Source organism: Serinus canaria, chromosome 2, assembly GCF_022539315.1.
Source record: "Serinus canaria isolate serCan28SL12 chromosome 2, serCan2020, whole genome shotgun sequence".
NCBI classification, from domain to species: Eukaryota; Metazoa; Chordata; class Aves; order Passeriformes; family Fringillidae; genus Serinus; species Serinus canaria.
The window spans coordinates 92,007,375-92,276,580 of NC_066315.1; the positions used below are offsets into that span (position 1 = coordinate 92,007,375).

At 41.0% G+C, this 269,206-nt stretch overlaps 1 protein-coding gene across 3 annotated transcripts; it reads right to left on the reverse strand.

The window, feature by feature from the left end:
• Positions 1 to 14,651: 14,651 nt before the first annotated feature.
• CARMIL1 (capping protein regulator and myosin 1 linker 1) lies at positions 14,652 to 204,579 on the reverse strand. Of its 3 annotated transcripts, XM_030226520.2 has the most exons (38): positions 204,426 to 204,579; positions 200,488 to 200,585; positions 125,752 to 125,802; positions 121,519 to 121,578; positions 119,152 to 119,273; positions 117,067 to 117,164; positions 116,644 to 116,714; positions 116,432 to 116,505; positions 111,347 to 111,422; positions 108,671 to 108,759; positions 103,577 to 103,671; positions 99,569 to 99,655; positions 95,810 to 95,913; positions 93,786 to 93,863; positions 93,594 to 93,670; positions 92,521 to 92,625; positions 87,627 to 87,696; positions 83,309 to 83,390; positions 81,960 to 82,059; positions 81,818 to 81,872; positions 76,422 to 76,594; positions 74,085 to 74,153; positions 69,734 to 69,827; positions 67,703 to 67,801; positions 65,994 to 66,122; positions 65,602 to 65,733; positions 61,236 to 61,411; positions 59,164 to 59,251; positions 56,353 to 56,502; positions 38,249 to 38,315; positions 37,734 to 37,930; positions 33,652 to 33,758; positions 31,085 to 31,517; positions 25,998 to 26,076; positions 22,958 to 23,191; positions 20,206 to 20,340; positions 18,496 to 18,642; positions 14,652 to 15,701 (listed from the first exon to the last, which is right to left on the reverse strand). In XM_030226520.2, the coding sequence occupies exons 1-38, from the start codon at positions 204,463 to 204,465 to the stop codon at positions 15,565 to 15,567; spliced, it is 4,278 nt and encodes a 1,425-aa protein (XP_030082380.1). In that variant the 5' UTR covers positions 204,466 to 204,579; the 3' UTR covers positions 14,652 to 15,564. The 3 variants fall into 3 exon arrangements, with proteins under 3 accessions (XP_030082380.1, XP_030082396.1, XP_050827133.1); XM_030226536.2 differs by lacking the exon at positions 18,496 to 18,642; XM_050971176.1 differs by lacking the exons at positions 200,488 to 200,585; positions 204,426 to 204,579 and adding an exon at positions 145,038 to 145,121.
• Between the last annotated feature and the right edge of the window lie 64,627 nt (positions 204,580 to 269,206).

Here is a 269,206-nt window from a genome sequence, read left to right on the forward strand (position 1 = left end):
TCAGTTAGGTGCAATTCTGAACTGAGATGCTCGTGGTAAGACCCCTTCCAGGGCAGCATTTCTAACTGGATGACCAGGGCTGCTGGTCCTTCCCTCTGGTTTGCTCATACAGAATGTACACATGCTTATGTGCATGGGGTGAAGCAGAGGGCCTTGCTGTCACCTCAGATGCTGCCACTCCTTTGCTGTTACCCCTAAATATGGTAAAGGCAACTGCTCTCTTGTCTGACAGCAGTCATGGCCCAGGGACCAAGCCATGGTGTCACACATAACCCCAGCTGGAGCCTCTGAGCTCTTCCTATATGACCAGACTGTGCAGCACAGCACTGTGGAGATGCCCTCAGCTGCAAGCGGAATGAATGCCAGCAGCATGCCTGGGAGGCAGGCCACTCTTCTCCCATACCAGACTCTGCTCCCGCCGCTACCAGCAAGCTGCTAGCACAGCACCAGTGTATGACAGGAAAGAACACAGAGTATTGGTCATACTCAAAGATATTATGGATGCTCTGGGAGAACAAGTTAGCAACCCTTTCCTTCAGTAATACCTCTGCCTGATCTCTGTTCAGTCTCTCAGGAATTCCAGGAATCCTTGCCACTGACAGCCTACTAAAGCAGCTGAATGTGGCTTCTGGGCTCTGCCCCTCACCCTTCCAAAGAAGCACATGGGCCAGGATAGGCAGGGATCACAGGAGGCCAAGCCCAGAGCAGCTCAAACAGCAGGGAGAAAATGAGAAATGAGGGTTCTGCCAGCTACACACCTGCTTGGACTGCCCACAGCTCATGGAAAGGCAAACACCTTCCCTTCTCTGCAAGGATTCCCCCCAGATCTCCTGGCTTGGCTTGGCACTAAGGGACAGTGGTTGTTCCTTTCCTGAAATACACTGGCACTTGCCCATGATCTCTATGAGCTCAAGATACTGAAAATAAAAGTCATTATTTCTGAAATGCAGAAGACGTACAAGAGGTGCTCTGGATGCAACATGAATTCTTTTCAGTCAGGCTGATAGTGCTGGACTTGCCAGGCAGAAAGAAAGTAGAGGAATGAAAACCTTCACTCCTCCCCACCCCCAAAGCCACACACACAAAAAGCCAAACTCCAGGTCTTCAAGAGCTCTCACTAACACTCTTTTATAGTTGTTTCACTATCACTCAGCCTGCCAACAACACACTGATGGCTGGAATAAAGATTAATGGCTTTCCATAACTAATATGGAAAAACACTGATGACTAATGAAATCCTTATACTCCAGCAAACAAATGTTACAGCACTAAAGATTTTCTTCTTCTTAACAGCACAAATGCATGCTTTGTCTACAGCATTTGTACGGTTCAGCATTGTGGGTTTACTGATACCGGGTGATGAGCACACACTACTGCTGTGGCTTCTCACAGCACGAGCATAACACTGTATCAGATAACTGATGAGAAGAACATCAAGCAGAAGTAAGAAATCCTCAGCAACTAATTGCCCTGGAAATTACAGACTATTTTAAATTTTTATCTTAATACCACAATCCTTGGTGTAATATTCTTCAATTCACAAAACTGATAGAGCAACCCTTCTTGCATACTTACAATTCTCAGAATGTTGTATTTTCTATGACCTACAAAAAAAATGGAGTTTATTAATTAATAAATTACTTCTCATTTATAATACAGGTATTTGAAGTTTCCCTTTGCAATTTGTCATTTGTTCTTACTGATGACAAATAAATCAAAAGTAGTGCTCCAGATTGCAAGGCAAGACATATTCTATTACCATCTGTATGACAGATGTCTTTTGTCAAGTGGGCAGTTTGCCTTATCTCTCTCTCTGAGTGATCACAATCACTCCTCCCATGGGAGGTAACATCTGCTGATAAGAGGCTATTGAATGTCACTGCATGACTGATAAGAACTACAGCATCCCATTGGGAGATGCGCTGCCGAGAGGGAGGAGCCAAGCATTGCTACCCCGATATAATTTGGAGATCCTGGAGTAACTGCACGGCTTCTCCACTGGATTTCCCAGAGGAACATCAGCTGCCTTTTCTGGATCTTCGGAGGAAGACTACGCCCTTTTCTACAGGACCTCTGCTCCAACAGAACCACACCTGGCACTCCAGGAGAGCTGCAGCCACATTTCCAATTGAACGGCTACAAACACCCTGACCAACAGGGTGACAGATTGAGTTCTGACTCTGTCAGCGTTGTTCTAGTGTACTGCATTGTTAATTTTATTCTTTTATTTTTTTCCCTATTGAAGAACGGTTATTTCCTGATCCCATATTTTTTGCCTAAAAGCCCTTTAATATAAAATTTATGGCAATTTGGAGGGGTGGGGAGGGTTTACATTTTCCATTTCAGGGGAGGCTCCTGCCTTCCTTAGCAGACTCCAGTCTTTTCAAACCCAGAAAAGTACATACGTGAAAATGAAGACTCTTTCTTAATAATTTTAGATAAAGGCATGGTTTGAAGCCAGGACAAACTCCAGGAATAGAACCTCCAGCCTTCAAGACGTTTTTCAAACCACTTTGCAGCCTCCTTTTGAGAGGAAACACCTACAAACTGCTTCTACGAGGTTTTGTTTTGACTTAGCAGCAAATCATAGAGCAATAGGACAAGTTGCAAGTTTCCAAAACCAGAAGGGAAACAAAATCTCCCGATTTCAATGGAGACAAATTCAGGCAAGCTTTGCTGCATGTCCCAGCACTAGATGGAATGCAATGACTTTTGATGGCTTTAACGTTATCAAAGATTTATCTTTTATTTTTTATTTATCTTTTTTTTTTCCTTTTTTTTTCTTTTTAAGTATCCTTGCCATGTCCCTCATATCCCTCGGCTTTGACTGAGATTTTTTTTTTCATTTTTTCAAGTATAAACGCCACGTCCCTCATATCCTCCCCTCCAAGTTCTGTCTGCCTCCTTGATTTTTCCCCTGCTTTTGCAACAGCTATGAGCTTAGTTCTGGCCTCTTTTGGTCCTTTGCAGTGCACATCATTTCCGCCCACACCACTTTATCATAGTCACTAAATCTCCTAATTTTTTTTTTCCTTCAATTTCATTTCCTTTGATGGTATCTCCATTTCAGAGTGCTCCTTGGACCTTCCTATTTGTTTTGACCTTCAGTGGGGATGAATTTTTGCAATCCTAGTGGTATGGCATGCATGTCCCTGCACTGGATGGCATGCCATGCCTTTTGATGGCTTTGAATTTGGCTGATTTTTTTTTTTTTTTTTACATATTTTTAAGTATCCACACCATGTTCCTCATATCTTCCCCTCCAAGTTGTGTCTGCCTCCTTGATTTTTCCCATTTTATTGCAATACCTGTGAGCTTACTTCTGGCCCCTTGTGGTCTTTTGCACTGCACCTCATTTCCGCCCACACCACTTTATCATAGTCACTAAATCTCCTAATTTTTTTTTTCCTTCAATTCCATTTCCTTTGATGGTATCTCCATTTCAGAGTGCTCCTAAGTCCTTCTGATTTGTTTTGACCTTCAGCGGGGATCAATTTTGCCAGCCTAGGGGTATGTCGTGCCTGTCCTTGCACTGGATGGCATGCCATGCCTTTTGATGGCTTTGACTTTGGCAGAGAATTTTTTTTTAATTTTTTCATTTTTTTAATTATCCAAGCCACGTCCCTCATATCTTCCCATCCAAGTTCCGTCTGCCTCCTTGATTTTTCCCCTGCTTTTGCAACACCTGTGAGGTTAGTTGTGGCCTCTTATGGTCCTTTGCACTGCACATCCTTTCCGCCCACACCACTTTCTCGTAGTCACTAAATTTCCTAATTTTTTTTTTCTTTCCTTCAATTTCATTTCCTTTGAGGGTATCTCCCTTTCAGAGTGCTCCTTAGTACTTCTTATTTGTTTTGACCTTCAGCAGGGATCAATTTTTGCAAGCCTAGTGGTAAGTCGTGCCTGTCCCTGCACTGGATGGCATGCCATGCCTTTTGATGGCTTTGACTTTGGCCGAAATATTTTTCTTAATTTTACATTTCTTTAATTATCCAAGCCACGTTCCTCATATCTTCTCATCCAAGTTCTGTCTGCCTCCTTGATTATTCCCCTGCTTTTCCAACAACTGTGAGCTCAATTCTGGCCCCTTCTGGTCTTTTGCACTGCACCTCATTCCGCGCACACCACTTTTTACAGTGACTAAATTTCCCATTTTTTTTTTCTTTCCTTCAATTTCATTTCCTTTGATCATATCTCCATTCCAGAGAGTTTGTAAGACCTTCCTATTTGTTTTGGCCTTCAGCAGGGATCAATTCTGGCAAGGCTTGGTGTATGGTTTGAGTGTCCCTGTAGTTGTTTGCATGCCATGCCTTTTCATGGCTTTGACTTTGTCTGAGTTTTTTTTTTATTTTATTTTTTAAGTATCCATGCCGTGTCCTTCATATCTTCCTTTCCAAGTTGTGTCTGCCTCCTTGCATTTTCTTTTCCTATTTGCAACAACTGTGAGCTTAGTTTTGGCCTGTTTTGCTCCTTTGCACTACTCCTGCTTTCTGCCCAGACCACTTTCTTGTAGTCACCAAATTTCCCATTTTTCTTTTTTTTTTTTTCCAATTTCATTTTGTTTGATCATATCTCCATTCCAGAGTGTTTGTAAGTCCTTCCTATTTGTTTTGGCCTTCAGCAGGGATCAATTCTGGTGAGGCTTGGTGTATGGTTTGAGTGTCCCTGTAGTTGTTTGCATGCCATGCCTTTTCATGGCTTTGACTTTGGCAGAGATTTTTTTTTTTTTTTTTTTAAGTATCCATGCCTTGTCTTTCATATCCACATGTTTTGTCTGCATCCTTGGATTTTGTTTTGCTTTTGCAACAGCTGTCAGCTTAGTTTTGGCCTCTTTTGCACATTTGTACTGCACCTCCTTTATGCCCAGACCTCTTTCTTGTAGTCACCAAATTTCCCAATTTTCCCTTTTTTGGGGGTTTTCTGCAATTGCATTTCTTTTCATCATATCTCCTTTCCAGAATGTTTGTAAGCCTTTCTTTGCAGGGTCGCAAGATTTCGTTTGCCTTCCCGAAAGGAAATTTCATTTCCTTTCGGGAAGGCAAACGAAATCTTGCGATTTTAATGGGGATCAATTGGACAAACTTTGGTGCAAGTCCCTGCACTTGTTGGCATGCCTTGCATTTGGGGACTTTGACTCTGGCAGAGATTTTCTTTTTTTTTTATTTTGTATCCATGAATTGTCCCTCCTATCTTCCCCTCCAAGTTGCGTCGGCCTCCTTGGATTTTGTTTTGCTTTTGCAACAGCTGTCAGCTTAGTTTTGGCCTCTTTTGCTCCTTTGCACTGCTCCTCCTTTCTGCCCAGACCACTTTCTTGTAGTCACCAAATTTCCCATTTTTCTTTTTTTTTTTTTCCAATTTCATTTTGTTTGATCATATCTCCATTCCAGAGTGTTTGTAAGTCCTTCCAATTTGTTTTGGCCTTCAGCAGGGATCAATTCTGGAAAGGCTTGGTGTATGTTGTGAGAGTCCCTGCAGTTGTTTGCATGCCATGCCATTTCATTGTTTGACTTTGGCTGGGATTTTTTTTTTTTTTAAGTATCCATGCCTTGTCCTTCATATCTTCATCTCCATGTTTTGTCTGACTCCTTGGATTTTCTTTTGCTTTTGGAACACCAGTAAGTTTAGTTTTGGCCTCTTTTGCTCCTTTGCACTACTCCTGCTTTCTGCCCAGACCACTTTCTTGTAGTCACCAAATTTCCCTTTTTTCTTTTTTTTTTTTCCAATTTCATTTCCTTTGATCATATATCCATTCCAGAGTGTTTGTAAGTCCTTCCTATTTGTTTTGGCCTTCAGCAGGGATCAATTCTGGCAAGGATTGGTGTATGGTTTGAGTGTCCCTGTAGTTTTTGCATGCCATGCCTTTTCATGGCTTTGAATTTGGCAGGGATTTTTTTTTTTTTTTTTTTAAGTATCCATGCCTTGTCCCTCATATCTTCCCCTCCAAGTTGTGTCTGCCTCCTTGGATTTTCTTTTGCTTTTGGAAAACCAGTAAGTTTAGTTTTGGCCTCTTTTGCTCCTTTGCACTACTCCTGCTTTCTGCCCAGACCACTTTCTTGTAGTCACCAAATTTCCCATTTTTTTTTTTTTTTTTTTCCAATTTCATTTTGTTTTATCATATCTCCATTCCAGAGTGTTTGTAAGTCCTTCCTATTTGTTTTGGCCTTCAGCAGGGATCAATTCTGGCAAGGATTGGTGTATGGTTTGAGAGTCCCTGCAGTTGTTTGCATGCCATGCCATTTCATTGTTTGAATTTGGCTGGGATTTTTTTTTTTTTTAAGTATCCATGCCTTGTCCTTCATATCTTCATGTTTTGTCTGCATCCTTGGATTTTGTTTTGCTTTTGCAACAGCTGTCAGCTTAGTTTTGGCCTCTTTTGCACCTTTGTACTGCTCCTCCTTTATGCCCTGACCTCTTTGTGCAGTCACCAAATTTCCCAATTTTCCCTTTTTTGGGGGTTTTCTGCAATTGCATTTCTTTTCATCATATCTCCTTTCCAGAGTGTTTGTAAGCCTTTCTTTGCAGGGTCGCAAGATTTCGTTTGCCTTCCCGAAAGGAAATTTCATTTCCTTTCGGGAAGGCAAACGAAATCTTGCGATTTTAATGGGGATCAATTGGACAAACTTTGGTGCAAGTCCCTGCACTTGTTGGCTTGCCATGCCTTTTGTGGACTTTGACTCTGGCAGAGATTTTCTTTTTTTTTTATTGTATCCATGCAATGTCCCTCATATCTTCCCCTCCAAGTTGTGTCTGCCTCCTTGGATTTTCTTTTGCTTTTGCAACAGCTGTCAGCTTAGTTTTGGCCTCTTTTGCTCCTTTGCACTGCTCCTCCTTTCTGCTCAGACCACTTTCTTGTAATCACCAAATTTCCCTTTTTCTTTTTTTTTTTTTCCAATTTCATTTCCTTTGATCATATCTCCATTCCAGAGTGTTTGTAAGTCCTTCCTATTTGTTTTGGCCTTCAGGCAGGGATCAATTCTGGCAAGGATTGGTGTATGGTTTGAGTGTCCCTGTAGTTTTTTGCATGCCATGCCATTTCATTGTTTGACTTTGGCAGGGATTTTTTTTTTTTTTTTTAAGTATCCATGCCTTGTCCTTCATATCTTCATCTCCATGTTTTGTCTGACTCCTTAATTTTTTCCCTTATTTGCAACACCAGTATGTTTAGTTTTGGCCTCTTTTGCTCCTTTGCACTACTCCTGCTTTCTGCCCAGACCACTTTCTTGTAGTCACCAAATTTCCCATTTTTCTTTTTTTTTTTTCCAATTTCATTTTGTTTGATCATATCTCCATTCCAGAGTGTTTGTAAGTCCTTCCTATTTGTTTTGGCCTTCAGCAGGGATCAATTCTGGCAAGGCTTGGTGTATGTTGTGAGAGTCCCTGCAGTTTGCATGCCATGCCTTTTCATGGCTTTGACTTTGGCAGGGATTTTTTTTTTTTTTTTTTAAGTATCCATGCCTTGTCCTTCATATCTTCATCTCCATGTTTTGTCTGACTCCTTGGATTTTCTTTTGCTTTTGGAAAACCAGTAAGTTTAGTTTTGGCCTCTTTTGCTCCTTTGCACTACTCCTGCTTTCTGCCCAGACCACTTTCTTGTAGTCACCAAATTTCCCATTTTTTTTTTTTTTTTTTCCAATTTCATTTTGTTTGATCATATCTCCATTCCAGAGTGTTTGTAAGTCCTTCCTATTTGTTTTGGCCTTCAGCAGGGATCAATTCTGGCAAGGCTTGGTGTATGGTTTGAGTGTCCCTGTAGTTGTTTGCATGCCATGCCTTTTCATGGCTTTGAATTTGGCTGGGATTTTTTTCTTTTTTAAGTATCCATGCCTTGTCCTTCATATCTTTATCTATATGTTGTGTCTACCTCCTTAATTTTTTCCCTTTTTTGCAATACCAGTATGTTTAGTTTTGGCCTCTTTTGCTCCTTTGCACTACTCCTGCTTTCTGCCCAGACCACTTTCTTGTAGTCACCAAATTTCCCATTTTTCTTTTTTTTTTTTCCAATTTCATTTTGTTTTATCATATCTCCATTCCAGAGTGTTTGTAAGTCCTTCCTATTTGTTTTGGCCTTCAGCAGGGATCAATTCTGTCAAGGCTTGGTGTATGTTGTGAGTGTCCTTGCAGTTGTTTGCATGCCATGCCATTTCATTGTTTGAATTTGGCTGGGATTTTTTTTTGTTTTTTAAGTATCCATGCCTTGTCTTTCATATCTTCATGTTTTGTCTGCATCCTTGGATTTTGTTTTGCTTTTGCAACAGCTGTCATCTTAGTTTTGGCCTCTTTTGCACATTTGTACTGCACCTCCTTTATGCCCTGACCTCTTTGTGCAGTCACCAAATTTCCCAATTTTCCCTTTTTTGGGGGTTTTCTGCAATTGCATTTCTTTTCATCATATCTCCTTTCCAGAGTGTTTGTAAGCCTTTCTTTGCAGGGTCGCAAGATTTCGTTTGCCTTCCCGAAAGGAAATTTCATTTCCTTTCGGGAAGGCAAACGAAATCTTGCGATTTTAATGGGGATCAAGTGGACAAACTTTGGTGCAAGTCCCTGCACTTGTTGGCTTGCCATGCCTTTTGTGGACTTTGACTCTGGCAGAGATTTTCTTTTTTTTTTATTGTATCCATGCAATGTCCCTCATATCTTCCCCTCCAAGTTGTGTCTGCCTCCTTGGATTTTCTTTTGCTTTTGCAACAGCTGTCAGCTTAGTTTTGGCCTCTTTTGCTCCTTTGCACTGCTCCTCCTTTCTGCTCAGACCACTTTCTTGTAGTCACCAAATTTCCCTTTTATTTTTTTTTTCCAATTTCATTTCCTTTGATCATATCTCCATTCCAGAGTGTTTGTAAGTCCTTCCTATTTGTTTTGGCCTTCAGCAGGGATCAATTCTGGCAAGGATTGGTGTATGGTTTGAGTGTCCCTGCAGTTGTTTGCATGCCATGCCTTTTCATGGCTTTGACTTTGGCAGGGATTTTTTTTTTTTTTTTTTTTTAAGTATCCATGCCTTGTCCTTCATATCTTCATCTCCATGTTTTGTCTGACTCCTTGGATTTTTTTTTGCTTTTGGAAAACCAGTAAGATTAGTTTTGGCCTCTTTTGCTCCTTTGCACTACTCCTGCTTTCTGCCCAGACCACTTTCTTGTAGTCACCAAATTTCCCTTTTTTTTTTTTTTTTCCAATTTCATTTCCTTTGATCATATCTCCATTCCAGAGTGTTTGTAAGTCCTTCCTATTTGTTTTGGCCTTCAGCGGGGATCAATTCTGGCAAGGCTTGGTGTATGGTTTGAGTGTCCCTGTAGTTGTTTGCATGCCATGCCTTTTCATGGCTTTGACTTTGGCAGGGATTTTTTTTTTTTTTTTTTTAAGTATCCATGCCTTGTCTTTCATATCCACATGTTTTGTCTGCATCCTTGGATTTTGTTTTGCTTTTGCAACAGCTGTCAGCTTAGTTTTGGCCTCTTTTGCACATTTGTACTGCACCTCCTTTATGCCCTGACCTCTTTGTGCAGTCACCAAATTTCCCAATTTTCCCTTTTTTGGGGGTTTTCTGCAATTGCATTTCTTTTCATCATATCTCCTTTCCAGAGTGTTTGTAAGCCTTTCTTTGCAGGGTCGCAAGATTTCGTTTGCCTTCCCGAAAGGAAATTTCATTTCCTTTCGGGAAGGCAAACGAAATCTTGCGATTTTAATGGGGATCAATTGGACAAACTTTGGTGCAAGTCCCTGCACTTGTTGGCTTGCCATGCCTTTTGTGGACTTTGACTCTGGCAGAGATTTTCTTTTTTTTTTATTGTATCCATGCAATGTCCCTCATATCTTCCCCTCCAAGTTGTGTCTGCCTCCTTGGATTTTCTTTGGCTTTTGCAACAGCTGTCAGCTTAGTTTTGGCCTCTTTTGCTCCTTTGCACTACTCCTGCTTTCTGCCCAGACCACTTTCTTGTAGTCACCAAATTTCCCTCTTTTTTTTTTTTTCCAATTTCATTTTGTTTGATCATATCTCCATTCCAGAGTGTTTGTAAGTCCTTCCTATTTGTTTTGGCCTTCAGGAGGGATCAATTCTGGCAAGGCTTGGTGTATGGTTTGAGTGTCCCTGTAGTTGTTTGCATGCCATGCCTTTTCATGGCTTTGAATTTGGCAGGGATTTTTTTTTTTTTTTTTTTAAGTATCCATGCCTTGTCCTTCATATCTTCATCTCCATGTTTTGTCTGACTCCTTAATTTTTTCCCTTATTTGCAACACCAGTAAGTTTAATTTTGGCCTCTTTTGCTCCTTTGCACTACTCCTGCTTTCTGCCCAGACCACTTTCTTGTAGTCACCAAATTTCCCATTTTTCTTTTTTTTTTTTCCAATTTCATTTTGTTTTATCATATCTCCATTCCAGAGTGTTTGTAAGTCCTTCCTATTTGTTTTGGCTTTCAGCAGGGATCAATTCTGTCAAGGCTTGGTGTATGTTGTGAGTGTCCTTGCAGTTGTTTGCATGCCATGCCATTTCATTGTTTGAATTTGGCTGGGATTTTTTTTTGTTTTTTAAGTATCCATGCCTTGTCTTTCATATCTTCATGTTTTGTCTGCATCCTTGGATTTTGTTTTGCTTTTGCAACAGCTGTCAGCTTAGTTTTGGCCTCTTTTGCACATTTGTACTGCACCTCCTTTATGCCCTGACCTCTTTGTGCAGTCACCAAATTTCCCAATTTTCCCTTTTTTGGGGGTTTTCTGCAATTGCATTTCTTTTCATCATATCTCCTTTCCAGAGTGTTTGTAAGCCTTTCTTTGCAGGGTCGCAAGATTTCGTTTGCCTTCCCGAAAGGAAATTTCCTTTCGGGAAGGCAAACGAAATCTTGCGATTTTAATGGGGATCAATTGGACAAACTTTGGTGCAAGTCCCTGCACTTGTTGGCTTGCCATGCCTTTTGTGGACTTTGACTCTGGCAGAGATTTTCTTTTCTTTTTTTTTTATTGTATCCATGAATTGTCCCTCCTATCTTCCCCTCCAAGTTGTGTCTGCCTCCTTGGATTTTGTTTTGCTTTTGCAACAGCTGTCAGCTTGGTTTTGGCCTCTTTTGCTCCTTTGCACTGCTCCTCCTTTCTGCCCAGACCACTTTCTTGTAGTCACCAAATTTTCCTTTTTTCTTTTTTTTTTTTTTCCAATTTCATTTTGTTTGATCATATCTCCATTCCAGAGTGTTTGTAAGTCCTTCCTATTTGTTTTGGCATTCAGCAGGGATCAATTCTGGCAAGGCTTGGTGTATGTTTTGAATGTCCCTGCAGTTGTTTGCATGCCATGCCTTTTCATGGCTTTGAATTTGGCAGGGATTTTTTTTTAGTTTTAAGTCTCCATGCCTTGTCCTTCATATCTTCATGTTTTGTCTGCATCCTTGGATTTTGTTTTGCTTTTGCAACAGCTGTCAGCTTAGTTTTGGCCTCTTTTGCACCTTTGTACTGCACCTCCTTTATGCCCTGACCTCTTTCTTGTAGTCACCAAATTTCCCAATTTTCCCTTTTTTGGGGGTTTTCTGCAATTGCATTTCTTTTCATCATATCTCCTTTCCAGAGTGTTTGTAAGCCTTTCTTTGCAGGGTCGCAAGATTTCGTTTGCCTTCCCGAAAGGAAATTTCATTTCCTTTCGGGAAGGCAAACGAAATCTTGCGATTTTAATTGGAACCAAGGGGGCAAGCTTTGGTGCAAGTCCCTGCATTGGATGGTATGCCATGGCTTTTGATGCCTTTGACTTTGGCCGAGAATTTTTTTTTTTTCTACATTTTTTTTAAGTATCCACACCACGTCCCTCTTCTCATCCAAGTTTTGTCTGCCTCCTTGATTTTTCCCCTGCTTTTGCAACACCTACGAGCTTAGTTCTGGCCTCTTTTGGTCATTTGCACTGCACCTCATTCCACCCAGAACTCTTTTTGGTAGTCACTAAATTTCCCATTTTTTTTTTTCCTTCAATTTCATTTCCTTTGATGGTATCTCCATTTCTGAGTGCTCCTTAGTCCTTCTTATTTGTTTTGACCTTCAGCGGGGATCAAGTATTGCAAGACTAGGGGTATGTTGTTCCTGTCCCTGCACTGGATGGCATGCCATGCCTTTTGATGGCTGAGACTTTGGCTTAGATTTTTTTTTTTTTTTCTTTTTTTTTAAGTATCCACACCACGTCCCTCATATCTTCCCATCCAAGTTGTGTCTGCCTCCTTAATTTTTCCCCTGCTTTTGCAACATATGTCTTGTTAGTTTTTGCTTTCTTTGGTCCTTTGCACTGCACAGTTTTTACGCCCAGACCACTTTCTTGCAATCATTCCATCTCCCCATTTTCTGGATTTTTGGTTTTTTTTTTCAATTGCATTTCTTTTGATCATATCTTCTTTCTGGAGTGTTTGTGAGCCTTTCTTTTCAGGGTCGCGATTTCAATGGGAAGCAAGGGTGCAAGCTTTGGTGCAAATCCCTGCACCTCAAAAATAAAGAAAATCAGGAGCTATAGTGACTGGAAGAAAGTGGTTTTGGCAGAAATGAGGAGCAGTGCAATGGACCAAATGAGGCCAAAATTAACCTTACAGCTGTTGCAAAACAGGGGAAATATCAAGGAAGCAGACACTATTTGGATTGGAAGAAATTAGGGACATGGCATGGATACTTAAAAAAACAGGGAAAATAAAAATCTTCTTCAAAGCAAAAGGCATCAAAAGGCATGGCATGGCATCCATTGCAGGGACACTCACCACATACACCAAGGCTTTCCAAAACTGATGCCCACTGAAGGCCAAAATACAAAAGAAGCAGTATCGAAGTCTCTGGAATGCAGATACCGTCAAAGGCAATGAAATTGAAGGGAAAAAAAAAGAAAATTGAGAAATTTAGTGACTACAAGAAAGTGGTCTGGGCGGAAATGAGGAGCAGTGCAAAGGAACAAATGAGGTCAGAACTAACCTGACAGCCATTGCAAAAGCAGGGGAAAAATCAAGGAAGCAGACACGACTTGGAGGGGAAGAAATGAAGGACATGGCATGGATACTTAAGAAAATAGAAGAAAAAAAAAATCCTCACCAAAGCAGAAGCAATCAAAAGGCATGGCATACCATCCACTGGAGGGACTTGCACCAAAGCATGCCCTTTTGGTTCCCATTGAAATCCCAAGATTCCGTTTCCCATCTCGAAAGGAAAGGAAATTTGGTTTTGGGATGGGAAACGAAATCTTGTGACCCTTTAAACATGGATTAACAAACCCTCTGGAAAGGGTTTGTTATCAAAAGAAATGCGATTGGAAAAAACCCCAAAAATACAGAAATTCAGGAGATATAGTGACTACAAGAAAGTGGTCTGGGTGGAAATGAGGAGCAGTGCAAAGGAACAAATGAGGTCAGAACTAACCTCACAGCTGTTGCAAAACAGGGGAAAAAACAAGGAAGCAGACACTACTTGGAGGGGAAGAAATAAGGGACATGGCATGGATACTTCCAAAAAAGGAAAAAAATAAATCTTCGCCAATGCAAAACCATCAAAAAGTATGGCATGTCATCCAGTGTAGGGAGATGCACCAAAGTATGCTGGAAGTGATCCCACTTGAAGCCCAAAAGAGAAAAGAAGGACTTACAAGCACTCTGGACTAGAGACATCATCAGAAGAAATGAGTTTGGAGGAAAGAAAAAAAAATTGGGAAATTTAGTCATGACAAGAAAATGGAGTGGGATTACTTGAGGTGCAGTACAAAGGACCAAATGAGGCCAGAACTAAACTTACAGATCTTGCAAAAGCAGGGGAAATAATGAGGAAGACACAACTTAGAGGGTAAATATGAGGGATGTGGCATGGATTTCTAAAATCAAAAAATAAAATGAAAAAAATCTTCGCCCATGTGAAAGACATCAAAAGGCACTGCATGCCATCAACTGCAGAATCATGCACCAAAGCTTGCCGAATTGATCTGCATTGAAGTTGCAGGATTTCTTTTCCCTTCCCAAAAGGGGTTTGGGTGTTTTTTCAATTGCATTTCATTTGCTGATATCTCTTTTGCAGAGTGTTCTGAAGTCTTTTTTTGCTGTTCTGCAAGATTTCATTTGTATTCCTGAAAGGAAATTACATTTTGGTCCTTTGCACTGCACATCAGTTTCTTCTAGAGTGTCTTTTTGTAGTGACTAAATATCCAGATTTTAGTTTTTTTCTTCTTTTTTTTTTTTTTCAATTGCATTTCATTTGATCATATATTCTTTCCTGAATCTTTGTAATTCTTTGTTTTCTCTTTCACAAATTTTTGTATCATGTGCACAGGGTTGAGATTGAAGGTCATCAGAGCCAGGCAGGTATCTGAGCACTTTTGTCTTGTGAAGAAGCCAGAAAAGGGCTAGAGAAATTGCTCTTGACACAGAGTTACTAAACCAATTTCATTCTGTTCTTTTGGATCAAAATTGAGTATTTAAATAATACGTGTTTCTGGCTCACAGAAGGGTTACTTTTCTGACGATTCCAATGGGGGAGAATAGTGGAGAGATCTTCCTTCAGCACTTTTATGATGTGTATGTGTCCCTTTCAGCTGGAACAGGCAGTTTACTAGAAGGAGAAATATTATATAGGTTTTGTCTTGACTGCACACTTTGCCTATGTGACCTAATGCCAGCATTCAAAGATCAGAGACCATCAGACCACAAACAGTGCTGTAAAAATGAAGACTAGTATTTGAGTTGTAAAATCATTTTTTTATTGTTACAAATATACATATGAATAAAATCCCTTCAACCTGTAATGTAAGTGGTAGCCGTGAAATTTGCATCCCCTCCCTCAAAAGCTGACAAGTTTTTACAGATGTTGAACTATGTTTCTTATAGAATTACACATTGAAATGAAGCTAATATGTAGACAGAACCAAGGAAGGCCTCCAGAAAACACCAATATTAATAAAATTTCAATTGCTCTCATTCCAGTCAACTATATACATTAATATACGAATGTGGAAGCATACCATGGTTATACATAATCCAAATCCTTCTCTGTTGTGCTTTCTGACAGTACACAAATGTAAGCATTGGAGCTTTATGTACAGTAGAACAGGAAGAAAGAAGCTCCCTATGGGAGAATGTAAAAACCATACCCAAGCATTTAATATATATAATCTATACAAATTATTTTATTAGTGTGCTCTTTTAATATAATTACAATGTGCAATTGCATACCGCAAGAATATATTTATAGGTAAGTCACGTGCAGATCTGACACATTTACATTCAGCAGTACAACACATTACCTGCTGTACAGTGTATTAGTGTAAGACAGTGTCCAGTTAATTTGCTTTGCTTTCTAAATGCCCCAATGCAGGGCACTCCTTGTAGCTGCTTCAGAGAAATTCAAGTAGAATACATGAAAGAAGAGCTGGCTTTAGGCAAAGGCATGGAAAGGAATGCCTTGCACTGTACACACCAGAAATTAAGGACCGAATCAATGCCAGGTGTACTGTAAGTCATGATTGGAAGATCAGGTCTTCTGCATGGAAATGTACCTGTGGTGAAAGAGCAGCTGACTAAAAGGGCTGTTGATTGCTGAAGCCTGATTGTTATGAAAAGCTCTTGCGCTACAAAGCACTTGTACTGATTGCTAAATAAAAATAAAATCTTTATCTGCTTCTTCTCCAGAGTCACTGGACTTGCTTCCCTGATGGCCGTCTTTACTTAAGGACCTCTGTTTCAGTTCCTGGAACTCATGAGACTGCTGCCCAGGGCTTCTTTTTGCAGCTGCATAAAACAGAAACAGGACTTACTAATGATTGCAGAAGAGAAAGAAAAAAAAAAAAAACCCAGTTAAAAAAGTCATTAATGCACATGGGAGCTGCTCCTGATACCACTGAATTAATTTGCACTGGAAGGAGTAGCATAGGCCCATTAATTCTTCATGCCAGGAAAAAGGTGAGAAGAGAGAGTTTGAGCAAGCTTTATTCCATTGGTTGGTTGGCTGGCAATCAGGCAAACTTGAAACGTGACACGTAGCATTTCACTGTGACACGGATAAACATTACAGTTAGAAATGGTCTGGACATTTTCTTCTCATCACACCACTTCCAAACCAAAACAGCTTTTTTTTTCCAGCTGGGATGGATCTCAATCAGTGCACTCCTGACTGCTCAGCCTGATGGATGTGCCTGCCCTCAGACCCAGTGAAGCCCATCTCGGGCAGACCTGTCTCCCTAGCAGGACACATCTGTGTTCTTTTTGACTCAGCAGCTTTGAACAGGACAGATGTTCACCTCAGCATCCAAGTTACCCAACTTCTTCTCCCTGCTCCACTACACTTCCAGGTCCCAATGTCCTCCCTGTCCCTTGACAAGAAGGACACCCATGGCTCTGCACCTTGCTGTGCTTGGCAATGGGGAAAGCAGGAGGCCATATTGACTTCCCATGATCTAAATGCAAACAGCACTTTGAAATCTCCATAAAGCCAGGGCTTTCTCCAAACCTATAAGCTTCAAAATAAATTGGAAAAGAAGGTTATAAAACCTTATTGACATTCCTGACCTAATCAGGGGCCTACAACTGCTATGGTAACAAGATGGTTATAGACATCAACCAGGGTGACCTTACCCAAGGACTGAAAGCATTACAAATCTCATACTTGCACTTGAAGTGAAACTTCAAACACACAGTGGCCCTTAAATGTGACCTTGCTGCAAGCCACCTCACTTCACTCCCCCAAAATTAAATGTTGTCATTACAAGACCTTCTTTGCTCCACCAGTTCGGGTAGGGATGGTTGGCTTTGGTTCACACTGGTCTTTGTTGCTGACCACTTTTGTGAATACCTCTCTTGACAAGGCACCAGGAGCTGCTGTGGCCATGCAGCACCACCTCTCCTTCCCCATGTACCACTCACCTGTAGCCTCACCACTGCAGGGAACAGCCTAAGCGGTCCCCAGCATGCAGCTGCAGCCACAGCAGCAGCCTGCCACCGACCATCTCTACGGCCACTTCTAAGTGTGGCAGGCTGTGTCATGCACTGCCAGGAATGTGGGAAGTACAGAGAGGGATCCCAAGGCAGCCAAATTGTTCTCCTGAATCCAAAATACCTGTTTTCTCATTTGTGCTAGCCAAAATATGTGAGGAAATAAGGGCCAGCAGCTACACACACACTGCATTGTTATCCTGGCATTACAAGCTGGGAAACCGGAAGGGATTTTGAGAAAAGTGTTTAAAGCCATTTCACAGAATTGGGGAGGATTATCCTGTAAAAAAATTTGCAGGCATTTCTACCTTCCAAAATACCACTGCTTTTAAAAGAAATAGGTGCCTGGCAATTTTTTGAGTCATCCTTGATACCAGTACCTCCTAATAATTACCTGGCCCTTGTCTGGCCTTCACTGACCTCAAACAAAACCCGAAACACATCCTGCAGCAGCCATTTTAGTTTATGGCCTGATAAATATAGGCAAGTAGCTTGCCTCATAAATGAGTGAAAGATGTATCAGGCATTTAAGTCCACATAAAGCAAGAAGCCTTGTGCCAGAAGAGCTTACCCTTGCCTCGATGAGACCGTGTAACACAGGTGACCTGCAGCAGTCTACAGCAGGATCCCAGCTTACAAAACTTACTCTGTCAGAGAGGTATCTCAGAATGAACTAAAATATAATAATTTGATTATGATAGGGAGGGGAGATTCCCAGTTTGGATGGACTAAGTTTGATTCTATAATACAAAAAGGATAAATTTTGGCCTGAGGAAAGGTTATGTGATGTCTTATAAACAGAAAACGTGTGGGTAAATGGAATTGCATAAGACGTTCAAATACACAATTAAAATACCTTAGGAAAAAAAAAGTAATTTTGAACAACTGTTCAAACCAACCATTTAAGAGGTAAAGAAACATATAAACATGTACCATTTGAGAACAGGAGCTTTTATATTTTAAAAGCACATAAAAGAAATGAACATTTTTATAGCCCACTGAATGAGCTGACTGTGAGTCAAAGCTGCTCCTTTGACTAACAGTGCTGGGCTTGGGTTCTTTAGGTGGTATTTTTCTTTGGTTTTGCAACTGAAACTCAAAGTAAGTATAAATAATCTGATTTACCCAGTTCTCAAATAGTTTTGTGAGTTGATGCACTGAAACTGGCACTAACAGTATTCAAGCTGAAATGTTTTTTGAAACACTAAAGTACATGATCTTAGAAATAACAGGTGTGCAAGCACAGCAAGCAGCAGCCAGCCTACCTGCAGCGTGCCAGTGCTGCTGCACTGAGCAGTCACAGATAGTAGTGAGTGCTCTTCTGCAGAGGGGCTGCATGTGCTAGATGGGACTGGTCACTGGAGTTGACACAAAGGAAAAATGCACAAAACATGTTTTATCTGGGAATTTTTTCATGCCATATAAATCCCATGAGGGCAGAAATATTATTAGAACCCCATGAGATTTTTACCTTTCTCATAATGACAGATGACAAACCCACACCCTTCTGTGGTTTCTTTGCTATTACCATTTCTTAACAATTGTTAGTGCCAGTTATCAAGCACCACCATGATGAAAAATGAAAACTTCTAACCAGAAGTTGGCTGTGCCATCCTCTGCCCAAGCACATTAGCTTCCTCTTCTGCACTGGTAGAATACTGCCCCGGAGTGGTTCTCACGCTGCCAGATGGCTTGGCACAGTCATGAGCTGCATCTCTTTTTTGACAATCTCCTGTTTGCTCTAGCAAGGAAAAGGATTTGTTTATACTCCTAAGCTGTTCTGTAGGCCCACATACAGAAGGTAATATGAAAATTTTCCCTTATCCAACCTATTTAATCAATTATTCAGAGAGCAGTAATCAGTATGCCAGTTGCTTGTTTAAATGGAGTCCAGATATCTTGAGGTGTTGGTAACTGCAGCCCGATCTCACAGCTGCACAGTGCAAAGAGGCGTATTTTCAGATTGTCCCATGAAGTACAGTTAAAATCATAAACATAAAGCAAATTTACAATCAAGTATCATCAAACTTGTAGCTTTATTTCACAGGAGATTTGCAGTGATTTACCAGCTGCAGAAATAAATTGAACATGCCAGCCTGAAGAGAGGCAGAAAGCAAGGACAGAGGAATGGCTAAGTGAGGAAGTAGGACAGTAATGAATAAAAAAGAAAACATGAAAAGAAATAAAAATAAAATAACCAGAATTTACTCTTTCCCAAACAACTTCATGCAAAGCCCAGCAGCTTCTTAAGAACCTGGCAAGTCTAAACTATTACTGATAAAATATGTACAGTGCCATGTAGAGTTGAACAGAAAATTTGACTGGAGAGGCTTAAGGGAGCAAGGAGTAAGAAAGCACAGTGCCTGACTTCTGTTGCTTTTGGATCTGGACTTCTGGATCATCTGAATGATGACAGTGGGCTCTGTAGGCAGTACAACTTCTCAGTCTTCACAACCCAGCATTATGTAGCTACCTCAACTAATTTTTCCCCATTTTATGCTGTGAAAATCTGCTGTCAGAGTGTGAAAGGGCACCCCTTTGTTTCACAGCTTAAGTGATGGGAATTACCTTAGATGTCTTTGTTGAGGAGAGAGCCGAGAAGGAAGACATCTCACCCCCACATTTCAAACATCCATCACTTGCGCCAGCCAACACCATGGCGAGCAACATTCCTGTGACTGCTTCTCCACATACCCTATGCTATCACAGGAACCTTGAGCTCTTCTAAGAATCAGCTCAGGGCATGAAAATGCATCAGCAAAAGTAGAAATCCAGTGCACACATGAAAATCAGCAAAGAGAAGGGGGCAGCCTACTGTTGTGTATTAAAGATAGCGAGTACCAAGCCTTGCCCTGGCACACAGAGACTCATTGCCCAAAGATGGGGAGGCAAACTCAGTCACGTGCAGAGATCAACAGCAAGGAAAACAAAGAGAGCAGTGGGCTGGCTGCAAGGAACAAAGTTATGGCTGCTCTCCTGGAAACACACTGAACCAAAGAGCTGCATTTCACACTACTGTGTGAAATTTCACATTATTGGTCTGAACATCTTTGTTCAGACCAAACCAACCATAAATGTACACATGAATCCCTTAATTGTTCAGTTATGTTATTAATACCCAAGGATTAATTGGTGATTTGATTTGATCAAAGGTAGGTGGACACGATGCTGAATAGGTGACCAGACACATTTTCCTTGCTTTTTCCACCTTCAAATGCATAATCCTCTTCCCTTCCAGGTGAAAACAAATCAGGAGACATTGACACATCAAATTTCACTATAAGACATCAGGTTACACAAATACCTTCTTGAGAAAATGATCTGACTGAGGGGCTGCTCTGACCATCCTTTTCTTTATCAGAAGGAACTTTCTTCAGCACTGGTGGAAGCAGGGCAACTTTTGGGGAACTGGGGCCGGAGGGAGACTCTGGAGCATCCTCTGTGGAGTACCACAAACAAAAGGGTGAGAAGGAAAAATTGTATCTACTCTAAAGCTCACAGAAACAGTTGTTTATGATGGACCAAACTGCAACACAATACACAAACACAAACCAGCCAGAACCTGTCAGAAAAAGAAGAATTCAGGAATTTACATTACAACAAGAGAACAAATTGTATGGACAGGTGAAAGACTTTTATCAGTCAAACAGAAGATCTCAATTTCAGCATTTTTCCTGTGTGCTGCTATTGTAGTGCAAATAGAAATCTGATGTGACCATGTGATTTACCTGCAAGATATAAGTAGCAATTTGTAAAGAACAGGTGAAAAAAACTGGATGTATTTCTGGAAATATTTGCTCTAGTTATATTTTTATTGCTCTGAAACATAAATAAACTCATCAATTTAGATGTCCTGTTTCACAATGATAAGGTCTAAAAGTGAACCGGGAAAAAAAATTACATAAAAAGCATTACAGAACTCTGTACTTCCATGAATACTTCCCAGAGTGTAACACAACGGCATCCATAAAGAGTTGCCTAAAAGAAAAAAAAAACTTCCATCTTCTGGACTGTGAGAAAATCTGAAACTTAAATCTATAGTTTAAAACCATCTGGATATCTTGTTTCTCTAAAAGGCTGGGTATGGATCATGTAAGGCAAGCTGACTACCATCTTTACAGGAAGACCTTTTCAGTCTTACACTCCACAGGCTTCATTTGGACAGTAGGGAAGTACAATCCACAGTGGATTGTTAAACTGATTTTAAGTTTGCTTTTTAAGATGTAAACAGCAGCATGTGTACATAACAGAGGAACGAGGAAGATAGGCTAGCATTGACAGAAGAACAAAAGGAAGTCAGAGTATCATCTCTATTATGTATTTGTAAAGAGTTAATTCAGTTGCATTGCATATTAGAAATTAATCCAAATTTATCTTTGCTAAGGAGACACCACAAAGAGGCAACTGTTTCACTTTCAGCACAGGAAAGTCATGATCTTCCCAAATGCAATTTGGTATGAAACAGATGATACAATAATTCTTGGATCTTCTCCGTGCATTTGATATGCCTGTGAGGCCACTTGCTTGGGAAAGCTCACTATCAACACAAGGAGGAGCACAGTGACTGGCAAACACAGCTAGATATAGACTTTCAGTCTTTAACAATTTGTGGACATCTGAGCTGTGCTCCTTTGCACCCAGATTACTTAGCAAAAAAATTGCTACTATTTGCATGGCTGCAGTGCTGGAAACAACAGTGAGAGCAAGAACACAGAAAGGATGATTGCTTGGTTTTCTTCATCACACTGCCTGGGCATCCTTAGTAACTTCTGTCCATACAAGTACTAGGACAGAAGTTTCACTGCAACAGAGTTGTGCTGCTTTTACTATCAACCAAAGAGCTGGCTTATTATAGGTAAGTATTAGTTACTCCCTTGTGTTAAATCCACAGTATGCTCTCTCTGTAGGAAATAGGAGCCATCAGAAACAGACAGTTCAGGTCTTCCTGACTGCCTATTTTACAGACTGAGCATCACTAAATAATCCATGCCCTCCCTGTTGTATTCACCTTCACGAGCATCTTACTCGACATCCCTCACTTTGATAACCATTTCTAAAATGGTTAATAAAATAAATGTAAATCCACCTAAAATCTGAAGGTGATTTTGTAAGTGAACAACATTCTGCCCACTGGAGTGCAGAGACTAAGGAAGGCTCAGGTTTCACATCAAGGGCAGGGAGGAGGCTGTGACATCCCTTTGACTTCTCATCCTTATCAGAAATTACATCATTCTAAGGTCAACAGTGATTATGGGAAAAGTCAAGAAGGCTGCAAGCTCTTACAGATGGCCATGCTCGTATTTTTCACTCCCTGGCAGTTAACGAGCTGTATTTGCTGTAGATTCTTGGGAAATCTCTAACTGGCTTTTAATTCTCCTCAATTGCAGTGGCTGTACTTTGGGAAGAGGAGGTTGTGACACTGGCCTATTAAACAGCAGACAAACAAATGCATGGGAGATGTGCTGAAACATTTCTCACTATTGGAAACCTTAAGATAATATCTGGGCAGAAGGCAGTCTTGCAGGGTTATAAAAGCCCAGTTACAATTATTTTCAGTCAAAAGCAATAAGGAAATAAACAAAGGCTAAACAAGGAAAAAGTAGAGACAGCTGGTTTGTACAAGTTATTAAGAAACAGGCACTTGCTTGAGGGGCCAAGAGCAGCCTGCCACAAAACCCCAAGGACTTTACCAGGTTTTTAGAGAAAACACATTTATTTTTGTCAGTGCTACTACAATATGGCTTTGATGCTGAAGTAGCTTTCCGTGCTCACCTCTTCTGTGATATAGTAGGCTAACTCAAAACCAGCTCTGCCACTGCCACTACGGCTTCTCACACTTTACTCTTGAGATCACAGATTAAACAATTTTAATAAGTTTACTTGAATTAGGGCAAAAGGAGGTGGAAAAGAAGGATGTGAGACAAGAGCAAGGCAATGAAGAACCTGTCCCTCTCCTTTTAATTTCTGTTCAGGATGTGGCAATGGCTGTCTCCACCACAGCTCACACAAACAGCACCCAGAGCTGGGGATAACAACTGCCCAGAGGAGTTTCTCACCAGTGCGAGAGGCAGAGCGTGGTTTCTGTGGCACTGTGGGTCGTCCTGCCAGGCTGGGCTTTGTTGACTGCAGTGGGGGCTTTGGACTAGTTGGTGTATTGGAAGAACTTCTTGCCTTTGCACCAGCTTCTGCCTTTGGTTCAGCTTTTGAATTTTTTTCTGATGACGCTGAGATGGAGTCGCCTTTATTGGATGCAAACCGAGTCTCTGGAAGGGTCTGCTGCTGTTTAGGCACTGAAATAAATAGACACATAAAATAAGGTCTGCTGCAGCACAGAAGGGTCCATGCACAGCTTTAGAGTTGTGGAAAACACCACCAGAAGCTAAAACATGCACTGCTATGTGTCAGAGGATCCCCAGTGTCTTATTCAAAATTACTGCAAGCAAAGCATCTAAACCTGCTAATTTTGACATGTGCTAAGATTTGTGATTCAATTACCCAAAACAGCAATTGTATGTCCCCCTTTTTAATATACTTGAGATGATGGCTAGCTGGACCTTATTCATCCCTAATATTTCTAGGAGGAGATGGCACAGCCTACCTGCTGAGAAAACAGTGATGGATCAGTGGAAAAAGCCGCTCTTGACTGTTTTGTGTCTCTACAGACAAAAGGTTGGGTTTCCAAGATCAACAGAGAAATCCTGGCCCAGAAAATAAATCCCAAGTGTGTGACCAGCAGGCTACATTTTTTTATTTGTTGCTTTTACCAAGTTCTAGAAGAGATTTTGAAACTCAGCCCAGATCAAAGTATTCTTTATATAGTATTTTGATTTGTCTAGTAACACTGTACATGGCTTACAATTTCCACACCTTAGTAGGTTTACTAACATGTTGTTTATCCCAAACAAAGACCAAAGTATTTAGAGATCAATTTACAGTGACTTGCAAGCAGTAAGTCAGTCCCACCTAGCTGTGCAAGCTAGTAGAAAGTCTGCTGGACTCCAGGTTGCTAACAAGCAAAAAGCCTGCTCTACTTTCCTACTCTGCAGCTTTCAGGAGGTAGAAGGCTTATATCTAGCAGTTTCACTGATAATCTTGGAACTTGGTTCTTAGCCTGGGACTTTCAGCAGTTTTCACATCTTTAAGCTCAGAAGAGAATTTCAGACTAACTGAAATGCAGACTGATAGCCTTGGTACTTGGTGGAACCAAGTGTGTGCTCACAGATGCTGACTTGACCTACCTACCTGCTTTTCCCACTCAGAAAGCCTACTGAACATGGAAGTGCTGAGCACAGACATTTTAATGGCAGTGGGAGGAAGGGAGGGAGGGTGTTTATACAGTTTGTTGCAAGCCAATCTCTAGTATGTTTTTCCAGCCTATGTAGCTGTTTTCCAGCCCAGCTGGAGTTAAACTCTGGCAGAGCAGACAGCTGTACGGTGCATAGAGATGAGTGTGAGTGCGTGACAGGGAGAGTTTGTGTCTGCACATGTGAAATACTTTCTTGCTGCAAGTCAAACAGTGGGACACCACCTGCAGCTGTGTGTGTGTGCATACAAAAGAAGCAGGCAACATCCACACACAAAGCAAGGAATAAAACCCCCAAAACTTATTCTCCTTCAGAACCACTAGCTTAGTTCTCCTGTAACAATGTTCAGCAATTTTCCATTAACTTTCTTTCTTTTCTTCCTGACCTCAGGCCTTCTAACATTATTAGAGCACAGTAATTTAAAATAAATTAGCCAAAGACTAACTGTAGCTGCAACAATGAAAAGGAGCCTTGGGGAGCTCTCAAGCAAGACTGGTAAGGAAACAATTGACAGCTGGAGGCCAAAAGGAAGGGGCAAGCACAGTGCAGGGTGGTGGGGGTGAAACATGTCATATACAGAAAGAACAACCAGAGACAAGTTGAGATGAGACACCCCCAGCTACTCCAATGCCTAAAGTGCAGACTATCCTCGCTCCTCTGACTTCACTATGCTGTCTTCAGGGGACACATGCAGTTCACAAGGTCCTCCTCAAAAGACAAGCAGGCTTTAAAAGCCTTGATTTACAGATTATGGCATGCTTTGAATACTCTTTTTTAAAAAAGCTTTAGAAAGACATAAAACTTCAAAGCTGGTATTTGAAGTGCTCAATCAAGTTGGCCACATTTGGATTTTGATTTCAGCCTGTTTTTCCAGCCTTTTTTCTGTATGTTTTTGCAGTCTTGTGTGCCAGGCTTGCAGGATACCACCGCTGCTGAGAAATCAGACCTGGATTTCCTAGTTCAGACCACTCCTTTCATGTAGTAAACACAAACCACCAGAGCTGAATCCCTTTTGAAACCTTCACTGGCCAGTCCCCAAAGTATACATGCAAACCAGTCTGTCAACCTTGTCCTTGGCTGGCTGCAGTGTGCTATGTCAGGGCCCAGGACTGTGGCTTGACAAGGGCTTGGAAAGATGAGGTGCAGAGGGAATTTGTGCTGTAAGCACTGCAAGGCTGAACACCATTTTGTACACAATGGAGAGCTGCTTTGTGCACATGAACAGTGTCCAGGGGCCTCCACAGCTTTGCAGACAGCCCTGGCTTCAATCAGACTGGTTAAATCCTGGGAAGAGCCAGCTGCCTTTGACTGTGAGTCAGGACTGCTGACAGACCAACAGCATGACAGTCAGCTGAAAGTCAGCACTATTCAAGTTAATATGAGCAGACCTAAAGCTTGAAAACTGGTCATATTTCCATCCTCAGATATATTGAGCACTTCCACTTCTTTGTGCACAGACATTTCTGCTGGCTCTTGGGTTGACCTTCAGCTCTGCTGATCCTTTTAAAAGCCAGCCTCCTTTCAAAGGCACCCCAGCCACCAGCACCAAGTGCTTTCCCTCCTGTGCAACAAGAGTAAAAATTAGTGAGCCATAAACTCAGCCCTAGAGCTGACTTCATGAGAAGTGCCATCCATAGCACAAGTGAGCTTGTTTCTAATGCTCTTCACATAGTGTAAACTCCTACTTTGCTTAACCAGTTGCAGACATTCAGTCTGAAGAGGGAAGTGAGGTTTTGGACATCAGGCATTTTGCATTTTCTACAAAGTTTATACCAGGAAACTTCTACTGTACCTGTGCCACTTCCATCCAGTCGTTCTGAGCTCAATGTTGTGTCAAAAGACTCTCTGGGAGTTGTGTCATTCCCAAGTTTCTGAAAGAGTGAGAAAAGCTCTCAGATTAGTAACATATCTGCAATTAATACAACTCAGTGATCCTGTTAAGAAAAACCCTCTAATTTGGAAGGCATGAGGCACAGAAATCAGTGATAGCAAGAAAGGGTGCACTTTCTCTCTTTGTTTCAGATTTTGGAGAGGTAAGTGGAAAGAAAACTACCCTGATTAGCACCTAACACTGCCACATGCCTATCAGAGCTGCAATGACACACTGCCTCCTATGTAACAGGTCTCCTAGCATAGCTCTGCATCTAAAAACTTCTTGTTTGAAATGAAAACCTTTTTCTGAAGATCTAGATTTTGAATATGACTGCTGAATTGATCTTATGCTTTTCTACACAGAAGAATAACTTCTTATTTTAGATAAAACTGCAGCTACAGAAGTATCAGTGCTCACATATTTACAGGATTCCCCTAAAAACCTACAGGCCTTATTTACTGAAAAGTTTTTAAAGCTACTCATCATCAGCACTGCTAGGTGCTCAGCACCTCAAAAGAAAAGGGAATTCTGGTTTATGTGCTGATATTTTGCCTCTCTTCTATTGTAAATAATAGGTTTCCTAACATCTTGACCTCAAAAAAAACCTCCAAACTCCAGAGGCTTTTCTCATGTCATAGCTAAGTGAGGTCAAAACCTGTGTATTCATTAGGAGAAGTTTGGACATGCAGCACTTGTAAGAGAACCAGCCTCCTTTTACTGCCTTACCTGCCACCAAAGCTTAGGCAGAAGGACAAATGAGAGGATTCAAAAAAAGCACATAGACATAGGTGCAGGATATACTAGGAGAGAAAGCCTTATAAAGATAAGACTAGGGATAGAAGTGAGGTTTTTTTTTAAACTGTAAAAGTAGGGATAGACTTCTGCAGCCAGGCAGCTTCAATCTTGATCTTTATTTGCTAGTTCAAGACAGTCAGTGTGGCAAATGACTTAAAGCAAATGATTTGTTCTGGTGAGCACTGCATTTGGTTATACCCAGGCATAAGTAACACTGATGTGTTCAGGTCACTGCTACTGCTTCAACACCAACACTGAGTGTCCCTCCCATAGCATTTAGAAATCTCAACCACGTGCCACACAGTGTAGAAACATGATCACTGCCTTTTGGGGGTTATGACCTGGAAGACTGCTAAGTATAGGGTATAGTTTAAAATGGGACAACAGGAAACACAGGAAGGAAGAAAATGGTTACAAGTAGCCCAAGTACATGCCTACTACAGAAAAGCAGAAGTATTTAGAGTGAAATCAGTATTTCAAATACAAGCATCAAGAAACAATCTCTAAATACCCATGCTGGCCATGTGCCTTTCCCATGCATTCCAAGAGAAGATGATTTTGGGGAGTGATGCAGAAGACAGTGTAGTTGGCCTTACAGATTTACTGATACCTCCACTTTGTTCATGTAATTTCACATCTCCTAAAATAAAGCCTCTCTTCAATACAACAAAGAGAATGGAGATACTGAGTGTTTACCATTCCTGTTTAAGACCCGGCAGGGTGATGCTAACTCCCAACCTCTCCTCTAAGAACAGGTGAACACTTAGAATGGCACACTGCATTAAGGAGGGTGCTATTAGAAGAATCATTAAGCTTCCTGTGCTCTAAAACTACCCTGATGCAATGAAGTCTTCTGGACAGATGAACTCTGGAAATGCTGTGACTTGTAGGGCCAGAATATTTAGCTACGGTGTCCATATGGACAAAACAAAGTCACTTCCAAAGATAGAAAGACTAGGGCTTTGTGCCACTGGGCAGAAACTCAGTTTTTGTTCCTATTTCTTGACTGACACTGATATTTTGGTAAATTCTCACCTGTTCACCTCCTACAGTTACATGTATTTCTGTAAGTCTGTCTTGGCTATATGTTTTTTAAGGGAATACCACCCTCCTTCTGCTGGATTTTTCTTCTGTACCTTGGAAAAACTACCTTTTTTTTTGCAACAATCTTTTCATGGAATGTAAATTCTCTTGAACTTTCACTGAGAAACTAATTTTATTATGCAAATACTGAAGAAACACTTAACTACAGTAAATGACTTAGGAGAGCTGCATGACTGTATGAAACTAATTTCACTGTAGTTCCTTCCTCCCTCTCTAGTTATGGGACAGTTGGGGAAATATAACCATGTACCAAGACAAGCAGAAAAGCCTTTGCTGGCACCTATTAGTGTGGTACTTAAAAATGCAATTAGGATATGAGCATGTTTGGCTACCTACTGCACACACATTACAAACAGCTTATGGTCCCCAGGCAACACTAAACACTGGCAGCAAAAATTTACCCTGAGAAGTCAGATCAATGCAGGTGAATTCATCATGTAGATAAATAATGCCCAGGCTGCATTTTTAAAAGGAATTCGTGCAAGGCTGGGAAACACTGCAGAGTTGGGTGTCACTGAGAGGGAATAAACAGGCTATGAATGATGGTTTCCTTGTGGGCCTTGCTCAGGTATTTAAAAATCCAGTGGGTAACACTAGATGGAGCTAAAAGATCTATTTATGTGTGCCCTGAGGCAACACTGATCTCCAAATACTTGATTCTACCATTAGTGCCAATTCCCCTGTTGTATTCTAAGCACAAGAAAACAAAAATGCATTTACCATCTTTCCATCTACTTTGCACCTGCTCATCACTTTTATCTGTAACAAGACTGTGGTAGAGTATGAATGAAATAGTAAATTCCTTCTGGCTTTGTTTTCATATAAAATAGCTTAGAATATAAGCAGCCATCTGTACCTTGCAGGAAAATACAATTTTCTATCGTACTGAAATTCTGATAAATTTGAAGATGTTACAGAACTTGATATCATAACCATCCTAAACAATGTAACAGTGGGATGCTGTATTCTGCAGCTGAGGTGTCAGGATACTGTATGATTTCCACCTTCATGAGTATCATAAATAAAAGTGCAAACCTAAATTATTTGATATTGTGATGGATGAAGTATGTGAAAAATGCTTTTGAACAGCAGTTCAAATTTGTGTCCTCTAAAAAACATTAGGGATAGATAAGTCAGTACTCTGCTGTGTACAGATTCCTATTTCAGTTTAGTTTTATTGTCACTCTTTTATATAAGTATACACATAAAGATGTAATTTTGCATTCCATAAATATATAATTGAACAAAAAATAAGGTTGATAACATTATTTTCTTGTAATTTAAACCTGAAATAGGAGGACTAACCTTTCCAGGCAGTAAATAGGTTAAGTGTGGCAAAAAAACCACCCCAAAACCTTGTAACAGGCATCAACAACTTTTACTTCTGAAGGATGAAATTAAAGTTTCCAATTAATGTTATGAAAGCTCACCAATTGAAGAGGACTTTTACTTTCCCCACTTATAAAAAAAATTACACATGCTAACATTCTACCTCAGTCATGTCCTTCCAGATTTGACTCACCGTAGATAAAAAATGTTAAGAATCTAAAGAGCACGAAGCATACACAATTATGCACTTGTAAAAATTCATATAATCTGGAACAGCTTGGTATTTTATAAATTACAGGCAGGGCATAATACTCTTATTTAAAATCATAAGGCATTTTATTTGAAACCTTGGTGCTTTAGAAGTCAATGAGACTATTCATGGTCATTACTTAATACCAATGAGAAAGGAAGGAATTGGTCATTCTTTAGAAAAATAATTTCTGTACCGAGGATCCCTTTAATGATCCATAGACAACTGTATTAATTTGAATCTGCTTGTGACAAGACTCTGATGTCTGCAGGAACAGCTCACACATCATGGCAAGCACTGTAAGGCTACGAAGAAAGGTAAAAATGGACTTTGGGTGCCTTGCTTGGCCACAGCAAGACAACTCTGTGTGTGTCAAAGGAAGGAAAACACAACAAAGCACAAGATGAGCTTTGTTGTAAGGTAACACCTTGTAAATGACAGGGGACAGTGATGGCAAATGGTGAACATCTGAGTGCCCTGCACATGGAAGAGAAGAGAAGTGAAAAAAGGCTGATTCTTTGGTACTTGTGAAATATGCCAATGGCAGCTGGCAGGAAGCAGATGATAATAACGGGGAAGACCAATGGCAAATGGGCATCAGGCAAAATAGGCCAGCATGGAATGCTTCGAAGAAACACAAGGATATTCCACTCTGTATATCTGCATAGTGAAGCAGAGTTCCTGCCCAGGATCAGCCCTTCACAGAAGCGAAAATTACAGAGAGCAAAGGGAATCTGGACAGACAATTGGAAACAATTTTTTTAACAGGTTATTTTCTTTCATTGTTAGTATTTGAAATACATAAATCAAAGACATAAAAATAATTAGGTGTGGTACAAAAGGACATAAAAATCAAAAAGTGCAAAAAAAAAAGTATATGCCAAATATTGTACAGAGTGACTGGTAGCCAGATTTACTTCTCTGCATGGATACATATAATGGAATATCTAATTTAAGATACAGCAGACCTCTCCATCTGTCTACATCATTTTCTGAAAGAATACAGCCAGCCACCACTTTAGTTAACTCTGACACATACCTGAGATATTTGTGTGCAAGAGGCACACAGCAGGAAGCCTGTCCTAGTTTTACCTTTTCTGAAGCAATTCCAGTAAGCACTGTGAACAAGCCACACATCATATAGAGTGGAGATACTGAGCTGGGCTTACTAGTTGGCCCCAAGTTATTCTGTGGTATGTGCAAACAATTACACGTCCTCTTCTGTGTTTGTGATGGTCTGACACCAACAAGGGCAGGTGTCACTCCCTCCCCAAGGGGAGTGATAGCACAGGCTTAAGGATGCAAATCCTGCAGCACATGTGCAGCCTGTGCCTTGGCCAGGCAGTTTGAGTTCAACCACCACAGCAGAGAGAAGTCCTCTTGCAGGAACACCACCATCTCTGTTGGAAAGCAGGACTGATGTGTCCAGCCCCAGCCACCAACCCCTGCAGTCCCAAACCACCTCTCCTGAAGACACACAGTTCGGCTCTTTCTTTTAACAACTCAAAAGAAATCAAATTGCCTTCACCTTTTGAGCAGAGGCCGCTCTCTTCTCCTGCTTGGCTTTCATTTCTGCGAGAAGTCCACTGCCCATCACTTGCACACCGTACCTCCGGCCTCCCTGGGGGCTTCCCTTGCTGTCACCCCTCTCAGCCTTTGCCACATCATCTGTCTGCACGTCCTCCAGTGAGTCTGGAGTCTTTAACTCCTCGGATCGCTCTGCGCCACCGTTCTGCTCTGCAGGCTTTGCCTCCTTCTTGCTTGTGTCTAAAGCCGGGCTTTTTGCAGCAACCTTGGGTGAGGAGGGCTCCTCAGCCACCGACACGGTCTGGGGGCGTTCAGATTTGGAGCCTCTTGATTTGATTAAGTTAAGGAAACCACTCTTCCTCGAGTCCCTTTTCTTCTTCTCATCACCTGCTTCACTGTGCTCGCTGCTGTCTGAACTTTTAGTTGATGGTCTCCTAAAAAAAGACACAGACATTTCAAACTTTTCACCACCCCCCTTCTCCCTTTTTAAAATCGTATCAAATGACTTCTTCCAGGCAAAGCTAATCTTTCATATGACCCATATATTGCCCTAGGCCAAATCATTACATGGTGTCTCTATATTAAAAACAGGACAACTAGCATTGATCATATCTTGAGGATTCCTAGGCTGCTTTGTGCAGTTGTTTCATCTGCACTGGGCATCCAGCTGTTCCTAACACCAGACAGCTCTAACCAATCTGTCTATGCACATAGATATTGGTTTTGCATGGCCAGATTTTGGTAGCAGGGCATGTAGAGTGGCTTCTGTGCAAGGAGTCCTCCTGCTGTAGAGGAAGGAGCAGCAGAGAATGTGTGATGAACTGATAGCAGCCACCATTCTCTGTCCCCTGTGCCACTGGGGAGGGTAGAGAAAAACAGGAGTGAAGTTGAGCCATGGAAAGAGGAAGTGGTGAAGAGAGATATTTTTAAGATATGGTTTATTTTTCATTATCATACTCTGATTTGATTGGTAATATATTACATTTATTTTCCCCTAGGTTCAGTTTGTTTTGCCCATGGATGGTAACTAGCAAGACATCTCTCCCTGCCCTCATCTCAACCCAAAAGCGTCTCATTATATTTTCTCTCCTCTGTCCAGCAGGAGGGGAGTGATAGAGCAGCAATGGTGGGCACAGGGCCAACCCACCATAACATACAATTTCACTCTGCTCTGTTTCCAGAATGCACTGCCTGTGGTTTGCACCTGCCTGTTAGTAAAAGGAGAAGAACTTATCTAGGTACATGTTTAACATGGCTTTTAGGAGATATTGTTCCTTAAGGGCCCTGCTTGAAAGAGAAACCAGCTGGCACAGCCACTTTCTCTCAGTAAAAAATACAGATGTCACTTTTATAAAGCACATGCTCATCTTCAAAAAATATCCAAAAAATAAACAAAAAACCCCACCAAAAACCAAGAAACCACAAAATCCAAAAGAGCAAACAAGCAAAGCCAATCCCTAAAGAGCTTGCCTGCCACTAAGGTTTTCTAGAGGCATCTTCTGAGCAGAGTATTCACACTTAAGGGCAAAGCTGAGCACATACACATTCACATAAAAGCACCCAAACTGGAAAGAGAATCACTGGTGTCCCAAATAAAGATCCTCAGCAAAGAGCATGGCCAGGGATGGGCAAACAGGGATGGTGCAAGTTCACAGGGACATCTGAAATGAGTAGCTGGCAGGCACCCAAGGGAAGCACAGGAGAATGCAAGCCTGTGAGCACCCTGAGCTTAACCTGCTTAGGACATTTTTCAAAGCTACCATAATTTCATGCCTCCACATGGTATATCACACATGGCTTCACATGTCACTATAGATATCTATAACTCATAGTGACTTTGCTTTTCCTGGCACAGCTATCTACCAGTCACACTTACTGTTTTCCTTAATGGAAAACACAGAAAGGGTCATTCCAAGCTGCCTGGAAATCACTAAATGCTTTCTCATTTAGTTATGGAAATACTCTGTGTGTGCATGTGCACAAACATGCATGAATTCAAGAGCCTCTACATGCATGGTTCTGTAAATATACAGCCAGCACCAAAACAACTGCATAAGCTCTATAGCCCTTATATAAAGAAGGAGACATCTTTCAAATTAATGTTTTGCTTAAACCTGGAATACTACAAATTGGTGAAACACATCTTTAACGTATTTCAAAACCAGCATAAATCTACGGTCACTTATGAAAACGCTGTACCCAACAGCACTCCTCACTAGAGAGAAACATCATGTGTACAATGTGCACTGGGGAGACTTTTAACCAATACAAAGCTCTGCTTCAGCTCAAATGGGCTTCAGTGAAGAGTAAAATGAAGTCAGCTGAAATATAAAAATACACACTAGTCATTAATTCCCTCAACGTGGTATAGTAAAGCAATTTATTTCAAAGTAGCCACTTTTAAGGGCAGGTAATTGAATTCACAATGTCTTGACTACTAAGGTATGTTCTGACTTTAACAACAGCAGCCCTGAATATTTTTATCAAGCTGTGTTGAAAGAGCTGCTTGGCCAATTATCAAGATGGACTTTTTTAAAAAATAACTTCTAAAAATTTTTTTAAACTTACTTTGAATCCATTTTTGTCACTTTCTTAGTGAAAAATTCATCCACACCTTCATCCACTCTCCCCATGAGGCCATTCTGATCCCCTTCTGGTGGTACTCCAGCAGACACCTGACAGAAGAAAAAACTCTCTCTGTTATATAATAATCTAAGCATGTTTGCTCCAGTGATAATTAAGAGTTAAGACATTATAAAACTATGTGTGCCAACCAGAACTCAGTGCAGACAACAGAATGACCACTGGAATTCCCCCTCTAGTCAGGCTAGCTGATGCATTACATCAAATGCAAAATAACCCAAAACACCAGTGACAAACTGGATGCTGCAATGCATGAGGCCAGGAATCAAATGCCTTGGGCTTGAGAGAATAGAGATCAGTCAGACAAGCAACAAAACACGGAAAAAATAAATCCTGATCAGGTGGTGACCTGAAGGGAAAGTATTTTCAACAGCCAGTTGTTTCCCTGTTTGGAGAAAAACCTATATTCTGGATTTTGGACTTAGAGATTTAGAAACAGAGCTCCAGCAGGCTAAAAGAGCCTTTTATAATTCATTCGGTCTAGCACTTCTAAAAGCAGAGACTCTAAATACAGAATCAGGTGTTCCATTTTAGGAACTAAATACAGACTTTTGCTCAATGTCTGAAAACAACAAACTTGCTCCCTATCTTTGATTTCAATGCCCACATTTTGAATATGGGTGACCTCAGGCATATAAACCAGGCTGGCTTTGAAATACCTGCCTACCACAAAGGCCCTGTGAAGATCAGCTGGTGACTCTGCAGCCTCCTGAAGATCAAACAAGCAGTCTCCTGGGAGGATTTCTCATGTGGTCTAGCTCCTGTACCTGGCTTTGATGTGGAAAAGCTCTATTACCAGTAAAGAGACTTCCTTTAATTCAAATGCCACACAGAAACCTTTCAGATGACTACAGAGGACTCCCCAAGACCCAACCCATTTGTATTCCTGGTAGTGCTAGGGACCAGGACACAAAATAACAGAGTTATTGTAAATTGAAACAATTCAAATCAAGGAATCTCCTAATTGCCACTATAACCCAAGAGTAATCCCAGCTTCTCTGCTGATGTGGAATACAAACTTTCTAAGCTTCAATACTCTTAAAAGCTGCTATTAATATCAAACCCAGTCTCATTAAGTCAGGAAAGTGACCTTCATATGAACCATGCTTTGACAGAGCCATGAAACTTTTAACTTTCCATTCTTGAACCCTGTTATTTTTGTTATCAAAGATAACAGTTAATATTTTATTGGCACCTGCTGTAGCAATCTAATGCTGGCCTGAAAGGAGCCCACCTGGTAATGACTGCTTTGTTGCCAGTCAAACTGGCACCAGATTTTCACGAAGAACAGTTCTATTCTAAATTAGCACAATGATTTATCTGATTTCCAACTTTGGTATGTTCTGTAGTGAGCTTGCTTGGCTGGAACATCTCACAGTAGGCAGGAGTGCACATGCCTTCATCTGGGCTGGTCTCTGTGACAAACCCCTTATCACTGTCATCTCAAAAAACCACAGAATAAAAGCGAATTACACATTTTAGCAGAAATGAGAAACCACTCATTAATACTGTAGTCCTCCAGGTAGTAGGGATAAACATGAAAGCAAAACATCAAAAGCAAGAGGATCTCCTGAAGGGGAACTAATTCCAGGATCCAATGATCTACAGCAAGGGAGAAGATCTACCTCATAAAGAGAAAATAATTTGCATCTGAAAAGCAGCAAGTTCCTTAATAATAACAAAAGATGTACAGAAATGTTGAAGGTCTAATAAGGTCCTCAAGGCACAGGATATTCTTATAGCTGTTTATTGTAACACCTTCTGGTACCGGCATTAACTGTGAGAATGAGCTCTGGTTTATTTTGTGTTTTAACCTCCTAAGTCTTAAAAAAAAAAAAAGGGTTAAGTGTTCATTTGTTCTTTTTTATCTCTTTTCTAAGCTTAAGTTTAAAAGCAAGCATGTTTCCTTGTTAAGGAAAAAAATGGCTTTGAAGCAGAAATAAATAAGATGAATCACAATCTCTTTCATACATTAGAGACTCACCTCCTTTCTGTGCTAAATCTTCACACATGAACGAAGAACTCATGAGGTTAAGATCTCACAAAAATCTAAACTATAAACAACTGTTTTATCATTTTGCTTCAAAGTTAAAGATACTTGACACTGGATGGCTTTGCATTTTTCTTTTTTTCCCTCTTATTTTCCCCCCTCTCTAAACACTCATTCCAGTAGAAGCTCTTACAAAACTATAAATCTTTCTTCTGCCTACCCACCCAACTCAAGTGTTTTCTCCATTTTCTCCTTTCTTGTCTTACATTTTTCAGCTTCCAAAGAACAAATCTGTTTGGCAGCAAAACCAAAGAAGTACAGCTATGATCATCTGAGACCCCTTGAATTACTAAATACAAATAATGGGAACAGCAAACAACCCAACAGAGCTGCTTTAAGTGGCAGAAAAGGTCAAGATTTTGCCTCTCACATTTCAAGTGCTTTCCCTAAGCACTGCTTTCTGTGTTGTTGAAGTGGCAAAACTAGCAGCAAATAAACTCTGCAAGCAATGTCACAGTCCACTCATGACTCTGACCTCCAAAATCTGGCTGTTTCATTTTCAGAAACATCAAAACAAACATCTTAAGTCTTTCAAAAATTTGTTTGGACTCATTTTGAGTTCAGAACCAGTAAGGAACTAAGTGGTTCATAAAAACAGGACAGGGACAAATTGGTTTAACAACAAAAAAAAAAAGGTTCCTTTCAATTTCTGCAACTAAATTAACTCCAAATTTCTTAATTAATTCAATATAGATGAGCACTCCACAACACTGCACTATCATGGGAAGTAAGACTTCTCTACAAGGAGTGACCTTTTTGCTGATGTTGAAGAAGACACTGCATGTGCTAGTTCCATGCCTGGTAGTGAAGCACTGGCCCCTCCCACACCCCCATTCCTTGCACCTCCCTGTGCTGATGGCACAGGATGTGTTGAGCTTGGAAGCCACTGGGAAAACATGTGCGTTCTGCAGCAGTGGAAGTGGGAGAGTAAACACAGATGTGTTTTCACTACACGGAGACAAATCCATTCTTCTACTACCTCTAATCTTCCCAGCAAAGCACAAGGGAATGGAAAGCTGGCTTGAATATTCCCTTTGCTTGAATGTTTCTCCCTTTCCAAGTGGTACAAAAAGCACTTCACCACCTGATACAATCTTTCCCAGCATTAGGGAAATTTTCAAGGATCCTCTCAATTGGAAATCCTCAGGAAGCAGAAGAGGCCACAGTCATCTACTGTGAGGCAGCCTAACACAGAGAGGCAACGCTGCCCCTTGATGGGGCTACTTATCATATCAGCTGTGCCCTGTTGCTGTGAGATAACTCTGTAACTCCTCCAGATCTGTCCTCACATACCCTGAGGACACACCATCACAGAAATAAATCTTCACTGATGCCGTGTGCCAAGGAAACGGAGCTGTGGGAACTCCACGCACGTATATTGAGTTCACACCAATGCCTTTCGTGAACAGACAGTGCTCTTCTGTTTTGCCTTTCTAAGGCAGGCTCCAGCATGAAAAGCAGATCTGTGACTATGCAGATTTGCTGGCCCAAACACCAACTTCAGTTTGGGAGCTGTGGGAAGCTGGGTGTCACAGAGCAGCTCCTCTGAGAGCTGAGAGAAAGAAGAATTCATGCCAAGTTACCACATCTTAATGCAGACAGAAAAAAGGGTTAAGACTTAACAAACCCTTGCAATATAATTGAAAAGTCTCATGATATTTTGTGCATTTCCTGTGAAAGCTCCAAGCACCTCCAGAAACTGCCAACGTGAAAAAAAAAACCCGAAAGCAAAATAAAAAAGGATAAAACATATCCTGGATTTAGGCTGTGTCAAACAAGACAAAAAGCTTGTAATAGGGATAGCACACTGGAAGACATGAATACCAGAAGAAAAATTGAGTAGTTGCTTATGGCTTTTATATTTTCAACCATTGTCCTCATTACACTGCAAGACCTGACTCATGGCAAAAAGCAATCAACACATGACATTTCCAGCAATATTTTAATGTAGACTCACTGCTGCTTGGCTGGGCTGCTGCTTTTTATTCCTTTTGGGCCTTAATTTTGTAAAGTGTTCCAGTTTCCTTCCTTCTTCTGATGGCAGCTCTGAAATGAATCCAGAAGTTCGTTTGTCTGGCCTGCTGGAAGGAAATGGTGGGTCTTCTATATGGATAGGTACTTCCTCCAGTGCTTTATCTAGATCAAATTCCATTTCTAAGAGAAATCAAAACTTTCTAATTAGATTTAACATGATATTTAAAACAAAAGACAATGCCATTCCTCTTTTTTGGTGGCAAATAATTATAAGCACATTAAGGGAACTTAGCCACAACATCTCTGAGAGCAGAGAGAGCACTGTGAGCAACTATTTACTATCAAACACATTAGCAGAGTCCAAAACAAAGCAGCCAGTGTGGGTCACAAATGCAATCCAGAGGGAGGGAGAATCACCTGTGCTATTCAATCAAGAACCATCTAGAACCACCTCAGGCAAGCAAAGAAACAAAATGGTTTTAAGGAATTCTCACTTACCAAAAGCTCTGGACACTGGCCGGAGCATTCTACTGTGGATGCTTTTCCTTTTTGATTTAGGAGTCATCTATCAACACAAAACAAATTAACAATTACTTTACAGGACAAAAGAAATTATAACAAAACAGGTTTTCAAGCCTTTGAACCATTTAAAGATCTGATTTGATTTAACACCAGAAAGGAATGGGGTTTTTCCTCCCTCTCTCATACATTCAGAACTTTTTCTAAATTTATATTTTAACTGACTTTGAACAGAACCAGGGAGGTATTTAATTTTTCCCACTAAAACTGCAGGCTGCACATAGGATGATTACTGAATTGTCCAAGCATTAACTCTTTGATCTTCAACTATAAAACAAGCGAACTATTAAATTCTCACCTCTGCAGAGATCACGAGGGACTCATTTAAGACTTAATTATTTTGTCCAACACTGCAGTTAATTACAATACCAGGAATAGTCTACCCCTTGTTCTGGCTTTTATTTTTGATACAAAATACACTTCCTCAGTTCACTTGTTAGTGGTATGTTACTGAGAATCTGCACTACTGGACATCACCACACAGCTCACTGAACTCCCCTAGGAAAACAAGCCTTGGAGAATACAGCCCTCCTTCAAAAAACAAAACCACCATGTCAGTGTTGGCAGTATCTGTAGCAAACACATGACTTCCCTGGACTTAAGACACATTGAGAGGAGGTGGAAAGTACAGCATATGTTCAACACAGTTACTGAATTACTGCAATCAGCCTTCTGATCTTCACATTGCCAAAAAAAGGAATACAATGCCTTAAGAGCACAAATACCCAGACTTAAGTTTGTTCTTTTTGGAAGAAAGCTCTCTCTGTCTTGTCTTGACTGAAGCCTTCTGAAAGTTTGCATGGTGAGAAAGAAAGTTTTGCTACAGGAAATGGATGCATCACCAATTCCAAACCTCTTAACATAGCTCAGCATTGTCAGACTTTTTGTTTAAAAGTTGAACTGCAGGTTTTCTCAAGAGTTAATTTAAAATCACTCAGGTTCTATAAAGATGGGCTCCTTTTGTGGTAGAGTTGTACATGCTGGCTTTAGTGATCCCCACACACTTCCATTAACCTGCAAGTCTTGAAGCCTAGTGACTTCAAATCTAGTGGCTTCAAGTTCTGTTATGGCTTACCACTCATTAACAGAATTGTTAATGAAGCTTAGGAGTATCAACTTTATATCAGCCAGAAAAAACATAGTTGGCATTAACATTTCAGACAAATCATGAACTGTTTAAGGCAAACATTTGCTGGTTTTTATGTATGGAAGGTTCAGTGCACGGACTCGCATGTGCTGAATTCATACTCCCAAAATAGTCCCGAGGATCATTATGCCACTACTCACATGCTCAGGGTTATGACAGATTTTTTTGTGACAGGACAGCTATTACCCATGTTCTCAAGACCAGAAAAGGACTTGAAGACTACAGAGTGGGCAGTGATAGCACTGCCTGGGCAATAAATAAATAAATAAATAAATAAATAAATAAATAAATAAATAAATAAATGAACAAACCAGAGCTCTGGTTTTATTGACATGTACATCGTTGGGGGGAAAAAAGATACCTTCAGCTGTTGCAGGTTTCCACTTCCATATTTGACAGCCATCAGTAAATGACACAATTGCTTCAAGATGAGCCAGGAAATAGTTTGCCACCAGAGCAGACTCACTCTGACACTAATGAGCAGGCAAAGTGTTGCTGCATCAAAAGGCCAGATGCTACTTTCAGAGTTACCAATAAATTAAATGCAATGGATTGGACGGTGAGGGGCTGGAGAGGTGCTGAATTTTTTCAGCCACAACTGCAGGGGACTGTGCAAGAGGTAGACAGCTGGGCAGCCTCTGAACTGCACACCTCAACTGCTGTCCATCCATCCCCCAAACCTGAAACAACCAAAGCATTCACACCTCATGTAAGAAAGAGTTGAAGCAGCTCAGCATTTGGGGGACAGCAATCACAAGTCACTATCAGTAGTCCTAGTTTCACTTCCAGACATAGCCCATTTCTCTTGTGAAGGTACATTCACATGCATTTTGGTCTGTTTCCTGTTTATTTGGGTGGTGTGATTGGAAGTTACATTTAGTAGATACAGCAACTCCTGTGCTAAAGAAGACCAGAAGAGAGGACAGAAAACACGGCTGATGGAAGAACTCTGGTCACTCAGCAGCTGCACAGCCACGGGCAGTGCTCTGAGTGCACAAGCACCAACAAGCTGAGAGCTGCCTCGGTCCAGGGCACCAATGCAAAACAGCACAGGGCAAGTTTTGAGGTTCCTGTGCAAGGATTGGAATGCTCCACATACTTCTCCAACAGAACATGATTGGAACAGAATTATTTCATTTTCCTTCCCAGACAAGAAAGTGCCCCCAGATGACCCTGCAGAGCTTGTGCTGATGACCACAAGCCAGTCTCTGCTGTAACTTACTGTCAGCTTGGCATGATCCAGCAGCAGCTTGGTTGCTGGGGATAAAGGCAGAGGGATAGAGATGCTTCCCATTTGCTTTAACAGCATGAATAACAGCTCCACATACACTTTTATTTGAAAACCTTCTGTTTTCTAGCCTGTTTGGGAAGTGCACAGATGAAAGGCTTCTTGCCAAGTGAACTTTCTAGATCACACGCAGAGCAAAGTGGGTCAAAGCATTAATTTAAATAGGCCAGTGTGCTCTTTTACAAAATATTAGGCTTAATCTCTGCTTAACTTCTCAGCCACCACACAGTCTGCTACAGCAGCAGTACACATGTCATTGCTAGAGGAGATATTTGAACTCCCCAGCCTGACTCCCATTTCCTATATTTCATGGAAGCAGTTCAGCTTTGGCAGAAGCACATCTTCTGCCTTCTCACCACCTCTGGCCCCACAAGCACAACGTGGCTCTCTGGCCTTATGCTTCCCTTGTGGCCTTTACAGAGGAATAGCTGTTGGAATCACCCCTCATACACAACTTCCACAGACTTTCCATTCTAGCACACCACCTCCTGAATACTTCCTTGTTTTGCCTACTTTTCCATAAGCACATTGTAGGCTGCTTGGCAGAACAGATAGAAATATTAACTGCATCTCTGGAATTTGAGAGGACCTCAGGAGATGGCTCCATGAATGTATCCTTCTGCAGTAGATGTGGGCCAGCAGATCTCTACCACACTTCCAAATAAGGGCTTATTAACACACTGTCATATGTCCTTGCTAACTTTGAGCTCCCAGGATCTCTTCCCATGATCACTTTTCCAGATTCCTCCCTTCTGACTGCCTTCCTAACAAAACTGTCTGAGCTCTCTGGAGTTTTCTGAAATTGTATTACCAGCTGTGGAAGAACACTTGTACCTTGGGAATTAAAAACAACAACAGAAATCGTTCTGTTTTGAATGCTAGAAAACAATGTACTTTCAGAAACAAGATCTCAGATATTCTCTTTGTTTATACAGATCATTGAAATTACTCTAAGTGCCGAGGGATATGCTTATTTCCATGTTTTTCTCCTCCTACTTCAAAGTAATTTATATTCAATCCTTTTAGATACAGAGATGCTCTCTCTGTGACCCTCCTGTCACTTCCCCTTCAGAAGATTTCAAACAAACTAATGAACAACTTGCCGCTCCCTCTTGAAATTTATCTCCCCAACCAGACTCCCTTCAACAAATGGGTTTTCAAGCTTTGAGAACATGTTAAGGACTATTCTTTCATTAAGCTGTATGATGCTTGAATATAACCAACTCAACAGATTTTCCTTCTGAGCAGTAATATTTGTGCTTATACCTCCAACATCAGCACTCTGCTTTGGTTTGGTCTTAAAACCAAAGGATCACTTAAATTCAGATGCTACATTAGCTGAACCCTTTTGTAAATCCAACTCATTCCTGAATCACTGCCTATTTCATTTGTAGGTGCAGATGGATGGCACTACGGTCTCCCAGGAGACTCTCAAGGCAGTACAGAGGCAAATGGAGCACAAAACCATAAACAAGTAGGCCAGAAACAGCAGAGCTAAAAAAATACTTACACTTGTACAGCAGAGAGTCTCCATGCAGCAAAAAAGAAAGAAAAAAGAATATGAATGGGGAAGACAAAGCAATAGCAGTTCTCAGGAAAGGAAGCAAAACCAGGAATCACCAAAATAAAGAAAACTAAAGCCAAAACACTTGGAAGTCTTAGCAGGAAAGGTGACATGCAAGAATGAGGTAAAAATCCCTTGTATTTGGAAGTGCTATACAAATTTGTATTTTCAGAGGATAACCAGACAAATATGTGCTCTCTCGTTTGATCTACATTGGGACAAATTAAGGTTTTCTGACAAATGTTTCCAATATAAGGCACTTGCCAATGATGCCAACCTGCCACCTGCTGTCCCAATTTTTCCATTTTGCTGGCACCAGTAGCAAGAAAAAAAAACGTAATTCTCCTGCTTCCTAGTCTGAAAGAAGATTCTGAATTAAAAATTGCCAGTTTGTTGTGGTGTGCAAGCAAGCAAGGAAAATAAAACAAAGCTTCTCTTGAAAGAATGAAAAAGGATGGAAGTCTGTTCTCCTGAGGTTTAAATAAATCTAAACTAAAGGCAACAGTATATCTCCTTCCCATAAGAAGGTTTAGAGGCACAGACTTTCAAGCACTTTTGGCACATGAGAAAGATGCTGTTTCATGACTGAAGCAAAACCTTTTCTCTTCCCTTCAAAAATGATAAGCAAAAAAAGGAAGCAGCACAGCCATCACAGGAAATGAAGCAATCCCAAATGCCATACCCCATCTCTTCTATGGCTCAAGACCAACCATGCTCCTCCCGAATTTAGGGTTAGAAAAAACAATTATTAGAAGTGTGCTTTTGTTTTCAAGTTGTATGGGAACAGCTATTACAACTCTGCAGGTGTTAGCAGAACGTGGCAGAAATAGGTATGGTCTGGATTAAGCATCGTGTCAAGAAAGTGCTGCATGTTCTTGCACCCAGCTCCTTTCCTTTATTTTCCTGCTGTCCTGAGGGTCAGTGGTTTGTTGGGGTTTTGGGTTTTTTTTTTGTGTTTTTATTTTCTTTTACCCTCAGGAACTTTAGCTTTATGCAAGAGTTCTCAGCTAGCAGTGATTCCAACAAACCACCTCATTACTCTTGTTTTTGTATGTTATCCATGCAGACATACACTCTTATTCAATTTCTCTGTCAGAATCTATGTTCTCTCTTCTCTTGCCCATCTTCTACGCTACCAATCACTACAGCTGCTCTGAGATTGCTGAAGAGACTGCAGAACCAATTGACAACATCTCGAAAACTGATACAATCTTTTAAAAAGTGCTCCTGCACACTTCAAGAAATAAATCTGCAACACTGATTCTCTTTCAGACAGCATTTGTGGCAGCAGTCCAATGTTTTCTGTGTATTTAATGCACAGGCAGGAAAGTTGTTTGTATTATATAGGCAGCTGGAAATGTGATTTGGACCGAAGTGCAAACTAACACACATAAGTGGAAGCAATCTCAGGATTTAGGGAGTTTACAGTCTATGGTCCTGATCCAAAAAGGGCTTATGGAAACTCCTACCTTCCACACTTCAGTGACCCCCGACTAGTGAGGCACTTAAAAAGTGCTAAACAACAGCCCAACAAGGGCTTATGGAAACTCCTACCTTCCACACTTCAGTGACCCCCGACTAGTGAGGCACTTAAAAACTGCTAAACACCTTGTGGGTGGGGAGTCAGGAGGGAGAAAGAGGCGCACAGCAGGCAACAGGCTAGGTGAGGAAGCGCCATTAAGCAAAGCAAAGACCAAGGGACTTGCCTGAAGCCACCAAGGAATCTGGCTGCTTGCAGGGAACCTGATGCCAGTGTCCAGACCCCCGAAGCACTACAGACCGTGAGGCCTCCCAACCTTTCCTCCCTTTGTTTGCTCTCAGCATAATTGCAATATGGTCCGCCTCCCAGTGTACATGGACCAACCATGTTCCAGATGAAATACCAACCCACAGCCAAAAACCCCAAGAAAATTAAACCCAAACAAAATCAGAAACTGCATTGGGGAATCCTAACAATGTGCCAGTGAGGTTTGAGATGTCATAAAAATATTTCAAAGGCATTTTACAGAACATATTTATCCAGGGCTATACCATTTCAGCTGTATGCATTTTGTGGGGTATGCCTTTTTTAAGAAAGAGGTATAAGAAAACAAGGCATTTTATCACAAGTCCTGTTGTTTTCTTTTGCTGTAAGGAATTCTAACCTGTAAAGCTGCCATGACACCAGTTTAGTCAATTAATGTTCCCATGCTTCCTTTAGTCTCTTAACTACCTCTGACAGTGTCATATATATGTTTTCTCATTAAAAAAAAAAAAATAAATAAAAAAGAAGACAAAACATTTCTTAACAAAGCAGAGCAGCAAATTGACCAGTTCTGGGTTTCGCACATGACATCTCTGGACATGCAGGTATCTCACCCTCTGTACAGAAAACCTTAGGAACTAGAAAGTTGCTATTGCTTACTTCAGCTACAGAAGATTTTGTGATGTGATTTCCAGGGTGAAACCCCTCATGTGGCTTCTGAAAACCAGTGATGCACTTCCCACTAGCAGTGACAGTAACCTGAGCCACTGTCCTTAGAATCTGCCCCTTGAGTGCCATCGTCCTTGGAAAGTTAAATGTAATGCTAAAATCTGTGATACCTAATGGAGTATTTTTCAGTAGACAGGAGATCAAAGCCCCTCACAGTCCTGAATGCAGGAGTCATGTTTTTCATATCAGCATATCAATCCTTACCTTCGTATTTCAGAGTTCTGTACTCTATATGGAAATTTTATAGACAGACAAATAGAGTAAATAGTGTAAATAAATATGGCATACAAATAATCCATATGTGAGTGTCAGGAGTATGTATACTTGTCTTCCCTCCCTGAAGAGCTGAATTTCTAGGGAAGAAGCTATGGGCTCAGTATTAATTCAATTAGTCTCACATAAACCACCCTGACCTTTAGAATTACTTTGTACAGAAATACTTTCTGAAAGAAATGGAGTAGCACTGCAGAAAGATAAGCTCAGTAGATTTGCCCTTGAGCTATTTTATAGCTAGTTATATTTTACTAGCCAAGAAAGCTTTGCTTTTCTGCTTGCTGAGATGTGGCACATGTACTCACATATTTCATCAAACATTTCAGTATTTTCTTTTAATTAATAATTCTACACTTACATCTTTTGAGTCATGTAAAATTCCTGCTAATAAACATCCCTGCATAAAAACAACCAAAGCCTTCACGATGAAAAGTGAAGAATCAGACACACAAATTAAACTGAGTGGTTCCTAAAATTACTAAACCAAATGTTTAATTCCATGTTCCGAATTAGTATCCTGCAAGGAATTCATGCCTGCAACTACCACCTGCAAAAGAAAAAGCAATTCTCCATAGAATCAGTTTTGCTTTCTATTTGCTTATAAAGAGGTTAACATCTTCTACAGTACCTGGGCTTCAAAATAATCCAAGAGGATGGTTCTAACTACATTACTTTTGCTTTTATAGTTATTTTCGTTAAAAACTAAGTGCAGGGCAGAGAGCTGCTGTGGGTCAGCTAGCACAAACTATATCTTCAAGTCACCACAACCTGCCTGCTTGTCATTGTTTATTGCTTTCAGCTGGCAAAAGCTGACCCAAAAATTACTTTGTTCATGACCTAGTCTTCCATTCAGTAAGAATAAAAAGCTCTTAAACTTGGCAAACATGCAGGGGTGGACAGCTATTCAAGATAGCCTTAGGCAGTCCTTTAACAGCTACCATATGTATCAGGTGCCCTGGGCAAGAACATCATCAAAGCAGCTCAGAGGCAATGTACTCCTGAATGGGTGTTCAGGCCAGGAAAAACAGGGCTTAGGGCAACTTCATCTAGCACAGGGTGCTCCTGCCCACGGCAGGAACTTGGAACTAGTGAATCTTTAAAGGTCTCTTCCAACCTAAACCATTTGATGATTTTATGAAAAGAACTGTTGTACCTGTCTGCCCTAGAGCTTCCAGCACTGAGAACCAGCACAACTTCTGCATCTCTCCTTCCATCCAACAACCTGAACAGCTACCAAAAGGATAAGCAGTCATCCAGACAAAAAACTACCAGTCATCTTTCCACTGTTGTCAGACCCTGTGTGGGCAGATGATGCACTGCTTGTGGTGGCATATGACAGGGGAAATGCTACAGGGACTAGCATTATCACAGTGAGTTTTCCCTGGAGGGGTAAGTGGACTCCATTCTCAGAATTATGATGGGAAGTTTTACTCTTGAAAATCCAGGCACACTTGAGCTGTTGTCATTTTCTCACAGAAAATACTGCTTCAGGCATATCTCCAGCATGCACAATAAATCTTTGTACCCCTCAGACATCTCAAAATATACTTTATGAACTAAAACATTAAAAAAACCCTCTCAACTTTCTGAATTTGAAGTCCTGCCTATACTTTATCAAGTTATCTTCCTATTGAAAACAGGAACTATCTTGACTGGCAACTAGCAACTATTTTAAGACCCTGCAAGAGAAACTAAAATACTTGAGTAGAATATTTGAGTTTCTTCTATAAAACAAACTGATAGAAAATGTCAATCATTATTTACCTAAGAGAGGATGGCAAAACTCAAAAGCTGACCAATGCAGTGATGACACTAAAGCATGACACCTGATTTATAATAAATAATAAATAATGCTGGTTGGTCAGATAGTCATGGGGCAGCACGCTAGCCTAGGAGGGACAGAAACACAATGAAAGGATTGGAAGACACCTATCCTGCAAAGCAGGACTGCTCACCACAGCATGGAATTAAGTGCTGATTGCATAGACACAAGCTTCCCAGGAGTATCTAAATACTGTGGTCTTGGAAATGACTCATAGCTAAATTCTATCAGATAAAATGAGGTTCTGATCAGCTTTGAAATCAACCTGACTTTTCTATCACTCCCTTCTTCTCTCTTGTTTCTTTTAGATTTCTTTAATATCTGCATACTTAAACAGATGCAAGAATGTTCAAGTGCTTTTGGTTTCAGATTAGTATTCCAGTCCTGCCACTACTGACCTCAAAAACTCACACTAACTTGATCTAACATGAGATACAATCTCACTGCAGAGATACATGGACCACTTTGTAATGAGGCTTTAGCTGACCTGAATAACATCCAAAGAAAGTATGTTTTCCTCTAAGTTCTCCTTTAGTCAAACAGAAAGATGTTTTGAGAGGCAGCCTGATAGATTTATGAATAAAGATGTGTGATGCAGCTGATAGCAGTGATGAGACTTGATGATTTGGAAGCTGCCTTCTGACCTTTTGGCAGTATGTATGCTTAATTTTAATTATTTATTTATTTTGAAGTTCCTATTCTGGTAAGCCAGCTCATCCTGACCTATTTTTCCTTGATAAAATATAGCAAAGCCTATACTAATAGGCTAATGGTACTCTGTAACTGCCTGTCCTAACACAGACTTTATTTCCCCTCTTCCTTGTGAGGAGCTATTGTTTATCCCTTCAATATGAAGTATCAGTGTTGCAGAGCAAAACGTGGCAAGCCTCATGTTCTTCTGGGTGAAGCGAGAACCGTGAAGCACTCTTAGTGAGACAGACTCATGCTTGTGCTATTTTCAGTAGGCTCTCCAGATTTCAGAGTAAACAAGATTTCCCCAGACAACACTCATGCCAAGTTGTTCATCTGAGATGCTGGAAGAATCAAAAAAGCAGCAGAAAGGACCACACAACCTATACAGAAAACTCCTCAGCCATTTGAGAAGGTCAGCTTGCCAGATGCTAATTGAATTGTGACACATCTTGGCTGCAAAGAGATGTGTGCTACAGAAATAGCATTATCACAGGTTATTCTCATGCTGCTTGCTGCTGCACCTCTGACAAAGGCACAGAGCAGAGATTTTGGCAAGAACTACTCCAAAGGAGCTCCTGCTGATCTACCAGGGAAATAATAACAAGAAGATTCTTATAAGCAGAGGCTGTGGGAAAATGATTCTGTATCTGTTTGTGCTGAACATCAACTGACTCCATGGTTCTGCTGGCAAAAGGGATTACATAAATGTTCCCTGCCTCAACCTGTGCAAAAGGGCTTTGCCCTCATATCCTGTTAACTCTCCCTGAAGCAGGTAGGTGAGTTTTGGGGTGATTCAGCTGCTGGCTGAATGGGCAAGTAAATGCAGGTAGGGACAGTCACCTCCCCACCAAGTGGTGGCTGGGTGTCAATCAGCAGGCTGTGACAGCCTATGACCAGCTGGTGCCTGCTGAGATGCCTGTGCTGGCAGCCTGGGCATTCAGATTCTTGCCTGCAGAGTGGCAAATGGTTGGATTGAGCAGCCAGGAGTGGCACTACCCACAGACTGCACAGCTGCAGGTTCAAGACCTTTCTGTCGACCAGAGACAAACTTCTTAGTAGTAACTCCCTCCTAAAATCCCTGGAGAAAAGTTCAGCTCTCAAGACCAGTGTTTCAGTGAGTGATTTGTTACTGAACTCTCCTCTCCATTTGGCTTTTTCATGACATGTGAAGTAAACCAATGGATACTCAGCATCAGTAAGACAATTGCTGCCACAAAGGATGTAAGTGCCTTCTTGTTCCCAGCTGGGAACAAGTTAATTTTCTTCCTAGCATCTGGTACAGTGCTGTATTTTGGATTTAGCATGAGAACAGTGTTGATAACATGATGGTGCTTTTAAATGTTGCTGAGCAGCGCTTACACTAAATCAAGGACTTTTCAGCTTATGCAGCCCTGCCAGCAAGGAGAGTCAGGGTGCACAAGAAGTTATGAGGAGGCAAAGCTGGAAGAGCTGACCCCAGCTGACCAAAGGGACATTTCAGACCATATGGCATCATGCTCAGCTGATAAAGCTGGGGGGAATTGGCCAGGGGGTGGTGGCTGCTCCTCAGGGTCTGGCTGGGCATCAGTGAGCAGGTGCTGAACAACTGCATCATGTCTCACTTGTTTCCTACGTTTTTCATCATTATTACTATACTCCCTTCCTTTTTTGTTCTACTTGTTTTTCTTCCCAAACCATGAGTTTTTTACTTTTTTTCTGTTTCTCTCACTCATCCCCCACTGCAGAGGAGGTGAGCGTGATGTTCAGCTGCCTGCCAGATGAAATCACAACAACTACACGCCCTCCTCTCCACCCCCAGCACAAATCTGGGTCTGCTAAGGCACCAGTACTGCAGGAAGACAAGTGCCTGGTACAGGTGTCACCACCCAAAGAGAATACTCAGCAGCTGCATTCCACAGTTCTTTCTATAACCTAGGCAGAAAGCAGTCTCCAAATTTATACTACATTTTTTTCTTAAACATGAATGCAGTGCTGTTAAGCCGTTCATCACATTCTTCATTTACTTCATATTGTGCCAATAATGAACCCTAGATTATGAGAAACAGCTTTGAACGCTAAGAAATCTCAGCTGGTTTAAGAAAACAAACCTATCTATAAATTATCCATCACCTCCTTCCATTTAGAGACTCAAGAAAAGACATTGAAAGCCAGGTTTCTTTTAGAGGGTTTCAGCTGGGAACATGTAACCCCTCATAAGCCTGTACTCTGTAGTCTATACATGTATCAAGTATTGAATAAACATGGGTAAGGGCAGCGAGGATGCTGCAAAATTATATACAGAGGAAATCAGGAAAAGATAGGTAATGAATAATCACTATTAAAATTAATGTATTTATAATTCTAATGAGGATAACACATAAATTGCAAATAAACAAGACATTCTGCAAAATGATCCCACTGATTCCCTTTGTATGGCACTTTCTCAGCCACTGCACTGCATGTGTAAGGAAAGGCTTAAGGAGAACTCTGGCACTGTGCTTTGCTCCTCCTGGTGATATTTCCATAAACTGTCCTAATTTGGGGTGAGTCAGAAATATGACTGGACTCCCACTGCAGCAGATTTGCTCACATGCCAGTTGAGCCTTTTCAGAAGCCAAGAACACTCTCACATACCATAATGCCAGTTTCTAGCTTCCCACTGAGTGCTGTATTTACTGCACATCAAAGGCCCATTTCTGCTACTGCATACAAGAGAGAAACTCAAGTGTCACAATCAATTTAATCCAGCATTCATCCAGGCTGCTGCCTTTGCCCTCATCCCTGTCTGCTTGTTTCTGCCACTCAGGATTTGTTTTGTGGACACAACCAGGGGACTAGCTGGTCTGTAAACTAACCTGGGAAAGAAATCCTCCATGAAAAGCTGAACTGTCAGTCGAATCAATTCCCACACCCGGTTTGTTGTGAGGGTGGGCAGGAAAGTGCGAGCTGTGTACGGGAGAAAGTGGAAATGCTCATTTCAGCAAAAAGAAGACTTTTTCTGGATACAGTCAGTCACAGAGCTGGAGCTTTACTTATAGTGCAGGAAAACATATAGAAAACATATAGAGTCCAACAGGAAACTGGATTTATTTGCAGTAGGTGTTCAGTCTTTCATCCAAAAAGCTGAGTCTGTGCTTGAGACAATTCTGTTGCAGGTAAATAGAGAGCAGCAAGAATGAGATGTGGCAGTAAGTCAGGGCATACCAGAGAATCTGTGCTTTTTTTTTCCTTCCTACAGCATCAGTGCACATGTTCCTGAGCATGCACCATCATCTCCTCCTTCTGCCACTGAAAGCAACTGAAGAGGTTTCTGTTGTTTTAATTCAAACTTGCTGCTGATGGGAAGGAGGGCAGGGGTTGGGGGTGGGGCAGGGGAGAAAAGCTTACAGGTGGTGCTTTATGAGTTTGGGGTGGTCTTTTTTTCTTTGTTTTGTTTTGGGTTTTTTGTTTATTTATTTGTTTTGTTTCAATAATTTTCTTCTTGATGAGTGCCATTTTTTCCTTTTCTCTGAAAACACTGAGGTCCATACACTCCTTGTCATTCAGAACACACAAGGTCAAATTTTCATGTGAATACAGGACTCATCTGCTAAATCTCTGACAATGGCTAGCCAGGAAGAACATATACCACCAATCTACAAGTGTTCTGCTATTTCTGCAAATTTTCTTCTCTACTCTACAGGTGAAATTTATTGTTCAATAAAGAACTTTAATATATTGCTAATGAGTTTGTTTTTTTAAAACTTTCTTCCATTGAAATCACAGAGCAATTTCTGTGGTTAAAATTAGAAATAGATGAAAAATGGCTAGCACTGAATATTCACCACAGGTAGTTCTTTCCATTAGCCACTAGCATTTTTTCAAACACAATTTACCATCCAAGTGTTTCAATCTTACACTGAAATGCTTTAAAGAAGAGTTATAGACAAACTTTTGTATTGCAACCTACAATTGCTTAACATGTTTCAAACAACTTCCTACCATACCTCTTCATAAAATAAATAGCCTCTACTTTGCTCTAAAAACAATACTCATCCTGGCTGTATGCTTATTACTACCTATAGTAATAAAGTTATATTGCTGAAAGAGGTATTTTAAAAAGATGGGTACATGGATTGCTAGTAAAAAGAGCTGTTTCTCTCAAAACATCTTTAAAGAGTGTCTCGACTCCACTGAGCACTATTTAGTACTCTACAAGCCAAAATGACATTCAAATAGCTAAAAAAAAAAAAAAAGACTTAAGAAAATACCTGTTAAACACAATCTAACAAAGATGCTCCACTATCTTTTGCTGGGGAATAAGCATTATTTTGTATTTCTTACTTCTGCAAAGTACTAATGCATATGACAACTAGAAGCATTATGCTAATTAAAATCAGATAGTACCTACCTGCATGATCACACACACCAAGACACATAATACTCAGTCTCAGTAAAAAAAGGGTGCATTATTTAAAGGCAGTTTTAAAATGCGTGCATGAGGTGAATTTGTGTCACATTCATCATATAGACACAGGACAATTTAGACAAACCATACTATTTTATGAACTTAACTCATGACTGAGTCTAAGCTCTGAAAAGCAGGCCATGGGTTTTTCTTTCATCTGAGAGGAGCAAGTCATTTTCTGCATAAAGATTTTTCTTCCCATCTTGGTTGCACACAACTTTTATCTAATGACTCATTACCATCAATGCAGCTCTAATCAAATGTAGACAACTAAGACAGCTGTAGATTAGGGAAGCATCAATTTACTGTAGTGCAGCTCAGGGAGATCAGAAACTCTTGGATGTGTAATGTTCCAGCAATCTAATCCTACGCTGGACCACTCAATTGCTCCCAGTGTTCTTCACAACTCATTTAACAGACTGGCAAATACTGGCATGACTGACACATCTTTCATATTATGGGCTCTCAGGCTGCTGTTAAAGGCTGGATAAGAAACTTACCCTAAGCTGAAGCTAATAAGCGTTAACTGCAGAGTTTGGTATTTAGGAAATCCTAATTCCCACAACAGAAAATACTAGAAATAACATGAAAGAGTCTATTTTTCAGTGATGCATTTCGTGAGCCCATTTGTAATATTTCATTCTGTCTTGTCTGTGTTGTTATGCATATCTAAATTTCTTCTCAGTCGGGAAATCCTCCCAGCCACAGCCACTGGGCACTCTGCTTGAGAACAGGTGGGCAGGCTCTGAAATAGTGCCTGTCTGTTCCCTCTGTCACCAACAATGGAGGTTTTAGATCCCTTTGGTGCCAGTCAAAGTGTTCCAAACTTTTCTGTATTTGCATTTCAATCCACAGAAAGGATTGAAAAGCAAATCCTTTCAAAACAAATAGCTCATAAACATTTTATTACCAATACATCCACCTCCCTCCCAGTCATTCATACAGCTTCAGTGATATGCAATCTACCTACAACCATAGTCAAATGTGAATCCAGATCCAGTTTTTCCCCACACTGTTGAAATTCAGCTTCAAGGGAAGCTGGTAAATAACAACATGAGGCTGTATGGTTTACCCCAGCCAAAATATTGGTTATAAATAGGCTTGATGAAGAAAACAAGAACAAAGAGTTGATGAAGACAATGGGGGTTTGCAAAACAAATCCTGTTTTGCAAATGGGAAACAGCTTCCCCCAAAAGGTGGTCCAAGCTCAGTGCCTCTCCTTCATGACCAAAATCTCTTCCCAAAACATTTTGAAATCAAGCTGGAGCAAGGCTGGGCTTAGAATAGGCGAGTTTTCTTTGGCATCCCAGCAACATAATCAGCCTTATCCTACTTTCCAAATACTTTTGGCTATAGGAATTAAGTTCCCAAACAAGCACAATACCAAGCTGCAATTCAAGGTTTCAGGTTTGAGCTTTGCCTAACACACAGCCAGGTGCATCTAATCAAAAGGCTAAGAATTGCTGAAGGATTTCCAATGAGCAAGGCAGAGTCCCAGATTAATGCTACTTTAGAAGTAATATCTCAATATCTATTTTGCATTTAAGATTTAAAATAATCAAAATAAATTAGGTTCCCAATTATAGTTCATAAAACCATACGCTTCTCTTTCTAGTAAAATCTCTCAGCAACATATCTGTGTCCTGCACTGATCAGCTCATAAAGCATTCCTTGATGCCCCTTTCAGAGGGTTGTTTCCACACAAATACCTGTGTGACACTTAAAAGCTGCCACAAATAAAGTTATGTTTATCAAGAGAATATCTGAATTCTGTAGGATTTTCCCATAGCTAAAATGAATCACTTTGAAAGTGCTCTCTTTGAAGTCACCAACTCCACACAGAAGATGCATTCCTTTAGTTGCAAGGAACTCAGTGCAAACACTAGCTCAGTAAAAATCTCTGTATCACTCAGCCTTTTGGAGCTGTGCCAGTGTGTCAATGTTAAAGCTCATCAAAGCCAAGTGCTAAGTCCTGCATGTGGGCTGGGGCAATCCTAAGCACAAACACAGGCTGGGCAGAGATTGGACTGAGAGCAGCCCTGGGGAGAAGGACTCGAGGTTGTTTGTGGATGGGAAGCTCAATAAGACCTGACAACGTGCACTCACATCCCAGAAAGCCAATTGTATCCTGGGCTGTATCAAAAGCAGAGTGGACAGCAGAGTGAGCGAGGGGATTCAGCCCCTCTACTCTTATCTTGTGAGAACCCACCAGGAGTGCTGTGTTCCAGCTCAGAGGCCCCCAATTTAAGGATATGGACCTGCTGGAATGAGTCCAGATGAGGCCATGAGGATGATCAGAGGGCTGGAGCATCTCTCCTGTGAAGACAGGCTGAAGGAGCTGGGGTTATTCAGCCTGGAGAAGAGAAGGCTCCAGGGAGACCTTACAACCTAAAGGAGACCTGAAAAAAGGCAGGACTTTTTACAAGGGCATGTGGTGATAAAAAAAAAGAGAAATGCCTTCAACTGAAAGAGGATGGATTTTGATAAGAATATTAGGAAGAAATTCTTTACTGTGAGTGTGATGAGGCACTGGACTGGGTTGCCCAGAGAAGTTGTGGATGCCCTGTCCCTGAAGGTGTCCAAGGCCAAACTGGATTATGCTCTGAGCAACAAGGTCTAATAGAAGATGTCTCTGTTCACAGAACATGATCTTTCATGATCCCTTCCAACCCAAACTATTCTTTGAATTCATCTATTTATCTGTGTATTTTTACAGCAGCAAGCAACATCATTTGCAGTCAGGATGCAAAAAGCAGCTCCCAAATATGGATTACAGTTTTTAATAAATGGATTCTTTAGCACTGACTAAGATTACTGTCTCATGTTTATTTGATGCTTCATTCTCTTCAGAAATTAGATACTGATGAGAATCTGGGTCACAAAGGCATTTTGAATCTCTGTGCAAGGTGAGGGTGAATGAAGAGAATGAAGACATATAAACACTTCTGAAGATAAGTACAGTTAGCATCTAATGCATTTTTTAGAGAGTGTAAGCAGCATCACATTTCCATTATTTTAATATGGCCAAAGTGAAAGATATCAGTGGAGTGATGCTTTCATATAACCATGGTGATATGAGATAAAGACAGGAGCTATTTTTTTACATTTCCAGTATTACTATCCTTAACAGGCTACAAGAATAAATTTAAAGACAGAGTGTGGGGTGTCAAAACAAGCCTTTAGTTTAGTTTTCTGTATATGAAGCCAGCATGCAAAAACTAATTCACAGCTACAGTGTTCAGCTGCCACATATTTTACTGGGATGTCTCTCCCATAGGAGCTAGGGCTCAAAATGATTACTGAATGTTGGCTACAGAAAGCTTCTGGAACGTGATAGTAGCAGTGATGAACTAGATGATGTAATCAACACCACAAACCTCACAGGGATCTGTGATGCTCAGACAAATATTGTCTCAAACCACCTCGCAGTGAAACAGGAGATTTGGAAGGGAGAGGGAACCTATTTTTAAGCTGGGATTGGCAATGAAGGTGTGCTTTTGTTTTACAGATAAATGAAACCAACAGATAGCTGCTGGAGATGGCAGCAGCTCTGCTGCTCCTCCCGTGCTGTCTGACTCTGCAGAGCTGAATCAACAAACCTTCTACAAAAAGCTGCAATCAGTTTTTCTGCCATCTTAGCTTCTGGTGAAAGCACTTGGCCAAGGAATCAGGTAGGAAGGTAGAGCAGAGAGCTCATCCCTTGCAGGAGTGACCTACTAGACTGACTAATTTGTAATAGAGAAACACTTCCCTAAAGTTCCTGTCCACAGTAAAGCTCCCCAACAGACTGAGATGGGTGAAGGGGAATTTGAGATTGAGAACAGTTATATTTGCAATCATGTGGGTTCACATCTTGTAAGGATGATGATATGGCAAACAGCCATCTTTATAATAAAGTCACACATAAATCAACTTCTGTTCATAGTCAGTAACATAACTTTCAGGCAGAAATATTTTTTGTCACAGGTGAAAGAAACCTAATTAGAGGAAAGACAAAGGCAGAAAGCAGCATGTTGTCAAAGGATAGTGTAGTCCAATTTATTTCCTCAGATGAAGCTCTGTGAAACTGTGCCCCATGAAAGAGGTGTTTACTGTACTAGCAGTGCAAGGGAAAGGCCCTTGAACAGGCACAAGGAAAGAAGTGAAGAAAATGGAAAAGTTTTCTTCTGCTGAAGATGTAGTTCAGGCAAAATCTTCAAAGCTAACATTTACTTCTGCTAGAAGTTAATTCCTAACTTCAGTTTCCTGATACCACAGATTTGCTAAATGATACTCTGAAAAGTATCTTCCCTTGTTACCTGTGTGCTTAACCACACAAGCTGTGGAATGTGTCTTACCATACAAGTGTCCAGATCCTCCAAACGTTCTATCTCTGTCAACTCCTCAACCGTGATCATGGAGCGTTTTGTGGGCTTTTCTTCAGCTAACTCAATCTCCAGTGATTCTTGCTGTGGAAGTGGTTTGCCACGTCTGGTCAAATGGTCAGCCTGGAGATAAAGACAGGAACACACCAGTCAAACTTAAAAAAGACAAAGAGAACCCAACCAGAAAGTTTACAGAATTTCAGTGATCAGAAATCCTGGAAGAGCAAGCACAGAAGTTATGTTGTTAGCTCAGTTATGTTGGTTAGTCCTCACACTGGGTTTGTCTTATAAAGAAAATAAAAGTGTGGAAGGGAAGCTTTTTCTTGAATTTTTTTTTTAATTAACAAAGACATGTACAATATCAGCCAATATAATTTTCATAATTATTTAATGGCCAAAATGTTATAATCTGCTATTCACAAAAAACCCACAGTTTTAAATACCTCAGTTCTGTTACACTGAAGAAATAGGGAAAAGCTGTAATAACAGCAAAGTCTGGTTTTAGACCTGCATAGCAAAAACTGCTACTAGGACCACAGAGAATGTTATAGAAACCACTCTGGGTTGTATTTGGAATGGAGTGGGCTCATGATGTCATGAAAATGATGAAATATTTTCTAGTTCTTTTGATAACTGAAGAGAATATTAAACATCTGCTAAAAGCAAATATTTGAAGAACAGCTGTCCCAAAATCAGTTGGTCACAGAAGTCTTCAAAGAGGCAGCTAGGAAGAACTGTAGTCCACTGCTTCACATCAGCACAACGCGGCACAACCAGTGGATTGCTGTTTGGTTAACAATCAAAAAAGGTCAACAGATGACCTCAGTTAATTATAGCTCATTTAGTCTGGTGGCTACTTAGGAAAAGCAACTGGAGAGCTGCTATGAATTTATCTTCAAGCACACTAAAATAGCTGCAATAATAATTAATGCTAATTGTCGTCTCCTTAGGCAAACTGAGGTCTTGTCAAACAAGGTTTATTTTTCGAAGTTGCCTCAAACACTACTATGCCAATGCAACAAACACAGACATTTGTGGGTGGTTGAATTAGTAGAACATGACACTCCAATTTAAGGAGCTGGCTGAGAACTGCATCAGTGCATTTAATCTTTGCTGTACGAAGAACTAGCTGCCAGCTCTCAGATTGCAGCTGTCAGTTGAAGAATTAACCGTGTCAAATTAGACAGGAGTTTCTCTAGCAGCATTTTTGAGATCAGTGCTCCTCAAGGTTTTCATCAGTGCTATACCATCTCAAAGAACCTAGAGCTAACAGAAACACAGAGCTAAATGGTGAAAGGGACATGTTAGTCATGTAGGCCAAAATGGATCACAAAGCAAATCAACCCAACCTCAAATGTACAGTCATTCCTTGGAAACCAAGAGCAGTAGCAGTGTCAATTAGCCAATTTCACAATCCTGAAAAGCAGCAAGTATCCAGAAGCCTTTAGTGGGAGGGAGGTCTAGCCAACTTTGTCCTAAAAATGAGCTGCTACTGAAACTCTAACAAAAGGAAGGAATTCTTGGCTATGTAAATACAAGGAATGCGGAATATCAGGAGAAAAACAATTTCATTCCTGAGGACTGTGTTGGTTAAAACACTTAAATAGTCTGTATGGTTCTGGAAACCACAATTTTAAAAGTGACTTCTTAAACAGCTGGAAAAATTGCAGAGGATTTTCAGTGAAGTGACTCAAAGGCTGGAGACAATGATGTACTGTGCAGGAAGCTGGGTATGACCAGGTTGTGCAATACCACTGCACAGACACAGCCCAGTCACCGTTCATTCCATCTGAGCCTCCTCCAGGACAAACTGGAGCTCATTCATGTGGTCTCTCCCATAGCAGGCTGCTGCTGCTGCATAACTCCAGATACCAGAGGTTGTACCTTTACACAATGCTGCTCTGTATTACAAAGATGCATGCTCAAGTAACTCAGTCTTCCATTAAAAAAAAAGGGGGAGGGAGGGCAGAAAGAGTGATTTGTTTTATGCGTGTGAGGACTTTCACAGAGAGGAAATTAAGAGAATATATGTTCCCTTATCTTGGAGAGAAAAAATTTTTCTCTAAGAAAAAATCATGACTGCAAGTTGAAGCCAGAGAAATTTCAATTAGAACTGAAAAGCAACTTTAATCAGAACGACCACCCACTAAGTTCTTTAAAAAGAATACTGGATTGTCCTTACAAAGCCTTGTTGCATTAGAAGCAAAAAAGATTTTCTGCGGATACACAGTTGTTTATTTCTTCTACTCTTGATGAGGCAAGTACCTCTATAATAAATATTTGTGCCTCCCAACAGCTCAGGACCTTCAAGTAAGAGTGCCTCCCCTTCTACCTTCTGACTCATTTCTCTTCAAACTTTATACCTCCATTTCTGAGATAACCTCAAAATGTACTCATTCAGGAAACAAGGTCTCAGTGGTACCTGAAGAATTCTAAAGAATGAAATCTTACCTCTCATTTCATGATCAACCAAGCCTTATACTCTCACCTTAATACTAGGACTGCTCTTAACTAACAACTTAATACTGCATTCTGATGGCATTTTTAGTTCTAGATCTGACAACAGCTCAAAAGATAATAGGACAAGTATATAACACATCTCTTCCAAGGTTGCGTCTTTCTTACAGCAAGAGCCCCAAAATTATATTTCAAAAGGTGTCAGGATGTCAATGAAAATAAGACCAATTTCAAAATAGAGCTGTCAAAGGAGAAACTGAACAAGATATGAATATAAACGGCATTGTTGAGATCTGACATATTAGATATCAACAAGAAAAAACTCACCAGTTTGTGGTGGCAATGGGAAAGTGCATCCAGGATTTCATCTACAACTCGGTCAGACAGGAAAGAAGCCACTGTCAGCTTTACTTCACTGTGTGAGGATTAAAAATGAGAGAACTTCTTAATTCACGCAGGAGATTTTCGTCTTTATTACACATTCAACAGTGTGACGATTATCCACTGTGCTGTCATTTTATTTGAAGTAAAACATTAGAGGGTGTCAGGATACATGACTGCAGGTTTCAGAAATAAACTCATGAATCACACAATAAACACAGGAGCCTCTGTACCATATTTAACCTGCTTCTCACAGTTTTCCATGAGATGAAATGAAAACATCTGGGTAAGAGAGCTGAATAAAAATAAGTGAAACTCAGAGAGGAATAGTTCACCACTAAAATCAGACAAACACACATCCCAGAAGAACGGGATTAGGACAGTGTTGCCTATAGAACACTACTCCACTGAACAACTACAATCCATTCATTTCCTCAGTTCTGGTAAGGACAAGTGTACAATGCTGTTTCTTCAGCCAATGCCATCACAACTTTGCTTCCTCTTCTGCTCTAGGTAACCACTTTCTATCTCAAGAACATCACGTCAGCCCTTTTTCCACTGCACATATGGGGAACACCAGCTGCACACTGTGCTTAGGCTGCCCTTGTAACTCCCTCTCAAGGAAAGATGTACCTTGTATTGCTCCTTTGGGGTCCCATCTTTGGTGACAGCACCAAATGCTCTGGCTGTGGAGCCAACAAGCACGACTGCCTGAGCTGCAGGCCAAAGCTCCACCTCTGCTGCCTCTGCTTTCAGCACCAACTCTTTCAACTGGCATTTCCCAGCAAATGACACAATTTTGGTTTATGGTTTTTATGTGTGGACTGAGCTGTAGTGGATTAACAAAGCTATTTCTATCTGGGGCTAGCATTACTGCTGCAGAGAGCCTGGAGAAAAAGGTAAGGAATTCATTGGAAAGGCAATGCAGTTCATAGGGAGGTAGAATGGTTGCCAAACCATAGTGGGAAGAGAATGGGAGTGAAGGAATCTCCCTCAGCTACCAAAATTAATTTCAAACAATATGAGGCAGGAAAGATCACAGTGTGGCACCCTCACCTCACTGACCGTTCCAGCTTCTACAAGTATAAGAGGCAGTATTATTGTCCTGGGGCCAAGATTTATTTGATAGGACTGAAGTGAAGAAAACTTACTCCCTGAACCATTTTAAACACTTTGAAGGTATAGCTAAAGTCTTTAACAACTTTTCCTGCCTATTTTGCTGTACTCTGCAAAACCATTTCCTTCCTCCTCAAAGATTTTAGCATCTCAATGCAAAATGTCATGCTTTTCAAGCATCAGGCAGAAAGGAACTGAAAAGGTTTAAGTACAGGTTAACCACATTATACTGTGTAAAATATTCTCTGGTATGCATTCAATATGAAAAAAAAGCAGTGAAAGGTCAGGTAAAAGCCTCTTCTTTTTTTTTTTTTTTTTTTTTTTTTTTTACTGGACAAACTAAGAGTTATTTAGGGCAATGGTTTCTGCTCCAGGTTTGTGGTTTGAATATCCAAGTTTCCATTTTTTAAGTACTTTTTTTTTGCAGCACATTTTTTTCAGTACATTTTTAAAGTCTGCTGTGCACAGTTCCCACACAAAGTCTTAAGGTGATTGCTACAGCTATAGGACAAGACCAAATGCAACAATAGACAAAGCACTGCTACCACTCAAAGCAAATAGTGTAATTTCCTTCTATTACATTAATCCAGTGTTATGTGAGACAATAAAGCTTTTTTTTTAAAGAGGATCGGTTATGAAAATGTTATTTGCATACCACAAACCAAATTTTTCACTAAATAAGAGAGCACATGCATTCATGATCTTAGTTAATATCCCTAGAGATTCCAAATACATGAACCTAAGTTCCCAGACCTGTAGGACAATTTCCTGCTCTTTGAATGCCCCAGTATAGTTTCTTGTGTGTCACAAAAGCATTCCAAAATTCTTCTATTACACAAAACGCACATACACACAACCCAAAATCCAAATTCCAATTTTGTTAGATTAGCCTCCTAAAGTACCTAATTTTATTGAGGATATCAATTCCAGATTGCTCCAAGAGGACATTTTTTACAAAAGTGCGTGGGATGGAAATCTTCTCAGTGCTGGCCTCAATGAGGTCCTCACGGATGCGAGCCTTCTTCATTACGTTTGGGCAAAGGTTTTCTGCTGCATCCACCATAGACTCAAGGAGTGTCTGCAGCACAGTAAGCAAAAAATAACATTAGATACTGGTATTCACTTTAGCTGGGGGGTGACAGCATTATTCTGTCAAATACAACACTTTTAGACTTGCAGTTTTTACAATTCTTCTTCCCGCTTTCCAAAATATTTTGCATCCAGCTGCAATATAAGACATTTTACAAAATACAGCTTTGAGAATCAAAACACTTGTTCTGAAAATGACCCACGACTGTACTTGTTTGCCTTTTCAAATATGAAACATTTACATCTCTGTGTGTTGAACTGTCAGAACAAATTAGCTTCCCTTGAGCACCCACCACTGCAGTGGATGCTCTGCTGCAGCTGCCTTCCCTCTAAACTGTGCCCTGAATCATCAATTTTCATCAGTGCTCCAGACCTGCCAATTTGTAAGAAGCATCAGTAAATGAGGAAGAGAGATCCTGAGAACTCAGCAGGCTGTAGATGGCTGGAATATACCAGCTGAATATTAAGAAGTAGCTACAAGCATGATCTGCAGTTGGCATGCAAACCTTTATATGGCTCTCATTTATGTACATGTAAATCTACAGCAAACTTTAGATAGAGCCAACAATTTTTATTCACACAGAACCACAGAATGGGTGAAAGTTTGGGAGGGACCACTGCAGGTCACCTAGTCCAACCTCCCTGCTCCAGGTTTCCCCAGAGCACATGGCACAGAATTGTGTGCAGACAGTGTTTGAATATCTCCAGTGAGGGAGACTCCCCACCCTCTTCAGGCAGCCTGTTGCAATGCATGGCCACCCACACAGGAAAAATCCAAAGGAGATGGAAAAAAAAAAAGAACAGGTCAGAGCTCAGTTTACTGAAATGGGCCAATTTGTCTCCCATAAGAGTGAGGGTTGGTAACCAGACAGAAAAAGGTATTTACAAATAATAAAATAAAAGAAACAACATTTCCTTGGAATGGTAAGCTTAGATCTTACCTAGGCATTTGTAAATTGTACAAAAATAAGAACTGCACCCCTTGAAAATGCTATTGATTTCCTTTTTCTTCTCAATCCCATACTACAGGAGAGTGACTGGAAATTCAACTCCATTGTATCAGAGCTTTCTCCTCTTTGCACAGCCCTACCATAACTAGTAATTTCCTTATGCAGACAATGAGCAAGAAAAAAACACCACTGCTGCATAAAAATTTCAGTGATTCAAAGCAGCATCTTTCAGTCTGTAGCTTTTACAGTCTGGAAAAAACCAACAAAGCAACATGAAGCGGCCACAGCATACAGGAAAATCCAATTTTTGCAACATTTTATTTACAGTTATAAGGGACAACTGCCATTACAGCTAATAATATTATCTTGTTGCTGGGTTCTCAAGATGCCCTTTAAGAACTCTTCCCACACTCCCTCCTTCAGTCCTCAAACAGATTCTGGGGCAGCATGACTAATGAAGAGACTTTCAAGCCTCTGTGGCCATATCCCCATGGGGGATGAAGAACTTGAATGTTAGAGAACACTGAGCCAAGTAAACTACTAATGAGAGTTCCTGACACATCCATTTTTTCCATAGCATCTATTCATTGGTGCAGTTGTGTAGTTTATTGTGAAAAAATTCCCTGGCCTCTCAAGAGTTACTGATGAATCACAATCATAAATGTGACAGGCTTGCTATGCTGAATTGCAATTGCAGTCTAAGCAGGGTCTTTCAAAATGGATCACGTGAAAAAATGCCATGAGAAGGCATCACTGGGAAGTAGCAGGAAAAACTAGACCTTTCCTGAAATTTCCAAAATTTATTTTTACTCAAAAAACCTGAGAGAATGTGGAATTTAAGTCAAATAGAGTTTGGATCTTATCTTTAACTGCGCAGCTCAACATAATTTCTTTACTGGTGGATTTTAGCTGTTGATTTCACATGACCATTATCTATAGAAGGTATCTACAGAAACCTTTCCTCACCTCCTAATTCCATGCCCAAATCTTTCACTGATGGAATGCCATAGCTACCAATATTGACAGTGAAATGTGCACATTTCAGTCACAGGGCGGCAGGTACCAGCCACCAGGTGAAAGAAAAGAACAAAATACTATCCACAGTTAAAAGAATCTTAACATTTAGGAGAAAGATACAGTGAGGAAAAGGACTGAAGAATGATGATATCAAAATAAAGAATGGAACAGGTGATGTAGCCAACAAACCCTTTGCTCCAGGACAAAATTTAGGAAGAATATTTTGAGCACTTCTGTCATTGCAAAACAATCGTGTTTGTACAGGTTCCACTTGTCCTGCTTATTTTTCCTGGAGCCTTTGCTGACTGAATAATGCATCTCCAGGTTCTGTGTGCCCACAGTGACACCAGCAGGAGAAGAAAAAGGCAAGGGTCTTGCTATAATTTCTCCTCTGGTAAACTCAACTCATTCCAATATATTGTTTTTCCTTACTCTAACTCCTTTCTTCACCTCTCTTCCTTTCCTTCAGTTAAAAAAAAAAGGGGGGGGAAAAAATCTCTTATTTACTTAAAATATATTCATTGCCTTTAACCAATTTCCAAACTTCTTTTTAGAATCACACTCCGGTTGCTATGGAAACAAAAAAATCAAAACTCTTCTTACAGCACACAGGATTTTTTTTCCCCCCAACAATTACAAAAGAATTGTCCTTATGTGAGCTCCCTTATCTAGCTTTACAAATAATAAATTGCTTATGATGTTTTGAAGTGACCTAAACAACTGGGGGGGGAAAAAATAATTCTAATCCATGTTCAACAGTTCTTCCTCCATGCACAGAACTTAAAAGAAAACCTTTCCACCTTAAGTGAAAATTAATAAAAATGTGTGTTGGAGTATACAAAGAGCATTATGACTTTATAGTTTTTTGTAAGCCACTTAAACACGAATGCCAGACAGATCAAAAGTAAATGTAAGAGTTAGAATGGTTGAGCTAAAGTGCCTTTTGTTGTAAATGCGTAAAAGTGTAAAGGGAAAACACATTAATTCAGGAACATTCCAAATGCTAAAGAGGTGCTTTTTTTTCCACCCTCTATAAGAGTCTCCAAGATAACCTTGTTTAAGTGCATAAGCCCAGCACGAAGGGCTGACCTGGCTACTACTGTCCCAATAATACCCCAGAGATTCTACTGGGAAGAATCTTATGGATAAATCATGTCTGCAGAAATCTTCACCTTATTTCATATAATGGGGAAAGGGAGAAACATACTAAAAATAGAGCTCCATTTTCCTCCTCATTAACTTTCTAATTTCAAAAAAGTAATTAGTAATATGGCATTATTATTGTTCTTCATTATATTCCCACTGACTGAAGCATTTCAAGGTTTCAACTGAAAGATCAAAGAATCTGAAGATGAAGGTTGTAAAGTGTTTAAATACTGCAGAACACAGATGAAGCAGCTTAGCCACAAGCAGAAGCTGATCTGAACTGCCCCAGAGCCATATTTTTAAATTCATCAGCTTCCATACAGATCCCTACTGTTGTTAAAATTTCTCCACCTTGTCTTCTTCCTGGACTGATACCTTTGCACATGCTGTATGGATGGCTCTTTGCTTGTTACACAGGAAGAGCAACCATAACTGAAGGTGCAAGTTTCTGAGCAGGAGCTGGCTGAGCACACAGGTGAACATTGACAGATCAATGACATCTATTTCAAGAGCTGAAGATTGGCAGACAACTTGTGAGATTTCCTGTAAAGCTGCCTGTACCAGTTTTTTGGGCACTCTCAATACCTACAAGTTAACAGTAAAGTGGAAATCCTGCATTAGGTTCAAAAGTGACCACTGAGAAAAAAAAATCTACCATGGAGCCTATAAAAAAGCAGCTTTCACTCTACTAGGATTCCTTAACTACTGAGCACTCCTCCAGGGCATGAGGCTTCTTAGGGTGCTTGAGAAATGCCTTTATAAAAGGCTGAAGGAGCAATTGATCAGTCTTCCTCTTCTAGAAGATGAGAAAAGATGATAATAAACAGTATATGCTCATTTTGCCTACTGAAAACATTAAAGCAACTTTTTATTTTTATCCAACTGGGAAAAAAAGCCAAATTACACAGCCCAAAGTTATAAGAAACTAACAATGGAAAGATAGCTAGCTTACATACAAATCTACTGAGAAGAAAATTGAAGTGAAGTACATTTGCATTTAGCAACAGAAAACCTCAGATTTAGTTATTTCTGCATGTAAGAGATGGTAACACATTTATCCACAGACCTTAAGTTGCTCATCCACTACCCTTGTGACTTCTCCAGCCATGGATTCAAGTGTCTCTTGGATTGGATTGGAGAGTGAACCATTTGCTCCTGCCCAAGAAGCTCCACCGAGGTGATACAGATTTGGTAAGAGCTGTAAGACAGAAGAGTACCTTTGAAAACAGGCTCATCGCTGTCTTCAAACCAGGACAAACAGCAGGAAATGTCTTTGGCTAAATCAAAGTCTTCATAAATTAGAATTATCTTATCACTTTAAATACTAACTATAGCTGGTCATCTGAAGAAAATACTCTCTTGTGACACATATTATTATTTTCACTGCCCAAAAAGAGGAAAGCTGCAAGCACACAAACAACTGCTCTCAGCACTGCCAGCGTGCTGGGAAAAGCTTACTGTTTTGGAGTTCTTAGCATCCCGCATCAGCCGTTCCGCACATTTGACATCCTCCTGTACAGCATCCACACCACAGTTTCTTAAAGAGTTGAGATGATCTTGCACTTTTACACATATTCTGTCAATCATCTACTTGAACAAAAGAAATACAAAAGATAAAACATCAGGATGTTGGTCAAACACAACCTTAATCCAGTCCAGGTAGAAAATCAATAGTAGCATGATGAGATTTGCAGTGACAATATAACAACCTGGAAAGGCATGATAAGACCTTGGCAGTATGTCAATACTATTGAAGGAAAGAACTACATCTCATAAGACACCCCTAAGCATTGCAAAATAAATAAAACTTTACCATCAGGAAAAATAAATGCTGTGGAATATTTCCCCCACAGAAACCTCCAGGATAACTGCAAGTATTCAACAAGTTATCCTATTTAAGCATTACAGTGGTTTTTGGATCAAATTTATGGCTGAAAATGTTTTTGATATACCTAAGACTATAGTCTAAAGGTCTCTGAATTATTAAGAAGTTCAGACAGTAAAAGAAAGCTCTATTCATTCAACAAATACTAACAGAGATTTCTCCAGTCTAAGTAAAATGCAACTGCGCAGGCTTCTGCAGTATTCTTTTAAAATGTAAATATTCCTAGTTGCAAGGGAATTAAAACTATCAAAGCAGAAGTTTCCATCAGACATTTCACAGTGGGATAAATTGAACCTAATCTGTACCTGCAAGACAGCTCATTCAACACACGCTGCAAATGCAGGGTAGGTGGTATATCTGTACCTTACAAGACAAACCACTAAGAATGCCTGACACATCGTCAGCTTTGATTAAGATATATGAGGCAGGGAGATATAATAGTTAAAAGTCTTTATCAGCCCACTTAGCATACATCAGAACCGGCTATTTGACATTTTGAAGCAACATCTGAGTGCACGCACCATCATATAAAGCCTACAGTCCCAGCATCTTGTATCATTAGCAATGAGAACTGAAATAATTTCACAGCATGCTCCTTTTCAGATCCACATGAATCTTTCTCTTCAAAGAGTTTTGGGTGGGTATTTTTTTTACAAGTACAAAAAGCTAATTAATTATTAGACAGTAGAAAGTCTCATTGGGACATCTGGACATAAAAAAAAATTACACTCTGGGAATAATAATTCAATTCTATCATACTAGAGAGTCTTTTTCAGCTCTCTTTTAAAACTGTTTTTAAAATCCATCCCCTATTGCACAAAATTTAGTACAGAAATGAGTAACTTTATTTCAAAATAACAATAAATTACATTTCCTGATACTTGATGTGTATGTGGTGTTAGAGAAAAGCACAACTAAAACCAACAACCTATAAAAATTATAAACTTATTTCATATAGAGATTATTTATCTGGGGGGAAAAACTGGCATCAGAACAGAAAAATTACTAGAGCAACTGCTCTTGCAGTTTTTAGTGCCAGCATCTCTCCATTTACCATTTTCTCTCTCAAGAGGTTAGAGCACAATTTCAGGTTCCAGTAACAAAACACTGTCCCATTAAATTTTAATAACACAGGCAAACCAAACTGTTCCTGGTTTCAACAGTAGTTTACTTGGCAGTACAATCCAATGAGGTACATCTTAAAAGTACTCAGAATGAAGGAGAACATCCTCCCCCAGCAGATTTTAGGCACTGAGGTGTCCACAAAGTAACACATTCTCACCTGCTGAGTGGTGCTAGTGACAATGCCTTGCTGCAGCCGATATGCTTGCTCCTGTAGGTACTTCCTGGTCTCATGGTTACGAAGCAAGTAATTTTCTATCTAAAAAAAAAAAAAAAAAAAAAAGGCAGAAAAGTCAGATTAGGAAACTGATTTGAGTCTTCACATTGTAATTTGTTTTCACTTTTGTATTTTCAATTTTTCAATTCTGCTGTGTCAGAACTGAGGACTGACAAGAAAAGCTGCCTAATTATTTGTTTATCATCTGCAAACTTTATTTTGTGTGCCTCAGTGCTTAATAACCACATCGGCAATTATAAATTCACTCACAAACTAGTGAAACATGGTTTTGCCAATATTTTCTGAAAGACTATTCTATTTTGAACAATTTAGCAAGTTATGCCAACAAAGGATTAAATCCTTGTTTGAGAAATATTTGAAGGGACTCTTAACTGTTAGGTGTTGTAGAGATCATGATGACTCAAGATATTTGATTCATTTCTTTTAGATGTTTTTGGCCCGCTGCAAAGACACAGATTTGAATAGCAGTACGTCTGAAGAGAAAATCAACTATCTCAAAGTGCCTAAGTGATAGTGCAGCCTCAGTTCACCTGTTGGCTAATTAAAGCTAAGCAGTGCAATTGCTCTTTAGAGACAAGTGATTCCTGCTGACAGGCCACCACAGCTGTCACCAGCAGTACATACTCACCATCAGCCAGCTTCATGGCACACAGAATAACCCCCAACCCTGCTCTATCAAACTTGGTGAAGCCAAAAACACCCAAGCCAAGTGTGCTGTAGAGACACCAGAGCTCGGGAGGGCGGTGGCTGTGTCCATCAGTCAGTCAGTGCAGTTGTCCCGGCACCAGGGTCAGTCCATGCAGGGAGGCTTGCATCCCCACCCGCAGGGAATCACTCCTGACACTGATACCTTTTCTAGGATGTAACTTCCTCATGTTGTGTGAGGAAAGCCTAAACCACATGTTAAAACAAACTCAGGGTCTAACAGTTTTAGCAACCTTGATATGAATAAAAGGAAATGCTCTTTGCACATAGTGCCTAATTAACACACAGAATTTAAATCCCCATGGCCAGAAGCTTCCCAGTAGTTTTTTCAGAAATGCACCTACCAGTGTAGATGTGAACGAGGCCAATTATATTAAATGAGATGTAAGAAATATGTCCATCCCCCATGAATCAGATTTTTAAAAGCAAAATTGAGAGAATTTTCATGCATCAAAGAAAAAGATACTAACTACCAGCACTTCTCCCTGTGATACTCAAATTACTGAAAACAAGGATCATAGACATTTGCTTTTTAATCACAGTTATCTGTAAGAACTATTTATAACATTTTTATGGCCTTACCCTGGCTGAAGGAAACCTGCTCATTAAAGAGATGTGAAATGTATGCTTCCTGATTGAGCAGGAGGCTTGTTTGGAGCTCACAAGATTTACCATATTAAAACTCAGCTGGGAGTTTTATAACTCAGGCAAGTGGAACACTACAGATACTGTCAACACCTTTTCATCCAAAAGAACATGCTGGTGCAGTTGCTTACTTAGGGCAATGCAGTGTGTGAATTTTATATGTACAATATAAAACACAGGCAGTAAATGTTTTCATCCTCCCTCAAATTGAAGAGCACCCTTTGTCTTGTACAGAGCTGACTGCACTTTTTATGCCAATATAAAAAGCACACACCAGTAATTCTAAACATTTGGTAATACTCACAGGCACATATGTAACAAACATGCAGTTTCTAACTCTCTCTTTCACAGTCAGGCACACAGTAATACCAAGTGTAGTTTGCATTTTTTTAGTTAGGATATTCTGACACTACACCACTTCATTCCATCAGCCTTCTCTGTGGAATAAAAAGCTATTGCAGCACTTGATTACCACGTCTATACAAACCAAGCAATCCTTGAATCCAGCACAGAATTCTTATTCAGCCAAGCATGAAGTCTCAGTCTTAAAATTACTATTTTTTTGCTGGTTTTATTTCTGTTCACTGGTGGCATATGCAATACCTTTTGCAGCGCCTCTTCTGTTTTCTCAGGGTTTGTTTTGAGTGCTTGGGAGGCATCATTCATCGGTATAGGCATGAATCTCAATGTATAATTCCTGAAGAAAAAAAAATTGACGGTGAAAGTTAATCTAATTACTGTATCTCTTTATTTCACTGTATTTTTTTATGAAAAATAACCTAGAAGGAATCATCCAGCTTGTCCATGGAAAGTACTCAGAATGTATTTTTCACATTTTTAGGTGGAATAGCTGGAAGTATACATGCTCTCTTTTGCTGCTAATTCTTCTTTACTACTAGACAAAGGGGTAGATTTTGAAAAACACTTACATGGTTGATGTCCAGTGGCTGCTGATTAAAAGCCTAGCTGCCCTCTGTACCTCTGCACACAAAGATTATTTTTGTGTATCTAAACACAACAGGGAGAATCAGCGCCTGCTGGCAACTGTATCAGATCTAAGACTAAATGGAAATATTCAGTAATAGACAGATAGCAACTAAGAGACTGAGTTTTAGAAATTTACTATTTAATAACTTCTCACGTTTACAACAATTTGAAGACACTTGCTGAATTTTTAATAAAAAGCTGACAAAACAAGCACAGCATCTCCACATTGCTTTACACAAACAATTGCCCCCTGCATTTTCCTTATTTGCCTGCAAAATATTTCTGCAGCATTGTCCATCTGCTGCAATAAGAAATTAAAGACAGAAATTTGGTCCTGAGTCAAAATTACATTTAAACTCTGAGAACATAAACTGACTATCATGACACAGTTACACTTGAAATGCTACAGTGGTATGTCCACCCGACAGCAGACTTCAATAAATGGGAAGGGAAAAAAAAAAAAAGACGAGAAAGTTTTAAAAACCTGAAAAGGAAATTATTCTTTCTATTTTCAATTAATCCTTTATTTCCTGCAAACATTTCATTCTCCTCCTTCTGCAAATATCCCACTAACCGTCTGTTCCTATTCCATCCAGAGCTACACAAATATGCTTGGAACCCTCTATTCTTGAGCACTTTCAAGTTGGCACTTTCAATTGAGTCAACCCCATTGATGACAGCAGACCACGCCAGTCCCAACAGTAGACACCTTAAACAGTGTGAAACTCCAAGCTTCTTTCCCTTCTTCTCCCACCAGGACATGTGCAACACCATTCTCTGAAGGGCAGTGTCCTGCAAACACACCAATTCTTCATTGATACCACTCAATATTTTACTTTAAATGATAATGGAAGGCTTTCATGTTTCTTCCCCAATGTAAACATGATGTATAGCTGTCAGTGGCAGGCAAAGTCCCTGTCCTTCCACAGTGTCCAACATCTACTGCATCAGTCAGAAAATTAACTCTTCTTTCTAGCTGTCTTGTCCTTCAAAAGAACATTGCAAGCTATACAGACCCTGCTATGTGTCCTCATGTAATACTAACCAGTGTCCACCACCATGGAGAGAACTTTTAAATGTCAAAGGTGCTGAGCTCAAAGACAGATAATTACAGAACTTTCTGATTGCCTGACAGGTGGAGTATTTATTTAGCTTAAAAAAACAAAAAAAGAAGGTAGGATCTCTGCAGCTGTTTGACATTTAACACATCCCATTCACTGAAATCTGCAATTGCCAGCTCTCATAGCAGTTATATGCTAAATTCAATTTAGTTAAAGGCTTAGTGCACCCTCCCTCACACATAAGGATGCACAGAGCTGGAGCAGGGCAAATGAAAGTTAAGGAGATTTTCATAGACACACAATCACAGAGGAAAAACTTTAGAAGACCACTACCTTACTAAGGGAGGAAGGAAATCCTCTGTACTTGAGTTGCTTTCAGACACAAAGTATTATTTTCATCTGAGAATTTACCAGCCCTTAGGGGAAAATATCAAGAATTTAAAGCTCACTTTTCAACTTTATCATTATGCTTTGTTTTATTCTGTTTCCTTGAAGTCTAAAATATTCCCCCATTTTTCTTTTTATTAACACTTCACTTGTCTCTTGTAAAGGAGTGTATTTTGCTACAAACTCAATAATCCAGTAATTTCCTAAGACATCAATATACTCGGCAAAATACCTATATTTAAAGGATGTTAAATTTCAGAGAGGGGCTCAAAAGCTGTTGAGGATGTCCCAAAAGAGGTACCAAAAACCCCTTCTTCTAGATACAACATGTGTGACAACAGTCCTACATTTCATCACATTATTTCCCCTGGAGGAACTTCTGATCCACACACTACATATGCTCTGTGCTGCAGTGGAGATTTTACTTACAGGAATAAGATTATCTGTTTTTCAGGTCAGGGTGTGTGAATTTCACATCACTGCTAAGGGAAGAATTCATAGCCCTCTAATAAACTCCAGATATTACAACTTCAGCTATTTCTTCTGTCAGTCCATATTAAAAAAAATCTTTCAGAAATTAACATGAGACAATGCTGCAGAGTCCTGTGACAGTGGGGGCTCAAGGCTGCAAATCACATGTTTATCTTCATATTAAAATTACAGAGATACCAGACCCTGCTTATGACCAAGCTGAATAGGATGCCCACTGTTCTCAAATGCCCTCCTGAAATGACACCTGCAAGGGACTCTGCAGAAGATCTTCCCAGGACTTCACACCACCTGTCTGGGACACCCCTGCAGCAAAATCTGTCAACAGCCATGCTCCTGGAATTCCCTTGCAGAAATAACATTTCCAAACCGCAACAAGCAGATGAAGAAAAGCTGGAAGAAGTGGAAAGAAAAAACCTTCCAATTACTTCAGCCTGTTTTAAAGTCTGCTACAAATCTCCTCAGCCTCCTGCCCATACAACTGAAGTCTACCTTTGTTCTTGTTTTATGGTTTGGTAGATGAATATTTTTCTTAAAATCAAAATAACACATAGAACATATATTCCCAAACATCTTCCGTATATTTCATTCCATTTTGAGAAATGGTTCTTTTCTACAGAATATTGATGGCTTCAGGTATTTTTAGGAAACATATGGTGAAGAATGTTCTCAAAATGTCTTCCAAGATGGATTGTTTACAGCCTAATTGTTTTCAGCCAGTATTGACAGTCCCTCTCTTCATGTTTAAAACTTTGTTGCTCGTGGCTTAGTTTGTGATGGTATCAATGTTTTTGACAATTTAAAAATGTTTAAGGCAACATAAAATGACCTCAGCTTCCAAGTTAAATAAATGAGATGTCACCCAGAAAAAGTACAGTGTCACATAATTAACTGTGGCATTCTGGGGGTGTTTTTGTTTAGATTACTTGCTTTTGCCTCAGGATTTCCACCCCTTCTCTATTTACTCATCCAAACACTTTGGCACAGAGAAATAAAGCTGATGCTAACCAGAAAATAAGTGTATTTATTTTTCTGCCAGACTTCCCCATGTTATTGCCCTTTAAAAAAGAAATGTCTGCAAGTTGACAAATAACCTTTGCAAATTATTATTCACTACTATCAATGGAATCAATGCAAGATGATTTGCTTAATTATACATAATTTATCTAATTTCCCACATCAGTACAACTGAATTCATTAAAACAGAGTATATAAACTACAATAGTTTCACAAACCAAGTAACTTTATAAGCTCTAGCCTCATGACCCCTACAAGGGTTAAGGTGCTCCCTTAAGTAGTTATACAGTTTTACAAGATCCCTTGTCTAGGACCTAGCAACTGTAGATTACATTCACTTTCAAAAAAGAGCCTTTGCTCCTGCCTGAGGGATTTCATGATGTGAAAAACTTCAACTGCTGCTTAATTTAAATCTGTAATTCTTCTCTCTTAAGAAAAGTAATAATAACATATAAAGAAATGTGATGGATGTGGAGGGAGATGAAAGCAATTTAACATCTATCACTGGTAATGGCTGCATCTGTGAGTAAACTCATGGAACAAAATGACCCAGAGCACAGCAATTACAAAGAAAAACTGCAGTTCCCGAGATCATCACTATTAGTTTCAACTTGCTAGGGAAAAGAAAAAAGTCAGACTGCAAAGGCCTGCTTCAGTAATTTTCTGATATTATGTACAGCTTCATTCACTAGAAAAGAATTTCTGCACACTATCAACACAAGAGAATGAAGCAAAGGGAAAATATTACCAAATTCAGAATTTTACCGCTAAGAGCAGAACTCAAGGACCTTAACGCTGATAGCAGAGTATGGATGAAAGAGCCCCAAAGCCTCTTCCCATCCTTTTGAAGGATGTGAAGTCATGAATTTTCCTTTAGATTAAACATCCTGATGCTTAAAATTGAGAGCACTCAGCATCTTCAAGATCATATTGACTGCGGTGAGAACTGCAGCTGCTCAGATCATTCAGGATCTTTGGCCTCTTCATCAGACATTCAGTTACTTGAGACTTACTTTTCCAGTGCCACAGCTATGTCCTGGAAGCCCTGTGCAGTGATATTATTCTTGTCCCATATTACAGTTCTGAGAGGTGGTGGGAAGAGGAAAGAAAAATATGAGTTAAACAAGAGCCAGCAAATAAGTCCATAATGAAGCTTTGCATATTGAAATAACATACTGCTGAATATTCAAAATTGCAGAAGGCAGCACTTTAAAAACTTGTCTTTACTTAGGTGGTAAATCCTTGAAATGACAGAAAATATGGACAAATACCCAAAATCCAATTTCCCTTACTTTAAAGGGGACTCTACTGTATTTTCTATCACTAACGTAAGTACCTTACTTTTCTAAAACATAATTAATAGAAATATTTGGACATAAATTCCTGCTTTTTTGAGGAATAGCATCAAAACCAAAGTTCAAATGTCTGCTTTGCAAGGCCATACTGAAAAAACCAGAAAATTGCAGTAACTGGTCAATCTCTGTTCCACATAGGCTACGTGTATTTTAAAAATTCATGCTGATCAGAGGTCAAAATTTGCAGGCTATTACACATTCAGCCCTGCACTAAGCTCATCACACTGTTCACATGATTCCCCATGCAACACAAGTAGCTACCAAAATAAACCATTAGGTTAGGTGAATAAATGGTAGCTCTTTTGAATACACAGTAATGATAAGAGTGATCAAGCCTTCCCCTCCTCCCCCAGTTCAGACCACTCAAGCAGACTGCTTGGCAATTTGCAAACACATGTTCAAAGATCTCATTAGTAGGCTGAAGAGACAGACAAGCAGATAAATCTTGCTTCTGCTAGAGCACTAGTTGTAGCTGTTCTTAAAAAAAAAAAAGGCACAAACAAAGATTTCTGGTGTTTAAAAGAGAGGAAAAAAAAAAGATGGCATGCTTTCACAAGTATTGACATCCTTCTGTTGCTGCAGAATTATCCCTCTGTTTTTATGATGAAAGGTAAGAAAGAGAGGATGAGAGATTCTACACTCAACTCTGCAAACATCAGATATGCTAAGGGTCAAATCTTGAATATTTTTGCCACTGGAAAGTGTGTTTATATTTCTACCTGGGTGTCATTTTATAACATTTTGGCAGAACCAGTTACCATTGCATTATTCAGTCTGTAATCACACCCCAGACTGTGGTGACATTATGTCAACTGTGACATTCAGCATACTGTGAAACCTTTCAGTCTGCCACCCTGAAATGTATCAAGACTTTCTTTCTTCAGATATTGTGGTCATTTCAGGTTAATGCATTCAATAAACCTAAGCCATCCCTCCAGTGCTTTCTTGACATTTTTAATACTCAGTTTGGGCAGAGCAACACAAAGGCCAGAGGATCCCTGACTCTTGAACAAAACAGCCAAGACTGTTTGGGGGAATTTCTTATCCTCCAGGAACAAATACTTGGAGACCAAGTAAAAAGTGGTTTTTTAACACAGACAATACACTGAAGAAGGTTCATCAGCACAGTCTGACGAGGAGGAGGGAGGATTATCTTTCCTGATGAGGGTGACATATTTTGAGGTCCCCATCCAGATTTACGCCGATTGAAGGTTTTACTCTTTGTGAAACACAAGCTGGATAGAAAAAAAGTGATACTCTCAAGCCATCAGTGCCAGACATGCTAAAAAGCAGTGAAGTTGTTGGGCAGATGAAGCTGCAAAGAAGATACGCCAAGGTCCATCAACACAGTAGGAAGGGGAGAAAGGAAAGATGGAAGGTCCATGCTGCTCCCCATTCTGAATTCCACATGCTCTTATTTCTACAAACTGACACTTCAGAAGACAAAGAATAATTCACTTCAGAATCTTCTCTGCTGGGAAAGCCTCCAGTAAGAAAGAAAGAGCAGAACACAAGAGAGTAGCTAAGCACTAGAATTGAGTTCCCAGGGACAGTGTGGAATGTTGGTACTTACAGATCTTCAAAACCTGCATGGGCAAGTCCCTGAGCAACCTCACATAGCTTTAAGTTGGCCCAGCTTTGAGAAGAACATTGGCTTTAATTACTAGAGAGCTCTGTAACAATGTAATTTTTTCTGTCATTCTAGAAATTGGAAAAGTCTTTTGATTCCAACAACAGGCCTTTCTGTTCAAATGTAGGAAATTTTCCCCAGTTTCAGTTATGGAAATGTTTTTGATGGGACAACTTGCTTCTCTTGTTTTTCTGTTGTTATTTTCCTTTCTCTTAAGAAAAAGAAGGATGGGAATCCTTCCAAATAAAGAAACTTTTAAGTGGCTGCATGTAAAAAGATTCTGAAGAGAAATAGATTGAGAATAAGCCAACGACTTTGGTATTATTAAGCCATTCTACTGTTTACTGCAAATATGTTTCCCTTACCTGAGTTTGGTGTTTATCTGTAGGGCTTTTGCCAGCATCTTTGCTCCCATATCTCCCATGGCATTTCCACTAATATCCACTTTTGTGAGAGAAGTATTGCTGCCCAAGGCATTAATAATGATGGTGACCTCAGTCTTCAATTTGGAATCTGCGAGGGACAGTGACTGCAGAGGCTGTGGATCATAGAAAAGGCACTGATAACAGAAGCTGATAATGCAGTCATTCCTCAAACACCAACTAAAAGAAGTTACAAGTTTCCTAAACTCTTGGGGACAGCAGAAAACATCGAAGAGTTATTTCTGTGTTAGCTGCAGATCCTACAACACATGATAAATTGGGAGTCAATAACTTACAGCACAGGTGTTGAAACACATGCACACAAACAGATTAAGTTTGAACACCCTGTGAAAAAATTATTTTCAAGAGGCAGGGCCCCCAACTTCCTGAGTTCCACTAAATACAGAATACAGTGTAAACCTCAGAAAAGGCAAGACAACAACAACCAGCTTCACAAGATATCTTCCAGTGTCCAGTGGGTTATGCTTAACCAACATTCGCATTTTCAGTGAGAAATAAAAGTATTGACCATTCCCTTTCTCTCCCTCAGGCTGAGATGTTTGCCCAAAGGCAAATTACAGTCCAAGGCATAGTTAAAACATAAAGAGTTTCCATAAAGCATCTTATTATTGTTACTTCAAATTTAGGAATGATTTTGCGCATCTGTTCCTTCAACAAAGGGCATGGGCTTTTGGAGAAAAGATAAAACTGTAGCAGGTCTGAAATTCAAAGCAGTATTGAGTATTTATTAAAGTGAGTAAACCTACTCATTGTAATAGATACTATAATACCTTTCAGTAACTTTATTTTTCTATTAAGCATATTAAGCTGAAACTACCTTATTTGGCTCCAGGAAGTCACATTCCAAGCCTCAAAAAAACCTTTTCTAAAAATGTCCATATTTCTTCCACTCTCAATGCCCCCAACACTCAACATCAGGAGCTCCAGAACCACAGTCACTCTACCCCCATGCCTTGTATAGATTTTACGGCTCCTAAAAGTGCAATTTGTCTTTGGTGATGAATGAGGACTCTACAAAACATTTCCCTTGCTCAAGTGTGAGTCCATACAGAGGTGTGTATCGTCATTATACACCCACTTAGGCACGTGTTGGAGGATGAAATATTGGAGCCTAAAATCCTCAAATAGCCTGCACAAGAAAATAAACATCTCAGAGGAACGAGATTTATGTTAGATCCTGAAGTTTAGATTAATGAAAATAAACCAGCCAAACTGTGTACACCTTCCAGGGTCCAAGGTCCTTGCATAATACCTGCTATACAATGGGATCTGACCCTCCAGACACCACTGGATTACAGTGATAACCAAAAAACTTGCAACAATGCAAGAAATGCACTTACTACTGAGGAAAAGCACAAAAATTTGGAGGCACAGCAGGTTGATAATTATAAAGTCTAATAATAACAGAAGCCACATGCTGGTTTTATTTTAAATGGAAGTTATTAAATTACTACGCTAAAACCCTTAATCTGTTTTTGAATTTTATTGCACAACGTGAAGAAGAATGTAAAGCATTATTAAGAATTTAAAAGCAATATTAACATAAAAATGTTAGCATCACATTTAGAATGGCACTCAGGAGCTCTTGACAGAAGTCTGAGAAGCCCTTTTGCTGACAGATTCACAGTAAAGCAGCACCATGCAGCACTAGGGGAAATCAGCAATAAACTTGTGAATGTGAGAATATTTCTGTTTTTCATGTGTCACTGTAGAAATGGGCATTGGAGTAACTGAGCTGCACATGATCCCTCCTACATAATTTTTCTAAATCTCAAATATCCTCCCAGGAAGCTTCTTGCATTCCAACACTGACAAAACAATATATGACTGAAAACACTTCTGTACTCTGTTCTGTGAGGATTGACAGCTATGCACCATCTAAATATTCATTAAATTATCTGCTTATTACATTAAAAATCCCAAATGAAACAACAACAAACAAAAAAAGGAATCAAAACCAAATACCCCACAAATATGGGCAATACTCTACAAACACTTACTTCTTTTAACAACTTAATAGTTTTAGCTAGATATTGAGAAAACAGAAGTCTAAGGAGCACTTTCAGCATCCCTGCTACAGAAAATAGGTACTTTGCCAATACAGAGAAGATCCCTTAGCACAATCCTTTTAAGGAAGAGGAATTCTCAAAGTACAAATACACAATTAGAAATTGTATGGTTTTATTCATTGATTCAGTCATAGTTCTGCTGGAAAAAACCCTAAGAATTAAATCAAGTTAATTTGTTTTCCCTAAGAACAAAAATGCTGCAAAATCCCTCAAAAAGCCAATTCTGCACCAAGCACTGAACTAACAGCTAAAGATAATCATCACTAGAAATTCACTGCAGCTATGCAGGAGTTATTACCACTCTGAGTAATAACACTGCATACCTGCAGTGTGTAACATCCATTTTTGCAACAAGGAATGGCACTCTAAGAACACATTATAATAGTCTGCACAGTATAGCACCTATTTATATAGAAATGACATGTAAAGAACCCAAAAAATGAAACTAAATATGACACTCTTGCTTATATAAAACACCTGTGAAATTCTGCTATGTAGTTTACTACTACTGCTTTTAAATGATGCAGAACTACATTTGGATATCACTCTATTTTAACAGTCATAGAACTAAGCCACTGATTGTTTAAATCATTTTACTCATGATTCACATTAACACAGCAACAGAGCTATTTAAAATGTGCATAAACACATGAAGAAGCATTTAGAGATTTTTATTTTAGATTAGAGCCACTTGCTTCAGCTTTCCATGCAGACAATGTGCAGTCCCTAAACCATGCAGTGTGCTCTGGGCAACATCACACCCTGGTCTCTACAACTGCATCTTAAATTTTTCATGTCCTGTGGCAGTAAATGCATACTATTGTTAGAATGAGTACCAGACCATTTAGGATTCAAATTGAAATAGCTGGAGACTTAAAATAATTTTCTAGCATCAAGATACAGTGAGGACAATCCTAGGCAGCTTTCTGCAACAAATTTTTTCCCACAGTGCTACAGTGTCTGTCCTCTACTCTTTTGCTGCTAGGAGATGGTTCATGCTGGTTTTAGTGCTTGATGAGACAGGAAAAAAAACAAGATTCCTTTACTGAAAAGGATTAACAAGAGAAAAGAACATGGGGAAAGAAGAGGCAGGGTAACCCCAAAAAGATTATATGCTATATCCCAAATGATAATGAAGTGACATGAAGGAGAGACAGTTATTCTAAGTAGCCAAATAAAACAACTTTTTGGTGAATTACTTCATTATAACACTGTTTGAAAACAGGGTGACAATACATTGTGGATTGTTAGGTTAGGTCAGGAAAACGTGGTGGGTAAGAATTACAGGAGCACATCTGACCCAAGTAAAAGGCAGAAAGTGGAACAACAAATGAGGTTTAGAGAAGAAAAGGAATGCAAGAAGTGGAAGCTAATGATGCAAAGGAGAGAGAACTGCAAGAATGATACGCACAAAATTTAGCAGCTACTCTTTCCTATAACCTGGAAGTTTCAAAAACAGAAGCCAGGAAAGATAAACAAAAGGTTGTAACACTTTAAGAAGAAATAATACAGTGAAAGTTGAAAATTTTTGTTCTTAAGAAATGATAGTAAAGAAAGGAGTCATAAAACAGGGGGAAAATTCAACAGCATGTTTAAGAAGATGGTTTGGGCACTGAATGGACACAGAGTGCACTGACAGGTGTTTTAAAGTATGGTCTGAGTGGGAAGAAATGTTCACCTGAAACAGAACAAAGGAATAATGGAAATAGAAAACATACTAAATTACATGTGCTTGTGATTCAGTTCTTCAGGACAGCTGTGAAAGGATAAGCATGAGAAACAGGGCAGGACAAAGACAAATGCCCACACAGAAGCAGCAGGTGGTATCTGATGAAATGAAACTGCTCAGTTCAGGATCAAAAGGAGAAGGAAAGAAGGGGAGGCAGTCCTGCAGCATTCCCTTTAGAGCCAGAGTAGAAGGAGGCAGTCACACAGCACAAAACAAAAAGGCCAGCTTGGTACAAGAGGTAACATAGAGTTCCACCAATACATTACTTAGCACAACCCTACATCTAACTTGTGCAAACAAGGATTTTCATTAAGGTGCTTTCATTACAGGTGTTACCTCAATTAGAATCACTTTTGGTATCTGTATGCAGAACTTCACCACATCACACTGATATCCTGTGTTTTAAAGAATAAAATGTGGAGGAAGACACAGAATCAAGAAACACCAGAACCACTAATCCCATTTAAGAGGACAGTAAGAGCATAGAGGACTAGTTTAATAAATCACTTCAAATACAATTGAGAACTAAGAAAAAGGGAACATGGAATATGAGTCTAATGACCTTTCAAGGAAAGAGACATTGGAAATCCTGGTTAAAACTGCCAGGATACAGACACAGATGGGAGGAGAAGACAGCCAAGCAGTTAATATGGAGAGCATGAACTTGCAGGTGAGACAACAAAGACAACAGGAAGTAGCAGGTGTTCAGACAACCTGAGTCTACAGTCGGCTGTCTCTGGAGAATGAGGAAAGCTTGCTTGGTACTTGCACAGGAAATTAAGGAGAAAGAAAGGACTAAGATAGATAAATAAAAATTGACAAGCATGAGAGTAACTTAAGATCCTCCTCTAACCAAAACTAGGATGCCAAGAACAGACAAGAACACAAATCCAACCACAAAAGTCTTTCAGAATAACAAAAGAGTGTAGAAATTAAGGAAGTGGGCAAGCATCCCAGCAAGGAACCCTGAAAAGGTTTTATGAAATTGCTCCCATGACTAAGAAAAGTAAGAAACAGCACAGTGAATGGTTTATTTGCATCTTTTGAAGAAGGAAGTTCTGAAAAATCACTGCAGTGACCTTACATTTTGCCAAGGGAAAAAAAAATTTAATACACAAGAACAGCTATGAGGAAATGATGTGTTCCATAAATTAAAAAAAACATTGTTATTGAGAACACTAGCATTGTAATCTCTTATCAGGACACAAAAGTTCTGAGAATTTGTGCCTCAAGGGCTATATAATTTAGACTTAAATAATTAGGTTACACACATTCAACTACTTAAAATGAAAATTTTTCAACAACCACAGATCCTAAGACTATCCTCAGAAAATGTTCACCTACATGCCACAAGTTAATCCAAATTACTCTCTGAAAAAAACCAAATCCAAAATGTTGGATGTATCTGTGCAGGGTTGTGATCAAATCTTATGCAGCAAATTAACACAGTGAAGAAAATTATCAGAAATAGACTGTGAGGGTCAAATACACGTGATGATAGTAGGCAAAAAGATACTCACTGAATCCTCGTCTTGAATCATCTGAACTAAATTATCAAGTACTGGAGTGAGATTTCTGAGGGAAGAAAAGTTAGGAAGACGATGAAATCAGCAGTTTCTCCTCATCCATTTTCTTGCTATTTAGAAGAAAGAAAATCCTTACTTGGATTTCATGTTGTTAAAGTTTTTGCCTAATGCCAAGTGTCTTATCGATCGGTTTTTACTAAGCCAGACTACAAGGGTTGAGAGGTCAGATTCTAGGCCTGTAAAGAATCAGATTAGATTAGGAATTAAAACACATTTTCACAAAAGACCCAGACCAGGTCCAGTTATTGATGCTATAATCAAGAAATTATATCAGTGTACTAATTTCCAAAATGTGCAGAAAAAATTCCATTCTTCTATCTTTAAATCTTTTTCTCATTAGTGCCTCTGCTTTTCTAGGAGAATAAATGCTTTCTCTAAAATAAACCCTTTAAATCTCCATGCTAATCAGCTATTAAGGTACCTCTCAGAAACACAGACGAGAATTTAGTCCCTTATCCACAGTCCAACCACCCAAGGATAGCTCCTTGCACTGCCAGGCAGAGTTTGAAGTTCCTTGAAGAATTCTGAAATAATGCTAATCTCTATCTAGTCTTAGTAGAGCCGTGTACCAACAATATTTCAAAGCCTTCCAAAGTCTGCAAAAAAGGCTGACATAAACACCACAAATAAAATGATCTGAAAAACAAGACCAAATTTTTTTATACAGCATAATTTAGATTTCAAATATCTATTTTTATTTATAAAAATAAATCTTTTTGCCTAACTGGGCTGAATCAGTGGCTCTCACAGCTTTCCACTTGTCCATCCCACCCTTCCTGGGCATTCCACTGTACTGGGAATCTGTTTCTGAAATACTTCTGCACTTGGCTGATAGACAGGCAAACACAGCAGGTGAATTCTTCCCGTTCATACATCTACCCCTTGAATCTGCAAGGTGAGAAGCCAGCTCATATTTCCAGGAATACCTGTGCTAGGTATTCCTGGAAATACCATATATTCCAAAGCAGAAATATTCAAAGACTTTTCTAAAGACTAAAGCAGGCCTTTTATAACCTGAAGCTCTTGGCTCTTTGCTCCAAATTTTCCCCCTCAGCTTCATTCTGCACCAGACCTTTCCCTTTGTTCTTTCACTACACTTCCAATTCTCATTCAGCTTCTCATCCTCTTGTACTTAACCCCAATTTACTCTGGATCTAATAGGAGCTTGGTGCCATTATTGTATTCTGCTGTGTTACACTGATCTCAAACAACAAACAGTGTTACACTGATCTCAAACAACAAACTTTTGAGGGTACAATTAGTCTTCCAACATTTCTTAATAAGAGGTCTTGGTCTGAGACATTTCCGTAGCCAGCATGGCCAATAATCACAAAGCAAGAGCAACCACCCTTGGTTACACTGAGAGCTGAAACAAAAAGCATTTCTTGACTTGCACAACCCTCCTTTCCTGTTCTGTGTACTTACCATTGTCTGAAATATCTAGGCTGGTGATATTGTGTATTTCTGCTATGCATCCTTCCAAGACTTGTGCACCTCCAGATCTTAACTAGAGACAAAACATCATCCATTTTTGCAAACTAGTTATGGTTTCAAGACCACACAGAAGACAGTGGTAGGAGCTTTGTGAATACAGAAGGCACTAGCAGCAGCAAAAACAACAGCAACAGAAGAAGTTATAGACATCAAAATGACAGCCTATGCACACATTGCTACTGTCCTCATCCTTACTCTCAGTATTTGCATACAAATGAGAAAAGGGACTCTCTTTCCTTTCTCTAGAAACTACCTCTCACAGCCTATAAATCAGGAAAATACTTAGATGGTTAAACACAGCAAATCCTTTAGCACTTGTGCTGGGCAGTGCCTGAATGATTGGTGTGAGTATTATCTACATCAATGGCCCAGGACATTTCTAGTGTCTGGTGATTAAAAAAAATAAACTTAGACCAGCCTATCAGCTTGCAACCCTGGCACCCTTGAACTCTACTAGAGTCAGGGCATCTTCTTCCAGTTCTTAGCACAATGCTAAGGTGCCCAAAAGATAAGTGGGGGCATACAAAAAAAATCTCAATTAATTTTGCCTCCCTGTCGCTGAAAAGAAAATTAAAATAATCCAACTGTAAAACAGCCATAAAAGACAATAAACAAGAGAAAACAGTAATATAGTAATTCTTAAGAAATAGCAGTAAAAGAAAAAAATTGCAACAATAACAGAAATGCCTGGCTGCAAAGTATCAATTATTATATTATTAACCTGAAATATTACATGACTGTAAAAGAAATGTCAGCATTTAATGAAAAAACAATGAAATGTTCTAGAAGAAAACATCAACATTAAGAATTAAAGTATTGAAATCTTACACACTTATTTACTAATGCTACTGAATTAACACCTTTTTTTCCAAAGGAGCAAAGGCATTTTCTTTTTTTTCGCAGCTATGCACTTTTATTAAAGGTGCATTTAACTTTATAAACATCTCCCCGTAAAAGATTTTAGCTAAAGTAGGAAAAAGTTCTATGGAAATTTTATTTTTACATTTTCTATCTTCAGGTTATTTGCTTCAAAAAGAATGGAAAGCTTTTTCAAACCTCTTCAAAGTTTTTTCACCTCGTGTGCATACAAACTGTGTAATATTTTACTTAGTTCACTTACTTGGGTAAATATCCTGAATCTACCTGCTGATATTTCTGTGGACCATCAGCTTTTATCCATGCTATCATTAAAGAGCCCCAAATGCCTTCTAGAAGCATTTTTCAATAAAGACTTGATTTGGCACCTTTTTTGAACATTTGAGGTATGTGATGGGTTAACAAGCAGCTGGATAACTTGACCTGAGCATTTGGAAAATGGCCTTCGGTAGCCAATGATCTTTGGTGGCCAAAGATAACACCTAAATCAAAAATCCCATCTGGAGTGTGAGAAGTACAGAACATAAGGCACCTTTCCCCCTCTCCATAAATCAAAGCCTGCCTATCCTTCACCTCATCCTCCCAATAAGTAGTCGTATTACAGGCTGTATTCAGGCCAGAAGTGCTGCAGATTTAACTCAACTTTATTCTGGTAAGAGCATTTATAGCATTTGCTGTATGAAAGCCAAAATCATTCCGTTTTGCTTTGCGCTGCTCTCTCAGTGTGACCCACCACAAGACAAACATTTCACACAGAGTGTCACATCTACTACTGCAGAATCTATGGCACATCATACATGGAACTGGATTGGTTGTTGGTAGGGTAAAGTTCTGTACACTAAAATTATGCTCACAATAGAATCCAAATACTTTGGCTATATATACTTTGAGGGCTGAAGTGGACAATTTTTCAGGAGTAGCTTTCAATCTTGTACTAGATAACTCTACATTCAAAACTTTAAATATATAAAGATTTCATGAGCACAAATGGCGGTATCTATTTGATCTGAAAGTGATGACAAAACCTCCACTTTTAGGATCATAATTTGCTGCAACTATGTTAAAATATTATGCACATAAAAAATATATATAAGCAGAGATGAATTGAAGTGCTGCTAGTTAATGTGGACTGGGATACTGACAAAAAGACTCTCTGCAACACCTTCTATATGACATGCTTCTGAGACTACAAAGAAAAGCTCTTACCAGAAAATGAAGAATAACCTTCTACAATTAAAAATGCCAAGTGTGTTCAAAGCTATGAGGTACTAACATGGGAAGGGCAAACAAAGCTGCTTACTGATTTAACAATTAAGGTAAAGCATGGAGGGTACTTACACAGTGACCAAGCTAAGGGAAGCAGAAGGGAAAAGAGTGAAATACATCAGTGCTGACCAGGTAGAAATAAAAATGTAATTTTCATAGTAAAAAATAATTTAAAAAAACAACCAAACAAGCAATAGAAAATGATTAAGCTTGGAGATAATATACCAGAAAATTATGGGAGCAAATGAAAAATGGTGGAAGAGGGAAGGGACACAGATTTATCCTTCCATACTTGAGTACAGCTTGCCTGATGCAGGAAAGAAGAGGGCAAAGCTGAAGCATCAGCTTTATAGCCCCCTAAGAACGTGTGCTTGCAGGAACTAAGGGAGTAGTGGTGACTGGCTCCAAGCTTCCCACCACTCTCTTTCCAGGTGTAGATTACCCTGCCCAGATCCCAGAGGGTTGGGGAAAGGTGGAGCAGGATCCTGATGAGCTGAGCCCATTGAGGGCACTCCCAGCTGCTGGCACATCTTTCCAAAGCACATGAGAATGGATAAAGCTCAGTGATGGGGAAAAAAAAAATGTTAAGGGAAGGACCTAAGGAAGTGCTGTCAATTTGGAGGGACCAGCTACAGGAAGGCAACACTGAGTTGGGCAGGATTCCTTCCTTTCTGTCACAAGAGTCAGCCATGACCACAAGTGCTTTGGTGTTCAAGAGCTCCTTGAAGAGCTCTTTCACATCCCATCCTGGGTGTTATTTCCTGAAAGGGTAATATTTTCTCTCCTGTCAGCCTTTCTTGATTTACATGCTAATTTATACTCTCATTACTTATATTTGTGTTTTATTGATTTATTCATTTAAGGCTATGATCGTAGGAGTTAATTTTTATTACTTTAATTACTCCTCCCTTTTTCTTCCTTACTCTGAAATATAAATTATCATCCATCCGATCCCTCTACTCAGAAGTCAGAAGCATATGTACTGGACTTGAAAGCTTTTCTATTTGGAATTTACATGTAGTGCTCTTCAAAGTAATAACATTTTCCAAAAAGTCTAAAATATCAGAAACTATGACATGCATTCACAATTATTTGTTTTTTTCTTTATAAGGAAATCTGTGCACATTTCAAAAGCAATTGACCACAAACCTAAAGGCAAGGATTACTGCACTTCAACATGGTTATCAATATTGCATATTTTCTACTTAAAGGGAAACTACTGTATCTGCAGGCACTTCTAGAACAGTTAATACTCAGATGGCCTTGGAAATATCTAACAAATGGCAGGCTTTCTTTGCAGCTTAAAAACCGGGGAAGTGAGAGAAGGCCTGAGCCTAAAGTGGCTCATGTTGGTTTTGGCAAGAGTCCACCACACAGTTCTCTACAAAATGGCTTTGCCTCAAGCGGCTTCCCAGGGCTGTGTCTGATCTTTTCAAATTCTGCTTTAACCACACAGGAGTCACCCTGCAAGGGTATGGGCAATCCTGGGAAACAGTGCACAGCAAAGCACAGGGAAACAAGAGGAAACAAGGTAAGGCAAACCAGTTGCCACAATTGTTCTTACTTATTCTTGAGGCCACTTTTACAGTGCTTCTTATCTTAATAACTTTTACCAAAGTTCCTTATTGGCTTGAATTGATTAATTGATTAGGAAAATAGACTTTCCACCAAGGTTAAAAAGCAAACCTGCAGAAGAGGAAGCATGCCTTCGGTTCTGAAGGAAGACAATTGATGCACAGACGTGCCTTCAGGGCATGCAGCTTCCTTGGAGCCATTCAGATTTGGGCACCTTAGAAAATCCTGCTGCTAATCATGCCACCAGAGAGCAGAACCTGCCAAGCATCCAACAGGCTGGCTCAGTGTGTAGTACAGCTGCACTGCAAGGAGGCTTTGGCTAATCAGGTGCTTTGAACCTCTGTGCTCATTATTTAGGATGCTGTAACACACATCCTAACTTTTATCATAACTGCTTCTCTGAGTTCTCTGCTTCTCACCTTTCCCACAACTTTTGACTACAGAGGAAGAATATCTTGCCCAGTGGATTTCACAGGAACTCTAAAACCTCATCAATGCACATTTTGAACACATCCTGATAAATATTCCTTACCTCACAGCTACTGAGGTCTAAAGACACCTCCTTCAGATTGTGATTGCAAGCCAGGCCTAATAAAAGCGCTCTGAAAAAGATCAATTTTAGAACCGTTTTAAAAAGATAAAGGGCAGCTTGACATCATCATCTAAGTGATCACAGGTTAATACATCTATAATGCAAAGATTCATTTCAAAACAACACCAGCTGAGCAGTTATTTCTTAAATGATAATGGCAGTGGAAGCTTGCCACACTCAGAACACTCCAGGAGCTTCAAAAACTGCAGGGATGCAAGGCTAATGAAGAAACTCTAAAGCTAATGCACCATCAACATTTAATAACATTCATCAGAGATGAATTTTCTTCAACATTTGCTTTCAATGAGCACCAAATGGTTATAGCTGGAGTGTTCTGTCATACAACCATACAAACGCTCAGAGTTTCTAAAAATCTAGGAAAGAATAAAGTTTTTAAAATATGCAAGATGCCATGAAGCCATCCATTTTAATCAGGCACAATGCCTGTAACACTCAAAGGCTGGAGCATGTTCCAGTATCACAAAATTCTCCCTGTCCACAACCCAAATTTTACAGATTTCAAAATGATATCCCTGTGCCATGGTATCCTTTGCCTTTAGGCACATTGGCAGACACGTGAAGTAACGACTAATTATGGTTTTCATAAATCCACTTTTAAAGTCTCACAGAAGTTTGTTTCCACATCTAAAAGTTAGTGTTAATATCACACATATCAATACTGTCAAATCAGAAAGCACAACAGTATGTGTAATAGAGAAGGAACAAACAAAATCTGTGTATACCTTCTAATATCTTAAGAATAGATGCAGCTTTGAATTAATAATTCAACAGAGAAACAGAAGGACGTCCTTCTCCAACTTCATTTCAGCCAAAAGGAGCTAACCAAGTGACTGATGCATGGAGATAAAAACCAAACCCTTCTGATGAGCCATTTGTCTACACACTTGCTATGCAAGTAGTATGTCAAAGCTACATTTGAAATGTGTGTGCCTTGGGCAGGTTTTCATTTAAACCTATTTATGTCTTCTGTCCTGCAGGTATAATCAGACCTTCCCTATTAACAAAGGCAGATGTCTTCTGCTTATTTACTTAAGCTATTAATCTATGAGGGGGGACAAGGGGGTGGGGAGAGAAGTGAAAGCTCTGCAGCAGTTCTTATAAATTTTTAGCTGATCTTGTCTATCTTATGCAGACATGTTTTTTTATTCAGTCAGTCTGGCTGATGGTAAGTTTGCAAAGAGCTTCCAAAGCATTTCCAGGAAATAAAAAAATACAGTGCAAGCACAAAAGAAGCGCAGATTAAAAAAAGACACATAGTGCTGCTTCAGTTGAACACTTCTCACAGGAAGAAAAAAAAAGGTTTTTTCCCTAATCTCTTCCCTATAAATTTACCCTAAGAAAATCTCCTTATTTCTCAATTCTTTGTCATGAAAAAATCACCAGCCTTCAAAGGGCCTGAAGCCAGTCATCTTTAAATCCACTATGTTTAAATCACACACATGGCAACACATGGAGAGGTCTCATCAACTGTGCATGATGCAGAATGCAAGAATTGGCCTTGCAATTAGCATTTGCATGAGAAGCATATCAGAAACTTGTCTTGTTACAGCACTGACAGATCAAAATACAGTTTTTGGCAATGTCTGTAAAATTCAGCAAAAATGCCAACTTACACTTCAACAAGGACAAGAGTACAAACTGCCTCCATTAAAAAATGGTGAAAAAAGAGTGAGCTGCAAATGGAACGTTAACTACATTACCTATGTACAAGGTGTATACCCTCTCTCCACCCACCACATGGCATCCTCATAGTACAGCTTTATCAGCAAACCTACGCCCTGAAAGGCTTGATTTACACTGTCCAAGCAAGTTCATGTCCTTCACAGACTGCACTGATTAACCAATATCTTTAAACTCACTGAGCTAGCACATGCAATTGAACACACCACAGCTGTAGAGCTAAAGGAAGCCTACAGCCTACAAAGAAATCAAATAACAATTAATTAGGGGAATTTGGAACGCAGAATGTCAGGTACCTGCATTTTATCTATCTCTTTTTTGTCTAGGCAGGATTGATCTTGAATCACATATTCAATCTGGTGACCTCTGGTTCATGGACACAAACCAGGAACTTCTCTTTTGTCACTGGACAGCTCCAGTGCCAAAAGCTTTTTGACACATGCTGATGAATGATGCCAGGAAAGTACTATTATGATACACCATAGTTTTTAAATTTTTTCTTCCTGGAGCCATCTCTCATGTGCTCTTGCAGTCTTGTCAATGACCATTTCCTGCCTGAAAAAAGTGTTTCTATCTTCTCGTGTTTAATCACCACTGTGATCTTGATGGTTCCAGAGAAGGTTTGTAATTCTTGCAGTTAAGAACAAAAGGCCAAGCAGCTGTCCCACAATACATACTCAGTCCTTTTAACACCAGATTAACTTCGAAGGGACATTTTTGAAGTGGATTAGTCAAGCCATGTAGGGTTTGAGAGGTAAAGCAAGGTGTCCTGCAGATCAAAGTCCTCTGCAGTGTTGTGACACACTCAGCTCAAACTGAATAAAAAATTTAGGTCAGAGAAAAAGCATGTCACGGAAACTGCCAAACAGTACTAACAGCTTCTGTCCTACCTCCTAGGCAGAGGTGAATGCTGTCACCAGCACAATAGCAGACCAGGCCAAAATACCAGACTGCTGAGAGTGGTATGGATGCTCTGAGACCATTCATGTCCAGCTGGACTTTGCAAAGATGGCCCTCCTTGGAGCTTTCTGAGCTAGTGAAACAGCTTTCTGCTCTCAGCTTGTCCTATGCTCCCCATCACTGCCTCTTTACTTTCACCAACACCAGTCAGGCAAGTAACTCCCTCCAAGCCAATGCAGTCAAATTGAGCCAGATTACCTTAAACGTTACCAGAAGCAGTTTTTTGCTAATGAATACTTTGACTGAAAAGGACTATGAAGATACCATTTGCTGCCCAGCTGGCAGGCAAAGGGTCCCAAGTTTTTGGGATAAATTAATATAATAATATCTTTCATGAGCACAGGCAATTGTACAGCACTCACCTGCTCACATTCCTCATACCATAAAAGATACTCAACATGACAAGAAGAGAACCTTAATGAACCTTAATGTTTGTGCTTCTCACCGTCCCTAATCTCTGGGGATATATTCAATGACCCATAGTATTCTCTTTTTCCTGTCAAACCAATACTGTCTTCTGTAGCAGTCACATCCATCCTTGTTATTCTTCCCTGCTGCCCTCCACCATAGGATCAATAGCTCTAACTTAATCAGAATCAACTGTGTTTCAAAAAAAATCACCTTCTGTTTGAAAACACATCTGTACCACACCTCCCTAATACTTGCAAAGTCTGAGCAAGCACTACAGCAACCAAAGCATCACATAGAACAAAGTGAAAGATCAGAGCTAAAAAGGCTCTTGCAGTTGAATATGGATTTCAATCCAGTGCATCTGACTTAACCATCAGGCTCCTCTCTGAAGTGGCAAGCAATGAGACAAGAGGCCGCAGGCAAAAACTGAGGCATAGGAAGTTCCACCTGAACATGAGGTAGAACTTTACTGTGCAGGTGATCACAGAGCACTGAGCACTAGAACAGTTGCCTAGAGATGTGGTGGAGTCTTCCCCACTGGAGATACTCAAGAACTACCTGGATGCAATTCTGTGCCATGTTCTCTAGGATGAACTCTCTACTTAAGCAGGGAGGCTGGACCAAATGACCCACAGTGGTCCCTCCCGACCTGACTCATTCTGTGATATTGTACTGCCCTCTTGAATACTGAATTGCCTAAAGAAAAAATACTCCAAAATGACATACACTTGTCTTTCTGCTGTTGCACTTGTCACTCTTCCCTCCATTAGCTTCCTCCAGAATGTATCAAAAGCTTTCCATCTCATTCTCACTAACTACTCTTTAAATACTACATCTCCAATTTTGCCATCAACTCCTCTCCATTAGACACTCCCCATTACCCTTCCCCTCAGAAGGCAGGCTCCCAAAAATACAAGGATACATCCATGCACCTATATCCACATTATGATTGCAAAATAAGTAGTGAATGTGTCTAGGTGTCTGCTGCAGATAAGGTTATGTGTATTTTATTACATATTAGTTAGGAAGATGACACTTTGAAAAGAAACTTTTCTTTAATTAAGCCAAGTAAACACCAGTATTTTGCCAGAATCACAGAATAGCCCATCTAGGCCTCGCTTGACTTTAAAACACACTTTAAAAATTTCATGTCTGAAAATTTCAACACAGTTCAAATCCAGACACATCACAAGAAGGGTGACAGTGCTTCACAATTTCCCTCAGCCTGCAGAACCTGTTAGTCACAGGCTGGATGACACAACAAAAAGACTCACTTCACTTAGCACTCCTGGAAACAGCTGCCATTGTCTCCTCTCCCAAAAGGAGAACACAGCTCAGTGCAATAGGTTTCTCCTCCCAAACACTGCAACAGGTTCTGTTTCATTATGGCTGTTGCAACAATGCAGTCCCAAAGGAATGGTGCTCACACAAGCCTATAATCCCATTTCACTGTGGAGCAGTTTTGTTTGTAAGCCACAAAGAAAGAAATCTATCCCAAAAAAATGCTGACAGAAGCTAAACAACTGTGACATTCCCAGAGCAAAAAAATATGATTAATAGCCTCAACTGTGAGATGGAAAGCACATTTTATGAATGTGTGACAACCACAAAACTCATTCTTCTAATATCAGTAGTGTACAATGGGGGGGAAAAGAAAGAAGAAAGCAAAATTCTTTCCCCTTCCTTTTAAATATGAGGCACTCATATAACAAAAATGCAAACTAGGCTTTAGGCACAGGAGAAAATGAAATTAAATTCTTACTTTAGAGGCTCAGGAGGGAGTTTAGTTCCAGAAAGGTTAATCTGCATCAAAGCAAGCGAACTGCTGAAAAACTGTTTGAAGGAGGGAGGGACTTCTTTTCCTTTTCTGTAAATAAACAAATTCATTAAGAAGTAGCATTTAGACACTCCTCATTCCAATAAATAGTGAACGCAAGCCATCAGAAATGTAATGATCTTTTACAGTTTAATTGCTCTACCTTTGGCAATTCTGTAATCAGTGGCTCTCAATTAGCTTAGAATTATAATGTCATCAAAATGTTGATTCAACAAACAATCCTCACAACTGCACTACTGCAAAGAAGACATTACTATCTACCTCCTGTTTGGTGAACTACAAAGAATGATCATTTACAGTGAATCATCTGTTAACAGTGAGTATACTTACATCTCACAAGCAGAAGATCAAACAGGACATGAACAAAACCCTGAAATTGCTTTTTCACCACTAGAAATAATTACTCAATGCTAGGATATCTTAGCATCAATTAGGTTGATGCTAAGATATCCTAGCATTGAGTAATTATTTTTGGGTCCTGGTAAGGACCCAAATCTTCAAACTGAAGAAAATGGAACCTAATATTTCCTACAATGCAAGTACTCTAAAAAGTAAATGTTCAATCTCAGACTTTCAAAGAGAGTTCCTCCCAGAAGAAGACAAGATAGGAAAAAAACCATTTTTACCCATCATCAAATCATAAAAAAATACAAACTTTAAAAATCATATATAAAGAGGAATCAAATCAGCCAGACTTCAAAGTGTGATGCTTTGTCCTTTAGAGAAAAAGATATATACAGACTTTCTGTTGCATCAGTATCACACAAACACGTATCAGACAAGGTAGCTTACTTTACAGACCTTTAGCAAAGAGCAGAAAGGTAAGGAAAATATTTTGCTTAGAATAAGTAATACCTACTGCATCGAGCACTAAGACTTTTAAGGCTTTATAAAAAAAAGTCTTAGATTTATTCTTAAAAAGAAAAGTGCTACATAAGTGCAAAAACTTATAAACCAAAATACTGCAGGAGTTGAGGGTAATGGCATTTAAATTGTACCTGTGAGAAAACAGAGTCCTTGAGAGGCTAAGGACAGCTAGATGCTGAAGACATCCACGAAGGAGGGCTCCACACACCTGGTTCAAAATAACGGCAGATCATCTTAATTTATATTAACCCAAAAAAGTACCTAGGGATAGAAGGTGGGGAATGTTCCCTTGGTATTGAAATGACAACAAAAATGGTATTTACCATATCTAGTGCACACTCCGTGTTGGATAAATCCAGATGAACAAGGGCATTTGGCTGGGCCAAAAAATTGTACAGGCTCTATAAGTATTTGACAGAAAGAATTACAGATGTTAATTTTTATATTATGACAACTGTTACTGGATCACTACCTGTCATTGCATTTTTGGCTTTTACTATAAAATCACCGAAATTTCACCTAATCATATGTAGTCTGTTTTGGTTTTTTTTTAATAGTGGGAAAATGGAGCTCAGACTACACTTACACAACATTTCTCTTAAAGCATAGGTTTTGAGTTACTGCATTTAGCTTTCGCAGCAGATGATAATTAATTAAGATGATAATTAAACAAAGATTTGTGATGTCACTCAGATTGCTGTTACATTTCAGAAAGGCTAATTGGTTCCTAAGTTAAAGCCAGACTCCTTAAGCATGAGGCAAGCAACTAATTTGCACCTGAAGTCCACGGTTATTCTTAATATCAGCTGCACATTACAGGTTTAAGGGAGAATATAGAACAAGTAACAAGATTTTAACATTGATGGCTTCAGTATTGCCTAGAATATATCATGTCAATGTTAGCATATGTAAAAATTTTTACTATACACTGTTTCATTTTGGGCTCTTTTTAGTCTCAGAGAGCAACACAGAAAGATAAAAGTGTGACCTAATTTTCATTTTTCCCTGTTTCCAGAGGAAAGTGGAAAGCTCAACTCCACATGAAATCCAGCCAAACAGTGTGCACTTAACATTTCTAAAATAGATCCACCTTCCCAAAAATTAGGTCACTTAGCCCCTATAACTACAATGCAAGAGAGGTCCTCACTTTCAAAATTTCCATGCTTTCCTAGGGTTTATTTTAATTGCTAAATAACAGGATTTCCTTGCTCCTGTTAGAAAACTGATTCCACAGATTAAGAGACCTCAGTATTAATAATCTTTATCTTTGAACCATCCCTCTGACAGGCTAAGAAAAGCCCAACTTCCTGCATTTATCTCTTAAAATCCTGTAGGTAGACCTTAGGTTTTTTAAACACTGCCTGACAAATATTTATTTATTACATTTTATTTACCTTTTGTTTTTACATTATTTACTATGTTATTCTCTCAGAGTAATTCACTGTGTGTCTTTACTTACAATTAGCTATTTATTTGCTACTTTTAAAACCCTGTTGTCCCTCTGACCCTTTCACCTCATGTCTGAAAAGGCTAGTCCTCTGAATATGCTGATGAATCTGCAAGTAAGAGTTGTGAAAAAGCCATAAAGTCATATCTGACTGCACCTTAAATTATGAGATTGGTTGATTGTAGTTTTGCATCTTCTAAATGTTCAATACTTAGAATTCAAAACCTGACAGTTACATGCACATAACTTCTGATGTGAAAGAGAAATGCAAATGTAACAGTCAAAAAGTGAATATATACAAATTGAGAAGTAAATGGATTTTGTTATGGAGGAAATAGAGCTCCACCTTCATGGCAATTGATAAACTGAACAAAGGAGTTTAAAAAATAGTTACATTCTTCAAAGAATCATGGGTTTCAAAAGCACATGTCAAGGAGGTGCACAAATTTATTTATACAAACAAAAATATTGAAAAGCAGAAATTAATTCTTTACAAGTCAAAAGAAATAATTTGCTTCTAACCCTCCAATGAAAAAACTGTAATACTCTTATCATTAAAAAGATGATGAGGGCTTTTTAATGGCATTTTGTCACTTTCAAATAGAACTCAAAGAGAATGGTAAGTCCCCTAAAAAGAAATTATATCCTTGCACTTTTCTCATGTATCAGCAGAAGCCAATGACTAAAGGCAAACTAAAATTATGTGGATTTTTTTTTAGTTGTGTGGGGCATTTCTCTGACTTTATACCAAAGAGTAGAAAAAAACCTGTCATTTTCTATGCCTACTAAAACTGCAGAGAAATAAAGGCCAAAAAAGACCAGAAACAAAAGGTTATTGCCTGTCTCTCAACCATTAACTAACACACATTCATTATCTCGCGGGGAGTGGAGAGCGCTTACTGAGAGATCATCTCCGCGGAGCGCGTTCCCTGAGAGGTCGAGATGGACGAGCGTGTTGGCGATCAGCGAGTTGGCACTCAGTGACTGGGAAAGGCTGTTCACCCCTGCCAAAAAAGAGGTCACAACTCAGCTGAGACAGCTCCGCACAAAACTGGCCCAGAGCCTGCAAGTGCACAATTTCAGTGAATGCAGACACGCACTAATGTTTAATGACCTCCTATTGCCATCACTGTACTGCAGCTGAGGATCACAGATCACCAGGCAGCTATGAGACCTTTCCCTGGCACAGCATGCCCAGCTCCCCCTGGACTCTCCCAACCTCCCTGATGGAGCCACAGTGTGTTATACATCCCAGATCCACGATGTATCCAGATCCATTTTCAAACCGATTTTAAAAAAACACAGTTTACTCCATAACGTTAAGCCAGTGTCTTCCTACAAGCAATTATATTTAGATAAAACTATCTGTGGAAGTAGATGCAAGCATCTGTGGAAGACCAAGTACATTAACAATTATAACTGCTGGAACTTCAAAAGCAACTGACGAGACCTAAAAATTAAAAATATTTCAATTCATGCATTTGCCTGTAATTCCATAAAAATGGTTAATTAAAAGTACCAAGAGATGCATAAAGACTCTCGGTTGCTTATCAGAACAAACACATATTTTTCACATTAAAATTAAAAAGCTCACATTGGGAACAAACCAGTCAGGGCTTTCTTCCATTGAAACTTTTCAGCTTTTCAAAATACAAATTAGGACATGGCTATTTCTGATTCCTTCAAATCTAAATTTCATCAGAGGGCTCTGCAGCTTATCATCAACTTATCAATTTATTGTAGATGGTCTTTGCTGCCTTTCAAGCACTACATGCATGTTTTTCTTACATGTATAAACATCACTGTGTCCTTTAGTTGATGCAGCAGGTTTTTTTAAGTGCCTGGCCAAAGCTATACAGAAGGCAAGTGATCTACTACACAACATTCAACAATTTCTCAAAGTTAGTCAGTGAAATTGGATGGGCATTCAACGGATGAAACACATCCAGTCTTCACTTAAAAACTTATGAAACTGATTTGCCAGTGAGGATGTGGAAGAAACAGCTAGCAAGTTACTGAAGACAAAAATACCCATGTCAGTGCTTTAATTTTCTGAGCTTTCAAACAGTAACAAAGTCTCCCATATTAACAGTATGGCTCCTGGTTTCAGGAGGCTTTTGAAACTGCAAAGTATCAAAGCACAACACCTTTGTGAAGTCTCAAATCTTTTCTGCTCAGCCTCATTTTTCTTTTAGCCTGAGATGGTGCTGTTGAATCTACACCCTGTTGCTAAAGGTAAACTGCAAACTAATACTTTTTGAAACTTCAAAAGATCTAAAAGCTCTGTTTAAATATTTGACATTACAGCTTTGGATTCACTTTAGTGAGCCTTCTCAACAACGTCTGCAAGCAACACCAAGAAGAAGGAACAAATGCAATTTTGTCCCGGTTGCTTGAAGGTACCTAGTTATCAGCTGGGGTTCCAGCTGGGTTCAACTACCAGCAATTCAACATGTAGAACCAAGAACCAATTCTGGGAATTCAGAAGCAGTGTCTGAGTTTGAGGGAGAAGAAAAGCTAGCAAATGATTAATAATATTGCAGCTTGTTTCATGCTTTAAAAGGGCCAACTGCTCAAAATCAGCCACATCAGTGAAGGCAAACAATGTGAATGAGGGATTTTTTTAATTAGCCTCTGGCTTGGACTCAGAAAAGCAAGCTTTACCTTTGAATGACTATACTAGAATTTTCCATTTAACCAGAATCTTCAAATCAATAAATTTATGTTTGAACTTCACACTACCTCATGCTACACTCTAACAGTAATCTCACTTTCATTTGCAGACAATCTTTTATGCTCTTTTACCACTCTCAGGAGGCTCAGACTGTTAATAGCTCTCAGGAACTCTGAGATACAATATTTGAAGAAAGATCAGCTGGGAAGTTGCCACCTGAACTTCACTTGTCAATCTCAGAGACTTATCTCAAATAGAAAGCACTTTTAAAATAAGGTCAAAACCTGTGAGGGTTTGTTCTGAATTTATGAAAAGCTTAAAAAATTTTTAAAAAAAGATAAAAGTAAAAAAAAAAAGGCTGGAGGAAAAACTACATGCACTTTGGAGTCTAGCGAAACCAAGGTCCAGGGACTCTTTTAGACTTTCTCCAAAGAAAGTATTACAAGTTCAAAAATAGTTTCCCCAAGTAAAAACCAAATCATTACTGTCTTCTTAGGTTAGAGAGGAACTGACAGCTTTGCAACCTGAGTTACTTCAGGTCCTGAGGGTTGTAAGAATTCCCATTTTAAGACATGGCATATACTATTTTTAAGAAATACTGAGGAGCTTCTATGAGACAACATTAATGGTAACATGTTAATCTGAAGGTCATCAGTATTGGACATACTGGAAAATATTTTCAGCTTTTGCTTAAAGATTATCTTTTAAAAGGATGTTAAAAACCTTCAGATTCTTTTAATAACCTCAGAATTCACTCTCACTGACAAGAGATGTGTGGGTGAACTTCATCAAGCTGGCATTTACTCTTTATGAAGAAGGAAATGTTGCTAGAATGTTCTCTCGACTCAAACTTCACAATCCCTCGCTGAAATAATTCAGCTCACATGAAGAAAAGTAGAGAATGAATGAACACACCAGAACTGCATAAATTTCTCTTAAATTCACAAGTATCTCATTTCAAGAGTACATGTTACATTAGTCAAGAGTCTTAACCAACTGTCATCAACAATTGAGTTAGCAGTAGAAAACAACAACCCCAGAGTTCAATAAAAGTCTTTTTAGTGAAACTCATTATTGAATAAATTCATGTTAGAATTTATTGTTTATGTAAGCATAATAAGAGCCATAGGCACTCATAATAAAAACAAAAAAAAATCCTTTACCCCACCCATATTTCCCCAGGCTAATCCTTGAAGCTAAGTAGAATACAGAATCTGCACTTCACAGAGCAATAATGAACAGGATGAAAGGCATGGTTTCTATCTGTTATCAACTGACGTCCTTCATACTATTAACTCAATCATCTTTTCCAGGTCACCAACATCTACAAAAAAGCAGCCATAATGTCAGTGTGGTTTTTCTATTTTAACACCCATTACCTATACAGGAGACCCTGGGTTTGTGCCTCTTACTGTGTGAGAGGTCACTGCTCCTATTATTTGTAAAACAAAAACGTAAAAAATCCTGAAAGCTTCTGGCTTCTGTTGCACTGCTGTTATCGCTTTTACAGTATACAACCATTTCAATTACAACACCAAATCAGAAATTTGTAAATTATAAAACAGAGAAGTCTTACATCAGACCAAGTCACTCACCAACTATTGTCACAATGCTTGGTTTCATAAAATAACTGTGTACAAAACATTTGGAAATTTCCCTACACATTTTTGCTTTAGACATTTTTTTGAAGTGCATACGAAACATATCTTTCATGTGACTCCTAATTTCAGTCTTCCTTTATAACACAGGTTCAAACTTAACCCTTACAGAATCAAGTCTGGGTTTATCAAAGTGCTGAAGGGTACTCAGAACCCAGGCCAGGGTTCAGCAACCCATAAACCCAAAAACGGCAGCTGCACTTTTGAGAAAATACATGTAAATAATGAACAAAATTAATAATTTTATAATCTGTAAAGAAAAAGTATTCTTTGTATGTAAGTCTGAAAGTTTTAGAGAAGAAAAAGAGGCATATTTATAAAACCTACCTTTAGGTGACAAGGAGGTTTTAGATAAATTTAAATGCTTCAGTCCCTTTGGAAGTTTGGCAAACTGGATGCTCAAAGATGACACACCTGTTGGGAGAGCAAAGACAAAACAGACGTCTTCAGGTGAGCTTTGTGACCTCAGGTTTCCCCAGCAAATCTCAGCAGGGGCAAACTGCACCAGTGACACCTGAGGAGGAACTGCACTCACTGTGCAGGTGGGCCCTGTCACTTTAGGAACCTTTTACTGATGTAATCAAGATCCCTGCTTTGCTAACCACCAAACAGATAGCAAACTTTTTAACCATCAGCAATACTCCCTAATTAGTTTTAAAATTTCATAATACACACATACTTTCGGGAAGGAGTCAAAGTGAAGCTATAACACACACCTAGTAGTCAGCACTTGGAAAATCTGGAAGCTTTATGTTTCAAGAAAAAAAAATTTAAAAATCCAAGTGTGAACTAAAACCCAACAATGCTGTTTCACACAAAACTTCAAACTATTTTTATTTTCTTTTAAAAGGAAGGGCTGTCAAGGCAAGAAAGGCACCCACATTAGCCAACATCACCCTCTTTTTCTGAGGCAAACCCTAAGAGCCTGAAACCTCTATCAAGTCATAAGACCACTTAATTCCCTTACAGCAGCCTGCAGGCTACCAGCCAGGAAACAGGCTTGGAAATGCCACAACTGCTTGCAATCCTAAAGAGTAAAAACCTATTAAGATGCTGAGCCTGGACTACCTCAGCACAAATTCAACAAAAGAAGAAAACCATAAGAAGGCACTTTTCATTAAAGCCTTTACCCAGTGTGTCCAAGTTCCCGACTCCACAAATTTAATGGTCCATTTTAAGCAAAAGACTGAAATTTGATTAAGAGGGTACATTCTAAATAACAATGCAACTAAGCTGTGAAATATTTATTAGAGTAATAAATCAACATAGAAACTCCAGGCTTAACCTGAGGTGTGAAATACAGTTGTCTACAGCAATTCATTTGGAGAGAAAAGGGCACAGAGAAAGAGGGTAAAACCTTTTACTTGATTGAAAACATAGTAAATGAAAAAGCTGATACCCTTTCCACACACACAGACATGAAAGAGTCTGTGAAACTGTAGGTCACATACCTACGTCCACTCTGTTTTTATTCTGTTCTACTTATCACTGATAATGGTGGAGTCAGCTACATTGCACATACTGTGCTAGAGTCTTTTTTTAATGCTCTCTGTAAAAGTGCTGCATGCAACACCCGTGCAGCTCAAAACAATGCACACTTTTTTATTTACATTGCTAAAGTATTAAATCCATGAGACCTTGGAATCATTTATTGTAAAGCACAATGGTAACCATATACCTTCACCAATTTTCAGCAGGAATGAATCAAATCATACTAACAGGATTTCCTTCCATAGCTCTATAAGGACAATCACTATCACTAAGGATACAACAAATGTAATTTTTGCTGTTAAGCATTTTTACTAAGACCTGCTGTAAATAGTTTACCTCTCCCTCTTTGTATTTAGCTAACAATCTGCCGGCTAATTATTGTTCAAGCCAAGCTAAATAACTTTCACATCTGACTAGCATGGGGGTTGAGTTATATTTATAAGATACAGAAATCAGGTGCAGAAAAGAAAAACTGCTTCTGGTTACTCTGGCCCTTGAACACCCTTTAGGTCACTCATTTTTGCTAATGGCAAAAATGGCATAACACAGATGAGAGCTCACATGGCAGAAATGGAGTTAGCTGCAACCAGGCACACAGTTTGGAATTTGAGTACTACTAGCCTTCAGTAAGTTTGTTTTGCATTATTTTTAACAAAATATGAGATTAAATTCTGATCCTAGTAGAGCCAAAAGTAAAACCACCATTGCTTCAGTGTGGCTAGATTTTTACAGACAAGATTAATAACAAACTTTCCAGGTGTTAGTCTCACAAATATTATTGGTCTCAGTAAAAAAAAATCACTGCATATAAACACTGCACTGTATTTGAACTGGAGACAGGTCCTATGCTTTAGGTAAACTAAACCCACTTCCCATGCTGCTGGAATACAGACAGTTGCATTAATATGTAATAATATCATGCCTTCAGTTATTGGTACTCAGCAATATAAAATAGCTTAGTGCATGTTTGTGTTCATACAGGGTCCAATATGCTCTTCTCCAAAAGAAAAACAACTGTGATTTCCCTTATAACTGCAAAATAATCTAGTTCCAGTTCCTGCAGGTGATTTTTCAAAAGGTATTTTCCAAAATCCATATGTTTATATGAATCTCCACTTTAACTTGTGAAATCCTTCCTACCACCCCAGTTTACCAAAGTCAAATCTACCTTGCAGCCAGGGAATTTTCTTGAACTGAAAAGCTGCAGTATTTGCACATTACAATTGTAATTAATTTCTAAGTACTCTATAACCTACCTCGTTCTAATGAAAAGGTCAAATCTTAATTGCATATTTGATAGGAGAGGCTGAGATAATGAAAAAACCCTACTAATTTCTCCAAGTTGTAGTTTCTGCACTCCATTTTTGTTTTATATGTGGATACTATGGAATGGCTTGAATCTATAGGTTTGTTGCAAAGAAAGCACCCCCATGGATATGTTAAAAAAATGAAAAAAAGATCCCTACATTGTAGAGTACCCAATGTTTGGTCAATTGTTTTGCTTCCAGGATAAAAATTAGTTCCTTAGGAAAAAAAAACAAAACCCTTTCAAATAACACAACCTAAATACACTTCTTCAAAAGCAGAATCAACAATGTAGCAGCCTTTTTTTCCAGCTTACAGCAGAAATTTCTGTAAAATGCAGTAGGCCTGCGGCACATTGTAACAATAACAGTTCTTCAGTGAAGCACTGGCTTTCATGTGATGAGAATTTTTAATGAGGACAAGCAATAATCAGCAGGCAAGAGGTAATCAGGAGAGTTAAAGCAATTCAGGTGGACAATTTCAAATAAAAAACTACTCGGAATAGGTTAAAAACAAAAACATCATCATACTTGCTTCTAGTGAAAAGAAAAGCGATACAGATGTAGAAAGGGAAAAAAACCCTTCCCAGCTATTTTTCTCCTCACTGAACCAGCAAGAAGAGACACCTACAAAATTCTGTAGTAACAACATTCTGAGTCCATCAGGTTGTAATCAGAATTAACAGCTTTTCTATTTTGAATCATGACAGCAAAGAGAATAGAACATTTCCCCCAAACAAACCAAATAAAACAAGAAAAGGTTCACTGTGTAAAATTCTTATTTTTCTTCTGGCCCAACAGGAGCACAAGATAGTCTGATCCCAGAACACTGTGTGCCTGGAATGCATTAAGTGAAGCAAATGGAAATCTCACATGGGCAACGCTGAAGGGTCAACTCCAGACTGAAAGAATGTAACCTTATTTTAAAAATAAATGCCTCTTGGGTGAAAAAAGAGTATACAAGGGAGAGGAATGACTTGATATGTACTGAAATCATGCCTAGCAGTGCCTAGTCTGAGAAAAGCTGAGCTGTTCAGCTTGATTTTCCATCTTGCAGATGGACTTTGCATCATAGGAATGCCAGTTATGCCAGTATTATTGAACCTCACAACAGGGCAGGCCACCACAGAACTGAGAAAAAGAGGTAATTTTCATACTGAAAAGAAAGACGGCATTACAGCTGAAATAAAAATACAAAACCATCAGAAAAATTAAAACCAAAAAACAAAGTTACCTTACGCTTCATCTTTCTACTGATTACACTGCTTTTAAAAATAGACACCTCTTAAAAACTAAAAGGCTTTTTAAAAACAATCACTGTGTTTTGTCTTCCTTTAAAATCCTGGGTTGGTTTAGACATTTAAATATTTCTCAACACACCAATGGATATGCATAAATCAATAAGAATGGCAATTCTCAGTCATTTGTGAACAACAGAAATTTACAGCAGCATTAGCACAAAACAATAACCTATTTTTCAGGCAAAGAATAATCCTCCTATTACATTTCTAGAAAGGGAAAAATGTAAATGTTACAGTACCTCTATCTTCAAGTGGATTGCTAGCAAGGTTGATCGTATGGAGTCCTGAGTTGGGATTATGGGCTAGGGCACTGGCTAGCTTCTGTGCAAAATCCCTGTAACAAAAAAGAGGGAGAAGGAATCCAGTTATCTCCTCCTCTGATAGCACATACAAAGGCTTAAAAGCACCAAGGGATTACTAGACACAGGTGGCCTTTGCTGGTGCAGAGCACTGATTCCTCGTGGTTCTAAACAATGCTTATCTGGTTAATTTGCTATCTTTCACAGGGAGTTAGTTTGTTATTTATTCATTCTGTGACCTAAGAGAAGAGTATACAATCATAGACTAAAATGCTTTTGACAGAGATCTGAAGGTATAAAACAGGAGTTACACAGAATAACTCAAAACTTGACCACAGCTTCCATCTCTCTGCATGCCACAGGGTTTGGAGATACACATCAACTTGCACACCACCACCTCATTCACTCACAAGCCATCCTGCTCACTTGCAGCAGCTTTCTGCCAATAGTCACTCAAACAGATGGGCTTTGCAGCACATCCAGAAGTATTTCTAACCTTATAAAACAGCAGGAATAGCTCTCTCAAAGAGCAGCAGCACACTGATGAGCTGGTCTTCTGCTTCTTTTTACAGTGAGAAGCATCAAAGGGCACGACTGGCTGATCACAGTCCCAGCAATGGATCCAAAAGAGGTGCAGAGTATCAGTTCTGTAACACTGACCAACAGCCAGGCCAGGCAGCACAGAGAGCTTTGAAGCAACTTTAACCAATTGTGGCAGGCAGATGCAATAGCAGGACCTCTGTTCCAAAGCCACTTGAGAGGCAAGGGAGCACTGCCCCACCTGCAAGCACTCTGCTGCAGCTGGACTGCCACCTCCCACAGCACTAAGCTGAAAGCTAGCCTGGGTTTTGTTGCACACCACACTGTCACACTCTGGTGGAGACACGTCCTTGCATGAAGTCAGAAGGCTGATGTCTTACCAGCTCTAAGACAAATCCTCAAACCTGTTCTTGTACCAACTAAGAAGTTATGATGTGATAAGGGACTAGACCTACTGTGGGCTTTTGTTAAAGTGAGGCTGTAACTTCAGTGTTCTTACTTCACCTAAGTTAGACACCAAGACAGAAAGCAAAATTATGTCTTCAATTTCCTTCTTTCTCTCTGCCTTGAAGTACATTATTTCTCCTCCTGTAGGCCAGTGGTGGAGAACTACCAAAATGCTCACTAACACTGCCCTCTTTCTTTGCAACAGATCCTGCCTACCATCAAACTCTGCGCTGAGAACCACAGTGGAGGCAGCTTCCTCTTCTAGTATTTTGAAAAGAAAGGAGGCTGAACATCAACAGCCTCAACAGCTTCTGGTTATCTGAAGTTGCAAAGTTTACTGGAGTACAGTGAAGCTCCAGGGAAGTTTAATTTCTCTTTGAAACCCTACGTCCTTCTGGGACTAGAACTGGTTCCAGCACTGCAGATGCATGATAAAGGGCTGCCTTTAGGAAAAACATATTCTCTTCCTAAAATACAAGCAGCATGTGAATACAAACACTCAACAAAAAGAACTTCTGGACTTGAAACCTTGCCACCTGACAGGCCCCAGGGTCTCCAGCTTTGCTACCAGCTGCTGCTGCAGAAGACTACTGATCTCCTGTAGGTCCTCAGTGACATTTGCCAACACTCTGGAAATCCTCCAGCATTTCAAATGGTGCTAGATCCCTGCCCTTAGGCATCTGAATCAAACTCCTTACGTCCAGCCAAGAAAAATGAGGTTTTGAATTAAAAAGCAAAAAACCTTTTCCTCTGGAGGAGTTTCCTCCTCTTCCTCTATCTCTAACAGATTCTTGTCATTACAATACTTTGCCTATACCTCCAGGCTTGTTTACAAACTCTGCCCCAGCTTTTGCCAAAAATATAGGCAGGATTACCAGAGTGTTTTGGAAACTAGAGTGTGTGTGAACTACTTAGCAAAGGCACAGCAAAGCGACTCCCACCAGAAAGCACTGGATTATCTATAGTGGGCTCACATGGCTCATTTTGGAAAAAATAATACAACAAATAACACACACTCTCTGTGCAACCTCTGCCATAAACAGAGGCACCTTGGCTCTGTTCATGGGGGAACATCTCCTCCTTCGTTCACTATTTGTTTCAAGTCATAAAATTTGCTACTTCTTTTGGTTGCACACTTAGGAACAGAGCATGTGGTCTAAGTCTGAAACTTTCTAAAAAGCATTAAGCTTGCTCTGTATGCATTACACAGCCATGCTTGGCTGAAACAAGCTTATTCAGGCTTGGAGGTAAAGCCCCAAAAAGATTCAATTCAACTGTACATGTGACAGACTAAGGACATTTCATCAAGAAAAAGAATACTACCAATCTGAAAATCTCAGAAAAACAAAACAATTCCTTGAGATCTGTCTAGACAACATCCCTGTAACAGAAAAAAAAAGAGGACGTGTGGGAGGAAGCAACACTGTTAGGTCTAAGGACATTGTCAAGATAAGACTCTACTTGACTGTCAAAGGCCCTCTAGGCCCTCACAACAGGCACTTCTGTAGTTCCCCATGTGGCTGCTGGCCACTCCCCTTGGAAAAAGGCTGCACAGGACAGTGTGAAAGGAGACAGGGACATTCTGCCTGCCAGCTTTCAGAGAGCATGGAAGGGCAACAAATACATCACTTGCACCAGCTCCTGCAAACAGGCCTTTGCAGACTGGGAAGTCTGTCTTGCAGTTCCATGGAAATCACAGAATATCCTGAGTTGGAAGGGTCTCCCAAGGATCTAGTCTGACTCCTGGTGCTGAACAGGACACCCCAACAACCCCACCATGTGTCTGAAACTGTTGTCCAAATGCTCCTTGAGCTCTGGCAGGGTTGGGGCCATGACCAGTGCCCTGGGGAGCCTGTTTCAGCACCCAGCCACCCTCTGGTGGAAGAACCCTTTCCTAATATCCAAGCCCTTGCCATTCAGCATCTTCCAACAGCGCAGGCCAAAGGCAGCTCCCACCATACACAGCCTGTGCCTGTCAGGCCAAGCCTCAAAGCCTGGTAGACACCAAAGCCCAGTCTAATCAACATGCTGAGCTGCCCACTCAGAAATCAGTATTTTGGTTATCACATACTGTCTCATTCCTCTAAAATACCTCAGAGATTAACACTCTTGTCAAGCTTAGTTTTTTGGGCCAGCCTGAATGACTCTGCTCTCCCTGAAACCTGGACAACACGTATGTTAATTAAAACACTTACCAAAACATTAGTGATTGCTATATGCATTGAAGCCTTCCAGTGTAATCTAAAATGCATCCTTTACGTGTAGCTAAAGCAATAGAAATGGGGATAAAATTTCCAAGAGCATCTAAACTGGAAAGCACAAATCTTATCAGACAGGGGCTTTCATATGACATCCTGTTTTTCCCAACAGGAAGTTCACACTTCCCTAGTTCTGGGTCCTTATTACTGCTACGGCACAAGAGTTTGCTGTTTCATCATTTGGGAGGATGACAAGTGTTTCTGAGGCTGTAGCCCAAACCAAATCATAGAAATGAGTAGCTGGAAATAGAAAAGAACAGAGTCATCCTTAACTGACTCTGCTGCAGGAAGAAATATGCTCTTGCAGCTGCTCAGGTTATTTCCTACAGCTTTACTCTTGGTAGCTCTTGCTTAACCCTGGCTTGGCATTCTATCACAGCTCATTAAAAATGACTGGTCTGTAAGCCATGGGAAGGAAAGATAGCCAGCAACAACAGGGTCTCCTAGCAAACAGATATGAAAAATGGCAAAACTGACAAATGCATCCTTGGCAAAAACAGACAGTGTTGATCAGAACAGATACACACCAAGGCATAGTGCCAAACACTCTGCATGTAGATGGAGACATGAAAACCAAAGTCACAGGTTGATTATCTGTCAGGTCCTGTTAAAACTGAAAGCAGTTAATCCAACTGTGATAAATTAAGGTAGGCAACATGCAAAGGTATTCAACATATCCTTTAATATTAGTGATTATCACTAGATTTCAAGGCACATACTGGAAAACAAGAGTAAAATCAGGGGCTTATGTTTGAATGACAGCAATTAAAGACAGTGCACTAGTGATCAGGAAGTTCCCATATTATTCCAAACTCGACCTCAAATTTCTTGTGTCATGGAGGCAATTTTCTTTTACAGGCATTTCAATGCAAAGTGCACTTTAAAAAGGAGAAAAAGACTCCAGCAATGGAAGAGGAGACAATGTAAGGCACACCAAGTATCTCTCCTGTGTCTGTTTCCCTTTATTTGTAATTCTGCATAGTGCTCTGCTTCTCCCACATTTACACTGTTTTTTTAATTAAAAAAAAAAAAAAATCATTAGCTCTAGAGTTTATCTTGTCTACATTGTCTTGGACACTACCCTAACACTAAAACAAGCACTACAAGTATAAACTAGCACAGCTGGAAGTAACTTGAACTTTGCTTCTATTTCCTGTGAAGGGGGGGGGGGGGAAAGCAAATACTTAGTAACTACAACTCACTATATTTAAAACATATGCAAGGATTTAATTGTATGGCTTATTTCTGTGTGTCTTCCTTTTAAGTCTATGACAAGCCATTAAACTTACTGATCTTCTTTCTTCAAAAGAGTTGTTAATGTAGAAGTCCTGTTATATTTGAGCAGACAGCAATCCACATTTAGATAACACCAGCTCATTTGGAAATGAAACAACAACAAGGTGTTATGCAATATGGCATAGTATGCTTTCTTTAACAAAACCTAAACAGTTGTTTCTTAAATGATAAAAAGGTGTTGATACTTCTATTGGACCCATATTTGGGAGAGGAACAGAGAACCAGTTTAAGGTTTATGCTCTCTTTCAGTCACTTTGCTCCACTTAGCCCAACTCTCCAGGCAGAATCCTAAAAAACACCAGTTTAAAGGGATTTCCTGGACATACAGACCCTCTGGAAAACCTGCTAAAAAGCTTGTGACTAGAGGCTCCTCAGAACTAGACAAACATTGAGCACAGATTTTTTTAATGCTTATTCTGGCTAACATACACCACACATCCCTTTCAGCGGGAGTAAGCAGCACCTAAAGCGACATTGTGAAGGAATTACTTACGTTCTAAGCCCGGCATTCTCTAATACCAGTTCTTCCAAGCGACTGGACCTACTCACCACCCGCAGTATCTGCTCACAGAGATCAGTGGACTGCCACAGAAAAGACAGAACAGAGTTAAAGAACACAAACACGGAACAGTTATTGAGTTAGGCTGTACATTGTAATGGGATCCAGGCCACAACCATCTTCTTGTTATACATAAACAGGAAGTAAAAATACCAGAAACATTCAGGAGAGTGAACAGAAGACTTCTGGAAAAGACTTAAGAGAAACAGGAGGCAGACTAAAAGCAAGTAACTACTGAACCAGGCTGCCTAACCAAAAGGGGCAGAATTTTTATAATGACAGGGAAACCAATCTAAATCATGTGGTTCAGGAAAAACTCTCACTCAATTTTAAAAGAAATCTTATTCAAATGCACACTACTTCTGCAGAAAAAAGTGGTAACTAGAGCAAAGGAGAATAAAGCCTGACCAGGAATGACAACTGAACACAAAGAAATATGTTAGAAGGCAAACAAACAAACAAACAAACAAAAAAATCCCAAAAAACCTGAGGAGCAAAAGTACCCTAGCTAGAGAGGTCCTCCAGAGACTCCCAAGGACTAGTGCTTAAAGGCCAACATATTTGAGTATGAATTCTTCCAGCCTATGGAGAAGCAAATCCCATCTCATGTTCTTATTGTGGTTGAATTCTAGAATTTGCATGGATATTTGCAAGTGCCATGAAAAAAACATGACAACAAAAGAGTTTGTTTGCTCTGCTCATTCAGATAGAGAGATAAAACTGTAATCATTCAAAAGCCATGCAATGAACTCTGTACCTCATCACCCTTTATTATAAACTTTTATTTTGCTTCTGGATTTGACTTTTCTTTTTCCCCCTACAGCTCACACTAACCAGCGTTCATGTGATACCCAAAGCTGAATTTCAGTTCATGAACATGAAGTGCTGAAACTATTCTGTTACCTGCCTTTAAAGACAGCAATGTGACATTCATACCTGGGATATCTTTGTCTCTAATGATCATCTGACGTCTCCTAATTTGTGTTTTTTCAGGGTTTGGGTTTTTTTACTTAAACTAATTGAATGTCCAAAAAAACCAACCTTAAACAAAATAAATCTGCTCTACCAAACATGTAAAAATCTTATTAATCCTTTACACAGTAAAGGTTGACAATTTTTGGTGAAGGCTGTCTACTTAGTCTTCCCAATACTTTCTTTACCATCCATGTTTTAATAAATCAGAATATTATCACCACCTTTCCACAGTACTGCGACTGCAAGTGGAAAGTTTCATGCCTGTACTGTAAAACCAGTGTGGGTTCTGTGTATCAAACACAATGCCAGAGTGGGACTCATGAAACACAAAGCACTCAATGGCCTCCGGATATGTCTGACCTCATAGTGACCCTTGGCAGTGTTCTTATGGCATAGATTTACTGCCCAATGATCTACATTTTCCTCATTTTTGACTTAAAATTTGAATGTGTGGAAGATAAGAGGCTGGGTTTTTTTAAGTAACTAATGCATTTTCTAGACTGACTAGGATAATTTGTTTTCCACAGGAAAGCTACTAAGAAAAACCCCAAAACATTCACATAAATGTAGCTCAGATAGATAATAGGGCCAGGTTTTGTTCTAAGCAAACTACACCAGACAGTCTTCTAACTAAGCAAACTATCTCATTTCACTGAAGCAGAAACTGATTAATTGCATTGTACCTTTTAACAATGTTGATTTTAACAGCAAACTGCAACAGCATTAAAAATACCACCACCTTCATTCCGTGCATAACTTTGAGAGAGATCTCCCAGCAGGAAAGAAGGTTTTTGCCGACTCTTTTGCCAAGAAACACATAAGTTCCTATTGAATTTTCATTGGAAATGATAGCTTAGGAATATAATGAGAGCTTTACAGATCAATAAAATGGCATCAATTTAAACAAGAGGAAATTTAACATTAATTTTTAAAGGCAAAAGCTTGTGGAGGCAAGCATAAAAGCAGTTTCTCAAGTAAACCATTAACTCCACCTCTGACTATAAACTTCAGGAGAAAAAGCATATTTTGATATATTTAAATTGTCACTGAATTACTGCTTTTCTTGGCCCTTTTTTTCTGTAGTCCAACTTGTGTAGACATGCTCTCTTTTTGTTTTTAGCAATGAAAACTGATTACGGAAAAATACCGGTGCCACACATCAGTGTTTTGGAAAACTAGGAGAGAAAAATCATCAAATTGCAATGAAAATTACACAGAAAAAAAAGTGCTTTATTCAATAAAACAATCCCCAGAATCTTGGCCTTTTCACCTCCAAAAAGCAACTACGATTTCTGGCTGCTTTGAAGTTACTTTCCAATCAGTCACATAATATTTCTTGGGGGAGTCAGCAATGCCTAATGAAGTTTTATAGGCTACTACTATCAACCAATGAAGTTTTCAAACAATATAATTTGAAATTTTGACAAGACCTGATTCTCAGCAGTGTTTTTATGGTGCTAACTGACTATCCAACAGTTTACACTTTCCTGATATGATTCCAGGAAAAAAAAAATTGGCAATAGATTGCCCAGTTGTACTTGCCAAAAATATTTCACTTTAAAAAATGTAACAGCATCCTTTAAAACACAGCACAGCCTGGTAGAAGCAGATATATTGTTTCAATTTATTACTTACTAATTTCAGATCCTTGGAGGACAGCTTTGTAAACCACTGATTATACTCCAGCACAGCAACTATAGGTATTAAGTCTCTAGAAAAAGAAAAACACTTTTACACACATTTCATATAACTGACATTTGAAACAATCTCCTAAGTGTTCTTCCATGTGTCATTCCCCATGGTTTTGCAATGCTAATTGCCTACCATCCCCATTATAGAAAGCTCTTCATTCTAAAAAACAGCAGCTGCAGCTGCACATCTTCCTCTTATTTTAATAAATCTTCTGACTGGACAACTGGCATCCATTCTAGTATGAATTTTTAAATCAGGAATTTGTCTGGGCTGCCATTCCTACTTTTAGCATAACTTTTTCTTCAGCCTGTGACATGTTTAAGCTTCTTAATCACCTTTAATTATAATTTAGCATGATGCTAAAAAGCTTTTCAGCAGTCTGATGATTTAATATAATTCCATGACTGAATGCTTCTAGAGAACACCTCCTTGTCTCATCTCTATAGTTAAATTCCCCCAGGAAACAGGAGACCTGCAACAGGATAATGCGACATTCAGCACAAACCCTCCTTAATTGTGAAAAGGATATCACAAATGAAATTCTAAATTATTCCCATTTTCTCCATTCCAATCCTCTTAACGTGATCTGCTCTCCCTGTGTTGAGTTTCTCCAGCAGCAGACGTTGATGAATGTCACGTCTGTATGCTACCCCCCAGCAGATTCATTCATCAAGCACTATCACACCATATAGCAGCGCAGCACTTGGATCACTTTGGTGCTGCATATTAAACACTTACACCTACACAGAGGCTTAACAGCTCCTTAGAAAGTCCTTGTCCTCATAATGAAATAAAGAGCTGTAACATACATAAACTAACCTATCAAACCAGAAAACCAGTGCCATTCAAGCCTGTTTTTCTAGGGAGAATTTTTAAAGTTTTGGCTTTTAGAAGCTAGTCCAACCCCACCCAACCCTTCATTCAGGACACATGCAGGTAGGCACAGGTCTGCACTTAACATGCAGCACCCTTCTCCCATCTTCTTTTTATTCTTCCCCTCCTCCAGTTTTCCTTTGCAAACACGCAGACACTTTGGGGTGGTTGTTAAACACACAGGAAAGCCAGGAGACAAGGCGACATCACGTGGATAAGCAATCCACAGGCTATATTGGGAACTGCAGTTGCTAGATTTGGAAGTACAAGCATCACTAAGGTAACGGATCGAAGGTGCAGCATTTTGCAGCAAAAGACTGTAGCTCACCAACTGAGAAGCTCATGCAAATAGACATTTTCACACTCCTGCAAAGGAACTAGTGTGGGGTGCCCTTCAAGGATTTAAGCCACCTTTCCATCTTGTTCACAGCACACATCACGTTGTGTGGTGAATTCGTTTCCACAGGCACAGCAGAGACTTAGCAGCTTCGTGGAGTGTATAGATTTATTTCTGTCCACCACGCTGTTTTTGCTCCTACACACACACACACACACTCTTCATCTCCATGTAAAGCAGTAACTAACTGCAGAAACGTGAGTTGAGAGAAAATAACAACCCAGAGGTACTTCCCCCTTAGGCTGGGCATATAGGAATCTTTCCATGGAGTATGGAATGCCCACAAACAGAGAGGTTGGTTTCTCCTCTACGGTTCCCTGGTAAGATCAGTAAGGTGGTAATGTATTTGCAGCTTTGATGCCTCTCTTGCCACTGCCTTTGCCTTGGAAGTGGAATGAATGTAAGAGCAATTTTTCAGGTGAAATATTGGTTTGTTCATGCAGCAGTAACCAGGCAGGACAGCTGGGCACACAGTGGACAGGCTGTCACTGGAGGAGCAGAGCTGGTCATGCTGCAGAGCACCACCTCCAAAAGCAGCAGAAGGTACCACGAGCATTTGTAGGTCAGCTGTCAGCAGCAGCCCAGTTCCTTCAAAGGAACAGAGGGACAATGATTGGGGATCACCAACTGCAAGTGTTCACACTGCCAGGGAGCTGGTAAGGCAGCTTGGAGGGCTGGCAAGAGCTCAGGAACTTCTGGGCAGGAGAGTGGCTGCAGACAGAGCTTGCCCGAGGCTGTGCCTTCCTCCCCTCTCCTTCTCTGGCTCGGGAGAGAAATAGCTGAAGGAAAGGGGGGCTCAGTCTTGGGGGCAGAGCTCTGACACTTTCAAGAAATACTTAAAGATGAGAACTTGCAAATCAGCTGGGCTGATTTGTTTTAAAATACTCCTGCCCAGATGCAGCAATGTTTCTTTAATAGTTTAATCTTCTGCAGTATCCAAGGCGTGTTTGTTCAGACCCCAGTCACACAGATCCTGCCTAGGACCTTCACAAACACCAACTGCTCCCCTCCACACATCTCTTTCCCTACTCCCAACATTCCTGCAGACAGTGGAGTCCCTGCCTGTTCTGCAAGCAGCTGTACTTATCGTCCACAAACTTTGCTTTATCAAAATCTACCATCTGAATTTAAAGGAAGATTTTTTTTTTCCATTTTTGTTCCAATTTCTGAAGGTACTTCTGACCAGTGGGTCAGAAGGGTCCCCTTCAGGAATTTACCTCTAGTCCTTCTCTTGTTTTAAGCTCATTTAACCCCAATATTCTTGTTATCGAGTTTTTCTTTTCAAAATTATATATTGCTTTATTCATTTTATCCTATTGCAGTCTAGACTTGGCTTTAACAATAACCTGAATTCTTTTCCAATATGGTATGAAAGAAAGCTAAGAACCAGTTACAAAAGCAGGGCCTCCTCATAACTTTCCCTCACTGAGTTACATGGAGATGTTCACATTAATTAAAATTACCATCCAGAATAAAGTAATATTTATAAAAGTTAAATCTGTGCCATCTTAAAATAAAAACAGATCCTGTACTTCTGGAATGCAGACAATCTCTCTGAGTCTCCACAAGACTCCAGCTTATCTAATGCCTTCACATTTTTCACCATCCCTGTCCCCCTGTGTATTTCAGATGGCAAGAAATCTCAACAGCACAATGAAAAAAATCTAAACAATTACATTTTTCTTAAAAATTTTTGAATGTCCAAATAAGCTAAAACATATGCTACACAGATGAAGATCATGCAACCATATCAAATATGCCCTTTTTCACTTTTCACTAAGAGTCTTTTTTTTTTTTAATAATTATATGGTTCACAACACAACATAACTTCAGGTAAAACCTCGGAAGTCATGTTCCCATGCAGCAAGCCATGCTGTGATGCTCTGGGAACTTAAATTCATCTATAATTCATGCCATCTTCTGTTGACCTTTAACAGAAATGTTTTACTTGGAAAAACTCAAATTGTTTACTTTTGCAGTGCATAGCCCCTGTATTTAGAGAACTGAGGCACCTGTCCTACCTTGCTTCAGAGCTACTACACCACATAAACTATGTAGGTTGAGCAATCTCAAAAATTAGGTGAATGAGATATACAACAGTGTCTCAGAATCCAAAGTATAATGGCATACTGTGAACTTACAGCAGTTCCACTGTCGTAAATATATTGGAAAATGCTTACAAACATTCTTGAATTGACTGGGATTTCAATTCCTAATTTGTATTTTTAATGAATTACAAGGTTTTGGCTTTCTTAAAATTTTCATCTTCTTGAAATTTCAATCCAAAATGTTCTTTAGTCCCGTCCTCAACATGTAGATGTTCTCATCACAAGATGGATTCCACAGCATGTAAATGGCTCCAAAATAGATTTGAATCTTCAGACTTAGACAATACTGAAGCACTTAAAAAAGGCTTTGCTCAATAGCTGAAATACATTTCTTCAGCAATTTTGTAAGGTACATTTAATGAAAAGATTTTCTAAAACAACAAACCCATTACTTCTTTTTCTGGAAGCCAAACTCATTTGCACCCCCTGAGATATTCTAAAAATTTAAAAATATTCTATCTACTCTTTCCTAATGAATTGTTCAAACATTTAATATCTGTTGAGGCTGGGTATCTTTAGGTATGCCCCACAGTCTTCTCATCACTTCCTCTTGCAAAAAATGTTTAAAGCATCGTTAAGTTCTTGCCCCATATTTGCTTGTGCTTAATAGTATTCCTCCCCTCATCCTCTTTCAGCAAGGTTTAACCAAGGAAAGAGTCTTTGGCTCCATCTGCCATGCACGCAGCCCTGTGGTCTTGAGTTACCTCTGAACTGATCAACACAGACACTGCTTGGTAACTGTGCCAAGGGATTCACTGCAGACTGTGAAAATGTGGCACAGAAAATGAGTTAGATTTTGAATGGGGTGTTCTGCAAGTTCACACACCAGACAGCTTAAACCTGCAAAGAATGCTGTGGGCAAAATACTCTTATTTACCTACCACCAGGTCCAGTCTTTCTGTTATGATATTCTAACACTGTATCTGTGATAGATTCTTAATTCTTTCACTGGGCTCTCCCAAAGAGACAAATGCTTTCTCAATCTTATTTACACTTTCTTAAATTTACAGTTTCCTTTGTACAATGACAAATTTTAGTTAAGCTTCTCTCCCATCTTCTCCTACTTGTAATATCTCCAGATTCAACTTTCTCAGAATCCCATTTTCTCAGCCAGCTAAATTCAGTAAACTAAATGCAACACTTAGCTAGGTTTCACCATCTCACAGCAAAATTACCCTCAACTAGTTCCTTTCTGGAAGTACGTATTTGATAGCATCTATTATAAGTGAAGAGACAACTGGCTGGAATTCAGTTGAACATCTTAAACCTTCTACTGAGTTGCTGACAAAAATTAATTTCCTTTACTGTGTACACCATGAGAAAAAGATTCTGCAGAAGTAAAGACTTCATAACTTCCTTTTTTTGCTTTGCCCACCAGATGTAGATGCATGTTTTATCTGCTGAATTTGAGCTCTTATATCTGTCATCACAGGAAAAGTAGCTATCCGCTAACTTTTTGAATTGCTTCCAATAAGAAAATATATTTATCTTCTCCAGCTCCTGAATGAAATGAGGTTTCCATGGGGCTTTTGTGCAAAAACAGCAGCTTTGTGCTGAAAACCAAAAATGCTACAGATGGTAATTTCACAGTAACAGCTATGGGGCCATCCCACTTCATCAAGATTAGCATGACTACTGCACATGGTTTACCTGTGGTCAAGGTGGCTGAAGTCTTGCAAATTCAGCTCTCTGGTATCTTGCGTCAGATAAATCGTATCAACGTCCTGTTAAAAATACATAACCAAGTAGAGCTTTACAGAACTGTAGTGGGGTGGGGGTTTTTGGCAAGCACTATGGATTTACCTGTTTTCATCATTAGTACAGGTAGCTGAAAAGAGCTCCAGAACAAGACAAGCACTTACCCACTGTACTTCCTCTCTGTAGGGAAATCCAAGCCAGTCACAAACACAAGCATACATCTGCGAAAAGCCTCCTACAAACAACCCAAGAGACTATTTAACACAGCAGTAACACAAGCAAACAAATGTACATCTAAAAGGACATTTTAATACTTAAAGATCCAGTTTTTGAAACTCACTCTCTTTTTCTCTCAGAAGACAGTGCATTGTGCTTATGAAAGAAACTGAGACTATCCTATCTCCACGTGGTAAGTTGCAAGAAAGCTTAATATAGTGCCTTCACCTACCAATCAGAAGTCTGCCTCATACTAATTACACCTTAAAACTAATTACACCTTTACAAGCTTCTGCTTGAAATAGAATTAAACTTCCTGACACTGCAATTCCAACCCTCTTTTATATTTGAGCATTTGAATTCATTCTCACCACAAGGTCCAAGTTCTGCCACAGTGTGACTGTCCCACAGGGCCTGGAGATTAGCCAGTCTTTCTGAAGGCTCCATAGTTACTTTTTTCATAATCCTCCTAGATGGAAAAGAGGGGGAAAACATCATTCATGGCTTTAAAAGTATTTTTAAACACATAAACCTTTTTTATTTTAAGAGCATTTTTAAATTAGTGTATAGGAAGAATTACCATGTTTAATACAACGCACTTTCCTACCTAAAAGGCACACATACCATTATGCAGCACAGCAGGAGTAACATTTATTCATTCTTTCTTTCTCTCTTTATTTTGATTAACCCTGTGACTACTGGGGCAACTAAATCCTTGTGTGTTGCAAGATCACTCCATCTAAGGAGGCTTGTGGCCCTCATCTGACACCAGGATGCCCAAAATAGGGAGGAGACACGGTATTAATGGTTACCCTGAAACTACTGCTGTATATACACTGCTTTTATGCAGAAACAGCACCATGGTGCAAAGAGCTGAGCAGCTCCATGTGGCCTCTAGGCTGTACTCTTGACATCCAGCTCCAATCTTAGTAATTTGGTAGCAGTTTCCTTCCCTAGACAGGCGAGAAACACAAAACCTTCCTACCTTTTAAGAAATAAAATTATCTGTTTTCCTGAATGACAAGGCTGCTTCATAAACTACAGAATTAATGAGGGGTCTAAAGGGGTGGGAGGTGGAGCAGAAGAGAATTAATAAGCAATAATAACTGGAGAAACCTCTTCCCCCCTTTGTTGCCTGATCTGGTCCTCTATCATCCATACAACTCCAATTCCTTCATTTTGGAAAACTGCCATCTGAGAGGAGAGCAAGAAATTTGATTTCTTTTCTGGGAAGCAAGCACTCCATGCAGCTACCCAACCTGCTCCAGCAATGTTCACAAGAAAACCCACAGAAAACACATAGAGAGTTCAAGGCTTTCATAAACACCCAGAGAAACAAACATACAGTCTCACAACCCTCTTCATTCTTTTTGTCTGCATTTCTCACACTATTACTGAGGTTTTAGAGCAACCCTCCTCACAAATATTCAGTTGTATCCATGTTCTTTGAAGGGAGACCTCAAACTCCCCCAAGGCACTTAACTACACTGCCTAAGAGGAAAATTGGAAGTAGGGAAAAAAAATGAAAACAAGAAAAAAAAAAAGAAACTGCCATCTAGAGTTTATGAACTTGATTTCCTACTCCACTTACAGGAAAGGTGAATAATAAAGACATGCACCCAAAATAAAACATGTAAATTTAGCCTAACCATTCACATCTAGAGTCTGTTACAAAAGATCACATTTAAAAATCAACATGTCTGGGAAAACTCTTTTCCACAGCCCATTTTTTCTAATGCTGAAAACCAAGAGCTGAAGGGAATACAGTAGAGCTGCATGACTTGGAAGAGAGTGATGAAGATGAGGCAATGACTGAGAACAAGGAAAATAAAATGAAGAAAAACTACTGAGAATTGCTGCAAGATGATAGAATCCAGAGACACAGGTAAGAGAGAAAACCAAAGTCACAAGTAAGGCAATGAAGAGAAAAGCCAGACAAGGAGACAAATAATTCAAGGAGTCAGTTAAACCATGGGAAGTCTATGACAAGACTGCCCAGGGCTTAGTTTTGAAGAACAAGGCTCACAATCATGTGCATTGTTTCACAAACACTGAAAGTAAGTGGAATTTTCCCTCCTCTTCCAACTCAGATTTTACTTCTGGTGGGAAAAAATAGAACATGGAGCCAGTTAGAACAAAAAATACAGAACCTAAGCTGTATCTGAGGCTGGAGAGGCAACAAGGTAAAATAAAAACTTAAGACCTCAAATAACTGCACCCCTCTTCAGTGCAAAGGCTCTCATGACCCTACGGGATGACACACAGTCCACCTATGCTCTACACCATGTCCTGGCTCTGCCATACACCCGGACAAAAGCTTAGTACTTACGGATATGATTCTTATATCCTCAGTGTATTTCTGAGATCAGGGTGGGGGACCCGCAGACAAAAAGAAGTGGCTTGTCACTGCTTCCATACAATCTGTTCCCACTAGAGGTGCCCTAAAGGATACTTACACTGGTGAGAGTCCAGGGAATATCTTCCTGAGGCAGGTCCCGATGTGTGCCAGCACCTCGTTCACATCCTCTGAGGATGCCATCTTCATGGAGATGCTGCATTTCTCCGTTTCCATAATCAACTATAAACAAAAGTGCAAGAGGCTGAGAAGGGTATCACATAATTCATGTTGATGAATTAAACAGGAAAACATTTGAAATGCCAGTTGAATGCTCGTAGGAATCTGTTATTCTTTAAAACATGACACGGCAATGCTCCAGGTAAAGTTTCTGAAAGCTGCTCTTGAACGTACAAAAACCCCTGTATTCAAACTTTGCTTTTTCTAACAGTGCCCTGCTTCCCATGGGAATACAATTTTCAAAGGATCTTGACCTCAGCTGACACTTTGAAAACCAAGAAGTTTTCACAGCATTGTCCTCTTTTGAAACACGTCCCAGAACACCAGGAGAAGCAAGCACAGCCTGACAGGAAACTATTGAATGAGCAGGGTGCCTGTTTCCTCCGGCAAAAAGTAAAAGTCTTTAATGGCTGTGATCCTCTGGAAAAGCTCTAATGCTTTGTTCTGTGCTGCTTAAGAAAATGCTGTGGTGCTGTACTGTCTGTCTGTGCAGATGAAGCAGTAACTCAGCCAGCATGATTGTCCCGCTGTCTGGGGGATATGTGCTTCAGAGAGGGGGATAAATAAAGCCTTTTGCAACATGCCTCTCTTAGATATTGAGTGTTCAGAACCAAATCAGATTAGGGTATGAGTGACACATCAGCTCTGCTGCTGCTTTTGGCTGCATCACAGGAAGCAATGTAATGTTTCTGCTGACTCCAGTGTGAATGGTTAGCACAGCCCAAGTCATCACCTCTTTTAGATAGGAAGCTGTGCACGCACAGTGAGAAGGTAACATGAGGAATAAATAAGTGAAGACAGACAGGAGGAGAGGGGACTCTATGCAGTATGATACAGGGGATTGCTTCTTATTGAAGCTAGCTCCCAGGGCTCTCTTGATTCCCAATTCATTCCTAGTGTCACCCCCATGATAATCCTAGAAGAGGCTGTATTACCCCTAAAGCACACTGAGACTATTCACACCTTTTACCATCAATTCAACTCCTTTCTGAGCCTGCTGCCACCACTCTCTGATGATGAATGAGTGGGCAACTTACCACAGTTTTTCATCATCACCAATACTAGCACAACATTTCCTTATATTCCTCTGTCCATTTGTTCACTTATCTTACAGGAGGAAGCTCTTCATGGCTCTCTGCAAGATGCCTACCACAAAACTATACCCTTCTGAATCACAGCTATACTATGCTGTTTGCAGGAAAACTGCAACAAAACCATTCGCTCCACAAGAAATAAGCTAGGATTCTCTCTGCCTTCAGTTAGAAGTCTCACTCAATTAAAACACAAATGAATGTAAACATGAAAAATGTTGAGAAATATTTTAGGAAAAGTGTATGCTCATTGAGGCTGCTGAAAATCTCTAGTAAATACTGCTACAACAGTGACTGTCTATGCCTCCAGGAATAATTAGAAACAGTTACCTGGCATTTCTGTACCTTAATTTTAAAAAAAGCCACAAAAACTTAGAATTTAGTAAATGTCTCCCCAAATGTCTCCCCATCTCCCCACCTGGACCTTTTATTTTCCCTCCTTTAAGGAAAGCTTCAAAAGACAGGTTAAAAAGACCAGATGTTAATACAATAAGAGCTTTTCAGAGTTCAAAGTAGCTTAGGCACTCCTTTTCCTTAAAAGCTCTTTAAAAGCCAAACACACATGAAACACATGAAGACTTTGATACAATTGAACTGTCAAATCTTGTCAACATGCTCATCTTATGAATTAAAAATGTTCTAAAGGCATTTTTCTTTTCAGCACCTTTCCTTTGACATTTACTTTTTTGGGCACATAACTTGCTGTCAAATGTATTTTGTGTTGAACACAGTAAAGGCACAAAGAATAGTTGAAAGCAAAGCATTCCTGCCTGCAATGTAAGCAGTAGCTTTTGGCTTCCCCATAAAGGTATTGACCACAGAAGCCACTGCAGCTTGTGTGGTGATGATTGCATACCAGCCACCACTGCTTTACCAGCTCTGAGAAAAAGATCCACTTAGGATACAAATGGAAACTTGTACCATACTGAACTAGAGAAAACCCCAACCTATTTCTTATCGTTATTCCAAGTGCACAAACATTCCTAAAAACGAGTCTTTAAATTCTTGTTGTTATTTTTAAGACTTTAGACCAGCAAGAATACAAATGCACAGTGTGCTCAGTGGAAGGAGACGCCTGCATGCCAGAGCATTACCTCCTTTACTGGAACAGATTTAGCAATGAGTAAACAAGTATCTTTTATCTAGAATACACTCACCTGGCCTGGTTTATTGGAAGTTACTCCTTGGATTTCCAAGTAGCTGAAACTTAGTTCTAACTGTAGTTAGAAAAGAAAACACCACATTAGTGCAAACATCATCTTATTTTAAGGAGCACTTACGCTTCTCAATGAGGTTAAGAAAACCTTGAGCGGGCTACTGATATTTAATATCAGTTTCTGTAATTGACACAAAGTATTTTTTAATACCTGTATGCATTTTTCATTTTAAAAATACTTATATTTGTTTGTTACAGGTTTAAATGGTTATTAGAGGTTATAGGAATACCACACTGGATATTTTACTGCAAGCAATAAGCACATAAAGCTTATAATCAATTTTATGAAAAAAATTTATTATAAAAAGCATCATTGATACAACACCCTACTGATGTGTACTCTTGTGACTGATTAATCACTTATTACAATCTTTAGAGCTTCACAATTATTCTTTCATTAGTTACATTGATGACAGATGTGAAAAATTTTACTGCACAGAGGCTGAAGGGACATGTACACACACACTATATATATATATATATATATGAATAAAAATAACATATATAAATAAGTAAATAAAGATATGAACATAAATGTCCAAGGACTGCTTTAGCCTATCTAAGTGTATGAGAGGAAGTGATACATAAGCTTTGTCTGAATGGTTTATTTGGATGACAGGCAGGGAAGAACATACTGACTCCAAAAGGAAGCTTAGAAGGCGGCAGGGAATTCTTCTCCAAGGACAAATCTAGGGCTACAGGGAGTGTGCTAAGATCTGAATTCACAATTATGTTGACAATCATCTTGACAGCTGAGATATACAGAAAGAAACAAACCTCTTGGACTGAATCGTGACGACAGGGCAAGACATGAGCTCATTTCCTTTTAGTTATCACTGAAACCACTGCAACTGAGCAGTCTGTCTGAATTGCACAGAGTTTCCTGCACTTTATCTTATCCTAGGTTCACAGTCAGGGTGTTCCAGGCTAACTGGCAAGCACCATATCATTCTATTCCTATATTTGTCAAAAAATGTCAACCCTGAATGACTACTGGGGTGCTCAGAACCCAGACATAGCTTACAAGGCTCCCCCCCTGTAAAGGCTGGAACAGCACATTGGAAAGTCAGGAACAGAGGTACCAGCTTGCAACCATCAAAAATCTTTCCAGAAAACTTTTGTTATTACTGTTTCTTTGTTGCCTATTTTCTGAATCCTTATCCCTTCAGTTGCCCTCATGATTTGGCAGCCTCAGAAGATACAAACACCCCTCCCAATTCCGTGCAAAATTCACCTTCTGCCAAAGGCCTTTCTTGGTGAACGAACTAGACTCTGAAGTTTTGGGGACTTCATGTGCTTCATCTCCCACATTCCACTGCAGGGGCAGCACCCACAGCAAACAGGCAGTTCCAGGGGTGCCATCACATCTGGTTATAAAGCAAGTGAGTGCAGGGAACTGAGGCAGGAGAGGCAGAAGCAGCACAAGCCTCTTCTCAGGGCTCACACCAACATTTTCCCAAGCGCAAGGCATTAATTTCTCTTCAGTGCTTTATTTCTAAGCTAGGCCTGGCAATCTTTTGTGATGACACAGCCCTGTGCAGTTGACTCAGGGCAGAAAGAAGAAAAAAGGAAAAAAGCAAACCCACCAAAAAAAATCTATAGCAGCTATTGCTGGCTACTGGATTAAGCAGGACTACACACACAGAAGGGAAAAGCTCTTTTTTTTCCCGGTACTAATTAAATATTTCTTTACCTAAATCACAATTAAATTTAAGGGGGGGAGTTTCTGTAATTGAAATCCTTCGTATTTTGAAAATTATTTACCTATCAACTTGAGGTTTTTTTTTTTTTTTTGCTACAGTATGTCCAAACACACATATACATATATGCATACACAATCAAAAATATTTGAAAAGTTCACACAGGTCCAGTCTCAAGAATTTAGTCTGCAAATCCTCTTGCCTAGAATTACACAAATAGCAGGAAACATGGCACTATCTCTACAGCTCATCTTTGGTTCAGTTTTTCCAGTTAAAAATAGGAATTTATAGTCCTTGCTTTGCAGCAAAAATGTAAAACACATTCTAAACATCATCTACTTCAAACTAAGAAATAATTTTTACAAGGTTTTAAAAGGCATAATCTCATTTATTGCCCAAAATTTCATGTTTTTAAAATCCTCTTAAAAAGTTATGTGTGCCTCTCATTTAAGAACCTTTCAGTTAACCAGGCAGCTAATTTCACAGTTTTCAATTTTTTCAACCAAAACTTATTGAAAGTTGCACTTGAAATGCATTCACAGATCTGAATTGCATTACTACAAATATTTTATATGCTTATTTGTGGGTGTCATGACACATCCAACATTACTAATGGTGCAATTACTTTTTATATGGACTGTAGCAAGAATTAGCAAGCTTTAAGTACTGTCCTTCCTTCCCAATCAGTCTGTGTTAATTAGTGGGAATGAACTGATTGGATCAGAGTGTGAAGTTTAGAGGTGCCCATTGTAAAATCTTCGCTCTAAGGATAATAGTGAGAGTTGGTATTGGAGTCAAACAAGATTAATTCTTTTTAACTTGGATCCTTGTTTAGTAGATACATCTTAACAGCATTGTTTAAGCAAAAGTAAAGCTTGGAATGGAATGCAGCAAGACAGTTACTCAGCACTGGCCATCTCTAGGCATACTCAATTTTGTTAGAGGTCCCCAGAGAAATAATGTGTCTGCTGAATGTTCTCAGCTGTCTTTCGAGGAGCCACTGCCTGACAGGTACATGGAAGTACTTGGGCTCAGAAAGCTTCTCAGCAGCTATTGAAAATACTACAGACATTAGAAAATTTACTAAGTTTCACTAACCCTGATAGAAATGCATTTTCAACCATACTAATAATTGTTCAGACATAAAAAGTTTAATTTTTATATAAGTCATAAGCACAGCTTCTCATCATCTTCCTTCTATTTGCTACCACTGAAATTACATTTCTACTAGTACAGAATACATATTTTATATTTTAATAAAAACAAAACCAAATTTTTCAACTATGTAAATCTATTTAATGAGTGCTTAGAATTGTCTGAAACACTCAACTAAACAGAGTTATCACTAAGTACTCCAAGCCTCAGCCTTCAGGAGCTTTGCTATTGTTTAACAAAATCATGATTACCACCTGTCTATCACATTGATGTCTGAGCTGTTCATCAAATGGATCAATCTTTCCAAGGAAGCAGTCACCAAACCCTGCCTTAAAAAGCCCTGGCTGAAAACTGCAGTGATTCAAACACCAACAGACAACCAACTGGAGACATCTGTGCTGCAGGGACAGGGTGACCGACTGAGGAAAATGAGTAGCAGCAGAAATTCAAGCTGCAGTTCATCCTACCTGTCAGTAAGCATCTTCAAATTATAGCTACCAATGGTCACATTTACCAGTGACCAAAACTGAAAATTTGGCATCAATAGTTCAATTTATGGATTCTGGTATTTCTACAAAGTGTGTGTGTATGTATACATATATATATATGTATGTATGTATGTGTACGCACACACACTTAGACACCCACATGTCAAATACCAATAAAAAAAAAAAAAAAAATAGGATATGTGCCAAATTCCTATTCACTGATTCCAAGATGGACAAGAGATGTTCTTTCCCATCAGTCATTTTTATTCATGTGGAAATCATCTTTCTCTTCTATAACAATCATTATGAATTGTCACAGGCACAGAAAAAATAATTCACTGGCATTGGCGAGGCAAGTTGCCAAACTGCCTTTTCAAAATGAACAACAAAAATCATTAGAAAACAGCAGAATTTAATAAAACTCAACAGTTTATGTAATCCTATTTGACACTACAAACACTAGAGGGAATAACACCATCAGCTTGTTTGCACATAAACTGTCCTTTTATAAAATTCATCGGGCTCCTCTCACAATTCTTCAGGTTGGAGTTTACAATGCAACTCTTCAACCACCTGCATTTCTAGAAATTAAAATTTCTAGAAATTTTAATTCCTCAGGAAAAGGAGTGTGTGGATATATATATATATAATCATTTAAGGCATATACTAATAGAAGCACTATTCTAACTCAAAATCATGCAACATACCATTCCTCAGTTTTCTGGTTTTTTTAACAGATGTACATAACTAAAATATGCTAATTTTTGCTACTTAGTTTATGTAACTTTCATTTGTTGCCCCAGAGTATTTATAGGAACACAGTGATTTTACCTTGGTGGGAATCCGAGGCGTTAAAAGAAACACCCGACATGATGACAACACCTATTGAAAAAATAAAAAAGAACAGAATTTGTAAGAAACATTTACTATTATAAAAGATTCTTTTCCAGGAAAATCCTGAAAGCAGAGGGAAAAAGCCTCTAGTGTGAGTGTAGATTCCCTTTGCTGTCATACACTAAAGGAAGCAAAACTGGGATCAGATCCAGCAGAACACACTCAAGAGACTGCTGCAATCTGATCAGCTATAAGCTAGTTAGCACAGCAGTGAACTGAAGAAATCTATTCAACCAATCTCTCAAGATCATATAACAGAAATCTTAGTGACCTTTTAAAAAGAACCAAGGATGAGAAGTCCAGGAACACAGGATGTATTTAATGTAAAAAAAAAAAAAAAAAAGAAGGAGATTATCACGATGTTATTAGCAATATGAGAGACTGTAAGCAAACGGGGGAGTTTTGGATATGTTTGGGGCACTTCTTGAGTAAGAACGCAAAGATTTCTCATTCATAGCATCTGAATTTCTTCTCCAGCAAAGGCAATGGAAAAATGCAGTGAGACTAGTGAAACCAGTCACTCTGGGGAGAAAGCACAACAAAACAAATATTTTGGAAGCTACTGCCAATCAAAAGATAATTATTCTATATCATATCACTACAATCTCCGGTAGCACATCCCACTCACAGATCTTACTCTTCACAAAAGGAATTATTCATCTTGCAAAACTACAGTACTGTTTGTTGATTTACCCACAGAAATATCTGCTGTTTGCTACATCTTTTCCCAAATTGAAAAAAAAAAAAAAACCAAAAAAAAAAGAGAAGCAAATTCTACTCAAACACCTGCATCAAAATCCCACAGCACATGCATGCAGAGCTTTTCCCACAGCTAGGACCTCGTGAACTCAGCCCCTCCCTGTATCCATGATCAAGTGATCAAGGTTGACACAAAACGTTTTCCTCTCTTGGAGAGGAAGAAGCAGGCTGAGAATGCAACCCAGCATCCATCTTTGAACACTTCAAGGATTGGATTTCAGCTTCAGTTCCTCAGCTGAATAATAATCTTGCTAAGTCCTAGGAGCACCAGTGCTGCACCAGTGTTGAATATTAGCAGATTGTTTTGGGGTTGACATGATTAGAGCCAGTGCTCTGGTTACCACTGGCATAGAGCCAAACTGCTGCAGAATAACCCATGATTTCTGTAAGGCTCGACCCTTCCCTGAAGCCCTCTTATCACAGCCTGGCCCTGTCACACAAAGCTGCTTCATTTCCTTGCTCATGCATGGAGGAGAGACAGCCACTTGTGCTCCCCTGCCAGCTACGCCTATCCCAAGTGTCTCTTCCACAGTCCGGAACCAAGAGAAAGGGGAAGGGCCTACCCAAGGGGTTTTCCCACTGCTCAGCCACAGTTTCCCCAGCAGCTTTCTCTCACAGTAATAGAACCTTGATCCTTTCCCTGCCTCACCCACCTCCTCAGGGCAGCCCCGCACAGTAGGTGCACACCAATCTCCCGGGAGCCTCTGGCTAAGATCACACCTGTGCTTACAAAAGAGATTCACTATCAGCAAGATAACTGGGCAGCTTGTGGATTCCTGATCACCTACCCCTCTTGACACCAGTTAGAGTGAAGCCATCCACAAGCTGCCCATGTGTCAAGAGGGGTAGGTGATCAGGAATCCTCCCTGTGCAGGCACCACCAAAAAATCCTCTCCAGTGTCACAGGCAGAGCAGCTTCTGTGACACTGGAGCTTCTTCTACCTCTGAGATGCCCAAGTGAGACAGGGGAAAGGAAACTTTTTGAAGAACTGCTTTCCATATTTACCTGCCAGGTAGTGGCCAGCAGCATTAGAGATATGAGTGCCCTGTGTATGTCACCACAGTGGGACAGCTCGTTACAGGAGAATCATGTCACAGTCTTGCTTTAAAATATTTGCTTGCATTTAAGGGTTCAAGCTACATTATGGGCCTAGAAGGGGTCGCAGTCCAAACAACAGAGTTAAATGTAAACCAGGTAACCAGAAGGCCGTAACAAAATTTTGTTGGAAAGAATGTTCCAATAGAGCACATGGCAGTGTGTATTCTTGTGGCAAACATACCAATGATCCCAAAGTGATCTTTCTAAAACCAGCAGAGCTGAAAAACCCACTGACCTTAAGATGCATTTATGTACAAAGCAGAGGCCTGCTGTAAGATGATACTCTCCACTCAGCAGGTAAAGGGCTACTATTGAGCAATAGGATGGTACACAAAAAGGAAAAAAACCCTCAAGTTTCTAATCCAGTAACACAAATTTCTATAGTTTTCACAGTTAAGATTTTCACAAACAAGAGTTTGATTCTTACGTAAAGTCACCTGAAGAGAAGGTCAATTATTACTGCAAAATTAATGGTCGATGTTGACAACAGCAGGACAAGATTTATTATTTTTTTAAACTTATTTTACAATGGCAGAATTAGCTAAGATGAGGCTAGCCATTTATCACAATTCTAGCTGTTAAAATCTGCAAGTATAGCTTTGAAAGGATCCACTTTAGTTTACTCCTTTCTGATTTTTTTTTCCCTAATATTTTCAAAATTTTACTGTGACATCTTCATTTTAACATCACCGTTTTTGCTCACATTTAGTAACAGGGTAGCCTGTACCCCAGTTCAACACCAGACTTGCTGGATGAGCTGTGAAACCTGAATGGTTTGTTTTCCATGACTTCCTTCTCCTCGATAAGGCTGCAGCACATAAACAAATAATGGCTTTAGGATGTGGCTTACCCAGGTCTCTGACAATAGGATGCTGCATGGCTGTTAGTACCTGCAAGGGCAACAGAACATGTATTGCAGGCTATTCAAAAACACACACCACTCTGAGCCTTCCCTTGAGAAATGTGATGCTGGCGCCAAAGGCAGAGGCGCTGGAGGTGTTTTCACATGACAGTTCAAGCCCCCTCTTGAGAAACAAGTTATTTTTGTGCAGGAAAACCCAGGTCTCCATGCATTCCTCTGACAAGAATGAGTACGTGCGTGATTGCACAATTGTCTAGGGCTTTCAGAAGCATCCAGTGCTGTTTTTCATGAACAGGCAGATTCTAGGTTTCCTGGGGTTTTTGATTTCTTCATACAAAGAAACTAAAAAGCAGAAGCAGTCACCCTTACTCTCAAGCAATCCTCACGCATCTTACCAAGAAGGTTCTGTCACTGTTCTACTCATTTTGCACCCAGGGAACCTTGAGCACAAAGTCACTTGGAAGTCCAGAGGCTCAGACCAGCAGACACCCTAACTCCAGGGATAACCTGGAATAAAGAGCTCCCTGGCTCACAACCCATCAGGAATGTCAGTTGGCATGGTGTACAATCCACCTTATCATCTGATAGCAACATGATCTCACCTGTTCAGCTTAATGCGTCACAATCCCACTCCTCCATAACCTTTTTGTTTGGGCACCAAACAAAAGTACTCAATCATTAATGAAGTTAAAAGATCCCATCAAAAGACAAACATATGCAGGCTAAAGAAAGAGGCTCAGGAGTTAATTCATGCTTTAACACACCCCTAGGCCAAAAGGTTTGTGAGTGACTGATGTGAAGGCAGCAAGCACATCCAGGCAAATTTTATACAGGATACACAACCTGCCTGTTGCTCCATGGAAAGGACAATAAGAGAGAATGATATTTAGTTAACAGCAGTTTTGGTCCACCTTCCTACTCTGCCTTTTTTTAAGCATAAAATAGGATTATTATTTGAATTTTAAATGACTCCTACTCACACACACATACCCAAGTTGATGATTTCTTAATGTTTTTATCATTCCAAATTCTGTAACGCTCACTATGCTGCTCAGAATGTACATGAAACAAAATTGGGAAGCATTCACCAAAAACATATCCTGCAAATTACTGTCTCCAGAGATTCATGGCCTACAAGGTCATCCTCTATTTACCAGAAACATAATATATTTCAGTAAATAACATAGATCCTCCGTGAGCATACCAATATAAAAATTACACAGATGCTTTTGTCATTTATTGTCAAATCCTAGCCTTATTACCCATTTTAGCACTTTAAGTTAAATTAACAGGGCTGCAGTGGGTTAACCCTGCCACCCTAACCTGGCAGTCACTCTTGGGAAGATCACTAGAGAAACACAGCTCTGTGCTAATTGCATCTATTTTGCCAGACAAACCACAGCAACTAAAACTACCTCATCTATATTTAAAGCAGTTTCAAATCCATAAGGAAATGCAAATCTTCTGAAAAACACCATTACCCTTTTTAAAATGCTCCGGAATGAAGAGTTCTGGAAAACACAGTGAGCATACTTGGGCTTCGTGACTAGACATGAAACGAAATCAAACCTCCTCAGCACTTCATGGGCCTGGGAAGTTGCATGATGCTCCCACCATTCACTACCACAGATGTTTTGAAACTTCCTTCTGCTGAAATCTCAAAATAAAGATGATTAACCAAATATTTTTCCCTTATGGGAACCGATGAACACAGATACTTAAAAAAAAAAATCCAAAATCGAAAACAGCAACCAACTTTGTACTTTTTTTTTGATCAAGTGTTGCAATTTTACTCCTTATAATGTACTCTCCATACCTTTCCTTCCACTGTAGTTTCTTTAGCCCCTGGCATCTGCCATTTTGTCATCCTCAAAATTGATTCAGTCTCTTCCACTATTAATGTACTTGTGGAAAGATGCATTTGTAACAGGTTTTCCTATTTCTTATCACATTCTTATGACAGCCATCATCTTGAGAATGCCTTGAATCCAGAAGACAGTCACTTTTCTGTATTTATCTTAGTTATAGCATCCCCATTTTTCTCATTATTCATTTTTTAGCATTATTATCCAAAACATCACCATTTAAAGTTCCCACCTCTATTAGTTCCTTTATGATTTCTCTCATAAGCTTTCCACTGCTACTGCTGACTCAATATCTAATGTACACACAATAATGTGAGGTAAAGCAGCAGCACTAATACAGTTTTTGTTTGGTTAAAACACAGATGAATCAATACATGTTAGAGCCTCCAGCCTCCCTCAGTCCCTACAGGATCGACCGTTCCCTTCCCGGGTTGCATGCCTGATGCTGTAAATGCTTCATCCTGAAGCAACTGGAGTTCGATTAGATAAAAGGCCCCTTTCAGCACCATGTTAGAGATATTAGAGCTGGGTTTGAGAGAGGCACTTCCTGCTAAAAGCACTGAGCCTCCCAGCACAAAGAGGCTAGCTGACATCCTGCAGGGCTTTTTGGAGGGCTGATTAGCTCTGGCTAACATGTATGCAGCATCATCTGAAAAGGTGGCATTGCTTGGCATATGGTGGTTTCTCTGCAGAGAGCTGACACCAGTGAAAAATCCCCAATCTGAGGGCTTGCAGCACCACCACCTTCACCCACACAGCCCTCACCACTGAGTTTGACTCTGATCATTTGGTCTCGACTACTTTTGAAGAGCCATCTGTGATAAAACCACTGACGGACCTTATTCACTCCTACCCCGAACGTCCCCTTATTTATACACCAATACTAAAGCAGTCTTTTGCTGCTGAAGAAGCACTGCTAGGGAAGGGTTAGTCCATTTCAGTTCACACACAAAAAACAGAGTTTCTCCCTCACTGAAAGGACCCTTAGCCAAGTTGAACACACTCCCAGGCTCGCTTAAGTCACTGGTGCCTGTGTGGCCAGCCAAAGACCAAAACACAGTAAGGGGAGCTGCTACTTGCATCAGTACAATTCTCTCCTGCCCAAGACACGGGTAAGCTCTGCAGCACAATTAACTACCTCAGCCATCCTCATGAGGGGCTGCTCTGCTGCATGTTTCTCTATTATCATTCCTCAAGTCAACCACTGCTTCCTCAACAAGGCTCCCTGACTGGAGCCATGGACAGAACATGAGCCTGCCTGCCACAGGAATGCTGTGCAGATCCACAGCTTTCACTGCTCCTTATTGCCACCACACTACTTTAAAATTCAAGCCTGCTCTGTTAAGGGCCACCAATTTCTGTATATTCTGGATGGCAGAGGATGGAATGGAGAACAGTTTTTAGGCAGGTCTTTTTTGTTGTTGTTGTTTTGCTTTGGGGTTTTAATTTTTTTTAACATGTGCTCAAATATCAGAAGAGATGCCAATAAATCTGCTGTGTTTAGAGAAGAGAAGCACCTTTCACATTACTGCAGGGAACAAGACAGGGGACACCACAAGATGGCACAACAGAGTGCTTCACACACATTTCCCTTTCAGTCCCAGTCAGAAGACCCATTAACAGAAATGCTTATTTAGCTCCTGGAAAGCTGTTCAAATCTGCAGGGCAATTTCTACTTCAGAGGCATCAATGAACAAATCCTGCCTAGAAGACAGGTAAGAGAAAAGTATCCTTGTTTTAGAATTAATAACAACTAAGGCATGGACACTGAAAGATTTGACTAAAACAAAAATGCAAGATGAAGTGGTAAAGCTTGAAAGAGAAGCTTGGAGTAAAAGGGTCCTAATTCTGATGTTTGAGAAGAAAGAAAGAAGCTTGGAGGTTTAACAGCAAATTAAGACAAAATTTCCAGACATAACTAAATTTGTTCCAACAGCTCTAGCAACACTACCACCACCACCTACAGGCAGTGTCCTAGCCCTGTGAACTGTTTCTAAAAAACACATGAATCAAATTGTGCTTCTTGAACACCTGTGAAGCACAAAGAAACATGAACACTTGTACAACCCTGTCTGCAACAAGCAAATTATGCAGCTGTTTTAGTAAAGGTGGGGTTTCAGAAGAAACTGAGATGTGCTCACCTTTGGCCAGACATCACCTATGGCAGCAACAGGACCCATGGACACTCCACCTGCCCAGCCCTGTCACTGAAGTGGTTTGGGATGTGGTCACCAGTTTTGTATCTTAGGCTATTAACCACAGAGCTGCTTGAGGAGGGGCAGCCACCTACTGCCTGAGTGCACAGGACTCCCTTGTTCTAGCAAACAATCAGTCATGGAACAGTTTCATGGCATTGTGAGAGATGTCCAGCACTGAGCACTAAACACAATCCTCTGCAGGCTGCAAAGCTTCCTTGTCACCCTGCTCACCACCACACAATTCCCAACAACAAAAAAACCATAATGCTGTAAAACACTAAATACCAGAAGACCCACCTAGAGTGTTATTTAAGCCTGCTCTGAGCCATAAAAATGGGAATCAGCAGCTGCATTTCAACAATTTGAAGTCTTCTCCATGGCACTGGACACAGCCAGGGCTGATCCCAGCCAAGGTAGAGGAGGGGAGCAACCACATACCGTCACTTGTCCACTCATCAAGGAGGGGGTAACACCTCAAAGGGGGCTTTCCTTCTTTGAACCTAATACAAAAATAGGTCACTAGCACATTAGTGTTAATATACCTTTATTTCACTTTTTTTCCTACTTTTGCTCTTATCTGTATACAGCCATTACACAGATTCAGTGCTGAAATTCTAGTTACAATGTGCTTCAGCAGGGTATCTTCCCCAAGTACTCACCTTTCACAATGTTCTAGACCCCCAAACCTTGGTTAAAAAGTGGGTTGAAAACATTTTATTGACTAATTCAAAACAGCCTGGGCTCCAGCATTTTCTGGGCAGTAATTTTTACACTCTTGTACTACTTCTCTCCATCACAAAAAGATTGTACAGGCACCCTTTAGAAAAAACCCTCCCATTACCTGTCCATGGAGTTAATAATAAGAAATGTCCATACCCTTTCCCCCTTCCTGCACATCTTCTCTCTGTGTTTACACACTGCAGTTAAAATGGAAGCATTTTGGTGTGCTGCAAATGATGCTGTTTCCATGCAGAAGTAGCTGGAAATAGATTTTGCTATTATAGTGCTTTTATTCTTATCTTCTTTAATTTCATCACTTAGAAATGACAGATTAAACATTTTGCAGTGATCCTTAGTGAGGGGATTGCTCTCTTTCTAAGTGTGTCACAGCAACCATAATGAAGAACTTTAAAGACCAGGAAACAAAACAAAAACTTCAGGTTCAGAGGAAATGCAATTTGATCCACAGTGCAAGCATTTTATAAGAAACTCTTCTACAGACATTCTTATTTGCTTTTAGCTACCAACAATTAAATGATGATTTAATTATTGAAGTGCAATGTGCTTAGCTACAATGATTATTGAAATAAATAAAATAAGCACAGTAGAACAGTTTTCCTCAATAGCCACAGCTATAAACCACAGTTTCAAAAAAACTGACCTTGGATAGCCCCAAGAGCTAAGGGCCAGGGAAAGATATCAGCTTAATAATCTGTAGAATTAAGTCTTTTGTGTGCTCTCCATGGCATACATAAACTGAAACACAAACCAATGGGCAGAGTATCATAAAAACCTCCAAGCCAAAGCAGTTCTTTCCCAATGAAACCATTGCTGTGGGTGCAAGACAAAACCCTCTTCATTACTAGGTCCAGAGGGGATGCAAGGTCTTCTCCTCTACACTGCTATAGGAGCCTCACTGCTGTCCTCAGGTGCACTCTTGATTTCCTTTTCTTCCTCTTGCTTCCTCACAGTACCCTTTTTCCATCCCTATCATCTGTAAAATATGATATACCCACTGAAACTAACACGACTGTGACAGCCACTTCATCCCCAATCACCTGAGCTACACTGCAAGACTTCATCTTTATATACTTTGATATCTTAAGACCATCAATCTTTCAAGAGAGGGATGGTGCTTGAGTGCTGAAATCAGCTACTTGGTCATTTAAAATCCTTAAAAGCCACCACTATATGCAGGGCCCTCAAACTCAGATATTTTGTAAGACTGTTTTACATTTTATATGATCCTTTTTACAGCTATTTTATTTCTAATGTATCACATTTCACCTCTGCTAAAGCAATCTTTTCTTTCAGAGTTTAAAATACCTTACAGAATAGCAAAAAGGGAGCAAACTACTCCCCTGTCCCTGCTCAAGAAAGCAAGGCTGAAAGGGACTTCCCCTTGCCCACTGCTATCCCTGTGTTACCCCGTTCACAGGGGTCCCATGATGAGGGAAGAGACGAGAAAGTTGACTCCATGTATCAGAAGGCTTGATTTATTGTTATATGATAGATAATATATAAAAACTATACTAAAAGAATAGAGAGAAGGATTTCACTACAAAGCTAAGCTAAGAATAGAATAGAAATGTCAAAACAAGTCTTCTCAGGTCGAGACCAGCTGGACAGGTGAACTGTGATAGGCTCTTAATTGCAAACAGCATGAGGAGGCCAATCAGAGATTTTCTCTGTTGCATTCCACAGCAGCAGATAAGAATTGTTTACAGTTTGTTCCTGAGGCCTCTCAGCTTCTCAGGAGGGAAAAAATCCTAAGTAAAGGATTTTTCATAAAACATGTCGGTGACATCCCTTCATGAAAAGAGCAGTGAAAGGGAGGCCCCTTCCAACATGGAGCTTTCCTACAGCTCTCACCCTTCATTATTTAAGTGGTGGGAGTTGAAGATGGCTGGGGCATCCCCCGATGGCTTACCCAGGGCCAGCCACCCACTCACACCCTCAGCTGATGGGTAGCTACCATCTCCTGGAGAAAACTCACAACAGGTTCCGTGTCATGCACTTTACTCTTACAGCCAGGGCAGCTAAAAAACTGAGGTGTGAACAGTGTTCCCACTTTCTTGTCATGCAGGTGCATGGCGCTGGATGCATTTCTTTCTTAGGAAATCCTGCACCAAACAAAGTCCCCTCCCCGCTCCCACTCTGTATCTAACAGGCAGGAAACGCAGCAACCAAGCCAGCTTCAGGCACCGACACAGCTGATTGCATCTGGCTTCCCCTTAAACAGAAATTCAGGAATTGCCACATTCCAGAGAAGCAATTTTGCCTCCAACATGCTGCAAAAAAATACTCATCTGTCTCCCCACTCTCCAAATGAACACTACCTTGTCTACCTAAGAAGTACAGGCTGCATGAGCTGGGCAAAAACCACTAAGTAACCATTGATGGAGGGCTACTTTTCTTTCTGCTGATTTTTAAATATGATTGTGTAATGCTGTTAAAATGAATATTCATTATTATTATTATATTCATTATTATTGTATACATTATTAAAAATGAATATGCTCCTATTCAATAAAAAAGCTATTTTCAGAATTTCTGGTTTTGCAAAGATTCTTGAGTATATCACACTATTACTATCTATGTGTTACTTATGCAGCTTCTTATACAATATATTAACCTGGAAAAACGTATGTAATAACAAAACAACCCCATTTATCTGAGAACAATTTCTAACAGCCAAATGGAAAAACAAACAAACAAAAAAAAAAGTCAGAACCCATGCTCAAAAAGAAGGAAATAACAATTCACTGACTGCAAAAACTACTAAATTATTCTGCTCTTCAAATTTAGGAGTTAAGTGTAACAATTGCTGCAGCTTGGTACCCAACACTCAAATGATTTCAGCAGTTTTTAAACTACCTATGCCTCTGAAAATTTGGAAAAAATTTCTTGCTTCTGCAGAAAGCCTTCACAAGGTTCTGCAAATGGTGCAAAAGTGATCTAAATCAAACTCTTTTTCAGAACACTTTTGCACGTGAATTTTGCTTTTATAAGCACAGATCCACATGAGGGATGCTGCTTAACTTTTGCTCATTTCAGAACACAAGAGTCTTAGGGAAAGGAAGAGAGCTTTTAAAAGGTTACTGCACTACTTTACTATTTCTAAATTGTGAACTTACAACTCACTCTGCTTGTCAGAGCAAGCCACAGAAGTGTAGAGTGAACTAGATCCTCCTGGGCTTTATCATTTTATCTAGAGTAACGAGTTACAAGCTCTTCAATTTGTGGACTGTCTTACTTCTCTTTTGGCACAGTGTGGCAAAAAGGAAAGTAAACCTGAGAATGATGGCCTTTGCTCTTTTTAGATGGCAGGTTTTAAACCACCACAGTCCATATAAGATTAGTTTGTAATAACATGGCCTGCAAGTGCAATTTTAAATTTACACCAGTTATAAAGTATGGCATTCATATACACACACCAGTTTAGCTAAATTTGCTTCTAATGTGACTTAGCCTAAATTCACAGTAACACTGATTAACTATCACTGGAGTTACACATCAACCATCAACCACTTCAATAAACTCACCTGGATTCAGTCAATTTGCTGGTATTCTCACAGACATCAGAAAGAAAAATGTCATTCAACTGTGCTGCCTAAATAGCTGATTAATGTGTGTCATCACCATTTTTTACCCACTTCTTGTTTATCATCTCTTGTCTTTCATTGCTTGAAGTTCTAAATGTTTGCTTCTCCTTTTGTTGAGCTTTGATGCTTATATGAATAGAGGAGTTTTGTACAACTAAAATTAGAAGTTTTAAAGAAATCACTATAAAGATTTTGAATTACACAGCTAAGTTCCTAAACATGCCATAAATAAATGATCAGAGTCTTGGTTGCAGGTTTGCACAAAATTTTACCCAACAGACTATCAGATATATGAAAGATTTGAACCCTGCCCACACACAAACACTTGTACTACTGAATAATTAACTTCATTATTCAGACGAGAATATTAATGATGTCAGTAAAGCACAGCCATTAAAACGCAAAACCTCCCACCCACAACTGCAGTACTGGAAAAAACCCCCAGCTTTATCTTCCATGTCTCCGTGTCAGGGTCCTGTAATCACTCAATTTGTCTACATCATCATTTTTCATTTTCTTGCAGGCTAATTACAGATGTCTTCTCTTTCCCTTCCTTAAATCCCAGCATTTCTCACTCAAGTGCACCAAGAAATGAAGAAAAGGAGCAGAAAGCATCCACGTCAATGTGTCTGTGATGGAATGACTTTTCAAATTCAGTTGCATGGCAGAGCTCACACCAGTTCTGAAAAGGCCACTACCTCCCCCTTGCTCATAAATTATATGGGAACTTAAGAGATCTTCTGTCTTCAGGTATAGATATCTCCTAAAGTAGAGGTCAAGGGAGGTGGAAACGACGGGACACTCTATTGACATCTACTCCAGGCTGCGTAAAGAAGCCCCAGGAGACACTGCTTTGCTCAAGCTAAAGAAGCAAGTGTGCTCACTTGTTAAACAGAAAAAACTAAATCTGGCTGTTTGCCTCAAACAATCACATCATCATGATCATGAAGTGCATTTTTAACGAGGCCACTCCTACCCTAGAAGCTGTTAACATACAGAGACATGTAGTTAAGGCCCTAATCTAAAAATGCAGGTGACAGAAGCAAGTAGATATAACCCTTTCAAGAAGAGATACCAAATACCAGTGTTTTAAAATAATGTATCTATGCCCACTCTTTGCATGATAAAGACCACAGTGTTTCATCCAGTAATATCAGAATCGAGCCTGTAACCTCAGCTCCTCTCAATCTGATGCCTTAGAGCAGTTTCAGAAGCTAAGCATCTGTTGTGGTTGCTAATAAAAAGTCTGAAGAATTCTGCTTTCAAATATGCAAAAGTGGGTGGGGGAGAGGGGGCAGTTTCACTTTGCTGCAGCCACATGAAGATACATAACAGCTTTCAAAGTACATCATTGACTCACTCGTGGTAAAAACCAATCAATTCTATGAAGTTTATGGAGCCTGGTAAATTAGCTAGAAAAAACACAAGCTTCTTTGGCTCCTCAGGGCTCTCAATATGTGATCTGACCCCGGCTGTAACAACCATGTCACTATAAACAAACGATGAAGGAACCACAGCTGTCTGAAAACCCTGGTACTCAATAATGCTCCTTCCAAGGGGGTCAAAGCCTATAGAGCACAGGCTTCAAGGAGCCCTGCACTGAGCCAGTGCAGCAACAGCTAAAAAAAAGTGAGGTCACCAAATGCAGATGTGAGGTAAGACACAACCACACAGGGAGAAGCATCAGCTCTCATAATTGGGTATCATTCCTGGGGAGGGGCACATCATACTTCCCTGCAATCAAACCAGAAAGAGGATTTAATACAAAGGAAAAACACTACAGAAGCGACAAATGGCAAGGTAATTCAGTTTAAGGACTAACACAATAATTTTTCCTCTTCACTCAATTTCTAGTCTTTGCCACGTTTCTGCTTCCAGCAGGCTGCGTAATCCATCCAAAGACTTCAATATCACACAAAAACCTTCATTGCTAGGGACAGTGATTTTTTATTTATACTGTCTCAAGTTGGTACTTGCTGGCAACATGCCAACATTCTGGGTACAAACTGGTAAGAAGAAAAACTAGGCTGAGGTTGAGCAACCTCTTCAGCTGTGATTCTGTAAGATTTGTTCTCTGTAGAAACAAAGAGATTGCACTTACACACAGCAAGCTGGATGCATCTGGAAAGCCTGGGCTGCTCTGCTGACAGCAGCTCTGCTCATGCTCAGTCAACATCCTTGAGACACACTACACTTCCTGACGTGCAGCTCATGCAAGACATGCTGGATTTTGGCTGTTGAGTTCAGGTAAACTTAAAAGAGTGGCTGTGATCTCCAGATATCCAGCATGCATGGTTTCTCCTGGACCACCAAAGGCTTGGAAATCCAGGAGAAATGCACCATACCTACCTTCAATATTCTACCAAGTTCTGGTTTCCCTCTACCCCAATTGCAATCAGACAACATAACCAGAGAAACTCAAATGCATGGGGGTTGCCAAGATCAGGGACAGAGGCTGACAAAAGGGTTAATCTGTGCCAAGACAAGCAGTCCTGATTTAAAAGCTCTGAACACCTGACACTAACACTGAGCTCTCTCCCAAAGGCAAGTTTACCCTGGGCTAAATTTGTCACCTTTCATATGCCTATGTTGCAATTCTAGTACACTGAATTCTTGCTTATCAAATGCACAGCCAGCCCTTTTGTCTGCAGCTGCTTCAGTGCTATTTGCACCACGTTTCTGCCTGGAGGTTTGTCCCTCTGCTCCTGTGCCCATAGCTTGAGAAGCTCATAATTGGCAGATCTGGGACACTAAATAATTCTTAGTGAAAGCCAGGAAGCTTCTGAAACCAACAAACAAGACAAAAAACCATCTCAGTCGGGGATGTGTGTATGTGTAATGAATGAAAAACAGTGGTAACATAGAACTGTGTGAAAATATTTCTTTCCAGGTCACTTTTACCATGGAACATGTTTTGATTCTCTAAATTCACTCTGTTGATGTTATAAACCCACCCCTTTTCATTAGGAAATGCATAGATAGCTGCAGAACCACACTTTAAATGAGGCAGTGCTGTGCTCTACTCCACTTTATTAAATACCATCACTTGCAGGGCATTTACTCCTGTGTACATACAGCTAGTACTGCTTTTGTAATGGAGCAGTGATACAAGTATTTTTTGGCTCATTCTAACAAACACAGACTACAAATACAAGGTAACCAACAGTTTTAGAGAAGGTACTGATTGGTGTTTAATTTGCTGATTCCTGCAGAAGAGAGAAACCTTTTGAACCTACAAACAAATGAGGCCATCTGAAAACTATGAAGGAAAGGATAAGACTTAAAAGCTAATGTATTTAAACAAACAAACTAACTAAAAATTATATAAAGAGTGCTATCTCCACAACCCATAAAACCGGTACCTTTCTGGTACAGCTTCATAAATCAATTTTGTTATCAAAATACAGTCAGCAAATCTATAAAACACACACACAAAAGGAAGTCTAGAGTTCAACAATCATCTCTGTCTTACCCTTGTTATTAATTGAAACAGATGGTAGTGGGGGTGGTAATAGCTACACACAATTTGGGACACTAAAGAGGAAGACATCAAGCTTTATAACAGTCACACAAATACATAGTGCCTTTTATTCTAACCATATTCACACAGGAATATTTGAGGATGATCCAGCATTAGAAACAGAATCTACCTTCTCTTTTATGCATATAAACTGCTCCCTTCCAAGACCCAACTACATCCCACTCTGTCATTGGTAAGCAGGAGGAAATTTAAATCATTCAATCCAAGATGAAAAATCTCCTAATTTTTTTTAAAAAGGGAACAAAATTAATACCCCAGAATAATATATAAAACTGCTTGCAAAGCAAGGAGCACTGCATCAGACTTGGCACTTCATATTCTAGGTCACACTTGCATGAAGCAGGCAAGAAAGTGAAGGAAATCAATTAGAAGTGAAAAGCTCCATGCAGTCTTAGGACGCAGCTGTGTAACCCATCTAATCCAGCCCAACACAGCTAACCCAGAGAGGCTGAGCCCACTCCCCCCCCAATTCCATCACACTGCAGGGCACTTCCAAAGCCACCCAGGTGCTCAGGTGGCTCAGTCAGGAAGGGGCTCCCACCAGGTGCACACACACCAAATCGGTTCTCCGTAGGTGTCTCTCACCATGTCTGTGCCACCAAGCCCGACAGGGGGGCTGTAACCTCTGCCAGAGGGGCAGGTGGCAAACAGAAATGGAAGCTTCCTAGAATGGGTGCAGCTGGCTCAGCCAGAGCTTGCAACCCATCTTGTTTTGGAAAGAGGGCATTCCTTGAGAGATGGACGTCTTCCGTGGTTTTAATTACCACTCTTTTGCTTTTCCCCAAGAGGACAAACCCCCAAAGAGAAAAGAGAAGAGAATCTTAGCCTAATTTTTCTTTAGAAAGGACCAGCCATGAGATGGGTATCACTATTGCAGGAAAGAGCACAAAAAGAAGGGCAATGTAATTAAGCACCTAGTGATGCACCACAGCTACATGACTTTGAGTCATCCAGTGATCCAGGTATACAGACCGAGCTGTGGCAGCCCTTTGCTGGCAGCTCACCCCCAGCATCCTACCAGACACAGACAACTCCTTTGGAGATGCATCTGCTGATAAATCTAGCAAAGCTGCTCCCTGTTGAAAGGGCAGCACAGCCAAGGTGGCTGTCCCTGAAGGAAAAGCAAATGCTGGAGGCCAGTAAGACAGACCACTGGGGCACTTAAGTGGCAGAGTAACAAGCCCACACAAGGCTTTATGTATTTGTTTAACCCCTACACTAGAACAATCAGTGCCATTTGGGCTGATTAACCTCAAATAAATAAAATGTCACTGCTTCCTACAATGGATGAAAAACAAAAATGCTACATGAACTTGTAGTCACCTTTTCAGAGCAACCAGAACAAACTCTAGCTCTCCTGACACTGTGCTAGCACTCATCCTTTCTTTAATAGCTGTAACCTCTCATCTTTATTAATCAAGGACTTGTTCAAAATACCCACAGCAGGAGCTCCAAATTTCAGTTTAAGAGTTAACTTGTACAAAGAAGGCAATAGTTGTTCTGTCAGTCCTTGCTCACTCTTGGGAAAAAGGAAGCAACTCAGACATGTTGCGTAACTGCTCATCTGCACCGTCAAAGAGCTTGAGCAGTAATTGGAAAAATAATATCACTGCTTCAAATAGGTGCAAAAATACACAGTGCAAGGCCCATTAAGAGGATAGATGAGGAGACAGACATTCAACTCCTCTCACTGTCAGGGCCTCTTCAGAATAATTTAATACAGGATCCAAAGAAAATGTCCTCCCACGTGTATTGATGCTAATTCACAGAATTAAAAAGCAAACCTAAGAACGCTGAAGCAAAGAAATTAGTTCACTGTACAATCTGCTTCCAGTATGGGCAAATTAACTTGGTAGCTTGCTTCATTCATATGCCCTAACATACACAATGTCAGTTTGGTCAAGTGATCTGTAAATCTGGCACTCCCGCTATCCACAGATACACAGGTGCTTTCCAAACAGCTCTTTCAGCTCCCCTTTAGCTATTGCATCAGCCAAGACAAGCACATTCATACTCAAGACAGTTTTCTAAAAGGTTCACTCTGTTTTTTTTAAAAAAGTAAACCATAATCAGAAAACAAATGCATGCTTGTATGGCCACACAAAGTTTGTTTTGCTATCAAATTAAAAAGCAGAGGTCACCTATGTGGTCAACTTCACAGCACCACGGGAGAAGACATTGTGGCTGCTTGGAGCAGAAGAGTAAAAAGCCTCTATCTAATACAAAGGAAAATACAGATCAGCTATGCTGCTGGTTAAATAGAAAGGGAAAAATCTGAAAACATAAGACCTGATAGTTCTCTTACTTTTAAAGCCATCAGCAACTGAATAGAGGAAAACAAACATGTTTTTCAGATTGGGTATTGTCTCCATCAGTCCCCCTCCCCATACATGTATACAGTGGAGAGAGGAAATACACAAGAAGGATACAGAGACTTATTTTCACAGGACTTCTCTGGTGCTAAAGGAGCAGAAGACTTCATCAAGAATTTCTTACAATTTTCTTCACATTACTGCATGAAGCAATCCATTTGTCATGTACACTTAGCAACCCCTTGCAGATTACTAATATAAAATTGTAGTAAACATTCTTTCAGTGAAAGATAACATGCTTGGCTGCATAAAATCTTAAACAGAATGTAATAGAGCATGTTAGGTTAGTCACAGCATTTAACACTGCTGTAACTATATCTATGTTTGCTTTCCAGTGAGAACAACATGACAACATGGAGCTTCTGTCCCAGAACTCTACACAGCAATGACATTCTATTTTATAAAAGAATCTTTTCTTTCAAAGTACTAAATAAACAAAAGACACCTGAAAAAAAATTGAGTCTCATCTTCAGAAAAAATGCTCTAATAAATTACAGCCTAAAATTAGACATTTCAAATTACAGCATTTGCCAAGGTCTCCTTTTTATAAATTCACAGAGCACCAAAATTTTATTAAAAATAGCAAAGGTGGCCATAGAGTTATTGTTTGGAGTTGGCACATTTGGGCTGCACTCCAGCCCTTGCCAGAGCACCTCTCTGAGATCCCAAGCTTATCAGTGGGTCCTTGCCTGCTCCTGCTCAGACCTGGTCCCAGCCTGGGGTGCCTGCAGCTCCCTGGCCCTCTCCCAGGACTCTGTACCCCGAGTGTTCTCCCTCCTGACAAGTTATGGCCATGATAAATTAGCAGCCAAGATGCCTTTTCCAACCACTAATGAATCTTATCAGTAGAAAAACAAAATAGAGGAGCATGGATTTGAAACAACAAATACATATCCCAAACCCCACTTGACTCAAACTTCTGTGATGGATACCTGGGAAAAACCCTACCTTTTTCATACAATCTCAACAGCTTTTCCAAAACAAGGGCCCGAACTTTGTGAGAAAGGATTTTTCTAACTGTCCATAACCCTTTGACTCACTGATCCACACAAGTGCCAGACAAAACATGTTTTGTAACTTGGCTGGAGCTCTGAGCAGACTTTTAACAGCTAAAAGCTCAGGAATTGTCTATTAACCACCCTCGAGAGGCCTCCAGAAAGTATTTTATTTCAGGCTATTGTTTTGCTACCAGCTTTTCCACCAGCCTGTTGTTACCACAGCACATTCACAGCCTAAATACCTCAACAGGTAACTGAAAGCCACAATACAAGGTAGGCAAACCCTACAGAATAAAAAGGGCATTTTCTTATTTAATTACAGAGCAGCTGTTCATCAACACATGCATTTAAAGAGCCAACTCCAGAGTCTGCAATCATGAGAGAGCAGCCTTGTGTAAATACAACAGAAATACAGAAATATCCTACCCACTGTTGCCCTGAACAACTGTAGATAAATAATATGAATGGTAATCTACCTGATGAAGAGCAAAGATGGAAAACTGCACAGTTTTCATGGTTGGTAAATGAGATAAGCCACAGCCCAAGGCAACAGCCTCTACCAAATAGAGTAAGACTGCATTTCCAGCTTATTTTAACTACCTGCATTTTTTTCTTGAGAGAGATAAACAGCATAGTTGCTGTGTTATCTAGGATGCTAAGCATACATGAAACAAACACAGCAGATAATTCTACTACTATTTGTTCCTGTGAAGGAGTTTCGACATTCAGTAGTGAATATCCACCCAGGTAAATGAAATAGTTAAGGAAGAAGTTCAGGAATTAATTCTACTCGGCTCTCTAGGCAGCTGTCAGACTGCAATGATGAGCAATTTATCTTCCATCTACAACACTATCAGCAGACAGGCAGAGTCACTGGGGAAGCCAGCTGCAGTCTACACCCTTCACGATATAAAATCCATGCGTCTGAAGAAGCAGACACCAGGGAACTTAGTCATTTGCCCAGCTGCCCCATCAACTGTGAAATACTTGCACTTCCATGCTTTTCCTTGTCTGGTGCCTGCTGCCTGAGCAAAGAGGTGCCCCATGAGGGAGCAGTTCCAAAGACATGCCAACCATCCTCCACGCTCTTCTCCCTCTGACTTGGAATCAGCCGCGCAAATCCCGACACCTTTGCATCGCAGTGCTACCACAACAGGAGAAACCCCCCATGTGGAAGCTTAGGAAGCTGAAATGCCCCACTTACCTCTGGTCTGGAGGGTGCCAGAGAGAGTCAGTCACATGTGTGCAGCCAGAATACTTATCCCAGAGCACAAAGTTCCCTCCCACACAGGAAGAAAACAACTTCAGACCTGCAGGCAGGCAGCTCAAATCGATGGCTGCTGCTGCCAACTATGTGCAGGCACAAGTGTTTCATTGGAAGAGCAGGTGAGAACCAGATTTCTCTTCCAGATCCGCAGTTACTGTACTACAGAAGTGCTGACACCCCATCCTTCCTACCAGGGGTTTCCCAAAACACCTGTAAATTTCATGAGGCTGAGTGTTTATCAGGTGAGCTTGTACTGAGATGGCAAGGCATTTTTATTTTACCTTAAACGCAACGAGAAGTCAGAAACCACACACACACAAACTTGATGGCACAGATGCTGAATTAGTCTGATGGAGAGGCTGGACACCCCACACCACCACAGGACACAGCACTGGCAACCTGGCTGACCAGGCAGGTGGAACTTGCACATTTTGCAAGTCCTGGTAGATGCATGAGGAAAAGAAGAGCTGAACCAGGCCAGGCCTTACCAGCTCATTTCCTAATCCCATGACTTACCTGCAATGAGATCAAAACCACCAATAGTCTTATCTGTCTGTAACCAGTATCAAACTGTGGAAACTCACAGCTCTTTGCCACCAATGACTCCAGAGCAGGTCAAACACACCAGCAAAATAAACCTTATGAACCACTTAGTCATCTTTCATGAGTAAATCCACAACATCAAACCAGAGTCCATCCCCACAGATAGCTAAGGGCCCATGAACTCCATCCACTGACCAGCAAATCACTGTTACCCAATTTACCTTCAGAAGCACTACTGACTACTGCTTAGAAGCACTACTGCTTTTCAGTCATGACTCACTGCCCAAAACAGAAAAGAAATTGCTTTGTGCCCTTAGGAACAACAAAACACTTCTAGATGGGAGCCAGGAGTCATGCATTTGAAGATTTGTCTGACTTGAGGTATCTGCTAAAACTGAAAACTTCAGGAATGGGCTTGTTCAAAGTTGTTTGCCTTGGGTCATGCAAGTATTAACGTCCCAATTTTCATCAGCAACAATTAAATTTGCTGAGCAAAGATATTAAATAATGTTCTTTATGAACTACCAAACGTTATCATCAGAATAGTTTATCTCTGCTTTTTGCCACTGCGCATTACAAAACACAAAATATATTGCAAAACCTTGAGAACATTCAGAAAAACAGGGCAACAAGAAAATCTCCTTTCTACAAGACAAGTATTCCAGGCAGCACCATCTCTCCTTTCTGCACGTGCTTCCGGTGTTCTTACATCAAATGCACATTTCAAGATTTTCATACATTCATTTTTGCTGAACTGCCATGATTTCTCTCTCAGTTCTATGGGGAAACTTTTAAACAGCAGTCAAGATTTGTGATGCCAAATGTGATCAGGGGTATCACAAAAAAAAAAAAAAACCAAAAAAACCCAAAAAACAAACAAAAAAACCCCGAAACAACCAAACACAAAAATAAAATAACAAAGCAGTTATTTTCTAGTTGGCGTGTTCTCTGCCTTTGATTAGAGTCTATCCAACATTAAAGGTACTGCTGTCCATTCTTATTGTCTCTAAGCAAAAAAAAAAAAAAAAAAAAAAAAAAGAGCCATGCTTTCTTTAAATAAACACATTAAACTGAAAACTCAAACTCATTACTGATTGTAGGTGTTTTCAGTAACACCACTTAAAAGTAATTCTGTGCTGATTCCTACAGTCATTTCTCTCCCCACAAACCTAACTTGTCATAAAGACAGAACCATTCATAAACAGGTGTTGATTTATAAGAACTAGCTTTTCGTTTGAGTCCAAAAGGGCTCTTGCCCACTCTGGGAAACCCCTTTTAGGACTAGAAATGTCACACTGGTGCAGCATGAGACCTTGCTGACTTCTGAGTTTATAGATACAATTACTGATACCATACTGATTTCCCTTCCTTGCCATGCTCCAGAGAAGTGGCTTTGGTTACCAACAGAGTATACAGGTGGAGAAACTGATCCTCTTCCCCGTGGGGCTGAGCAGCAAGTAGGACAACACAAAGCCAACAGTAGGACTGCAGAGAGACAGCTGCATCACATACTGTAAGATGGAAGGAAGACAGGAAAAAGGGAAGAGCACAAATTAACCCAAGCAATGTCCAAAAAAAAAAAAAAAGAGCTGCCAACCAAACCAAATGCAAACACTAATTGTGTTTGCTCTGTAACTCATGGAAAGTGGTTGTGGATTATAAGCCAAAACCATTTTTCATAGAGAGACCTGTCACCAGCTGTTTTATGTGCTCAGACTGCTCACAAAGCAGTTCTAGCCATGTCAAGTAGCAGCATTTCCTATTTCTAGATTTACGTGTTCATGCTTTCCAATTCTTATGTTCAGTCAGAAAGCCCCACTGGCCTTCCTCCAGCAAATCTGTAGCCACCAAGAACCTGGCTTATGAAGGATTTTTTTTTTGAAATTGTGAACACATTCAATTTAATTTTGTTCCATCAGTACTGAAAAAACCTGCGCACGTGGAAAAGCAACAGCTGCAGGTATGAAGCTGAACAAAACCAGCCAGCAATGCTCTTCAAAACAACTCCCTGTCTCATGCTAAACAGGCAGGGCAGACATAACTGATGCTGTGAAAACAAACCATTATTTTTGTGAATGATCCACCTGCAATAGCTTAACCAGACTGAGTAACTGTTTAGCCAGAAGTCTGGTCAGCTTTCTGCTATTCATTTCCCAGAGACAATTACTTGGGAACATGCACAGCTTTCCTCAAATGCTGTCCCTCCAGAGCAGACCACAGAGCCTCCTTAATTGCATCCTCCACAGAGATCCTACTTGACCCTCCCTCTCTGGCCCCCATCAATGACTGCACTTAATCAGCCCTGTTTACCAAAATGCAAGTTCAAGCTTGTATCAAACCAGGCTGCATGAGCTTCCTCAACTGCTGGGAGAGGTGGGGAGTCAGTGTACAAAAGTCCCATGTAACAAACAACTGGTTCTCTCTCAGAGCACATGGAGAACAAAGCAACTCACTTCAAGCACACCCCAAATGCAGATATCCAAAATATACTCCTTTTTGTCATTTTGACTGAGATTAAGATGTACTTTTAGGTCTTCTGGACATATAAATATGAATGCAGTGCTTTGAATTATAGCAAACAGGATCAAAAAGATACACTGTAAGACACCCTTTGTGCTGTCTTTCAAGTATGAAACAGCAAAACCTAAGAAGCTTCATATTTTCATAAACAGGTAAATACAAGCACTAAGCTCATATTGCAGAACAAACATAAAGTTAGCCTCACCTTCCACTGTTTGTGCTCTGTTCTCATCTTCCTTGTCTTGGAGGAATCTTTTCACTTACTTGAAGCACTGAAACCCCTGATGGCTGCATGTGCCCTAGGGCAGCTCTTGCTTTCCAGAAAATGAGGTACACTCAAGAAGGCAAATGAAGTCTTCCCAAAGGCTTTCATGTGAGCCATGTCTTTTCCAGAGAACACCACCTCTCTCAGCAGGAAGGGCTGCCTGAGCAGCTGAGGGCTTCTCTCTGTACCACACACACAGGCCTGACAAGGAGCTGTGGATGCTCTGTGGAGGCATTTGGAAGCTGAACTATCCTCACACTCGCCTGCAACCCAGCAGATTTACCTGGAAGCTGCTGCCTGCTGTCAGCAGCACCAGCATCATTTTTTTTTTTTTTTCAAAAGAGAACTTCTCACCTGGCTCCATGAGACGGTAGTTTGGATAATGTCATCACAAAAAGCAGGACTTACTGTCACCAGGCTAAGTCTGTGCATTTTGAACAGGGCAGCGTGGTGCTGAACATCTTAGTCACTCACACTCTGAAGATGTAGCTTGGGCACACTATCACAAAAAGCAGCACATACTATCAGTGTTAACAACTCCAACTGTTTTTGTAGGGAAAACAGCACTACTATGGATCTTAGCCATCCTTGGTATGGAATGCTGTCCAGGTGTGCCAGCGCTCAGGAGGAGGTGAAATCCAGTAGCATTCACTTAACCTGAGCTCTGCCAGAACAGCTAAAACCTTTATTCCCTCCCACAGATCACGCTAGCAGAGGAGTTATGCTGGCAGGTTGGGAAGCCAGCAGCTGGGGGAGAAAGAGAGGGAAAGCTGAGCAATAGAACTTGTTAGCTGTGGCTTGTAGTCAGAATTGCAAGCTGGACTCTGGCATGGGTGCTGAAGCACAAAGCCTCTCCTCTGAAGCACTTCACACTGCACACGCCAAGTATGCAGGCTTCTGTCTCCACAGAAAAATTCCTACAGCAGGAACTGTGAACAGATATGGCTTTTCATTCTGTAACACATGTGCCAAAATGTTTTTAATGAAGGTTTCCATCATCCTAAAAAAGAAAGTGGAAATACCAACATCTGAGAGCAAAATGAGGTAGGAGAACAATCCAGTATAAACAACTATAATGAAAAACATTAATTCTACAGCTAGGCTATAGGTCTTTAAGAAAAAGTACAAATTATATTTTGCTTTTATACTTATTCACTAAAAACACTTGGGTAACTACAGCTCAGCTAAGCAAGATTACAAATAAATTTAGGCAGAAAATGTGTGAAGAAAATGCAAGGCACAGAACATCATGGCCTCTCCTCTGTGTCCTCTTTTTGCACCCGTACCATTCAACATCTTCTCTCTATGATGCACTGCTAGCAAAGAAACCCACAAATCCACCATCCCTCATCTCTGAGAATACTTCTATATAAACAAAAATTTTTGTATCAATTTTTTTAGTGTACCAGGCATACAGAAGTAAAACATCCAGAACCAATCACAATTTTTTTAATGCATATTTTAAGTTTGACTAGATCAAGACCCCACCACTGATAGTTATGTCTGCAGCGTAAACTTCAAATGACAATGAAAGAAAATCTTTTCTTTCGCAAGGTGTGTAGATTTGTCACTTGTGATATTCACTGGGGTAAAGGACAAGCGGGTTTCTGGTGCCCAGGAACTCTCCCTTCAACTCTACCATGCTTGGTCACAATTCAGCCTCTTCAGGTGCCTTGAGTCTAAAAAGCTGCAAAGATCCCAGATACACATGCTCACTTCTAACAACTCAAAATTTAGCACCTCAGTGAACTTGCTCTTCCCTCCTTCCCCCTTGCCCACGATAAAGGCAGCACCAAAAAGAAACACAAAAAACCCAACCAATCTGGCCCATGAAACATGAGCTACATTCACAAGACAAAAAAAGAAAGCTTTCATGTTTCATTATCAGACACTCAACTGCACAGCACAGGAAGCTAAAGCTTGAGGCAACAGTAGGTTTCAAATACTCCTCAAAATGGGAGCAAGGCTTACCTTTCCTGCTCTGTGAAAGGCTAAAAGAAGTTGGCTTGGCAATGACAAAAAACATTAGAGTCCAACAAGCCTCTCCAGCAGCAATCCAAGCAAGCAGTTTTTTAAGCAATAGCATCGTCCTCACTTCATAAATTGTCCTGTCGAAAAGGACAATCATTGCCTCCTCACTTCTTCTGATTAAAAACTCTACATTCTAAAATACTGAAATAATTTTAGATCTTTAAAAGTTAAAGATTTAAATTTTTTTTGTAAAGTTTATAAGATTTAGTCCTAGCCCCTAAAGGAATTCAGGAGAAAAAAGAATAGAAAAACACAATTTCTAGGGAGTTTACACTTCATGAACTCCAAAACTTGAGCTTGCTTACAGCCCTCCAGCTTCCCTCTGTTAACAGCAGCCAGAATTTAATGGGGTTTGTGTCTGCTCCCTAGGGTTTGGGAAGGCCAGATGGAAGGCAAGGAAGGACCTGAAGAAAGCAGAAACATTGTACCGCTTCTCCATCACCGTGTGTCAGGTTCTTCCAGAAGTCCCCTCAGCCTCCATCTTTACAGTCTCAACAACAGATTATGTAGCCATCTGCTGAGCTTCAGTTTTTTAAAATGTTTTTATTTTAAGAGAACTTGTCACCATGTAAAGTCACAACTCTTCCTCAAATATGCTTTTTTTGTGATGGCTTGATCTTTCTTAACTATTCTTACCCACTCTGCACTTTCCCAGGGAAACCAGAAACGAACAGGTTTCACTCACCTCACTAGCTGGGAAAATGATGCTTATGAATCTGAATGGACTTTAACACAGTGTGAACTAGAAACTACAGAAGTAATTCAAATTTGTCTGAGTGAGTCAGCCTGGCTCTCTTCATCATTCACATCTAACCCACTCCTAGCCTTAATACACACAGTCAGAGAACATCTTTTGGGGTTTATCATCTGTTGAGAAATACCACATTTCAATACCCAGACGGGTGGCTTTGCCTCTTTTGTCCTGGCAAAATCCTGAGACATAGCAGATAAATTGCTGCCTGTTTTGATTTTTTTATTTAAAGAGTTCAGCACAGCAGCAGCACAAGCACATCTTCCCTTCTGGGCAAAAGGACAAGGTGGCCGGCAGTGTTGCCTGGTGGATGGTACATCACTGAGGGGTGGAGTGAGCACTGGGAAGAGGAATTATTGCCACTTGTGCTTAGCATGAATGAGCACACAGAGCCATGTAGGGGAGGAGCAGGAGAAATGTTCCATGAGGGTGAAAAGGGAAATGAGGACATGGTTTTATAATCCCCATGGCATCGCTATGCTTACTTTTAAACAATGAAATTAAAATTTCACTTAGGCATCCCACAACACTTGTGCAGAGCATTCAACATCAAGATGCCCTACAGCCCACTTTCAATAGTCTCAAAATTGAATTAACTTTCTTATTCTACAGACTGGGAAATACAAGATGCCTGTAAGGCAAAGGACATGAAAACAGCAGCAAAACTCAAATAGCTTAAACAAGAAAAAAACCCAGTAACCATCATGAGTGGATTCTTAAAGAACTGACAATTGCAGGACTAGGTGCAAGGGCTTTAATAAAACTATTAAGTATAGGGTAGTATATAATATAAAAATATTCCATAAACACAGTACCTAGATTTGAAAAAATACATCACAGAGGAAGTGGCAAACAAAGCCAAGTCATCCAGGCAACTACTGCTCACTTAAAACACCACAGCAGAAACACAGGGTGTTTGAACACATTGTAAGGCAGGCATCATTAAAGAAAGTCTAAAGGAAAGCAAAATAAGACACAACATCAGCTTGCCAACACTAATGAGAAAAATCAGATCAGACCAGCATGACTTTATTCCTCAGTGTTGTCCCTCATTTTCTAGTTAAGGGAAGTATTAGCTTCGGGTGAAAGAAAAGTTAGAGTACTCAGCTGTGTTAAAGCTAAAACATGCACCAGTGTTGTTGAGCATGCTGGAGGTGGAAATAAATAATTTTGATGTGGGTAGGAAACTTGTTGAGGGACAAAATGAAGGTTAGAGACCAGACTATTACATCAGTCAGTATTTCACCCAAGACACCGATGAAAAATACCTCAGCATTAAGTCTAAAGGCCTCACCAGCAAGTGACTGAAGGGAGAGGCAACTCCTCGTGTGACAGAACGCCAGAAAAAGCTCAGTGTATTTGCATTCTGAGGGGGCTGTAAATGTCTCTCTTACTGATTCAGTAAATCTTAAAAAAGACAAGAACTACTTAAATTTTCAATTATTTTAACTGGGACTAGAACCAAGTATGGTTAAACTACCAACAACACATGTCAGAAATTGAAACGCTCCTTACCACCAGGAAAGAAAGACACAGGATTGGTACAGTAGAGGCAAGAACCTTACAGACAGAGTTTGGTTAACATATGACCACTAGATTGTGATGTGATATGCCTGTAACAGCAGGAACTGGAGTCAATGAACCAGTCCTCCCTTTTCTCAATGAAAAAAGGGTTTTGTTCATTGATCAGTATTTTATCAGATTTTTGATGCAGGTGCTTCTTTCCTCTTCCATTAGAGCTTACTCAAACAGGTGGTCATATAGTAAAAGTTGTCAGAAGACTTTAAGCCTGCAGTAACTTTTCAGTTAAATATTCCTACAGTGTGACAATACCAGAAGAGCTTCATTTTTGGGGAGGGGAAGGAGAGTTGATTTCTTTGTTTGTTTTAAATTATATTATGCTTCCTTACTTGGATCAAGTCTCAAAGGCATCAAGAATCTCTGCAGGAACAAGTTCTGGGACTGGGTTCAGGGCAGCAACATCCAGCACACCTTCTCAAAGTGGCTGAAGATAAAGGAGAAGTAGCACTAGTCTAGCTAATGCATTACACAGCTGAAATGCAACAATGACCTCACTGAGGAAAAGACAGATCTAATAAGAATTAGAAAATGTGAATTTTAATAATGGCACTGTAAGATCTTGATTTTCATGTAAGACATACCCTACATATCTAAATTCTACTTCAATGCCTGGATTTCTTGCTCTCCACAGACTAGCCTTTCCTATTACTATTTGTCTTTGGTGGAAGTCTAGTGGAATTTTTATTAAATTCTTGTGCAGTCCTACCAGACACCTGGGACTCTGACTGTCTGTAGGTGTAGCTAGACCCAGCTCTATGCAGGTAGGTCCAGAAGCACATTCAGTTCTCACAGACTGATCTCTGGGACCTACAGAATTGATGTCAGATACACATATAAAGCAAAATTCTGTATCCCAATTCAGTTACAGAAGAATGTTCCCACTGATGTATCTCTTTAGAAAGCTGGAGAATGGTAGATGTAGTGATAGGGAAAAGATTTAACAGGAGTCTTGAAGAAATGGCTAGCAAAAACCACCCACCCACATGCACGGATCCAGAACAGCATGGTATGTAAGGTGGACAGAAATAGCTGCCAAGGATGATGTGAGCAGTAATAGAATATAATCAACAACAACAAAAACCCCAGAACAGTTGCTCAACTTATAAAAAAAAATCAAAATATCCTTAAAATGAGTCAGTAAATCTGATCTTATTTATTCCAGTAAATTGCAGTAACAGGAACAATAACATTCCCAAAATGGAAGTTATTGTTTACATTATATAAACACTAAGCCCAGAAATTTACATTGAGATAACAAGCACTTTAAAGTGAGCAATTTTTATTTATTTATTCATTACCAGTATTTAAAACAAAAACCCACTACACTTCTAGATTCCCCTATTGCAGAAAAAAATGCTGTGTAATATAATGAAATGAATACCTACAAATCCATAACAGCTCACAATCCCTAAAAATAGCTCATATTCACTAACAGAGGAAATAAAATGGCAAGATGTCGAAGAAGCAGAAAATCAAGTCATTCACGTAGTTAGCAGGAGGCAGATTTCTATTTCTTATCAGTCCATCTCTTATTAGTTCTGCTAAAGAAAGATTACCTTGGAGTTTCAAACAGCACAAAACTGTCAGATAGAAATGGTTCAGCATTCATAGAAATACTACAAATTCAGCCATAAAGATACATACTGCACTTCCCTACAGGCTGCCACAGTAATTGTAAAGCAGAGTTTAAACAGTTTTTGGCTGCATTTGAGATCTCACAGAGAAATCTGTTCTTTCCAAAGTCTATGACTCGTAACACTCCCCAAATACCAAGAGCACAAAGGAAACTTGCTCGCCATTCCCTGAATTTACTACACACACACCCCTCTGTCAAGAGGCATTTAGTTTTTTGCATTCCTTTACTTACTCCCATGTTTTTCATCTACTGAATGATTAGGGAACCAGCTACAAAAGGGCTGTATCTAACAGATCAGAGCCTGATGGAGACGTACAAAACCTCAATTTGTTCAGGACCTTGCCACCACATCCAAACAAGTCCCTATACTTCAGAGAATCCTGATAATCCTTCCTTACTTTGTCTATTTTACAGCTTTGGGAAGGGACAGCACCTTGGGCAATGTATTAGCTGTTTCAAGATGGCATGAACTGCAAGCATACAGAAAAACATGAACTAGCTGGTAAAGCAGCCCAGCTATATCACCATGAAGCTGCTGTTCATAGCTTTACCTCCTCCTTTCTGTACTATACAGTTTCTAGTATCCAACCTAGTGAGGTTTAGGCTTACCCAAGAATCCCTAGCCATTACATTTAACACTGTGGAAAATTGCTTTTGGATTTCTAGACCCCAATAAAATGAAAAATAACAGAAGAACAGATCACACTGAAAACTCATGGTTTTTTCAGACCAGGACAGAACACAGCTTACTCAAATGCCCTGCTCTTATTTACCCAGGAAACACTCAAGCAGTGCACATGTCCTCTGCTGATTCCACCCAGCAATTCCAGCAGCTGCCTCTGTTTATGGCTCTGGTTCACCTGCTTTGAGGGACCAGCAGCAGGTCCAACTTGAGATCAAAGGATAATACAGCACAAACCCATGGGGTGGTTTCTATTAAACCAGACACTTCCCACAGATAAGGCTCCTTCAATGTGTCAGCATTAACACACGTTAGAGATCATACACAATGGGAAGAACTGCTTTTGTGGATATGAGAGAAAGTTTAACAGGCAGTTTGGATGTGTTTAGTGCATTTGTTTGAAATCTTTTCCTTAATTTAACTTCAGATTTTTAAAGGCAGTCCAAACATATATCTGTCTTGAAATCCTCATTCAGGGGATATACAGCTCATAGAAGTACATGAGTATACTGTGCATGTGGAATCTGATTAAAAAGCAGAAACATTTGTTTTATAACCATATTACTGAATATCCCATGAATTTGGCTGATTTATTATTCAGCTGAAATACTGAGTTTGGAGAAATGCTGATTCTGATGAAGGCTCAAAGCACCCCCCATGTTCATAAAGGAGCCATTTCACAAATGGCATCATATTCCTTAACATGTTTATCCTGAAGAGCATTCAAGTCCTAATTAGGAACAGAGCCACACTCTGTTAAAACTGAGAAAAAGTATATTTAGATATCATCTATCCCCAGTGATCTTGCAGAAAGACACATAGCATATGGCACATGAGAAAATCAAAGAAGGGGAGGGGGCAGAAGAGAGAAAGAGACTAACTGTTAAAAATACTTCAAATGAATACTTCAGTGAAAAAAAGTTTAAAAATGGGAAAAACCACAAACACACACCACCACCAAAACCCTTTGTCAAGAGCTCAGCATTTCATAGAAAGACAGGGAGATTTATAGGCATTTTAAACTAAAATGACATTGACATTTCTATGTCAATTGCTTTACCCTTCATCTTTGTATCCACAAGAGTAGACACATCCTAGTTCTATTTAGTACCTTAAACAATTATGTTCTTAAAATTTAACACCATTACTGAAATTCAACATTTAAAAACACACACACACCAATGGTATTTCAGAATTCTCATTTTGTGAATATTTCCCAAAAGTGTGTTTTGGTTTGTTAGGGTTTTTTTTTTTTAATTTTAGATAAGAAAACATTAATCTCCTGTTGCAATGCTAGAAATTTCAAAAACACAAAATATGGACAAACTGCAGTATTACCAAAAGGCAAGGATTCCTACTGCAAGCTAGTGAGCTTTCAGAGGTAACTGAGAATTTCCATGAGCTTACTTCAGGCAGAATTTTGAAAGGATGTTTACCTACCTTTCACCATTTTACTGCCAAGTCTCATAAAATCCAGCGGTTTTCATAAATCCCACATCCTGGTGTTAGTATCAGAGTTATAGAAGAACACTTTTTATTCTCCAAAACCACCTGAACACAGAGTTCAGTCTTGCAAGAAAACCTTGGCTATACAACCATAGTTCGCTCCGAAAGACATAAAATCAGAACACAAATAAAACCAGGCCACTGCTTTAAGAACAACCACAAATATCACCAACTTTTCATCTCCTAACCCATTAAAAGGTCAAGTGGAAAAAAGAATTCAGGAGGTGCTGCTGCAAAAGTTTGAAATCTTTTTCAAAAAAGATTCAATATTGAGAGATCTTGTTTTGAAATCACAGAGAAAGGAGGCTCCTAGCACAGTTTCCTGCACTCTGTCCAGGGACATGCCCAAAGAAGCAGACGAAATGTACTGGTTTTGTAACATGCTGTCCTGTCACTTGATTGCTACAGCCCTTGGCAGGCTGTCTTAGAGCATGGCCCTGTACAGAAACACTCAAGCAATGCTGAACAACCCGAGCAGCACACAAAAACATTTAGTGAAGGTCATGGAAGTCACCTACTGGCCTGCCACAGACCCCATGCCAGGCAACTAAGTCAGCTTCCCAAGGGGTAAGTTGAGCCACACAAAATTCTTACATCCCATGATTCATGTTGGAAACAACTTGGCCAAGTCTTGATATTGGGTTATTTCACTGCATGACCACTCAGCCTGGGTGTATGCAAAGACAGGGAAGGTGGATGAGGAGTCCAACAGTGGAGAAGCAGCAAGGAGGCTCCCTGACATGAGACCCAGCACAGCTGCAGCAAGTATGGCTGTGGAGAGCCTTCACCTCTATTTGGGACACTGGCCAGGATTAACACCTGGTATGACTCAAGTTGCACAGCCACATCTATGAATGTGGACTGGTCACAATCTCTCTGAGACTAGAAATCAAAATCATCAGCCTTGGCATCTAGTCACTGCCTGTCACCCGGTATCTGTAGTGAAGGAAGCTGTTGAAATGAACGTGGTAGTGGCCTCCAATAAATGTCTCCACGTAAACTACAAACCATGTGCAGCTGCCAAGGAAGTAAACACAGAAGTGGAGCCAAGCATACGCTCTGGGACACACAGTCAGGCTGGAAAGGTGAGGGGGCTGCAGTGCAACTGCAGAGAGCAGCAGTGAGAGCCAGGCCAGGCACACGGGAGGCTCCCTCATCAACAGGATGAGCAAGGAGCCACCACCATGTCCTGACTGCAGATGACCCTTGAGGTGCTTCTCCCTCTCACTCTGTCCCAGTGGGGCAGACAGGACTTCATTTACACACTTCTTTTTGACTGAAGTCATCTTGGATTTTCAGAGAGTTGATTACAACCAGATCATAGTAAACAAAGCTGCAGTGGCCCTGGTGGCAGGGTAGCAGCCAGGTCTGCTCTCAGAATAATGCCGCCATCCTTGGCTGCTTCCATCCTAAAAGTGGTGGGGCACATGACTTCAGGTAATGGATGTTCTCCCCATGCACCCCTGTGTATTCCAAGCAGCCACTGCCACATGAGGAGCCACCACCACAAGGAGACACCAGCTGAGCACACACCTGGCCACCATGGGGACATCTTCACCAACCACCTGTCATTCACCTACAGAGGAACCACTTCCATGAGGGGAAAAAAAAAAAAAAAAAATCAAGATCCAGGTGACCAAGCAGAAGTTACTTCTGAATTTGCTCTCACCTTTTTGGCCTTCCCTTGCCTGTTTGATTTGTGCAATGACCACTTGGAACCTGCCAGCCTGGGTGCCCACCCTCCCCTTGCTGTTTATCTGCATTTCACTACCGCAACTTATTCAGCAAGCTGTTACACTAAGCATAAAAACAAGCAGATTATACAGTAGATAAAATGCCAAGCTCGTCTTGCACTGCCAGCTCCATTTGGGGGGGAAAAAAAGTGATGAAGTCTGCATGCATATAATCATAATAATTAGACACTTGTAACCAGCTGAACATCAGCATACATGCTGAAATTAAAATTGCCCAGTTTGAAAAAATAAGAGGGCAGGGTCTGTGCAAGCCTATCTTGTAGAAGAGGGAGGAAGTATTTTTTTGGCTGATTCAGCTCCTTCTCAACAAAAACCCTACAGCATTTACCATTTATCACTCACTAGAGAAGGGCTGTTGAGTTTATTGTACATTAACATGCTCATCAGAAGTAATTTCTTAAGTTGAGGAATTTAAAACTTGGCAGTGGGTGTCCAGATCTACATTTGAAGAATTAATTAGTGCTGTGCAGTTTCAGTTTGGGTTCTTAACATCTGATTCTCCTGCTAGCATTAAAAATACCTCATTTCTTAGCCCACTGCCAGTGGTAGTCTTTTTTAAACACATATTGTGTAGCTACTCACTAAGAAAGCCACTTCACAAAAGTCTTTGTGAGTTTAAATGAAAACCCTACTAATTCCTTAGTGTTTGTTTAAAGAGTTCTCAGAATTACTAGGTCAACAAATGTGTAAATCCAGCATAGAATCAATCTTCAATATTGGTACTTGTCACATAAGATAATCCCTTTCAAACCAGCCTGCTCATCCTGGAGACACTATTGCTAACTTCAAACATCAAAGTAACTCCCAATCAAAGGATTCAATAAAGTTCAAAACTGTCAACCCATTCTTTTCAGAATTTCCATCTTTTATTGTATTTTCAAACTGTATGTCTTAATGTTCCCTTTTACCCACTAAAGCAATGACCTTTTTTTTATAATATTGCTTACTGCAAAGACAAAATAGTAGACAAAAATTTGTTCTGTTAGGACAAGGCTGTCACTAGTTTTCTGTGGACACGTCAGCCAAGTTTTCCTGCACTGGGAACTAGAAGTAAAGCAAAGAGTAATCTCTACTCACTTTTTTTCCCATTTCATATTATCACAATTTCTTGAACCTACATATTTTTAAACCCACAGACTATACATGTCATTAATTTTACATAACCTATAGGGAGCCCACTTCCCCACTCACTGAGATTTTCCAAGATATCTGTTTGAAGTCATTTATTTCCTACTGAAATCTGTAATAGTGAATGAGTAAAAGGCACAGAATAATGAGAAGAGATTACGGGGATATAATTTTATTTTGGAACTGTATATTTCACATTGTCATACTTCACTGGGTAAACACAGAAAAAATTAAGTCTTCATGAAGGAGACTGAAAAAATGCAGGGATTCTGTTGCATGAGTAGCACTGAGTTTAAAAGTAAGAGGATGTGATTAGAATTATTCTAGTTGTTCTTGCTCTACTGTAATCAACTCAAGTACATAATTTGTGTAACAAGAAACAAAAACCTATTATGAGAATAAGAGAATCACAACATTTTTAGAATGTAATTAATGCCTTGTTTGATGAAGCAAAATGAAAATGATAACTCATTATTACCCATAATAGGTAATAAATAAATCATTTTATCCTCTGATGACTTTTCTCCATACTTCTGTAAAGTTCAGCATTGGTAAGAGAGATAGAACAAAAAGCCCTTCACATGCTATTAGATCATTTTGAGATGTTTGGGGTGTGACAATGTGCCTTCCTCCAAACATTCACCATTTAAATTTCTTTGTAAGCAGCAGGGATTTTCCTTATGGTATTTTAAAGAAACTTTACCCACAGCCAAAATTTTGTTCTCAAGAAGTTCTTGATACACATCTTCATTCAGATACTGTTTTGTATTCTTCCAGAAGTCATTCACTTCATATTTTGTTACACTGTTTCTACAAGAATTTGCAAGCAAGCAGTTTGTGAGACCAGATTCTTTCTTACTGTGTACACAGAGTACTTCCATGTACAGAGATGTTAAGTCAAGCTCAATACTCAAAATGCAATTTAAAAAAAATAAATATTAAGAATCATTCAATAAATCCTGGAAGACTTCCATTTGCTGGAAAGCAAGAAGTAAAGCAAAGAATTCCCTGGCCAAGAAACTGGGCTACCTTGCATATTTGCTAACAGACAAGCCTGCAGCTCTTCTTGTTAGGATCCACATAGCACTTCTAAAGGCTTGGCCACCAAAAGAGACATATGCAGGAGATACATCTGTTCAAGAGATCCTAACCAACTCACTGAGGGTAAAGGCAACTGGTTTTGAAACTGAAGAGGTAAATATAAATCAGCTGTTGGCAGTCTTCATCCTTGGCCAGCCAAGAAAGGGGTGAATATGGGTGTGTAGGTCAGGAGCAGTTGCTTTGCTGAAGGATGTGAGACCCAGGGCCTCACAGCACATGTCATGGCCAGGATAAAGCCATTAGGAGCCACAGTTACCTTTCCTACCCTGCAGCACTTCCCCATCAGGCTGTTGTTCCTGCTGCACACATCTCCTTAAGACAGCAGCTCTCACCAAGCTTCCCTTCTTCATCCAGCTTGTTTAAACACTGAGATATTAACATGTCAGGAAAAAAATGTGCAAAGCCAATGGCTACACACATGCAGCTAACAAAATCTTCATGCTAGTGAAGCAGCTGTGTGACACCCAGGCATTTAGAGTGCAAAACAGCTCCATCAGACCTGCTGCTCAGACATCCAGCAAACAGGATGAGGACAGACATCACATTAGCTCTAAGTCTGTCAACAACTTCAGTGGCCCTGTGAAACTACTCCAGATGCAAATGTTCAAAACAAACCAGAAAATATCCATCAGTATACCCCAGGCTAGGACAGCTCTTTCTTTTCTGAGAGTTTCTTTTCCAGGTTTGTCAAAAGTCACCTCAAGCTGTCTGACCCCTGCCAGAGTGTAAAGCAAACAGACAAAGTCCTCTGGAGTTTGTTTCTTTAGAAGTCACCTGGGGAAACCCCAGAACACTCACTTTTCTCTGGGTTTATGTTATGCCTCAGAAACAGTTTTGCTGAGACAAAGCAGTTTCGTGCAATTTCACAGCTCTGAAAATCACCAAAATCCTCTGAAACAGTCAGGGGAAAAAAAAAACCCAAACCTTTTATTACATCCTATTATATGCTTTTTCTCACCATCAATAACCCAGAATACAGGAGAACACAGTTAAGCAAAATTTAGGTAATGTTTGATGCTTCCTAGCATCAAGCAATCCTTGGAGGAACCCCACTGCCAGATCAGCTGACACACCTTTATTAGCCATTCAACAGTAACTAAACAGACATGTCCAAACATTTCTATCACTTCAGAGAACAAATGGTTTCTTTCCAACCTTCCTCCTTGCCCTGGAAAAGGTTTGCTCAATGACAAATTATCAATTATTAACTAAGACTTAAGAGTGACAATGTTCAGATAATAACTGCCTAGGAAGAAAAAATTACCCCAAGCAAACATTACTTGCAAAGACATCAAGAATAAACCTGAAACAATTCATACAAAACAAAATCTAACACAACTAAGTCTCTAGCCCTAAATATTTTTTCAATTAAAAAAAAACCAAGAAAAAAACCCTGTAAATTCTTTAACTTTTGCCTGAGAAGCCCCTTGAACACATAACCCTATGCTGAAATAAAGATATTGCTTAAATAGCTGGATTTCAGCATGTGCTAACCTACTTTGCTGAAATAGTGCCCAGATAACTTATAAAAATTTTATACTGTATTATATAAACAACTGTCTAACATAAAAGTTTTGTACTTCACTAGACACCCAGGCTTCCTATGTTTAGACCTAAAAGAGATACCTGCATCTAAGATACATTAGCATACATTGAACTTGTCAGTGATTTACAAAGTCTGCAAGTTACTTGTACCCCATGTGGCCACATATTTTTAGTCTGAGATTTAAGGAAAAGAAACAAGGAGGGACACATAGCACACTGTAAACTTGTTCAGGACCCTTCTCTTATATCCCTATAGAAAACAGTCAAAAACAACCTTCAAAGAAATGGAAGAGGTCAACTAAAGGCCATTTTACCATTGGCAGGAATAACAGGCAGCAGGCCTGGAAACCAAAGAAATATCTTAAAAGTCCTGAGCAATTTTCTGTTCAGCCAGTTCACTTGGTTTTCGAGCTCCCATAAATCATTCCTCAACACTACTGCTTGCTTAAAAAACCCCAGAAATTAAAAGTTAACCTAGGCCATGTGGGAAAGTGTACCATCAATCAGTGAAAAAGCACTTTGATCCAATGCCACCATTCCCAAGAAAAGCCTGCAACACTTGGCAGAAAAACTACATTAGACTTATGCTTTGAATGCCAAGCCTGAAAAAGCAGGAACCTTGCCTCAAAAAGGCACTTACAGAGTAATAAAATAAGTTAAAGAATTACTGATTTAATTAATAATTTCTGTTTAAATAAACTATTTCAATAAACGCCCAGTGCACTTAGCAACATACTCCCTGATTATTTTTAACCTGCCAGCATGGTTACTTCATGAGCTCTAACAGCTTGCCACCAAGTGTTCAAAACTGTTACATGGGGAGGCAAGCAAGGTGATTTCCACCCAGTCCTGTGCAGCCAGGGAGATTATGTAGCTCTTGCTAGTCACCACCTGCTTTAAAAAGCAGTATCCTTCTTGATTAGCTTCTTGATCACTGCATAACCAAGGGCTTCCTCTTGCTTTAACTCCTCCCTATAAGACCTCTCTAATAAAGGTCCAATGCAGAAGACTATGGCCTCTCCACACATAAAATATGTCCACACAAAGTCAGGCAGTTCACCTCAGGTCAGATGAGTGGCAGGAAAGAAGATACACTATCCAAACCTGAACAAATAAAAGTCAATCATCATTTCTTCTTCGGGATGAAACATGAAGCCTTTCTGGAGGTATGGCCATGCTCAGTAAATGCAGCTGTCACTTAGATGTACTTAAAAGGGCTGATTTTACTCTGAGGGAATCAAACGCAAGTCATTTGCTCTTATTACTACAGTGAGCAATTTGCTAGGAACTAGAAGCACGGGAGACATTTGAAATAAAATCAACTTGAATGAAATTCTACTTGGTGTGCTTCTTTTAGCACTCTGGCTACCTGGTTGGGCAAATTAAAAATTTAAACAATATGGCACATATAAGAAAAACTTACTTTAAGAGTCTGGAATGGCTATACAGGAACATGTAAGAGACATACCTGTTCCAAAATAAACCGTACACTGAAGCTCCTCCTGGCAGCTCCCTACTTTACTAGGCTTTGGACTATGTCTTCTGTATGGGCATATGCAGTAGGATTTTGCCATTTGCTAGCCTACATCTGCACCCATTTCTCCCTTCAAAACAAATGAAAACAGGGGTGCAGAGTAGAAGAATGCTAGAATGCAGAGTAGAAGGATGCTGTGCCCAGTGCAGCATCCAGGAGCTGCAGAAATGAGAAGCCTGCTGTCCCAGCAGCCAATCCTTCCCCTGCCAGCTCTCCATCACTCCCTGACACCCCAAAGCCCACCAGGCTGCAAATGTTCTCAGCCCTACTTGCCTCACTCTGTTCTTGCAGCTTTCAAATAGCAGACACTGGGTGCGACTGTAAAGAGTATGAAAAATAACAATAACAGGAAGCAGGATAGAAAGAAAAAAAAGAGACTCTTCCTCAGTATTGAAGTGTTTTGAACTGAATTAAAACATGTAAATTAGGTCTTCACTAAAAGAGCCACCAAAAACTTCCCTTAAAAATAAATTCTGTTATAAAAAAGGGGAAAGGGTTGTAAGGAACAAATTAATTCAGAAAATAATCATAATTATACAATACTTACCCAGATCAGTGCTTTTATTGCCACACACTCAGTAACCTAAACTTACAAGAAATAAACATTTTTAAAACATGTTGGACAGCCAGCATATGATCTTCTTCCTCCACAGAAATCACAAAGCTACTGATTCATTAATTCAACTAAGTCCATGAGTGCAGTAGCAGAACATCTAATTAATTCAAAAATCAGGCATTTCCCTGCTGATACATCAGCTTTAGGCAGAAGGTGAGGCTGCTGGAAGGCAGTCCTAACCTGGGATCTGCTGCAGATAGAGCCACACAGCTCATAGGTGTCAAAGAACTTTGGATAGAAACCTTTATTGCAGATTGAACATGTTCAGTGTAGCTGCATTAGAAAGACTGCACCTTAAAAGAAGAAGGAGTAAGGGGAAACATCCACAATTGCTGTGGATTCTTTCTGGGTTTTTTTAACTACTGATGGTAATTAATTTAATTTAAACTAATATCATTTAATTACTAAGCATTATAATAATAGAATCATTTACATTGGAAAAGACCTTTAAAATCATCCAATCCAACTGTGAACCCAGCACTGCCAAGTCCACCACTAAACCAAGTCCCCAGGTGTCATATTCACACCTCTCTTCAAGAGCTCCAGGGATGGTGACTCTACCACTTCCCCGGGCAGCCTGTTCCAACACCTGACCTGTTTTTCAGTGAAGAATTTTTTCCCAATATTCCATTCAAACCTCCACGACACAACTTGAGGTCATTTTCTCTCATCCCATCACTTGTTAATTGGGAGAAGAGACATTCCCATCTTGACACAGCCTCCTTTCAGACAGTACTAGAGAGTGATGAGCTCCCTGCTAAGCCTTGTTTTCTCCAGGATAAACACCCCCAGCTCCCTCAGCTGCTCCTCATCAGACTTGTGCTCCTTCCCCACCTCCACTGCCCTTCTCTGGACATGCTCCAGCATCTCAATGTCCTTCTTGCATACAGTTTTGGGCCACTCACCACAGCATTTGTGGTGTGGCCTCACCACTGCCAGGTACAGGGGGATGACAATCACTGTCCCAGTCCTGCAAATTGTGACAGAGATGGTTTGCCAAGGAAGGCTGGATCATACCATAATCAGCTTGCTGGGTTTAAGAGGATCCTTGTTCTTTGGTGCACAAGAAAAGTGACTGGTCCATTACAAAATATTCTTTCCTCACAAAACAATCCAATAATGTTTATGAGGAACTTCCTTCATAAATAGAATAGAAATTAAGAGAAAGGTTTATATCTTTATCAGAAAGGGTAGAGGAAAAATCACCAGCATAGTTAATTACAAAAAGAAAAAAGTATTCCAGGGTTACCGCAGATTTGGAATGAATGCTATTTCAGAGCCAAGGAATAGGAATTATCTAACACAGATGGACGTCAACCACCGCACAAGCCTGACACTTCCAAGAAAACTTGTCTGTCAAGAAAAGCCTTGGATAGGCTCTGAAAACTTAAGCAACAAAATCACTTTATTTTCTCAGCAAATAGCACATCATTTCAGAAAGAATAAAAAAATCCAAACGGAACACCCCCCCAATCACAAAACCAAAAAGCCACCAGTATTTAATACAGCATCATTTGCTGACCCCCTAATATGTCAATCAACATTTTCCAGAACAATTTTTAAAACCAATGATTAGTTGATAAAACTAGTATTGGAATAATATTGAAAGGAAGAAGATGAACGTATCCTTACAAACAGACCATGAAAATCTGCTTGTATATAGGGCCAGGAACTTACAGATAGGGAAGTAACTCAAGAAACTATCAATTCTAGAAAATGTTACTAATTGACACAGACCATTGCTCAGCCAAGGCCATGTGAAATTCCTGAACTTAGGAAAAAACCCATTCATGATTCTATTAAGTCTTTGTTCTTTTTCTCTTTCTCTTATATAACAAAAGGGGGGTACATATTAGAGGGGGGCATATTGTAGGTGATTTGGGAAATCTGTTTCTTCTGAGTACCTCAGCTAATGGGGAAAGGAAGAGGGTGATGCAGCTGGGAACTTAGGATAGAAAGGGGGCTGCGTCCCCCAATAATTTGAGAAATGCCAGGGAAATGCCCCATGGCCTCTCCCTTTTTTTGAACAAAGTTACTGGACTCCTCTGTCTCCTGTCTGGACATGAACCTCTGGCATTGTGAATTTTTCCACACAGTATATTCTCTCTTTATCTTACAAATAATTTTATCCCATCCTTCTCTCTTATCTTTTTCTGCTGGCTGCCTATTTCATTTGAATGTTATCAAATTAATGCAAATCCTACTCTGAATTCCAATAAATTCTTTAATTGTGACTTATAGAAAAAATTTATGCCAATTAAAATTTTAAATTTTTATGGTACACTAACATTTAAAGTCACTAATATAATTATGTCTTCTGTATGGCATAAATTCACTGAAACTTTGAGAAAAGGTTTCTACTATCAAAAAATATTCATGTGATATATAAAAGACTTAAAGTAATGGCTAACAATGTAGCAATAACTATGAAAGACAATAAAGCATTTAACATAGATGTCTTTCCCATATAGCTCAGAAATACTTTACTGAATTTAAGTTTGGCTTTTTAAGGAATGCCAAGTGTCACTGGATTTATTATGTATAAACGAGGAGTTCTCAAAACTAACAACTTGATGTCAGATTTGTGAATGAACTGTTAAAGACAAGAAAAAGTAGATGATGAATGGCAGTACTTTAAGTGGCAAACCTCACTATGAGGAACATCCACAGCAAACCACCCAAAGCTCATTTCTCTGCCATTCACAGCCTTCAGCTTGTACCAGTGAATATTAGAGGCACCAGAGAGTTTGCTGGAGAGATAACTAGCAATAAGGGTTTGGGGTTTGACACTGCACATCTTTACAAGGTTTATTCTACTCTTTCAGAAAACATGAGTGGAGGAGTGACTAAGGGAATTTCAGCTCATTAGGGAATGCTCATCTTGGCTTTGTTCAGAGAGGTATTCAAAGACTTTGCTGAGGCCAGTAAAATGCCTGATGGCCACCTCAGAGGCCAGCCCTTCCCCACTGAACTGAGTAAGGGTGTTAACAGAACAGAGAATGCCTTGAGACCAGCTCAAAGGAAATCTTCAACTCCAGGCAGCAGGGAAGGGGCAAAGCACAAAGCAGCAGCGAGTCCAGCACGCCTGAACGGGCTGCCTGCAAGGCACTGTCCTTGCTGCCCAGTCTCCTCTGATCCAGAGGGGCAGCAAGAGCTGCTGCCTGCCCCGCTCCTCAGTCAGTCCCAACACACTTCTGTGGCTCAGGGCTTTCACAGGCAGGCACCCAAGCCTGCTGAACTGGTGTCACCATACATGCAAGGCTAGAGCTCTGACAGTGAACTGGGTAGAAACTCATGAGCCAATTTCTCCATGTCAGGTGGAGCACAGGCTCAGTTTTTCTCTTTTTCCTTCTTACCCCAGGCTCCTGGAGCTGGATTCCTAGGCTGTGCTCGTTTCTTCCAGCCAATCTTTACACTCTCAGCAAATAAAGAGGAGGCAAGATTGAGGCATCAGGCCTGCTAGTATATGAATGGAACTGGGAAGACTTCCCCAGCCTGTGTTTTAGCTTGTGTTAAGGATGTGCAGCTTTTATGTCCTTTAACTACTCTTCCTGGCTTTTGGACTGCTCTGTCACATCACTGTCTTCTGCAGCAATACTTCACTGCCATTTGCCTTGACTAAGCATTACTGCTGCAGAAGCAATTCCATTATTCTAAAAATGTTCTGTTTTGTGACACTAGTTCAAGATTAACCTAAGGAATAAAAACCATTTGTTTTGTAACTCATCACAGCACAAATTCTTCTATAAAGCTGTAATATTACTTCTGCCTCATTTCTATAGCAAGCCTTGTTTAACCTTGGTGTGTGCTTCCTTTTGCTCAAAAACACCCCAACTGTAGTGCTGCATATAATTTTGCACCTTGTCAATGCCAAAAAAAAAAAATTAACTATGAAACTAGTGTAAGCTTTTTGTTCTGTTGCTTTATTCCGGCTTCAAAACAGGAGATTAAAGTTTTGGTGAGCAATACCACCAGACCCTTAATCTTCCAAAGCCCTGAATCCATTGCTGCTGCTCCTACTCCTATGGTATACTGAGCCTTCTGTGCTCTGGATCAAACCTTCACACACTTCACTGAGCAGGCATCCAAAGAGTGTGCTTGTCTAAATCGACAAGAAGTTATGTTCTGAAAAAGGAGGGAAGAGGTAACAGAATTCTAGACCCTCCAGAGAGAAGCAGCAGCACCTTCTGAGAGCCAAAGCACTTTAGCAGGAGGTGCTTTGTAGAATTCTCACATAAACCCTATTCCTGGAGAGCACTTGGCTACCTTAACCTTGAAGTAACTTGCATACACTTTCAACTTTTGGCTATACCTCCATGGCATTTTTTTTCTTTATAAATGCCTCTGTGTCTTAAGGAAAGTATTTATGCATGTAATCCTTTCCTCTGGAGGAAATAACTCTAGGTTAGATAAACAATGAATGGGATGTTTCGGTTACAAGTACAGTACCAGTCATGTCAGAAAATATGATGTAACTGTTTAGTTATGCTTTCCAGATACTAAAGTACAGTAGACCAGCATCTAAAAAACAACTTGAAAACGGTCTACAACATTGCCCTATAACTATCAGTTGTTGAATGGCAAGGGGGGGGGTGGTGGGAAAAAAAAAAAAAAAAATCACTCTATTTTCCCCAAATACCTTGAAACTTTTTAAAACCAGTTTTTAAGAGTCATTTTTCTTCTGTGAAGATTTAAGTCTCTCCAATGCTGTAGCTTTTCAAACCATCTCACAGACCTATGACCAATTTTCCAAGATCTCCACCACAATCGGTCACATAGCACAGGGAGAGGATGCTAAGCGTCTTGATTTTGTGTTCTGCAAAACCACAATGCTTTGTATCTTCACCAAGTGCTTTACAAAGATTAACTACTTATGACCAAATCCTCGAAGACATTGAATTGCAGGCTTTATTTTACATATAGAACATACACATAAATACATGCACAAAACTCCAAGCTCAATGCACTCTTAGTCCAGGCTGTCATGTCTGCAAACATTTGGGACCCAAACATGTAAAAGTGTGCCTTTTCACACAGTCTTCTGTGGAAACAGCACTTTTCACAGCAGCTCATCACCAGAGCCAAGGACAAGAAGCGAGCACTGCTGCTCCAGCAAAAATTACCAACCAGCCTGTGAAGCTGGGATGGCCATGAACAGCCACAGTGGGAGAGCAGAAACTCCTTGTGTTAGGAGTGGGCACCCACTCTCATTTTGTTCAAACACGTCATGTTTTCTGCATTCATCTTTACCCCTCTCCCTGCAGGGCTGAACAAGATAGCCCTGCCCTAGAACACAACTAACCTCCCATTCTCTCTCAAGAGCTCTGACAATTTAAGCACACTGTAAATAATTTATGCCATAGTGTCTGCCCATAAGCAATCAGCTCTTCCTATTGCTTTGGAGTCGACAGCATTTCTACTGAAGCATTCTAAGCAGCTATTACAATCCAGCCTCTCAATTGAATAAATATGAGTTGATTATGTCAATAATAAAGAAGTGTTGTCCTCCTTAGGAAAGCTTTCCCTAAAGAGCTCATGTGAGGTTAAAGATGGGTTTTGGCTGAGCCCAGAGCACTGGAGAACACAGGGCTGGGAGGAGACAGGGAACCTGCAGGAAGGTGGCTGCAGCCCAGCCTAGGCACTTGGAACACTTGGGGAGCAGCAACCCAAACCCTGGCAGCAGAGACAGGCTGGCTGTTGACACCTTAGAGGGAGGCTTGCCACTCATCAGATCCATGGAAACAGGAGAGTCCCCAGCCCATCTCAGAATCTGGTTGCTACTACAGTTTCTTTCTTCCAGTAACTAACAGGACTCCTCTCTTCCTGCAACAACAGCCAGCATTACCAAGCAGGTATGGTACTGGTTTCTGTGCCTGCAATTCTTGCCAGTAAATAGTACCCCAACTGCTAAAAACAGAGGGAAAAGATCTTAAAAAAAAAAAAATCAGGTAAAACCCAGACTATTTTATGGAACCAGATAAGGAGCTCCAGATACTGGGATTGATATCAAAATATGGAACTGCCTCAGACATCCTCTTCGGTAACTGCACACAAGTAATTTACGTCTGTGCCACAAGTCTCACCTACGGCACAGACACTCACATTTCCCCATCTCACAATGGTTTATGCAGTCCAAAGGCACAACTGATGTTTTCCAGTCCCATCTTCTACTGTCAGCCAGGCCCTGATGCCCGAATTCTCCCCTGCCAGCACATTCCTGAGCAAGTCATTCAACTTTGTGTCTTTGTTTACCTCCCAACAATGCCCTGCACTGACTGATTTGACAGGAAGTAGCAGCAGCCGTATCACTCACTCTGTGGGTGGGATTCCTCTGCAAAATGGGGCAGAGAAATCACCGATCAGGCAAAGGTAAGAAGGGGTAGGTCACACTGCTTTGGATAATGCCATTTTATCACAACTTGGAGCTGACACTACAGAATTCATAAACACATTACTTTCACTTTAGAAATTTATTGTCCGACCACTAAAGCATCTTGAAACCAGAGCAATGCTACCACTTTCAGTCCTGCTGTTTTAATATTATATAAAAACTGTCCTATTACTGACAAAATGAAGTACAAATGCACTGCTCAGTGTGAGCCACATTTTAAATGTGAGGAGAGATCATTATAAAGCAAATACAAGTTTATTTTCATTTGCTGAATTTTACAAGCATTCCAAAAGAAACATTTAACAGTGAGACATCTGCAAAGATACAAAGTGAAAAGCTGTACAAATACACTTTTTTTTTCCCTAACCCTCCTCCCAGTATCTACTGATGAACAGGAGCTGCAAATAAGCAAGTAGTGATTTTCACTACAAAGTTAAGAATGGAGAAATCCATCCTTGAAATAGGGTTTTTCTAAGAGCACTACCAACATTCCATGTTGGAAAGTGATGGAAAAGAGGGAGTTAACTGCCAAACAAAGAGTATATTCACTTGGCTTAACATGCCAGCAAGTGAAAGGTAGAAAATCAGGAGCCAAGCCAGCAATATGAAAACAAAACATAAACAGAGACTGGCTTTCAGCTCAGTTCCTTGACAGTGAGTACATTATCACTGTCCACCTCACAGACACATTTTGCACCCTCGTTGGGGAAAAATTCCTCACATTAACAAACATGTTCCGATTCCTCATCGTTACGAAATTATTACTTGTTTCTTTGTTTTGAAGCTACAATCACAGAACTCACATTCCTCTAGGAAAATGACACCGGCTAAGAAAGCAGCAGGTCAGTTTTAAACAATAGCAGATTTAAAAAAAAAAATAATAATGAAAAAAAAAAAAAGTAGGAAAGTTCATGTTCCTAAGTGATCTGAACGTCCTGTTCTTGCTGCCTGGTGTTAATCACCAGCACGCGTCACTTCCTCGTCATCCACCCGCTGCCGCAACGTGGGCACTGCTTCTGCACCCCGCTGCCAGCAGAGGTGGGACAAACCAGGAGCAGATAGGATCCCAGGAGACAGGGGACAATCCCAGACAGGATTTGGGGGATTATTTCATCCTGCACGTAACCACACAATACCCGACACTGGCTGCTCTCTGGGACCCAGATGCACAGTATTAACACACCCCACACAAACTTTTGAACAAAACGTCTTCATCCAGTCAAACCAATGTCGTGCAAAAACACCACACACACCCCCCATAATACAAGGCAGTAACTCTACAAAATGCAATCTTATGAGAGAAATGTCACATGAAACACCCCCATTTCGTGGGATGGCTGTCATGTGCAAGTGTCTGGTATTCAGCATTGGTGTTGGCCTTCAAATCCAGTGAAAACTCATACAATTCTTAGCTTGGCCATATAATCATGAGGATATGAAATTGCTTTTGTACAATGACAATTTTTCTGCAAACCTGTGATAACGTCTTAAAATCTTTATAACTTCACCGCAGTAAACTATGAAAAATGCTATTAAAAGCAAGAGATACAGAACACAAGGTCCATCAGAAAAAGGTGGCTGGTAATTCATATGAATACCTGTCACATATATTCATATGAATTAGAAAAGGCAAAGCCTTAGGAAACAGTTGCAACTGCACCATATTCTTGTCAGAGAGCATCATCTAATCCTTATCCAAGTCAGATAAATGCACATTTCAATGGTAAAAAAAAATATCTGAACAAGCACTGTGCTGCTTGTCCCTTTGCAGGTAAAACAGTTGTGGGCATAGACCACACAATGTGTTCTGGAAAACTTTGCTTTGGCTGTTTCTATACATGGTACACCTGGTTGCCTTTCTAATATCCTCCTGTCCCTCTCTGGAAGCCAGCGAGAGGATTTCCGAGTGTCTGTCAACACACAATCCTTTTGGATAACTGCAATCATCCTTCCTATTTTTAACTCTGCCAAAAAGGAAACGACCCGCTGCTATCTCCCAAACATTACAGAGAACTTCCTCCATCTTCTAAAAGCATTTTGTTGCTGTTGTTATGTTGTTATTATGTTTGTCCCATCTTTATTAAGTTTTCTACTCTAGAAGCATGCACTGTTTCAAGACCTCCATATAACTAAATGTGGGGGGAAAAAAACCTTCAAAACATCATGCTTCAACAAGCTGCAAACCCTTCAGTTCCAGAAAGCCTTTCTCAGATGTAAACAACAGCTACCACACCTAAAGAAAAACATTTCAGCTGCATATTTCCCCACCATGTCCACTGTGGCAACTCATTATGATGCTTTCCTGGGCAAAGCCTGGGAAAGTAGAGGAAGCCTGCAGCACACTGCATGAGTCACAGAGTCCAGCTGCAAGCTTCAGATTTTGGAATATGCACCACCTTATCACAGTACTGCTTGGTGGGTCATCATTAAGTCAGCTTCCCTGCCTACACAAAGCAGGGAGCATTACCAGTTTTTTACAGCCAAAGAGAATCAGCTTCTGCTGATTTCATCAGCCATGAAATAATAACTAATCTCTCATGTGATACAGTTTGAGGCTGAAGATGCATGACATGCTTAGCTGTAAGGATAAAAATACATAATTAAATGTAATCACAAGTCCCAAGGTAAAAAAAAAAAAAAAAAAAAAGTGCCTCTTAAGATGAAGCTGTTGAAGCATCCGATTTCCTAGAAAACACCATACTATGAATACTAAACAAGGACCTATCTAGCTATTAATTTCTTTTCATTATATATGCACTGAGCCAGTCAATGCAATTTACATTTTTTATCACTAGAAAAATAAGAAGGAAAAAGGAGGGGGAATAAACAACATTTATTATACTGGGAAGAAATGTCATATTCTCTACAATATTTGGAAACTACTACTTCAATTCTTGATACAGAAAACATGCAAAGGGGACATTGGCCTAGTCCTGCTCTTTTCAGTTCTGAAATCCCCATACTTCTGCAACTGCCGGTTAGTGAACATCCTTCCCAACCCCTGCAGTGGCATTCCTGCCTGATGTGGTCATCCAGCCATATATTGACAAGTCACCATTGTCCACTGAGAGTGCAACCAGTGCCAAAAATCAAGCACATATATCCCCTCACAATATTTTCTATAGGGGATAAACACTGCAGCACAAATTTTGAATGATACCTTTTGGAAGCAACATGGAATGATATGCAAAAGACAATTTCTAGGAGGACTTGATAGGCAGGTTAACACAGAACCACTGAGCAATTTCAGAGATAGAGAACTGCACTTACCAACACAGAACATTTAAATCACACTGATAGGTTTTTATTCTAACAATTATAAATGGAGTCTTGATTGTCCATGCAGACATTATACTCCTGTGTCTGGGTTTGTGCCAAAACTGGAGCAATAAAACTAATGAACTGTCAAGGCAAAACTCTTCAAGGGAAGCTTAAAGTCCCTGCACTTGGCACTGTCAGACATCCTTTTTTTTTCCCTTCTCACTTAACATATACTGAAAGTCTGAACTTTTGTAGTACTCCCTTTTTTTTATTCCCTCCCAACCAACCTCACCCTTTCCAAATCACGTTTCCCAGGAGCATGGCAGCAGAGGATATTCATACTGCTTAGCTGGAGACAAGTAACTAATTTCTTGAGTTCAAAGCTAAATAACAATCAACAGAAAGATACAGCAGTCTCCACAAAGAGATTCAGAGGAAGAGCTTAGCCTGAATTCTCTTAATTACTGACTGGAGAAGGCCATGGATCTATACACTGATAGCAGAAGGAGGCTCACGGACCAAAACAGAATGGCTTCATTTACACATCCTGCTCCAGCATTCTATCACAAACACATTCATTTTCTTACCTGTTTTTTAATTATTCCAGTCATATGAACATTGTCAGAAATATGTACAAGTTTTCCAAAATATCTCAGAAGCCAAAGAAACAATAAACAAATAACTGGCAATAAGAAGTGTTGGTTTGTAAGATTTGATTCCACTGTGTTGGCTACAGAAAATCTTTCATGCTACTTCCATACAATGCTTCACAGTAAAAATAGTTCAGAAAATTTTATTTCCCTACAGAATCTTCCATTTTGTTGATCCTCACAAAGAATGAAAATTAATGGAATTTCTTCCCTAATTTTCCCTCAGTTACCAGTTATACAGCAGGTTTTCAGAGGTGTTCTTGGAAGGGATGCTTATAAATGCAGCTATGAAACAAGCTGGATTTTCATAAGGTCTAGACAGGTTAGCTGCAGAATGCCCTTTAACAGAAAATTCTATCTTTACATTAAAAAAAAAAAAAAAAGCAAGAAACATGCGGAATTGTTATCAAAATTCTATCCACACATGTTGCCACACCTAGCTAATATTGCTACTTAATTAGTGGCTCTTTGTTTTCTACAGGAAACAGTTTAACAGAAAACGTGATCCTCTCTGCTCCACTAGGGTGCAGAGTAAATTTAATGTGTTTATCTCTCAAAAATAAAATGTCAATAAATTAGAAAAAGCAGGACTTAGCCAGCATTCAGAAAGGTGAAGTGACAAACAAGAAAACATTTTAAAGTCTTCCTGTGGGCTGGATATTGATAAATTAATGGAATATAGGTCATTGAACCATTTGTCCATCATTCATTCATTACTAAATACATCTTTTTGAGGACACAGATGCACTCTCTTCCGGACAGTTTTCCTCCTTTGAGATATTCCTGATTTAAAACAAAATGGGAGACATGTACCACTTTTCTAAGTCAGGTTTAAAAACAGCACCTTTGTTCACAGCTTTAAAAGATGAACTTTTCCATCACAAAAACAGGGTGCAGTCAGTAATGTTAGTGGAACTACACAGCGCTGGACACTAGAACATATATGAGGCCTACCACCACTGCATAGATGCTCTCTTATTTGAACGGTTTGGGTGGTTTTTTAACTTAGTATTGTGTGACAGCCTCAATCCAGGTTCTCATTTCCACTCCCATGCCAATAAATCCTAAATTGATCAGGCCACCTTAGGCCAGGCTGTAATGGAGCCACCGGACACTCAATGTTTCTGGTGGAATTTTTAGCAACCTCCCCACTGTTATCCCAGTTTGCTGTGATGGGCAACACTTCTGTTTCCCCCATGCCTGCCAGGTTGGCCTGTTGCCCCCACATTAATCTGCAGTCCTGGCGTGGGGCAGCACAAAGCAGGCTTAGCTAAGCTCCCTCCAGTTCTGCTTTTGTGCTGCAGCTCACCTGGCAGCTCTTTCCCTGGAGACCTGGCAGCATCCTGCTGCTCTGCAGCTCCAGCATGCCCCTTCAGAGAGCATCACTGCAGAGCAGGAGCAGGAGCCAGGAGCCATGCAGCAGCACTGAAAGACAGAAGGAGCAAGTTTCCTGGTTTCATTTTTACCTTCCACATCATCCACGGAATCAAAGCAGTTAAAATAAAAGCCACGTCTCTTGTCCTGCCATAACCACAAAGAGGCAGCTATACCTGCAGGCACACTGAGGGGACATACCTCAGGAATCATTCCTATGGAGTTAATTTACTCAGGTATGGTTACACTCAGAGGGTGAAATAAAATTTGCATTACTTCAGTTTGGAACTGACCACCATTTCTACCAAACTGCATCAAGCACGACTCACAGCTTGCACCTCTTAAAAACAATGTAAGACAGTCAAGAAATACTGAGAAAGACAACAAATGCTTTTTTCTCACAGTTAAAATTGGCATCTAAAGATCAAATCACCCTAGGAGGCTTCAAGAGAAGGAATGCACAGGCCATTCCAAATCTACTCTCAGAAAGTCACTCTCCAAAACAAAGGAAGGAAAACAAGCCACAGCTTCTCCATCGGACAGCAGTCCTGTAAAGGCAGAGGCCAGGAAAAAGTAGCCAAGAATCTTGCATGCAAATTGCTGCATGCTCTTTTTTCAGCAAGGGTTTTTAGAGGGCTCATGGGTGTTAGAAGGATTTTGGCGTTTTTCAATATCTGCTGATTGTAACCCAAATCCTCAGGAAAGTGAGACAAGGTACTGGGACATCGTTGGCTGAGACACCATATTTGAGACATAAGTAAAATTGCTGAGAAAGAAAGTGACATCTGGCACTTGGGTGCAAAGGAAAAGTAAACAAAAAGTCTTAGCAGCCTATTAATACAGTGTTAATTCTTTTTCTGTGACTGGGACGTTTATATAACATAGAACTTCTGCAAAGCTGCTTGTTAGTACTTCCATAGGAACCAAGACCTACTTGAAGAGACAATCAATAGCTACATAAATGCTCTGTATGCAGCACCCTGGTAGGTCACACTCAGTCACAGAAAGAAATATCTTTGCTGAGATGCCTCTCATACCCTGTATGCAGAACCCTGAACCAACACACTCTCTCCATTTCTTCCCCATCACCGTGCTCATCCTTGGCAACCTGCACATTCATAACAGCCTGGCTCACTTGGCTTAGCAGAGACAATGAGTTACCCAGACATGCTGATCCTCTGAAACACCCACAGTTGCCCCAGAAGACTGTGAAGTTCACCACAAGACTGTGACACTGTGGTTGTCAGTGTCATGCCTACCAGCCACCTTAGGCAGCAGCAAAGCTCAAGGAACATGTTTTGCTGCTGATGACACCAGCCAGAAAAGTTCATACAAGGAAAAATGCTTTGGATTCCAGACACTGAGTTTTTCCAAGAGTAGCTTTGACCATTTTAATAGCTCATCATTAAACTTGTCTCTCTTTTATTTCACGAGCCAAAAAGCACCACAAGCAGTTCAAGTTTCATTATTATCTCCACTCGAGCAACACCTACAGACCGTTTTAGAAGTGAGAGACCACTCTCCTGCTTGAATACAGATATTGCCTCATCCCAGAAAACTTTCAACATTTTAGACCAGACTTCACAGTGCAGCAAACAGCAGTAGGAAAGAAGGGAGGGAAGACAGAAATAAATCTATGTATTTAAAGAGAACTGTGTCAAGAGGCTAGAAAAATAATTAAAGTGTTCTTGGGGGAAGGGAGAAAGACTAGGAGCTCCATGAAATAAGGCATTCAGGGGCTATATCATATTTACCATGGATTATTACCCTTCCCAGGATATTGTGTTTAAGCAAACATTCTGTGAATACAAAATAGGATCCCATGGTTAATACAATAAAGTAGGCTCATAGCTGGACTTTCAAAAACTGCCAAGATAATATTAAATCAGAGCAAAGCAAGTCACCAGTTCAGAGGCTGCTTTTTGAGAGACCTGTTACCAGCACTGTAACAAGAAATTCCTGTGTGAGGAGAGAAAGACAAGCTTATGTTATTTCCTGAACTGTCTTCACTGCTCCTATGTTACACTCCCCAGTTGCTACCTAGTTCATCTGGATTTTGGTGATGGATTAGACAACACTTTATTCTGTACATCTTTGATTTAAGAGCATTTGCCTCTGGTCTTTTAAATTAATTGATTTAATTTAAAGTAATTCTGATGTTTAGTCTTTGGAAGAACTGTTTTCAAAAACAAAGGAAAAATTTCTGGTATCGTGGTATCTTGTATCCAAAGCCATTGGAAGACAGCTGATGAGAGGCATTTATCTCAAAGGGAAAAAGCAAACCTCTTTCCTCCAGCACTTTGTGGGACTCCAGCCATGCCTGATCACAGAAGAGGCACACATACTGGACACAGGAAGGGGACTGCTAAAGCACTTGTTGCATTCCCCAAATTTACTGCAGCAGGATAGTATCAAAGGTCTCCATTCAGGATGGTCAAGGAGAGAACCTTGCAACTCAAGAGACCTGTAACTTAAGTAACCTGCTCTTGACCAAATCCACAGTCATTCAGGGTTGCTCTACAACACCTCTGAACATTTCTCCCAACATCATCTTTTCCTGAGAGAAGAGCAGCAGCACTGGACGAGGAGGTAGAAAAGGTGCCTAGCAGATGCCACAAAACATCTGCTAAATGCACTGCCACAGCCCACAGCAGGCAACCCCACAAACCACTAGAGGCTTCAGAATACAACCAAAAGCTACAATTACAGCATGCCACAGCTGCACAGATGGAGAGATCAACAGCACAACCAAGTACCACACACACTTGTGGAAACTCATCACAGTAAGAACATCCTGCATACCAGCAGGACACACCACTCAGGGAAAAAAATGGTAATTACCTGAGGCAGCACCAAGCCACTCTTGCATTCCACAAACATGAAAGCAAAGTGCAAAGAAGCAAGGTGAAAATAATTTTGAGTAGTGTGAACCATCTAAAAGACTAAGGCATTTAGCCTAAGCTGAAGCCTAGGTGACCCCTTTGGTCCTTCTCTAGTCACAGATGGAGCTCACCCCCCAATTCCTCAGTTGTTCTTCAGTTACTTAACTAGCTAAAATAATGAACCCTTTGCTTTTAGCCAGCTAATTGTGCAGCAGGTTCTGTCTTGCCCCTTCAGGGATGAACTGAGCTGTGGTCTCTTATTTAAGATGGAGATGTAAGGTTAAAACACCATCTGAAGAACCTGGATCCAGAGCTCTTTCCTCATTTGGTATCACATCTCAGCAGCTTGGCAGCGTGTGTGACAAGCTGACCACTACACCAGACCATGTGGGTTAGCCAGGATTCGTCATAGCTTAAGAGCAGGCATGCAGGCAAACACCAGCTGTAACAAATATGTCAGATATTGGAACTCCAGCAATTCAGGCAATTGTTTGTGTAACCCCAGCTAACATTTTTAACCTCTTTAGCTATGCTTGCTTTGATGTAGTGGGTACTTCTAAAAGGTGAAGGATTTTTAAAGCATCACATCCAGGAGACAGCTGTTCAAGACCCCTGTAACAAAAGGAAGAAAAACACAGGTCCATCTTTAAAACCACACTTATAATTGGAATTTTAGCCAACACCAAGCTGTCACTGAAACTGCTGATGTGATGCAATTACCCAGGCAACAGCCCTCTTTCTCCTTCCATCCTAAATAAAATTTACATCAGACCAAACTACTCCAGCTTAAATCTAACATAATCAATGCAGAAATCTGAGTTTAGCATAAAGATAAACCTCAGCACAGCTACTCTTATAGCTAACCACTGATGTCTGTGCATTGAAACAACTCCACAGCTGTGGATACAGTCTAGATTTTCATACCTGTATTCTCTCAAACACTCTCTGAAAGCACACACTTCCCGAGTTGCCAGTGTCACTCATTTTAACCTCAATAATCCTAACCACTATCACTGCACATGTTCTGCAGAATTCTGCCATACAATGTTTATTCCTTGGAGAGGAAAAAGAAAAAAAGCCACAAATGAGTTCCTGGCCTCTTCAGGTTGCTTCTCCCTTTGCTGGGCCTGATCCTTACAAGCACAGCAGGACTTCCCCAGCATGGACTCATTTCTATTCTCTTCAGCAGGCAAGGCAGACACACAGCTCTGGCTGAGGCTGGGGTTTACAGAGTGACGCTGGGCAATTGTTTTCCTTGGCTCTGCAGCCTCTGATCTCCTAGTTTAAAAACCTTCCATTCCCTATAACCTCATTTTTAATTGCAAATTGCACAACGGTTTATTTGTGCATTCTTCATACACATAGAAAAGCCTCTGCCAAAACAAGAACTCCTAAAAAAGCAGCTGGGTTAACTGAGGCAGACTGCAAGATCTTTGAGAAATGAGGCTCATTAAGTACTTAACACTAGCGCAGTGTAAGCCCTTCATTCAAAACTCAGACCACAGATTTCCATTACTGACTGAAATAAAAGATCCAAGAGCCAGGAAAGGGGAGGGAGGAAATGCATTTGAGCGTTTCCATCTGCTTTGCCCTTCTTGGCACCACGAAGCCCGCTAGCTACAGCTAACAAGCTATTACACCACACTTTGATTTGATACCTGGCTTCTGTCTGCACTAACAGGTATAACTGCCCTGCAGCAGCCCGAGTCTGCTCAGCTTACTGGCTGTGATTCTGCTCAGCTCACTGACTGCTGTCATTCTGCTCATCACAGCAGTTCTCACTCAGGAAAACACTCCAGACCATGATAATGGACAGTAGATCTCTACCTGGAAAGCCTTTTGCCCTCCTCTTCTCCAGGGAAACATGAAAACCCACCACAAAGAGCTTGGTTTCTCACCTATGGCCAGCATAATAAATGATAAAGGAAATTCCAAGGTTTAGAGAGAGAAGGTTTAAAGTTATTGCTATGGGTTTATTCCTTCAAAACATCCATAGGTTGTTGCTGCTCTCTCTATTAAGGGTGGGGCATTACAAAGAAATCAGCTCTGGCAGTTATTTTTCTAAAGACAGGTAAGAGAGAAGCTGCAAAAGCCAAGCGTGCCAAAAATATTAGGTCTCTCCTTAGCAACATACAACTATCCACATTTACATAAAATGCTTTATCAAAGGGAATATGCTTTAACAAAGGGAACATAAACCTGAGTGTAATGCCTTGCTTGAAGGGACAAAACACTCAGAAAATGAAGAGCAAAAAGAGAATAGCTCTTCAGAGAAGGAAACTTAACAACTGTGATATCAAGTTTTCAGGGGATCAGTGGACTTCTCTACAAAGGAAAACAAACCGAGTGAAGCATTTCCTTCACTGAAAAAATAAAACTATCACAGAGCCCAGGGAATTTGGTTTAACTCACTTAGCTTAGCAGTGAAATTCTGATAGTATATGACTTCTCAAAGTTCCTAGAAAATTTTTCAAATACATTTTAAACCCTAATGACCTTCTAAATGCAAACTAATTAACTTCTAGAGAAAGGATTATACTACATATCCCTCTGTATAAGGAAAGTTTCCAGAGTGAGTCAAAATTTGATCCTGTCTTACATCTGGCAAGTCCTAACTAGACAACCTTTTCATACAAGATCAAAAAGAATCAATGTCAGTCCATTTATTCACTACACACCCAGACACCTGAGAAGTGCAAAGAAATTAATCACCTGAAGACCACTCAGTGTTGTCTTCCATTGTTGCCATTTGACATGGTCATTCAACATTCTCACTCCACAGCAAAGACCATCCTGACCATGTAAATAGCGTATTTTCTTTCTACTGGGCTACACAGAGAAGTGGTCTCTATCCTAGACCTCTTGTGTTACAGCAATCAATCCCAAAATCAAACTGGGCTGAAAAAGTTTAAAAGCCTCCAGTTTCTCTGGCAATTTATATCACTCATATCCACTATTTAACTATTAAAGAGCAATAGCTCTTCTTTAAAAGCTACAACATTGTTTTCAAGCTGGTTTCTTAGCAAAGATTTCTGTTTTTCAGCCTCATCAATCAAAACTAGATAAATATTTAGGGATGGTTCCCAAATCCTAACAAACCTTCCTAAAGTCTACCTCAAATCTGTACACAACTCCATCAAACCATTCACTAATGTCACCAGTCAATATCTTCAAGGCTTTTAGTTGCAAGGACCTGACTCACCCCCTACAAGAGCCACATTTTCCTTTCACATTGCAAGAGCTGTACTTGTGTATTTTCAAGGTCATTTGAAAAATTAGCAGACCTGTAATACTGTAAATATTTTCTCATGCCCTTGCATATTGTGTACTTATTAAATCTTTAAAATACTTTTTCTGCCTCATGATATGTTTTTCCCTATTTGCAATAAATCTGCCTGCATAGGGTTTTCCTTCAGAGAAGAGCTTTACATCTCAGTTACAGGTGATATTATCTAGAGTCAATTCCCTTCTGGCAGGTTTTCCCTTTGATAATATATTGCAATAGTTTGCTACAATGTGCAAGCAAAGTATATATATCTCATAAAAAATAAGCATTTTGAAAGCAGAAGGGTAGCCTATATTAGTGTAAGAGAGAAATTTTAAACTACAGATTTATTTGTCTAAGTCAGTGGCTATGTCTGCCCCAAAGTTCCCAGACTACCACAGCTTACTAGTGTTCAAGGACAATTATTTGCCCTGCAAAGAAAACACTTGTCCAGGAGAGCTTGTCACATGGAATTCACTGGAAAGCACAAACTGGAAAGCATCAAAACTGCATCACAATAACTTAGATGATCAGAAGACAACAAGATGTTGGAAAAAAACAATTTTTTTTTAAAGAATTGGTTTGTTAAGCCCAATTTAAACTGTATTTTTGCTCAATGTGTGTTTTCCCAGCTGCAAAGGGGAGCCTTTCCAGAAGGGCACCTTTCCAAAAAAGGGTCTGCCTTCTTATGAAAACAGACAGCTGCTGAAACCTGACATTTTTTAAGTCCAGGATTCAAGACCTTATTCGCCTGTCATTACACCATTCCCCTCACTCCATGCAAATAATCACCTTTTTAATTTGGTAAAGAAAAATAAACAACATGGATTTGATTTGTCTTGGTCTGGGGCAGTGGGGGGAGGACCCAAGGTACAAACTCAGCATGAATGGGTGTAAGATGATTTATGTGATGGCTGTAATAGGTGACAGCTCCACTCAATTACTGGATGCTGCTGCCTAGAGGTTTTTATACATCTGCACCTCAGTATTTAATGCTATTAAATAACCATACTTAACATTCACTCAGTTATCAATACACTGCTTCGAGCTGCTGTTCAGGTTTTTATTACCAGCTAATCTAAAGAAATGAGCGTGGCAGCAGACATGACTGTCAACAGGACCTGAGGTAAGAGATTTTCTTTCTGGCTTTCTGGCACTAGAAGCTGCCAGATCCCAACTTTCTAACTCTCTACCAATAAACACAGCAGCTAAAATGCAGTGCAATTCAGAGTTAATGCCATCCTTTTGTACTCTGATACAATGTTATCTTGTCAGATACCAGAGGCGCCAAAAAGAAAAACAAAAGGGGGCAGGAGACTATTTCCAAGTTTATATTTGCTCACAATCATTCCCCAAAAAATTACAGAAGGCAGAGAGAACAAAAGCAGTAGATATCTCAGTAAAGCACTGTTTTTAGAGGGCAAGGCTTGGCCAACAACCACACACTCCTCTCAGCAAGCACAAGCAGCTATAGGTTAATGTTCTCACACAAGTGCTAACTCCTTCCAAAAGTGTTTGAGAAACAAAGTTTACTGGAAAAACACCCACAGAAATGATAGTGACGCTTTGCCCCATGAATATTCACAGAAGACAAACATTAATATTCACAACAGAAATGTTTCTAGCATCTGCAAATTTGGGTGTGGAAAAAATGCTCAAACACCCAGTAAGGCACACTCAAGCCTCTGAATAGGGAGTGCTGAAAGAGCTCTGCAAATGTGCCTGAGATTTTCAAGGAATGGCGTTAAATTCACTTAAAAACAAACACCATGGCATTTTTGTAAACACATGACCACACCGAGGAGGTAAGGATACAAATTTATCCAATTACTCATTCATTGCAGATGACACACTTGGTTCCAATTAGTGCTCCTATAACTTCCACACTTTTTGGGGCTCTAAAAAGAAAGGAAAGTTTGACCCTACACCTTGGAAACTTCAGCATTTCAGCAGATCCAGTGTTACTGAAAAGAAGAGCCTTCACCTAATAACCAGCACTCCTTAGCAAAAAGAGGTAGTGATACATCTGGAGCTAAACCAAACCAGTACTGACTCCAGGTCTATCAAGGGCCATGACCATCAGCAGCACACTGATCTGGGAATCCAGCATCTCTCCTCTGAGGAGATGCTATGACCCAGAGGGAACTGTCCTACCATTTCAACACTGAGTGGGAGACCAAGAGCCTACGAGTCAGGAGGAACTGGTTTCTGGCAGCCAGCATTTTGAGGAGCCTTGCACACCACCAGCTGTGCTCGTGGCTACCTGACAGCTGTGTCAGCAGCTGTAGGGCTTGGAGCAGATGTACAGCTGCCCTTTGGCCAGGTAAGAGTGGGGAAGCTGTGGGACTGCTAAGACGACCACAGTTCAGACTAGATAAAAGCCACAAGTCTGAGGTGTAGGAAGGCTCAATTTCTTTCACTTCTTTACTAATAATGGTCTTATAAAACATTCAGCATGTAGACAGAGTTCCCAAAGCCTCCTTCGCCTTCTCCTCAGCTTCTCTTCACCCAGTTAGATAAACCCTAATTGACCTGTGCTCTGAGAAAAAAAATTGTGCCTTTGCTTACAGGTCTTCTGCTGCTCGGAGGAGGACAAGGTTCACAGCTGTGGTTTGTCAAGTACAGAGAGCAAAAGGAAGGCTCACTCAGCAGTCTGAGTAATTCCTCTGGCCTTGATCTCACTCTCCCTGGCCTTGCTTTCAAATATCCTTCAGACAGTCTCCCATCTGCTTCTTTGTTCTTTTCTAGGGGAAGAGTCAGCTCTCCCACTGCTGGTTTTCTTGGATAGCAAAACTGCTGTCCCAGGTCACTGCTGGTGTTACATCCAACTGCAGGAGAAATCCTGAGGCTACCTCTCTGATTCATCAAGAGATCAATCAGACAAAAAAAGGAATCTTATAGTCCTAAACGGATTCCTTTCAAAGCAAACAAGTAAATACACACAGGTGAAAGCTGAGGCCATGGCTATATTTTCTGAGAAGAATCAGAAGCAAAAGGCCTGTATTTGGAAAGATACCTTCTCATCCAACCAAGACCAAGAGGTTAACTCTGTTGTTCTCCCTTTGGAGGAAAACCTGGTCTCCTGGATTAGTATCTATTGCTCCTAAATACTGGAATGCTCATCTAAGAAAGGATAAATAAAATATAATGTAATAAAAACAAGTCAGAACATGCCTAATAAGAATAGAAAGACAATACAATGCTTACATATGATACAGCTTAGAAAGGAAATGCAAAGCCCTAATTCATCTGTTGGTCTCAAATAATCATAAAACTTCAAATAACCTAAAAAACTTCAACACTGCATGTCTACACTCAACTTATAAGTACAGCTTCAGAAATCTAGAACTCTTGTGGCCCATGTTAGAATAGCATAACTTTCAGTTTTATGCTGTGTGTTCTTAATGGGGGCTGCATACCAGCTACATCAATACAGAAGAATGTAATAACAGCAAACAAACCACACAATATGAACATTAATTTTCATTTAGAACTAATATATTATCAGACCTCCAGAAACATTTTTCCAACACACGAGACATTCTTGTTTCTGTTTCAGTAGCAATCTGGAAATTTCTAGCATTTATCTTTTCATGACTACAGGGCTTAAAGAGAAGGACAGGGAATATCTACCAGCCTGTTAAGGAGTCTGGTCTGAAGAGCACTTCAGCAGAAAGTAAGAATGCATATATTTGCAGTAAAAAAAATATTATAGCCCTTCTAGACTCTCAGCAGAGGTTCTTAGGTTCAGCTACAGTGAAAGGGATTTTATAGCACTTGTCAAGCAGAAAGCATGCATTTAATAATGAATAAACGAAAAAGATAAAGCTACAAGAACTCAGCAGCACAGAAGGTGAACCAGGCTCTGGTATTTCACAGCAAGTGTCAACAGAGGACTGTGCTCAGGCTGAAACAAATGGGCCCTGCAGAATCTGCAGATGCACTCCCTGTCTGGGGAAAAACACACTCAGCAACCGAACACCATCTTGATGCAAGAGGCAGCATGCTGGGCTCGGAAGATTTGATTTTATTGCCTCTTGTTTCAATTACTCTACTAACCTTAAAGTAAGAGTATAACATTACAATCTTTGAAATTTATATAATCTATGTGTGATCTATTAGGCAATATATAACAAAGTAGCTCTTTACACCACAAACCCATTTAAAGCATCAACATGTGCCACATTATAGGCATTGGTATACACTCCTGGGAGGGGTGATTACTATGCATACCTAAAAGCTCAACGTTCATTTTACGCCTGAACTCTACCAACAGGAATGGAAAAACATCAATATTTCCATTTCAGATGCTTGAAAGCAACCTTATCACTCCATGGCACAGTGATAACTAAAAAACCACTATGAATCTTTACCTCCATGTAATGCTAAAATCAGCTCAGGACAGATTTTCCCTCACGGGGGGAATTAAAGAAAAAATCAGAAAAGGAGTATTTTTCTTACAGTAGCATCAACTAAATATTACAGCCAGAGGCTAATGTAACCCAGATACTAAATTTCCTCATGTCAATGCATCCAAAATGCCCCAAGCATTAACCTAATGCCTCGTCCAACTGGCCTGGCTTCATCACACACGGAAAGATCCACTTATCCTTGGACTGTGCAAGAAACACTGGACAGGGCAATCCAATCCACTCTTCACCTTGCCAAGCATGTGGGGTCTAAAAGCCACCTGAGAATGCTCTTACACCACAAGAGATTACAGCAAAGAAACCAAAATCAGATTTGGTCACATCTTAAGTAGCTACAGTTCAACATAAGTGAACAGATGGATTATTGAGAAAGCCAAAAATATAACAGATTGGTGTTTAATGGATTTTCACCACTGAAGTTCAAATAACATGGCAAGACCAATTCCACCTGACTATGTATTTTTCTTTTGTCTCTTAAGACAATGCCATAAGATTATCCAAAGGTCAATTATGGAAACTTCTGTACTCCCCAAGGGAGGGTCATCCAATATCCATGAACGTAAAGTCAATTACTCAACTTACTCAGTGTCTTTCAAGATACTTAGTGGCAAGAACCACACTCTACTAAACAACTCAACTTTGCAAAAATGCATCTGGACCCTAGATGTTTAAGGATTTTTTCAGCCTACTTTGTTATATCAGATATTAAACCAGAGAACTGAACCCAAGGACTAATGTAGGACAGCTTGAAACAGTTTTGGGGGAGAGAGAAGCAATGTCTGTGCACTGTGTTTTAAATCTCTTCTGCAATCCTCTGTCCATTTGCTAAATTTCCCACAAGGGTATTCCTACAGAAATAAGACCTATTCAAAAGTTGTGAAACCACAACAACTTTTCTTACAAAGGTAACTACAATGGCATAAGAAAATAAATAAACATACGAAAATAACATCTTTTCCCAAGGTTCTCAAATTACTTTACCAATAATTAATGCCCAGTGAGATCAGTGCAGTATTTTTGCTGGGTCCATGGAAAGTACACTTGAAGAGAACACAAGAATACAAGAGCAACTAAGGAAGCCTGCTTAATTCCTGCCAGGCTTCTGACAAGAGCCTCATGTCCCTGCCAGCTCTTCCCCTTTATGTTCCAGGAAAAGCTGCTATTACCACTTCAAAAACAGTGACGCATGGGAGGTGGAGAAAGTTATTCCTTTTCCTTTTGGTAGTTCTGTCACACTGTATATTCCCTTTTGCACAAGCTGAGGTTTTTCAGAAGTACTATCAATAAAGAAAAAAAAAAACAAAGGTGAAGATGACGTGGGAAAAAATTTCTGAGGCTGGCCTTTCATAGAACATGAATGGTAAAATGGCTGGTGAGAGCAAGTAGTATTTCTGTTAGGCTCCCTTACTCTTAATTCTTCAATGCTCTGAGAGCAGTGAAACCTCTGAATCCCTTCCCTCCCATCACGTTCTGGAGGCCAGCAGCGCCATGCAGATTCCTGGCAAGATTTGGCAAGAGAGAGGTCTAGCACTACCAAAGGAGCTGTGCAAGCAGAGACACCTCCTCCCCCAGCACAGTCCAGCCTCTTCCAGCTCCCCTGCACAAAGTTACACAAGGAACAGCCACGTTGTGGACTTGAAACAGAGAGGCTACAGCACAGCAAAGCTTTCTTTGCAGCACATCCCAAAGTACACACATGAGGGCATTCCTCCTCCCAGGCACCATCCTGCCTTTGCTCTGAGGCACAGTGCACCAGCCCCAGGCAACTCTGGCTCCTAGGGAAGGCAGAGGAAAGTTGGTTCTCAGTGCACAATTCTCTGACCCTTTCCATGGCAGGCTCATGGTGCTCCAAGCTGAAGGAAGAGGCTCCATGGACATCGCAGGAATCACAACCCAGAGAGCAGTGGGAGACTGGGGCAGTTTAAGAGGTGAAAGGGGAGGCTCAGAAGCTGACCTGCCAATGTTTCCTTCAATTATAAGTATGTCCTTAAGGCCAGTCTTGATATCAAAGAACTGTCTGCAGTTGCCTTTATGGTGAGAGGAAACAGACACTCCTAACAGAAAAGCAACATAAGGAATATTCTAAAATGAACAATGGAAGATAAAAATAGAAAAATAAGACAGAAAAAACCATGGAAAAAAAAAAGAGAAGAATAATGTATTTGGGGCAGACTTAAGTCCTCAGGCTGAACAAAAACCTACTAAAATTGCATTAAGGATACATTGTGATACACTAATACCGTGTGAAAACCTGCAGAATTTCAATTTCACACAATTTCACGCACATATAAACAATAGCAGGACCATCTAATAACGTTACAGGAAATACATTAAAAGGATTGCATCACACTGGAAATATCACATTAAATATGTATTTTCAGGTTTTCTATTTTTGGCTAAATGTTTTCAAAATATTTAACATGAAGGAATATATTTCCAAAGCTTACAATATGCATTTGTTCAGTTTCAGAAATCTTTGCCAACTGGAAAGGGTGATAGTTTAACAATGAGAAGGCAAAAAGGCAATGTATTTTCAGTATCACCATTAAACCTGCAACCATCTATAATCTAATTTGAATATGCAACTTCTAAGAGTTGAGAGCTGCACCTCTTAGCTTTTTAAGTAGTAGTCAGTGTAGGCAAAAAAACAAGCAACAGTTTAAATTTGAAAAAAAACCAAACAAACAAACAAAAAAAAAACAACAAAAAAACACCAAAAAACCTAAATCCCTGCAGTATTAGGTCACTCCCGAAGAATTTTCTTGGCATTTTGGCTAAAGACTGACCACACACTCTTCTGCAGATAAGCAGCTTTTCCAAACTTCAGCTGACATGCCTACATAGAGCCCCAAGAGGAAAAGCATGCAGCTTCTCCTGCAGTTTGCCAGCATGGTGTAGCTAAGCAAGTAAATGGCAGAAAACTGGCTTTGAAATCACATGCGGAGGAAATAGTACAGATTACATAAAATACAGTTAAATTCCATCAGCAGAGTCAAGTCACATAGAGGATGTCTTCCCAAGGTAAAGATAGAACTGTAAAACTTGGGTAACAAAGCATTGTATTCACAGATGAAACCCTTTTAAAGCTATTTTACAATCTTTTACACTGCTCTGGCACCCTCCACATCAGCTAATTACATTTAAATTGCCCTGTTATACTACAGTTCTTGACTTGTTTTCTTTTAACTTCCTCCCTTTTCTCAGCCCAACTCCTCTTGATCCTAGAGATGTGGAGAGAGCAACACAGCTAAGTTGTGCCCATTGTACTGCCTTGCCTCCCCTCAGGACAAGCAGAATTTGCACAGCACTTTGTTGAGATGCTAGCAGTTGGTTTGGAGTTTAATGATGAGTTTTTCCTTGTTTTGTTTTGCATTTGGTTTTGGTTTTTTGGGTTTTTTTTTGGTTTTTTGGGGGTTTTTTTGGTTTTTGGTTTTTTTGGGTTTTTTTGTTATGTTGGGGGTTTTTTAACCAAAGAGACCTGCTTTGGGAAAGGTGGAAAGAACTTAAAGCCAAATTACACAAAGAACATTGTAATGTCCAGCTTGAACCAAACTGCCACCATGACACAAATAACACAGACCTAGCATAGACGTTGATTCAATTGTACAATGAAGCAGATAACCTGGCTTGCAAGACAAGATAAAAATGAATACAGAGTAAGTTTATGGCAGCCTACAATACTTTTTAGCATATAAACATCATGTTTAGTCCATCATGCCTGTATTTGCAGGGATACTGAGAAATTTGGGGATATTTGTCTTATCTCTGTAAGGAAAGGGAACAGAAGTGGGGGAATATGAGCTGTTAGAAAAACAGGCATACTAGAGTGAGAAGGGGTAAACTAAAAAGCAAACTCCAGTCCTGACAGCAATCTGCACACAGAAAAGCTTCCAGGAACTTTCTGAAGCAGATGATATGTAAGGACAGTAAAAAGGAAGAGCATTAAGATACCCACAGTGTATGCAACAATTGTACACAGAATACGTCAATATGCTTTACCAAAAATGCAGGGATTTTAGCACCTTCTTGAGATGAAAAAAGAGAAAGGCCAAAGTCTGTGCTTTTCTGCCACTTGAAAAGTGCAGATATGAAGAACAGCACAGTCAAGAAAGCTGCTTGTTATATTTAAAATTCATTTTTCATGCTATGACAATAAATGCATCATTTAGTTTTGAGATATTAATAAACCTACCAAGGTGCCAGAAATTATTATTCAACAAAGCAACAGTACCTAAAGCTAATATTTCTTCAAATATTAACTTGCAATGTTGTAAATACCCAAAAAAAAGAGATTGCCATCTAAAGCCAGCTGCACTAAAAATCCAAACATCTGCTTTGACCTACCTTCACTGCTCCCTTCCTAAGGCTCCTCAGCTCCACATTGGAGCAGAGGATCACATAGATGGCTGTAAAAGGTATAAAAAGCGGCAGCATCAGCCTGTAGTGTTTGTTAAGAGAGCCTCTGAAAGGCTTTCCCTTTATCAAGTTTTGTGTGAATAGTTTCAGTCTTACTAATGGTCTTCAAGGCAGAGAGGGAGAAGCCTTTTCATTCAAAGGTTGACCCTGAACAAACACAGCAGTGCCCTGTCTCCCAATTCAGATTGGGGTCAACAGCCATTCACTTCTTCTCATCAAATCTGAGTAGAAGCTGCCCTGCAGCAGCTATCTCACCCTCTTGCTTTGCTCCCTGGCCCCAAGAAGTAGGTATCTATAACTTCACTCAAATCCTCAACATTTCAGGGAGTTCTACAGAAGCAGTGGTTTGACCAAGTCTTAGGTACAAGGGAATGACTGCAGTTCAAGTGATGTGTGCCTTAAGTGGCTGCTCCATAAAGACGTGTCACTGGCAAGCATCTTTGAGGCACAAAGTGGAAATGGCTTTCTCCAAAGGATCTAAACTTCCTAAGCCCTTGTTGTCTTAGATAGCATAAGTTCTATCATCATCATAGCACAAGGTTTTCATATTATCAGAGCTTCATACCTTCTTGAATGTTCCTCACAGGCAGGTCCTCTACACACTGACTTTTCCAGGTCCTCACAGTAATCTGACCCCTCTCAATCCTCTTCCCTTACTCTTATGTATCACTAGTGCTTATTGATTACAGGTGTAGCCTGTCAAGATCAGGCCCGCCTCCAGTCTTCAGCAACTGGTCCAGCTGTAATTCATTGGGGGAGCAGATCACCCCCTCAAGATCACCCTCTACAAGCCCTGGCTAAGAGAGCACTTCCAGACATCCCAAACAGACTGTCTACCTCACAGGCAGCATGCTGCTAACCACTGCTTCAGCTGTGGAAAGGGGGAAAATTAGTTACTGACCCATCTAAAAAGCACAGAAACAAGCACCACTTGAAAAGGCAATGCAGGATAAAAATCTTAAGGAGAATATAGACCCAGCATCTCCTCTTCTGTTTTCCATCTCCACATGCACACTTTGAGACCCACCCTGCTGTCACACAGGGCTTCTACGGTGTGCAGGGATAAAAACATCACTTGTCAGCCAAGAGGATAAGCTGCACAACATCCACACTGACAGGCCCAGACCACAATTCTTGTATTTATTGTTTTTATAAAGGTCACTTTGCAAGGAAGATCCAGAAACGTAACCTGTTCAAAAAGAGCTACTTCTCACTTGACGACAGTTTCTGCCTGTGAACAGGTTTCCAGTAGCCTCACAAGACCCACAAACCCTTTTAATTTGTATCAACATCAAAAATGTGACTCCTTCTCTGAGCTTCATAGCAGAAACTTGTTTTGTTGTGCTAGCCTTAAATTTCACATGCCACAGCTATTTAGATCTTATTCTGCACCCCCAACTCCCTGAGCCAGGGTCTCTCTCCCCTCATCCAGCAGGCCAATTAATTTGGTTAAATCTGTTTCAGGAGTGTAGGGTTATAAGAATCTGGCTCTTATAATTACATTTGGCATCCTAACAGTTTGTCATCTGAAATAATCAAATTAGGGAAGCTATCACTTAAGACAAAGATATCACTCATGAGTTGACACAGAGTAGATGTTTCAGAAATGGGGAGAGATGAGACAGGACCAAGGGCAGAAATCAGCCTGGGGACTCAGGTAGCTGTACAGAGCACCACTAGCAGCAGCTAAATTTAAAGGATAATTTTATATCCTGGGCCTGTAATTACTTTACACATAATTAAATTACTACCACCATGAGAAAAAAAAAAAAGAATTCTAGATGAGCTAAAGTAAATATTCTAATAATCAAACAAATCAGTGGCATTCACCAATTTTTCCACCACAAGAATGGCTGAAGAGTGAGACTGAGCAACAAGAAGCATTTTTCACAGTACACTGCACTATCTTTTCACTTGGGAGCCCTTGAAGCCATTCTCAAGTTTACTGTGTCCTCCTTCACACTACTTACACCAAAGTAACCACATTCTCTGCATGAGAAGTCTTCTCTTAAAGTAAGTCAGGCAGATGAAACAAGCTGTAAGAGGAAAAAAGAAAAAAAAGAAACCCCACACAAATATATGTCTAACAAATAACACATTCTGTTCCCCTCCAAGTCTTCTCTTTCTTGGGGAAAAAAGCCACCAATGGCAAAGAGTGAGTCAGACAAGAAGTTGACCCTAATGCTCATTTTCTATTTTTTACTTTCAGCTTTAGAGAAATGATATGTAATAATCAGTCTTCTGCCTGTTTTATGCACAGATTTCAGTGAAAATCCTTGCTTTCAGTGAAGGCTCCATTTCATAAATAATGGTGGCAACAAGTCAGGCCCTCTCAAAGCAAAAGCACATTAGCAAACCATTTTGGTACATTATATATTCAGCAAGAGAAGTAGAAAAAGTGTGGCAGTTTAAAAAGGAAATACTTTCCAATTGGGTTACAAAAAAATTGACAGGAGGAAAGATTCCATGATCAATTCAGAGCCACAGTGGATTCCTCCCTCCCACCACTTTTTTTTACCCCAATTTAGAGCTGTGTACAGAAAACCAGAACATGCTAAGAGTGAGATCATGTCCACATTTCCTCCTTCCAGAACACTGCAGGTGAGTGTGCAAATGCAAAGCACATGAGCCAGGACAAGGGCAGGTGCTTTAAGGGCACTGAAAAAGGAGTCCCTTTTTCTCTCCTTTCCCTGCCTGTACCAGTTGCCCAGAAGTAAAGAAAGGGAGAACAAACATTATTTCTGTCCTCTCAAAAGCATGGGAAGGACATGCTAGGTGCAAGAAATTTTCTTGAATTTCTACACTTTCATGCACTATCACCAGCAATTCATTGAACCACTGAATAATTGAACAGTTTGGGTTGGAAGAAATATCAAAGATCCTCTCATTCCAACCCCCTGCAATGAGGGAGGACACTTTCTACCAGACCAGGTTGCTCAAAGCCTCATCCAACACGGCTTTGAACACATGCAGGGATGGGGCATCCACAACTTCTCTGGGCAACCTCTGTTCCAGTGCCTCACCACCCACATCATAAAAAATTTCTTCCTTACACCTAGACTAAACTAACCCTCTTTTAGTTCAAAACCATTCCCCTTTTTCCTATCACAACAGGTTCTGTTAAAAATTTTTACTTTTTCTTATAAGCCCACTTTAAGTACTGCAATTGGGTCTCCCTGGAGCCTTTTCTTCTCCAGGGTGAAAAACCCCAATTCTCTCAGCCTGTCTTCATAAGAGAGGTACTCTAGTCCTCTGATCATCTTCATGTTACTCATCTGCACTCACTCCAGGTCCATGTCCTTACACTGAGGGCCCCAGAGCTGGACACAGCACTTCAGATGGGGTCTCACAAGCATGGAGGAGAGGGGCAGAATCCCTGGGGAGACTCACTCCAATAGGTGGGTCCATGTCCTTCTTATGCTGGGGGTCCCAGAGCTGGACACAGCACTCCAGAATGCTAGGTTTGTAAATCTGCCCACCAGTTAAAAGTAACCTTCTGGATCCATGTACAACATAAATGTAAATTTCAGTGAAACTTGCACATGTGTATTTTTTAAAAATGTTTCCTATTTTGGAAACACATGCAACTGCATGACTGAATCAATAAATTCTATTTCCTGCAGTCCTCTTCTTATTTCAGTTTTTTGTAGCAATCTTATAGGCCACAGTTCAGTTGTTTTCTAAGAGACGCCTTGTAAATGTATTAAAATACATTTTCACATCTAAGTATTTTTTGATTACCCTACCTCACTTCACTTAGATTTCCTGACATGAGGGATGTACCAACACCTACCTCCTTTCATCTTCATAAAGACACACTTAAGATATATGTCATAACAGTCAATATTCTGGGCAGGGAAGAGGAAACACCATTATTTTTAAAGAATGTCCCTATTTAACATCATTATCACACACCAGCTGCCATGATCTAACGTGTGAGATTGCACACATTTTATGTAAAACCAACCTTAGACAACCCTGTGAGCTTCATGCTCTTAGTGGTTTAAGAGGAGTGCATATTTTTTAAGGCAGGATGCAAAATTCATCTCCATTCAAACTGAATATCATGGATGGATCAAGACAAAAGATGAGCAATGAAAAAAAAAGCACCAGAGCTTTTAATCCCAAAATAGTTTTGGCAGTGCAAAATACTCCTGCCTCTATCCAGAGACTGCCATCCTGATAGCTGAACAGGCACAGGAGCTCAGGCTTTTCTCTGTTGCTTCACAAGAGTCAGCCACATTGTTCAAGCAGTGTTCAGAAGCCACATGGAGAGCACACAAAATGGCCATAATTGCTCCTCTGAAAGTAAACACAGATAGACTTTATTTTTTAAATAGAATTACAGTCTTTATAGGAGAGTCTTTAGAAGCAGAACATGAAATCTCAGACCATGTGCAGAGAAAAAAAATATAAACTTCTTTGACAGCAGTCAACTCAGTTTTTTGTTTTAAAATCCCATGTAAACATATGTCCCAGAGAAAGTGACAAGGACATATGAATTGCTCCCAGTGAATTTATGTTGGGCATACAGTACATTTTAGGGAGAGCCACCTGCCAAAGCAACTGTCTCAATTTCAGGAGTAACACTGTGATATTTTAACAAAGAGAATGTTACTGACTGAGGGCAGAAGCATAACAGAGACATCAATGGGATTTCCTAATAAAGTGCTTTTGGTCACTACATCACATCACACTATTCTATAGCCTTAAGATTAGGAAGAAAACAACAACAAAAATATCAAAATAAACCCAACAACAAAGCAAAGAAATTCGACCAAACATATAGACAGCATGGCCACTTGCAATTTTCCTTATCTTTTATGTCTAAAATAGTACTACTTTGGAAAGGAAAACTAATCTCAAAGGCAACTAGAGCAGGAATACTCTCATTTTCTAATAGTAAAGACAAAAAAAATAAGATGAATCCTAAATTCTGGCCTGTCATGGACCACTTTTAAATACATCAATATTTCATAAGGAGTTGGTCACATTTATTTCATATATTGGCTTTAGCTCACATTTTAACTTCTCAGTGTATGCTGCTAATTACAACAAATCTGAGAGGAAGAAAAGGCAGTAGGAAATAAACAACAAAATTATATACAGATATCTTGGCTATTTTGAAGGAGGAAAAGCAGCACCATGAACACCAAAGCTAAGAAGAAGCCCAGTCCCTAAAAGCATTTGTCTGCATGTGATAACCTGATAATCACTGAGTCCTCTGGATAAAAAAAAAAAAAAAAAAAAAAAAAAAAAAACAAAACCACCACCAACCAAAAAAACCCAAGAAGAAAATACTGAAATATCTCACAGACATCAACAGGGCATTCTGCCTGATCCCTTAAGGTGGCAAAAGGTGGAGGCCTCAGAAGAGGGAGTAGGTATAAAGCTTCTCTTCTTTTTCTGGCTTTCTCCCCCCACTCCCCTCTTATCATCAAAACAGAGATCTCCCCATACCCATCAGCTGAAGCTGAAACTGGAGAGAAGGTCAGAAGTTATCAGTGTGAGGAAAAACACCACAGGCACTCAGCATGATGACTTCAACCTCGTCCTCATAAAAAAACCGAGGTTTGAACAAAACAATCACACAAAACCAAAGCAATCCTCTGCTGATTAGAGAACAGTGACGTCTCTATCTATTTTAACCCAATAAAAAAACTGTGGTGAGGATCCCATGGAAGCCAAACACAGCTGGGTCCACTCCAGGAGTACTCTGCCTCTGGCTGAGGGCCACCTGGAACCACCTGGGGCAGCCTACTCAAGGGCTCTGCCACAGCTGGGCTGCCTGCAGCCAACACAGCACAGGTATGTCACCCCAACAGTGGGAACAAGCCTTGGCCAGGGCTCCCCACCTTGCTGCACAGCTCTGGCACTCAACTCTGGCCTGAGAGCACCACAGCTACACCTGCACTCAGTCCCTTCCCCAGCTGAGGCCACCCCACAGAGCCGGCTGCCTGCCCAGCTGCAGGTCACTGCAGTGCTGTCACCACTGGAGCTCAGCTGCCACCCCAGTCCTGCTGAGTGTCTCCCCGGCCCACAGTGGGACTGTGCCCCGCTGGGGAGCCCCAAGATGTCTGTTCTCCACGCCCCATGGGACACCTTGTCACCTTTCAAGGTCTCCATTTGCCTGCATGTTTCTCCATTTTCCCCAATGCAGCTTGGCTCTGCCAGAGTACCCAGACAGGACTGGGTTTAGCCATAATCACTTGAGGACTGGTTTTTCTGCCTGTTCAAGCTGGTTATTGCCTTTTCAGGTCTGGATACCTGTTTGCTGCCTGAACACATGAGATTTGGTGCCAGCAGACCAGAGGCAGCTCAGCAGCTCACAATGTTTACTGTTTTGCATCATTATGACTGACTGAAAAACTAAGTAACTGCAGACTGAGATTACTGAGGCAGAAAACCCCTTGTGCAGACTGAAAAAATCTGGTTTACATCAAAATTCCTAGACACAATTTCCAAACTCTGGCACCCAAATCTGGGATCCCAAAGCATCTTAAGGCAAGCATGGTCTTTATCCTCCAATTAAACCAGTTTAATACTGGGATCCTATTGCAAGCAACACCAGGGGGTTTACAGTATTTTTTCTGTTGTCTCAGATTCTAATTTCCATCTTAATTATCAGATGAACTTCCTGTAACAGAGTGATTTAAGCAGATGGTTACATCCATATTCTAGTACTCTGTACCTTGAATACACTGTGAACAACAGAGCCAGCAGTCAAGTGTTTTTATAGTTACCTGCCAAGTGCAGTCATTTTTAAATAATCTCCCTTGCTCAAAGTGGTACTGATTTTGCTGAATTTCCCTAGGAAGAAAGGATGAGAGATCATTTAATTAAAGCACAGATTTGGGTGTCAGGGCTCAGTGCCAGCCTCTGTGATCAATCTCCTCTAAAGCCATGAGCACATTTCACAACAGCTCTGGGGTTACCTAGATGAGGGCAACTGCTGTTTTCTCCCTATTAAGCGCTAGACCCAAAGCATGGCACCTAATTTGCTTATAAACACCCAACTACTAATAAAATTCAACCCAGAATCTCAAAACAATCCATTGCCACATGTGCACTCAAGAGACAGTACTCAGAAGATTAATGTTTCAAAACCACACTCTCAGGAGTCGAGGAGTGCTGGCATGAAGGTTGCCCATGCAATCACATTTGAACCCTCTGGTGTGTTCACTTAAGGATACAGTCTTTAATTACTGAACTGCTTTTGCTGCCAACACTTCATTCAGCATTCCATTTGACAGGCTCACCCAAGGCACAGCAACTTGGTTTTACCTGGTCCGGTCAGAACGCGGCCCTATGCATTATTTACTGAAAACCATTCAGTTCCAGCTCAGAGTACAAAAATTCTTAGTTTTGCAGGCATATTTCCTGCAGCATTTAGTACTAAGCACTCATTTCTGAAGCAAGGTTATTTATTTTCAGCATCACTCTTTCGATGAGAGAAGGGTATATGTCCTCTACTACGCAGGTAAGAAGTGAGATTATGCTGACACAGTAAGGCCAAAAAGCCTCCATTAATTTGAGGTACCTAACTTGAAGTGTTTCTGGTGTAATTATTTTCAGAGCATTCTGCATTTCATAGAACTTTGTATCCCCAAAGTGAACCACAGTCTCTACAGGCCTTTGCCACAGCAGACAACATTCAGCACCTCCACAAAAAAAGAAAATTAACTCCCCAAAACTACAAAAACAACTCAAAAACCCAAACAAACAATCCCACATAAAGATTTACAGTCAGAGAAACATTGTAAAAATTACAGTCAGAGAAACATTGTAACAAAAGCATCTTTAGTGATTTGTGCAGCTTCACAAAAGGCAGTTTTCTTCTACAGCAAAGGAAAACACAAAATCCAATTCCAGCAATCAATAATCAATTTCTCTAAGAATAAAAACTTTTTTTCCCCCACCAGTATAAATCCCCTGCATTTCTGCATCAAAGAACAGTGGTTATACCAGACAACATCCAGTAAATCATTCCCCAGAAACACTTCTCTTGTGCAGTGAAACCCACATGTATGTACACAAGTAGTGCTCAATAACTCATGAACCTCTGAAATGTTCTCTCCCTTTCAGTACCTCTTCAGTCATGGAAGGTGAAAGTCCCCCACCTGAAAGCTCAGGAGATTAAAGAGAACAAAAACCACCCAAGTCATCACCTTTAAGCATTTTACTGCCAAGTAGTACATCCCTCAGAAACCTCACTGATGATTCAAAGCTTGACATTCTCTTGATCCCATCAGTTCAGAACAGTATTGCAGTACTTCCATAATATATTTCACTATAGATAATAGTTAGGATTCCATGTAAGTCCAAAAGTCAGTCAAGTGTAACCACTTCAGTGAAACATGTCAGTCTTCCCTATAAACATGGCTTTCAAATAAATAGAGACAATCAATCACCATCCACATATTCAATCCATTTTCAGTACAGAAACTGTAAATTGAGGAACTAGATATAACATGGGTAGATATTAAGTAGAAAATACTTCAAGTTCCTTTAAGTAGTGTCTCTCACAGAAAAGTGAGCCATTATCTACAGTATTAATGCCCAGGGGTAGCAACATGGACTTTCAGAAGGTAATCCTGAAGTGATTAAAAAGTTGTGGTTTTGAAAGACAAAAGAGCATATCTGCATGGAGAATGTACCTAATATCTGTAACAACAGCTTTGGCAACAAAACTTTAAAATATGGAACAGCACGAACACAAGACACTAAATCTCAAATATCTTGCAAAATATTATGGCAGCATTGTACTTATTTGTGCTTGTTACTCTAAGAGTTCTCCTAATAGAAATGTATCAAAAGAGCAAGGAAATACAGTTCCATGTCTTTTTGCGTCTTCAGGATAGTATGCAAATGTAGCAGCTCATTACCACAGCTCTCTTCCTATCAAGAGAGACCAGCAAAACTTCTTGAGAAAACAGGAAAGCATATTTAAGTGAGATTAATTTGACACTTTCCTCCATAGCAGTTTTAAGAACAATTTATAATCCCACACATTAAGCATTTATTTTTAAATGCAGATGTAAGACTTAACAGAGAATACCAAAAAACACAAATAGTCATTTGAGTTCAAAAAGCCCAACAGTTTTACAGTTGCTCTTCACTGCATAACAGCTTCAGATTCTCAAAATTAATTCTACACACTTCCTTTTGCATTTCCTGGCTGCTTAAAACTCTTATGGATATGAACAGGAAACCAAACCAGCAAAGGCAGCAAAATATTTTAGAACAGGTTCTGATAATAGTTTGCTTTATCATCAGTCCACAACACAATATCCAAAACTCTGAACAATAACTCAGTGATAAACAAGTGTGTGTACACATACACAGCTCCACACCAGCCCTATGCAGGCTATCATGAGAGCAAGAAAAAGTAAGAAAATAAATCACATGGACATCTAATAGCACACACAAAGTTCAAAGATTACTTCCAGAAGAGAATTAATGCCTTCTGAAAAGATACTGGATTTTCCTTTGCATATGTAATCAGAGTCATTCTATTGTACTTACCAATATTTTGTTATCCACTTTGTCTCCCTTGGTTTCCAGCTTTACTTTCTTCTTGACAGCAATTTTGATTTTCCTCCCAATAACATCCCTGACACTTTCTGAAACAAAAGGAAATATCTTCACTAAATACCTTCAGTGTTAACACAAGAAGGAAACAGATGCCACTGTTGCGTTTTCAGAAAAACTCAGAGCTATGTTGTCCAACTGCTTGCACTCATGGAAGTCTCATGCACATGCACCAGTACTAAACACAACCTTACACAAGCACAACTTTCTAAGTATGCCATCTATACAATTATTTCTGTCTACTATGGTAGCATTATTGATGTCATATGCCTGGATTCTAAACACAATTTGATTTTTTTTTCCAGCACTACTTACATATCAAAAGCATTTCCAAGACAAGCCACAGCACTGCTTAGCTCCATTCTGGGAAAATAAAACAAATTCCTCACTGCTATTATTTGTACCTGAAAAGCTTACTAAAGCAAATTAGCTCCTCGCATTGCACAAATTTCAACCTCTTGTTAATATCAAGGAGGCTAAATGGGTCAGGCAATGGTGGAGCAACTGTTCACACATTTTGCACTCCGTGCATTGAAGTAGCAAAGCAAACCAAGCAGACTTCCAGATAGTAACACCTGGCAGCTATGCAGAGGATGCTGTGGAGGCAACATTGGTCTTGGTCCAAATCCCAGCAACAACATAGCCACTGCATGGTGCCAGCACCTAAGTTACATTAGTTGCCATAACGTTTTAATATGTACATGCACACACATGTATTCACAGTCTCTGCCAATTATGACACGAACCAGCTTTTCCCCTGAACATTTGCACCCTGGCCTGAAGGAACACACACACACAGAACTGTGTCTAGAAAGCTTATACAACTACTGACACTGATGTAATTGAGAGATAAACAGAGGAGTTCATCTAGAAAAGCCAATTTGGCACCTTCCCTAAGTTTCACTCCCCAGCCCCCACTGAAAGGGAATGTGAAAGAAATCTTTTAAACACATTAACCTATTTCCAGACCAACAACAGGCATCTGTAAAAGGAAAGTCTCCACCCTTTCCAGACACACACACTTTGCCCTCGGGCACACTTAATTTTAAAAGCAAAAATGAAAGATAATAGGCTATTCCTAAGGCTTTTAATTATAGCGCTCTGTACAGCGCTTTTCTGCACAATTTTCATCCGATAGTCAGAAGACGTTAGCACAAACAACACACCATTTATTAAGCCTAGATGTTTAACCCAGGCCACTGTGTTCTGCCTGCAGGGCAGAAGGGTGTGCAAGTCAGAAACGTCGCTGGTCTGAGAAACTCTTCACCCAAAAGAGCTCTTTCTGCAAAATCGGCATGTTTTCCCCAGGAATTTTAATTTTCCTATCAGGACACAAAAGCTCCTCGGTAGCAGCGGCTTGCCCAGCGAGCAGCCTGTCCCAAGCCGCGGCAGCCCCGGTGGCAGGCAGCCAGCGCGGCCGGCTCCCGGAGCAACCGCTTGGTCCGGAGCCAGGCTGCGAGGTCCCGGAGCAGCCAGGTAAGCGGAACCCGGGGGAAAGTCCAGCCCGATGTGAACTGCTCTCCCAAGGCTTCCTCTCCCATGGGTAATGCCCAATTCCGGCCTTTCTACCCCTGCTGGGGAACCCAGAAGCAAGCTGACCACAGAGTCTTTTTCATCAAGTCCTGTCTCCTTGCAGAAGGTCTTGCTGCTGTCTCTGTTACTTTACCTCCACGTGCAGCTTGTGCTTTTCGGCTTCTCCTCTCCCACAAACAGCTCCAAGTGCCTACGTCTAGCAGGGGACTTCCTCCTGACACACCTGCATGGAGAGACGTGCCTCTCTTTGCTGTCCTACGGGTCCCACACAGCAGAAATGGGAATGACTGGAAGCCCTCAGCTCCAGCATTCTTACTCCAACAAGCCATAGGGAGAGAAGAGGCCCGGGAGCCCAGACTGCACAAAGTATCATCAGGATGTCAGTTCCTCACAAGGCTCTATCTGCCTGAAAGGGCTAAAAACACTACTTCAAAGAGCTAAGGTAGTGACTTCATAGATACTCTCCATAGGACTGAAGATAATTCCCTCCACATTGGGTGGCAAGTGAACACAATTCACAAAGTAAATTTTCAGACTGAGAGGTGGAAACACAACTTTAAGGTTCACTTTTCTAATGCTGGAGGCTTCAGACATCCACACCTTGGAGGAGTGGATCCAGGCAAGCCAACAGTAAGAGAGGGTTTCTTTGAAGACTATGACCTACAAGACCTGACAAAGGTCACACGGGAAGTGAGTAACAGAACTAAAACTGCAGCTCAAACACTCCTACCCCCAGTTTAATCTCCACACTCCAATCACTCCGTGTTAAAGCACATCCTTTCATCCTGCTCTCAAAACATGGTTATTACAAAGAGCCTATTTAGAGGTTAAATTTTAACATGCAGACACCAAAATACTGCTAGAAATTAAACCAACTTCCATGAACAGATCCCCACACCTCAGAATAGCCCTTGACAAATCAAACTGAGTGGGTGCAGGGCACCAGGGCTGGAGGGGTAATTCTTAAGATTGTTCAAAGTCACCAGAGGAGGGGAAGTGTGAAGATGCTCACCTTATTCTTCCCTGTAGTACGCAGCACACACCTCACCTACAACACTAGAGTGCAGACCCATGGTGAGAAAGAAATACTGTGTATTAGCACCTCAAACATGCCTGGCCACTTTAAAATAGGAAAACTGCATGGTTTTAACCATAGCTACTCGTAGAATTCTTCCCAACTCATCATTTCTTAGCAGCAAGCTATAGACTACAGTCTCTCTGTAAGAAACATTGTTCAGAGACCAAAAGGACTGCAAAATAGAGCTATTTTGACTCTACAGAAAAAATATCTGCAGCAGCTGCAAGTGTCCACCCAGACTTTACCAATATTTGATAAATGCTAAAACCACTTGCTGAGGAAACTGAAGGAAATGCAACAATGTAAATTACCTAAGTAAGGTTTGAAGGATTATATTCAATGCCACATATACCTTGCTGCCTGACAAATTTCTGTTTCCATCTGTCCTTAAGACAACACTTTAAATCATTACAATGCTGGTGAGATCTTTAGATAGCTCTTCGACAGGCAAAACCAAAGGAAATTCGGCCTGAACAAGAAGGTAGCTGAGGGCCTGGAGCATCAGACCTGTTATCCCCAAATGACACTGGTTACACAGACGCCGCGTGTGTAACGATCCACTTATTGGAAGCTCCCCAAAAGAGGTGACAGCATTTTCAGGGTCCTCGCCATCACCTGTGACTGAGTTCCTAAGCGTAAACCATATAGGATGGAGGCTCGTGTGCACGGGGCCATAAAACTTTAATTACAAATACCCTCACCCCCTCCCGCATCCAGAGGAAAACGAGTCAAACTACGCAAAACCCGGGAGGATAAATAAAAAAGCACCGAGTGGAGCTGCAGCCCGTGCCGCCAGGCTGAGGCGCACCGAGGACGTGCCCCGGGCGATGTAGGGGGCCGGGGCAGCTTCCCAGCGCGTCCGCCAGCGCTCGCAGCCGGCCGGCACCCTGGACAGACCGCTCCGGAGGAGGGGGACACACACCGCGCCCCGCCGCGCCTCCCGAGGGCTTAGTCCCTGCCCGCGGCCGCCTCCCCGCTGCCCGCAGCAGCCCCCGCCCGCCCATTGCCCGCACGCAGCAACGCGGCCTCGCCACCCCCCGCCGGCTCCTCTGAGTCCCTCCAGCTCCGCGCGGAGCCCCCCGGGCTCCCTGGCCAGCTCCCGCGGCGCTTCCCCGGCTCCACAGACCCATCCCCGGATTCCCCCCAGCCCAGTCTCCGGCAGCGCTGCATCCCCCGCACGGCGGCCTCCAAACTTGCCCCCGCAGCACCTTTGCCCGGGACCTCGCAGCCCCCATCCCCGCCGCCATGCCCCGTCCCTTACCGATCAACTCTTTGGGGACGTCGGAGCTCTCCTCGGCCATGGCGGCGGCGCTGCCCGGCGCCCGGGGGTGCCCGGCGGCGGGGCTGCTTCAGCGGCGCGCCGTCCCTGCGCCGGGCGAGGCGGGCATGCACCCAGCGGGCGGGGGAGGAGGAGGGCCGGCCGTGCGCCTCGCTGCGGAGCACGGGGTGTGTACGCGGCTACGAGCGCGGGCGGAGGGAAGGGGCTTCTCCCGCCCCCGCGGAGCCCGCTCCCCCCGCGCTACATGCCGCCCCCGGCTACCGGCGCGGCCAGGAGGGGCATTTCCCGGGAGGGATGGATGGTCCGCAGGCGGCCGTCAGGCGCGGCGCTGCGGGCTCACGGCAGCCCCCGCACCGGCTCTCCCGTTCCCGCCTGCGCACCCCGTGCACGGCTCCCCCGCCCGGCACCGGCGGGAGGCGGCGGCTGCCCCCGCCCCAGGAGGGCTGGCGCCCGCGCCCCGGCCCGGCCCCCGAACCGCGCGGGAGCCGCCGGGAGCCGCCCGCTCCTCCGCGCCGACCGAGCACCCGGCGACAGAGCGGGGAGGCGGTGGCGGCCGGGAGCATCGCCCTTAGGAAGCCATCGCGGCGAGGGAGGAGGAGGAGGGCAGCGGGCTCGGAGATTTAGCGCGGCGACGCCGGCCCCTCCTTCGGGCGATCCCGCCGATCGGCGCTGCGGCGGGGGCCATCTGCCGGCGGCCGCGGCGGCTACACCGGCCTGGGCCGGCCCGCGCCGCCGAGGTACCACCTGAGGCGGCAGCAGCGCCGGCCCTTCCCAATAGACCGTGCCTTCCTTAGCTGCACCCTCAGCCTTTACCCTGCGAGAATTCTCCTCTGGGTTCATTAAAACGGGTTTGTGTGACGAAGTGGGTGGTTGTCATCGTTAGAGCACTCCTGGCCTCCGGGAAAGGGATTGCCCAATTCCTTTCCAGAAAAGCTGGGTCACTTCGAGACCTAGAAGAGGCTAACCTTTGGTCCAGAACTCATCTGCCTCTCCCTGGCTCTGTCACCTTATCTCCATGGGGACGGCGGCTGCCTCGGCACCTGTTGTGAGATTACACCATGGCTAGGGACGGCTTAGCAAACTCCTTGTGCAGGGAGCCTCGGTGTTGCTGTGCTACATTGAAGGGATACATGCCTCCTTTCTCAGGACCAAATTAAAATCTGCAAGTTGCAGCATTTTTGCTTGTTGCACTTTGCCATCGAGGGTTTTTGTCATGCGTTAACAGCCACATTATAGAAACACAGCACGCAAGCTGCCTAATTGCACTCATAAATATAAGCACATAAGAAAGAAGCTTATTGGCTGAGAGCAGAGGAAGAGGCTCGGTAGCCCTGGAAATCCTATGGCTTGTTTCTGGTAGTGATGCATGGTTTCAGTGAAAGGATCATTTTCACTGCAGCAGGACCATGATTGGTCACCCTCCATCCTAAAGGGGTGGATTACTGCATAAAACTCATATTTCAAGCATTCTACAAGTGTGTGGTGGATCTGGGAGATCAAAGTCATTTATGTCTAATTTAAAAATCTGCATTCAGTGAGAGCAACAATATGAGTCCAATAAGAGTTACTGTAGCACAGTACAATACACAGTACAGTACCACACTGCTGCACTCCTGTGTGTTACGGACTACTGTATACCATGGCCTTCGGAGGAAACATGACCACTTTGAAATTGGTGTCACTTGTCAAATAAATGTATCATGTTTTTTCTTGACAACCAACCATATCTCTCAATTTTTGGAGGTGATTTTACCAACACAGATACCATTGCTACTGAGATGGATATGATTTGCAGTCTTTACAGTTTGCTGTTTACATGTAAAGAATAAACATAACCTTTAAAGAAAATTAATGAAAATTATTATATTAGTAAAAGAATAAAGTAAGCTGTGTGTTTTTAATATACAGCAATGTCAAGCAGTCTTATCTGGATATGAATATGTATCTCTCAATAAAATGCACTGTATTCCTTTTCTCCTCTGCTCTCTTTTCCTTACTGTAACTGCATCCTTTTATGATGGACATAGAATACCTGCTGACCTCTTCTTTCCTTTTCTGCCAATTTTTCGTCATGGCTCAGCAGAAAACTGCATTTCTTGCTCACTGGATACACATAGGCTTACTTCCACCAATGAACCTGGGCCTTTGTTAAACCTGGGTTCTTTGTTGTGGGAGGAAGCAAAAGACAAGAATTGAGAATTTCATATCTTTTCTAAGACCCAGGAGGGAAAAGGTAGACCATCAAGTCTGCATAAGAAAGGCCATAAAATTTCATATAATTACTTATGTACTGAGTCTAATTCTCTATCAGCTAAAACTTCTAGAAAGATAACTTTTATTCCATCACTATTCACATGCTCTACAAAAAAAAAAAAAAAAAAAAAAAAAAAAAAAAAAAAAAAACTTTTGGATCTGTGACCTCTTAAGCATGACAGTTACTTATGCTACTACCCCACTATCTTGTCTCTGGCACAGTATTTGAAGCATGAACCTTGCCTCTTTGGCTGCTGCCAGACATCCACAGGTCTCTTAGCTGCAAAAATTGTGAGCTCCTTTCATGCCTTCCTGCCTGTAGCATTCTGCTGGAATGCTACCACCTCCTCCACCCCAGTTTCCTATCATGAGCTGACACATATGGTGAGCCCAGGTTGTATAAAGAAAAAAAGAAAAAAAAAGTGAATGATGGCAGCAGGCAGGGCTTTTTTTGTTTTGGTTTGTGTTTTTTAATTAGCAGCACTACAGGTTAATGTAGTGTTAATGTAATGTACAGGTTAATACATGCCAAGGCTACTGTATAATTCATGCTTTGGTGCTTAGGAGACTGGACCTGGTTCGAGGTAGGGAAGGTACAAACTAAACTCAGATGGATTAGTGCTTCCAAGACTAGGTTCAAACAGCAAAATGCATGGTTTCCCATTCCTTGCTCCCTAGTCAGGAGGTAGAACATGATTGCCCAGGCAGGCTGCTGCTCCTGCTCCTCCAACTACAGTAATGCCTATCACAGTGTCAATTGACAGTCTGGCCAGTCAATACAAGGATGTTTCTAATCCCAAGGGTCCATCTTCCAGTGCAGAGAGGACTGGACCACCATTGCAGAGATCCCAAACACTTAACTCCCAGAATCTCCAAAGACTCTTCTCCACAGTTTACAGTCAAAGCCTCGCCAGGGAGAGTTTGCTGGCTTTGTAAGAAGGTCTGTTTTTCATCCTTTCCTGTTGACCCTTACCCTCCTTAGTCAGTTCAGCAGGGATGCAGGCATCACTGGCATCTTTCCTAGTGGCAGTCATGATTGAAGAAGTTCAGGCCCCTATGGCAAGTCATCCATATCCACTTGTGATGACTTTACCACTTTCCATGTTGTGCCAGTGTGAGAAATTGTTTTACTGTCTCATAACCTGAATTAGTGAAAGGGGGCAGAAAGGGGATTTGTGTCATTTCAGTAACTGAATCCCTTTTATCCCTCCTTGCCCACCAATAGAGGCACATTGGCCCATCTGAGGAGGTGCCCAGTTTAAACTGCAACAACAGAAGCAGATGCAGATGGGTTTCCTGTCTGATCTCAGTGGCATTCCCCTAACTCTCAGGTGCACTTCATGCCCTGGCTGCTCCCAAGCAGTCCTGGCTATGTTTGCAGGGCCTCACTTTAGGGGCACTGATGCAAATGATCATAACATAGGTGCCCTAGTGAGAATCACACTCCAGCAGAATCATAGAATCATCAGGGTAGGAAGAGACCTTTAAGATCATCAAGTCCACCTGTCAGCCCAGCACTACCACTGAAACCCCTAAACCACAAGACGACATATCCCAGCACCAGATCCAGATGCCTCTTAAACACCTCCAGGGATGGTGACTCCACCATCCCTGGCCAGCCTATTCTGAAATCTGACCATCTTAACATGTTCTAATATCTAATCTGAATCACCCCTGTCTCAGCTTAAGACCATTTCCTTTAGTACTCTCACTGTAGGCACAGTAGAAGAGACTGGCTCCCGGCTCAACACAATCTCCTTAAAGGTAGTTGGAGCAGTGCAGTAGCACTGCAACGTTGCATATCACACATTCAGCAGGTGCATGGAGATGGAAAGAGGCTACATGGTCTTCAGCCAGAGCAGAAGATCTTTGAAGTAATTTTAAAAGTCTTTCAAAGGATAACTAATTTGTCTGCCAAAAGAATGGGATGTGTGTGGCTTTGTTGAAGATACTTTTTCTCTAAAGGCTGCTCAAGTTGTTGTAGTTCCTGGCATGACAGAAATGCTGACGAGAGTAGTGGGCTGGATTGTGTGTGGGTTAGATGGCTGCAGGGGATGTTGCAGTATTCAGAGCTTGTATTTAACTGACAGCAACAGAGCAGGGAAGGAGGCACTAAGAGCTTCAGGAGACATTGATCAGCAAGACATTGACCCAGAAAGGGCTGTGGAGGGGAAATGTCCTCAAAACTGCAGCCTTTATGCATCAAATTAACCATTAATTGCACAAAGTAACATTTGATGGACTTTTGACTCCACCTTTTGCAGGTCTATATTATCATGGCACCTCACAAGCTGCACTGACATACAGTATAACAAATTCCTGTTTCCCTGCCTGTCTGCTGCCCTTGTCCTCCTTCTCAGCCTAAATCCTGTCATCTCCTGCAGATAAGGCAGGTGTCAATATGAGTTGTTGCCAAGCCATGTACACTGTCATAAGGCAGGGTATTTATAGTCTTAAGTGTTGCATGTCCTCCCTGGCAACTTCTCTGGCCCTTGTATAATGGCTGCAGCACTGAAGAATTTAATTTTTTTTTTCCTGAGAAGCAGTAGAATGATACTATCAACATCAGGAAATGATGAATTGAATGATCCTCCTGAAGACAGTGAAAAGATTTCAGATGCCAACAGCAGGTGTTAGACTGACATTCAGGTTACACCCTGGAGTCATCCTGCTGCGTCAAGGTGGGAGAAACCAAGTGATCCAGTCTGATTTGCAAAGCTGCCTTGCAGCATGGAGTATAAGCTTGGAACATCCTGTAAAAGACAGAATGCCTCATAAAAAATAATTGTAGGTATAAACTACTCAGGTTTGCCAGTTGCATTTCTAAGAGATTTGAAGGGGTGAACTCTTTCCCAGCTATGCCTCTGCAATCCTATAGATTCTGTTTCCTGCCCCGGTTGAAGGCAGACAGAATATGGCCCTATTGTCTCATATGCCACAGTATGAGCCAACCAGGCATTTCCTAGAGTAGCGTCATTTAAGGAAGTGTTTCTTTTCAATCACTGCAATTATTATGGGCATTTTGAAGACCAAAAGGCAGCTAATCTGCCATTCTGTGGAATGAATGAAGCACAATTAAGACACATGCTTCCAATTATTTCTGAGCCCAATTGTTCATGAAATCGACATGTTCATGCTGGCTTTATTTCCATTCAGCCTGAAAATAATTTATAGCACTTCCAGTTTTGGGATCTCTCCAGTTGTTTATTTGTTAAATTTTTTACCCAGTATATATCTTTCTGTTAATTTTTTATGTGTGGTGATAAAATTAAATGTGATATTTTAGGCTCCTCACACTGATCACGTATATTTGGAAACCTGTAGATATTCCAGGACTTAGGGATCTTTTGACACAAACCTTTTGTTATGAAAAGAGCAGAAAACAACTAGCTAGCTAATTGCACAATGATAAATATGTCTTGTATTGCCTTCTTTCATTGCATTTCACCAGTTGAGACAAAATTCATAGGGAGAAATGTGTGTCCTACATCAGTCCTAGTTTGGTAAAAGAAATGACAGACTTTGTAAGTAGTCTCCTATTGCTATCTGTGACTGAGTCTTTTCAAACCCTTTCCTCTGTATGCTCCTATGATTATTTCAGTACCTTGCACTCAAAAAAAGTATTTTGTCTTGATTTTAAATAGGATGAATATAAATGCAGCAGCAAAGATGTATGTTTTGATAAGGCCTACTTTGATGGTAGCATTCAGAAGAGAATTAAGAAGAGCAGTTGATGCCTCATGAAACTCTTAAAATTAAAAAAAACCTATTCAGAAGAAATCTGGTTACTCCACTGTGTTTGGAGGGGGAAAGGGATAAAATCAGGCTCACTGGAGATAAGTCTGGGAGGAGCATGCCAGTGTTTGAGGGACAGAGCACTAGCAAGGTCCTTGCCTGCTGTCTCAGTTGAGAGAGAAGATGGAGATCCATGCAAGGGTCATTGATATGTCAGAAATCACAAAAGTGCCTGCAATGGTCAGGTAGGAAATAGGGCTTCTCCTTCTAGGAAGGTGGCAGGACCAATACCCCAGCTGAGGTACGTCTACACCAGTGAATGCAGCACAGGCAATAAACTGGAGGAACTGGAATCCACAGTGCAGCAAGAAAACTGTGACAAATTTCCAACACAGAAACATGGTGGGATGGCTTGCACAACTAGGGTGCTGCAATGGAAGGCTACAAACTCTTCAGAAGGAGTAGGCAAGGAAGGAGAGGTGGTGGGGTAGCCCTGTATGTTGGTGAGTGTTTTGATTGGAGCTTAGTGATGGTGATGATAGGGTTGATTGTTTATGGACAAGAATCAGGGGGAAGATCAACTAGGCAGATATCCTGATGGGATAGCCTGTCATAGACCATACAACCAGGATGAAAAGGCAGATGAAATATTCTATAAGCAGCTGGGAGAAGTCTCACAACCACTGAACCTTGTAATTGTGGCAGACTTCAACTAACCAGATGTCTGCTGGAAATACAGCTAAGAGAAAATAGTCTAGGAGGGTCCTGGAGTGTGTAGAAGACAAGGCTGGCAAGGAAGGCAACTAGACAATGTACCTGCTGGTCAGATTGTTTTTAAGCAGAGGAGGAATTGGTGGGTGATGTGCTAGCTGAAGCCTGTCTTGGGCAGAGAGGAGGTTTAGACTGAAAATTAAGTACAATTCCTTCACTGAAAGGGTTGTCAAGCATTGGAACAGACTGCCCAGGGAGTGATGGAATCACACTCCTTGGAGGTATTTAAAAGACATGTAGTTGTGGCATTTAGGGACACAGTTTAGTAGTAGACTGGGCAATACTGTGTTAACAGTTGGACTTGATGATCTTGGAAGTCTTTTCCAACCTAAATGATTCTATGATTATTCTATCATCTATTTCCATATTCCTCTTGCTTCTAACATTTTTAGCTGGTATATTTATGTAAAACCAGGATCTTTGTTGCTAAAGAGCTCATTTGCTTCTGCTACTTAGCTCTCTCTCATGAAAGCATAATCCTTTGCATATCCCATCACACTTAGACACTTAGAATTTGTATAACTTGTGATGCTGAACTAAGGGCAAAAGCAGATCATTCATAAATGAGCTCTCTATACTGGCAACCTGTGTTTCTCTGTTCTGTACAGGGCATTACTAACAACGTGTGGAATACACTGAGCAAGATACTGAATGGAAATGTAACATTTTAAAGCATTTAAAAACAGGTATGTGAGCATTGCAGCTACTTGGGTCACCTGTCCCTAAGGCAAGCTCCATGATCTTTAGGGTATGTGAAATCTCATCTCTCCTCTACTGGAGATGTCAGATGTCTTGGCAAGCCTCTTTTTCTTACCATTGACTCCAGCTTAATCAGTCATCTCTCCCTGACTGGTTTCCAGCCCTGTGATATTAACTAGTACCTGTAATCGAGGTGGTAAAACTCCACAGACATTATTTGTACTGGCTGAGGTAACTGAAGAAGACAGATTTTCTTTGTAGCAGTGAAGTGGATGAAATGAACCTGTATAAAAATAAATCTGAAGTAGTTCTGACCTAAATTTCAAACTGAGCATGATTCTCTCTCCTTTTTACTAGTTTGAGCTTCTCTCTCAGCCTTTATTATTCTTACTTCTTCCCCTGCAGAAACTACTAGCAGTCCTTCCATCAATACCAATACCTTCCATTCAACCTAGCAACCTCTGCTGCAAAAAAATATGTTCTTTAAATCTCCAAAAGCATTCTCAGAAGCATCAGATTCTGGAGAGGTCATTGACCATATGGTGTGTCAAGAGCCTTTAAGAGAGCTGCTAAGCCTAAATGGTGAGTAACTCTCCATCTCACACTGTGATAGCCTGAGAGACAGAGGGGAAAGGGTGAGAAATGTGTAGGAAAAGTTATCTTGGACTGTACTGCTTTGGGACCAGAAAAGGTGGAATATATAGTGACTAAAGAGAACACTAGCAGCAATTACATGTGAATTTTAAGTGCAAAACAAACTTCCTAGGTACACTGAGCTATCAAACTTTTGAATTGCAGCCACTTTTCCTAAAAGTTTGGGATGCAGCTAGAACATGCAGGAGTCTCCTTTCACACACTAGACCTGAACTCTGATGTGTATTGTAGCAGTAATATTTGGTATGGTACTTGTCCCTTTGCACAAGCTTCTTCCCATGGAGGAGCTTGCACAGTGTAGTCTGAGAACCTCTGCACACTTATGTTGGTAAACCATTTACAGAACTCTTGCAGAATGGTGTTCTAAACTAAAATTGTGTTGGCCTTTTTCACAGACTGGAAAACTGCTCAGCTTGGTACAGTACTATATGGGGGGACTATTTTATTTTTTTTTTTGCACTCATCTTTGCACCTACCTTGAAAATCCACAGTTATCTCTAGATTCATGAGAACTCCCTGTGAGGATGAGATCTTTCTAGAGCTCTCCTTGCCCTTTCCAGAGTGCTCAAGTTGTCCTAGATGTTTTGTAAAATAAAACAAGGAACACCAATCATCTCTGGACAGCTTATGGCTTATGAAAGTTTTACAAATAAAATACAGAAGAATTAGCAAGCAGGGAAAGCAATGTGAACAAACTGCAAGAATGTCCTAGCTGCATGTTTCTAATATAAAACAGCATCAGATGTGGTATTGCAATGTAATAGGAATTTACTAGCAAAATGAGATTTCCATTTCCGGGTCTGGCCATAACAGGATATTAACATAAGAGTTGACTAACACAGTAAAGCTGAGGTCACATCAGGTTTTCTGGACAGATATACTTCATCAATGACTTGGAGAAAATTATTTTTTAAAGTGCTATTTTTTCATATTCAAATCATCACTCTTCAAGCCTGAAGAAAAATCCTGTGCAATAGGATTATCACCAACACACACAACCTCCTTTCATCAGCATACACGCATATGTTCCTCTGAGTAGGTTTGCTTCCACATATGGCCATTTCAGTCTCAGTGAAAAATGGTATCTTTAGGCTATTAATTCCAAGCCCTATTTTTAATTCCTAACAGGGCTGGTATTTGGGGACTAATGCCATTACTGAATCAAATGTTTTAAGAGGTTTTGCAAGGAAGTCTACCAATGACTGAGGGTATTACTTCACATCCCAGTTAGGTGTTCTGGCTACCAGCAAAAAAAAAGAGGTAAAATTTACATCAGTGGCTTTACAAAAGCAGGAGAAACATGGCCACACCACATGTGATAAGAGAAAGGCTGTTTTTCTGTTAATAACTTGAATGGCCCAGTGATGAGAACTGCGACCAGCTCTGGGATCCCCAACACAGAAAAGGTGTGGACCTGTTGGAGTGAGTCCAGAGGAGGACCATGAAGATTATTAGAGTGCTAAAGCATCTCTGCTATGAAGACAGGCTGAGAAATTTGGGCTGTTCATCCTGGAGAAGAGGAGACTCATTTCCTTTCCCATTTCCTTCAGGGTGACCGTATAGCAGCCTTTGGTACATAAAGGGAGCTTACAGGAAAGCCAGAGAGGGAGGAACTTTTACAAAGGCATGTTGTAGACATGTAGTGGGATAAGGGGCAGTGGTTTTAAACATTAGAGGGTAGGTTTAGATCAGATATTAGGAAGAAATTCTTTACTGTGAGGGTGGCAAGGCACTGAAACAGCTTACCCAGATAAGTTGTGGATGCCCCATCCCTGGAAGTGTCCAAGGCCAGACTGGATGAGGCTTTGAGGAACTTGGCTGAGTGGGTGGCATCTCTGCCCATTGCAGGGGGTTGAGCTAGATGATCTTTAAGGTCTCTTCCAACCTGAACCTTGGTTACTGGGTGATAAGGATGATGAGCATGTGGGGGCTTGAGTCTGTGCTAATGAGCTCCCTTAGTCTTCAAAGGGCCTGTAGAGCACCAGTTACTATGCAGTGATGGAGAGTTGTTTGCTAGCTGGCACTTGGCAGCTCAAATCCAGGAGCAGATTTTTAATGCAATGTTTGCTTTCCAGGGCTGAGAGGGGTTCCTGGCGCAGTTTATTTCTGGAATTTACACTAAGCCTAAGCATGCTCAGTCTCTCCTCCCCTGCATGGTGAAGGGTGCTCAGAGAATTTCTCCAGTAGCGTAAAATTGCTGGACATTTTGCTGCAGAGGCAGTAACCTGAAGCCAGCAGCACCAAGGGAACACTTTGAGAACAGTAGAAGGAAAAATACTTTTAAAATTCCTGAGATAAGCCACAAATATGAGGAGGTTGTAGAAGGAAAGCCTGCCTTGAAGTTCCATGGAATGCCATTAGCAAAAACAGCCTAAGATGTTTTTGCTCACCCTATTACCACATATCATAGTCACTTGACTGGTTTGTACTGGTTTTGGCTGGGGTAGAGTTAATTTTCTTGGCAGCAGCCTATATGGTGCTATCTTTTAGGGTTTTTATGAAAATTATGTTGATAATAACATGGGTATGTGTTAGCTACTGCTGAGCAGTGCTTACACAGTGTCAAAGCTGCTTTTATTTCTCACATTGATGCACCAATGAGTGGGCTGGGGGTGAGCAGGAGGTTTGGAGGGGACAGATGTGGGGCAGAGCTGACCTCTGTGACAAAAGGGACATCCCATACCATACAAGATAATGATCAGCAATAAAAGCTGGGGACTGGCCAGGCACTAGCTGGCTCAAGGACAGCAGCTGCTATTTCTTGCATCAGTTGTCTTTCTTGTGTGGTTTTTTGTTATTGCTTTTGTGTGTTTGTAGTGGATTTTTGTTTGTTTCTTTTTTAGTATCCTTCCCTTTTTACTTATTAAACAGTGTTTATCTCAACTCATACAGTTTCTCACTTCACCCCTTCTATTCTCTCCCCAACCCATGGTAGGAGTGAGCAAGCAGCTGTGTGGGGTTGGGCTGCCCACCAAGGCTGACACACAAACCAGGCTGTTACAACTCTTTGCAGGGCTGTACTGAAATCCAAGTGAGAAGATCCACATCAAAAACAAATCAGTATAGCTTGATATTGAGATCACATTCATAAAGAGCAGATGCTCCAGAAAAATCATAGATCATCTTTTAACTTGCTGTGGATGCTTTAGACCACTCTGCCATTTCTCTGATCTCAAATCACCAATGGAAAGACCACGCACTAACTGAATGTATTTGCTAGGAAAGAATTACCCACATAGGTCTTCAGAATGTAATCAGTGATCTGCAAAGCACAAGTTTATGAATACCTATCTGAAGTTTTTAATCTCCAGCCCACATTTTGATCTCAATTACAGATGCCTCCCAGTCAGGGGAGCAGAAACAAAACCACATTATTAAAGGCAGGGCACAAAGATCATAAACAGAAAACTGTATGACTGACTGTAATATTCACAGTTTACAAACTGTGTTTTCCTGTCAGCAGTATAGGTCAAATGGTATTATTACTGTTCCCCCTCTGGACAATTTACATAACAAACTAGTACAACAAGAACAACTTATTTCACAATCAGCCTGAAGTTTGCTTTTGGCATAGGAGCACCAGTTCTCATCAAGTTCAAGTGCTCAAATGATCTCTGAAAACAATTACTGGTTACCTCCACAGGGGAATAAGGAATTTCATTAAAGATTTTTGGAGGCATTTTTCCCAGTCATCAACCTTGGCTATAATTTTCTATAACACCATTTCTCAAAACAAAAAATATATTAGATTATTATGATTATGTGCAGTAAAACCAAGCAGTGTCAGGGACGAGCTCTTCTTCATTTCAACAGAAAGGATCCATTTAGCAGCCTTCAGTCTGCCCCTAAGTGGTTAATGTGGTGTTCAGAACAGGTTTTTATTACCCTTTCTTCCTTCCCTGCCTCACTGCACACACGGTCTTTTTTTTTTCCCCTGCAACTTGATGCTTTTGGTTCCTTTCACTGTGTATTATCTGCTGCTGGCAGTAATCTTAGCTCTTCAACTGACAGCAAAATTATGAGGTGCTCAGTACAAGATGACAATTTTCCTTCCCTCATTCTAATTCATTCGTGCCTCCATCAAGGAATCAGCGTCATCTTTTCAACACATTAACAGCTCTCTGCTGATAGAAAGCATTAGTCCCCCATTCTTCAGCAAGAGGTCAAAAATTATTTTTGTTTTGTAACAACCCATTAAATTTTGTGCTTTGGAAAATTCCATTGCTCTCTGATTTCAAACAGCTAGGCTGCTGTCTCAGTTGGCACAGAGGGAAGAGAAGGTTTACTTGGTGAGACACCAAGTGACACAGGCAGCTAAAATTCTTTTACACACAGGATCGTAGTCCACCACCAGCCTGGTTGATTACTTTGATTACTTGCTTGCTTCTTTTTTTTTTTTTTTGGCATACTCTTAAGAAAGGCTCTTCATTTTGATATTCACACAGAGGCTCCTGGCATTGTTTTTCGACCTTTAAAATAGTTTTTAACTAAATGTTGCCATAGGCTTTTTGAAATTTACAAGAATCTGGGTTTATATATAACCAGAGAAGATATAATCTATTTCTGTGTACATGGCATGGTGTTATTTAGTCTCCCATACACCTGAACTTGTCTGGGTAGACAAGTGAGTTCTCTTATTCACAGGTAGCTTCATAACAGGAAACCTTGGTCAGTGTTACACATACTCATTTGCATTCAGTGTAGCAGAAGCTGAAAATCTTTGTCAGAAAACTTGCATGAAATTGTTCAGTGAGCATGGTTATGTTTCTGATGGGTGATAGGACCTGAAATGAGCCTGGCAGTAGACAGAGGGGTCTGTAGAGACTGAGAGGCGGTGCTGACCCTGCCAACGTCCCCAGGCACTGGAGCAGAGCCCAGCTGACCAGCTCAGTTCAAGGACACATGAAGCTGGCAGTGACACTCCTTGTGCTGCAAACAGACATATGGATCTAGGAGTTTTCCTACCTCTCTTTTAATTGTAGCACTTGGAATAAGTTTAAACCAAAATAAGGAGAATGAGATATGGAAACAACCTGGTTAAAAATATCCTATATAGTGAGTATGCAGTAAAATATGCATACTGCAATATTTGGAGACAGGGCTGGGAGGAAGCTGAGGTAGAAAACTGTGGTTTTGGGTGAAAATAGAAGTTGAAGAGCTAATTCAGCATCCACCTCAGCACTGTCAGAGCCCTGGCATAGAAATCAGCAGGACTCCTGAGATCTGGAGCAGCAATAGGAGGACACCCAAAGGACAGGGTTTGAGAAAGAGAAACACATTCCTTTGGGGCAGAGGTGGACAACAGGAAAAAAAACCCACTAATATTTTGAAACTGTTGAGGAGATCCAGCTTTCTTCTAATCCATGTGCCAGCCACAATTGCTTCATGCCTCTCCAGGGAGTTTTGAGGGGTTCCTGATGAGGAGTATAGCCCTTCTGCCCGTTGCTGAGCACAAACAGTCTGACACAAATCAGGTTGACTGCTCCTTTCCAAGGGCAGTGTTGTGGGCACATTGCCCAGGAAACTAGGAGCTCTCTGAACCTTTATTACTGTTACCTTGGGAGTAACTGTATCTATTTCCAGTTTTACATCAGACAGCATCTGAAATTAATGTTCTTTAATAAACAGCAAAATGTGTATTGTCATCATCTCAGGGTGAACACACATAGTTATACCTCTGGCAGAGCTTTTTTGTGCTCTACCTGCCCCTAAGAGTGATCTTCAGATTTTGTCCCATGCTGTCCTATATTGTTGGATTTAAGTATTCAGCCGTGATTCAGCAAAAAGAGGGGAAAAAACTGCCACAAAGACTTCACTCCTCCTCACTCTTCCCAGCTGCACACACCCAATCGACTCATTTCCTTTCCCAGCAAAGGAATTAGGCACCCGCAATGCTGTTATTTCCAAAACAAGGATGTTCAGCCATAAAACTTTTGGGTTTTTTTCTTAGAGAAAATGTGCCAGATGTCCTTGCTGCACAAGGGACAAGTCTGGAGATGAGCACACAGCGTACACCAGATAGTTTGGGGAGATGCAATATCTGCCAATGCATTTAATGCAACACATGCCAGCGCTCTGAGTGCAGAATGTGCCAAAGCTGCTGAGCTGTGAGACAGCAGGAGATGCTCACCCCAGGGGATGGAAGCTGACCAGTGAAGTCTTTTGAGTTCCCTGTAGTACTTACACAAAGTAATCTCTCCTGAAGGAACTTCCTGCTTCGCCAGACTTAAGATCCTCCTTCCCTTTTTTCCCAAGGGCATTAAATTATCATTTGCTTCTAATTCCCTTCGATAACCCACCTAGTTTATGCTAATTCCCTTGTGAAGTGCAGCTTCTCCCTAGAGACCTTTCACAGAGCTTGCAATGTTTTCCTGTGTAACGATGATTTCCCCATGAAACAGGCTTGATTTGAAAGAGAAAGTGTTTCCTTGAGCTGCCAGCTCAGTCAAGTCTCCAGCAGCTGAGCTGGCTTTCTTCCACCTTAAGCCGGAATGACGCTGGTAATCAAGGGTCGTGCTGACAAGCTCCAGGCTCCGGCTGCGCCTGTGTGACCGAGTGGCCACCAGCTGACGCTCTAAGTGACAGCTTGCTCTATCTGGTGGCTCTGTCACATGGGGGAACCCGCGGCAATGAAGCCAGCAGAGTTGATGGTGGCCAGTGCTGCAGAGGGGTGCTAAGAGGCATGAAAAGCACTTAAGACTAACTAAGATTTGGAGATACCTACTCAAGTGAAAACACACCGTCTTGAATTAATTTTCTGAGTGTGAATGCACTAAAAGACTATTTTGCTGAGGACTGGACAGAAAAAAATTTTCTTCCCTTTACAGCTTTTTCCAAATGCGTAAGAAATCCCTAAAGGAAGACCAAAATGCTTTCCTCCTCCCTAATATGACACCATAGAACGTAAATTCATGCATATTCAGACACCATCTTACTCACAGGGGAAAAAATACAGCAGCACTGAAAGAGACAGTTCAGAATGCCACTAAATTACGCGTGCCATGTAATTTGTATTTTTCCTCTTTGGCAAATCAGTGCTATTCTCTCCTGCTAGCACTCAGTGTTGGTACTTGAATGCTGAACTGCCACTCAGAGCACATGGAGTTCACCCGGGGAGCCCAGAGGGAATTCAATGTCCATTAGCTAGGGTAAAAGGGAAAAATGTCTTTGCTATGTTTCAGCTGGACTGCTGAATTTCTGCTAGGATTTCTGAGGACAGAAATGCTGTTTATGAAGCATCAGTTGGCAAGGTCTTTCATTACTGAAGCACAGTTGAAAAATCTGGCTATTTAACAGACGTGTAAATGCTGAGCTTTCTGAAAGCCTGACTTTTCATTTTTTTGTCACTGTTTTTTTCTTCTGTCACTTGTTATTCTGAAGTGTTAAATGTTTCTGGATGTGTCTCTAAAGCTCTCTTGTTTTTTGCTGATCTTTTTCACATCTTCATTAAATAGAAACATGTTGAGGAGAGTGCAACTTTTTAATATATCTCACAAAAACTGAAATACTGAAGGAAAATAACAATGGCATTCAGTTTTTATTTCATCCATTAGGTAATCGGGAGAGCTGTGTATCTAATATTACAAAGCATGTCTGTGATCTCCTCACAAGGTGAAAGAGAAGATTTTGCTGTTGAGTTTTATGCTTGTCCTTTGCATTTACTGGCTTTTCATTCTCTTTCTCCCTGACTGCTCTTGCTCCTGAAAGAGCCATAAACTTTGCTTCAGCTCTGCTTGAGAGCAGTATAGCAGCCACTAGTACTTCTCGTGAGTAAGGAACGACACCTTGTGGCTCTTAAGTGCCAAAATAAAAATAATCCTATTACATTTTGAATCATCTGTCCATTGCCCATAGGGGGAAGTTTTCTTTAACTGTAATTTCTTCGAGGAGCCAAAGCAATAGCATAAATATGGCTTTGGGGTTTTTCATTTATGTTTTTATACGGTTAAGAACAATTAAACTTCCTGTCTCACAGGGAGAGAAAACAGCTTTGGAGGCTTTGCTCACCTAGCAGCCAGACACATTTTACTCCAGCCAGACTGTCCTTCAGGACAAGTTAGCTCAAGGATCATCTCACTGGGAGACTTCACTCCTAGTCCTTTGCAGGAATTTGAGGAACAATTTTTTCTCATAAAACCATTTGCAAGAACTGGCCAAGCAGGAGTAGGATGATCTCCCAGCAGACTTTTCTGAGACTATTAGCCCTGGCCCCCTAGCCCCTTGTCAGACCTTTGCATGGCAGACCTTGACTTAGGGAGCAGAAAAAATGTGTGAGATGCCATTCTGATCTGAAGACAGGATGAGTTTTGGCTTCAGGATATTGTTTCTGCTTCCACCATAAAGTATAACAAATAACATTTGAGATTCTCTTTAAATCACTGGTTTCTTAATTGTCCTCCTACTAGCAAAAAACATGGCTCAAAACCTTTTTAGCTCAAGGAAATGGAATGAAACACCCCTCACTCCAACCTGGCATTTCTTCCTATGTGGTTATTTATTTTTTATTGTTTGAATTGCATCAGCTCCTAGGAACTCGGTGTGCTGGGCTTCATACTAAGAAAATATTCAAATTAAAAAGGTAATTAGACATCAACTCATGCCCTCTGTGTCTACATAGTGGACAAGAAGTATCAGGTAGGCAAAATGGGCTACAGCTGATAATGTGTGCTGGAAAGATAAGAGTGAAAGAGGGAAAAAACAGGCATTTCTGCTCATCCATTGAGTTTAGCTGATGTCAGATAAGAATGATTTGTACTTCAGCATGGGAAAAGTGAATTTTGAGCAGAGATGCCAGAGAAGGTATGTCTGATTTCTTCAGGTATTGGTTGAGAGCTTTGCCCAAGTGAAAAAAAGAGAGTGAGGAAGACAATGCAAATCATCTTCCCACTCTTGAAAGTTCACCAGGCTAGTCTAGAGGCTGGCAATGAAAGTGTTACCTGACTCAAGCTCAGTCTGTTTTGCCCATGCAGAGGGCATAACTTCACCCAAAGTACAACAGTCATCTCTTAAAGAAGCCCAGGGGAAAGAAATCACTGACTTTTCCATGTGTAACCATTATAATGATGTAAATGGTCACTTGTCCAAAATATCAGACACTTTAACCCATGCAACAACTGAAGTTGCATGGGTTAACCCAGATTTTTGAGCTCTGTTCCTTTTTGGGCTTTAACATCACCTTTTAATGAACCTTTATGAACTTAAGAGCTGAAAGACTCATCCAAAACTCTTTCTTAAGCAAAGGGCAATGTTTGTTCTGGACTTCCCAGTTTGGATGAATATGCTTTGAATGAATATTTAGCTGGTGGCAGGAGCCCTTTTGGATGTCACATACTGTTCCAAGATACACAAACCTTTCAAAGCACAGTTGGAAAGGGCCCTGAGGAATGTCATTTGAACCGATCTGAACATGGAGTTAGGTGAAATGCCCTCCAGAAGCCCATTTAAATCCTGATTTTTCTATCATTCTCTGAGCAAGCTGTGTGACATGACAAACCAAGTCTCAGACCAGAAAGCTGTAAATAAAGCTGTGATCAGGACCTTCATTTTGAAGAGAAACTCAAACCTAACTCACAGTTTATTTACATCATGATGTAAGTGCTATCACTCTGCTGGAGACATGGGATGCCTCTTTTTGTAATTTATTACAAATATTTGAAACACAGTTTTCAAGTTTCAGCTTTTGAAGCCTGAAGGTTTCAGAATTTCAGAAGGAAAAGAATGCGCCTGTGGATTGAGGCAAACTACGTTTGAAACATGATTTTTCAGACTCAATGATTTGCTTGTATTTTCTGGATGACCACTGATGTGCCTTCACAGCAGTGCACCGAGTTCAAGTCTTTGATTCTCTGCAATAAGCCTAAAAGATTATTTTTATACAGCCATTTGTTTCAGAGGGGAGCAAGGTGGGGCAGAAACAATGCCCAGAAATGTTTAATCACACATGCTTTTCTAAGGCAGTCAGTTAGTAGAAGCATCTGGGTCATGAGCCAGTGGAAGGAAAAGTTTCTGTCAAACTATAGAGAAATTTGAACCCTTTTGCCTGCTACCTGGTCTCTTGTGCAACCTTGGTTTAAGAATACAATAGGTTAGAATACAAATTCAGATTTTCTTTAGCTTTGAGTCATGCCATTAGGGTCTCCATCAGATTTATAAAGTCAGAAATCATGAAGGCAAACGACTACACTGGGACTCCATATAGTATTAGCCACAAGAGGTGGTGATTCTTAGTTTAGGTCCATTCCAAGAGGTGAGCAGCACCTTCTGATAGGATTATTAAAACAGACAAATTATCTTAAGGGATAATGAGAGGTAAATAATAACTCATCTTTAAAAATATTAGTCTAAGTGCCACCTCTTTCTCTGGTTTAAGGTAACGAAATATGTTATAATTATAGGAGATAATTAACCACTTCTTAATCTATGGAATATTATTAAAAATTCTGGAAGCACAGTAATAATCACCATTATATAAATATGAAATCTGAATCTGAGGAAATAAATTTTACTTATAGAAAGTCAATTGTGAAGACTGGAATGCAAACAGGGTGTGAGCTACCCTCATAGTTCCTGATATAGGACTATATACCATGGTATATACACATGCTTGCGAGAGCATAACTCTGAAAAAGAAAGACATAAATTTCTGGCCTGTGAAGTTCCTGTAGCGCTGTGTTTGGTACTGGAGTCATAATTGCCAAAAGGTAACTTTAAAGAGAAAAATGCAGAACAATAAAATATAGTCAGGGATGGAGAAAACAGCAATGTGTAAGCAATCAGCATATATTTAAAAGGAATAAGAAGAGAAGAAATAGTTACAAGAATAAAGAGTATAGTTAAACCCAGGAAATTTGAAATGAAATTAACAGGCGAGTTGATTAACAAGACTATCAAAAATGATACTTTAAAAGAGTAAATAAGGGAGCAGGTTTTAAAGGAAAAGACTGAAAGCAGCTCAATAAATTTGGGAATGGATATCACTTAAAACCATACTTATTCTTAATTAAGAGACCTTTAGAGTGATATCTACTTATCTAATAAAAGCATTCTAATAAAGTGTTCCAAAGGTTCTTAACAGACACAAATTTGCCATGTACTTTCTGGTGTTCTGTTAGGATGCAGATTTTCAAGGAGGAAGACTACAGTAAAGTCATATTGGGAGCTTCCATTTGAACCCCATTCTCACAGCAACTCCTATTTTAGGCCTCATCCTTTGCAGAAACACAGTCCTATAGACTGTGGGTTTATCCATCTGGAAGGGTTTTGCGGCTGGTTTAGCTCTCACACCTGTGAAAGGATGGATAGCCAGAAAGCCTGGCTTAATGGACTGGTTTCACTGCACTGGGTAACTTTCTGCAAGTGAAAAAAAAGGAAGTTTCAGAAAAGATTAAGGAAGCAACAGAATTTTGCCTGAAGACTTTGCCTGAAGTATTTATTTATTGACCCATAAGTGGTGCAGCTGTATTTTCAATGTTTGATGAGAAAAAGCTAAGATAAATATTTCAAGAGGTATGACTGTCACGTCTCCTACAGTTATTCTGGGCCAGCAACCTAGTTTGAAAGCTTTTTTTTTCCCACAGGTGAGTTTCCTGCAGTGTTGCTGATTCAAATCTGTGTATGCACATGGGAAGCATTAGATGACTTCTAAATCCTATATGTTTGATGCTTCGTGGCAGGTCCTGCAGGATAGTTGAGCACAGAACAGGAAATCTCTCATAGCTACCAAAAAAAACTTCTATGTGTACAGTGGTGTGCCAAGTTTATTGGCAACAAAATCCAAATGCTTGCCAATCTTTGAAATTGTTTCTAAAAATATTTAATATATATGTTATCATCCAGTTGAGATTTCTGGAATGGTTAATCAAATTAATTTTAGAAGAAATTGCCTGCAGGCCAACAAGCAAAGTGAAAGAAGAAAGCATTAATTAAGATCACATACTGAGCTTTAAATAATTAGAAAGAAAATATTGTGTCCCCAAATACAAAATTTATCTGTGGTCTCTCTGTCTACCATTGTCTCTCTGTCTATTCATGGTCTACCCTTTAAAGAGTATATAAAATTTACATCATGCTTTTATTATAGGGTGAATAAGCCTGCCATATCTTCTCATTTAATACAGAGCTGCAAGAGGCAGCCAGCCCATTTAGCAATGAAGAAAACGGAAAGCTTATTTTCCACATATTTTTTAAAATACACATTGATGTCATGGCCCCACTGAAATGTGCAGCTGGAGGAGAGCACAAGTGGGAGGAAATAACTGCAGCTGGAAGCAATTTCTCCAGCATCACGCCTTGGCCTGGTCAAGGCTGCTTCGGCCCCAGAGCAAAGTGGTCATTTTAAATCATATGTAGAAAAAAGTGTTACTCTGACCACACTTTTCCTTGTGAGAAGCTCTAGAACAACAACCACCTGCTCTGATGGGGCAAATACTACAGCCTGCACAGTCCTCTGATGGTACTGTTGTGGAGAAATTACTTATTGATGCCACAGTCATACAAGATTCCCAATCTCAGACTTGTCCTATCAATGTGCTACTCTTTACAGGTTTCAGTCAGCTCTTGATGAGGGTTGGAATCACTCTTTTCTACCTGAAGCCTTCAAAAGGTTAACTGCCACAGCTAGAGTGAGGAAGACAGTGGCTATCACAAACATTTGCAGAGCAATACCAATAACGAGTCTACTACAATTGTTTAAGCCCCCGTTTCACCTCTCGCAGAGCAACTCACAATGTTAGGCCAACACCATCTACCCAAGATAAATGCAAATGGGCAGCTGTACAGCTAAAACTACATCTTAACCTAACCTACAGCTAAACACACATCCATTTAGCCATTGCCTTCATTTTTAATAAAAAAATCGTTGCAAGTATTATCTTAATTCTGCAGGGTAGCTCCAAATTTCAGAGGATTGGAGGCCAAAAGAAAAGTGATTATTAACACAGAGCATGAGTGAGGACCTGAAGGCTGCATTTCAATATCACTCCCTGATATGGGAATGAGAGTTCAACCCCTTGCCATAGCTCAGTATCTATGGACAGAGGGCAAACTCTCCAGGTAGCTTCTGATTTTGAACATCTGGGCAGTTGTAATGATTTCAGCAAGGCATTACATATTTCAAGAGAGAAAGCACTGTTGGACCTGACACGGTGGATAACAAAGACCATCCCATCCCATCCCATCCCATCCCATCCCATCCCATCCCATCCCATCCCATCCCATCCCATCCCATCCCATCCCATCCCATCCCATCCCATCCCATCCCATCCCATCCCATCCCATCCCATCCCATCCCATCCCATCCCATCCCAATCTTCCTTGCACTGAGACAGCCAGTGCACAATCCTGGCTCAGCTCTAAATTAGAGGATGTTATCAAGGCATGAAGACTGACTGTATTCACAAGCCATTAATTGCTTGGGCAAAATCCAACATCAAATACTTGCATTTAAAAATAAACTGGAAAATGTTCCGTTTCCGAATTGAAAGCCAGGAGGAACTGGTCAGTAGGTGGCACAAGAAGAGCATAGCACTGCACTGCAGTACGGGATCTGAGCAGCCAGGGTTGTATCCCGAGCCAGCAATCCTGCCTTCCCCCAGCTCTCCCCTTGCACTATTTATAAACCCTGTTAGCCAGTGATTTCGCTAACTGAATTATTGCACTGAAGCACAAGGAGTGAGGGGCTTAAGTGGAAGGTCTCTCTGAAATGCTCCTTACTCCGTCCCAGAGTGCATTGTGTACTCTTGACATCCACTAACATCACTACATGCAACTGCTTTCAAGTGCTAAACAAGATTAAAAACCACTGCACAACAAAACAGAAGTCTGACATGCCAAAGTAAAATGCTCAAAACATTTAGCAGGATTATTTATGGTTTGCTATCTTGAAAAGTTCTTGCTTATGTGTCAATCAGAGCACCTCAAAGCCTTTCAGAGTGTGGGAGGAGTATAGCCACACAACAGATCCCTTCTGCTGAGGAAAAGGTTTCATGAACTGTGTTTGTTTACCAGCATGTAAGGAAGAAAATAGTAGCGCCACATGTCAGGGCTTGAGGCAGCAGTTTGTGGTCACTATGATCTGCAGGAGGTCCCTCTCTTTCCAGAGGAACAGCAGCAGCTGCTAGACAACCACACTGCACTGGGAGGTCAATGGCAAGCATCAGATTGAGCAGTTATATTTAACCTTAGGAACTCTGGGATGACTAAAAGATGTTGCCTTTGTTGGCTGATGCCTTCATTAGCTGTTGCCAAGGTTTTTCTTGTAGGTTGGAGTTACAGGAGCACCATGACTGGGTGTGAACCAGCTCAAAAGTTCCTATTTCTTCCGTGAAACTTCATGTCTCCTCCTCTCCACCAAGGTTTTAAAAGAAAATGAAGAAAGACACACATGCTGAGTGCCCTGCCTTGTGACTCTGACATGTCATCATTCATTTACAGGAGGAAAATTGAAGGGGTGGTGGTGTCAAAAATGATGTGCATAACTAAGCTTTTCTGAATCTCTCCTTTGCACTCTGGTGCCGGAGGACTACACGCAAATCACACAGAATGTTATGAAAAAATAATACTGATTTGGAACAAACCAAGTGTAAAAATTAGGACTTCTGCCTAGGCTAAGGTAAAAATACATCTACAAATAGCCAGTTCTAAGCTTAGGTGTGTTTGTGTTTAAAAGAAAAAAAAAAAAGAGGAAGACAAACATCAAATACTGAAGAAAACAAGTATCATCAGCACAAATATACTTGTCATTGTAATGTATTTTCCTTAAACAGGCAAAATTGAACCCTACCTAGCTCATCTCTTACATTATTCTATTTGTCTGTACAGTTCTAAAAGGACAATTATAAGCACTATTAAAGCATAAAATACACTAAAGCTGTCATACCTTTCTCATTACAAGTCTAATTTCTATTTCCAGCCCACACATACCTGCTGTTATATCTCATTTATTGCTATAAATTATGCATCAGCATCAGTGCAAGTAACTGATGACACTGAGATCACAGCTGTGCTGAATTCTAATCAAGAAGTGAATTTTCACCACCTGAAGTCCCCTGCACTCCTATTTCCTTCTTCCTCAAGTAAAAGAGGACAGGAAGCCTAACTCTGAGATATAATTTATTAAAGAACCTGAAATTTGCTGGGATTATCGAAGCAGCTGAAGCTGGACATGGTGACCCAGAAATCCCTTTCACTCTGGTAGTACAGCCATGATTTCAGCTCACTCAAGCATCATAGGATGAGTCTTTCTTGATAGAAATAGGTGATGGTGCCCATTGAAATACTGGAAAACAAGTCAGTGGGGAGCAAAACCTGGGTCAGCTGCTCCCTGTTATGCCAGCAGTGTTGCCCACCACAGTATGTGACCAATTCACTCTGACCAGTCTCCAAATGCCCAGTGACACAAGACTCAGTGTGGATTCTTTGTATTTTTCAGTGTTTCTGCACCATCCATTAGTTTCATTTCTGATCAGCTCCAAATGAATAGTCTGACATGACTGTTGCTTGGCAAAATATAACGAGTGTCTGTGGAATTTCATGTCTTGATTTGTGGCTTTGGTTGTAAATCTCTAGGCTGCTTGGGGTTGCCATGCAGAATCCTGTGTGAATTCCCAGTGTGGATGTGCTATGGGCTTGTGCCTGAGGTTTAATGTAATCTTCAGGGGCAAATAACACTGAGTTTTTCATATTTCCAATAGGGATTCAAAATGCTACATTTAGTCTGGATCAGGATTAATCCAAAGAGCTTTAAAATGAAGCCCAAATACACCTGCTGGGTTTTATTTATTGTTGCAATGAGAGCACAAGATTTACCTGCTTATGTCAAGAGAAAAAATCAACGATGGCCCTTTGGATGACCCTGCTGTGAGATTCAAATGGCAAGGAAACCTGAAACGTGGCCATCCACCACTCTCCAGTTACACAGGCGCATGTGGCAGGCCTTGCTGTCCTCAAGTCAAGCCTTCAGTGGTCTCAGCTGCATGTGGCAAGAGAAAATCTTCTGGAATCCTGGCTAGGATTCAGCCTATACATTTACAACACAGCCTATGTACTCCAGACCCACATTTTAGATTTGCTCTTGCCTGGTAAAAGGTGTGCAGTATGTGGGGGGAGGGGTAACCTCGTTCTTGTGATATAGGGAACATTTAAAGTAAACCCTACAAATGTATTTGTTGAGGCAAAGCTTAAAGGTGTGAGAGCAGAGCCTAAATTGCCAAATATATGTAGAGACTGGGGAATGAGATTTGGAAAGCAGTGCTGGGGAAAGGGACCTGGGGGTTCTGGTCAATGGCAAGTTGAACCTGAGTCAGCAGTGCCTGGCAGCCAGGAGGGCCAAGCCTGTCCTGGGGCCATCAGGCCCAGCATTGCCAGCCAGGCAAGGGAGGGGATTGTCCAGCTCTGCTCTGAGCTGGGCAGCCTCACCTCGAGTGCTGGGGACAGTTTTGGGTGCCACAATATAAAATATTAAACTATTAGAGAGCATCCAAAGGAGCGAAATGAAGATGGTAAAAGGTCTTGAGAGGAAGTCGTATGAAGAGGAGCAGAAGTCACTTGGTCTGCTCACCCTGAAGAGGGGATTCAGGACAGACCTCATTGCAGTGTATGGCTTCCTCATGAGGGGAAGAGGAGCAGCAGGCACTGATCTCTGTGATAGGACCCAGGGAAATGGCCTGAAGTTGTGTCAAGGGAGGTTTAGGCAGGATATTGAGAAAAGATTTTTTCCCCCAGATGGTGACTGGAATGGGCTCCCCAGGGAAGTGGTCACAGCACAAGGCCTGACAGAGTTCAAGAAGTGCTTAGGCAATACTCTCAGGCACCTTGTGTGACTCTTGGGAATGGTCCTGTGCAAGGCCAGGAGTTAGACTTCATGGTCCTCGTGGATCCATTCCGTCTCAGATTATTCTGTGACATTGTGTGGTGGCATGAACTCATCGGAGAAGGAGACTTTTAGTTATGTTACTAAATAAGTGCCTTAGGCAGCAGTGAGAGTGTTGCGAGAGTCACTCTGGGAATTACTCTGGGAATTACTTTGGGAATTATATTTTGCATATAGCAAAAGTGAAATTAGAATGTGACAAATGCTGACCACCCCTACCAGTGCAGCACTGACATGGTCATGCTAAAGCTGGATTGCCCTCACATGCTCCCGTTTTCTCAGAAGGCAGCAACGGGGCTGATGTTTCCGACGCGGGCCATGATGTTGTGACCAAAGTGCACACGGGTTTCTGCAGGGCTCCCTGATATCTTTGGATCTCTCCTCGTTCCAGGGTGCCCGCAGCGCAGCACCTGCAGACTTACACCTGTAAACTTCTGGGAAAGGCCCCGTTCCTGCCAGGGCGCCTTCCCCGGCCCAGGCGGGACGCTCGCCCCTTGCCTCCCCCGGAGCTCCCTCTCCCCAGGGACTGGTGCCGTGGCTCCTCCACGTCGCAGGAGCTCACGTAGACACCCGGCGCGGAGAATCGGGATGAAATTACCTTCATGCATAAAACATGGCATGGCGACAAAGGGACGGCAGGGCCTCGGCGGCCGCCCGCCGCATCCTGCCGGCGGCCCGGAGGCTGGCCGGGGGCTGCCGCAGGTTTGCCCGGCGGGGAGCGGGCCGTGCCCGGTGGCCCCGGGGACGGGCGGCCCCTGGAGCCATGGACCTGTCCCCGTGCCTGCACTGGGTGCGGACGCGGCTCTGGCGCTGCGGGGTCAGGCGGCGGCAGTTCTGCAGTAAGTGTCGCGTCTCAGCTCCCCGCGCACCCTTTCCCACCCCTCTGCCTTTGCCCTCAGAGCCTGGCACCCATCCCACGGCCGTGGAGAGAGACCCTGAGCCGGGCTGAGCCCACCTGCCCTCCCCAGGCCGGGGCTCGGGGCCTGGCTCCTGAGGGCACAGCCATGGCTCTGTGGCACCATCAGCCCCGGCTGAGCGCGGCCCTGGGGCTGCGGGATCGTCGTCGGGACGGGATGCTTTGAAAGGACCACTGGCCTAACACGGCTGAGCACTTTTTCACTTTTCTAAGAGAGTTTGAAGACTGGATGGTTTGTGCGGTGAAAGGGAAATAAGGAAAAAGGCACAATAATACCCGCTCCTTTTTTTTTTTTTTTTTTTTTTTTTTTACCACCTGAAGGAATAAAAAAAATTTCTGATCGAAAGGAACATAACCAGATCGGTGATTTGTGAAGTCACAATGCAGACAACACTCTGGACCTGCCCACTCCTTTGTCTGGGTAGAAACCGTGCACATCACTGATGTATATATATGTGTGTGTGTATATATACATACACATACATGTATATAAATGTATAGCCTTACTGCAGGTTGATGGATTATATTATTCACTATTTCACCATGGTTTTCCTAGAGGTAGTTTGCTTGCCTTCCCTGACAGACCATATATATGGAGATCCAGCCACTTCTAGCTGATTTATTCGGGCTCCCTTTCAGCTGGCAACTTGGAAGGAAATACTGCCAGCAGTTCTGCAGAGACACAGAAAGGGCAGTGTATCTGTGACAACTGATGAAACAGAGGAGATTTCTTTGGTTCAGTCAACTGTAGTGTCTAATCACTCCTGAGGATATGCAATGCAATGGCTTGGGAGGATGGGCTGGGTTGGCTGGCCAAATGAAGCATCCTCTCTTCCCATCAAGGTGATATTTTGTGAAAGGGAACTTGGAATTAGAATGCCATTTGGAATACACTCCAGAAGAACTAATATGATAAAATGAGCATGCTGACTGTCAACTCTGTGTGAAGTTCATGTCATTTCAGTATCTTAGTTTAACTATGGAGATAACAAGGTCTATTTGAATTTTTCTAACATAGCATGGCAGTAGAGACATGAAGCTCTCACAGCTACCTTCTTAAATATTGTTTTGCCATGAAATCCACTCCAGTGTGCCTTTCAGATGCAAAATATTACCGGTAGATGTCAGTAAGACTGATTTTCCTAGTTGACTGTAGGCTGTGTTCACTGGTTTTCAATGCTTGCACCTTTGTGAATATTTTGGTCAATTTTCTGGCTGTTAATGAAGTACAAAAATGGACAGTTTTGTTTCCTGCCTGCTTAGGATTACATTCGCCTTTTCCATATGAAGTTCCCTACTCTTAAAAAATAGGTATTTGGCAGATAGCTTACAAATGTGTATGGAAACTTCTTACCACAATATTCACTTTGAGCATTAATTATCTTGTGAATACGTATGTTCCTTAGTTGTGCTGTCCGGTAAGTTAATAAGAACAACTGCCAAATGCACCACTTAGCTGGAGCTCTAAGAATGAGAAATTCGAGAACAGCACATGCTCTGAATAATTGAAGGAGGTTTCTTTGGTTGACAATGGTGCTATCTTTGCGCATCTCTCAGAGCCTCTCTTTTTAGCTGGCCTGTGCCTTAGGGAAACATTGCAGCACTGAACCAATAGAACGGGATAAAGCTTTTTTATTTTTATTTCTTAATGAGTCTGAAAAATGCTAATCACTCAGAAGAGTGTTTGTTTGCTTTGTTACTAGAAATAACTTCTGGCATCTTTAATTAGGTTGCTTTAGCCTGGATCAGTGAAGAAGCACAGCTTTCTGTGATCTGTGCTGAGGCCAGTCCTGAGGAAGGACTGCTCGCTACAAATTCCTCTTGTCCAGATTCAGTTTGTCCTCTTTAGCTGCCTTCTGCTGAGGCACTGAAGCAAAACTGCTGCTATTACAGGAGACATGCTATTCTTCTGTTTTAAAATGTGCAGTTTAGAATTTAAAAAAAGCCCGAAAAAACAAGCTAGGGAGGAAGCTACTGCTGGCTGGTTTTTGAAGCCTCTATGAGGACAGGCTGTCGTTGTACCTCCTTGTTAAGGCAGCCATTCAAAGAAACAGCCGGGGCACTTTGCAGTCCGTCTGTGCCTGCCCTTGTGACCTCATTTTACAGCCGAGTCCTGAAGGAAGTTCCCTGCAGGCACGTGTGCTCATGGCAAAATCACTGCTTTGAACAAAGGCATGTTTTCAAATAGAGAGCCATAGTTTCCTCATTTTCCTCACTGCCTGGCTGAATGTGGCTGTCCCTCCAACCAGGGGGAAGCAACTGCAGCTGGCACCAGAGAAACCCTCTGAGAGGCTTCTGACATTCACAAAATTAATTCTGTTTTCACCTCGCAGCAAGGGCTGGTTCCAACAGAGAGACATTGGACACAGAGTGTAAGTTCATGATATTGCTGTAAAAAAATGTTGCTCGAAATACTGAAATCTGCTTTTCTTCTGGACACTGTTGTGTCCATGCAGATGGAAAAACATTGAGAAGTTTTCCTGGAGCGGGTCATTCACAGCATCTCAGTCTCGCTGGGCTCTCTGAGGTCTCATACAGGTTGGCCTGCTTTTCCTTCCATTTCCACTGTCCCAGCCACACATATGGTTCATGAACCTTGTAGGAACTTGAGGTCTCCGAGACTGCTGCCTGTCTGCCAGATTTGGTTGAAGCTGGTCAGTGGGTTAAAAAATATTAATGATCACTTTGCATAGTGTTTCCTTAGGAAAACAGGCTATTAGGTCCTGCTCAGGCCAAGGTTGGAAGGTGAGCTTGGATCATGGTAGTAATAACTGCATGAAACAAGTCTTAAAACTGTGTTGTGAACAGTCTGAAAAGCAGCTGTTTGCTACTCCCCAAAATGTACTTGGCTTCTGGCCACCAATGCATGTTAAAGCCCTGGGGATCTGTGGGGAGGAGGTTTCTCTGGGTTTGCCTGAACCTTAGCAGATGGGGTTTCCACAGAAAATATTAAGAGTTCACACTGAGAAAAAGGATTGTATGTCCCCGATGCAGGTCAGCAAATAGGGAAATTCTGCTGGCTGTGTGGCCGAGGGCTGTTTTGGATGGCTTTTGCTGTCCTGCCATACCAGCCCAATACTCAGAGGCTGCCAGGTCTCTGGTCGTGAGTCCTCTCAGTAATTCTGCAGGGTTGGGCCCAGCTGTACCTCTTCACATATTGCTGAAAGCATTTGGTGGAAAGGGAAGAGCCGGGGAAGCCACAGCAGAAATATTTAGTGTCTTGTTTAGAGCCATAACCCCAGGTGGGGCTGTGGGGCAAGGCACAGGCTGTCTGTCCACATGCTTACCCCATGAGCACTGGCCACCCACGGTGCTGTGATGGGTCTGGGTCTGGTTCTGGGTCCAGGTCCATGTTTGGGTCCAGCCCTTGCCAGCCCTGACTTTCATCAGCACAAACTCATCCTGGAGTGCTGCCAGGTATCTGAGATCCGGCCATAGCGTTTATGTGCAGGGTGGTCCTTAGAAGCTGTGTATCCTCTGGTGTTTATGTACTTTCACAACCTGTAATATTTCAGGCAAGGAATTGATGGCAAGCTTTAATAAAATCTCGTTAAGTATTCATCATTAGGGACATTTTCTCCTCACCAGCAAGACCTACTAAAGCAATGTTGTGGAGAGTTGGAGAGTCCTTTATTCTTTCCAATGCAAACTGGCTGTGCAATTTAGAAAGAAAAATGTCTGCTTTGTATTTCAATTTGTTTCCAACTGAAAAAAAAATCAATTGCCATGAAAAATCTGAGAAAAGAAAGAAACCAGGAGCAAAAATGTCATGTTTAAAAGAAAAATGGCAAAAGCATAATTTGTACATGAACTACAATACAAAAATTTACTTTATTTTGTGATATGTGCTATTGGTTTATAGAAAAAAAACCCTACATGTGAGTCAGTGGTGTTAGGGAAGGAAGGCAAGAATATTGTTTATATTCATAAATGGAAATAATCTATAAGCTAATAGATGAGTCTGGATTTAAACTACACTTGAATGGTAATTTTAAAAAAGTGTCCTGTTTGTCCTACTCATTCTTGGTAATAATATAATAATTTTGAATTATGCTTTTGTTTTGGAAAAAGAGAAAGAGATTGTTCTCCTGCAAAGGAGTAGACTTCATGCAATGTGGGATAGCTGTACTTTTCTTCTTACCTCAGGGAAATGTTCTTGGAAACACAGTGTTATGTACCTGAAGGCATGGGCCCCTTGAAGTGCTGTGATACTTGTGTGGGCAAAAAACCTTTCCTCAGAGGGGTCCTTTTGGGACCAGTGGAGATTGATGGATTTCAAAACCATCCAAGGCACAGCTCTTTGTCTCATCAGACCTTTGACGTGTGGAAAGAAGAATTGGAAGTATGAGTAATATTCACCCAAGGCTGTGAAAAATCTCTTCCCACAGAGCTTTTCTTAATTCTGTACCCGTGCAATGCTTAGACTCCATCCTTCAGTGACTGGAAAATCATAATAGGTTTCAAGGTTTTGAATAATGATTAAAGTACTGAGAGTTTCACATCAGTAAGTCTTTCAAAACAACCTCAAGAATATTTGCATGGTTTGTTTTTTTTTTTTTTCTTAGTGTCGCCCCTTGACCATTCATTTTTTGGTGCATTTCAGAAAAAAGGTGAAACTTTTTTGTCATTATTCATTGCAATTGGGGAACCTGAGAGCTTAATGGTGAGTCTGCAGCAGACCCCTGGCAGGGCAGCTGGTGATGAAAATGTAGTTGATAACTTTGTATAACATGCAATAATTCACAGGTACCAATATTAAGATTTCCAAGGAAATAGGTGATGACTGCAATTACCTGAGGAAAAGAGACAAAACCTTTGATAACTTAAACCAGTAGCAATAGTTATTTTGTTTGCTGTGTTTTACCCCTTCCAGTCCTTTAGAGGACTGTTGTATTGTGTTCTTAGAGGACTATGCACTGCCTTATTATATGCTTAACATATAAACAAACCCTCCTTCATTTCATTCTTCTGGATGCAACAAAACCTTAGCCTTTCTCAGCTGAATTATCAGCAAATCTGGTAATTCTGATGCAGAGCAGTAGCAATCTCATACTCAGCATCAGTTCCGAGGTATTGTGCTGGGGCAATGGCTCTTTATGGAATGGCTTTACTGCTCCTCACTATCATACAACACAAGCTTACAGGTGTCCTGTAAAGCCTTGTCAAGGATGCCTTTTCCTTAGGAGACAACTGCTGAGTGAAAGGAGGGTGTTCAGTTACCAGCCTTCTCCCAGCAGTTATGGGTCTTATGATGAGTTTCACCTGGGTATAAAACAGTATATTGTTTTATACAATGAACCAAACACGTGGGGAACTGCAAGGATATAACTGTCCAACAGCCAAAGGTTTTCCTTTTTCCTTGCATTAAAACTGCTATGTTCATAAAGTAAGGACTTCACTGTTCTGCTGGACATTAGGTAAACCCACAAGCCCTAGATTTCCAGAGCAGGCTGCATTACCTAATGCCTTGTGCTAAATAGCTTTTGTAAAATAAAATCCATACATAAATCCAAAGGAAATAAATCCCTGAGTGGGCCTAGGGCCAGTACCATTTAAATCCCTCTTAGACTGTACTTAGGGGTGGAGTGTGACCTTTGCACTTCATGGGGGAGATGGGAACTGCCCCCACAGAATCTTTTCCCAGGCAGAGGGCACAGCACAACCTCCAGGTCTGAGCATAACACCCTCAGCTCCTGCTCTGAAGACAAAGGGAATGCACCAATGGACATTTTGTATTGCCATATCACTGCTGCTGCTCTCCTCCCTGAGAACTGTATGGACCTAATCTAGCCCCAAAACTTAGATGGACAAAATTAGTCAAGATAAATCCCTCTTGCAGTGATCTTCTAAAGAGGGTTTCAACATTTTTTACAAAACAGTTAAGGATGTACCTGAAAATAAAAAAAGTGAGCTGTTTCAAAGCTGGTCATTTAAACAGAGTGGTTACAGTGTCCACAGCACAGGCACCAGTGACTATGTGCCAAATATAATGTCTACTTTTGTTAAGCCTTTTAGCTCTGTTAATCCTTTTGATCAGAGTAAGGAGTGATATATTGGAAAACTAAGCTGGAAAGCAAAAAGAAAACTATGAGAAGGAATAGGCTATACCTGTGCAGAGTGAAGGACATCAGGGCAGAAGAAATGCACAGGACACCTAAGAAACTTAAAAACATTAGTACAGTCACCAGGCATGGAGGGGTCACTACACTGAACAGCTGGTTTGAGAAGTCCAGATAAAAGCATGTAACTTATATTTTAAAATATAAAAGAACAAAATTTAGGCCTTGTCACATGAAAACTTAAACCTAAACAGGATGAATGTGTCACTGGTGTAGACTCTGTGGCATGGTGTTTATGATGAAATGATTTTTAATACCTTGGGGATTATGATCCTGTGCTATAGGTAGAAGTTGCATTTCTCAAAGCTTCTGAGTGCTAGTGGCAGTTTTCCAAGAAAGACACTGGATCCTGAAGTCCTCTTTGCAAGTCACCTTCAAAAACCAGCATGGGCTGCAGTCACCCGTGGCTGAACTCTTGCATCTCTGCAAGAACTGGGTGTTCCTCTTGAGGAGAATCCAAGTTGCAGAAGTATTTGTAAAGCATTCTATTAAATACTGGAAAGCAGCTACTTTCTAACTGATGGACAGCTGTAGGGAATATGCATCATGCAAATTCTGGGAGGAATACAGACCTCCAGTGACATACTACTATCATGCTATTAAAATTGAAAAATACTTTTCACTTTACTTAAAGTTGCCAAATTTTCTGAAGTGAGCTCTTCAATTTTAATTTTCATATCTGTTATTCTGCAAACAAAATTCACCAAACAAAAGGTGCTTTCATGTTTGTGACAAGCAAACCTCTCCATTTCCAAAAGTCTTACACTGCTTGCTCTGATGCTGAAATCAAATTGCTTGGGCAAATTCTCTGCATGTAAACTAGCATATTCAAAAACAATTTAGAAATGAAGCTCAAATTTCCAGTTTTGTTTTTAACATACAGATTTTAGAACATCAGAACAAAACTGAAAAAAAAAAGATTAACATATTCCAATTATCAAGGAAAAAGTCTACAGTAAAATAATAGCAATAATCTTGTTACGAAGTTTGCAAAACTGCTTAGTAGGAGTATGTTATGTACTTTTTATAAGATGAACAGACTTCAGAGTCTGGCCAAGTCAGAGGAGCCATCTTATGGAAAATATGGAAAATAAAGTAACTCCCACAACCAGCTTTACCCTACTTATCCTTTCTATTTAAAACCTGTATTGAAGGGAGTTCAGTTTCTGAGAGGGTTTAGTTTTGAGGAGGGGATGGGCTGATGTATAATTGAATAGTTTCTGGTTTGGAGCGGCAGTACAAAGCCAGGCTTTTGCACTGAGTTCCTAAAATCTAACCCAAAAATGTCAAATCACCTTGAAGCAGAAAAAAATAAACTTCTGAGAAGAATGTAGACAGCACAATTCAGTTTGCCTATAATTGCTTTTATTTCCTTTACTCTTCTAGTGCAAGAGAGCTGGATAAATTCAGTGTAATTTAATACTTAATTAATTACTATTTTACCTACACATGCATATGGGGGCATTTTAATATACTCTGCTCTTTAGAAACACTGAAGCATTGCATCAAGTTTTTCAGCTGCAATTAAGAAACTACCACCTTTTATTATAGAATCATAGAATATCCTAGTTGGAAGGGACTCATAAGGATAATCACATCCAACTCCTGACAGGACAGCCCAAGAGTCACACCATGTGCCTGAGAGCATTTCTAAATCCTTCTTTAACTCTGTCAGCCTTGGTGCTGTGACCACTTCCCTGAGGAGCCTGCTCCAGTGCCTGACCACCCTCTGGTTCAATCATGGAATGCTTTGGGTTGGAAAGGACCTAGTTTCAACCCCACTGCCATCTTCTTGATGCTGAGTGTTAGCTGATGATATCTCTTTCTTACCTCAGAAAGCTGTCCTGAGGTACGCCCACAGCCCTTGAGCGAACTATTTATTGCTCATTAACGCTGTGCTTGTGGTAGTAAGCTTGATTAAGCCATTTCCGATTGCCCTTTGTACAATCTCATGAGACAGTGTGACAGGGACTGACTTGGGAGCTTGACTCAGGCACATACTTCCATTGTGCTTCCTACGCATCTGTGCTGGGAAAAAACAGTTAAATTATTGCAGCCCCAAGAAGACAGTTATCTGCTGAATACTGAGAAGTGTAGTGCCATGGCCCCCAACAGCAAGGACCTAAAGGAGGATCTCAGGAAAGTCCCATTTCTGTGCAATATGCAGGTGGGATGCAGAGCTCTCTGACATGCAGCTGGAAAGCTGTAAATTGCCAGGGGATAAAGGTTAAGGAGAAAAGCATCACAGCATGTTGCCAGCTAGTGGACCCCCCCGGCACAGTGACCAACAGCCACAGAGAAAGACAGCAAATGTGCATGGACTGATTTCCACAGGAGATGCTTGGTTCACAGTCCAGGGCAATCCTGTGAGCCTGCCATGCTGTATTTCCCTCCTAGCTGATGGGCCAACTGGTAGAAGGGAAGGACAGACTTCTCTAGGAGGTGCCAGTCCTCACTCCAAACTGAAATGCCTTCTGCTTAGGACTTTTGCTTGGAAACGGTTTTAGGTGCATATGAGGTAATACTCTCCCCTTTTTCCCCATGCATTTTCTGAGGGACAGGGAAGAGAGGACAGGGGACATCAGTACTGACTCTTCCTCAAGCAGCTCATAGGTTGGGCAGATGTTGCTGGGTTATACTCTGAATAATTTTCACAGTTTGCATTACAGTCACAAGGGCAAGAGATTTTGAATGCCTATATAAATCAGAGCTGAGATTGCAGGAAACAAGTCAGTAGATTTTGAAACAAACACATGCATATAAAACTGAGGCCCTGGCAGCCTGACTAAGCCCCAGCCATGACATCTGAAGAAACAATTGTAACTTGTTTAGTGAAATTTTCTGCGGTTGCAGGTTCTGATGGCATGGGTTGGGTCTGACAATACAGCTGAGCTGGTCAAAGCCAGCCACCACTGGAAGCTGTGAAGAGAAATCACATTAGCAGGTTTAGACCCTAAAGAGATGTCAAAACCCCAAAATCCTTTTGCAAATTTCTGCAGAAGGTACTACATACTTTTGATGACCATGAGTTTGCATGCTTTCCCTTGCTAATCTAGGCAGGTCCTGCCGAGCATAAGACATGTATTTAACATCAGATTGGATTGGCAGGAAGGACAAAGGTTGGTTTCTCTCTCAATTCAGGGTCTGGGAAGTGTCCTGCTTGCTGTGCTGAGCCCTCAACCGCTCAGCTGTCCATGCAGATATCCTTGTAGGAAATCTAAGACCCCCATAACCTGGGCTCAGTACAAGGATGTAGGGAAGCTTCTAAAAAGCTGTAATTTCATCAAGAAGAGGTTTATTTCAGGGCAAGAGACAGCAGTGATCCTTCTCCCATGGAGAAGGGTCTCCTTTCACTGCCACTGCCTGCCTCCTCTGTTTATTTCAGGGCAGGAGACAGCAGTGATCCTTCTCCCATGGAGAAGGGTCTCCTTTCACAGCCACTGCCTGCCTCCTCTGTCATCAGCCCACCAGTATTTCAGATGAGCACTCTGGAAGCACAATGAAGTGGTTATTTCTAAAAACCATGGTTATTTCTAAACCCATGAACTATGTTCAAACATTATTCAGCCAAAAGAAGGGCAGGGAAAACACTTCCTTTGCAGCAGGTCTGCATCGTTTCTGAAGGTTGGCTGAAGCTGGAGTGGGACTTTGTTTGAGTCAAGTCTGAAGGATCAAACACTTAGAAATAGTCCCTCTCAGTTTGGTATTTCATAATTGTATACCTTCAGTGCAGCTACCACCCGTCCCCAGACTCCAAGTAAGTGGCAGAAATATCATTATTTATATTTTTACATTGATTGGCAAAATAAGGGCAGCTTCAGTTTAAGTAAGTGTTGGTACAGTACCTGCCCTTGGTTTGGTTTGCAAACATTGCAATAAATCACAATTATACAGGAAACTAGCCTGATGACCTCAATTTTTTTAATGACCTCAGAGAAATGTACTGCAGTGGTTTTTTCTACCCTTTCTAATAGTCATTATCACCAGGTTTGTTACACCTCATCATTAGCTAAGAAGAACACAGTCATATATTATTTGTGAGTCAGATCAGTCATTTGAGATCAGTCATTACTACTGACATTAAAGTTCTCACTATTTTAAAGATACATTTAAAAAAAAAAAGCTTTGGTCCTTGTGGCATCTTAAACCTGTTGCAGTCAATTTGGTATATTAAAATGATGGGAATTAGGGTGCTATTTTGATATTGCCATTTGTATTTAAATTTTTTCCATTCAAGTACCCATCAACAGAGGCTCTAAAAGGTCAGAGGAAGGTCTGGTAGACTGAAATCAATCATTTCCATGGTGCTATCCTGCTGAATTAATCAATTAGAAGTGTTTTCAAGCATCTTTTATGCAACTTCCAACGCTTGTGTATTGCTACACTATATATTCAAAGAGTCATGCTGCATGAATTAGCTTTTGTGGAGGATATGCCTTTCTTTACTTCTTAAAAAAAAAAAGACCATTTAGTTGCTTGCAGGAAATGTCTTGTTCAGTGAGTGCTTCCCTGGGTAAATGGTCAAAGATGTGTCTATGTGATGGCACAGGGTGAAGAAAATTAATACCAAAAGAATTATAGATTATACTTTATATGCGCTACATATAAATATAAGATAGTGTATCTATTTTAACATACAAAGATTTAAAAACTATAGAAAGTGAGGAATGTGAGATCACTTGAAGATGATTATTTGGCTAATTATGTTTCAGCTCTAAGACAAGAGACTGTTGTGACTTCTCCCTCCATCTTTATATGACATGGTGGCCTTCAGCATATATCAAAAGCTACACAGTTCTTCTCTCTCATACACACGTTAAATTAAGCCCTGCAAAAATTATTAGTATAGTATTATCTGTTGTGGAGCTGTGGCTGAAGATCATAATCTTGTTTATCTGGCACAGAGAAACATGGGCATTTCCTTTGTACTATGACACAATTATTTTGGTATTGCCTTAATTAGCAACCATAATTGCTAATTAACATGAAAACAAGGTACTTTGTGTCTCAGGTATTTTCATTAAATATAATTTAGTTTAGAAAAAACAAACAGTGGCAAAACCAGATTTCAAGGCTCTTCAAAGCCTGTTTTTTCCAGCATGGGCTTGGTGTGTGTGTACGATGGTAACATGAGCAAGGTGGCCATGCTGTGAGTGCACTGAGGGCTGGCAAGGTGCTCTGGTGGGCACCCCTATGGGAGTGGGATCTGGGGGTGCTGTACCTCCCCCTAGAGAGCAATGGGGGAGCTGCCCTTCTGCACAGCCCTGGAGAATCCTTCTCCTGAAATTTCTCTCTACTCTGATTTTTCATTTCTTTTGCAGGTTTTGCTCTTGCTGAAAAGCAGAAGCTTAAAACTTTGCTATGGTGGCAGATGGGATTTGGGGGACATTTATTCCTTTAGGGCAAAAATGTGTGTCCAACTTATGATTTCATTTGTGTGGAAACATTACAGTGTGGTTGGGGCAGAGATGCTGAGTTGTTTATGCCAGACCTCTCTAATCAAGCTCTCCATAAAAAGTGCCAACAACAAGGCTGTTTTTTAGTCTCAGTTGGTACATGAGAATTGTTTAGTCACATAGAAACAGTATGTCTGAAGAAAAATACGCAGGATGGTATTGCAAATATCCAATTGGAAGTAGGATAAGGCTCAATAAATGCAAATCAATTGCATGCATGATAAACCTGTATGTGCTGCTAAATCCACTTGAATTACTAACACAATGTACAGCAGGTCATGGCTCTTTGGTAGCATATTTCTGCTTCAGCAAACAATCAGGGGATTGAATGGTCCATGCTCCCTGACTTGTGAGATAAACCTGCCACCTTTTCCTTCCAGTCCCTGAGAGTCCCACCAGGGACTGTGACTGCTTATTTTCCCCACCGGTGGACTTGAAATTGGCTCATCAAAAATGCAGCACAAAAACCTAAGGAGTCCCAAAGGAATATTTCCCCCTTTGAGGGGAAAGAGAATAAGGCACTCTAGGGGCTGGGATTTTCAGTGTGATTTATCTGGTGTTCAGCTACCCCCAGGTTATGTAGAATTAGGTACAATTTGTCCGGCATTTATGTCCTTGAATGTAAAAGAACCCAAAGCAAACAAACCACCCTGTGAAGCTGAGGGAGAGTGGTGTAATTCTCCCATCTTTGGTTTACATGAGGCCATAAAAGGACAAAGGACTAAAACATCCTGTTCTGTCTGCTGAAGGTTAAACTTGCTGTGACCTCCTTAGTAACAATCACAGTTGACCACTTTGTGGGAGCCTGGTTTTCAAGCCCACTGACAGGGGATCCAGATCTTCTCTCAGATGAAGCCAAACCCTGCTAGGTCTGTATGCAGTCATTGCAGTTATTGCCAGAGTTTTGCACTCTGTTGGGTGCAGCTGATCCTGTGCAGCTACACGAAACAAGAAATTGAAAAGTAGCTATCTTTCTCAAAACTTACATAGACTTTTAGCCATAGGTCTCGAGATGGATCCCCAAAGTTTGACTCCTACAAAGACCACATTCATTACAAGCTCACCACCTATGGGGCTTAAATCTCATGCCCACCTCCTCACAGATGATGTGACCTCCTGCCCACTAATTCTGAGGGACAAGTTTGTCTCTGTGAGACCCTTCCCAAGCCATTGCTTAGGGTCTAGAGAAAGACATTTGGGGAAGACAAGAGGACGAGCCGTCAGCAGCCTTACAAAAATGAGCCTCCAAACTGCTGTGCCTGGGTGGACCAATTCCAGATCCTTTTCTTGATTCTGCCGAGAAAAAATTCCTGCTATGTTTCCAATGCCTTCCTATTTGCTTGCTATAAGAAAGGCTGCTGAAGATCATCACAATGGGATTTACTTGTAGTATTTGTACAACATGATTCTAGTGCACATCTTAATGTGACTGTTTTTGTCCCTAAGCATTACATAGCTTAATTTAGATGGAAAAATTAGCACAATTATCAACTGAAGCCAAAAAGCCATGCTGGGATGTTGCAGTACATCAAATTAAAGTGTAAGATAGGCTAAATAAACATATTTTTGTTCAGATATTGTTTCAGCCTATAAGTAAGGCATTTGTCATCTTGTGTGAGATGTTTTTCTGTGAGCTGTGAATTTTATAACAGCACAGCTCTCCATCAGAGCAGAAGCATGGCTACTGCTGGTAAATGCAGTGTGGATGCTCTGTGCTGGCCCTATACCTGTGCAGGCAGCCAGGCCAGGGACTGCTCATGCCCTAGAAATACCCATTTTCAGAAAGCAGAAAAGGATGACAAGCATGAGAGAAACAAAGTAGAGCAGTGAATAGGACTGGGTAATAGCAGGAAAGGGTAACTGGTTTTCTCTTAACACTGTCCTGATCCTTCACAGGGAAGAGCTTTACGCACAAGTGGAAAGAAAATGCACTCGGATATGCAGCTGGAGTTATTCACACTAGTGCTCCTCCATGTTTGTGCAATTTGTACCTCATCATTACTGTGGTCAAGGTTTGGCATGATCTGGAGGAAGCTGACTTTGGTCTCATTACTTCGGTTCCTATTTCATGCACATTAGCCACAATAGTTTAATGTAAGTCCTGTGTTTTTCTATCATTATTTTACCACCGATGTTCCTTTATTAAATAAGAGAAGCTATAAATGGAGATGTCAATAGAAATGAATTAGTTAGACTATTTGAGTGAGTCTAATTCCCTCTGACACTCATTAACACCCAGTTAGATTTCCCTTTACAGAACAAGGCTTCTGGCACCACGCACTATTGTCTCTAAGCACCTACAGCTATCGTCCAGAAGCACTCAAAGTATTTTGGACACGTTGCTAATTAAAGTCCAGAGCTAAGAAAGGATTTAGGTGGGACCAAAATTCCTGACATATGTAAATGCTGAATAACAAAAGTATCACAGCTGCTTTGTGCATGTGCAATAAGCACAAGCTGGTGCATGCATTAGAAGTCCAACAACCCACCCAGAAGACCCAGCTGCTCAGGGAAATTGTTCTGTAGCTTAGTTTTTCCTGATTGAGCTCCATCAATGGGCTCTTTGTGGGAGTAGATGAGTGCTGGTGTCAACAGCAGAGTGGACAGGACTACCATAAGGCCCAAATAGATGGCTTTATCCCGTGAGGGAGCCTCCTCCTACTGCCTGGGGACACCAGGCTGCTACGCTGAAAATGGTCTTATGTCTGAGAGGTGCTGAGATATTTGGTAGCCTCTCTGGAAGTCAGTGGGAAACTGGGAGGGATGCTTACTGGGGGGGTGCTTACTGGTGAAAATATTGGTGCCTATAACCCTTGAGGAGCTTTGGCTTGTCTGAGTTTCAGTGCTACCCAGGGACCGAGGAAGGCAGGTTCCACCAAAGTTGCACTGTAGGTCAAACAACGTTTTTTCTTTTTTGTTTGGGTTTAGTGTTTGGGGTTTTTTTAGCCTTTCTATTATGCACAAGCACAGAGGACAAAACAAGAAAGCAGGTGAAATTCTGATTTCACAACACTTTTTGAGATCTTTGCAATAGGTTTCGATTGCACTTCATTCACTTTCTTTTTATGTGCCTAAACTTATGTTTGTAACAGCTCCTGTGATTCTGAAAATATTCCTTCTGCTTTGTTCCCTCTGCCACTTCATCAGCATTGCAACAATAGCCATGAGGGATTCAGGACTGGTAAAATTAACTTTGGAGCCTCTTGTACTTTGGAGGATGATATAAAGACAGTTTAATTGGTAACCTGTATATTATCTACTGACCTACTACAAGTAGATTAGTTATGGTTAAAACAGAGTATTGAAGTGTTGAGAATAAGACCAATTTGGTTTGGATTGGAAGGCTTCCTGCTGGATATCTATGAGTGGTTTTACTTGCTAACTGCTGATGTTTAGTATTTAGCAATAGGAATACTTAGAGAGGAGAACCTGGAAAGCCACAAATCCACACTGTTGCTGAAATCTGTGGGAGGACCGGATGCCAGATACCAAGCACTAACTTTGTCATTATGTCTAATTATATAAACTGTATAATGGAAGGGTCATGATTATAACCCAGCTCTTCATAATTTCGGCATTTTCCAAGTCTGCTCTCTCTGTGAGGTAGTTGCTCTGTCTGAAATAAGACTCCTCACAGGAGAGGACATCTTCTCACTCCCACATGGAAACTGCGCAGCACTAACAATGATGCTAGTTAATAAGTTCAAAGTATCAAATTAATAGTTGCAGTGAGACAAGACTAAAGGGGACTTTCTCTTTTCAGCCTACAGATAAAACTGAAAATGCAAAACATGTTTTTGGGCACAGAAGCTCTTTTTTTGGGTGTGAAGCAGCAGACTAAAACCAAGTCGTGTACTGGGAGCTGAGTAATACTGCAGAGTTTATCCTAACAATACTAGTCCTTTAGATATTTCAGGAGAAGAGCATGCCGTGTAACCATGGAGCAATGGGGAGTGCTAGACAGAAAAAGGATGATTAAATCATTAGCCTCCATCATACAGACAAGAAATAGGTAACTATCATGTTAAGGGATTTACTGGGATAAGACATGGAAGAATTATTGTTTGCTATGAAATCAGTGTCTCTCTTGCATTTATTATTTTTTAATAATAGTAGAACTATGACTTCTATTTCCCAGTCTAGCATTTGGAAATATTTTGTGGACCTACGTTAGGGGATTTTTTATGTTTAAGATATATCATGACATGCATCAAGAAAGGCTCTGCAGGATGAAAACAGAATCTAGAAGCAAAGAGTGCTGATATTTCAGCGTTGGAAAGAATAGCACATCAGCTTCCTGCTGTGCCCTGGGCAGACACATGGGCTTTGGGACATTTTTCTATTTTAGGTGATGTGGTGGGCACTCATGAGAGAGGAACTGATAGTGCTATTTTAACACCCCAGTTTGAAGATAAAGTCAGTGCACAAAGCCAGAACAGTTCCTGCTACAGCTGCATCTTCAGCCTCGGTCTCAAATGTCATCAACCCCAAAATTATCACAAGTGATCATTATTATTGAGTTCTCTTCTCTGCATGTCACTGAGTGCGAGCCTGGAGCCAGTGAAAGGTGTGGGCTGATTTAATGAGAGTGACCAGAAATGAAGAACATTGAGAATTTCCATGAAAAGGGAGGAAAGCCTGTTAGACTGGTTAGATCCCAAAGAAACTGTCGCTGGCTGCTGCCAACTTGAAGATGAGATTTTCTACTTGGCTACAACTGGGTTTTGATAAACATGGATTTCTGTTTGATGGGTTCAAAGAGAAAAATGATGTTGAGGGAAGGAAAGCCTGCAAATGCCTTCTCCAAGCATTGACTTCTACCCCTTTCTGTCTTTAAGCAGTGGGATAATTTCCTTTTTTCCCCACCTTTTTTTTCTTTTTTTTTTTTTCCCTTTAAAGAGGGTGATGCCAAGGGGTGTGCTATGACAGCAGCATTCTGCAGTATGTTATTTGTTTCCTTCCTAATCAAAATATTATGGAGTTGTTATTGCATCTCCCTGCTGTAATTTTGGAAATGTAATCCCCAGCATTTGGGGGATCACACTCCTTCCTGCCATGTAAACTTCCTAAGCGGATTCTCTGCCAAGTTTTCAAGTGTTCCAATTTCAAGTTATTTTGATCTTATCTCTGTTGTTTCCACAGTGCACTTTACCATTAAAGATTCTTTATCACAGTCAGAAATTACCTACAATTACACTCAGGATCTGTGAACACAGGCCTAGCAGTCCAGAGCTCGCTTGTTTAATGAAGACTGAGCAAAAAGTTACCTGGGCTGCTCCAGAAATTCAGTTTGAGGAGAGGCACAGATTTTGTAGCTACAGTTTAAGCTGCTGTAATCTGGCTCCCCTAACCTTAACATACCACACACTACACATAATGACCCCTCTAACTTTATCTGGTTTGGAGTTTAAATCTTTATAACCAATCCTAGAATTTTCTTGTTTAAAAGCTCAAAGTTCTGCCAAGAGAGCCAAGCTGACACAGGTATAAATGAGAAGGAGTTTTGACTAGTGTCCCTAAATAATGCAATAGCACAAATAGGTAGTAAATGTCCTCTCCTGATTCCTGAAAGCTCTCTGTAGAGCTGGAGTGTCCTGAGGGAGTTCCACCAGCAGCTGCTTTTCACTGCTTGTTGGAATGCCTGCCTTGGGTAGCAAGGGCGTCGATGGTTTGAGATCCCTTGACCCAGCCTTGCCTTCCGTCCTCAGCTGTGCTGCTAAAGACGACTCTGCTCACTCGGTGCCTGCCAGACGCACGGCTTGGAACACCCCCAGCAGCTCCGGCACAGCTGCGCTGCCTTTGCTCCTGGCACACAGATTAACTCAAAGATGGAGAACATCATGTAACAGCCCAAATCTTTATGTTGATCCTCGGGCTCTTCTTCCTTAATGGGGACGAACGTTGTGTACTTTAGGAGGATTACACATTTGATGGGTTTTTTTTTAAACACCTTACCTTAACTGCTTGCTGTTCTGTCCCCTTTCTTGGACACCAGTGCTCTCACAGCAGAATTTTGCATGGCAATGGAATACACATTCATCCTGGTGAGACTCAGGAGCTGTAATCCATGTATTCATTTGCACTCACACGTTCAGAGACTTACCTCCACATCCTGAGTTAAATTCAAGGATTAGATACAAGACAGGATGTATACATTCTAGAATGACTCTTTGAACACCCATAGTGTATCTTGGATCAATGAAATACCTCACACACCAAATGATACATTATGCACAAAATGTACTTGTGTAGATATATTGAGGGAGATGGAGGCAGAGACTAACAGAAACCAATGGAAAACTGGCTTTAGGAGAAAAGCTTTGGCAATCTGACCATCCCATGGATCAGGCAGGACTATGAGGTGCTGAGGTCCCGGACAAAAGCAGAGAGTAAACCCAGAGTGCCTAATTTACCGTGGGAGCAGCTGAGGCTGCTGCTCCAGGGCACTTATGACACTGTGCCATGGCAGGGTGAGCACTGCGTGATCCACCAGGCACTGAAGGAGAGGCTAAAGAAAATACTCAAACACAAATCAATAGCTCTGCCAAACCATGTGCTAGTGAGGAATAACCAATCCCATCTCCTACAGAAAGAGAGCTTCACAACCTCATGAAGCAGCAGCAGCAGTGGGGTCCTAATGGTCATTCTGAATCTTACCTCTTATAGCCATGGAGAAATGGCTTTCAAAAAGCTTTAAGAAATGTTTTACATCAGCCAAAATCTTAATAATTCACAGAAAATCCCTGTGTCAAAAACTCCATGTGATACTAGTGAGACAAGTGAAACATTCATTTATGAGAGTTTTTCTCCTCAGGGAGCTGCTGGGGTTGCTGGAACATACTTCGCAATCTTGGATGAGCATTCCCTGGTTTATATCCCATCCTCCCTGGGATTTCAAATTGCATGCAAACCAGTACTCTCCTGCTGGGACAGTCATGCAAATAAACAACTCACTGTTATTTTATGACTCCCCTTGATTTTCTCAGTGAGACATTTCTAAGCAGCAAATAGCAAACAGCAATAACATCATCTCTCTGCACTTACTTGGAGAGCTCTAGCACTTGCAGCTGGGCACTGCACGTCCTAGAATGTGGGCTGGCTTACATATGAACCTCCCTGTCTTCTATTTTCTTCATTACTAGTTTTAGTAAGCTTTTACTTATGTAAAGTATTTCCTTTTCTTATGGAAACTACCAGCAGCAGCTGATTATTGATGTTATCCAGCTGAATTAACCAATTAATTCCCCGCCAAAAATAGCATATGTTCTGCCCCTCTATGTCATGTACAAACAGAGCTTTCCCACCAAGACTTCATTCAAAACTGCTTCATCCAAGCATGGTTGCTCTCTGCCATGCCCTGTACCTCCCAGCAGCTTGTGTGCTTGTTACAGCTCATGAACAACGTGATATCAGATATGTTTGCTGTCATAAGTGGCCAGCTACAAGCAGAGCTGAACCAGTGCCAAGCACAGGGGCTGCAGCAACACTTCAGCATCCCAAACTTCCCCTCTTGGCAGCAACAAGTATCAGGTGTGGTTCATTTGGGGTTTGGTTTTTTTTGTGTGCAGACCCAGCTGTGAGGTCAGGACAGGACAACATGGGAGGAGGCCCTGGCAGGGCGCAGAGAGGCATTGGGGACAGGGAGAAAGCTGCCTGTGGGGGTACCAGGCAGCTGGTGCCTTGATTTCACCAAGGGGGCTGCTCACACATGATAATCATCCTGCTGCCCACCTGGTTGGGTTCCTAGAGCCAGCCAGTGTGCAGTGAACCTGTCTGACCAACACTTTGCATCCAACCCTTGGCACAAACCCAGCAGTTTCTGCTCTGTAGACCATTTCTGTTGTAAAGCTGAGGGTGTGATATGAAACCAAAAATTCATTTTTGTTGTCCCTTTGACAAGTGACTGTCAACAAAATTGAGGGGAAGGTTTGACATTATTGCAAGTAAGAGCTTCCTAAATATCTTGCTCAAGAAAAATAAGGGAAAAAATCCCATGTCAATATATTTCCTTTAAGATGTACATCAACTCAACATATTTGCTAAAAGTAAACATTGTATTTATGTTTCATCTTCAGCTGAAGCCAGACAGAGCTGGTTTAGATTTTAGGCAACATTTTTTAAGGGTGGAGACCACAGAGCACTGGGACAGGTTGCTGAGAAAGGCCAAGATCCCCATAATCCAGGGTGTTAGGGCACAATTTAGCAAACATCTGTGCAGAGTGGTCTTACCTTGGGGCAGAAGGTCCATGTCTGGAGTAGTATCTGTAGGCTGGAGAATTGGGTGGAGAGAAATATTCTAATGAGGTTCAACAAGAGACAATGCAGGTTCCTGCACCTGGTGAAGAACAACCCTTGGTACCATCACAGTTTGGAGGCTGATGTACCACAAAGCAGAGAAGGACCTGGGAGTCCTGCTGGGTGACACACTGGCTATGAGGTGGCAATGGGTCCTTGTGGTCAGGAAGGCCAGTGGTATCCTAGGATGCATTGGGAACAGTGTAGCCAGCAGGTCAAGAGAGGTGATCATCCCTGTCTAGTCAGCCCTGGTGAGGGCTGTGCCCAGTTCTGGGCTTCTCAGTACAAGAAAGACAAGGAGCTACTGGAGAGGGTACAGTGGAGGCCACAAAGATAATTTGAGTGTGGAGCATTTTTCTTATGAGAAGAGACTGTGGGAGCTGGGCCTGTTTAGTCTGGAGAAGACTGAAGAGGGGATCTCATTAATGCATCTGAATTTCTCCAAGATGGATGCCAAGAGGATGGTGCCAGAGTGTTTACAGTGGTGGCTAGTGGCAGGACAAGAAGCAATTGCCATAAACTAAATCACAAGAAGCTTCACCTTAACATGAGGAAGAACTTCTCTACAATGAGGGTGGCAGAGCACTGGAACAAGCAGCCCTGGGAGGTCATAGAGGGGTTGTAGTAGATGATCTCCAGAGGTCTCTTCAAACCCTAACAATTCTGTGATTTTGTGATTCTGTCTCTTCCAACTCCATTTTAATTTTCTAGGCTTCTAGGTTTTTCTTTTGTATCTCCGTCCTTAACAAATGTCCCCATTCAGTGTAGGGTAGCAGCCAGCAACAGCTCCCAGCATGGTGCTGAGGTGGGAGATAGATGCCATGCAGGATACAGGAGGAGCCAGGAGGGGAGCTTCCAGAAGCTCATCTCCTCCCTGAGCCACAGGAATGGTGATGGAAGCAGAAACACAATCTCATGCTGAGGAGGTGTGGCTACTCCACACCATACATCACAGGCCAGGACTCCATCCCCATCATCATCAATTGGTGTCTTCACCACCTGACTTTGGGGCTTCTAAAATCAGGCTTTTGTGCTAATAGAAAAATAAACAAAAGTGCCAAAGGGCTCTTCTTTTAAGTTATTCTATGAATGAGATTCTCAGCTTTTAGTGCACTTTATATTCCTGGATTGCCAAAATTCTGCTGATGAGGAAAGTTGCTGAGGGTTTATTTCGCAGCAAGAGGGCATGCGATGTAGAACACAACCTGGGATTTGCATAAGGTGACTGAGCACAAGCTGCAGTAATTTGTATTTATTTCATTGTGCCATCTTTAAATATTTTTACTGCTCTTTAAAGATTGACTTACTGTCAGGAGAGGTAAAGAATTTTACATGTGGCAAAGAACTTTTTGTCAAGCAGTGACCTCCTGGCAACTGTGCCACCAGGCTCAGCATCTTCCCTGGGAGGACATTTTGCCAAGTAGCTTCAGCAAGAAATCACTCTATTCTATTCAGCGCCATGGATTTGTCTGATGACAGACTTTTTTTGGGTAAGCCTGTTCCTCATCTGTGCCTGAGTTTTTTCAACTCTCAAATATTCACAAAAGAGTTATATGATTGCTGAGCTATGTTTGCTGGTGAGATGGGCCCTGCCAGTTCCACACATGACCCCAGTTTTCAGATCAAGAGGAAATTATGACTGATGGTGATTTCTGCCTCTAGTGCTAAATTGCTTAACTTCACTGAGAAGGTACAAAATGTCTTGTCAGAAAGTTATTTGGGATCTTTTCTGAGAAAGAGATTTTCACCTTCAGGTGAACTACAACTTTTATTTAGAGTTTCAGCATCTCTTTCTGTCAGGAGGTATCTCTTTCATACCTCCTACACAGCTGCTGAGGCTTACCTGGGCCAGGGGCTTAATTTAGCTGATGCTACACAACTGGCTCTTCAAACTCCTTCTTTCATTGTCCCTTTTCTATCCTCTCCTTCAGCGGAAAAATCTGGCAAAGGTGCATCCAGATTTAGCTGCAGTACCTGTGGGTCCTTCTCACTCTGCTTCTGCAATTCTTCAGTCCCATGATTTATCTACAAATTATAAATTGTCTTCCTGAAAACAATGTTTCTAGCCCAAAACCAGATTAAGAGATTGCATAGCCAGTAGGAGCTGGTGTTTGGCTAACAGTGATTTCATTGGATTTGTATTTGCTCTCCAGCATAGTATATTTATGTTAGTTAAACTTGACCTTTTTAAAAGAAAAATTATGTCTTCTGTTCTTAGATAAGTTTATAAGCTGTATACCAAAATGTGTACAGCTCTGTATTCCCACCATGGACATTTTGCGGGGTTCTTTTGTTGGGTTTTTTGTTGGGTTTTTTGTTTGTTTGGTTGGTTGGTTTTTGTTGTTTCGTTTTGTTTTAGGGGTTTTTTTGCATCCTTTCAAAGTGCTGACAATTGAAAATTTGTCTTCAGAGTTCAATTCCTGACACCAAAGTAAAAATACCTCCCACTGTTTGTTAGCAGGAGAGGGAATTTCCATTGGTGAAGTTGTGCTCAGAAAGCTGTACTGATATACTTTTATTTCTCACACAGTTTGAAATTTCACTCCTTTTTCATAGGGCTGATTCCCAGGCATCAATTCCCAATTTATCTGGGGTGATTGAAGACACATATATCTCAAATCCTTCTGCTGTCCTCTTTCCCTCCCCACCATATAGAAAGCCATAAGAGGAAGAGTTGTTTCTCCACCCACCTTCAGTCTGTTGTCAACCATGAGGCTGTTTTGTACCCAGTGGTTGTGGATGCTGCAGTTGGGGTGTGATGCTGTAGCTTTCCACAAGCTACTCTGGAAGCAGCAGAGATGGATGGAGCCACCATCCTTCTGTGACCCTTGGCAACCTCGCTTGCTGCTCTCTGCTGTAGGTTGGGAGGCTTCACACGGTGGCTGTCTCAGCTGTCACCACTGCTGGGCTGCCCTGAGGAATGTCACTGGCACCTTGTTGAAAGTCTCTGGCTGAAGGATTTGTTTGCTGTCTGCAGAGTGTCCACAAGTGCCAGAATGGGCTTGGGGCAATAGCTGAGTGAGGGAGACCAGGATTTCTTCCTCACCCTCAGGAAAAGCCAGGAGGCTAGCCCAAAACCAAAATGCTGACAAGTATGTGCATTATGCATTACTCTTGGTGGGAATCGTGTTTGCTCAGTTTCCATCTACAGTGGTTTGTGTTGGTTCCTTGGCCTGTCCATGGCTTGGGAGCAGAGGAGACACCTTAGCTCCAGCAGCCAGCATGGATTTTTGGTGCACCAGGCCATTAAAAGCAGCTATTTCTGTGCTACTTGGGATGTGAAGCTTGCAGGCTTCCAAGCCTCCAGGGACAACTGAATAAAGAACGTTATACTCTTGGGTCTTCCTGTACCAGTTCTTTCCTCAGCACTAAGATACTCAGAAAAATAGCTGTGCAAGTAATACTTTGAGAAACAAAGTGCCACAATGCATTAAAGAGAACATTGTGAGCATGATGAGAAGTGAAACCATGCAAGCAAAGCAGAGGAGAGCTCTAGGCAAAAACAACTACCACTGGGTCCTTGGCCCTGGGAGTGTGCTTCTGCCCAGGGCAGGTGACAGCAGGGCTGTGGGGCTCAGGCAGAGGTGTGAGGAGCAGAGGGAGAGCCCAGGGCTGACTGAAGAAGGGCTGAGCAAGCAGTGAAGGCATGCAGGGCCTTTTCTAGCCCATCAGTAGTCCATCAGTACATTTACACAGTCTGTCCCCTGGGACACTGGTGCACAATACCTCCAGTGCCTCCCTGGGCCCGTGACTGACTACTGAATGAAAGCATCAGCCATCTGGAAAAGAACTGCCTTCTGCCTAAGAGTGTTGCTATCTCTTGGCTATTTAGGTCATGCTGATCTGACTCTTCCATCTCCATGGTTCTGAGATGCTGTGCAGGTCCTGGCGGTGCTCCAAGCAGCGCCATCTTTTGTTTGTTCTCTATTCCATGCCCAGGCAAAAGTCTTGGTGCTGCCTGCCGGTACCAATACCCTCCTTGACAAAGAACACCGGTCCTGTTTTTACATGTCTGTCACCCTGCAGTTCCTGAATGCCAGCCACATGCTGCTCACGTTCAGAAAGGGCAGGCTGTTATATCAAGTGGGCTGAGGTTTGTGGGTTTTTGGTTTGGGGTCTTTTGTTGGAAGGGTAGGGTGAAGCTGAAGGACTACAAAGAAACCAAAAAGATGTGCCTCTTCATTTAACCCCTTTTAAACCTGCATGAAACTTTTGACCACCACACCTGGTTCTTAAGGCCCGTACTTCTGTCACAGACAGAAACACAACCCTGAGTGACAACATTCCTGAACCAGGAAATTTTGAACTCTATATTGCCCATACCCAAATGTAATATCTCCTAACATTTCATTTGAATTTGAGCAGCAGATACTAGACAGGAAAACAAACCCAACTCTTTAAGGTAAGACTCAGATTAAATCTTTCATTTTACACTCTGTGCAGATTTTATCTCCTAAATATTTGATATTATCCTTTAAATGCCTACTTCCTGGCTCTTCGTTTTGCAAGTGATGAGAACATATCTAGTCTAGCAACTCTGTATCTTCTGAATAGATCACACTGTATGTGCTTGTGCTGGCAGTCGTTGCTTCCTTGATGGAGGAAATTAAAGGAATCAAGTTTTTCACCATCTTGGTGATAAGAGAAATTCAATACCTTCATTGCCTACGCAAGCAGAGAGTCTCTTTTTAATCACATAGTACTAAAAGCAAATGAGTTTACCTCCAGATCTCCTACCATGGATTCATAACACATCCCACATTCATCAGATAGAATAATGAATAAATAATGTACGAAAAATGCTTCTAGCTATGAGTGGCATCATTATTACAGGAACACATAGTATTTCAGACTCGAGAAATCTGAGGAAACTCACTGAAATGAGTTCTAAAATAGCTGCCATAAAAATTCACAGAAGGCTGGTATGATATAGAGGTGGCTTCTTCCCACCAGAATCATCAGCAGGTTAAAGCAACTGGAAAAAAGCTACTGTAACTGAAACACAGAAACAACAGCAGTGAGATCCAGCAGGAGCACCTCACATTCCATTCTGCTCCTGGATTTTCTGGGCAAAGGGGACGAGCTCACTTCAGTCCTTGCTGTGAGGCACCAACCCAGCTGCTGGCCCACAGTCTCACAGTAGTTAGGCTTGTATTACTGCACTTTAATTACAGTGTGCTCAGAAAAAGAGAGCCTCTCCATCCCTAATTTCCACACCTGCTGGATAAATCGGTGAGGGAATGCCAACCTCACATGAAAACTCCCTGGCTTCAGTCTCAACAGTGGCACCAGGAGCCAGTGCAGCTGGCTTTTATTGGTATTTTTAGGTTGTGATCTGGGGGCTGCATAGCTGTTTCAGTTTTCTTGGGCCTCTCTCAGCCCTCAGGTGACAAGTGGGTCTGTCCCTGGCACATACTGCTGGCAGCTGGTCTGGTGGGGCAGAGCTGAGGAAGGGGGTGTGCAGGGAGGTGCTGCTGTGCAAGGAGGAGTTGCTGTGTGCATTGCCCCATCACCCTGATGCTGAGCTATACTGCTGTGGCAGGATTTGCCAGGGATGACAGACAAAGCAACAGAGTAGAAGCACTAAAAAAGCCAGTCTCAAAATTAATGCATTGTGTAGAGGCAGTCATTTCTCTGATGTTGGGTTTCGAGCAGTGAAGCGAGTAAAGACAATAAATGAGGAGAGAAATTTAGCATAAGTAGTTTGTAAGTCATTCAGTGAGAATCCTACGTATCTTTGCATGCAGAAAAGTTCTCATAGCAACCAGTTTGCAGCACTACCCTTGAGTGTGAAGGTTTTGTGTATTTTCAGCAAATCTCATATGTCTTTTGTTGGTTCTCTTAAACTGGCTGTGGCATGTAGGCATCTTCCTGACACAAGCAGAGCTGCTTCATTCTGCCTCCCAAAGTACTGGTGAAAAGGGTTATGTGTCCCTAGCTAGAGTTATTTGAATCAGTTGTCCCAGGACAGTGAATCCTTCATGAACTTCCATTTGTATTTGGGTAATTAATCAAATGAATTATTTATCTGTTCCCAACACTTGCAAAATAGCAGCAATACCATAAATCAACCACTCCTGCCTTAATACACTTTAAATCTTCAATTTCCCAACTACCAGTCAACTGGATATGAAAAGGGTTTAACATCACATATGAGCAGAGTGCTCACTGTTGGTGGAAAGGAGTGGGATGATCCTCTGGGGTGCTGCAACTCTGAATGAAAGGATGAAAGATCTGGAAGGCCATTCGAGTTGCAAAGTAAGAGGAAAGGACTGAAAAGCTATTTGCTGCTTGATGTATTCTGTATTTTCTGCACAGAAAATTGCATTTTTGCCAAATATAGTCAAGGTGTCAATGCATGGGGACTGGGTCATGTTGTCTGAGCCTTCTGCACAAGAGTCTTTGGACTGAATCACCTCAGCTTTTCACTTCCAAACTGTGAGAATCCAAAAGGCTTTTTTATGTAATTCCAGCTGAAATAAAACCCTCTCCTTGCTGAAAATTAATTATTGAGTGTTCTGCTGCTTTATAATATATTTATGTGCTCTTGGGAACCTCTTTGTTCCAAAGCACAGAAAGCAACATCTTAAACGCAGCTCAGGCAAGAGAAGTGCCCAGCTCTGCTTTGTGATGCCTTTCCTGCACGCAGATCAGGAGGTGATGCTATCCACAGGCAGTGGGCACTGCCCACAGAGGATCTGTGATCTGGATCTCCTGAGCACTGGCTATGAAATAGAAGATAAAGAGAACCCTGATGTTTAGGATGGGCTGCTACTCCTATGCAAAGTGCTTTGCTCAGTATGCTTCCCTCAAATTCAGGTTAAATGAGTTCAGTGCAAGCCTGTGAGGAGCTGTAGTCTATAATCTGCTGAGGTTTCCAGCTGGGCTCATCCCCATGGCACGTGCACCTTCCAGGGGTATGGCAGGCACTGTGGCTGGCAGCTGCCATAGCCCTCTTTTTCTTGCCTCCCATCCCCAAAGGGACAAATGGGTACAGTGGAGTTTTTTTGGTGACCTTTTTGCTTCTGTATTGTGCAAGCTTTTTTTAATGAATGTAATTTTACTGTCATGTACATCTTAGGAAAGGCCAGCTAAGAGCCAGAAGAGTCTGTGCTGGATCACAGAAGTTCCCTAGCTCTTGTAGCAGTCCTCTCCACCAGCACGAGCCAGCCCCTGAGGAACACGTGTCACTGTCACAGGTAGCTTTGCTCTGCTCATGGGGAGCAAGCATCTGAGGGGTGACAGCTCACCCACAGTCAGTCTGACAGATGGAGGCTATCCTGTGCAGCACAGCTTTGCTCTGCCTTCCCAGTTTCCAGGAAAGAGGTCTTGAGCAAGCGAGGATTCATCACCCCCACTTGCTGGAGCTCACTAGAGCCAGGCAGAATCACTTGACTGTGACTGGAGGTGAGAGATGAAGGAAGAAGAGAGCATGGGCTAAAGCTCAGTGTATTGCTGCTCTGGTAGTTCGCTCTCACTCTCAAAAAGCAATTAAAAAAGTAAAATCCACAAACTCATTGGGCTGGGTCAGTCCTTCTGTTGCTGTTATGCTGTTAACATATTTTGTGGTCCTCCCACGCTGAGTTTCTTTCTTGTTATGCTTAACCTTGACCACTAAGGAAAATAAATCATCTAGCAACTTCAAATTCAGTGATTCATTCCACAAGTTACTGCATTTTCTAAAACACAATCTACTCTAAAGTCCTAATTGGAGGCTTATAGCCTGCCTCAAATGTTTACCTTTGGCCTAGAAAATGGAAGCAGCTGTATTCAGACACACTTACAGAGCTGGGCTTGCAAACATAGCAGTGATGGACTGCTTAACTGAATGCTAAAGCAACAGGGGACCCGAGGGGACTTCATTAAAACCTCCAAGAGAAGGCCTTTTGCTTTGCTTTAATCAGTCACTAATCCCCAGGTGTGGCACAGGAACAAGTGGGTGCTCTGGGAAGAGGTGTTTCGGTGAGTTGGCATTAGGCAGCGTCCCAGCCTTGTGGTGCAAGGAGAGTCAGAATCAGGCTGTCACTCTGACAAGGCACTGAGAGGAAAAATCTCACTAAATATGAAGAAATAAAGATTAAAACTCTGTGGAGGTTTCATGTATGACAAGGCTCATACATGTATGAGAAAGGAAATACTTCAGGTATTTCCTTCCCACCTCCAGTTCCCAACTGCCACCAGCAACATCCTCCCTGCAACTTGTCTGCTCCATTCATCATCTGCAGGCTGGAACAGCATACTTGTTGTGTGGAAATAACACTGTTCAAATGCTAAAAGTCAAAAAAAACATAATTATTTGCTTTTAGGAAGGAAAGCACAGCAAAACCAAAGGGCTTGGATTCACTCAACCCTTTATTCAAAATGCAAGCCCTGAATATCAGCTCAGGAGAGTAACCAGATTTGGCTCATGGCCAGCTGCATAGGCCTGGCTGTGTTTCAGCCAGGGGGCTTTGTGTGCTCCCCCTGCACAGAGGAGCTGTGTGGTTCTGGAGGAGATCCCCCCATGTTTCCCACGGCAGCCTCTGTTTGCACAAATAACTTTCCAAGCAATGCTGGCCACACCTGGAAACCCTAACATAAGTTCATCTGCCTAGCATCTTTCTTTAGTCTCTTCTAAGTCTTAAATTTACCAGAAAACTTGCCAGCAAGATTCAGAGACCAGATTGAGATTAATTTAAAATCTGGCTGACAAAAGAAGGCTCAGACGGAGCCAGCGCTGCACTGAATATGTCACCAGCTGCCTTTCTTCTCTGCTCTGCTCCAAAAGACAGTCTATCTACTTCAAACAGGCAGCCTTCCTTTTCCACCTTCTCAGATGTTTTTAAGCAACCTAGTTTCACTGGAGAGCAGTCCATGGGGGCTGGGGTTTCTTACTTTGAAAATGTGAGACCTTCTGGGCATCAGCCACCAGGAGAGTGCCAGGCACCAAAAGCAGGCAGTTTTGGAGGGTTACCAAAGCTGCTGCAGAGGCAATTCTCCACGGGGAGGAGAAAGGTTCAGAAATTGTTCTCAGCCAGCTTGGTCCACACTGTGAAACCCTTGCAAAAAGGAAAATGGTCTTCCTACGTGTCAGTTTTGACATTGCCATCCTGTTTCTTTCTGCATTTCAGCATGCTAATTGCTTGGAAAGGTGGGGGGTAAAAGATCTTATACTTAGATCTTTGTGTAGGTGCTGTTGCTAAGATGCATGATGGAGAAAAAAAGTTCCTTTTTTCTTTTGATTTTATTCCCATCCTGGCCATACTCTGCAGAGGAGCAGGGAGGAGGAGTACCATTCCCTTGCACACCAGCCCAGGGTCTGGCAGGAGGGAAGGGTGCTATGGCAAGGGGCAGACACCCTGTGAGAGGTGGGGAGAGGCTCTCCCTGGGGCTCTGCCTCACACCACGGGGATGGCAAAGGTGAGTTGCTGTGTCCTGGGCAAGACCCACTGCCAGTCCTCACTCTGCTGCTGCATCCTTGCCCTCCCTGAGCAGTATCATCTCTCTGCCCATCTCTAGGGCTGTGAAGTCAAATAGTGATAAAATATACTCCCCCCTCACCCCCAAGTTTTTTCACAGTGCTTTTTGCAGCACTCTGTGCAGAGAGCATGAAGTAGGGCATGCCGGTGTGTCTTCCACAGTAGCTGCTTTGTCAGTCAGTGCAGATCACTACTTTGTTATCACTGATTGCTTCTCTTTTCTGCAGTTCTGAAACCTGTGTCGAGGCTATTAGATTAACCATAACACTGTCCTGTCCTAGAAGAAAGACCCTCCCCAAAGGGATATGCTGTTTGTTTCTGGCTTTCCTCCTTTTTGACCAGCTTGTTATTTTTCATCAGCCATGAATATTATTTCTGAATTTCCTGTTGTGTAAAATACTAAAATTCATTAACATCAGACGGAGCCATGTTCTGTTTACTGTGAGAAACTAACTCCGCAGTGCACTGCTGTTTAGAAGAACCTCATACTGGCTTCAAAATGTGTGTGTGCAGTCTCTAAACAAGAGTTAAACTTGATAGAAAAAGAAAATTCAGGAGATGCAAACAGGAAGCAAAGTAATTGCATGAAGTGCCACATTTTGCAGAAACTCTTGTTGCTATTTTTACTTTTCTGTGTTGTACCGCTCTCTCTGAAGTTGCTCTCTCAGCAAACAGGGCCAGGATGAAAGACAGGCTGATTAGCAAAATCAAGGCTGCTGAAGAATCACTGATGCAGTGGGTGGTGATCTTCCCCTGAGCCAGCTAAGCATTAGTGCAGCAGTGCAGCAGGAGGGACCCAAAATCCTGGCCATGTACTGACAATGGAAGGTTTTAGGTTTTTAGGTACCTTTTATGAGTGAAGTCTCTTTGGGATACCATAGCCAACAACTGCCATTATTAAAGGTGGAAAATCTGCTCTTTGCTTCATTTATATTTTCAGAGTAGAGAATTGCAGATGCATGCAAATGTTTGCAGAGATTTCCTCATTCTAAGGTGCTCTACAAATGTTATCATTGTTTGTCCACCCAGCTGCCAGAATCTCATCCTGAAAAATGTGGAAGTGGAAAGTAGTGAACCACTTTCTCTTGAAGGAACTCAAGTCCACATTCCTTCAATTGACTCCCCTGTGCTTTGCAGGGAAAGGAGAACTAACTGTTGGTTTTCAGTTAAAAGCAACCAAACCCAAAAATGCCAAATAAGTGTGCTGTGGTCATTACACTGTTTCTGAGCTGCTAATCACTTCAACAAATTGCAAAAAGGGAGACACTGTGCTAAATAATATATTTTTTAAAATCCTCTTTTCTGCCCTACTTTGTAGGAGCAAAAATGAAGCAATCCCTCCAGGAGAGCTATTACCAGCCCTGTGCACACCCAGCCCCTGCACATGCCCTGTACCACTTGCTCAAGGAGGAAGGCACAAAGGGCGGGGATGCCTTGCAGTGCGATTTCCTTTACCACAGGTTCCGTTCTCAGCTGTGCTTTTTTCCTAGGGCTTCAGATAAAGGAGAAGTAAATCCTGCTGTTGCAATTATTCGGAGAACTCGATCCCAGAGTGTTACCAATGTACCAAGAGGCTGCAAACACAAAACAGGGACATTTTTCAGAACAATTTCTCAAAAAGCTACCTGAAGTACAGAACAGAATAAGCCCATCTCAACTTAACCTTTTTTTTGTTCTTAATGAAAGTGTTCTCCTCTGCTGACACACGCACAGTAGGCAATATGAAAGCTTATCCATTCTTTGGAAACAGCTTCTTGTTTTTCCAAAGCCAAGATGTTCCAATTTTAATACAACCCCACTGCTGACTGTGCCATGGCCACCTGCAGTGTATGGGTTGGAACTGGGGAAGGATCAAAAGCTTGAGTCCTCAAATTGCCACGATTTAGGATTAAATGCTCAGATTCCCTGGGACCTTGGCACCAGATGTCAGGGACACATGGCCTGGGAGATAGCACCTAAGTCAGGGCCAATATCAGCAAAAGTTTGACAGAAAACAGACTGGGCTTGAAACCAAACTACCTCACTGGTGAAGCTGATGTTACACTATCTTTGTCATTACCTGTGTGAGCTACAATGAAGTGATGCCTTCCCACAAAATAGAGGAATTTCAAAGTTTAGGTCTGTTTCAGCTCTTGGAGATATAGAATGTGTGTTAGTGAAACTTTCCTACCTGACCACTCAGATGCCACTCTGACAGTCACACTCTCACTGTCCAAGATTTAACTGCTGAGACTGAAGCCCCTTCACAGGGGAAAGTTCCACTGAACTAATGGGTCCCCCATTTGACCTAATCCTCGCACCATGCTTGCACAGACAAGTTTTGCTTGTCCCTTCAATCCTAAGTATCCCATAGCAAAGTCCCAGACATCTGCCTTCTTTGAGTAATTTAATCGTGGTGCTGTGGCATAATAACAGCTCAAGACGGGGTGGGGGGGCGGGGAGGGGGCAAGCAGGGGGATCCCAAACAAAGGAATTCCTGGGCTTTGATACCCTTACAGTCTATGCACCCACTCTTCATACTTCCTGAATTTCATACTCCTGTGTGCAGCAGCTTTATTTGCAGCAGCAGTTCCTTATGTCCACTTGTCCCTGCAAAGTGCTCTGCACAAGAGATGTTAAACAGTAATTTATAGCATTTTAGGGACTGATGAGAAGAAGAATGCATTGTAGGCAAGCGGGAAATGCTGAGACTTGGCAGTGTCCTGGAGATGGAAGCAGCTAAGTCAGACTGCCTGAGAGAAACGCACGCTTGCTCCTTTGGGAGCAGCCCCAGGCAGGGTCTGAGCCATCTCACAACTGAAGCTGCCCATCTCACCCACAGTTTGCCAGAATATGGGAGAATGTCTTTAAAAAACACCCTTTGGCAAAGGGGAAAAAAAAAAACCCCACACTGTCTTGCAAAATACCCAAGATAAGTTCTGTCAAGAAGCATCTCCCAGAAGCAGAAAGAACGCTGGTGGCTGGAGGGAGGTGGAAGAAGCAAAGACTGGGGGAGAAGACCAGCTCCTGAACTCCTTCCAGTAGCTAGAGAAACTGGAAACATCATGTACACAATGAAGTAAAGGCCCCCAAACTGAATAGTCCGCAGGCAGGATTATTAATGTGAAGAAAAGGCAAATTCATCCACAGACATCATTTGTCTGACAGTGTGACCTGAGAGTTTAAAATAAATGACTTGGGGCTTTCACTCTATTTCCAATAGCCTACCTAAAGGAAAAGAAGGGGAACTCATATATTTTTTGACATATAACTAAAATAATGTTGTGAATCACCTTTCAATATCCTTTGCCTGGGATGGCAATACAGCTGAACAATGAGATGACTTGCTTGCCCGTATTTCCTCCAACACCCAAGGTAGTTAGTATTGGAGAAAAAAAAAGTATTATTAACAAAAATTGTGGTAGAGAAATGTGAGATGGTCTTGTGACTTTGGCATAGGCACTAGAATATTGTCTAGACCTCTTGGGTCAATTGTAAAATTTGTTCACATTGATAAAAGTATTATATAGTTGATATCTGACTTTTAGTAAGACATAAGGTTGTGATGCCTAGCAGGATTGAGCATAATTGTTAGTTATGCTGGGGATAGCAAGCTCCCATATTATTATAGTATTCAGACTGCTTCTCTTTAACAATTTATAGAAACAACCTGAGGTACTTCTGAGAGAAACCCATGGGATTTAATCATCTATGGATGAAAAATCCATCCTCTATTCTTTGCTGATGACAATGACCTCATGGATTACAGTGGAATAGGTGACAAAAGAATTAGGGAAAAATAATAAACACAAAAGCAACAGACATGAAGATTTCTTACAGAAGGAGAAAGATAGTAGGATACTTTAATTGCTTGAAATAGCAAAAATATTCCCATCCCAGTCAAGAGCCACTGGAATGTGCTGGACCCCTCAAGCAGTGGGAAAGTTTAGCACTTGGCTAAGTGTCACTGAGAAATAAATTTAACAAGTCGAAATCCAGTATTACTCAAGAGCTGCTCTAGCAACACAGCACTGAGTCTAACCTCAAGAGATCCCCTATTCCCACTGCTCTCCCCTAAGACTTCAGAATCAATCATTCTTATATTATTCCCAATAGCTGCTTTTCTCCTCTGTTCTTCAAAAGCCTTGTATATGCTTGGTAGGTTAAAGCAGCACTCTGATTCACTCAGCACTGACTCACCCAAGCACTCACCCACTGTCTTTTGCTGCTTCACTGTCTTGGCTGTTGGAAAGAGGTTTTCCCAAACTTACTTCTTCCTATTTTCTGCTTGTTTGCTACCTAATGTGCCTCCTCATTTGCTTCCTCCATTCTGCAGCCTCACTTCCTGACACCTTGTTCACAACAAAGGTGAAGAGGGATGAGTACTGCTCTTATCACCTGTATTTGTTTTCTCTCCCTCAATGAAGTAGCTACAGTTTCTCCAATCTTTTCCTTAATTTCCCATTTCCTAGCCCTCAGAACAGTCTGGTTGTTCTTCTCAGGAGCATCACCCAACAGTTTCTATCTTCCTTGAACTGGGATGTCTGAACGCAGTGTCCTGCCTTGGCAGAGGCCTTATTAACGTCAAAAGCTGCCTGAATACTTTGTGTCTCTGCCTTTGATCACACCTGATGGCAGCTGTCTGCTGGTTTTGGGTGCTGTTGCTGAATCCCCTTTTGCTATCTCCTGCCTTCTTTCTGAAAACATGCTACTAAAGTAGCCATCCCTCAGCCTGCATTTATAAGGATTATTCTGCTGGAGCATAATACTTCACAGATCATTCTCTTGCATTTAATTGTTTCCAGACTGCCTCTCTAGTTTGTAACTAAAGGCTTGAATTTTGATTCTGTCCTCCAGTGTACATATGCTGGGAAGCCTGGCATCTGCAATTGTAATGAGTATGATCATATCTATTCTGGGATATTAAAAATCATCTAGGATATTAAAGTATATATTGAATAATACCAGATCCAAGGCTGGGGCCTGCAAAATCATGCTTGACCATTTTCTTGTCTTTTGATAATGAGCCGCTTGGGAACTACTTAACTGAGTATAATTTCCAAGATTGTATTCATTCTGTAGGGATTTCATCCAGCATGGTTTGCTTTCTCCCTTTGAATTGAAATAATATTTTGCTATGAGAAGATAATAGGCCAAATGATACTGGAATGAAAAAATGCTGTCTTGGAAGAAGCCAAAGTCACCTTTGAAGTGCTGGTGGGATGTGCTAGGTGTTGTAGATTGCAGTGTCACACTTGAGTGCACACAAATGCCACTCACCCCTGGGGCATGCCACGGGTTCTCTGCTCACAGCAGGGTGTGGAACATGAATGGACACCAGTAGGGCATCAACAGCACCAACAACACGTGTGCCATGGTTCCTGCTCACTGCAGTGTGTGTCTGCTGGGGAACTGAGCAAAAGGCTAATGTACACCAGGGGTCCTAAGGAACCACTGTTCTGTCAGCTGTGTGAATGGTTCCTGGTGCCAGCCCTTTTCTCAGCTCTCCAAAATGCATGGTGTATATTTCACAGCCTTGTGAAGATTTGTGCACAGGGCTCTTAATGTCTGTGAAGTTATGTGCAGTGAGTCATGTCTTCTACTGGCCTGCTGACTCTCCTTTTGGACAGTAAAAGGGAGAAATTCTCCCTGGTTTTCTCTGGAACTGAATATCCCTACTTAAAAATTAAAAAAAAAAAAAAGTGCTTAGATTTTTTGGCAAAAAAGCACAAAATGTTTCAAGAGTTGGAAAGAAAAAATTATACTAAGCTCACTCAAGACACTGACACAGACTGTCTAAACATAATCTAAGTCCCTGGAGTCCCTGTAACTTGCAAATGAGTTAACAACTAGACAAATTATTGTAACTCTATTTATCAGGTTTCTGAGAAGCATGTTTTGCTGGAGGACTGACACTGCAGCAATATCCAGAGCAAACCTTTTTCAAGTACTCCGGATGCAGATGAACACTCACTTTCCCAAACTGACCGGCGTCAGGCACCTTTTTCTACGTTCTCTTTCATACTGTCTCCACCTCAGAATCATCTGCTCTTCTTTCATCACTTCTTCCCCTCCTCTTTTCTCCATGTAGATTATCCCATCAAATGTAATCTTCACTCCCAAAATAGCTTCAGAGGGGCTATTTAGTGCCCTCAAAGCAGGGTACTAACTGCCCCTGTGATCTGCAACTTTCTGTATCCTGAGAATCTTTCTAGTGCTGGAACAGGAGGAGATGTGAATAGGGCAGAGCTGTTTCAGATGCAGAAAATGGCCAACTCATCTCTCCTGCTGCTTGTGGAGGTGTTGGTAATCTAAGGTAGGGTTGAATTAAAACATTCCCTAAACTTCTAAATGGCACAATTTTTTACACTTCTTTTTCTTTAGGAATGGCTTTTAGTCCTGTATCTGGAGATAAAATATCAGAATGCTTGACTTTTTCCTGGATCAGAAATCCTAATAAACTAAGTTGCAGGGGAAGAAGAGTAAGGTTGGAGTATTTAAAGAAGCTGCTGTAGAAGTTGTCTCCTTTTGCTTGATCCACCCTTGTTTTTGACATTTCCTCAGGCTCCCCTGCTTTTTGTTGACAGGTTCTAAGAAAATGGAAAATGGGTGGTGGCTTTTTCTGAGAACAGCATCAGATGTGGTTACATGAAAAATATACACGTGAGAGTTTTGCAGTGGATGCAAAATTGACTGGGGGCTTTTGTTTTTGGTGTGGAGTTGGTCTTTATAAGCCAACAGGTGAAAATAACTTACTGTGTTTCAGAGCAGCTCAACAAGTATGAGAAAAAAATACTTCTTGTGGGTACAGAAGGGAAAAACCCCAGATATGCTACAAAACAAAGCAGGGAGGAAGTCGCTTTGTTAGGCTTGATGGTTGAGATCAGTAAGCAGCAAAGACAAACTGCCAGGGCAAAATCCTGCTGCCCCAAAGGCAAAGCTGGAGCAGGGAGAAGGGAAATCTGGGCATCTATGTGAGGTGGACTGTTTTTGTCTGTGTTAATTTATCCTGTCTCAAGGGAAAGGGCACTGTGCTCCCCTGGGGAACAGGTCTCTGAAGGAACATCACATGCTGTGAGGAGTGCAGTTGAGGCTGCTGTCAAGGGACGATGTGGCAAACTGGAAGGAATCAAAGCAACTCCTCTTTGTGCATCTGCAACGGAGGCTGAGTCATTACCATTCATCACTAGCCCGACTGGTGTGTTAATTCTGGTGACAGTTGTTTTCAGGAGAGAGGACAGCTTTTGATGCCTTTTAATTCCTGAAAATAAAAGAAAAAAGGGCTGTCAAGGTAACAGGCATCTGGAGAGGCTGACGGAAAACAGTGGGTAAGGAAATAGCTTTAAGTCCCAAGGAAATGCAGCGTAAAGGGGAGCTGCCACAATAACCAGACAGTGTGGCTTGCTCCTTCACATTTCCAAAGGAAGCAGCAAATGGCTAAAACTTCCCATGCCCAAATTATAAGTGACCTCCAACTGCAGGACAACACAGGAGAGTAAGAGCTGCAGTATTTTCTCTGTGATTCTTCCTGCTGGGTTGTCTTTCTGATTTGAATATTCATATCTAAAATATATTCTGTATTTGCAGCATCATTTATCTTGCAACTTATTATAGTCAAGCCCAAAAACCTTCCTCAAGAGAGCAAAAGCCTCTTCTGGCTCCTGTCCTCAGAGACTGACAGGCTCCACAGCACCCTGGGGCAGTTTAGCCATTGACTTTACAAGGGCTCAAGATTTCTACCAACCACTTCCTGCTGTTTCAAGGAAACCATGGGCAGTGGCTGCCCATTTCCAGCAGTAGGCCTTGCCAGGAAGCTTTAAGACAAGATACACCTTGTGGGTGTCTTTCCTTCCACACTTCTCCTTTCCCTCACCCCCAGCAGTCATTTCACATGCTGGCCCCGCCAGCCTCTGCAAGCTCAGGAGTTCCCAGCCCTGACCCTGGGAGACAGTGCCAGGAGAAGTCCCAGCCTCCTGTGCCAGCATCCCTTCCCTCCAGACTGATGCTTCTTCTCTGCAGCTTTCATGTCTCTTACTATTCCTCTTTTCATACCTCTCTGTCTCATTGATCCCCTCTTCTCTGCTTCTCCTCATCGCCCCATAATGGTGTTTCTCTCTTTTCATCTCTTTCTCTATCTACTCAGCACCATGGCAGGAGGGCCACTCTGAGGCAGAGGGATGCTTTTGTTGAGTACCATCTAATCAGAGATGGTCCTTGCCTGAAAAAATCATTTCAAATAAGCAGAGCAAGAAAAAGGCTGAGGGAGGATGTCTAGAAAGGAGGAGTGGCTTCCCCAAGGCTGTCCTGCAGGGCCAGAAACAATTTCTTGTCTCCTGCCTTTTGGACCAAGCTGTCATGTCTGTGGGAATTTGAACAAATCTAATTTTAAAGCAAAGCCAAGTTTGAGGAGGGGCCTGTTGGGAACAGAGTTCCTTAAGGAATCTTGCTGCTGTGACAGAGGAACTACCCAGTGGGCAAACCACAATGCCCCACTCAAAACCAGTCCTGGGATGCTCTTGGCTTCAACCTTATCCGCCTAGGAAAACACAGCTTCCTAACCTTGGCACGGCAGCAACTCACAAGTTGTGCAACCAAGACACCTGATGTGACAGCAAGGGGGAGGCATGAGTGGGTGGGATGCAGCACCCCTTACCAGGGACCCTGCACCCAGAGGAAAGCTGTGCCTGAGCTGGGAAGGGTGTTTTCACCTTCCTATGATGACCAAAGTGCTGCCGTAGGATTTGCTAATAAACATGGCCTGGGCTGGGGTGAGACCAGGTGCTTCAAATGGACTTGTCCCATCTTTAGTTCAAGTTGTGCAGTGTCTTGCAGACACCCACTGGGAGAGCTTTAAAAAATCCCAACATAATAACTAGAGAAGAGCTCATTATATCTGTGACTCATCTGCCGGAAGCTGCAGTAAACACGGCTGCTGTGCTGGGAGTCTCGCTACCAAGGGTGTGGTGACACGTGCAGCTACTAGACTGAGAAACTGGTGCTCAGTTCAGGTTCACTGTCATTACATTCTAACTGCTGATAGCAGAGCTGTGGGGGACTGCCTGTGCCAGGCCCCACAGTGGACAGACATATCCCTGAGTGAACTGCTAAGACAGCAGGGCTATGAAAGGCTCAGACACAACCTAAAGGCCAAATGTGGTTTTGTACAAGTTTAGAGTAGTTTGTAGGTAAGGTCCTCTCATAAACTGAGGGACCTGACACAAAGGAGTCAACTTGCTTTATGAAGTTCAAGAAACACAGTGACAGGACAGACCAGTATATTGCCGAATTAGGAGTGACAGAGATACTCAAATAATATGTCTATTGTTGGCAGACAGCAAGTTTTACTTAAGTCTGGTTCTTTGTACACCTGATCAGGAAGGTCCTTAGGTTTGGTAGTGCACCACAGACTGTGACTTGGAAGAGTGCAACAGTGAGAATCATGTCTCTGCCAAGGCATCTGCCCATGGGACAACTGCCATCACCTGTGGTTTCCAGCTTGTCCACATGTCCATTGCTATGGGCCACCCCAGCGTGGGTGAGAAAGTGATGTCACTGCCGCCA

Excerpts from the sequence above, each read along its gene's own strand:
- CARMIL1 (XM_030226520.2), bottom strand. The coding sequence starts at position 204,465 with ATGGCCGAGGAGAGCTCCGACGTCCCCAAAGAGTTGATCG. Across the intron at positions 117,165-119,151 it reads TTCCCTGGACTCTCACCAGT|GAGGATTATGAAAAAAGTAA; the intron begins GTAAGTATCCTT and ends TTTTCCATCTAG. Across the intron at positions 23,192-25,997 it reads ACTGGATGGAAGTGGCACAG|TGCCTAAACAGCAGCAGACC; the intron begins GTACAGTAGAAG and ends TATTTATTTCAG.